Here is a 288,358-nt window from a genome sequence, read left to right as displayed (position 1 = left end):
GGAGCTAACAGGTCCCAGTTCTCACTGAGCCTATCCTTCCCAGCAGGTGGTGACCGAGTCCCATAAAGAACAGAGGAGTGAAATAGATAAGTCTTCCACTCACAGCTACTAAGCCTTCAGTGAACCAAAATTGTCTATTACCCTCTCCCTAAACTTCTAAATCAAGGGTCTGAACTGGCTCTTACCCCCTGCATAGTGCTTGGGGCCTAGTTCCCACCAAACTTCCAATCCCAAGTAATGTAATGACCCAACAATGGGCCATCCCTTTAGCTGGTGCTGTGGATTCTCCAATCTTGCTGTTATAGGGACTCCTCCTCCCACCCCATGAATGTGGCTTCTTTTGGTCCTGTTACTTATCTGTGGCCTAGCATCCATCTGAATTGTGCCCCCTCCCCAACAGTGGATAAACTCATTCACCCAGAGATGGTTTCCCTTACCCTGCAATTTGAGAGTATATGCAGTCCAGGATCCCTTCCCCTATTTCTGCTAAACCTCTGCATTTTGCTTTTATCATAAATAAAAAAAGTTAACATCAAAAGAGACTCTTGGCTCAGAACTTGATATGGGATAGGTACAAGCCTGTAGCAGCCAAGGAGCTTGACATGATTCTGGGGTCACCAGTCTAGATAATGCTCCAGATGGCCATGGGAATAACATTAAAATGTGGTCAGATCATCACATGGTAGGGGAGAGTATTGCCATAAAAGAGCCCTGTGTGTCAGAGACAACAGAATGTGAACCAAGGCAATGCCTTCCATGATATCTTTTCTTAGTAGTTCTATATTCTTATTATTGATGTATTTTCTGCTTCTGGTTTTTATAACTGCAAATACCCATATTCTCTGCAAATGTAAGCAGGTCAACATAACTTACAAAGAACACAGATAAACTGAAAAACTGAGGCTTTTTTCTCCTTAACATTAGAAGACTTGTAAAAGATCCTACCCCAATTTAATTATGTGCAAAGATTGGACAGAACAACCACAGGAACGTGGTAGATAGATGAAGTAGGTCAAATGTCTCCTCTTTCAATGCAGATTTCAAAGAGGGGAAGCAAACTATCCTGTCAGTTCTTCTGCTTTTATATGGAGGGTTTTTTGGGGGAAGGGAAGGGAGTTGCTGCCTAGGGGCAGGAGTGGAAAGAGAACACAGTAAAGTTAACATAGGTGTGTTTTTTTGGAAATGCAGGTTTCTTTCAGATTTCTTTCATAAAACTAAATTTGTGCAAAGCTGTCTATACTCTGTTTTCTATTTACCTACAAAATCTCACTATTGGGTTTCTGGGAAGATTTTTTTTCCCCTTTTCCTAAATTGTGATGATGCTCAGTGGTGAAATAATTTTTGGTAGCACCTTAGTTCTTGTAGATAACATAGTTTTCATCCTAAAGACAAAAGGATGTATATCCCATTCTATTCTCACCATCCTAATTAGCCAGTCATTGCCACAGGATCCCTAGGAACCAGAAAAATTTAAACATCTTTTATATGGACAAAAATGGGACTTTTTTTGTGTAAGATGGAAAAGTCTGTGAGTCATTTTGCTGCCTACTCTAACTTTCCTCTTCTCCTCCCCCAAGTTGATTTAAGATAGCAGAACTCTGCTGTTCTAAAAAGCCATCCCTAAAACTTTTTAGAGACCCCTGAGAGTTAATATCTCCCTTCTAGACTAGCACCTTGGGGACTTAATACCCTCCCAATTTTATTCTCCCACTGATGATTTGAAACAATGAGCTCCTGCAGTCTTGGGATAACTGGTGGAAAGCCAGCTGGAGATACAAACCAGAGAAGGATCTCATTCCCACCTTTCCTGGCTACAAAAAATATCTTTCAATAAACCTCTAAGATCTGTAAGTTTTATAAATTGTGACCAGTGTCTTTCTTGCTTAGTAGTGATTAGTTTATTTAAAATCACTTACTAATGGGGAAATTGCCTATAAGTGTAAAAAGTAACATGAATAGGAGAATCTAATCCATCTTCTTCAGTTATTTTCTATAGATCCAAAGAATGACCCTGAATCTTTTGAGATAAAGATAGGACACCCAAATAAACTTCTTTCCTTTGCTAGAAACTCAGAACCATGTGATGCCATAAGCAAATTGGAAGAACAAGAAATAGATATTTGGAGAAGGGAAGAATTTGTGACCAAAGAAGAATTAGAGAACATTATGAAATGCAAAATGGACAACTTTGATTATATTCAACTAAAAAGTTTCTGCACAAGGACTGGTTCAATATTAGGAAAACTATTAACATACTTCCACTATATCAATAACCAAACTAATAAAAATCATGATTATCTCAGTAGATGCAGAAAAAGCATTTGACAATATTCAACACCCATTCCTATTAAAAACACTAGAGAGTATAGGAATAAGTGGAATTTTTCTTAAATGATCAGTAGCATCTATTTAAACCATCAGCAAGCATCATATGGAGACATACTAGATATATAATGGGGACATACTGGGGACAAACTAGAACCATTCCCAATAAGATCAGGAGTGAAACAAGGTTGTTCATTATCATCATTATTATTCAATATTGTATTAGTAATGTTAGCTTTGGCAATAAGTGAAGAAAATGAGATTAAAGGAATTGGAATAGGTAATAAGGAAACCAAAGTATCACTCTTTGTAGATGATATGATGGTATACTTAGAGAATCCTAGAGAATCAACTTAACAACTACTAGAAACAATTCATAACTATAGCCAAGTTCCTGGATTCAAAATAAATCCACATAAGTCATCATCATTTTTATACATTACCAACAAAGTCCAGCAGCAAGAGATACAAAGAGAAATTCCATTTAAAATAACTGTAGATAATATGAAATATTTGGGAGTCTACCTTTCAAAGCAAATTTCAGAAATTATGCAAATATAATTACAAAACACTTTCCACACAAATAAAGTCAGATTTAATCAATTGAAAAAATATCAAGGGCTCATGGATAGGCCAAGCTAATATAATAAAAATGACAATCCTACCTAAATTAATCTACTTACTTAGTGTCATACCAATCAAACTCCAAAGAAATTATTTTACAGAGCTAGAAAAAATAATAACAAAGTTCATTAGAAGAAGAAAAGGTAAGAATTTCAAGGGAATTAATGAAAAAAAATGCAAATGAAAGTGGGCTTGCTGTGCCAGATCTAAAACTATATTACAAAGCAGCGGTCATCAAAATCATTTGGTACTGGCTAAGAAATAGAGTAGTCAATCACTGGAATAGGTTAGGTTCACAAGACAAAATAGCCAATGATTATAGCAATCTAGTATACCCAATGGGATAAAAACTCACTCTTTTGACAAAAACTACTGGGAAACTAATATGGCAGAAACTAGGCATTGACCCACACTTAACACCTTATAACAAGATAAAGTTGAAATGGATTCATGATTTAGATATAGAGAGTAATATTATAAGCACATTAGAAGAACAAAGGATAGTTTATCTCTCAGATATGTGGAGAAGGAAGGAATTTGTGACCAAAGAAGAACTGGAACTCATAATTGAACACCAAAAGATAATTTTGATTATATTAAATTAAAAAGGGTTTTGTACAAACAAAACCAATGCAGACAAGATTAGAAGGGAAGCAATAAATTGGGAAAATATTTAAGAGTTCTGATAAAGGCCTCATTTCTAAAATATAGAGAGAACTGACTCAAATTTATAAGAATTCAAGGCATTCTCCAACTGATAAATGGTCAAAGGATATAAAGAGACAATTTTCAGATGAAAAAATTGAAGCCATTTCTTGTTGTATGAAAAGGTTCTCTAAATCACTATTGATCAGAGAAATGCTAATTAAGACAACTTTGAGGTACCACTACACACCTCTCAGATTGGCTAAGATGACAGAAATAGATGATGATGAATGTTGGAGGGGATATGGGAAAACTGGGACACTAATACATTGTTGTGAACTGATCCAACCATTCTGGAGAGCAATTTGAAACTATGCCCAAAGAGTTATTAAACTGCGCATACCTTTTGATCCAGCTCAGTTTCTACTGCGCTTATATTACAAAGAGATCTTAAAGGAGGGAAAGGGACCCACATGTACAAAAATATTTGCAGCAGCCTTTTTTGTAGTGGCAAGAAACTGAAAACTGAATGGATGCCCATCAGTGGGGAATGACTACATAAATTATGGTATATGAATCTTATGGAATATTGTTGTTCTATAAGAAATGATCAGCAGGATGATTTCACAGAAGCCTGGAGAGATTTACATGACTTGATGCCAAGTGAAATGAACAGAACCGGGAGATCATTGTACATAGTAACAAGATTATACGAAGATCAATTCTGATGGATGTGGCTTTTTTCAACAGTGAAATGATTAAGGCCAGTTTCAATGATCTTATGATGAAGAGAGCCATCTATACCCAGAGAGTAGACTGTGGGAATTGATCGTGGATCACACAACAAAGCATTTTCACTCTTTTTGTTGTTATTTGCTTGCATTTTATTTTCTTTCTCATTTTTTTCCTGTTTGATTTGATTTTTCTTGTGCAGCAAGATAATTGTATAAATATGTATGCATATATTGGATTTAACGTATATTTTTACCATGTTTAACATATATTGGATTACTTGCCATCTAGTGAAGGGGGTAAGGGAAAGGGAAAGAAAAATTAGAATACAAGGTTTTGCAAGAGTTTATGTTGAAAAATTATGAATATGTTTTGAAAATAAAATGCTTTAATTAAAAAAAAAAAAAAGAATTTCAAGGGAATTAATGGAAAAAATGCAAATGAAGGTGGCCTAACTATACCAGACATTAAATTATGTTATAAAGCAATGGTCATCAAAACCATTTGTTGCTGGCTAAAAAACAGAGTAGTCAATCACTGGAATAGGTTAGGTTCACAAGACAAAATAGTCAATAACTATAGTAATCTAGTATTTGACAACGCCTAAGACCCCAACTTCTGGGATAAGAACTCATTATCTGACAAAAACTACTGGGAAAATTGGAAACTAGTATGGCAGAAACTAGGCATTGATCCACACTTAACACCATATATACCGAGATAAGATCAAAATGGGTTCATGATTTAGAAATAAAGAGTGATATTATAAGCACATTGGAATGTAGGATAGTTTATCTCTCAGATATGTGGAGAAGGAAGGAATTTGTGACTAAAGAAGAACTGGAACTCATAAATGAACACCAAATAGATAATTTTGATTATATTACGTTAAAAAGTTTTTGCACAAACAAAACTAATGCAAATAAGATTCTAAAATATATAGGGAATTGACTCAAATTTATAAGAATTCAAGCCATTCTCCAACTAACATTTATTTACCATATTTAAAATATATTGAATTACTTGCCATCTAGGGGAGGGGATGGGGAGAAAGGAGGGGAAATTTGGAACACAAGGTTTCCCAAACATTAATGTTGAAAAATTATCCATGCATATGTTTTGAAAATTAAAGTCTTTAAAGAAAAAAAGTTTCTACACAAACAAGATTAAAAGGAAAGCAAAAAGCTAAGGAAATAAAATTTTTATAACCAGTATTCCTAATAAAGTCCTAATTTCTTTTTTCTTTAATTTTTAGTAATAGTTTGTAATTTTCAAAGTACTTGGATACTTTTCAACATTCAACCTTGCAAAACCCTACAAGGTTCCCCCAACTCTCTCCCCTAGACAACAAGCAATGCAACACGTTAAACATGTTCTATTCTTCTATACACATTTCCACATTTGTCATGCTGCACAAAAAAATCAAATCAAAAAGGAAAAAAATGAGAAAGAAAAAAAAAGCATGCAAACAACACCCAAAAGTTGCAAATACTATGTTGTGACCCATATTCAGTTCCCACAGTCTTCTTTCTGGATGGAGATGGCTCTCTTCATCATAAATCCATTAAAAATCTCATTTCTAAAATATATAAAGAAACGTGTCAAATTTATAAGAATAAAGTAATTTCCCAGTTGATAAATGGCCAAAAGATATGAATAGACAATTTTCAGATGATGAAATTAATACCATTTATAGTCATATGATAAGATGCTCTAAATCACTATTGATTAAAGAAATTCAAATTAAAACAACTCTGAGGTAGTCTCATATCTTTCAGGTTAGCTGACAGAAAAACATGATAAATGTTGGAGGGAATATGGGAAAATTGGGGCACAAATGCATTATTGGTAGAGTTACTAAATGATCCAGCCATTCTAGAGAGCAATTTGAAACTATGCCCATATGTAAGAAACGACCAACAGGATGAATAGAGGGAGGACTGGTGAGACTTACATGAACTGATGCTAAGTGAAATGAGCAGAACCAGGAGATCATTATACACTTCAATAACGATCCTGTATGAGGATGTATTCTGATGGAAGTGGATTTCTTTGACAAAGAGACCTAACTCAGTTTCAATTGTATTGTGTCTAAGATATATTGTAACCTATTTAACATGTATAGGATTGCTTGCCATCTGGGGGAGGGGGTGGAGGGAGAAAGGGCAAAAATTGAAACAGAAGTGAGTGCAAGGGATAATGTTGTTAAAAAAAATTATCTTGGCATGGGTTCTGTCAATAAAAAGTTATTAAAAAAAAAAGAAAGAAAGAAACTATGCCCAAAATGCTGTACAACAACCCTAACCCTTTGATCCAGCAGTGGTACTGCTGGTTTAGTATTCCAAGGAAATCATAAAAGAGGGAAAGTGTTTGTAACATCTCTTTTTGTGGTGGCAAGGAATTGGAAATTGGGGAATAGATGAATAAGTTATGGTATGGAAAATATGGAAAATAATGAAATATTATTATTCTTTAAAAAATTATCAACAAGTTGATTTTAGAAAGGCCTGGAAAGATTTATAGGAACTAATGTTGAGCAAAACCAGCAGAACCAGGAATACAGTATAAACAGTAACAGCAAATTTGTGTGATGACCAACTTTGACATATTTGGTTCTTCTCAGTGGTTCAGTGATCCAAGGCAATCCCAATAAACTTTGGATAGAAAAAGCTATCTGTTGCAGAAAAAAGAACTATGGAGAATGAATGAAATTCAGAACCATGGCACCCTATCTCTGAGCAAAGTAACCCTTCTCTTGGGTTAGGATCTGATAGATCTTTGAGGAAGGGAATTCCAGTGCTACTTATTCTTACAAGGAAGAAGCAGTCTACTTCTCTATCACTTTCCTACAATATTCTTATTGTTCTCACAATAACTCATCTTTCTGCATGATTGAATCTACTTGAAAATTCACTCCTCCCAAATATCCTCTGGCCTTGGGACTCCCTCTCTCCCTCTCATTGAAAAGGATAAAAGTAGACATCAAGATAGCTCCTCCTCCCCCACCTTCCAGTTAAGGAAAGTACCCAGTGCAGTCACTTCATCACCCCCTTCTGTGGGAATACCCTCTCTCCATCCACCTTTTCAGTTTCTTTTTATGTGTAGTCTTTCCCTCACTCCATTGTGAACTCCTTAAAGACTTGAATGGTTTTTTGCCTTTTTTTTTTTTTTTTAAATTCCCAGGGAACTTAGTAAGTATTGATTGATTAATTCTCCAAAGAAAACTCAATCCCCCTGCAGAGCTGACATTATGGACCTCCCTCAGCTGCCCTTTTCCCCTCAATTCTCAACCCTTTTTCACTTTTTTCCTTCCTGGGGTTTTGAAATTCTGAACTCCCAGGTTTTTCAGACAGCAGGACTATCCTCAATGAAAATGAATCATTCATTTATTCATTCAACAAACACTTGAGTGCATATTACATACTAATGATAAGCATTATTTACAAAGAATATGATACTTTTCTTCAAGTTATGACCTAGTGTAAAGGGCAGGAACTTGGAGAAATATACTTAAGGCTCAGTATGATTGATTTAATCCTAAAACAAGGTGTTAACTCAGTAGAATTAAGATAATGATTCTCTAATTTACATGTATTTAGTATAGTTCTACAAGTTGATACTATTCTACAAGATTGACACCTATGATGTACTTATAATAGAGTAAATAAGAGCTAAGAGATCTGGGAGGGAGAAAGACTGGAAGATAATGATCCTCGTGGTGGCTCTCCTGTCTCCTTCACTTCTCCACTGAGACAAGAATCCATCTTTGATCAGCCTCATGGTGGCAAAGGAGACAGACTGACAGAGATAATAAAGACTTTGGACTTTATCCCTGACTATTCTCCAGGTGACTATTCTGCTGAAAACAAGGCTGGTCCCCAGACCTCCAGAAAGATAATCAGAACATTACAACCTAGTTATGGAAATAAAACAGGACAGTTATTTGTATTAAATACCATGAATGTTACTATCATTCTACCCAGAATTCAAGGACAGCTCTACTTTTTGAATAGAACACTGGATTTGGAGTTAGGAAAAACTGAATTCAAAACTAACCTCAGACAGTTACTATCTATGTGATTCTGGGCAAGTCACTTAACCCTGTCTGCCAGTTTTTTCATCTGTAAAATGAGAAGGAAATGGCAAACTGTTAGGGAATCCAATGATTCCTGAAGATTTTTAAAGTTATTTTAACAGTCTCATTGTCAGACATGCTCTTTCAGTGTCAGATGTTTCTTAAATCTTCTCCTTTGTTTCCAGATTTTTCTCTTTTTCTGTTTCTATCTGATGGACAAGGCGAATATGGCTCATTGGCACCCATCTGATTCCTTCTCCATCTGTAGAAATACAAGCAAATCCTCTTCCCCAAGCAGTTAACCTACCTACTTCTCTTCTATTTACCACTTTTGGGATTTCTCCTCAAAAAAAAACTCTAATGACTTAACAGTTTGTAAGGATTCCAACCTCTCCATTATCTTTAATAAAGAAAATCCAATAAGAATCACAAAATGTCAGACAAGTGAACAACAAAATCCAGAATGCCCTTGGGACAATAGCTATCTCATCCTCTCTTAAGTTCTAGACAGGCTTAAGACAATCACAAATTCTTTTTCCCTTTATGGGAACTTGTGAGGCTTTCTGAACCTCACAGAAATTAAAACAAAACAACATAAAACAAAATTATTGCAGATGTAATCATTGCAGCTCTAATTAGAAATAATACGTGGTAGTAAGGGTATATAAGAGAGATCTGAATAAGCTGCAATAAAAGTTGCAGCTGGAAATCTCAGAAAAGGCTTCAACAAGGTAGAATTTGAAATGAATTAAGGTAGGATTTTAATGGGAAATGATAGAGGACAGAGTAAATAAAGAGTTCTTAGGAGAAAACATCATGAAAGAAACAGATGATGGAAGATCAGGATAATCCATATCTACGCATCTTATTACCTCCCCCCATGAAGGGGATGGTACTGTAATGCTGGAGAAACTGAGCAAGACAGAGATTAGAGACCAATGCAATAGTTTATTAAATGGAGAAATTTACTGGGACCAATGGATTCACGTTTGGTCCCAGGGATGGAAGAGACTATCATCTGAGTCCAGCCCTTAAGTATCAGAGAGCAAGCCTTTTATAGGATAACAAGAACAATGACATAATGGAGGAGGTACCTGGATGGGGGTAATCTAATTGGAGGGAGGCCCCTAGAATGACACAATAGAGGGAGGCTACTGATATTCTAATGACTTCTAAAATGGATAAACCTTTCTCCCGTCAAACCTTAAGAAGGAGTGTCTATAACCTAAAGATATAAAACCTTTATCTCATCAACCATTTAAGAGGAAATGATTATAGCCTGGGGTTTGGAGGCAGAGCAGCTGAGGTAGACCTTTATCTCATCAAACATTAAGAGGGAAAGGTTATAACCTGAGGCAGAATAACTAAATAGGACAATGGGGAAACTAGGTCAGGACATCAAAAAGAGAACTTTGGCACAACAGTACAAAATGGTACAATTGAAGAAACTAATTGAGAGATCCCTTAGGATGCTTGATTACAAGCACACACCGAGTTAAGCAGCATAGTCAAAGTAAGCCCAAATTGAACTGGTTATTTTATTAATTCATGAAGCTTCTCAATAAAGACAGATAAAATATGGACTTTATTCCATAAACAATGGGGATCTACTGAAAGCTTCTGAGCAAGAGAGTGACTTTTTAGTGCATACTCGAGACCCCAAAGGACTCTCATTCACCCATTCCCCTTCCTGCAACTTCCAAGCCCAGAAGCCCACCAAGGATATTTCAAAATGGCTTCAGAAATGACGTCAGCGAAGCCGGTTGTCACGTGGTGAGATCCAAATCGAATCTGTCAATATTACTTCTACTCCTCCCCCTCCACCCCGATCCTCACTCCCAGGGTTCTTCCCCTCCCGGCCGCGGAATCTCGAAAAATTCAGCCCTACAGCCTTCTTCCCACCGCTGTGCCCTATCTAGGCAGTTCCTTTTCTACCCCTTCCGCCACCCCAAGCTCCGGGTCAGCGGACAAACCGTTGAGATGCAGCCCCTTTGGAAACCGCCCATCCTTTCCGGTTGGGAAGGGGAGGGGAAAGAGGCAAGGGGGAGGGGAGCAGGAACGAGTGCTCTGCCCCTTTCCACGACTCACCAGTCAGGTTACGCCTACTTTCTGTGGATTGGACGACAAGGTTCCAGTCCACGCTCCGTACGAGTGAGCGGACCGGCCAATCAGAAACTTTGAATGAGTATTTTACAAACTGAAGAAGTGCTTGCTCCTGTTAGCCGCTGGGCTGGAAGGGGCTGGAAAGGCTCGGGAGTTTAACCTGTATGTGGTCGTCCTCCTGGATCGGATGTCGTAGAGGGGAGGTCAAAGGAGGAGAAGAAGGCCGTGACCTTGGTCCTTCCCTTCCCCAGGCTTTGTCATGATGACTTCTCGTGGTGGCTTGATGGACACTTCCCTGCAAACTGCCTTTTCCACGCCCAGCAGGATTCCCGTGCTGGCCCGGAAATACCTGCTCCTTTCTGATGGGGGGTCCCAAGCCTCTGGCCAGGAGAATCGGGATCCAAAGGTAAGCATGAGCCAGGCGGGTCCCTTGTGGGGTGGGAAGAGTGGAGGGGCAGAACTTCCCAGCCCTCATGCTGCACTCCAGATTTCTTTTCTTCTCTCCTTGTCTTCAGGGAATGATGCAGAGGAAGATTTTTCGTGCCCAGTTTCTCCAAAAAGACCTAGTCAGCTCTAAGCACAAGCTGAAGCAGCAGGCTGTGGGCCTGAAGGGGGAAAAAAACCGACCCCGGGCCCCACTGGAGGAAATCAGCCTTGGCTCTGTGGGACAAAATGTGAAGGCTGATCCTCCATCTAGGCCAGGTACTGCTTTGAGGTCTAGAACTAAGACTTTTTTAGCTGTTGACTGCTTAGACAGAAAAGAACTGGCCCCTGCGAGGTCTACTGGGAGAGTGGCAAAACTGAGTAAGTGCTCGGAAGTTCATTTGAGTTCTGATCTTGGATATCCCCAAGATGGTAGTGTGGAACTATGGGCATCCAGAGGCAGGGTACTTTCTCCCCTATAGCTATTCTCTATCATCCCTTTCTATCACCTTTTTTTCCCTTCAAGTAGATCCTGGACATTTGACCACTACATTGTCAAGTATGGAGCTGACTAGTGGTGATCCCCCCTGCCAGACTGGTCTTGCTCAAAGAGTACTGATCCGGGGAAATCAAAACCAAAAAGATGCCTACTGTGGGGTACAGGTGAGTGGAGGGAATAAGGGTTATAGAAAAAAAAAGTCTCAATCCTTGTGTTAATGACTGTTGGTTCTGTTCCCAGGTTACGAAGCCTCTTTACAGGATCCCTAAAACTTCTACAGACATAATGTATTCTGTTCAGTTTTCTGGATTTTCATAGCTAAAACAGTCAGGGCCTGTGAACCAGACAGCATATTCCCCAACATCTGTAAGCTCAAGGAATTCCTCCAATTCTAATGGCCCAGGGCATCAGATCTCAGGCTCTAGAGCAAAAAGGTTGTATGTGTTGAGGGAAGAGGGAGCAATTGGGGTTAAAGAACATACCTATGATCACACATCTGGGAAGTATTAAGTAGTACATTAGTAGTGCATCTTAAGTATCTGAGTCCTGATTTGAACTCAGGGCTGGTGCTGTATCTGCTGTACCATCTGGTTGATTCTTTTTTGCTGTGTCACAGATCCCTGGCAGGCTGGTGAAGCCCTGGTGACTTTTTCTTAGGTCAATGACTTAAAATGTATTAAATGAAATATATAAGATTACAAAGGAAACCAATTCCTTTGAAATAAAAATGTATTTTTTTTTTTTTTTTACCCCATCCAAGTTTACAAATCCCTTGTAATCTATCCATGAACCTGTTGGTAGATCATGGATCCCAAGTTAAGGATCCCTGCTCTAGAGCCTTGATAATAAAACTTGGTTCCAATTAGCGTATATTATATACCTCTATGTTCAAGAGACTGTGTTAGAATTTGGTGATGGAAGAGACAGTAAGCAAGATAAGATTATCCTTGGCTCTGTAGTCATGGGAGATAGGGCTCAAGGAGTTGTAATTCATCTGAAGAAGAAGAAGAATGGTAAAGAGCACTGTATCCAAAATCCATCTATTGCATGGAATGCCCACCCTCCTTCCTTACGAGTTCCTTGTAAAAGCCTTCAGCCATGGTCTATATTACCTCTTCTCTGCAACTTTCCTCTCACTTGCCCCCAAACTTGAGGTCAAGACCTGATTTAATTTTTTCTTTGTATCCCCAGCTCTCTGTACATAGTAAAAACATTGTACACATTGTTGTACTGAAAGGAATGGTTATGAAATGGTGACACAGAGTTTGAGATGAGCTAGATGGTAGATTGTACTCTTGCCCTTTACTATTCTGCCTTAGGTCCAGACACCAACTCATCATACCAGATCTTCACTTTTCAGTAGCATTCAGGAGTCGACAGAAAGAAATGTCATCAGCCAGTAAGCAGTGGGTCTTGGCACAGAGGGGTTTATTCCATAATAGGTAGAAGCATTATAGGATAGTATTATATTTCACTGAAAAGGAATAACCCAGTATTTTCCTTCAGACTATGGGCCTTCCCATGACCTTAACACTCAAATAATCAGAGGGTCCTGGGGAAGAGGAAAAATAAAGAATCCAGTACAGTGTATCGGAGCTACTACCATGGTGTCAACTTCCTCAGACCCTTCCTGACTTTCTAGAGCAAGGGTCAGTAGTAACCCATTTTCTGAGTCTGACTGATGTGTCACCAGAAATTCACACTATTCCAAGTGGCCCTGGGGTGTTTTGGACTATGTCATAGGGGAAATAGTCCTGAATGAGAGGTAGAACAGTAATTCAACATTCCTGTTCTCTCTGACATCAGGGCTCAGAAGAGTAGTGATTCAGGACAGCCCTGGGCAAGAACAAGGCTACCAGGTGAGGTAATAGGGATAGAAATTATCAAAGTTTGGAGCTAGGAGGTATAAACTAGATAATATATGATCATGGGAATACCTCTTTCTAGTTAATATTCTTTCTTCTCTCAAGAGCAGCTTTTCATGTGTGCCATCTGAAAGTTTCTTCCCTCACAAGTAGATGTGATTATCCATATCACTCACCTCCCCATAAAGGTCCCCAATTTAGCAAGCTGCTTCTATAAATTTGCCTATGCTGATTCCAGTAAATAGTCTCAACATGGTACTGTTCAGTCAACTCTTCCTGACCCCATATGGGGATTTCTTGGCAAAGATCCTGAAGTGGTTTGTCCTTTTCTTCTCCAATTCACTTCACAGGTGGAGAAACTAAGTGAAATAGACTTAAGTGATTTGCCTAGGATTATTTAGCTAGTCTGAGTCCAGATTTGAACTCGGGAAGATGAGTTTTTCAGGATTCAGGCCCAGAATCCTTGGTCATTTAATTGCCTCACAGCCTTCACATAGGTATACATTAAATATCAGTTCCAACCCAGTTATCATTTATTTTGCACTTATTATGTGCAAAGCACTATAATAGGCCCCAATGGAGGGTGGATGTTGGGGAAAGGGATACAAAAACAAAAGGAAGAAATAGTTCCTGTTCTGAAGAAGCTAAATATTTGTTGAATCAGTTAATCTTCTGATCATGCTCTCTTCCTTCTAGATTCAGCTCAAATAACCTCAAAAGCCTTCCCTGATCCAATCACTAGCCCCAAGTGATATCTGGCCTCATAGCACTTTATTATGGCCCTCTGTTAGATTTCTCATTCTCATTTGTGTGTTTAATCTAATCTTTCTTTGTTTTATTTGTTTTTACCATCTTGGTATCTAGCACAGCATATAATAAATATTTGACTGAATGTCATTCTTTTCATAGCTCACCAACCCCCAAGAGAGCTGACTGTCCCTGCCTATTCTGCAGTGCTGAACAGTTCCCAAAGTAGATGGGAAACCCACAGTCTTGCTCAGCAGGTGCTATTGAAAGGAACACATGAAGCCCCTCTCCCCATGGTGAGATGGGGAGTTCAGAGAGGGCCTTAGAGAGTGGAGGTCAGGGACATGTGGGAGTGGGAAAGATAAAAAATTCCAGTTTGGGGGTACTTTTCCAGTAGCAGGTAACACTGAGATTAAGAGCAGGTAGGTAGGGTAGTTTCAGCATATGTGAAGGGTTATTACATAGTTCAGAGGCCTACATCTAAAACAATACAGGCCCAAGATTTTTTACAATGAAACTGCCTCTTTCCATCCCAACTTTCTAACCTCTCCTCAGTGGATAAGTTAATGGAAATTCATTTATATTTATCTGTCTCCCTTTAGAGTAAGATATCAGCAAGTAAATTAGCATTTTCTGTCCTACTTTTCTTTGTCTTCTTCCTTCACAGGATAGCCCTGACTTCCCTTGGACTTCTCACAGTCGGTTCACTCCTGGCCAGGTAGGCCAGGCAGGCCAGGCCTCACCCTTTGGACTAGCCAATCGTGTACCTGTCACCTGTCCACCAGCTCTGGTTTGTACATTCATGGGGTTAGGGTTAAGGAAGGAAGTCACCTGAATGTGAATTGTCCAGCTAACAGTTCTAGCCACTTTCTGATTTCTCCATAGACTTCCTATTCCGTGGTGCGCCATTTGGCTGTCTTCTCCAAGACTTCTCAGGCCACCCCTGCCCCAGCTTCTAGCCTTCAGCAGGTAAGAGGGAGCAGGAGTGCTGCCAGAAAGAGTGGAGACCTGGAAACAAGGAGAATCAAAACAGTTGATACTTGGATGGTTTGGCATCCCTCCTGCCTTTGTTCTAAATTTTCTTCCTGCCAAGAGTTTGTGGGTCAGTGTTGACATCTCCTTGGTCATGTGTGATAGGCTTGTCTCTACTGTTTTATCTTGAGGAGCCTGCTTTTGTCTTGGGTGAGTAGCAGTAGACTGCAGTGGATGGGAGTTGTTCCTAACATAAAATCTAACTTCTGTCTGGTTCTTTGAGCTGATTCCAAAGATACCCTTTCTGCTTTTCTCATGTGTACTCAACAAAATTCTGGCTAAAATTCCTTCCCCTTTGGGCTCCTCCTCCTCCTTTTCCTCCCTCTTCCTCCTCCTATTTGCTCTCTATTCCCTAAACCATATTGTCTTTTCTTGGCAAACATGATTTGGGGACAAAAAGGATCTCAGGGAGAGCTGCTTAGGGAGATTTTTGACTTTGAGAAATGACTTGAAACTTCCTCTTTGGTTACTTTTAACAGAGGACCCTATCATTTTCCTAGCGAGTTTTCAATGTTGAAAGGATTCTAACTGCCTCTTTCCACTTCATCTTAGCTTCCCAATTGTGCCTTTCCCCCAGGAGCAAATTGTTGTCAAGCGGTTGTATGAAGAAAGCTGGATAGATCTGGAGGAGAAGCCTGAGAAACCCTCCCCCATAACTCCTCTTAACAGAATATCACTGGAACTGAATAGACACCAGGCAGATCCTAGGGATATAGGGGTAGTAACTCCATCCAATAGGATATCCCTGGAGTTAAGCAGACACAAGGTGGGCTCCAGAGATGGTAAGGTTTCAGCCCCATCCAACTTGATGTCCCTGGAGCTAAGCAGACATGAGGTGGACTCCAAAGATGGTGGGGTAGGAACTTCATCGAACAAGATGTCCCTGGAGCTGAGCACACATGAGGTGGGTCTCAGGGCATGCAGGAGTAGCAGCCCCATCTTCCAAGAGCTTGTCACTGGAACTGAGTGATCTCATGACTGTATGTATGTATTTACAGCGCATCAGTATCCTGAAGCAGTTACTACAACAGGAGGTAAAAGGGCTGACTAAGGTAGAAGATAACCACCAGAGTGGCAAGTCTCACCTTAAACTGATCGAGCCCAAGCTGGCTATGATTCCTTGTATCTCAGAACCCTCAGATCATTGTTCTGCACTTCCCAACCTCCAAGGACCTAAACAGCATCCCAATGTCGGGGAACCCATCTCTACTGGGAGTCCGGGCATTCAAGAACTCATACAGCAACCTAACTTTGGCATGTGTACCACAGCTTCCACCAACCTGACATTTTTTCAGTGTCCCCTCTGTGGCAGCATTCCTCTCCATTCCCTTGACTCCCTACGGAGTCCCATGGGCACAATCGGTAAGGGACCATCTATAAGGGTCTTGGGTAGCAAAGGCATTCTCCCTCCCCTAGATCCTGAGGGAGGAGGGTACCTCTTTTGAAAAAGAGTATACTGTTGGGCAAATTATCCTACCTTTCTTCCTCTGTCTCACCTTGGATGAGACCTACTCTTCATGTGGGGAACAGAAAGGGGAATATCTTATACCAGAACTTGTGCCATCTTACTTGTGATCCAATTTACCTTCAAACTGAATAGTTAAAAAGATATCTACCTAGTTCTCATGCTGATTTTATTCATCCCCCTGCTTCCAGGTCCTGCTGTCCTAGCCCTATGCCAGCAACTCAATGCATGGCTGGAAGCCATTAGACTTTTCTATGAAGGCTGCCTGGATGATGAGTGTGCCTTCTATACAGGACGAGGCATTCCTGGCCCCCAGAGGATCTGTAAGAATCCTGTGGCCACCTGGCTGGAGAGGCAGGAGGCCATGGTAAAACCCAATGGTGGGTGGAGGGGTGAGGTGAACTTGTCAGAAGACATGGGGTGGGGGGGTTGGCCCTGAGGTTAGGAAGACTCAGACTAACAGGATCTCTTCTCTTTCTAGGATTTTGTTCCAATCTCTTCTCCAGATCCCTAGGACTATTCCAAATCTCCCTACACTTCGATCCTCCTTATTTATTATATGTGTATCTTTTTTTTTAACCTTTCAATAAAATTTTGTGATCATAATTGTGCCTTTTTTCTTCTTTTTACAGCAGAGAGAGGTTGAGACTGCTTACCTCTGATATCTTTAGGGTCTTTAGGGTGCTATTGTCAGTTGTCCACGAGGTGGCACTATCGACCTTCTCAAAACACTTTAGTACTTATTTCTCAGGAATTCCTTTTCTCCCCATCATGGCTATTCTGTATGTTGAAAGCAGTTTTAAGGTTTCTGCTCTCTCATCTGATCCTGTTCTTCTTGGGGGGTAAAGAATTATTCTTTTTGTGTCATTGACACCTTTAGCAGTTTAGCAATAAAGCCTACAGATCACTCTTCAGAATGATACAAGGTATGTAAAGTTACAAAGGAAACCAATTATGTTTTTTGAAAATGTAATTTTTTTTCCCCTATGGACTCTAGAAACCCAGGTTAAGAACCCCTATTCTGGAGCAAGATCCTGGTATCACAACCTAATTAAAAGTTCTCTGCCTATTAATCTCTCCAATGTAAGATCTTGATAGGTCTCAGCTGACATCCCACCCATTAGAAGCTGAAACCCAGGTTTTTCCTGGACTCAATATTTCCTCTGAGATTCCATTCTTTTTCATCCCATAATCTTGTGCCCATTTCCCTAAAGATGTAGTAGGGTGTGTGGAGTCCTGTATAGTTTTTCACCAGTCCTCAATCCAAATCACACTCAACTGTACATGTCCCAAACCTTGTTTTATTAGAAGAGACAACAGTAAATTCCTAGGACTCAGTTCAATTGTAGGGTAGGGTAGGGATGGGGCGGCATAATTTGGGTTTAAAATGCCAGAAAATGCTCCTTCACTTTACTGATACAAGACAGTTGCATAAGGACTGAAGATTAGCTATATCCAGCCTCAACCTTCTAGAAATGGGGAAGTGGTTAGAGAGGAGGGGAGAAGACCAGCATCCCAGCTCAAGGCCTAGCTATATCTTTGGAACACTTCATGTAGTCCAGATCTGCTCTGGATTCCCTTCCCTATCTTCCCAGAAGCTGGTGTCCAATAGCTGGTGTTTAGTAGTTGTATATCATTATCTCCTTGCCTATTGATTGCTTTCCTTTCTGCCTGTCCTTCCTTTGAGGAAAATCAGGCTCTGAACCCTCCCTTGGACCTAGGGCCAGACTAACTCCACTTTGTGGCCCAAGAGCCACCTTTGTGCTGTAATCCTTGATTCTATAATGATTACTCCCCAAATTGTATCTCTCTGCCACCCTGAGACTTAGCTGGTCCCCTAGAAGCTTTCAGTTTGTAAGTTTATGTCTGGAGTTGGGGGGTGGGGTGGGAATAGAAGCAGGGACTGTGTGACCTGGCAGCCTAATTAAGCAAAGGGAATAAGATATGGGCATGGAACAGCTGTGGAAAGGGCTCAGCCCTGATGGTTCAGTGAGGGTGGGGTCAGGAGAAGGCTCAGTCCGGGTAGATGATGAAGCCAGAGAAGGTGCTGTACTTATTGGTGTTCCCGCCGTGCACCTTGCCACCATCCAGTTTGATGAACACCTCATCCCCCACATCCAGGTGCAGGATGACGCTGTTGCTGGCGTAGTCGTAGTTCTGGTCCGCATCCTGGGCGATGGCACTGGCCCGGACCTGGGGTAAGGGACCGATGTCGAGGACACCCTCAGAAGTCCAGGTTCCTGGCACTTGGTCCACCCTCCCCCTTCGTTTTTGATTTATCAGTCAGCACCCCTGAAAAGGTCCAGGTTTCCTCCTGCGGATCCCTGGGACTCATGCTCAAGCCTTGTCTCTAATTCTTAATTCCCCAGGACCCCGTAAGGCCCTGGAGCACTGCAGTATCTGACTGGGTTGGCTGGCTCCCCTTTCCACTATTTATCATAGAGGTCAAGGCCCTTTCTCTTGAACGGATTCAGCTGAGGGTCTAGGTAGCTAAAAGTTCAACGTTCAAGTCTCTAGTTCAAGTCTCTAGCACTTTCTCCGCTTGGACCAGATAGGGATAAATATATTCCGCCTTGACTGATCTCGCAAAATTTTAAAGTCTGTTTTTAGAGTTAAAAGCCTAATGAGATAAACCCAGGAGAGCCTTTCCTCTTTACCCTTTGTGCCATCTAACCTCAAGCTTCTGATTGTCAACCACTCCTCCCCCTCTCTACACTCTGGCCCAGCATTTCTTTTCTAGTCCCGCAGGGGCTGGTTATTAACGCATTAATTATTCATTATTATTCTAATCACTATTTACCGTCCCCTGGGCCGCAGCCTGGGAGCCATCCGCCCAGAATACAGAATGGGCACCGCCCCGATCTTGGTACAAACGCACGCGCGCGCGCGCGCGCGCAAACACACACACACACACACACACACACACACACACACACACACACACACACACCACTTTTTTCTCACTTGTCAACGGCTGGAAACCCAGGGGAAGAGGGAGACCCAAAAAACAGTCGCTATTCGGTGAGAATGGACTAAAAGACACATGGACACCAGGATAGATCACGGACAGACACTGAGACAGTGAAACGCACAGCCACAGACAGAACTGACTATGAAAACAGTGGGACAGTAGGATACGTGGACAGAGACAAGAAGACAGTGGAACAGGCAAAGCAGACATAAGGACCTCTGACATAGCCTGGGGTCACCACCCGGGGCACGACTGCTCAACTGATTCAGATCCACAATCTCCCTTCACTTGGCCCTGGGCCAAGAATACATTAAATTCTTCTCTGATCCAGACTGCTACCGAGCCCAGGTTAGCGTAGAGAGTTTAGCTACTTGCTCCTAAAATCGCACCGGAGAACTCTCCTAGCCTGTCTGGCTCAGGACTCCCTTAGCTATACTCGCTACCGCCGCACCTCCTCGTCCTTGACCATGGTTCCCTGTGATATCTGGACAAAAAGAACGCAAACTCCCGTTTTCCCAAACCAAAGGCAGCAGCCACAGGTACTGGCCACGGGGTTCTTCTTTGGACTTCCTTTCACACCTTCCCACCCTTTTGGACTCACCCCTTTTGTGTAAACCACGTAATACCAGGGTTCGATCGGATCTGAGCGAGTTCCAACAGGTACAGGTGTGTTTGGGAACTATTCGGAAGCGTTCGAACCAGAGGGGTGACGGGGGATTCAGAACCTTAGCCACCCAGATCAATGGCTTCTTAAAGTCGGGGTGCTTTCCAGTAAATTTCTCTCCTTCATTCCTGTCAATCTTCCTTCGAATCTCGTTTCCTTTTCACCTCCTAGACGCTACACTCCTATCCCACCTTGGGCTGCTGCCCCTGGGAAGCTTGGAAGTGGTAATTAAGAAAGGGAGTAGACCGCTAGCCTATGCCGTTTAGGCAAAAAAAGAAAAAGAAACGGATTGGGAGGAGGCGGGGAATAAGGTGATGGAGTGAAGTTGTTTGTGTTTAAAAAACACAACCCTTTCCTTCAAAATCAGAGTCAAATCCGGTGAAAGCCGCAAACTGGCGCCCACCTGCCTGCCAATGGACGTCGGCGGGAACTCTAGGGGATAACAGGATCAAGAGCTTGGAGCAATAATTGAAGAAACTCCGAGGGGATGCCATAGAAGGGAACCCAGGTAGTTTTGAATAAGCAAAAATAGTAAAGTACTGGAGACTGCAGGGATTGCCCAAGGGATGTCGGGTCTCGGGGCTGGAAGGAGGGAAAAGGAAGTGAAAGGAGTCTAGATAAGGAAAAAGGTAAAGTCAGGAAAGACAAGAACCAGAACGGGTAAAGAGACTCGGCAGTAGACCTCTCTATCCTGCTAGGGACCCCATTCAAGGCCTCTGGAGTGAATGTGGTGGGAGGGAAGGAAGGGGACTAGGGGATGGGGGGAAGAAGCTGTCTCAAGTGGGGAGATTGGATGTATCCCTCCTGAGGAGCTTAAGCTAGGGTGGTAGAAATAGGGGTGGGGCAGGCAGTCGATTGGGGACGGGTCCCTCACCTGCCCGTTCTTCATCAGATCTGCCCACATGCTGGTGCCGTCGCCTCCGCGCATCAGCACGTGGTAGGCAAAGAAATATACACCAGGCATGGGACAGGTGAACTTGCCACTGGCCGCCTCGTATGCGTTGCCTACGTTGGTCACCACGTCGTCGAAGCGCAGCACTTCGTAGCCTTCGTGAGGCCGGCGCAGCCCAGCATAGAAGGCGATCCGAGGAGAGTAGGCAGCAGGCACTGAGCCTCCGGGGCCTGGGCCTGGGGGTCCAGGAGGACCTTGTCTGCCGGGCTCTCCTGGCGGACCTCTTGGACCCTGCGGACCAGGGGGTCCTCGAAGCCCAGCTTTGCCCCTCCGGCCAGTCTCGCCTTTGGCTCTTGGAGGAAATGGAGGTACAGAAGCGGGTGACTCGTCGGGATCTGGGCCGCGGGGCCCGTGAGGGTCACAAACCATGCGGCAGCGGCCCAGCATCTCGTAGTGCGCGGGCCCGCGGGAGCTGTGCACGAGCAGCGGGATGGCCACAAGTAGCAACAGTACCATGGCTACCCCGACGGCCGCGCCCACCACCCGCTTGCGGCGGCTTAGGCGGGATGCGGCCAGGGCCAAGAGGTCCTCTTCGCTCTTGGGCGCAATGGTTGCGGCGGCAGCTACCCTGGATTCTCCTTGAGCTTTGGAGTCAACAACAGTCTGGGGCAGTATCAGAGCCTGGGCCGGAATTACTATCACCCGACGGTTTCCTCTGCCCTTTTGCCCCAGCGGCTTTCAGCAGCAGTGATTCCGACTCCGAAAGTGGGTCTTAAAGCAGCTGCCAAGAAGCTTGGTACCGGGGCAGCCCCCGACGGCTCGGTGCCCACGGACCTGGAGACCTGCGTCCTCAATTAGCCCTGACTACTCGGCACTCACAGATCCCCGATGCCTGGGTTATTGGTTCTTTGAACGATGTGCTTCTCAGGATCCCGGACTCCTGAGTTCTCGATTCCCTTGACGGTTCGGTCCTGGACCGGGCTGGGGCTACTCCCCGCAGGCCGGGCGCCCCGGGCTCTGCGCTTCGGGAGGCACGAACCAGATAGGAACTCTTCATAGGGCTCAGCTCTCTGGCCTTACGATGATGCTGACCCTACTCCGGCCCTAGCCCTGGCAGCGGCCCCAGTCCCGCTCTCCTCTCTCTCACTCTTTCTCCTTCTGGCTCTCTCACTCCCTCCCACTCATCTGGGGTGGCTGTGCAGGCTGTGTGAGCAGCGGTGCGGCTGGAGACGCTTTAAGCGGCCGGAGGCGGAGCGACCCCTGCAGCTGAGAGTGGGGAGGGCTGGGGCGGGGCGGAGGACTGGCCCTCCCCTTGGGTCTTTTCCTCTCGTCTACCCCAGGAAATGGCTCAATGGGGAGGCCCAGTTACTCAGTCGTCCCCCTAAACCACAGGGCCTGGGCTCCACAAACATGTAGCCAAGAGGACCTGGACAGAAGCTAGAAGCAGTATGAAAGGAAAAGACAGAGATACCTATATATCTGAACAGAGACACCAAGAAATAGAGGCAAATATAAGAAAGATTTGGTGGAGAGAGAAAAAAGAAGGAAAAGACAATGGAAGGACAAAAAAAAAAATTAAAGAGAGAAAGAGAAGACATTTCCCCGCAACGCCTGGCTCTGTGCTAAAAACAGGGCAAGTGTTCAATTTATACTTGTTGAATTGCATTGAAAAAAAGGCAACACAGTCCCCAGAATGGGTATGAAGCAGGCAGAAAGATAGAAAACAAATCACGAGGATATAAAGGGGATACTGATACAGAGACAGAGACAAAGAAACAAGGAGATGCAAAAGGAAAGGCACGGAGAGAAACGCAGAGAGGGAGAGATAGATGGAGTGGGAGAGACAGGGAAACGAAGAGGTTGACAGATCTAGAGAAATGTAAATGATGAGCTTCACAGAGACACCCAGGTCCGTGTTCGGACTTCAATGTAACATATCAACTCTCTGCAAAGAGAAGAGAGAGAATGTGACTTCGTGTGAGAGTCTGTGTGTCTGTGTAATTGAATAAGTCTTTCTTTATGTGTTTGTGGGTCTGTGTCATACTATATGTTTATGTGGTGACTGCTTATGCATTTACAAAATTGTATGTAAGTCTTTATGGTTGTATGTATGTAAATATGTATTGGTATTTATGTATGCCTGAGTGGAGAAATCTGTAAATGATTATATTGCATGATGTTGTTTCTGCCACTGTGTGTTAATATGATTGTCTATTTGACATTCTGGGGTGGCTCTCTCACTGGGGTAGGCCATCTAATTCTGTGAGTGGATCACAGAACATCAGAAGTAATTCAGGGTTGCAGCATGGGAGAACAGGATAGAAAAGATTTGTCTTTAATCTTAGTACCTTCCAAAGACCTCAGCCAAGCCTAAACCTACTAGCATCTCTAGTCCCCAGTTATCTCTGTCCCAGTTCCAGCAGGTACAATTTCTTACAGAGTGAGAAATTGACCCTGCTTTTAACCCAGAAAAAAAGAAAATTGTAACCCCTTATCTGAGTTTAACTGTTCTTCCCCCACTCCCTTCCTTTATGATTGATGGGAGAAATGGAAACTTGCTATGCAAAAAAAAAAAAAAAAGTCTGTAGATGTAATGATAGACTGCCCTTCTATGCTAGTTTGTGCCTCTGATTTTTGAGGAACAATTACAAGGCAAGACACTTTATAGGGAGTGAAAGTTCTAGAGGAAGGATATTATATTTTCCAAACCCCTGGCAATGGCAAGGGCTGGGTGTTTATAGAATAGAGTAGGGAGTCAGCAGCCTTGGAGAATTCAAATAAGAGGATGAGAGAAGAAAGAGCAGAGATGTTTGAGGAGCCAGGATGATGAGGTCAGGAAATTATTATCAGAGATTCGGGCAATAGATTTAAATTTGGGAAGATAGAACTGATGCAGGACCTGGGCTATGCAGAGTTACAACATGTTGCTGCATCATTGGGCCTGGGTTGGACAGTAAGATTTGTGGGACAGTCTGTTGTTTTCTGAGTTTTGGGGTGGATCCTGGCCCTCTTGGGACAGATCCCTTCCCCCCCTTCTCTCCCTTAGTAAGACAAAAAAGAAAAAATGAAGGAGGTGGGAGAGTTAAGGAAAGGGCTTGATAGCTCAAGAGGATCAGGTAGTGGATAAAGGTTGGTAGTAGAAGGAAAGGGAGGGATTGGCTCTTCATACTATAAATACAGATTTTATTCCAAGGTCTTTGTCACAATTTGTCTTGGGATGGGGGAGGCTGAGGGCTTCGACAGCCCCTTGCATGTCTAATTCCAAAGCCGATCCCCCAGGCTGGGATGATGGATGGATCAGAGCAGAGAGAGAGCCCATACTGCCTTCCCTACCTCAGCTTTTTCTGTCTTTCTCTCTCTCTCTCTCTCTCTCTCTCTCTCTCTCTCTCTCTCTCTCTCTCTCTCTCTCTCTCCTCTCTCTCCTCTCTCTCTCTTCTCTCTCTCTTTCTCTCTCTCTCTTCTTTCTCTCTTCTCTCTCTTCTTTCTCTCTCTTTCTCTCTTTGCTCTCTCTTTCTGTCTTTCTCCTTTCCCTCCCTTCCTCTCTCTTTCACTCTCTTCTCTTCCTGTCTTCTCCCTTTCCTCTCCCTCTCTCTGTCCTTCTCTCTTTCTCACCCTTTATTTGTCTCTCCTCTCTGTCTTGATTTCTGTCTCCTTCCTGTGTCTGTCTATGTCTCTTTGTTTCTATCTCTCTGTCTCTTTTTCTTTACCTTCCCCTCCTCAGTTCCCCTTTTCTATTTTAACCTGTAGTCCTCCCAAATTTCTGAATTCATCTCCCAATGACCAAACTGGTTCCCAATCCTTGCCCTTCACTTGGTATTTTCTTTCTTCCTCTTTTTCTGTCCTTTTTTGCTCTCTTTTTCTTTCTCCTTCTTAGCTCCTGTTCTTGCCACAGAATCTCTTCTTCAGCTTTTCTTATACTCAAAGCTTTCTTCTTAGCTCTTCCTACACCCTTGCCCTCCCTTCACAAACCCTTGTTCACAAACCTCCTTCAGCTCCTCTTTCTCAATCTTTCCTTCTCAATGCAGACATTCTCTCACCTTCTTGTTTCTCTGGAGGTGGGGAGCAAAGCTGTTGGCTGTAGAGCTGTGGGAACCCAGCAGGGCTGCAGTGAGGGAGGAGCATGGAGCACTGTGGAGAGAGCTAGGGGGACAGCTCCATGAATTTATTCATGTTCTATAGCATTTCCCCCCTCACTCTGGAATGATGCCTTTAGCTCACCAGGCATTTCTTTCTTTCCCTGCAGCTGTCACTTGACAAGGCGCGGAGGACCAGAGCCTCGCAGCAGACCTTGGGACATCAAGGTTAAGAGTCTGGGTTCACAAGGTGATGAAGAACAGGTGATGAAAAGCAGGAGAGAGACAATTTAGTGCTAGCTGATCAGGTCAACCAAAAAGAAAGCTAGTGGAGTTGAGACGATTTGTAAATGGTGAACAGAAAGAATTAGATAAGATTTGGGGAAAGGGCTTAAGAGGTGAATCAGAACAAGAGCAAGGAGCAGGTTAGGAAGCAACGGTGGAGGTCCTGGATAAATCCCCATTGCTCCCTATTTCTGTTCCAGGTAGAACCCCCTCCACCCCAACATTTATGCAGACCAGTTTGAATCCCAGTTCTACTCTTCATCCTAAATCTAGCTATAACTGCACAATTCCAAGTCTCAACTTAACCCCTAGACTAACTCTTAATTCAATCAACTATCTCCTAATTCAATCAACTAACTCCATCACCTTAACTTTATAACGTTAATCTAAATGGCATTATCCCAGCTCTTACTTTAACCCAGGAAATTAATTGATTAATTAATTAACACTAAAATTTTTACCTTCTAGGGCTCTATCCAGGTGTCATAGTAAGGAAATACATGCTTTTGTTAGCATACTATTAGCATATGATTTATATGATATATGTATCGCCTATTGTTCTCAAGAAGTTTTCCTGTTAAAATTTTAAGATGTCTGCCTTTAAGGTCATCATTTATTGATTATTCTCTGTTGTTTCTACACCCTGCTAACCCCTTAACAGAAGAAGAAGAAAACAAAGAACAGTGATGGCATATATTGCAAGAGCCCACAAGATATATTTGGGGTCAATCATGGTCCCTTGGCTTATTCTGGGAACACCACAGCTCTAACTTATTCTTGCAAAATTCAAGGTGAGTAGAGAGTTTAAGGGACAATTGGATACTTCAAAACAGGGAAACAGAGAAGCTAAAGAAATCAATGGGAGACTGAGGAAAGAATAGGAACAAGAGATACCCACAGGAAGAACAGAGGGGATTAAAAGAGAAAACAGAGAAAAGGGTTGGAAAAGCAGTGACAAAAGGGACTGTGATTGGAAGGATCAGAAGATGGGAGAAAGTTAATGTATATATAAAAGTAAATTGAAGGAATTGAAGGACAAGAGAAGTGTGGGAAGAGATTGTTTAGCTCTAGAGGGCTAAATGTTTGAACAGAAAAGCTGGACAGAAAGTAACAGGGAGGAAAAGATTATGAAGAATGGAGAATATAACCAAATAAATTAAAAGGAAAGAAACCAAAAGGTATAGAGTAGTGAAAGTTAAAAGGGAAGAAAACAGGAAAAGGATGGGGGAGGGGGAGATTTCTAGCTTGAAGGTTCAGGGATATATGACCCATATACCCAGGATGTGTGTAAAATCCTAGTAAACTTGGGAGCAACCCAAGTTGTGATGTATTAGGGGGTGCCAAATTGGTGTATCTTGAAGATCCCAAAGTAAGAAACCATTCATTGCCTGAAGTTCCACCAATCCTAGTTGGCATTGTTCCATTTAATAGTTCCATTCTCATCAACCCTTCTAGAGCCTTCCCACAGATTCATTTTTAGAGGGACCTGGTCCGAATCTTCAGGATGCAATTGTTTTCTTGAAGTGGGTGATCTGTATTACTTTCCTCAATAGCCACTTGGGCCTGATGTTCTCTAGACTTAAAGCACTTTCAAAATTGAGGAAGTTGCAGCAAGTTGAAATGAAAAACTAGTGATTGTAGAGGTTTCCCATTTCCTCTAGGGAAAAATTAGGGCTAATTCAGAAAACTATCTGGGATTGAAGAATACTGACTTCTATCAAGTAATTCCTTCCCAAGGTAGTAGAGCACTCTAACCCTTGTTTGTTGGTAGATCACGTCTCTGCTCTCCCCTTCTGACTCTCCTTCTTCAAAATCATCCAACTCCCTTTCCCTCCCTACTCCTTACAGACTCCAGTTAATGAAATGTGCAGAGCAGCAAGTCACTGACAGCTGCCAAGCTCACTGGTTAATAGATCCCAGCACTGATAGGTGAGAGGAAGGGGCAATGCTAGAAAGATGGGACTCAAATGGGATATATCCGCCATGGAATGAGAAAGGACGTTATGGGAGGTCTATTAACTTAAATTTGCCATGTTGCTCGTGATCTCTGACCCCGAAAAATAAAATGGGATATATTAAAGGAAGATGGAAGTACGTAGATGGAAGTGGTGTAGGTGGGGCAGAGTCAGATCAGTGGTGGGCTCAATTGCCCAGAAAGGAGCAGCAATTGAGGCTGGAGCTATTCCTCCAGGCCCTATAGATCCTTTCTTGCCTTGTGGCTTCTCTCCACCCTGTCTCCAGCAATCAGTCCTGGGGACTGTGCTTTGGCGTTGAGCTCTAAGCATTAGTTGAAAAGGGAACGAGATACAGACCCATGTCCTCCCCTCCCCTCCCCCCATTTAATCTCTACCTGGTCGGGAAGGCTGTCTGTTTCTTGTTCTGGCCTGTTTCTTGTTCATTTGTAACTCTGACCCCAGTCCAGCCCTGCTCTGATCCTGGTCACGACACAGACTCTTGACTCCCCAGATTCTCTTCGCTAGCTGAGCTCCCCCCCACCAATCCTCCATCCATCCCTGTCAGCTGGGCGGCTCAGAGCCCCAGAGCCAGGGCCCGCAGGGTTCCTCCTCCTTCCATCTCTTCCCCCTTCCTCCTCCTCTCCCTCTCTGGCGGCCTCGGCCTTTATTAGGGATTCCGGGGCTGTCGGTCCAGCCATCCATCCTGTCCGCCGGCAATTAGGCGGCCAGACAAAGAGCAGCTTCGGATGGATGAGGGTCCCGGAGGATAGGAAATGTGAAGGGTCAGCGCTGCCGCCCGCGGGCCCCCCCGCACCCCGCTCCCTCCTCCGCATAATCACCGCGCAGCCCGTCACTCACTCGGGGCCGTCCGGGGACCTGCTGGAAGGCTGGAGAGAAGGGAGGAGGGAAGAATACTTTGGCCCTGGGCCTCAGGAGTCGGAGTGGGGGGTGGGGTGAGGGGTGTGAAGTGTTAAGGCTGCCTCCGGGCGCCTCCTGCGGGAAGTAGGCGGGACTGCGATCCCAGGACGCCTTTTTCGGCGAAAATATAGGACTTCGGTCCTAAGGTTACTCCCCCACTCCATCCCTAATTCTATAAGTGCAACCTAAGTGAACCGAGGCAAAGCAAGAATTGCCAAGCATAGTTTGGGCAGGGTAAGATCATTGATAGAGAGCTGGAAAGGAGTGGAGTGGAGTCTGGCGGAGCTGGATAGAGTCAGGATTTCATTGCAGTTTTTTTTTTTTTTTTTTTTCCCTGCTGCCCCTCCCCGACCTGACAAAACGACATCTCAATCTGACAATTACCCGCTGTGGCCTGGGGAAGGGGCTTCCTGGTCCTGTCCTGATCACCGGGAGGAGGAAGGTGGGCGATCCTGGCAGTGATGAACGAGGCGGGGACGGGGAGGGGGGGGTGATCTGGGCCCTGAGCGCGCATTCATTACCTCAACTGACAGATGGGGGTGGAGGGGGGGCGAGCGCTGAGGCGTACGTGCCTAGAGTGAGACCGGCGGAGGAGATGGGGAGCTGTGTGTGTGGAGAGGTGGTGAAGTGAGCCACTACTTCCTACATTGGTGGGAAAGCTTTTTCAGAACCATCTCCTGGGATTTGTTCCCTCGACTCTGCCCCAGACCTTAATTTCTACCAGCTCGGTTGTCCAGTCCCTATGGTTTTTGTTTATTATTTTGGGGGCGTTTCCTTTTCCCCATCTAAGTCCACTTCAAGCTCCATCTCTTCTCAGAGATCATAAGTCAGAGCAGATCTAGGTATTAAAGGCAAACTGAGGGGTATCAAAGGTTAAGGTTCCCAAACTGAGGAGGGAAGAGGTTGGACAAGGGAGCTCTGACTCAAACTATTGTATGGGACAATTATTCTGGTTCGTTCTGGGGACTGATGGAGAGGAGTAGGATAGGGAGTAATGCCTTTGTTTAATTAATTAGTCAATGTGTGTGGTAGGGGGGAGCGTCCGTGTTTGAGTAATTGATGTGTGTGTGTGTGTGTGTGTGTGTGTGTGTGTGTGTGTGTAACTCGTGTGTAAGGGTCAAAGTGTTTCAATGTTACAGTGTCAGGGAGAGCGTCTGGGTGTGTATGTGTGATTGTGGCCTTGTAAGTGTGTGTCCCCAAGTGTGTCGGTGTGTCTTTCAATATGAGCTGAAGCCCTTCAATGTGATAGCCTCACTACTCAACTGTCAGATCCCTGTCTCTGGCTCTGGAGGAAATGGCAATGCAAGTGGTGACAGCTTTGGGGGGGTTGGGGGAAAGAGATGAAGGAAGAAGGTCTTGTTAACTGTCTGAGTGCCAAGGTAGAGCGTGGCTCCAGTCTCCAACACTGCCCATTAGGTAGACAGACTAATCTCTCCTACTTGTACACCCCCCATCCCAAAGTTCCTCTTCTCCAAATTTCTCACAGAAGTAGAGAAAGGACTCCTCTGGGCTCAACTAAAAGGTTTAGGACCCAAAGTGGGTTAGGGAAAAGGGCTTAGTTCCAGTCCCTGGTGACAACAAGAATCGATGGATTTGTGGTATTTTCGAATTGGACTTTCTAGGCCAGTTCTCTCCTTTGATAGAGGAATAACAGAACAAGATCTCAGAGAAGGCTCTGGTCTACAACAGCTTAATTCAGGGAGTGGAAAAGAAGGGGGTCACCTTATGAAGAGAAGTGGATCAAGAGACTTACCTGAGATGAGTAGCAGTACCTAAGATTAGACTGAAATTCCATCTTTGGATCCCCATCCCCCAGCCAGTCTCCCTCTGAGCTAGATTAGATTCTGTCACTGCCCCTTTCAAAAGGAGAAGGTTAAATAGGAAGGATCTAATGTAGCAAACCAGACTGGACTCTCTTCAGTGTCAATTTGGCCTTTAAACAGGTTGTTCCAAAGAAGTTTGTATGGGTTGGAGGGCGAGGGGAAGGAAGTTAGCATGGTATAACAGTATGATCCTTGGAGTCAAAGAACTTGGGTCCTACTTTCAACTTTGCCATTTCCTATCTTAATAGCCTTGGGGGAATACTTCACCTCTGTGGGCCTCATTTTCTTCATCTGTAAAATGGAAAGGCTGGACTATAATTTCTAAGGTCCTTTTCAGCTCTATTTCATGCTGATTATACTTCAAATAGTTGTCTTTGGATTTTGAACATTTGGAAAAATACTCTCATACAAGCGATTGCATCAAGGCTGGTGATCTTATATACAATGCCTTTTCACAATGAGAGATTTCTGTGCTTGGCTTCTTTCCCGGGGCCTCATCTTTTAGACCCGAAAAAATGCAACCCTGGATCTCTATTGTCTTTTCAAATTTCCACTCTTCATCTTATATCTCTATTATCTCTCTATTTTCATCTCCATGCCTGTGTATTACGACACATATTCTCATCTGTCTCTTTTATCCGCCTGTGTTTGCATCTCTCCCTTATGTGTCTATGCCTTTGTATTTCGGCTGCTCCCCACCAAACTCTGAATTTTATCCCTTTTTGAAGACCCCTCGGCCCAGAAGTGCGATCCGTTGTAATAGGGGAGGAGGCGGCGACGAGAAAGCAAAGTGGAAAACCGGAGATACAGAACCTCTTTTCCTTGTTTTATATCTGTGATTCTGGTTAATAACCTGGATCTCCGACCCCGGGGACCTCAGTAAAGAGGGTGTCAAGGCCGTGCTAAAGCTGCAGCTACTTCTCATTCTTGGCATAAGCAGTCAGTCGATGCTCGGATGTCTCCCCCCTCCCACCCACCCACTCCCGCCCTTCTCTTCTTAGGAGCCCCTCCCTTCGGCCCCCAGCTTGGAAAAGGCAAATTTGACATTTTTAAATCCCGAGCCTTAGAGGGATCGATGAGACCCGAGGGCCCCGCCTGGGGTCGATATTCCTGATTGGGAAGAGGCCGTAGAGCCAAGTCAGAGTGTAAATCACCAGGGTCCAGGGGTGGAGGGAGGATTAAAGGAGATGAGAGAAAGAATCTGGAATTGGTCGAGGGAATCAGAGATATCCTGAAGAGAGAGTGAAGAGAGGCAGAAAGACAGAGACCCCAGATTCGGAGAAACAGCTACAGACAGCAAGACTCTGGGAGAGCAACATACGGAGGGGTCGCTTCCTCCCTCCCCCATCCTTCAGTCTTTTCTTTCGTTCTGCCAACTCCCGAGCTCCGGCTCTGGTCTCGCTTCAACAGCCTCCACCCTCCGCTGCCCCTGGAGCCGCCCTTGGGAGTCCGGTGTCGAAGCCAGCCAAGCGGCGGCCTCGACTCTGGCCGCTCTCGGGGGTGGAAGGGGTGGGGGAGGGCAGCCGTTTCGGCTGTCAGTAAGCAGACAGGACGACTTGGGGCTCTGGGGTGGAAGATGGGGGTCGGAGTGGATTTGAGAGGGAGAAAGGGAGGCGGGAGGACTGAGGACTAGTGAGTGGATGGTGGAGACAGAGGAGGATGTGAAAGGAAGGAGCTGCTGGGGCAAAGGAGCTAGAACACCTATTTTAGGGGAAAAAACAAAAACAAAAACACAGCTGTCTTACAGGAAAGGTCCGAGAAAGACAACAGGGGAAGGAAGCAAGGTAGTCTCAGGACAGAAGGAAGGCAGAGCTGAGTCGAGAGAGACAAAAAGAGATTGGGAGAGCTTCAGATCCTGAGTTGCCCTGCATTTTCACTAAACCAAGGAAGTTTCTCAGCTCTCTGCAGGCACTTAGAATTGGGGAGGAGGGAAAAGGAGAGGGGAGGAGGGGGGAAAGAAGAAAGGAAATTAAGGATTCTAGTCCTGACTCTCAAATTGAGCTACCAGTACATCTTGTGGATGAAACCAAATGCCCCCAAACCTCCTAACTTTGAGTAAGGACTAAATGAAGGAGCAAAGAATTCTGCTTAGTTATTTCGCCTATGCAAGCCTAGGCCAGTTTTTGATGACAAAGTACAAACTGGGTGGATGTGAGGCTTGAGAAGACTGGGAGAATCACATAGTAGATGCTTTGAAAAATGCTTGTAGATTAATTAATTGAAATAGAAGTGTATCAAAGACAAAATATACAAAGGTAGAAATTCAAAATAAATGGCTAAAATAGGGGAAAGAGAGCAATTGTGGAAAGGATTCAGTGGAACCTTAATCTTTCTGCAAATGTCTGTTTTCAGACCAACTCCTGACCTGTCATTCCCCTCTTGATCATCAGACTTTTTTGGGGGGGAAGGAAGCAATTGGGGTTGTGACCTGCCCTGGTCAAACAATTATTAAGTGTTAAGTGTCTGAGACCAGATTTATACTCAGCTTCTCCTGACTTCAGGATGGTGCTCTATTCACTGAGCCATCTAGCTGTCCCTCTGATAACTGGCACTGCTTTTCCCCCTCTCAACTACTGACTGATTATAGTGGATAGAGCCAGATTGGACCTAGAATTAGGGAAATCTGAATTGAAATCTAACCTCAGAGACTGTGTAACTTGAGCAAGTCACTCATAACTATTTGCCTCAGTTTGCTACATCATAAAACAGGGGTATTGATGCATCTACCTCGTGGAGTTGCTGTGAAATTCAAATGAGATAATACTTGTAGAGTGCCTTCACATAGATGCTAGCTATTATTACAATTTCTAGTGCATTTCAATATATTGTGGAAATTGATATAGGAAAGTAGAGATGAACCAGAAAGTTTAAATTCAGAGATAAATTAAATGACAGCAAGAAGGTAACACTCTAGGACATACACTTTGAAAGGCTACTCTAAAATCTTGTCCCTTTCTTTTCTTCCTCCTTCCTTCCACTCTTTGACAAAACCTCCAAGCCTGAGCTTAGACCATCTCCTGAAATCCCATATCTCCTTAGCCTAAGTAGTTCCTAGTCTCTTCTCTTCCTCTTCTGTCACTTCCCTCCTCCCTCAGGTGCTTGTTTATAGAACAATTTGGGGAAAACAATCCTGGCTTAGTGACTGGCCATAATTGTGACAGTGAGTGAGGGTGGAGAGAGAGAGCTAGTGGGAGAAGGGAAGGAGGGGAGATGAGAGGGAAAAAGGGAAAGGAGAGAGAGAGAGAGAGAGAGAGAGAGAGAGAGAGAGAGAGAGAGAGAGAGAGAGAGAGAGGAGAGAGGAGAGGAGGGAGAGAGAGAGAGAGAGAGAGAGAGAGAGAGAGAGAGAGAGAGAGAGAGAGAGAGAGAGAAAGAGAAGAGAGGAGAGAGAGATTGTTCACAGCATCACTTTTTCTACCCCTCCATCCCTTTTATTCTAATCACTGTCTCTCTCCCAGACTCTTACTTGCTCTTAATTTCTCCTTATTCTATCTCCCATCTCTTCATCTTTCATCGTTTTTCTTTTATTAACAATTTCTTTCTCCCCCTCTTAATTTTCATTCCCATTTCTCCCTTTTTATCTTTTTTCCTCCACCTCTAGATCTATCTTTTTTAGCCCCTACTTTCTCTCCTCCATCTTTCATTTGTTTCTCCATCTTTCTCCCACAACAGCCTCAGTCTCTGCTCATCCCTCTCCTTTTCTTTCTTTTTTTTCTGAGGCGGCTCCTTCTCTCTTTCCCAAAGATCGATTCAACTGCACAATTTTCTTTGCCTCTCAGCTCTCCAGGCTCAGTTTCCCTCGACAGAGGTTCTTTACTGAGCTGAAAGATTCCCCAAGGAGAGATCTTTGAGGCCCGAGGAGTAAGGTGAAAGAGAATCTTATCCTGGTCCCTCTGTCCATTTTTCCTTTTCCCAGGTTCCTCCGAGGATGTGGATGTCCAGATTATAACCCTGAAATTTAAGATCCAGGAGATCCCAAACCCAGATAATTGCCTGCTCGGACTCATCTGGTTTTACTGAGTAATCCTTATCCAAGGCAGAGACCTCGGGTATCTTAGTAAAACCTCCATCCTCAACCTAATCTTTCGTCCTGCCCCGCCTTCACCTCCTTCAGTCCTCCCTCCGCCAGCTGATGCGTGCCAAGGCTGTGAGTTCCAGGGTGCGAGGAGAGGGCTTGTTTGCCCAACTTCCGCCGCCGCCGCTCGGGTTGTTTGCAGAGCTTAGAGCAGCGCTGCGCCGCCTCTGCCGCCCAATTAGGACTCATTCATTATTCATAATCTCAGCCTCGCACCCTCCAGACGCCGCGGGCTCCCTACCTCCTTCCGCAACTTCTAATGTTGCCTCCCAGCTCTAACTAGCCTTTCCTCAACTCCCCCCACCTCCCACCTACCAGTTCCTGGAAACTTCGGACCCTCTCCCTGATGGGAAGGGGCGCGGGGGTTGGGGAGGAGGGGGGGCAGAGAAAAGATTAGATTGAGTCGATTGGGGAGAGCAGGGAATTCAATAGATGGAACTGGAAAACACAAAGAGTAGCAGCTTTTTTCTTCTTCTTCTTCTAGCTATCCTTGCACGCAAGGTCAGAGAAAGAAAGTAGAACCAATCTGCCCCCTGTCTATTTCTCAGCAGATCAGGGGAGCGTCAGCAGGCAACTCGGGGTTTCATGGACAGTTCTACTCCGCTCATTGTAATGAAAGTGGGGTTGTGGGATGAGGTCAGGGTCTGCTCTTCCCCTGACTCCTTAACCTCCAGCATTTTTAACAAGGTGAAATCAGGCTAAAACGAACAGCAAAGACATCCTTAAAGATAACCCCTTAAAGGGGAAAGGAAGTAATAAAAGAGCACCACGAAGCAGGGAGGCAAAGTGAAAAGGCATCAGCTTTGCCCTGGTGGTTGGGTTAGAGACTAGCGATTGAAGAGCATTTATAGGCTGGATCAATCAATCAACAAGCATTTATGTATTTCTATAGAGAGATGGGATGTACAACATGTACACATATAAAATATAGATAAGGTAAATATGCAAGATCATTTCAGGGAGGAATTAGTATGTGGGGGTTAAGTACCTATTTCCTTATCTCACCATTTTGCTTCAAAACTCGCCTAGCCTTTGAAGCCTTTAATGATTCTCTTCACCTTAATATCTACTCTATATCCTCTAAAATTACCTTGTTTTTTACTTTATTTTTGTATATACTATACTTATAAAGAGGGGTTGGACTAGAGCACATTATATGGAGCATGTGCTCTAGTACTTTGATAAAAGAAAAGGGGATCAGTTTTTTGGTTGGTCCGATGTCCCTATAACTAGAGGGGAAAGATAGGGGGAAAGTGTTGCACTGAAAGTGGTTGTCAAATGATGCAGAAAGAACCGCCCACTCAGGAGGTTATATAAAGAGAGAAAATCTATTTTTCTTTATTGAGCATGTTGCTGAGGACTGGGGCAAGTTGCTTGGACTTCTGAGGAGAGAGATTTGTCTCCCTACCCCATTCCCATCAGTCTACTACAACTCTAGAACATGGCCAGAATAATATGTGCTCGTCTAAATAAACCTGATTGGACCTATTCTGGTTTTTTCCCCTGCCAGGTCACAGAATGTTGATTCTGAGAAATGGGTTCCCAGGCTTGGTGGTTACCTAATTAAGTTTAAGGGTTCCTGGCTTAGTCAGTGCTGGATTCCCATCGTGCAACTACATTACTTTTAGGAGGAAATGAATGGGGGCCAAAAGGAAGATACTGCAGCTGAAAGGATTAAAAAATCCTAAGTAATATTCTGGCTAGCTGGACGTATGAGTTACTCAAGAAGGCACATGTGAGCTGAAAGGACTATTCCACTGTCCTGAAATTCTTTTGTCACTCAGGGAGGTATGTGCAATGTGATTAATGTTTTATGCTTTAAACATTTGCTAATACTCATATATGAATCTTTTGTGTTTTAAACAGATCTTTTGTGATGACTCTCTAATACTTGATAGCTACTTTGTGCATTGAGTGCATTTACTAAAATGAACTTTGTTAGTCTCTTTTTGGGGAACACCCTGACATGAACTGTGTGTAGGAAAGGCATAATAGCTATGAAAATCTGAGAAAAGTATGATCTTGGGGGTCAGCTTCCAACAGGATTGAATCTGTGAATCCTACAGGTTGTGTGTGTGTGTGTGTGTGTGTGTGTGTGTGTGTGTGTGTGTGTGTATTCTCCCTTTATTGAACGTAAGCTCCTGAAGGGCAGCAGAAGTTTCATTTCTTATTGTATATCCTCAGTGCCCAGCACAGTGTAGATAATAAATGCTTGTTGACTGATCAAGAAACACTTCCGAAGATGAACTGAATTTTGAAAGAGGCTATAGATTCAGAGAGGCAGAACTGAGGATATTCCAGGGGACTGGAAAAGAGGACAGTCTTGAAAAGGTAAGAGAAATGGAATATTGAATATGAGAGCCAGCTTGTAGAACCAGCTTAGCTGGATCATCATGGAGTACTAAGTTTGGAAAGGTTGACTGAAACAAAATTGTTAAAGATTTTACATGCCAAAAAAGGAGTTTGCTTTTGATACCAAAGGCAATAAGAAACCACTGGAGTTTTTTGAGCAGGGAAGGTTCAGGATCAAGCCAGTATTTTAAAAATATCACATTAGCACTAGGAAGGGCACAGTTTGAGGAATCGATTGCAATTGTTAAGAGGTGAGAAGAATCTGAGTTAGGATTGTGGCCTTGTGAGTGAGAAGAGGACATATATGAGAGGTATGGTAGAGAAATAAGATTTGGTAACTGGCTTGAAAGGGGGGAAGGGATGAAGCAGTGAGGAAGTGAGGATGTTTCTGAGGTTGTATGCTTATGTATAAGTCCTTGGTTTTGGTTTTTGTTTTTAAACATGACAGACTCACTGCCTTCTTGATTGGTTGCTCCCTTGAGTCACATTTCTGTCTAGCCTGACTGGGATGATGACCTGATTCACTAGGCGCCCCTGGGACCTAGTGCAGGTGAAAGTAGATGACCTATCTGACACTTCAGCATACAGTCTATGCCACAAGGCAGCTTAGCAATTCTTTCAGTACTGGCATCATTCAGCAAATGGGGAGATTAGTTAAGAGACAGTCATGTCCTCAAATCAGTGGCCTTCAAATAGTTTTGATCACAAACTTTTATCAGTCTTTAAAAAATTAATTTGTAGTTCTCATTGTGTATTATTGACAATGACTACTAACATTTATTTTGTATTTTGAAGTTGCAAGGATTTATCTCATTTGATTCTCTCACAACCTTGGGATGTGGGTACTTTTATTATCCCCACTTAAAAGAGAAAAAAAGCTGAGGAAATCATTATACATATAGTAATATATTATGAACATTAAACACATAAAATACAAATTTAAAATAATGAAATAATTTTTTTATCTTTAGTATACAAAATATTTTATTAAAACCTTTTAGTGTGACCAATATAATTTCATATAGCCCTTATTTTTTAAAGCCTTAGTTTGGTACTTTGTGATAGAGCAATTCAAAGATCTGATTCTGAGTTGAATTTATTTCAACAATTGATTTTAATAACTGTCAGTTTAAAAAAAAAAAGCTCACAAAATATGTGTAACCAAATGGAAGAAGGGCTTCATTGTTTGTTCTTAAGTCTTGATACTAACTTTGCAATCCCAACCACCAATTATACAAAGGATTTTGTAAATATACTAGCCAAATTTCAATCTTCTCTAATTCTAAGCATTTCTTACAAACTAATTGAAAGATTTTACATTTTTATATTTTTAACAAATAGGTCCAAAATTCATGGCACCCCCTTCCCTTTGAAGATTTCAAAACAGACATTACTTTACTGTAATAGTAAATGTATAACATACATTACAGTGTAATTGGTTTCCTTTGTAATTCAATAGGTATTTTGTTTATGCCTTTGAGGATATGATGCTGAAAGAAGGTTCATATGCTTTACCAGGCTATCAAAGAAGTCCATGATACAAAAAAAAGATTAAAAACTCCTGATTTGGGTTCATCATTAACACTAGAGGATATAAACTCACATTTCAAATAATATTCTTGTAATGCTTTACAAAATTTTGGGAGCTGACTTCTTGTCAAATCTAATTATTGTTTGTTTGTTTGTTTGTTTGTTTGTTTTACCATGTATCTGACACAGAGCTCTCTCTCTAAAAATGCCAGTTCTTCCAATTTCTTGATTTTAGTTGTGCTTTACAATATTAGTATAATAATTAATATCTTTCTTTGTATGAATCTTTTTAAGACACTTGTCTTAGCTTAGTTAAACTAGATAATAAATTAATAAATCCATTTAACTGGGCATACTTAAACTGCAATACTGTACAAATAAAATACAATAAATTCAAATGAATTAAGTGTGTTCACTGTCAACTGTTTTACCATGTGAAACTCTTCTTCCAATTTATTTGCTATATGTGGCACATGACCATCTGACATACAAGCAAGTACCTACTATGTGTCAGGCACTATGTTAGCATACCACTAATCAGTTTGTTGATTGTTAGGAAAGAATAATTTATTATTTTAAAATAGAACTTCTAATATTTTCTTCCTATCTCCCCATGGTTCATCTTGCAAACTCTGATTAGTTGAATTTACAGCATTTTGGAGACCATTGTCTTAGATCAAACTTAAATGGCTGAAGTAGTAACAGAAAATTGAAGCAGAGAGAGGAAAGAAAAGGAGAGGGTAGCTGAAATTTGACACAGGTAGGTGGGTGGTCAGAGAAAGCATGTTTATTTACATAACATTTATTTACATAATTTATTTACAGTACACATTAAGGAGAGGTGAGAATGAAGAGTAGGGAAGGAGGAAAAACTTAGAGCAAGAAGTGAGCTCTTAAGGAAGAGGGAAAAAAAAGAAGGGGTAGATTAGGTTAGGGAAAGAGCCAGGAAAACTAGGCATATGTAGTTTACCTTTGCTCATTTTATTCACAAAGTCCAACTAGGGAGAATTAGAAGCGCTGGAGAGTGATAGGCTGCCGTTTCTGTGACACAAGGGAGTTGACTAGTAAAATGAAGAGAACCTCAACCCAGATCATTGAATCGTTTCTCAGTAGATTATACTTTTCACACAGTTAGTGGAGTGGGACAGAAAGAATAATGATATTTCACCCATAGACCTGTTATCCTAGAGATTTTCTTTGTTCCCGTTAGCAAGGTTATTAGGCCTGAGAGAGTGAGTAGTCTGGAATGGAGGTAGGGGAAGGAAATGTGTGGAGATGGTCAGAGTGAATCTTGGAAACTGGATCTAGGTAGAAATGTGGCCATAATATAACTTTTTCTAAGATTTCTTTTTTTCTGCTAAGGCAATTGAGGTTAAGTGACTTGCCCAGGATCACAGCTGGGAAGTGTTAAGTGTCTGAGGCCAAATTTGAACTCAGGTCCCCTGACTTTAGGTGCACCGCACCACCTAAACTGCCCTAAGATTTCTTTAGTTGAAAAGTTTCTGTATTCTTGAGAGAGGCCCCATTTCCTAGAAAGGAACCTTTTCTCCTTACCCCCAGTCTTTTGGGACTTGAAAGCTACCAAAGCATGGAGAAAATTGTTTAACCTTGAAGCTCAATCTGATGCTGCTAGGCTGGGCCCAGAATATGGAGAAACATCAGAAGCTGTGAGGGAGAAAGAATATATATGAGGAAAGCAGCCATAGACTCTGGCTATACCTTTTAAAGGTGTCTAGAGTTTGGGGGAAATCATTGAAAAATTTTCCACATATCTGGTGAATGTGTTTGATGGTTTAAGTATGCTTAAGCTGGTTAGATTTTTATTTAAACTTGTGCTTCTCTAAGCATGAGTTTTTCATTACTAAATTGAATGAATTTGTAAATGTCCCTGCCCTTGAATTTGACATAAGGTGGTTTGGTAAAGACAAGAACTGGTAAAAGAAGGTAAATTTAAAGGACAGACAGATGAAGGAGAATCTGGCATCTGGGAAGGTTTAAGAAATTCTAGGCTTATATCTTTGATGGGACTGACTCTATTATTACTACTGTCTTCTTCAGAGGCTGAGGTTTCTTCTTGACTCAAATGGTACCTTATTTCTTTCAAGGGCTCAAGCATTACCAGATGCTGAATTATTTGAGTTGCAAATGTGCTGGTGTTTTTCTTCTTTAGAATATAATGGTTCTCTCTGGGAGAAAGCAGGTTTCTCGGGAGGTTTTCTGGAGGCAGTCTTACTTTTATTTAAGAGTAATAATCACCCAAAATGCAGCCAGGTGATAAAAGTTCAAATCTTTTATTGTCTCCAATATAGCCCTGTTAGTTTAGAGGCTTATCTCTCTGCTTGGTTCTAAGAGCTCTTGCAGCTGCTTTCTTCAGCCTCCAGCCAGCCAAGTGCAAAATGGAATGAATCTCTCTTGCCTCTGAGAAAGGGCTTCTGGCTCTCAATCTCCCAGAGTGCTGTGTCTGTCCCAGCATGCTCCTCTCCAATCTAATTCAGCTGAACTCTCTCCGAGAGCTTCTATCTGTTTCTTATATATGAGAGAGTGGGATTGTGGGATATCTCCCAACATGCTCTCTGGCCCTAAGAGCTTCAAGGGAGGTTTGAATTCGGATATCTCATATTAAACCCTGAAATCTCCCAAACATGTGAACTCTAATGAGTAAAGGTGTAAACACAAGCATTGTATCAATTAGTTCTACTTACAAAACATCTCCTTTTAAGATCAGATCAAGTATACTGAACCATGCCAATTAAGATAATTATTGTCTCTATCAACTCTAATGACTTAACAGTTTGTAAAGATTCCAGTAAAGCTTCAAAGATCTCTTCCCTAAGCAAATGGCCAAAAGGCTATTGGTAACCTATGCTCTTTGGGCAACAGGGGTCCCATTGGATTCCATCATCTATAAACTTGGGTCTTGATGGCCCATGCCTTGTTGTGAATGCTTACTTTGGGAGATGGAAGATTGGGTTAGCTCTTGGAGTTCTGGAAGCTCCCCAGCTTTGTGGCACAAGCCAACCAACCCCTAGGGCAAAAGAACCATGAAGAATTGATACCCACTCGAAACCCATTAAGCTTTATTGCCCAGATCCTGGTGGGCATCAATTTTGGCTTTGTAGCCCTGATTGGCCTCTCCTTCATGACCAGTTTCTATATTGTAGGTCTTCCATTATCTGTTGTTTGAGGGGTATTGGTAGTAGCCACTGTGGTCAACCAGACTTCTGACTTTAAGAGTACTTTAAGGGCAGCCTTTCTGACCTCTCCTCTTTTCTATGGCCGCCCCATAGCCATTCTACTCATTAGGCTGTCTGCCAGCATTATAGCACAGAGAGAGATCTTCACTACAAGGCCCAAATGGGGGCAGGGACTCTCACTCACCCAGAAACTCTGGGATTTGCTTACCTGGCTTTCATGGGTCCTGTAGCCTACAGCATCTTCTGTAACATAACTGCAACTCTCCAGTGTGTAACAGAGACCCTTGGCTCCTTCTTCCCTAGTTTCAGCCGCATCGTGGAGTTTATTCTTATCTTACCTTACCAGATCTGGCTCCTGGTGGGAAATCCTGGTTTTGGCAGCACCTCCTTCCAGGAATGGGAGAAGTTGTTTGATTTTATCAGAAGCTTTCAGGATGAGAAACAGCAGCTAGTTTACCAAGTAAGCTTCTCTTGAGTTTGGTTTTAGTTGTTTTTTTTTTTTTTTTTTTAAATTCACCTCTGCTTCAAGGCAAAGATTTGGGTTAGTTACTGTCTTTTTGGAGATGATGATTCTTATGTGGCAGTGTTGCACTCACATCCCCCAAAACCAATTCAACAAATATTTATTAAGTATGTACCATGTGCATAGCACTACAAAAATACAATGGCATTAGCTCTCTAGGATTAATCTATTGAGGAAATAAAACATGTATAGAGATAGGGAGAAAAAATTAGTTTAAGAAGGGGAAGATCACTAATAACTTGCAAGGTGATTCAGAATACTTCGTAGAGGAAATTGTATCTGAGTTAACTCTTGAAGGATGTCAAAGTTTCTGAGAAGCTAAGATGAGGAAAGGATGCATTTCTGAAATGGCATAGAACCATTATGAACAAATCACAGAAGGTGTGCCCAAGGAGGAATCTAGTTGAGCTCAATAAGGAGGGAAAGGTGATCAATTAAGTCTTTCTGTCCATTTAATGAAGTTGCAGAATGAACTAGTCAGGTAACAAATATAATAAGAAGTTAAGGTTTAAGGTTTTTCCCCCTTTGGACTTTGAATAGTTGTAAAGGGCACAAAACCTAGAGGAGTTCACACCCTGATTATATTCACAGACTATCACAAATATAAAAGTAGAATTGGCCCATTTGAATCTTGTGAAAGTTTTCTGACTTGATGGACCAGTATAAAGAAGTGTTCCTTTATGAAGAATAAAGTTCTACAATCCATTTGATAGCATTAACGGGCTGCTGTTAGTTGGCTGAAGAATTGGCCTGCCCTCTGATGGCCTTAAAAACATGAGCAAGAGCAAGATTTGAAAAAGTCAGTTTTGTCAGTAGAAAAGAGCTAGCTATGAAAGAAAATTATAGCTCTTAAAAAGGAAGCATTTTCCTATTCTTTCCTTTGTATCTCTTTTAGAATGTGGGATGGAGAGAAGGGTATTCTTTCTCCTTTCCTCATTCATAGACAATAATAACATCTTATAATAGTGCAGTTTACCTAGGAGGAAATGCTGGATATAGCAGAAAGCAGGCTCCAACAATCTAGTTGGAGGGTCAGGTTAGACTGTGGAGAGGGGCTGACCCTGGAAGCCTCGCAGGGTGACCTTCCTAGAAAACCATAGAGGAGAAAAGATACCAGGAACCTGCAGGGCCAGCCGGAAGTGTGAGTTGCCTTGGCTACCTGTGTTTCTTACCTGTTTACCTCTCTACAAGAGCATATACCATGTGTGTGCCCATCTTGTCCACTGAGACACATTTGTGGTAAAATGTGCCTCAGGTTTATGGGGAGAGAGGGGAAGTGTTTTGTAGCCACTGCTTGTACTATTTTATTTAGAGAATGCATTTGCTTTGAGCTAATTATATCTTCTGAGTGACTTTTAAATGTAGAGGCATTAGTAGGAGCTTGTGAACTATAGTCTAAGAGTTGGCTGATGGAGGCATTCAAAGTTTAATCTTTACATCAATAAACATTTATGAAGCACCTGAGATGTGATTCAAAAAGAATCAGAATATAGGATATTCTCATATTGAACATATTTCCTTATATGAGGGATGAACATCCTCCTTAATATCATCAGATTCGAGATTTTATTTTTGGCTTTAATGATATCTCCCTGATAAAACATCTTATGTAGTATTTTAAGATTTGCAAAGCGTTTCATATAATATCTTTTAAAAATTCTTACAATTATTCTGAAAGCAGAGGTTGTGAGTAATTTGTCCAGGATCATACATCCTATAAATGTTTGAATGGAGATTTGAACTCAGGTTTTCTTGATTCTATGTATAGTCCTGGCATGTGAATTGAGCACCTGAGTTAATCTTTGCACTTTAGAAAAGGAAAGTTAGAAAGGCATAAATAAATTTAGAAGAGAAAGTTTATACACACACACACACACACACACACACACACACACACACATACACATTCCAGTTTTTTAGAAGTCTCTGCATCTTTGAGGAAAATAGTTTCTTTAGAAGACCTTGTTGTTCCAGGAAAGGAGGACTCATAGACCTAATGCAATCAGCAAAGACATTCATGAACCAGTTAAATATTTTTTGGTCCTTGACTCCTGAAAAGAGGAGAAGTTTTATGAGTACGTGGACCATGGGAAGTTGTTCTAGAATCAAATCAGAGTAAAATGGGAAGAGAAATAGCAAGGTTCTATTTAATATGTAAAGGACTGCTTGCCATTTGAGGGAGGGGTGAAAGGAGGGAGGGGAAAAATCAGAACAGAAGTGAGTGCAAGGGATAATGCTGTAAAAAATTACCCTGGCATGGGTTCTGTCAATAAAAAGTTATTTAAAAAAAATAATAATAATTGAGAGCAGGGAGCCACAAAGTTTTCTGAGGAGGGCTAAATTAGCCCAGGTCAGAAGTGAAGCAGATCAAAGTTCACATGCCAGAGTAGGTTCATGACCATTATTAGTCCTATTGTATTTGTATCCTGGGCAAGCTAGAGAGATCTAATTTTTAATATAATATATAGCATAGAGTATAGAGACATGTATGTATAAATATAGATATATAAACATCATGTACATATAAATAAGCCTATATATGTGTATAAACATAATATATATCTCACACATGTTACTATAAAAAATACAACATAGCACAATATTAATTACAAAGTGATGTTAGAAATCTAGTTAGATTAAGTTAGAAAATGATTAAATGGATGACTAGAGAATATGACAAATGTGTCTCACACATTGCTTTTTTTCAATATTAGTTTAATATATTATTGAGGCCAAAGAACCACAGACTGAAATGACATCAGAACCCAACTACAGATAATACTGTTTGTTTTGTGCAATTCTTTTGATGTCCTTGCTTCTGTCAGTCACTGATTCTCTCTTTTTTTTTAATTTAATTTTATTTAATAATAACTTTGTATTGACAGAATCCATGCCAGGATAATTTTTACACAACATTATCCCTTGCAATCACTTATGTTTCGTTTTTTCCCCTCCCTTCCTCCTCCCCCCCCAAGATGGCAAGCAGTCCTATATATGTTAAATATGTTGCAGTATATCCTAGATAAAATACATATTTGCAGAACCGAACAGTTCTCCGGCTGCACAGGGAGAATTGGATTCAGAAGGTAAAAATAACTCGGGAAGAAAATCAGAAATGCAAATAGTTCACATTCATTTCCCAGTATTCCTTCTTTGGGTGTAGCTGTTTCTGTCCATCATTTCTCCAATGAAACTCAGTTAAGTCTCTTTGTCAGAGAAATCCACTTCCATCAGAATACATCCTCATACAATATCATTGTCGAAGTGTATAATGATCTCCTGGTTCTGCTCATCTCACTTAGCATCAGTCCATGTAGGTCTCTCCAAGCCTCTCTGTATTCATCCTGCTGGTCATTCCTTACAGAGCAATAATATTCCATAACATTCATATACCACAATTTACCCAGCCATTCTCCAATTGATGGGCATCCATTCATTTTCCAGTTTCTAGCCACTACAAACAGGGCAGCTACAAACATTTTGGCACATACAGGTCCCTTTCCCTTTTTTAGGATCTCTTTGGGGTATAAGCCCAATAGAAACACTGCTGGATCAAAGGGTATGCACAGTTTGATAACTTTTTGGGCATAATTCCAGATTGCTCTCCAGAATGGCTGGATTCGTTCACAACTCCACCAACAATGCATCAGTGTCCCCGTTTTCCCGCATCCCCTCCAACATTCATCATTATTTTTTCCTGTCATCTTAGCCAATCTGACAGGTGTGTAGTGATATCTCAGAGTTGTCTTAATTTGCATTTCTCTGATTAATAGTGATTTGGAACACTCTTTCATGTGAGTGGTAATAGTTTCAATTTCTTCATCTGAAAATTGTCTGTTCATATCCTTTGACCATTTATCAATTGGAGAATGGCTTGATTTTTTATAAATTTGAGTCAGTTCTCTATATATTTTGGAAATGAGGCCTTTATCAGAACCTTTAATTGTAAAGATGTTTTCCCAGTTTGTTGCTTCCCTACTAATCTTGTTTGCATTCGTTCTGTTTGTACAAAGGCTTTTTAATTTGATATAATCAAAATTTTCTATTTTGTGATCGGTAATGGTCTCTAGTTCATCTTTGGTCACAAATTTCTTTCCCCTCCACAAGTCTGAGAGATAAACTATCCTATGTTCCTCTAATTTATTTATAATCTCGTTCTTTATGCCTAGGTCATGGACCCATTTTGATCTTATCTTGGTATGTGGTGTTAAGTGTGGGTCCTTGCCTAATTTCTGCCATACTAATTTCCAGTTATCCCAGCAGTTTTTATCAAATAATGAAATCTTATCCCAAAATTTAGAATCTTTGGGTTTGTCAAACACTAGATTGCTATAGCTGACTATCCTGTTTTGTGAACCTAACCTTTTCCACTGATCAACTAATCTATTTCTAAGCCAATACCAAATGGTTTTGGTGACTGCTGCTTTATAATATAATTTTAGATCAGGTACAGCTAGACCACCTTCATTTGATTTTTTTTTTCATTAATTCCTTTGAGATTCTCGTCAGTCACTGATTCTCAAAAAGTCAGCCTCCAGTTGTGGCATGTGGAGTACCATACACATTTCCACAACCATTTTCCATGACTTAAATGAGATGTGACATGCCATTAATTTTGCCTTTAGGGAAACTTCGAAGTGTTTCATCACATGACCAATAACATGTTTTATGCCAGAGTGCTGACCAAAAAGAAAAATAATAATAATAATTTGGGTGACTGTAACCAATTGCTATGCATAAGACCTGACTAGCCCAATAAAACTGTCAAGATTAAAGAGAGAGAGAGAGAGAGAGAGAGAGAGAGAGAGAGAGAGAGAGAGAAATAGCAAGGTTCAAAGCCACAATGTAGAATTACCCATTTCTAATTCTAATTACCCTTCTCTAATACTATGAAATATGTGGACTATAAGTCACAGAAAAAGAGTCGTCTCTTTAGTGCTCACCAGTACTTTCCTCTAATTTTAATACCAGGTTAGTACTACAAGTTTAGAGGATCATATATACCCCAGGAAGTAAAGGGATCCACTTCAGGGAATAGATTATTGGATTTTCTTGCTAGCTCCTTGGTGGCTGCAGTAAAGGACCTCAAGTTTAAAATAAGAGCATGAATCCAGAAATATATATATCACTGAGAAGAGCAGAAGCTCATAGTATAAAAGAGAGTTGTCTTGACAGTTTATAGAGTCAGTACCAGTCCTTTTAAGTCTTTATATTTTCAGCAGTCTTAAATAAAATCTGCCAAAGTACTTGTAAATGACCTTGACCTTTTCTGTAAAAACTTGAGCATGAGCTGTTTTTTGATGTTCCCAAAGGAAGTCCTAGGTAGTAGGGAAAAGTTGGTAGGGTTTTTTAAAAAAGTGATTTGTGAGATTCTTCTAAGCTTGAACCTCATGTATAGGATTGAAATTCTGTCTTTAAGCTATAACTTAAATCATGATGGAAAATAGAGGAGTAACTAGTGGTCCAGTTTGATTGGGACATGGGGTATCTGATGGGAAATAAGTTTGAAATAATGCTAGAAAGACAAATGAACTTTCCAGATTCCAAAGAGCACTGGGGGATAAAGATATGTTTAAGGAATGAGCAAGGTAGGGTTAGGGAAAGGGAAGGAATCCAAAGTGAAGACTAAGAAAGAGAACCTCGAAAAATGGTGTCATGGAAATCAAGGAAGGAGATGATTGTCAGTAGTGTCAAAAGTTAGAGAGATTGAAGATGACCACTGATATTTAATAGTTAAGAGGTCATTTGGTAATCTTTGAGAAAACAATATCATTGGAGTGATTTAACTACATTTCAAAGAGCTGAGAAGTAAATGGAAGATAAGGCAGTAAGTGATTATTACTATAGATGACTCAAGAAGTTTGTCAGTGAAAGAATTATAGTAGTAGCTCAAGATGATGAAAAGATCCACTGAAGGGTTTTTGTGTGTTTAATATGTGTGTTTCACTTATTTCTTTAAACAAAATTTTTTAAAAAATTGTATTGATGCCTTTTGTTTTTAATGTTTTTTTTCATTTCTCATTCATCCCTCAAGATTGAATTATCTCTTGTGATAAAGAAAAAAGTTAAAGAAAAACATAATATAGAGATGAAAAGTAACATTGTATATAATGTTCTGTCCTGGTGGTCTTCTGTCTGTATTAAGGGAGGAGATATGTTTTAATATCTTTTCTGGAATCTCACTTTTTTTTCCTTCAATTTTCATTAACTCTTCATTTACAGTATTGTAGTCATTGTGTATGTTTGTGGCAAGACTCTGAACTTACTCTCACACCTTACACATTAATTAATAGAACAGGTTCCTAGAGTTCATCTGGCTACAATCCTGGTCATGGTTTTTGGGATACCTCTAAGAGGCAATCTTCTGTTCTTATTGTTTGGCATCACCATTCTGATGTATTCCCTTCAAAATCAATTACCCAGAACTAATTAATATTTTCTCAGTATCATTGACACTAGTAATTAGTTACCCATTAAGCAATTAACAACAATTGTTTTTTTTTTTTTTTTTTTTTTTTACAAAGGGATATTTGCTAACAAGATAAAAAAAAAAAAACCCAGAAACTTCCTCCAAATTGATGGCTTATTCTCCCCTCATCTTGGTCTCTGGGGAGAATGGATTCAGACTTAAAGTAGCTACTAAACACATCATTCTAAAAGTGGCATGGCTAATGAATAAGTTTCTCCCCTTGCTTGCAAGACACAGTACTTCAACTGCTGGATCAATCATTGCTAGGCTAGGTCAAAGTTGCTTCTCAGGGCTGGCTCCTACCTGAGCTTCAGCACTGTACATCTGATGGCTTTTTTGACCTGAGATTTCAAAAAGCCAAAGGAAAGAAGATAGAGAAGGCAGTCCAATACTAGTCATAGATTTGCTTATGGGGCCATGGGCTCCCTAGCTGAATGAGTGTAAGGGAGGGACACCTTCCCGGGAGCTTATTAGGTCTCAGGATATCATCTCTACACTTCGTAGTAGGAAAGATATAGCTGGATGCCTTTTGTATGTACACTAAGTTAAAGCTGAATGAATAGCCGATCAAAAGGCTTTCCTTCATCAAGTGTAAATGGACAGGAAATAATCAGCATACCTGCCCATGCTTTGGATCAGGATCAAGATGCCTCCATTATGTCATCACACACTTCTAGGAGTAAATTCATATAATCCCTTCATTTGTGTTGGCAAAAGGCAGCACTTCATGACCATGAATCAAGAATTGGTCCATTATTAGCTAACTTTCTCTCCCTTCAATTTCCATTGTTCTTTTGGTTCTATTCATTTCAGTCTAATTATACAAATCTCCCACATTTCTCTGTATTCCTTATATTTCCTACTGCACAATAATATTCTATTACATTCACAAACCATTATCTTTTTTTTCCCCAATTACATCCCCATCAGTGGCATAGTAGATAGAATACTGGACCTGCAATTAGGAAATCCAGACAATGACTAGCTGTGTGATCCTGAACAATTTAATCTAGTTCAGTTTTCTCATCTGTAAAATGGGGATAATATTAACACCTGCCTCCAAGGGTTGTTGTGAGGATAAAATGAGATAATATTCATAAAATATTATATATTAGCATTGTTATTATTATTAATTTTGGTGCATCTACTCTGATTTGCTATGAATATTTTGGTATCTGAGAACTTAGTTTCTGTCTTTTTACTTCTTTGGGAATATGTATCTAGTGGTGGCATTTCTAAATCAAGGCTATGTATAGTTGAATTACTTTTCTTATATAATTTCAAACTGATATCCAGAATGATTGGACCATTTCAGTTTCATCCACAGAGCAGTGGTATTCCTATCTTCCCATAATTCTTCCAACATTAACTGAATGTTTCATATTTTTTCATCTTTATATAGTATAAGCTGAAACATCAGGTGTTTTAATGACGTGATTACAATGAAGGCAATGATAGCAACAAATGCAAAATATAATGATTTAGAGTGTTTTCATGTCAAATTTGCAGTTATTCTTCTGAAAAACTTTATATTCTTTCATTCATTGAGAAATTGTATTTGGAGTCACAAATTTATGTCAGTTTTTTAGATTTTAGACTAAACAATGACATCTGATACTAAGCCTCTCCACCTAACCACTTCATCTGATCTGGTTGCATGATTTCTTCTGGCATGACTTAGAAGGAAAACCATTTTCCTAAAGTTCCTTAGCATAGTTTAAGTGTTAAATTCCCTTGAAACAGGTTATCCCTTGGGGTATCTCCAAATGGGAGCTAAGTTAAGGCTTACAGACTTAAAAGACTAAAATGGATCTATTGACTGATGTCAGTTCTCCCTTAAATGATGAGATTTCTACTTATCCTTGCTTTCTCATCTTGTTCTACTCTAGCCCATGTATCTGGAAAATTCTCATAGGAGTTTTGTTTAACATGCTTCCTCCAAATCTCCTGACACAGTACCAATAGAGAGCACAAAGTATCCACCCCTCATCTCACTAAATGAACTGATGTGACCTTCTAACCTCCTCCCACCCCATACTATTCTCACAATAATTTATCTCCTCAATAATTTCCTTGGTTTCACTTTTGTTTCATAAATTGTTAATTATATGCCTGGTAGTACAAGCCTAGGGGCAGCTAGGTGGCACAGTGGAAAGCTGGACTAGAGTCAGGAAGACCTGAGTTCAAATTCAGCCTCAGACATTGTGTGACATCAGGCAAGTCACTTAATCCTGTTTGCCTTAGTTTCCTCATCTATAAAATGAGAATAATAGCATCTACTTTTCAGGATTGTTGTGGATTAAATGAGATATTAATTGTAAAGTGCTTAGTACGGCATCTGGTACTGAGTAAATGTTATATAAATGTTAGCTATTATTATTATTCCATTGCCCAAAAATTTCCAATGGCTCCCCGTTGTTTATGGAATAAATTATAGACTTCTTAGCCCAGCCTGAAAGGCCTTCTACCTCCTATCTCCAAACTGCCAATGAACTAGTTCTCCTATATACTATGCTTTAGCAAAAAATAACTACATTTTCTTCTCTGCTAACACTGTTTCCAATTCCTGGAATAACTTTCTTGCCAATTTCTGTGTTGATGGTTTACTCATTCTTTAAGGTCCAACTAAAATGCTGCCTCCTCCATGAAGTTTTTAGAGATTCCCCTCAATGAAAGTGATTCACTCAGGATTTCTTTGACAAAGAGACCTAACTCTGTTTCAATTGATCAATGATGAACAGAAGCAGCTACACCCAAAGAAAGAACACTGGGAAATGAATGTAAACTATTTGCATTTTTGTTTTTCTTTCCGGATTATTTTTACCTTCTGAATCCAATTCTCCCTGTGCAACAAGAGAACTGTTCGGTTCTGCAAACATATATTGTATCTAGGATATACTGCAACATATTTAACATATATAGGGCTGCTTGCCATCTAGGGGAGGGGGTGGAGGGAGAGAGGGGAAAAATTGGAACGGAAGCGAGTGCAAGGGATAATGTTGTAAAAAAAAATTACCCTGGCATGGGTTCTGTCAATAAAAAGTTATTATAAAATAAAAAAAAAAGTGATTCACTCAGCTCTCATTCAGTGAATATTTAGTAAGTACTTGTATTTATTGAGTACTTATAATGGAAAAACCTTTTTTGTGTGTTTTTAATGTTTTTGAAGTGATGAGGTAAAAATAAACTTTTAATTATATGATTCTATGAGTATCCATGTGTGTATAGCTAGCTAGTTAATTAATTCAGTGATTACTTCCTAGTAATTTGGATGAAGCACCAAAAAATATAACAGGCAATCAGGAAATGTTATAATTAATTGATGACAACTTTGAGATCATGGAATATACTAGCAAACTCCATCAAGAGAATCCAGGTAAACAACTATTTGTTTAATGAAAAACAAGGAATTATCCATCAACTGCCCTAACACCTATCGTCCACAAAAATACAGTTGGAAAAACATAATACAAAATGGACTGTATGAAGTGGCAACAATCATTGTCAATCATGTGATTGTAATTTGTCAATTTCTTTTCTTTTTCCTGAGGTTTTGGGCCTTAGTGATGGGGCAACATTTGATGAAATCAATCGGAGCTACCAGGAATTAGTGAAGATTTGGCACCCAGATCACAACAGACACTAAATAGAGGAAGCTCAAAGATATTGCTTAGAGATCCAGGCTGCTTATGAAAACTTCAGTTAGTATAGGAAGTACAGAATCATGAGAAGTTGGAAAAAAAAAAAGGCAATAAGATATTAAGAAGCCTTCCTTTGCCATGAGCTCTTCCTGGAAAATTCTATCTCTGTAAGTTTGTTCACATATTTCTCCCAAGAGAATCAAGGGAAGGGTTGGTAGCATGAAGCTGCTATTATTGGGGATAAAAAGACTTTATTGCATTAGGATATATGGATTTATGATAAAGTTTCAAATGTTGTGGGTTTTGTTTTCTTGATTGTTTTTAAACTTTAAATGATGATGGGGCAAAGGAATGCTATGGAACAAAAAAATAATTGACCTTTCATGATGTATGTCATCTATTTTGGTATCCCCTTAATATATACTGGAGATAATAGTTTTGAAAAGACAAACTCAAGATATCTATTAACATTTGTTGAGTGTCTATTCTATGCAAAATACTGGCCTCTCTTGACATATATTGGAGATGGTAGTTTAGAAAGATAAATTCTAGGTGTCTATTATTGAGTATTTGTTCTATGCAAGACACTGTACCAGACATTTTCAGATATAAAAATAAAAACCCGATTTCTTTTAAAAACAAGTATGCAAATAAATATGATACAAAACAAGAAGGTACCCTGAGAGAAATGCCAAAGGAATTAGGAGGCAGAAATCACATCTGTTTGGGAGGATTAGGGAAAGCTTTAGTAATCTCACTATTTCTATATTTCATCCACTAAGCAGCACTATTGATCAACCAATCAGCAGGGTTATGTGTTTTAATATGTGTCAGGCAATATATTAGAGACTAGAGATACAAAGATAAAAATGAAGCAGTAATGCTTACAAGAAGCTTACATTCTATTAACGTAAACTACATTTACATATGGAAAGAAATACAAAATACAGAGTATACCAATAGTAATATTTGTTGGAAGGGAACCAACAGCAGCTTGGGGATCAGGAAAATCCTCATGTAAGCTTAGGCTCTTGAGATGAATTTTGAAGGAAGCTAGGGATTCCAAGAGGCAGAGTTGAAGACAGAAAGAATTCTAGATACAAAGGAAAAGCCTTTGCAAAAGCACAAAAATACAAAATAGTTGTAAGAAACATAAAGCAGACTAATTTGATTAGAGTATAGACTAAATGATGGTGAGTAATGAGTCATAAACTTAGAAAAGTAGGCTGAAGTCAGGTAATGAGAGCTTGAAATGTCAAACAAGAGACATTTGTATTACATCTAAGGGATAATATGGAGCCAAGGCAGTTAGGTGGTGAACTGGAACTCTCCCTAAATTCAAGTCTGGCCTCAGATACTAGCTGTGTGACCCTGAGCAAGTCATTTAATTCTGTTTGCCTCAATTTCCTCATCTATAAAATGAGCTGGAGAAAGAAAGATAAACCACTTCAGTTTCTTTGCCAAGAAAACCCCAAGTGGGGTTGAGAATATACAAACGTGACTAAAAATATGGAGCCACTGGAATTTTTTGACCAGGATTGAACCCATCCTTTAGGAATATTGTTTTGTGAGATATGTGGAATAAAGCTGTCAAAACATGGGATTAAAATATAATTGGGAAATATTTAACAAAATGATATACAATAGAACATAGATAATGCTAATATTTGATTTTCTAAGTCAATTTTAAACCTTATTTGTTTATTATAGATATCTTTATATATGGTGCAATGACCCATTTTAATAGGCTTGATTCTATTTAGCAACTAATTTGATGGAGAGGCAGAGAAACTGAAGAATTGGGGAAATGTCAGGGTTTCGAGAATGGATAACTCTAAGGATATTGGATATATCCTGGGAGAAAAGAGATTAGTTTGAAAGAGGGGTAGAGCCATTCTAGAGAACAATTTGGAACTATGCTCAAAAAGCTATCAAACTGTGCATATCCTTTGATCCAGCAGAATGATTTCAGAAAGGCCTGGAGAGACTTACATGAACTGATGCTGAGTGAAATGAGCAGGACCAAAAGATCATTGTATACTTCAACAATACTATATGATGATCAATTCTGATGGACATGGCCCTCTTCAACAATGAGATGAACCAAATCAGTTCCAATAGAGCAGTAATGAACTGAACCAGCTACACCCAGGGAAAGAACTCTGGGAGATAACTATGAACCACTACATAGAATTCCCAATCCCTCTATTTTTGTCCATCTGCATTTTTGATTTCCTTCACAGACTAATTATACACTATTTCAAAGTCCAACTTTTTTTATACAGCAAAATAACTGTTTGGACATGTATACATATATTGAATTTAACTTATACTTTTACATATTTAAATTGTATTGGTCAACCTGCCATCTAGGGGAAGGGGTGGAGGGAAGGAGAAAAAAAATTGGAACAAAAGGATTTGCAACTATCAATGTTGAAAAATTACCAATGCCTATATCTTATAAATAAAAAGCTATAATTAAAAAAAGAAAGAAAGAAAGAGGGGTAGGATTTTTTAAAGCAGGAAATAGTGGATTCCACAGGAATATTGTACACATGACTAGAAACGAAAAGTCACATTGTAAATAAATTAGAGGAACAAAGAATATAGGAACTATGAATTCATGATCAAACAAGAGATAGAGGGGTCTATTGAAGATAAATGGACAATTGTGTTTGTATAACACTAAAAAATTTTTGCAGAAACAAAACCAAAGCAGCTAATATTAAGAGAAACACTCAAGTGGGAGAAATTCTCTGCAGCAAGTTTTCTGATAATATGAAAATTTTTAAATCATGTTAAAGAAATGAAAATTAAGGCAACTCTAAGACTCTATCTCATATCTAACAGATTGGCAAAATTGAAAAAATTTTTAAATGGCAAAAGTTGAGTGGGCTGCTGGAAAATAAAGACATTCATATACTATTGATGGAGTCAGCTATTCTGAAAAGCAGAGGTCCCAAAACAATGTCCCAAAAGTTACTAAACTGTGAATATCCTTTGACCCAGCATTAACACTTCTAAGGCTTTATTCCAAAAAGATGGAAAAAAGAGGAAAAAGACACACACACACACACACACACACACACACACACACACACTTTTATTTATATATATACATATATATATGTGTGTGTATATATATATAATTTCTTTTTGTGGTGGTAAAGAATTTGAAACTAAGGAAGTATCCATTCATTGGGGAATGGCAGAATAAATTATGTTATAATGAATATGTTGGAAAACTATAATGCCTTTAAGAAATGATGAAAGGATGGCTTTGGAGAAACCCAGAAAAACTTGAAAGAATTAACTCACAATGAAGGAGAATAGTTTATATCATAACATAATAAAAAGAGGAACAATTTTGAAATACTAAAGATCTCTGATCATCAACACAAGGACTAACTATGATTACAGGATGGATGATGAAGCATTCTCTTTGATCCTTTAATGTTGAGGCACCCAGATCTTGCGTGACCCTTATTGTGACATCTAGGTATTTGAATTGTTTTTTTTCTGGCTGCTTGTAAAATTTTTTCTTTAGTCTGAAAATTCTGAAGTTTGGCCACAATATTCTTCGGAGTCTTTATTTTAGGGTCTTTTTCAGAAGGTGTTCGATGAATTCTTTCAACACCTATTTTCCCTTCTGGTTCTATTACTTCTGGGCAGTTCTCTTTGATGATTTCCTGTAAAATAGTATCTAGGTTCTTTTTTTCATCATAATTTTTGGGTAGTCCAATGATCCTCAGGTTATCTCTCCTAGATCTATTTTCCAGGTCTGTTGTTTTTCCAAGTAAATATTTGACATTTTTTCCCAATCTTTCATTTTTTTGGTTTTGCTTGACTTATCCTTGATGTCTCAATGAATCAGTCATTTCTATTTGTTCAGTTCTGATTTTTAGTGAGTTATTTTCTTCATTAGCTTTTTTTACTTCTTTTTGTATATGTCCAATTGAGTTGTTTTGCTCTATGGAATTTTTTTCCATTTTGCTAATTTTTTTTTTTTTTTTTTAGTGAGTTATTTTCTTTTTCCAATTCACAAATTCTGTTTCCCTGCACTTCTTGGGAGTTTTTTTTATCTTTTCTAATTCACATTTTAGGAAGTTGTTGCTCTCTTGCATAGCTTCTCTTTCCTTTCCCCATTTTTCTTCTAGTTCTCTTTTAAGGTTTTTAATAGTCTCTTCTAGGAGAGCTTTTGTATTGGAGACTAACAATTGTCTGGAGACTATCTGCTATTAGTCTCTTCAGGGTTGAAAAGCTGTTTTCTTTCTGTATAGAAACTATCAATTGTTCTTTTGATTTTTTTACTCATTTTGTTAAAGCCTGTAAGGTCTGCCTTCAGAGCCAAGAGGTTACCAGCTTCCTCTGCAGAGCAGTGAAAGGTGTATGGACACCTTTGTGTGCTGTCCTGCCAGCAGGCTACAAAAGGCAGCAAGGTACTGGAGTGCTCTGGGAACGAGTTCCCCACTGGGCAATAACTCAGGCCTGTAGGAGATGCCAACTTTTGGGATAAGAATTCATTATTTGACAAAAACTGCTGGGAAAACTGGAAATTAATATGGCAGAAATTAGGCATGGACCCACACTTAACACTATACACTAAGATAAGATCAAAATGGGTCCATGATTTAGGCATAAAGAATGAGATTCTAAATAAATTAGAGGAACATAGGATAGTTTGCCTCTCATACTTGTGGAGGAGGAAGGAATTTGTGACCAAATAAGAACTAGAGATCATTATTGATCACAAAATAGAAAATATTGATTATATCAAATTAAAAAGCCTTTGTACAAACAAAACTAATGCAAACAAGATTTTCTAATCTTGTTGGGAGAAGCAACAAACTGGGAAAACATTTTTACAGTTAAAGGCTTTGAATGAAGACCTGATTTCCAAAATATATAGAGAATTGACTGTAATTTATAAGAAATCAACATTCTCCAATTGATAAATGGTCAAAGGATATTGTAATATTCTTCTCTAAAATGTAATATTCTCTGGGAGCAGGTTTCTTGGGGGTTTCTGGAGGCAGCCTTAGTTTCAGTTCAGTAATCACAAGTGCAGCCAGGGATTAAAGTCCAAATCCTTTATTGTCTCCTTCAAAGTCTTATCTCCTGAATACAGAGAGGATTGGTGAGACTTACATGAACTGATGCTAAGTGAAATGAGCAGAACCAGGAAATCATTATATACCTCAACAACGATACTGTTTGAGGATGTATTCTTTTGGAAGTGGATCTCTTCGATAAAGAGAGCTAATTCAGTTTCAATTGATCAAGGATGGACAGAAGCAGCTACACCCAAAGAAAGAACACTGGGAAATGAATATAAACTGCTTGCATTTTTGTTTTTCTTCCCGGTTATTTATACCTTCTGAATCCAATTCTCCCTGTGCAACAAGAGAACTGTTCGGTTCTGCACACATATATTGTATCTAGGATATACTATAACCTATTTAACATGTAAAGGACTGCTTGCCATCTGGGGGAAGGGGTGGAGGGAGGGAGGGGAAAAATTGGAACAGAAGTGAGTGCAAGGAATAATGGTGAAAAAAAATTTACCCTGGCATGGGTTCTATCAATAAAAAGTTATTTAAAAAAATTTAAAAAGTCTTATCTCCTTCACTTGGGGCTCAGCTAGTTTTCTGGAGGCCTTCTGGATCTTGGTTTCAGTGTTCTCCACAAAACAGCCTTGCCACCACTTCTCTGTCTTCCTTAGTTCTGCCTGACTGCCTTCTCTGGCTTCTGAATCTCCTCAACTGAATCCTAGCTGAGGCTCCTAGAGCTCCTCCTTATATGTTCTACACTGAGTATATACCAATCATTATATCATTAGGAAACTATTATTTATTGTCCAATCCTTCTCCTTCTTTTTTTTTTTTTTTTAGGACAGAATTTATCTATTTATTTATTTATTATAATTATAACTTTTTATTGACAGAGCCCATGCCTGGATAATTTTTTACAACATTATCCCTTGCACTCACTTCTGTTCCGACTTTCCCCCTGCCTTCCTCCACCCCTCCCCCAGATGTCAAGCAGTCCTATGCATGTTAAATATGTCACAGTATATCCTAGATACAATATATGTGTGCAGAACCGAACAGTTCTCTTGTTGCACAGGAAGAATTGAATTCAGAAGGTAAAAATAACCCGGGAAGAAAAACAAAAATGCAAACAGTTTACATTCATTTCCCAGTGTTCTTTCTCTGGATGTAGCTGCTTCTGTCCATCATTGATCATTTGAAACTGAGTTAGATCTTTTCTTTGTCAAAGAAATTCACTTCCATCAGAATACATCCTCATACAGTATTGTTGAAGTATATAATGATCTCCTGGTTCTGCTCATTTCACTTTTCTGCTCATTTCACTTAGCATCAGTTCATGTAAGTCTCTCCAAGCTTCTCTGTATTCATCCTGCTGGTCATTTCTTATAGAACAATAATATTCCATAACATTCATATACTACATTTTACCCAACCATTCTCCAATTGATGGGCATCCATTCATTTTCCAGTTTCTAGCCACTACAAACAGGGTTGCCACAAACATTTTGGCACATACAGGTCCCTTTCCCTTCTTTAGTATCTTTTTGGGATATAAGCCCAGTAGTAGAATTGGTGGATCAAAGGGTATGCGCACTTTGATAATTTTTTGGCCATAATTCCAGATTGCTCTCCAGAATGGTTGGATTTGTTCACACAACTCCACCAACATTGTATCAGTGTCCCAGTTTTCCCGCATCTCCTCCAACATTCGTCATTATTTTTTCCTGTCATCTTAGCCAATCTGACAGGTATGTAATGGTATCTCAGAGTTGTCTTAATTTGCATTTCTCTGATTAATTGTGACTTGGAGCATCTTTTCATATGGCTAGAAATAGTTTCAATTTCTTCATCTGAAAATTGTTCATATCCTTTGACCACTTATCAATTGAAGAATGGCTTGAATCCAATTCTTCTTGTGCAACAAGAGAACTGTATATGTGTTCTGCACACATATATTGTATCTAGGATATACTATAACATATTTAACATGTATAAGACTGCCTGCCATCTAGGGGGTGAAAGGAGGGAAGGGAAAAGTTGGAACAGAAGAGTCATTTTTAGGAATTTTTTAAAGAAACACACATGGTTTGTGAGAAAGAGAGGGTGGACTTAGTAGTGAAGATTACAAGAGATAGAAGGAACAGCAGCTGTGTGGTAAGAAGGTGTTTCCAGTCACATGCAACATTGAAGAAATTAGACTGGAAAAGATCTCTGATATAAGGGCCACAGGTCAAAAGGTCAAGAAGAGATTTGTTATAGTAGTTATAGCAGACTGAAGTTGCTCCTAATCTACGCTTACCACTTTGCTTCTCTTTCTTTTACCTTGATTTTTGCCTTAAATTTAAAGAAGCAAACAATTGGAGATGCATAAAATTAAAAGTAGGGCAGAAAAAAAAATTCACTCTGAATGTTATTTTCCTAACTTCAAAATCTGTGTTAAGTGATTGTATTTATAACTTTAGTCAGTCAATAAACATTTAGTTTGATATAAATTATAAGAAACAAAAAGCAAACAAACAAAAAAATAAAGGTGAAAATAAGAATGCTTCAATCTCTATTCAGTCCCCATAGTTTTGTCTCTTAATGCAGATAGCATTTTCCACCCCAATTCTATTAGAATTATCACATTGTTGAGAAAAGCAAAGCCTATCATAGTTGATTATCACATAATTATGTTGTAATTGTATACAATGTTCTCTTGATTCTGCTTACTTTACTTAGCATCAATTCATGTAAGTCTCTTCAGGTCTCTCTGAAATCATCCTGCTCATCATGTTTTATAGAATAATAAAATACCATTATATTTATATACCATAACTTGTTCAGCCATTCCCAGTTGATTCTTTCTCTCTCCTTGTACTGACCCTCTTATCTATCCTGAAATGGAATCTTTATCACTGTTACATTATCCCTTCAAAACACTTGCACTTAAAACAGGTGTCCTATAAAACAGACTGAACACTTCTATAAGTAAAGAAAGTTCTCCAATTCTCCCTATGCAACAAGAGAACTATTTGGTTCTGCAAACATATATTGTATCTAGGATATACTGCAACATATCCAACATATAAAGGACTGCTTGCCATCTAGGGGAGGGGGTGGAGGGAGGGAGGGGAAAAAAATCGGAACAGAAACGAGTGCAAGGGATAATGTTGTAAAAAAAATTACCCTGGCATGGATTCTGTCAATATAAAGTAATTATTAAATAAAAATTAAAAAAAAAGTAAAGAAAGTTCATCTTCAGATAATTTCAAAGCTTAGAAGGAACTTCTCTTAACTTTTTCCTTTGAAACTTGTAATGCTAGATTTGGAAAGATCATCCTCAGTGTGCAGATGATGAAACTGAAGTCCATATTAAGCTTAAATTCATAAACTTAGTTTGTAGTAGAACTAGGGCTAGAGTCCAGGTCTTCTAAGTTTTCTGCAAAAACTCCTTCTACTATGCCATATTGTATTAACATTATTCTTTAGAGATAAGGAAAATTAACAATCCTGAGAACATTAGCCAGAAAAATATTCTTCTAAAGTGATACTATGATGAAAAATTTTCTGTTCTGTGGACCAATTAAAGAATCACAGAAATGTGCAATTGAAATAAAGGATACTGGTTCCTTATTTTTCACCCAATTTGGTTTAATAAATGTCATTATTAATCTATTGTTTTTGTGCCATTCCTTTGATTATTCATAATTAACTTTGGTTGGCATAGGATCTGGAGAGAAATGGAAATAGTATAGACTGAGCGGCATTTCTAGATGAGACCTGAAGGTGGCACCATAAGGCTGCCACAAATATGTAGTTTCCAACTTGAGCTGGGGTTTGGTTTTTAATGGGCTCCATTTGTAAATTTAATTAATCCTCTTTTGACTGAGGGACAGGTGTTATTGTGATTAAGATTTAAAAGTACTCTTCCAACTAGAGCAAGTTTCTATTACATGTAATTTGATCAAATAATACTACCACTGAAACTCTTCCTTCTTGGGAACTTGAGGAATAGTATTGATGTCCTCTGACTTTGGGGGGAACACTTGAGAAACTCTCCTTGAATCTCTCTTATGGGAGAAACCTGTCCCAGGGAATCAAGATAAAGTGGTTTCAGTCTATTATCTTGGTGGGACTAGTTGAGTCCCAGACCACTTCCTACTTAGCTCAAATTTAAGTAGTCTCATTTAGCTGGAGATCTAGACCCCTATTGAGCTGAAAATTGGCTCAAGATCACTCCCAGTAGGTGGCCTCATCTAGGCCTGGCGACATCAACAGCATTGAAAGAATCTCATTCGATTGAAACTTCTCGGATTTCCTTATAAAAATGGCCATTTTAAACTCATTTCTTTGCAGAGGACCTAAAAAGCTGGACTATGCCAGGCTGAGGGACCTCTTCTTGGCATAGCTGCCTGCGAGGACCTCCTGCCCAATGATAAGACATTCTCTTTTCAGTGTTAACCCCTCTTTATCTTTCTCACATACTTCTCTGTCAGGACCTGGCAGAAGCCCAAAGCAAGATCATGCCTTGTCAAGGAACCCCTCACTCTCCTTGGCATAGCTGCCTGCCCGCTGAGAAGAGCCCCCCCCCCTCAGAGTTAACACACACCTGTTTCTCTCTCTGAAAAGGATTTCTCTACACCCCTTGTTTATCTCTCTGCCAGGACTTTGTCACTTGGAAGTCAGCCTCCTAGCAAAAGAGAGACCATTATGTGAAATTAAAATATATAAATCAATAATTCTCTTTTAACAAGCTTGAGCTAAGATATTTTTCCTAGCAGTTTGTATAGCATAATTGAGAATTTTCTCTTTTAGGCAGCTGGCTCCTTCCTTCTGCTGAATTTGAATAATAAAGCACATGGATCAGCAATGTAGTAACCATTTTTATCTCAGAAACTAATTTTGAAACAAAAAAGGAACATGTCGCAAACTCGTAAAAGAGATTGCAGAACAGGTACATCTTTCAAGATAGAATGGGAAGGAGAAAGAAGGAAAGTGAAGAATGTTTGCAGCAGTATGAACCATGTCTACTCTCTGTGGTTCTTAACTCTCAGTCTGCAGTGAAACTTCTGGTCTAAGTAGCATCATGGGCAGTGGTTCTGTCATCAATTGTTCATTTACCAACACACTTACTCTCACACTCCTTTCTTAGGACTGAAGGCTAGGTTTGTCAGTTCAATGTAACTGTATTCCTTTAGGGGCAACATTAAGACTCTGCGCAGTCAAGTAGTAGAACACAGGATCATTCTGTTTTGACTAACAAAACACATCTCCAGCACCTGTATCCCTTTGGAAATTCTAAAAAGCATACAGATACATACAGAGACGTGTGTGTGTGTGTGTGTGTGTATACATACATACATACACAGAGACAGATATAGAGACAGAAAGAAACAGAGAGAGGAAGCTGGAATACATGATATATAAAGTATTTTCTGGTCTTAATATTCAATGACTTTGCAATCATAGGTCTTTTAAGCCCTGTATACGGACATTTCTTTTGTTAATTCATGTCCAACTCTTTATGACCCCATGGATCATAGTACACCAGGCCTTAACTTCTCTTGAAATTAGTCCAAGTTCATGTTTATTGTTTTGATGACATATAATCCTCTGCCATCCCCTTTTCCTTTTGCCTTCAATCTTTCTCAACATCAAGGTCTTTTCCAATGAGTTCCATTTTCTCATTATGTGGCCAAAGGATTTAAGCTTCACCTTCAGTATTCAATCTTCCAGTGAATAGCCTGAATTTCTTTTAGTATTGATTTATTTGATCTCTTTGCTGTCTAAGAAACACTCAAGTCTCCGGCATCACAGTTTGCAAGTATCTATTCTGCAGCACTCAAATTTCCTTATACAGGTATACATTGCTATGTATACAATGTACTGAAGAAATGTACTGAAAAAACATAGTTTTGATTATATAGACATTTGTTGGCAAGGTATATCTCTGCTCTTTAGTGTGCTGTCCAGAATTGCTATAGTGTTCCTTCAAGGAGCAAGCATCTTTTAATTTCATGGATGCAGTCTCTGCAGTGATCTTTGAGCCCAAGAATAAATATTCTGATTCTACTTCCATTTCTTCTCTATTTGCTAGGAAGTGATGGGATCAGTTGCTAAGATTTTAGTTTTTTTTGATATTAAAATTCAAGCCAGCTTTATATTCCCTTCAAGAATCTTCCTGTTCACTTTCTGCTATCAGAGTGATATCATTTGCATATTTGAGTTGGTTGGTATTTCTCTCAGAAACTTTAATTTCAGCTTTTTATTCATCTAGTCTGGCATTTTGCATGATGCACAGTACATATAAGTTAAACAAATAAGGTGACAATATATAGCCTCGTCTTACTCCTTTTCTAATTTTAAACTAATCAGTTGTTTCATGTTTGGTTCTAACTTGCTTCCTAGCCTGAATATGGGTTCCTTAGGAGTTCAGTAAAATGATCTGGTACTCCCATTTCTTTGAGGACTTGCCACATTTTGTTGTGATCCACACAAAGGCTATATATATAGATCATTGCAATAAAGTGAATATCTCAATAAAGTCACAGGAATTTCTTGGTTTCTCAATGCAAATAAAAGTTATGTTTAGATCACATCATGACCTATTAGTGTTAGAATTTAGGGTAAATAATACCCACAAAAATAATATACAGTATGACATATTTTAATTAAGGAATACTTTATTAATTAAAAAAGCTAATTATCCTCTGGGCCTTCAGCAAATCACAATCTTTTTGTTGGTGGAAGATCTTGCCTTGATGTTGATAGTCATTGACTGATCAGGATGGTAGCTGCTTAAAGTTGAGGATGTTGTGGCAATTTATTAAAATGAGACAACAGTGAAATTTGCCACATTGACTGACTCTTTCTTTCACTTGGATTCTTAAAAAGGCCAGTAGGGAATAGCCATTCCATGGAGCAGTCAATATACATATAACATTTTCCTTAGGAAAAATGGTACCAATGACTCCTGGGTTTCTAAAAATCTTCAATTTGGAAAACAAAACAAAACAAACAAAACCAAACCAAAGTATCTGTGAAATCTAATAAAGTGAAGCATAATAGAATGAGGCATGCCTATATAATAAAAGCTAAGGCAGACTAAGTGAAAATGATACTAATCAACCTTGACTTAGGTAATGAAGCTTTGCACCTCTCTTTCCCTTCAACCCTCCTGCCCCTCTCTCCCAAAAAAAGGCAAAAAAGGGAAAAGAAAACTTGGCTAACTAGAGTTGGAGAGTTTTTTAAAAATTGTATACTTAATCAGCTTTTCAATAAAACGTGTGTGTGTGTGTGTGTGTGTGTGTAAACAGCTGCAATAGAAGTAACAATTGACTTTTTGAATTCTTATGATTGTATACTTTTTATGTAATTGAAATGAACATGTAAATCATTCTAATTTTTTAAAATTTTACTTTATTTTGTATAAAAGGCAGGACTTGTTTTAAAAGACATACTTAAGTTGGTACAAAATATTTGGAGGTAATGGAAATTATATTACTGCATATTGTATCTTGGGTCTGCCACCAAATTTTTGAGTGATACTCAATTACACTGATAGAAAACCTACTATTATTCATTCAAATTGAGATCCAGTGAAAAATAGATTCAAGCCAATAAGCATTTACTAATTACCTATTGTGGGCCTATTAAGCAGCTAAGTGGTATTACTATACTAGAAACTTTGTAGGTAAATTCCTTCTTTGTGGGCCCATATCTGAAATACCATCTCCCTGTAGACTGGAGCTGCCCAAGGATCAAGACCATGTTCAGAATATAGTTCATGAGGATGGATACTAAGTCTCCCATTTCAGATCAAGGATATTGACCTTTCCTCCAATTGTTTTAGCTACATCTGACTCTGTCACCCATTTAGCGTTTTCTTAGTAAAGATACTGAAGTGATTTGACATTTCTTTTTCCAGCTCATTTTACAAATGAGGAAATTGAGGCAAATAGGATTAAGTGACTTGCTTAGGGTCACAGAGCTAGTAAGTATCTGAGAAGAGATTTGAACTGAGGAAGAGTTTCCAGTCCTAGTGCTTGATCTGCTGTACCATTTAGCTGCTCAAGTGGCCCACAATAGATAATCAGTAAATGCTTATCAGCTTGAATCTATCCTTCACCGGTCTCAATTTCATTATTCATACAGTAGGTTTTCTATCAGTGTATTTCACTGTATTTATTTATTTTGTTTATATTTTTATTTACTTTTCTGTGTCCATCTTCTGATAGAAAATAAGCTTGAGAAGCAGGGACTATTTGACTTTTTGTTATGGGCCAGAACTCTGAACTCTAAACAAGGATGCTTACAAGGTACTAAGTGGAATTGATGAGACAATGGTTATCTAGTTTAGCATGGTGCTTAATAGCTCACTAAGTTCAGTAAGATTGATTTAATCTTACAACAAATAATGGTTTCCTAGAGATATAATGATTGGTTTATACTCAGTGTGGAGCATATAAGCAGGGACTGAGAACCACAGAGGACAAGCACACTAGAAGCTCTCAGAGTCAAGGAGACAGAAAATTAATTTCACCTTCAGTCTCCTGATGCCTGTCCTGGCCTTTCCCCCACTAAGACTAAGGCCAGACTGAAAGACTCTCCAGAAAGCTGCCCAGCATCCGGCAAGGAGACAATAAAGACTTTTGAACCTGGCTGTCCTTGTGGTGATGAAAGCTGCTTCCAGAGACCCTCAAGCAAACTGTACCAGAGAACATCACAACTTTTGTCTTTGAATTCTAGCATCTAGCACAGTACCTGACACATAGTCTAGTTACATTCAATTCAATTACTTGGGATAGCAATTATTTTGGAATGTCTTCATTTTGTGACAGTGATCCTTATGCATATGTGCTTCAATTGACATTATTCTCCCTCAAAATGTTTGATCTTGACCAGAAAAAAAAGCCAAATTGAGCTGGTTTCTAGAACTTCAATTATTGTTCATCTTTCATTTTTTGAAGAGGGCCAATAACATCACAGATTTCCTGACTTGAACATGAATTGGATTTAAGAGAGGCAAAGCTGCACAAAGTTGTCAATCTCTCTCTTCCTAAATCATGGAAGTCCAGTGGCAAGAAAAAAGTAAAGATGACTGGTGATGTTCCAGGATGCAATGGATTACTTTGGTGTCTTCAATGTCTAACCAAACGCACTGTGTTCCACAGCACCTACTTCATGGCTTTTGGAAAAAATTGTTCTCCATCTGCTGGGGAAAAATGTTTATAGTAATATATGTAATGTTCTCTGTTGAGGTTTTCTTGGGGTCTCCGGAGGCAGCCTTCCTTTCAGTTCAGTAATTACCACAAGTGCAGCCAGGTGTTAAAAAGTCCAAATCCTTTATTATTTCCTTCAAAGTCTTATCTCCTTTACTTGAGGCTTGGCTAGTTTTCTGGGGGCTTTCCAGAGGTTTGGTTTCAGTGGAGAAGGTGCTGTGAGATGGGATGAATCTGAGTCCAAGAGTTTGTGCTCCAGCCTTCAGCCTCCAGCCTCCAGCTTTCTGTCGGCTTGTCTCTGAATCTCTCTGACTGAGGCTTCTAGCTTATAACTCCACACTGAGTACTCAGGCATTATTCAATCATTATATCACTAGGAAACCATTATTTGTTGTAGGATTAAATCAATGCTAAACTAGATTTAACCATTGTCTCCTCAATTCTGTTAGAATCCTTACAAAATGATGTCAGTTGCCTAATTTAGCATGGTACTTAGCAAATCCTCTAGCTCACTAATGTATTTAAGTACATTGGAGTTCACACTTTTGGGAGATTCACAAGTCAGAAATTTATAGTCCCACTCTCAGATCCCATAATCCCACTCTCTCAGAGGAGGAGGAGTCAACCTTTGGGAAATCATATATAAGAAACTGACAGAGGCTCCGTCAGTTAGTTTGGAACATTGCCAGGAGTCGGAGAGGAGCACTCTGGGAGGAAGCCCACAAGTTCATTCTTGGAAATGGAGTCAGATTCATTCCATTTTCCACCTTTGTGCTGGCTGGAGGCTGAAGGAGACATTCGGAGGGAGCTTTTGGAACCAAGCAGAGAGATAGGCTACCAAGAAAACTAACTGGGCTATTTTGGAGGAAGCAATAAAAGATCTGAACTTTTAACACCTGGCTGTATTGGGAATGATTATTACTCTGAACTGAAACTAAGGCTGCCTCCGGAAAATCTCCCCAAGAAACCTGCTCCCAGGGAGAACCATTATATTTTAAAGAAGAGAACACCATACAATTCCACTTAGTACTTTGTTTCAGGTTCTGGCCCATAACATCTCCTTATAGGATTAAATCAATCATACTGAATCATGCTATAACTATTGTCTCTATCAATTCCACTGACTTAGTACCTTGTAAGAATTCTTTGTTTCAAGTTCAGAATTCTGGTTCATAACACATACACATCCCCCTAACTCACCAATGTGTTTGAAGGTTAGCCTGTTTGTTGAGATGATTTACTGAGAAGTGGCCACTGTCCATGCTGCATATTATAGCTTCTTGGAACCACAGAAGAGAGTTGGGTAAAAGTGGACACCAAAGGTGGATTAGTTGGCCTGAAAAGGACAAGGCGGGCTCTCACAGCATAAGTATTAGTCCTCCCTGACTGGTATGGTACCCCGTACCATTCAGAACTTGTTATTTTTTCTGACACTTGATTTAAGATCATACAAGTGTTTCATTTTTCTCTCTTATATTTTTAAAGAATGGTTATTTCTCCAAGGGCATATATAAAAGTTGTAGCTCCTATAGAGAACATTGCATTGACTATTAGTGAGATTGTAATGACCACTAATAGGAGTATGACAAGTGTTTTCAGGCATTATTCAAGTTACAGGATCAGCTGAATTGAGGTGCATAATAAAGTTAAGAATGAAAATTAACAAAAGCAAGAAAAGGAAATAAGCAAAGATCTCTAGAAGGACCTGGAAGTCTGAGGGATTATTATTGGTTATCACTGTAGTTATGGTTCTAAAAACATCTTTTTTATTTAGATTTGATGTTAGGAGGAAATAAAGCACTGAACAAAGTTCATTTACTTTGTCCTAACACAACAAGAATATACGATAAGATTTCAGTAGTATTTAGCTTCTCTGGAGATGGTACCCTTTGTCTCCATTTGGAAATGCAAGTAATCATCAGGGCATGGTGATTTATATGGTCTTAAGGACCCACTAAGTCTGAGAAGCATAAATTCCACATGGCTGAGACTTTTAATTCCTATATATACAACAGATAGTAGCTACAGAGGGCAAACTCAGGTTTCAGAATAGCAAAGGACATGAGACTTGGGTGCCCATATATGACTTCCATATACTGGGATTTTTTATCTTTCAGTGGAACAGTTTTGGTAGTCTAAACATACTTTTACTCATATGGACTGACCTTGCAGTTCACTAAAATCTTGAGATCATCTAAACTTCTTGTTAGCTTTGTGTTCCTTCATCTTTTTACTTCTTTAGTTGGTTTTTCTCCCACCTAATTATCCCTATTAAATTCATTATATGGGATTCAATTTACTTTTGATCCCAAACCATGTATAAGTAGTAGGCTTTATGTTGTTCCAGTTAGACCATATCTGGAGTATTTAAGTTCTGAATGCAACATGTTAAGAAAGTCATTGATAAGCTGGAGTGCATCCCAGAGAATAGCAAAGGACACAGGTTCCTACATAGTTCTGCCGCTATGCTTAAATTTATGGCTTGGTTTCCTAATCGATAAAGAAGCAATATAAGGAAATGAAGGAGAAGGAAAACTAGGCTTAAGTGGCAGAAAAAACTTCCAAAAATTACAGCTATTAAGAAATGGAATCATCACTTAAGATCTTCAAACATTTTGTTATGTTTTAGAGGGTTTAAAGCGGAGATTTTTTTTAAGGTACTGTTTATATTAAATGGATCACTTCTGAGGCTCTAAGATGCTGGAATTTCAGAAATAAGGAAATTTCTGGTTTATCTCCTCAAACTGAACTCTTTGTCTCTCAATCTTTCAAAGCCCCCTCCTAATATACCATTGACCGACATTTCTGGAGTCAGAAATTCTTAAGAGCAGAATCCTCGGCACAGGGGTGAGGCAAAGAGGAAATATAAGAAATATTATATTACTTCATCATCTTCCTTCCCTCCTCGTCACTGGGTAAAGTTCCTGCAGCCTGGAAGCTTACATACAATCTAAAGAGGAAACCCAGGATTACTACAGGAAACACAAGGAAAGAAACATACAATGCTCTTTATCCTCAGCACCTCTACTAATTATCGTACTTCCCTTGAGTCTCAACCAAAATCCCTTCTTTTACTGGAAACTTTCCTCAACCCTTCTTAATTCTAGTGCCTTCGTTCTCTTAATTATCCTGCATATAGTCACATATATGTGTATATATTTGCATGCTGTATCACCCATCAGATTGTAAGCTTCTTGAGGCTTTATCTTTGCCTTTTTTGAATCCTCAACGCTTACCACAATGCTTGCCACATAAAGTAAATGCTTGATAAATGTTAAGATGATCAGTTGAAATTAAATTAAGGAACAGAGACCACTACGGCTGCATCCAGCTTTGGCAGGAAACCTGACTGTGCATGTCCCAGCGCAGGAGCAGGAGAGAGGAAGGCTGGGGGTGGGGGAGTGATCCGTAGACCTGAGGTAGTGTACCAGGTATTTGGGAGACGCCGCAGGCCAGCGCAGTGGAAGCACCGCAGGCAGCGCCGAGGCTGCGCCCCCTACCTGGCGGTTGGATTACCAAACATTCTCTCCAGCAGTGAAGGGTTTCAAGGGTTTCCGAGTTCAAAATTTAGGGAATCAAATAGATTAGAGATGGAGAACGCAGCAACTGTACAAAGCAAAGGACAGAACCCTTTGGGATCAGAGGGGAAGAGAGTACCGTGTGCCGTACAGATAAGGGTGGGGCTAACTCATTCCTCTCCTTCCCGGTTCTTGTCTTCGGCTAGCTCCGGAGAAAGGTCGGTTCTTTCCGCTGTTAGAACTCGGATCTCCGCGCTAGCCCGCTCTTCAGGGCAAAGACGGTTCTGCGCGTGCGCTCGCGACCCCTCCTATCTCGGTTTCTTCCCCCTAATCTCTCACTGTCCGCCTCGGCTGAATTGGTGGTCCCCCAGTTTGCGGGGGTGGGGTGGGGGTGGGGTGAGGCTGGGAGCCAGAATGGCGCTAGAAGGGTTGGCGCTAGGTGCGGGGGTAAAGTAGGGCTGGGGGAAGAAGTGGGAAGAGGCGGGAGTAAACGGGAGGTCCCTCTTCTCTTTCTTTGCCCCGGAGGGTCTCTCAGCGTTTGCCGCCTCCGAACTCACGAGTATCTCGACTAGCTTGTTGCCCACAGTTCTCTCGCCCCCCCGCCCTGCCCCCGCCTTCCCAACGGCCTCGAGCTTGGCGCCGCGGGTTCGCGCCAACGCGGGCACGCGCCCGGCTCGCTAAGCGCTTCGGGCGCACGCGCTGATTGAAGCTCTCGGGTGGGGCGGGCAGATATTCCCCCCCCAGAGGGGGGTCGGGTTGAATACGCCGGAGCTCCAGCCCCTCAGTCCCGGAGGTGATTCCCTGCCCGGGCTCCCCCCCCCCCCCACCTCCCACGGGGCCTTGCTGAGGTGGGAAGTGGGGGAGGCGGCAGCGAATACGTGGAGAGCAGGGGAATAGCCGGGCGGCTGAGGAAGAGGAGGTGGAGGAGAAGGGTAAAAGAAAAAGTCCCCTTTCCTCTAGTCAGATCCTCGGGGTGTCCTAGACTGGGAGCCCCAAGCTGGGAGGCTGCTGAAGCGAGAGTAACCGCTGGGGAGGGTTAAGGTGAGTCTGGAGAAGTAGAGGGATGCCGGAAGGTAGGGGAAGTTGGGGTAGGGGGGGACGACCATGGGGGCGGAGGGGAGAAGCTAGATGAGCTACCTAGATGGGGGAGGGGGTCAGGGATGATGTAAGGAGTGGGTAGCCGGAGCTTGTCAGAAAATGAGAGTCTGGAGATGCGGACCCAGGAAGGCTGAGAAAGGCCCCTGCGGGCTATGGTGGCGGGGGAGGGGGAAGGAGGAGGCAGACGGTTAGGGGCCGCCCGAGGGGTTTCCAAGGTGGTACTGGGCACAGAAACAATAGAGTAGAAGGGGAACTTCGTGGCTTAGAAAGCCTATTATTATTAATAATAATGATGATGATGCCATGTAAGAAGGAAAGGAAGAACTTGGGAACTGGGAAAGCCCGAGGTAGTTGAGAGGTTGGGCAATGTGCATATGGAAGATAATAATAGGGCATGAATGAGATGAGTTGGGGGTGTGTAAGACATTATTATTGAAGACATTGTTAGCATTTTTTAAATATAGGGAAAGAGAGGAGAGGCAAATGAGGTTGAAGGGAAACAAGTGATGGGGAGCAAAGAAAAATCAGTGTGGTATAGACTTGAAGTAAAGAAGAGAGGTGAGAGTTGAATAAAAGGATACAGGTACTGTGAATCCTGGTCCCCTTGGTTCCCCCCCCCCCCCTTTTTTTTTTTTTTTTTTTTTTTTTTTAAGGAAAACTAATTTTGAATTTATTTGAAATAGAGATCTTTCTCAGGCCTCACCTCTCTGCTATGGGGAATTCTTTGGGTGATTATTTACTGTTCATTCTGATAAAGCAAACCCATAACATTTTCCCCCCTCTACATTTGATAAATTATTACTATATGTAAATTACCTGTGAGCAGGAGAAGCTGGGAAGAGGTACACAGAGAGGCATTTGGCTTTGAGTTGAGTTAGTTGCAGACCAGAAATCTTTGGCTTTGGTGAAGGCTAGGAGTTTATTTTCTCTGTTATATCTGTTTTAGCTACCACTCTTTGGAAGTATATTAGGAGCTCTGATAAAAAGCTAAATTGTTTTTGCTTTGTTGAAATTGTGTTTTCTCACTTAGCAATTGACCATTTATTTTATATACATCAGTAGTTGGTTTCATAAGTGAGTATACATTTCCCGATTGTTTCTTGATGGTGATGCTTTTCCATTTGCAGATTTTAAAGGTTAAGGGAATACAATTCTAGTATTTTTAAAAAATGCCTTTTACTGTCCAGATTGAATGGTTAACATTGTTTTTTGAAATGCTGCTTGTGGCCAGATAGTCAGTTTAATGCTTTTCCTCTTTAAGGTTCTGCTTACTTAGCATTGTTAGGAGAATATAATTTTGTATCATAGGGAGCAAGCTAGTGGCATTGAGTTATTTTTCAACTGTCCTAAAGTTCATTTTATTAGGCATTTAGTGTTCACAACTTGGTAAGTTGTGAAAAGTTATTGAGAGTTGAGATTTTGATTTGCAGTGGCTTCATTAATGACAGTGCAGCCTTGCTTGTTACTAAATCTGATTGCTTGGTTTCTAATTTTCCTAGGCACTAACAAAGTAGGAATAGTAAATTAAATGAACTGTTTGAAATCCAGGCAAGATGATATACTGATTCTGGTTAATTGGGGACCCATCTGGACAGTTTGCTGAGGGGGGATATCCTGTTCTTTGTTGTTTGAGAGCATTTCTGAGGTCCCAGATTTTTTCTTTTTGATCTGTAACTCTGATTTTTTTTTTTAATGCCTTAAAGGTTTTTTTAAAAATTGATTTCTTTTGTTTTCACATGAGCTTCATTTCCAATTATAGCCCTTCTCCTCCCTCATCTTTCAAGGCATTCCTTGTAACAAAGAATTTAAAAAGGGGGGAAAAAATCAGTTAAGCAAAACTAACCAATCAACACATGACCCAAGTCTGATAGCATATGGAGTGTTCTGCATCAGTAATCAGCCCATCACCTTTGTAAACAAGGGTACATTTTCTCATCTCTACTTTGGTGTGGATAGATGCTTGGGGCAGACATTGACTCCCAATTCAGATCATAAACTATTCTGCAACTTGAAGTCATAGAAGGTTGGGACATGGAGAAATTAAGAGACTTGACTATAAAGTTAGATCTAGTTATGGCAGAGATGAGACTGGATCTTCAGATCTTCCTGACTTCTGAGACCACCTCTATCTACCAGTGCACTTTGCTTTCAGGTATCAGGGGCTACATGAAGGCTAACATGCTATTCATGGTTTGCTGTTTAGACATACCTGTTGCTTTGTGAGCTTTGTATACTGCTGAACAGAATAGTATATCTGACACTCAGCAGTGTAGCTAGACTTGTGTGGAGCCCAAACTTCAGAAAACCAGAGAAAATTCAGTGTGTCCAAGTGTTTTTCATGGTATCTTTTAACTTTATATTTGGTGCTTAACATTTGGAATCAGGAAGACTTAACTTCATGAGTTCAAATCTAGCCTCAGAAGTGGTCTGTGTGACTTAACTCTGCCTTAGTTTTCTCATCTATAAAAAGAGCTGGAAAAAGAAATGGCAAACTTTGCCAAGAAAACCCCAAAATGGGGTCACAAAGAGTTGGACATGACTTATATAATCCCACAATAATAACATTCTGTTATGAGTTCAAATGTTGGAGTTCCTGTTCTTCTCAAGGCAAAGCCGGTTTAGAGGCTTGGAGCCCTTCGGATGTCTCCAAATCCAAAGGTTCTGTCCTTCAGCCTCTGCCTCTGCTTTCTTCTGCCTCCAACCAAGACAGAGATGGAAGGTCTCGCTTATCTCCTTCTGGGGAGCCCAGCCACCAACTTGCCGCGGAGAGAGGGCTTCTGGCGTAGCTCCACTGAAATCCGTCAAAGTGTTCTCTGCACCAGAGTCGTTCCTCTCGAGTTCAGCGGGATCAGCCAGCCAAGAGGAAAAAATGTATTCTGCCATAGATCCCTCATCACTGGCCTTTTATCTGCCTCTTCTGAGAGAATGGGATTATGGGTTTTCTCCCATAGTGCTCTCTGGCCCAATGAGCTTTAAGGGAGGTGTGAACTCCCTGAAAGTAGAAAGTCTACTTTGTGAAGCTAGCATACTTGTGGACTCCAATGAGTAAAGGTGGGAACACAAGCCTTGTCTTGATTAGTTCTACTTAGTACCTTGTTTCAGGTTCTGGCCAAAATATCTTCTTGTAAGATTAGATCAATCTAATTAGTTAGTAGTTAGTAAGGATTCCAACAACATTCACCCTAAATATAGATAGTAACTGCTTGGAAATTGTGAAGGAAAGAGATGGTCAAAGTAGAAACAGCTAGAGCCTGAGAAAACAACTGCAAGTGATGGGACAAAACAACTTGGGAATGGAAGGATGGATGATCTTAATGGGTCAGAAGGCTGCAGATTCTGAAGGACAAGAGGTACACAGTTAATACCTCTGTATTCCTTCTTTTGATACTCTACTGGAAGCAAATCTTACCTTAAACAGAACTGGGCCATTCTACTTCAAGAGCATAAAGTTGACCTATTCTTATCCTGTTCCTCAGAAAGTAGTCAAAAAGCTACTGTTGTTATCAAGGAAAGAACATATGTTTTTTCTCTATCCCAGAGGACTTGTTCTACTTTTGAAACAGTGGGTCCCACTTTTGCAGTTCCTGTAGAATAGCTTCTAGCTTCTATCTTGAAAGTATATAATGAAACATTTTTGCTTTCTGTTTTTATTCTTATATTCTAACAACCCAGATAACAAATTGGGTTTCTAGAGAAGGAACTACACCTATCGATGGTGCCATTTTACAAACTTGGTTCCATTTATTTGCTGGAAGTTTGTAATTATCATGCTTGGTTACTTTTAGGTATGACTTTTATTATGAAAAAGCACTGGACTTGGAGTCAAAAGGTTGAATCTTTCTGACACTTGTGTAATTGGCAAATTAATCTTTCTGAGCTTCAGTTTCCTCATCTATAAAATATGATATAATATCTGTGGTTGTTACTTCAAAGGACTATAAAGTGAGAGTCAAGTTGCAATTTAAATGTTTATGCATATGTGTATATAAAACAGTCTTAAACTCAAATCCTGACAGTAAGAATTCTGAGTACCATCTTTATGTACATTATTCAAATGCTGTTTTAATAATAATGACTACCACATTTATATAGCATTAAGGTTTGCAAAGCACTTTCCATATATTATCTCATGTAGTAGTGATTACAGAGCTGGCCTGGAAGTCAGAAACTCCTCAGTTCAAGTTCAGGCTCTGACATGTACTAACCCTGTGACCCTGGATAATTCTTTTAACCTCCACATATTCCAGGCAGTTCTCTAAGGCTCTAAATTGTAGGGAATGTACCAACCTCTATTGATAGGGAGAGTTTATTCGGGCAAGAGTTCATTATGCCATTAAGTTATAGGTCTAGTTCCTGGTGAGGGTTAAATTTCATTTTGACTAAAGTCTTGCTAATCCAAGAATTCGCCTGGAGCAGGAGATGGAAGTTTCTGTTAAATATGTTGTCTCTTAGCTCTGAGGTTTCATTTCACACCCAGCAAATTGGCAAAGATATTAGTAAGTGGTCAGGGTTGGAGAAATTATGGAAAGACAGATACACTAGTATGTTTTTGGTGAGACTGTGATTTGTTCAGCCATTCTGAAAAGCAATATAGAATTCTGCAATGAGTAAGACTAAAATGTTTATCTTTTGATCCAGAGATCCCAGTACAATACATATACCCCAGGTAGATCAGTTATAAAAAAGGTCCTACATACACTAAAATATTATAGCAGCACTTTTTGTAATAGCAAAGAACAGGAAACAAAGTGAATATCTATCATTTGGAGAATGGCTAAATAAGTTATAGTACATGAATGTAATATTACTAGTCTTTAAGTATTGAAGAATGTGACTCAGAAGCAAGAGAAGACTTCCATGAACTGAGGTGCATTAAAGTAAGCAGAACCAGTAGAAAAAAAATTATTTATTTATATATATATATATATGTATAATGTGTGTGTGTGTGTGTGTGTATGTGTGTATATATATATAGTGTGTAAATGAAAAGAACAACAATGTAGAATAATTGAAATGATGCTTTGAAATTACAATGATCAAGCTGGCCCCAAAGAAAAGGAATTCAAGGGCACTCTGTAGTTCTATGCATGTGGAACTTGGCAAATAATATCAGACTTTTTTGATATGTTAGTTGACTGAAGTCTTTTAAAAAATTTTTATGAAAAATGGTTTGGGAGGGAGGGGAGAATTAGTGGGATACATTGAGAAGTAGAGATAATGTAAAAACAAAAACTATAAGTAAATTTATTTTAATAAATGTGTTGTCTTGTATACAATGTAGGATGTGGGATTGTGTACTGTTGGAATCCTTACTAACTGCTAACTAATTAGAGTTGATCTAATCTTACAAGAAGATGTTTTGGGCAGAACCTGAAACAAGGTACTAAGTAGAACTAATTAATACAAGGCTTGTGTTCACACCTTTACTCATTGGAGTTCAATGAGTTCACACCTCCCTTGAAGCTCTTTGGGAGCATAAATAGAGCTTCAATGGGCCAGTCAAGGAAGTTCTTCAGAGGAAGAAGCTACAAGTCGAGATTTCACCGGAATGACATGAAGAGCGGTGCTGGCTCTGGAGACTGAAGAAAGCAGAGGCAGAAGCAAAGGACAAAGTGGCAAGAGCTCTTGGAACCAAGCAGAGAGATAGGCCTCTAAGTTAACCGGGCTATATTGGAGATAATAAAAGATCTGAACTTTTATCACCTGGCTGCGTTTTGAGAAGAAAAAGCTCACCACATTTTGGCGCCTGAACAGGGACTGACAAAATTCTGATTCCAGGGAAGGCACCCAGAGAGAACTCCAACATTTGAACTCCTAACATCTGAACTAGATCAGATCCATCTGAACTAGATCACAACAGTGTGCAATGTGGGATTAAGCTTTTTCAGTCACACTTGCAAACATAGAAAATCATCTTAGCAAAATCTTGTGTATGTATCCATATATATATTTGGAAATTGCATTGTGTTAAGCAGTCTGCTGGTTAATCTGCCTTTGAGGAATGTTAGGGTATTATAACTTTTTTCACTTGGAAAAAAATTCATTTTGTTTGCTGACTACCTTTTCTAATGTATTTCTCCTGTTTTAGGTAGATGGCTTCAGACTGTGAGAAGAACAGGAAGGGAAATTTGGGGATGTTAATTTGGTTTGTACTAGGCCAGTACTCATTTTTTTTTTTTAAGCTTTTTTATTTTTCAAGGCCAGTACTCATTGCTGAAATACCTTGTTTGGCTTTGTCATATGTATAGCTAAAGTGAGTTGTCACATATGAGCAAGTGTGACATATGCTGAAATACTGTCACTGAAGAATGACAAAAAATGGTTTCAAAATTGTGCCTGGCCTTCTACTTCATTTTTTCCAAATGCTATAAAAATAATTGTCTCTGTATTGCTATAAATATGAAGACTTCCCAACACATCTTCAACATCCACATTTTAATATTTCTCTTTCCTCTTGAGTGTCCTAAAATTGCTCTGAGGTTTTTAGTTAGGATTTCACAATGTAGAGCTTGGAAACCTCCTCTCCCCACCCCCACCTCCCTTATCTAAGTGGAATTATGTTTGAACCATCCTCTGACTTTGAGGCAGTGTGATCCCTTAAAGGCAGATTGGTTCTGGAATACCCGTTAAGATTCTGTTTTCAGCCTGTTTACTGGATTCCTGGGATTGACTTTAGGCCAGCATGTTCTAAGTGACTAAAAAAATTAGAATTCATTTGATTCTGATACAAGTCCCTGATATAATGCTAGGTTTTAGAAACTGTTTGTGGGTGTAGTTTAGGTACCCAGTGATCTAGCTTGTTAACCAGTTTCTCATGACTATACTAATCCTAATAAGGTGAATAGAAGTGTTTGTTTTCTGCAGAGCCATTTAAGCCAATTTACTGGAATAGAATCTTAAAATTGTAACCTTGTATTATTGGGAAAGAGAGGGATACAGTAGTTTTGGGAATCTGTTATGTAAAATTATGATTATATATGATTTTACAGGAAATAACCAAGTCTTTGAATAATAAGACTTGTGGTTTAGAATCTATTAGTTAATTGTGGAATAGATCAGGTTAGATAGGGGAACACATTATTTCCCTTTTGATTTCAAGATATTGCTAATATTTATTAAAGGATTGTCTAAAAAGACCAATTTATAAAATCCATCTTTTCTGCCAATACATAGTCTACTAAGTAACAAATCCCAGTTTTTGTAGTTTTCAAGCTCCAGGTCAACCTTTACAATATTGTTCCTCAAATTGACTCCTCACACAATCTCTAATTCCACCATGTTAGAGTAGTTAGCTCACTGCTGTTTTCCGACTTATTTACTACTATGTTAAATTGATTTTGATTGTTATTGTTTTATTGAAATATTTCTGTTGTACCTAGTTACCCCTTTTCAACTCTTGAGCATTTGCCTTATTAACTCCTGGTTTACTTTCTTCATGTGACAGACTTTGATAGGTTAATTTCAACAAGACTTTAGCAATGGATGGGTTCTTAAAAAGCTCTCTATCTTAGTACATTTCATAGAACTTAGTTAAAAGTTGAATATACAGCTAAAGACTCTTGTCTTATAACTGCATTATTCCTTTGATTTTAAGATTTGATGACTTGTTTGGGTTTTGTGATGGTGTTTTTTAGTTCCTAATTGCTTTGATTCTGTTTCTAAGTTGGCAATATTATATAAATTTTTATTTTAGTTAGATCTGCTGGATTCACAGTAACATACATGGCTTTTCCTTGTAGTTTAAGAGCTTATAATAAGTTGACATTGCAAATTCATGTATATATTATATCATGTGTTATGTCTTAAGGACATAGAAAACACAACCTGTCATTGTTAAATGTTGTCTTGCCCATAAGAAGCAGCTAAGTGATTTAGTAGATAGTGCACTGCCTGAAGTCTGGAAGACCAGAGTTCAAATGTGGCTTCAGACACTAGCAATGTGATCCTGGACACGTCACTTAACTTATATTTACCTTAATCCACCTGAACAGGAAATGGCAACCCACTCTAGTAGCTTTGCCAAGAATGGTCCACAGCATCATAAAGAGAAGAACACAAGTGAACAACAATAAAAATAGAACCTTACCCATAGGATACTTTAGGAGGCTTCAAGTCCACATAAGTTAAAAAAAAGCCCTTTAAAGAAATGTTTGACAGCAGTATCTTGGTTCCTTGGAATTTTATTTTTTTTATTTTTTTTTTATTCTTTTTTTCTTTATTAAAGCTTTTCATTTTTCAAAATATATGCATGGATAATTCATCAACATTAACTCTTTTTTTTTTTTAAATTTTATTTTATTTAATAATAACTTTGTATTGACAGAATCCATGCCAGGATAATTTTTACACGGCATTATCCCTTGCAATCACTTATGTTTCGTTTTTTCCCCTCCCTCCCTCCTCCCCCCCCCCCCCAGGATGGCAAGCAGTCCTAGATATGTTAAATATGTTGCAGTATATCTAGATACAATACATATTTGCAGAACCGAACAGTTCTCTTGTTGCACAGGGAGAATTGGATTCAGAAGGTAAAAATAACTCGGGAAGAAAATCAAAAATGCAAATAGTTCACATTCATTTCCCAGTATTCCTTCTTTGGGTGTAGCTGTTTCTGTCCATCATTTCTCCAATGAAACTCAGTTAAGTCTCTTTGTCAGAGAAATCCACTTCCATCAGAATACATCCTCACACAATATCGTTGTCGAAGTGTATAATGATCTCCTGGTTCTGCTCATCTCACTTAGCATCAGTCCATGTAGGTCTCTCCAAGCCTTCTGTATTCATCCTGCTGGTCATTCCTTACAGAGCAATAATATTCCATAACATTCATATACCACAATTTACCCAGCCATTCTCCAATTGATGGGCATCCATTCATTTTCCAGTTTCTAGCCACTACAAACAGGGCTGCTACAAACATTTTGGCACATACAGGTCCCCTTCCCTTTTTTAGTATCTCTTTGGGGTATAAGCCCAATAGAAACACTGCTGGATCAAAGGGTATGCACAGTTTGATAACTTTTTGGGCATAATTCCAGATCGCTCTCCAGAATGGCTGGATTCGTTCACAACTCCATCAACAATGCATCAGTGTCCCCGTTTTCCCGCATCCCCTCCAACATTCATCATTATTTTGGTTCCTTGGAATTTTAAAACTAACTGTTCAGAAAGTTAAGCAGAATTAGATTAAATTCCTGATTTACTCCATTGGTGATAGAAAATACAGTTGGGGAAACAATGCAAATATAATCGAGTTGACCTACTACTCTACTGTGAAATAGCATTAGGATGATCAGTTTCTCCTCAGCTCTTGAAATAAGCCTAGTATTAGGGGTATTAGTATTAGTATATTTACATTTTGCTTCCATGGACTACATTATTCTTGTATTTAATTTTTTAAAAAGTTTGATAGCTGCACATGGTCAGAATCTGTATATTAGAGTACAGTTAATGTTGTTGCTGGGCAGTTCATGCCAAAATTGTTTGACCCATATTTAATAGCAATGGGGAAGAAAAGATGGAATCAAAATTTCTTTTTCTTTCAACTGTTAATTTTGATAGTATTCTGTCAAATGATATACCTAAAATAAGGACATAGAAAGTCATATCAAAAAAGTTGCTTTGTCTTCTTTCGAATGCCAACATTTATTCCAAGTTGTCTCTATGACTGAAGAATTTAGATCTTTCTCTGTTTTGCCCTTACAAGAAAGTATTTTTCTATAAATATTACATTGTCTTTTTTTTTTTTTTAAGAAAACTTTGTTGTGGAAGTCTGCTTCCTATATTTAACATAATATATTAGTTTCTTATGCAATTGATCTAGTGTAATTATTTTGCTTACGTACCTTAACTCTCCTAGAGTGGTCAAGTGAAAGATAATGGAGGAGAAAAGATCAAAATAATTAGAATAAAAAAATCTCACCAATTCTCCCTTTAAAGAATTGCACCCAGACATCTGTCCTATTTTTAGACAGTCCCACACACTTCACTATGAATTAAAATATGAGGCAGCAGCTTTAAGCAGAAGACTTTAAGAAAAGTTTAGAAGTTTATTATAATATAGGTTTTTACTGCAAATGACAACAACCCTATGGAACAATTAAAAATTAATCCCTTAATAGGAAAAATTGTTGCAAAATTCCCAAATAGATAGAATGTCACATACTGACAAAAATCAGTAAATAATGTGTAGCAACTTGAGGCCTGCAGAACAACTACTCTCAGTTCAAGGTATTTGTTGGGTTCTTAATCTTGCACAATCATAGTTTTTTCTTCAGAGGATACAATTAGTTCAGAACAACAGCACTGAATGAAATAGCATAGAAAGAAAATTCAAAATAATGTAACCCCATATAAATTTAGGGCATACTTTTCCAAAAAAAATACAGTTGGTGGTGAGAATACATATTATGTGAGGATGCACTCATGGACACCACAGGCAGGCTAGTTTAGCTCAAACTGAAAGACAGTCTGAGAGAGCTAAACTCTACTGAGTTTTTGTAGGAAGCAGCCTGAAACAGGCAAGTCAAACTGCCATCATTACCTTGATATCTTCTTTTGGCCCCTTATGTAAGCAGCCCTGGAATTTGAACCTAAGGGCTTTGGAATATAATTTTTACTAGTTTAGTGTCAAGTGGTTCAGCATCAGAAACTGATAGGATTTTACCAGTGGAAATGACCCTAAAGAAGAAGCATTACTATCTATTTTGCTAGCACCCTAAAAAAACTATGGGACTTATCCACTTGGTTTGGAGCTGAAATTTCCCGTGTGCATTGTGTTCCCATTAGAATGTGGCTTCCTTAAGAATAGTGCTGATTTTCTGTTTGTAGCTCCAGCACTTAACACAGTACTTTTATACATTGTAAGTATTTAACAAAATCCTCATTCTCATATGGCCAGATGCTTTAGAACCATTGATTTTTTTTTTCTGGTGATGTCATTGTACTGCTTTCACTGGGCCTGTTTACTCTTCAGTGTACCACATCTCTGCTGAGCATATTCCATTGGTCTCTAGATGACCAATATGTATATAGTCTTTTCTGTTCTGTTGTTCTACTGGTCTCTTATTATCTCCGCTAGTTCCTGATGATCTTAAAATGACTATTGGGAATGTTTTCTCTACTGGCATGTTCTGCTTTTTCCTTGGTGTCTTTGGGCACACTGTTTAGCTCATTGCTAGTGGACCTCTGGTAACTGCTGAGCATGTAATCTCAGCTGTGTTGTGCTGATAGGTGCTAGGTTATATTTCCTAGCACTAGCTTTTGGGCTGATCTCTTTAGGACCAGGTAAATCATATCAGCATTTCACAGAGGGGTAAGGGAAGAAAGGAATAGAATTTGAAGCACAAAACTTTTTTTTAATGTTTTAAAAATCGTTTTAACATTAATTTGGGAGAAATATGTATGTGTGTTATATATATATATATATATAATTATATGTAATAATTATTATATATATATTTATATATAATTAAGAATAGGCTCAACTGGATAACATGTAAATTCTTTTTTACACTTGGTTTCTGAGATTTTTTTTCCTTTTTCTGACCTGCTTTTTTGTGCTTTCTGATGAACATCTTTCTGTTTTTGCTTTGTGCATATTTCAGTGATTTCTGGTTTTTTTTTTTTCTTTTGCTAACCTACTCTTAACTTGATAATTAAATTATCCCTCTTTTTCCTGGAGAAAATTCAGATGGGGCATAGGATCATAGATTTAAAGCTAGGAATCTTCTAGTCCAACTTTTTCATATTATAGATGATTAAATCCTACTGTTTTCTTTAAACAATTAGAAGGGATGTATGAATTAAACTGAAGTAAAAATTTAGAAGGAAGTAGTGGAAATTACATATTTATATTTTTAGTCAGCATAAAGAAAAACTTTATAATAGTTTTGAGTTTTCAAATATTGAAATATTTTATCTGGCTAAAAAAAAAGGCTGAATGTTTTTTAGGGCATGTTAAGAAGATTTATGTGTTGAGTAAGAGGTTAGACTAGATGACCTTAAAGGGCTCTTTCAACTCTTTAAAGATTCCATGGCTATAAGTCTTTTTGGGAGTTAGAGGTAGATCTGGGGAGCAATAGACAGAACATCAAAGAATTTTAACAAGTGGTAGATTAGTTTCATTGGGAAGCTCAAACAGTGCATAGGTTGAGTAAATAGATGTTGACTTGGCATGTGCATGCACACAAATTGACATAGGTACATGTGGGTTTTTGCCACTATGGACCATGTAGATCAAACATAATTCAGATTGGTTTTGTGGGCTCCTATATAAAATAGTAAGGAAATAAGATCATCTGAAAGTTAACAAAAGGTTTATTTAGTTAGAACATGGAAAGGACATTGTTAAGATACAGTGTTGGTTCAGGTAGGCAAAACTTCTCCTTATTTCCATAGAGAAATGTGTCAGGATGGTATGTTGACTTTAGGCTCAGACTGTGAAGTCTGAGGCATTTAACTTTTTTTTTTTTAATTTTTTAATAGCTTTTTGTTTACAGGTTATATGTATGGGTAATTTTACAGCATTGACAATTGCCAAATCTTTTGTTCCAATTTTTCTCCTCCCCCCCTCCCCAAGATGGCAGGATGACCAGTTAAATATATTAAAGTATAAATTAGATACACAATACGTATACATGATCAAACCGTTATTTTGCTGTATAAAAAGAATCAGACTCTGAAATATTGTACAATTAGCCTGTGAAGGAAATCTAAAATGCAGGCAGGCAAAAATATAGGGATTGGGAATTCAATGGGTTCTTAGTCATCTCCCAGAATTCTTTCGCTGGGCATAGCTGGTTCAGTTCATTACAGCTCCATTGGAACTGATTTGGTTCGTCTCATTGCTGAAGATGGCCAGGTCCATCAGAATTGATCATCATATAGTATTGTTGTTGAAGTATATCTCCTGGCCCTGCTCGTTTCACTCAGCATCAGTTCGTGTAAGTCTCTCCAGGCCTTTCTGAAATCGTCCTATTGGTCGTTTCTTACCGCACAATAATATTCCATAATATTTATATACCACAATTTATTCAGCCATTCTCCAATTGATGGGCATCTACTCAGTTAACAGTTTCTGGCCACTACAAAGAGGGCTGCCACAAACATTCGAGGCACTTAACTTCTCAAGAGCAAGCCATAAATGAAATAATTTGTTGAATGGATTTAAGTGCTCAAAGCAACTTAGTAAACAGTGTTATAGTGTTCATATCTTATTGGCACTTAAATATCAAAACGGCAATAATAATTGATAATGTATAGTTCTTTAAAATTTGCAAAATGCTTTCTTCATGATAACCCTGTACAGTGGGTGATAACATGTATTTTTGGAGGAAGAGCTGAACCTTTGATTTCATTGCTCTGTGGAACTCACTCAGTTAAGGAGCTCTAACAAAGTTACAACATTGAGGGATTAAGTGATTTATTCATAGTGATACAATTGAGTATGTGTTAGGTAAGACTTGAATCTAGGTATTTCTTACTTCAAGGCTGTGCAAGAATTATTACCCATTTTACAGATAATAAAATTGAGACACAGAAAAGTTAAATACCTAGAGCAGAATTACAGTTGGTACTTAAATAGGTATTAGGTCTGTGACTTGATTTATTCTGGTGTGACAGCACACCATGCTGTCAAGTGCAGTTTCTGTTATGTTAGGGCAAAGTTATTTATAAGTATGTTATTCTTCTGAAGCTTAATATTGTAGAGATTTTCCTAGATATTTACTTGATTAATAGTAGTAAGGGTACATTGGGAAAAATTGTATTTGTATGTCTTCTTGTGATTTAAATCATGATTAATTTCAGGAAGTTGTGGATATGGAATAGCTACTTATGGAAGACTTAGTTCCAAAAGCTCCAACTAAACTTTGGGCTAGCTAATTATTCTCTTCTTGGTAGATTCATTTACCATGAGGCCTGTACAGAAATGTTTGAGACTTGATACTTTCAAGAATTATCAGCACTATCATTAAGAACTTATTTTGTATAGTTTTAAAATTTGTTTTAACAACAAATAAAATGAACGTTTTCCTATACAAAGGATTGTCCATTAAAACTATAAACTTCTTTTCTACAACTTGCTTTTCCTAAAAATATACAATAACTTTGTATATTTACATATCAAGGGCTTGGCTGCTTATCCATAACCCCATGTCAAAACTTTCCAGATGGAATGGTTGATGAGTGCAATTTATTCCAATGGCCATGGAAGTGGCTGAAGCAGGTAATGTGGAGCATTTAGAGCTTGGTCAGACATGGAAGATATCAAGGTCATCCACTCCATTCTATACATCACCAATCAGCTTGATTTTTGTCTTGCTACTGGACTTGGATTATTTGAAGAAAGGATGAGATAGATGGCCTTGTGCAATTCTGCTTCACTTAAATTCAATTCACATGCAAGTCAGGACATCACCTTGTGATGTCATTAGTCCTCTTGGGAAGAAAAGAGGATGAAGAACAATAACAGTATAATAATTTTAACATAACTTTCAAAAACTTGTTTTTATTTATTCTCTCTTGTGCATTTAAAAAGATTCAGTGATACTCTTGGTAATCTTTGCTAGCCCCTCCAGTCCCATTTCCTTTTACCTCCCCTTGTCAATTTAAAAAAAAAAGAGGAAACCCTTGTAACAAGTATATAAACAAAAAAAAAAAAATTCCCATATTGTATGACTCATTCTGCACTTTTAGTCCATCAGCTTTCTGTCAGAAGGTGAACAGAATACGTCTTCATTGATCTTCTGTGGTTGTGGTTGTATATTTCAAAGGTGTCAAATTCATGTGGGACTCCAAGAAACTTCTGAACGGAGCCAGACCAAAACGTAATTGGAAAATGTCTTAACAAAATAAATACAAATACAGTATGATGGATAATGTTAATTTGTGGCTTTCTAAGTCAATTTGTGGCCTAGAGGAATTGGTTTCTATTTGAGTTTGACACTACTGGTCTACATTGATCAGAATTCTTAAGTCAGTCAAGGTTTTTCTTTACAATGTTGTTATAAATTATTGTTGGAAAGTTATTAATCAGTTGCATTTTGTTGCAACATTATTAATAAATTATTCTCTGGGTTCTCACTTTGTCAGTTTATGGTTATTGTCTTTCATTCTCGAAGAGGATCAAAAATGACATCACTATGTTAGAATCAAGTTACTATGTCCAACTGTGTCATAATCAGACCAATATGAGCTTGGTATGCCCTGCCACAGGTCAGACACTAATTGTCCCTGTGAACATTTGGGGTGGCTTCTCTAACTTTGTGCATTTCCAATTATTTGTAAAATATTTAAATTATTTTATTGATGCCATTTGTTTTTTATATAAACATTTCAAATACAAGGTATTCCAAAAGTCTTAGTGCAGTTTTAAACTTTAAACCTGCACTAAGTCTTTTGGGACATCCTATATATAAGACTGCCCATCCTATATATAAGACTGCCCTTCCCTATGCAGTGAGCCTTCCCTTTTTTTTTTTTTTTTTTTAACCAATGATAAAAAGACCCCCCCACCCCCAATTTAAGCAAAACAACCTAAAACAGTTTTATTGCTTTTACTAATGTTTGGAATATTCCACACCTATATCTCTAATTGTCTGAGTTGTGATTCTACATCTGGCATACTTTAGAACTTTGGAGTTCAGATAATTTCTTTAATAAAAATATTCAGTAAACTTTCAGATATAAACAATCAATGTAAAAGCAGTTTGAAGGAAAAAAGCCAGATAAAAGCTGTCAGCAATATAATAAATAGCAATAAAAGAATTCCATAATGGTCTTGGAAGCTCCCTGTCATATTTTTTCTTTTTTAAAAATGTATTTATTTTAAACTTAAATACAAAATAGGAAAAGAAAAAAATTGCTATATATACATTAGAACATTCGAAAATTCAAAATATAAAGCATTAAATTTCCATCTGTGTTCAAAACTATCCATCTTTTCTTCCTTGTAGATTTTTTTTGTTCTTTGCTTTTCACTTTTTTTTTCTCTCTTACCCTCCCCTTCCCTTATAATTAAGTGTGGAGATATATATATATACACATAGATACACATATACAAACATATTATCATACATGTATACACACATAAGCATTCATATGAACATAATAAAGCCCTATGATGCTTGTTTGTCATCTTTCTCTGAAGGTGGATAATATCTTCCTTTAAAGGCTAAGTCTTTATATATTTTTCTAACTCCACTAATTTATCATTTCTTACACCACAACACTATTCCAATCTTTTATTTTAAATAGTCTGAAACAATGTTGATTGGTATGGCTGACAAGTAAAGTTTCCTTTTTTTTTTCTTTTTTGCTTATATCTGTTTTAACTTTAACTTTGAGATCATGATTACTGTCCCTGCTTTTTTTTTTACATAATAAATTCTACTCTTGATCTTTATTTTATGTTTGTCATTTCCTATCCTTTTTGACTCCTCTGTTTTATTTCTACCTGCTACTCTGCACTCCTATATATTAACCTGCATCTCCCTCCCCGCTCAGTATTTCTCCTTTGTCCTCTCCCCTACTCTTTGCCTTTACCCTTTTGTTTCTGTCTAAACTTAGAAGACTTATAGCTTTCCAAATATGTGTTTCCTCTTTATCCCATTCCTTTTAATTTCTATACCTTATCCCATTCCTGTTAATCTGTCCCCACTCCTATTCCCTCACTTTCTTTATTTCCTTATAAATTTAGAAGACTTAATTCCTTATAAAAGTATGTTTTTTATTTAAACCAGATCTGTTGTGGATAGGATTCCCTCTAAAAATCCTTTTCTTATTTTCTCTATTCTCCCTATCTCCCTACCCTCTTTTTATGTTTTTGAATTTAGAAGACTTTTTATTATCCTCTGCTTATATATGTAGTGTTCTCTCTTTGATCCATTCATGATGAGAGTAGTGTTCTAGAACCACCAGCTCTCTTCCCTTATCTAATTCTTTGTGTCAATTCTTCCTCTTGGTCCTCATTTATGTAACAATTGCTCTTTTTATCTTTTCCAACTAGATTTTGCTTTTTAGAATCACCTCATTCTCAGCCCAGTCTTTCTTTTGAACTACCCAATTACTAATGACAATCTTAGACTTATGGTATGTATAAAATTTTGTCCATATTGAGCCATCATAATTAATCATTAAAGTTTACTTTATATTTCTCTTGGATCTTCTATGTCAGCTTTTCTATTAAATTCAAGTCTTTTTGCAACATAATCCTGAAAGTCTGACAGTTCCTTAAATCCCCCACCTCCTTTTTTTTTTTCATTCAGGTTTTATGCTTAACTTTGATAGGTCTGTATTTTCAATCACAAACCCAGTTCTTTTGCTCTTCCGTATATAGTGTTCCAAGATCTGTATTCTTTTAATGTAAGTACTTCCTAGGTCTCATGTGATTTTAATTGTAGCTCTGCTGTATTTGAATTTTTTTTTTTTTCGTGTTGCTTGTAATATTTTCTCCTTGACCTGAGTTTTGGAATTTGGCTATGATACACTTTTAAATTTTCCTTGTAGGATCTATTTCAGATGATGATTGGTGGGTTTTTTTTTTTTCTATTTCTACTTTCCCTTCTTGTTTTAACACTTGAAGACAACATAAATATTTCTTATATTATTGTATCAAAATTCTTTTTTTTTCTTGTAGCTTTCAGGTAGTCCAATTACTCTTATCTTTTCTTGATCTGTTTTCCAGATCGTTTTTTCTTAATGAGGTGTTTCACATTATCTTCTGTGGTGTTCTCTTCCTTTTTATAATATATATGATGGTTCTCTGGGAGCAGGTTTTTTGGGGAGGTTTCCAGAGGCAGCTTTAGTTTCAGTTTCAAGTAATAATCACTTCAAATACAACCAGGAGTTAAAATCAAATCTTTTATTATCTCTTCCAAAATAGCCCAGTTAGTTTTCTTAGAGGCCTTATTTCTCTGCTTGGTTCCAAGAGCTCTTGCAGTTTGTCCTTTGTCGCCTCTAGCTCCCTCTGAATCCTGGTTCTACTCCTCCTGGTTACAAAATTAACTTTGTGAATCTCCCATACTTGTGAATCTCAATGTGTAAGCTTTAATGTTTAAACTCTCTTAAAGGTGTAAACATTGTTTCTATCAATTCTAGTGACTTAACACCTTGTAAGGATTCATTCTAATGTGTTAACCAATAAGTATTTTTTCTATCAATTCCATTGAGTTAACACTAGAATTCTGACAATCTTCTTTCTTTATATTTTCCTATAACTTCACTGGGTTCTCCTTGCTCAATTCTAATTTTCAAGGAGCCATTTCTTCTTAATTTTCCTAAATTTAAGATTCTGGGATCTCCTTTTTCAGTTGATTGACTTTATTTTCATGATCTTGTTTTTCTTGGATTATTTTTTAATTTCCTCAATCTCATTTGATTTTTAAAGTCTTTTTTGACTTTTTTCTTTGAATTCTTTTGGGGCAGTAACTATTTGACAGTACTCTTTGGAGAAGGAGGAGAGGCTTTAGTATCTTTTCTGAAGTCAAACCCCTATCTTCTCCATTCCTCATAGTAACTTTCAGTGAGTGGATTCTTTCTCCTTTGCCTGCTCATTTTATTTTTTTTTTGTTTTATTTTTTTAAAAAAAATTATTTTTATTTATTTTTTAAAATAACTTTTCATTGACAGAACCCATGCCAGGGTAATTTTTTTACAACATTATCCCTTGCATTCACTTCTGTTCCGATTTTCCCCCTCCTTCCCTCCATCCCCTCCTCCAGATGGCAAGCAGTCCTATACATGTTAAATAGGTTACAGTATATCCTAGATACAATATATGTGTGCAGAACCAAACAGTTCTCTTATTGCACAGGGAGAATTGGATTCAGAAGGTATAAATAACCCGGGAAGAAAAACAAAAATGCAAGCAGTGTATATTCATTTCCCAGTGTTCTTTGCATGTAGCTGCTTCTGTCCATCCTTGATCAATTGAAACTGAGTTAGATCTCTTTGTCGAAGAAATCCACTTCCATCAGAATACATCCTCATACAGTATCGTTGTTGAGGTATATAATGATCTTCTGGTTCTGTTCATTTCACTCAGCATCAGTTCATGTAAGTCTCGCCAGTCCTCTCTGTGTCATTTCTTACAGAACAATAATATTCCATAATATTCATATACCACAATTTATTCAACCATTTTCCAATTGATGGGCATCCATTCATTTTCCAGCTTCTAGCCACTACAAACAGGGCTGCCACAAACATTTTTTGCCTGCTCACTTAAAAAAAAAATTTACAACAGCTTGTTATTGTAATCCCCTCTAATCCTGGGATGTGGGGGTTTGTCTCTGGCCTCCAGTCCTCCTCCAGTTCTTCCCTGTGGCCTGGAACACAGTCAAGCTCTCTGCCTTCCTATAAGAACCTGTAGTCAGCAGTGTCCCTGCCCTAGTGCTTCTGCATTCACTGGGTGTGCTGGTTCCTTTTGGCCCAGCAGAGGTTCCCTCAGAGTTCCCTGTTCAAATCTTAGGTGGCAGACTTCCCACACTGTTTTAAGGGTAAATGTTCCTGTAACTGGGCCCAAGTCTACCTTCCAACCCAGCTAGTCCCAGGGCTTGTAAATATATACTTTACGTGGGCAGAACCTTCCTACTGGGATTTTTCTTAAGATCTCTGATTGTCCTAGGAGGATCACTGTTCTGCTCCAATTCTTTTTTTATTTTTACTGCTCTACAGTCTTGCCCACAAAGTCTTGGCTCTCAAAAGGTAGTTGTCAGTGTGGAAATATGGGAGTTAACTCAAGTCCTGGCCTATATCCTAAATGTCCTGACCTATAAGAGCAATGAAGTGAAGTAGGTACATTTTCTTATCTATTTTTGGACCCAAGTTCATTATATTTACACAGTATTTAGTTTTGTTTCATTTTTTCCTTTTATTTCATTATAGTCTTTGTAAATGTTTTTTTTGAGTCTTTGTACTTTACCTCTGGAGTTCAAATTTGGTTTTAGACTCTTAGTTGTTGTGTAATCCTGAGCAAATCACTTAATCCTGTTAGTTTCAAATTTTCCCATCTGTAAAATGATCTGGAAAAAGAGATGGCAAACTATTATTTTGCCAAGAAAATTCCAAGAGGCAGATACAACTGAAACTACTGAATATAAACAAAGCTTTACCTCTGCATCATTTCATATAAATCTTTACATGTTTTTCTAAATACTCTTTTTGTTGCTGCTTATGGTGCAAAACTGTTACATATTTACATGCCAATTAGAATGTTCTTTCACCTGTGCATCTAACCTTTAAAATTAACTTGTCTTAAAACTAAATATCTGTCCTCTTCTCTTTCCAAACCCAACTTGCATTTTTTGCCAATTATACTTTTTCACTCAATAAGTATTAAATGCTTACTGTGTTCCAAGATACTGTGCTAAGTGCCGGACATCTAAACAGGCAGAAAAAAACAGCCCCTGATCTCAAGGAGCTAATTAGAGACTTAGAAGAGAAAATTGAGGCACAGTTTGCTGATTTTTTTTTTGTTGTTGTTAGATACCATCCTTTCCCTAATTTCTCAGCCTTGAAGACTCTGAGTCTTCTTTGACTTGACTCTTCCTGTTCTCCACAGTCAAGTCCTGTTGATTTTTTAGCAAATATTTAGGCATTGTAAACTATATGTAAGTCATTGTGCTTCAAAGAGTTTATGTTCTAAAGGGGAAGCTAAACTATACATCTATTCAAGTAAATATGTTATATTTTGAAGAGGGAGAAAGAAATAACCACTGTGGAATAAGAGAGAGTGTTCAGTAGTAGGTTCAGAGAGTGGTTCCTGAGGAGAGAGTTCATTTTAGGAATGATAGTACAAATGATGTGAAATCATTAGATTGTAGAGTTTGAGGAGTGACTAGTCAGTCAAATTAGCTGAAATACAGAATGTATCCAAGGGAGAAAAGAAATATGTCTAGAAAGATAGCTGGGAGCTGCATTGTGAAGTCCTTTAAATATCAGAATTAAGAAATTGTGTTTTATCCTAGAAGTGATAGGTAATCACTGATTTTTTTAAAGCAGTAGTGACGTAACCAATACTATGCCTTAATTAACACATCACTCTCTTAATGTCATCCCTTTGTTTGCTTTTCTACTATTACAATCCTAATTTAGACTCTTATTTCAATCTTGAATTATTTCCTTCTACTTTGTCTCTGCCTTTGTTCTTTTCTCCTTCCAGTCTGTCTTAGACACCATTGCTAGATTAAACTTCCTAGAACATGTTTTTATCATGTTCTTTACTCAAAAGCTTGGATGGTTCCCCACTGCTTGTTTTCCACAATCTGATTCTTGCATTTCTATTTTCCCTTATTCCCCACATTATTATTATTATCCCCACATGCCATCTAAACTTTTCTCCTTATATCTCTCCAAAATGCCCTGTCTCTGTGCTTTTCTCCATATTATTCCTCCAGTAGGAAGGGAATGCAGCTTGATAATCTTTCTGGAAACCCTCTCCTTAATAGCTTTTCTGCCAAGAAGAGAATGTTTTTGTTCTTTGGGACTATTTTTCTCCCCATTTCTCAGAGTATGACTTCTTTAAGTGATTTTTTTCCCCTTTTGTACTGTTACAATCGTTTCTATTCTGGTCATGTGTTTATTGTTGTGGTTCTGCTTATGTCACTGCATCTGTTCAAACATATCTTTAATCATTGTTTTTTCTGAATTCCTCTTTTCGTAGGATTAGAGGCTTAGAACTGCATGGGACCTAAAGTTACCTAGGCTAACAAATGAAAAAATTGGGATCTAGGGACATTGTGACTCATTGTACTTGGTGGTTATTTAGTCATTTTTCAGTTGTGTCTGCTTCTTCATGTCCCCTTTTGTTTTGTTTTGTTTTTTTGGCAAAGATACCTGAGTAGCTTATCATTTCCTTCTGCAGCTTATTTTATGGGTGAGGAAACTGAGGCAAAGAGGGTTAAATGACTTGCCTGGGGTTACACAGCTATTAAGTGTCTGATGCTGAATTTGAACTTGTCATTTTTCCAAGCCTGGCAATCTATTCACTGTGCCACCTATCTGCTTAGTACATACTATAAATTATTTTGTGTGTGAGAGAATGCTGTGTTGTCTGATTGGATTATATGTAGGAACAGGTAGTGTGTGGAAAGGTGAAGAACTTACAGATTAAGCACATATTGATCAGAGACTGTGAGCTAAAAGTAGATCAAGCCTATAGGCCCCTGTCATGTGATTTTAGATAAGGCCTGGACTGCATTTCATTGTCCAAAGAAGGGCTTATGTGGCTGAGGCTGTATATCACCTTGTCTACTGCATTCCACTGACCAAATAGGGGAATAAATAGAGGGTGGGATTTTGGCGGTTCTTTGTCTGAAATGTATAAATATTGTGAACATTTTCAAGGGAGTGGCTCTCTCCTGCTGTGAATTTGGTTCACAGACAGGATGGGGTCGGCTTCTCGAGATTTTAATAAATACTTCTGTTTTCTATGAGTGATCTCTGAGTAGTCACTTTGGGTAGGTCTTTTTGTCCCAAACAATTGGGGCCTCTCCAGGATGGGGTCTTTGGGGAAGATGGTTGTGCACCCTGGACAGGGACAGGCACCCATGGAGCAGTTTTCTCCATGGTCTCTGGCTCTGGGTGGGCAGCCTTTCTCCCCTCTTAGACAACGACCTGAGGCAGAGGTACTCAGTGGAAAGCAGAATTGAAGATTGAAGGAAGTAGAGTCTGGCTTGTGCAGTTTTAGAATCCACACGTGATGGCTTGGTAAGTTCTCGGAACAGTTTGGGGGTCTTATTGGCGAGGTCTTAGGGAACCCTAGGAAATAGCCCTTGCTAAATTTTCTTGAGTTCTGGACTGTGACAGGCCCCAGTGTTAAAGAACTGCCAAGGGAAGCTTCCGGCAAACTGCTGAACTTAGTTTGGGAACTAAGTATGGGAAAGACACAGTTCAAGAATTTGTCAGGACAGTAGCTAGGTATAAAAGGATAAAGGGGAAAATAAAAGGGGAAAATAGAGCTCTGCATGTGTCTGTGTGTGTCTGTTTGCTTTGCATTTTGTGTTCCGTGTTAAAAAGTTAGCAAGCTCGTAAGAGATAACAGCCTCTGTGTTGCAGGCTTAGAAAAATATCAGGCTGAATTGTTTGAAGTGGAATTCATTCAGAGTAGTAATTATTTCAGAGTGATTTAGGTAAGAAAAGAAATTTGAAAAATCTTTTTCTCTCTCTCGTTACCTCTGGCTGACTGCAGCGGTCTTGGGAAAAGGGAGAAAAAAGGGGGAAATAAAAACATAGAGTGAAAGGGATTTTAAAGTTTGGAAAGTTTAAAATTATATATATAGATATAGATATATATATGAGCAGCGTGCCAACATTTAAAGAAAAATGGAATGGAATATCTAGGCATTCTCTGTGAAGGCAGAGAGATGCACTAAACAGGTTTGGAAGTCTAGAGAAGTTCCGTCTGGATTCTGGGAGGAAAAAATGTTCAAGGTGAAACAAACTTCTCTCCGGGGGTGGGAGTCCTGGAAAAAGCCCCTAGTCTGTTTTGTTGATTTAAAAGCTCTGTTAAGTTTTAAGAACAATGATTAAGAAATTTGGGAATTGGTTATTTGACAATTTGCTTGTGAAGAGTTTTCAGAGCCTGCTAGAGTAAAGAGCAATAAAATTCAAACTTAGCCTGGCCTGGGCAATAAAAAGCTCTGGAGATAAGATGCTAATTGCTGTGAGAAGAAATGTGGCAGAAAAGAGAAAAAAGAAAGAAAAAAAAAACTTTTAAAAACAGCTGTATTTAGTTTGATTCAGTATGTTACCTTTTGAAACATATTGGGTAATTTGTTAACATTGTTAAGTTATGTTTTATGGAGTTATCTAGCTATTCACTGTATTGTGAATTTTAAAAGTTCTGAAGGGAAATGAAAAAAAGAATGCAGGAGATTTATGAAGGATTGATTTGTAGGCACAAATTGAGAGGCTGAATGATATCAAGAAGGAATCAGTTGCAAAAAGAAAGGAAATAAACTGATTGCCTAAATCTTGAGGATTCCTGTGTAGGGAATTGAGTGGGGGGAAGGGCAGCAGTGGAAAGTTGTCTTTGTCCATGCTGCAGCCTAACTGCTGAAGAAGCAGGCTAAGCTTTTAAAGGCACAGGCTACTCTTACAAGGTGTTAATTGACTGAATATTTGTTTCTTTGAAACGTAATGGTTTTCTTGTTTAAAGAATATGATCAGAAATGTGATCTATAGTTTGAAAGGGTTATTTCAAAAAGTTTAATTGATGTTTTAAAGAACTTTTCAGATTCTTTTATGTGACAATTGGAGGTTTTAATTAACTGTATTGATGCCAATTATTTAAAGGGACTCCAAGGATAGTAGTTTTTGCCTTTGTCCTTTTGAAAATGTTTTTGTTATGGACAATATGTAGTTTGGGATTTTTCTGTGTATTAGGTATTTTAAAAACAAAATGATTGGTATAATATTCAATTTATGGAACATCTACTTGGATATGTAAGAATTCTGTGAACATTCTAGGATAAATTTCTTACTGTTAAAAGTCTTACAATATGTAGATGATCCTCTTGTGACAGGGAGCAAAAAGAGTGACCTTGTCCAAGTCACTATCAGTTTGTTAAATTATTTAGGAGCACAGAGACTGGGGATTTCTTAAGACAAATTGCAATTTGTGAAATGTGAGGTATTGTATAAGTGAAGGAAAAAAAAAAGTAATTAGATCCTATAAATTACTTGAGGGAAAGAATGGAAATAGTAAAGGTAAGGGATTGGCACACAGGGCATTGGTCACTAAATTTTGACTAATCTTATGTTACCTAAGAACATTGCAGTGATTTATGTGTAGGGGCACCAAAGAAAAAATTCATTTGAGACAAGGGGAAACTGATTTGTGGATGAGGAGGTGAAACAGGCTGGAAAAGAGGAATCTGTAAGTACAGAGGACATGATGGTGCTAATTCTGGCACTTCTGCCTTCAATGCCTCCACCTTTCCTTACCCCAGAAGAGAAGCAGGAAATCCAAAGCCTTGGTACTCAGGAGGATAAAGAGGGGCACTGGTTCCTCCCTGATGGCAGAGAGGTACTGACCACAGCAGATATGAGACATGTACTCCAACATTTGCATCAGGGCAGTCATTGAGGTGTCCAAGGCCTGTGTGATGTGGTGCTAAGTTTATGGCACCAGGCTTGTATACAATAGTAGGCAACTTGACAACGGGTGTCCTGTTTGTCAGAGGATGAATAGGATGGCCCAAGGACAAGTCCAAAAAGAAGGAAGGCCCCCTGGTATCAGGTCTTTCCAAAGCATACAGGTGGACTTTACTGAACTGCCATTAGTGAGGCATCTCAAATACCTGTTGTTCTTAGTGGACCATCTGACCTCATGGGTAGAGGCCTTCCCCCTTGCCAGGGTAACTGCCTTGGCAGTTGTAAAAGTATTTCCATTCTTGAGAATGGAAAAGTAAAACCATTCCAAGTAATAGGTTGGTGGAGCAGGTAGATTCAAGGCACCTGTTTCACAGCTAAGATTCTCTGATCTGTGGTCCATGCTCTAGAAATCTCATGGGACTTAAATACCCCATGGCATCCACCCTCATCAGGTAAAGTGGAAAGGATGGATAAGGAAATTAAACAGCAACTGACTAAATTGGCTAAGACACAATTGCCCTGCACCAAGTGCCTTCCCCTTGCTTTATTAAGAATAGAACAAAATCCTGAAGGGATGTGGGATTATCACTTTATGAATTATTGTATGGTCACCCTTATCCAAAAGGAATTCAAAATTCTTCCTTGGATCCAATGTTTGAGACCAAAGATTTGTTTTTAAGGAAATATGTCATATCTGTACTGCAACATCTGAAAACTTTACAACTAAAAGGGTTTATTGCTCAGACTCCTCCCTTAGGATTCACAGTGCATAAGTTTTAGCTTGGAGACTGGGTCCTGATTCAGACGTGAAAAGAGAACAAGCTGACCCTGAGCTGGGATGGGCCCTTCCAGATCCTGTTGACTTCAGATATGGTGACACGCACCAGAGAGAAAGGTTGGACACATCATACTCGATTCAAAGGTCCCATGGATGCGCTAAAGAAGTGGGCAGTAGAGACTGATCCAGGAACATTGAAAGTGTGGTTGAAATTACCAGAAACTTACCAAAGACTGATGAATTGTGCATGTAAAATCTTTTTGACTTGTCTCATTTGTGGAACTCTCTTGGGACTTTTCTTGTTGATACTATATATTACATTTTGTTGAACTGTATTGTTTTAGGAATTAGGGATATTATGTACTATTAGAAAGAATGGGGTGTGAACCAAACCTAAAGGGTTGGAGACTGTGCCTTGTATATGCTTGTATGATTTTATGTGGGTACACCTTTTGTACTTGTACCTTGAGAGCAGTGGGATATTTTCATACTTTTCAAACTCTGATCCAAACAATAGCCACTAGCTTTAAATTGACTGACTGTTGGATATGTGGGGGATCTGATCAACTTACACAGTGGCCCTGGGTTCCTGTTCCTTGTCTCTGGCCTGGATCTTGAGCAACAGGTCAGTAATACACAATGGAACAGGTTTCTGGTCAGCAGAAGAAAATCATCACTGGACTCTGACCAGTACAGTTTTAGGGAGATATTGCCTGAATCAAACTAGTACAGGGCCGTGGATGGGAGAAAGTGAATGTATATGGACATTTACTTGCAGGCTGGAGAAGGGAGCTATCATAGATGGAAGTAGGTATGTCAATAGATGAAATCAAACCAGTATAACTTGTTATAACGGATCAGTAGTTCACTGTATCCAACGTTCTATTAGTAGTGAGGGGTGTGCAAGGAAAATGTCACCTGCCTGTTTAATCCCTGATCCAGAGGGACCCCAGATATGGACATGTATAACATTGAATAGCACAGCACCAGGTTCAACTTACACTTCGATGCAATAGAAGTGGGAGAATAGAGAAGACACTGTTAGGAAAATGTTTAATAATTTCTGGAGCCATCAGGATCTAACTGGGTTGCATCTGCCAATGAGTAGTTGTCATCTTTGGAAATGTAATTCTAATAGGGGAGGAGAGCCCTTCGGTCCCTGGGATGTCAGGTATTTTCCATCTTCAAGTGGACCCTTTATATTTTAATATGAAGATAATCCTGCCCTGCAGGGGCATTATTGGATCTGTGGTCAGACAGCTTATACCCATTTACCAAAAAACTGGACAAAAATTTGTTATATAGATATAATTAGACCTAAATATTTTTTTCTCTCATCAAGCGTTGATAACGGTTATGCGAAGATTTGGAAAGGGAAATACGAAGTGCTGACTACTCCCTAACCACATTGATACTTCTTTGACCCAGACAAATGATGCCAATGGGTGGGGAGATGCCTGCCCTCCAGAGAAAATTATAAAAGAATACGGATTGGCAACATGGGCCCAGGATGGTATTTGGGGGTACTGAACGCCAATATATATGTTAAATTGGTTGATTAGGCTACAGGCAGTCCTTGTGGTAACTATTAGCCAAACTGCTCGGGCCCTTGATCTGTTAGTCAATCAAGCCACCCAGACAAGAGAAGTGGTTCTATAACATAGATAAGTTTTAGATTATCTGTTAGCAGAGGAAGGAAGGGTCTGTGGGAAACAAAACCTGTCTACTTGTTGTATACAATTGATGACAAAGGACAAGCAGTAAAAGAAATTACCAAGGGCATTCGCAGGATAGTTCATGTGCCTGTACAAGTTTGGAAATCTCCCTTTATAAATGGCTGGTGGTCTTGGTTTGATGGTGGCTGGTGGAAACAGCTCTTATGGTACAGACATTGCAGTCAGTGGTATTATTCGATTGCCACTATATTTATCCTGTACAATTACATTGGTAACAAGAGTAATTCAAAGATTCTTACAAACAAACAAAGATTCTTACAGACAGAGGATGCCATTAAAATGATGATTTTACAGAAGAAGGGATAGGAGGCAGTAGCAGGGGATGATCCAGATGAGGAGATTAACGAGCATTATGTAGAGATGTTAATCGAATTTGACTACAGTGTTTTTCATGAGGAAATGCAGATAGTTCACATTTGTTTCCCAATGTTCTTTCTTTCGGTATAGCTGCTTCTGTCCATCATTTATCAATTGAAACTCAGTTAGGTCTCTTTGTCAAAGAAATCCACTTCCATCAGAATACATCCTCATACAATATCGCTGTTGAAGTGTATAATGATCTCCTGGTTCTGCTCATTTCACTTAGCATCAGTTCATGTAAGTCTCACCAAGCCTCTCTGTATTCATCCTGCTGGTCATTTCTTACAGAACAATAATATTCCATAACATTCATATACCACAATTTACCCAGCCATTCTCCAATTGATGGGCATCCATTCCATTTCCAGTTTCTAGCCACTACAAACAGGGCTGCCACAAACATTTTGGCACATACAGGTCCCTTTCTCTTCTTTAGTATTTCTTTGGGATATAAGCCCAATAGAAACACTGCTGGATCAAAGGGTATCCACAATTTGATAACTTTTGGGGCATAATTCCAGATTGCTTTCCAGAATGGTTGGATTCGTTCACAGCTCCACCAACAATGCATCAGTGTCCCAGTTTTCCCGCATCCCCTCCAACATTCATCATTATTTTTTCCTGTCATCTTAGCCAATCTGACAGGTGTGTAGTGGTATCTCAGAGTTGTCTTAATTTGCATTTCTCTGATCAATAATGATTTGGAACACTCTTTCATATGAAATAATAATAGTTATTGAAATAATATGAAATAATATGAATATGAATATGAAATAATATGAATATCAATATGAAATAATAGTTTCAATTTCATCATCGGAAAATTGTCAGTTCATATCCTTTGACCATTTATCAATTGGAGAATGGCTTGATTTCTTATAAATTTGAGTCAGTTCTCTATATATTTTGGAAATGAGGCCTTTATCAGAACCTTTAACTGTGAAGATGTTTTCCCAGTTTGTTGCTTCCCTTCTAATCTTGTTTGCATTAGTTTTGTTTGTACAAAGGCTTTTTAATTTGATATTTTTTTTTAATTTTTATTTAATAATTACTAGGTAATTTTTTTACAACATTATCCCTTGCACTCGTTTCTGTTCCGATTTTTCTCCTCCCTCCCTCCACCCCCTCCCCTAGATGGCAAGCAGTCCTATATATGTTGGATATGTTGCAGTATATCCTAGTTACAATATATGTTTGCAGAACCGAACAGTTCTCTTGTTGCACAGGGAGAATTGGATTCAGAAGGTATAAATAACCCGGGAAGAAAAACAAAAATGCAGATAGTTCACATTTGTTTCCCAGTGTTCTTTCTTTGGGTGTAGCTGCTTCTGTCCATCATTTATCCGTTGAAACTCAGTTAGGTCTCTTTGTCAAAGAAATCCACTTCCATCAAAATATATCCTCATACAATATCGTTGTCGAAGTGTGTAATGATCTCCTGGTTCTGCTCATTTCACTTAGCATCAGTTCATGTAAGTCTCGCCATTCCTTTCTGTATTCATTCTGCTGGTCATTTCTTACAGAACAATAATATTCCATAACATTCATATACCACAATTTACCCAGCCATTCTCCAATTGATGGGCATCCATTCATTTTCCAGTTTCTAGCCACTACAAACAGGGCTGCTACAAACATTTTGGCATATACAGGTCCCTTTCTCTTCTTTAGTATTTCTTTGGGATATAAGCCCAATAGAAACACTGCTGGATCAAAGGGTATGCACAATTTGATAACTTTTTGGGCATAATTCCATATTGCTCTCCAGAATGGTTGGATTCGTTCACAACTCCACCAACAATGCATCAGTGTCCCAGTTTTCCCGCATCCCCTCCAACAATCATCATTATTTTTTCCTGTCATCTTAGCCAATCTGACAGGTGTGTAGTGGTATCTCAGAGTTGTTTTAATTTGCATTTCTCTGATCAGTAATGATTTGGAACACTCTTTCATATGAATGGTAATAGTTTCAATCTTTTCTTTTAAGAATTTAGATGCTACACCACTTGGTGCATACATGTTTAATATAGATAGTGCTTCATTATCCATGCTACCCGTTAGCAAGATATAGTGCCCTTCCTTATCTCTTTTAATTAGATCAATTTTTGCTTTAGCTTGATCTGAGATCAGGATGGCTACCCCTACTTTTTTGACTTCACCTGAAGCATAATAGATTTTGCTCCAACCTTTTACCTTTAACCTGCTTGTATCTCCCCGCTTCAGGTGTGTTTCCTGTAAACAACATATTGTAGGATTCTGGCTTTTAATCCATTCTGCTAACCGCTTCCTCTCTATGGGGGAGTTTCCCCCGTTCACATTTATGGTTAAAATCTCCATAATTGATTTCTAACCTATCTGCCAGCTTTACTTAATATGCTCTGCATTCCAGCCAATCTTTACCAGTTTCCAACCCCCATTTTTGTTCTGCCCTTTTTTATCTCATCTCTGCTTTTTGCTGATGGCATTTCTCCCATGTCTGCGATATCTTCTCTCTCTTTTCCCTTTCCTCCCATTCCTATTTTTTGATATCCTCTTTATTTAAGGTCTAATTCAGATGCTTTTTTCCTTCATGAACTCCCTAGCTTTAGTCCCTTATGCATTCAAAATGAACACGACTTTCTTCAAATTTCTCATTGTCTAGGTTAAAGCTTCTTTTCTAATTTCAGAATTTGTTTAATTTATATTTTAATTTATTTTTATTATTTATTAATTTATTAATATTTCTCCTTAATATTCAAAACAAAAAAATTTTTGCATTTGTTTTTAGAATTTTTAAGTTTTAGGCTTTCTCTTTCTTCTGTTGTCCCCACCCATATATAGAGTTTTGTAAAACATTTCTGTAAAAGGCAAGTTGTAGAAAAAAGCATAGATCTCCCACTCTAATGAAGATTAAAACTCTCAAGAAAAATTAAATTAAATTTTAAAAAAAGAGAAAAGGAATGCTTTTATCTGTACTCAGACACAATCAGTTCCTTCTCTGGGTATGGATAAGATTTTTCATTATGGGTCCTTCAGTGTAATCATTTATTTACAACTATTTACAGTAATTGCTATTACTTTGTATACAATGTATTTCCCTTTGCTTGAGTTTATGGAGGATTTCCCAGGTTTTGTTGTTTAGCTTTGTTTTGTTTTGAGAGCATCTTGCTTATCATTTCCTATAGAACAATAATACTCCAGTACAAACACATCCCATGGTTTATTGAGCCATTTCCCAATTGATGGGCATCCCCTCAATTTCCATTTTTTTTTGACCTGAAAAGAGAGCTTCTATGAATATTTTTTGGTACACATAGGTTGTAATGTTCTGGTTGGTTTTCTGGAGGTTTTTCGGACCAGCTTTTGTTTCAGCAAAGTAATCCCCACAACTAAGTGTTAAAGTCCAAATTCTTTATTATCTCATTCAAAATCTAGTTTCCTTGCCTGAGGCCCCTGGCCAGCTTTCTTGAGGTCCTCTGGAATGTGTCTTGGTTTTTGTGGGGGAGGCAGGAGGACCACTGCCACACCCATTGTTTTGAAGTCTTTCTCATTCCAAGGGTTTGTGCTCCAGCCTCAAACAGATGAAATGAATCTCCCTGGTTGAGTTTGTCCTAGCTTATATGCAGTATACTGAGTATAAACTAATCTTTATATCACTAGGAAACCATTATTTGTTGTAAAATTAAATCAGTCATACTGAACTAGTGAACTATTAATCACCATGCTAAACTAGATAACTATTATCTTATCAATTCCACTGAGTTAGCCCCTTGTAAGAATCCTTGTTTCAAGTACAGAGTTCTAAGAAGCCCATAACAATAGGTTATTTTCCTTTTTTTTTTTTTTTTTAATCTCTTGGTATTCCTACTAGTGGTGGTTTTAGGTCAGAGGATATGCATGACTTTATAGCTGTTTAGGCACAGACAATAGCTTTTGATCATTTATCAATTGGGATATAGACCAAAGCTTCTTAAAATGCGGATCTTAAACTGTGGGCCTTTTATAGGGTTGTATAATTGAATGTGGGGGTCATGAAAAATAAAAGATTTTTGAACCCAATGAGCAAAAATTAATTCATGGTGAAATGAGTAATAATGAATTTGAGGTGTTTCTGGCAATGCATAATCTACGTTGCCACACATGACTTCACTGCAGCTTTGGTTCTGAACATAACTGTTTGTAGTTTGCACTTCACATTGTCAGAAACACCTTGACTCAGATACAAAAGGGGAGTTGTGTAAAAATTTCTTGGGAAAAATGGGGTTGCAAATGGAAAAAGTTTAAAAAAACCCTAGTCTAGATCAAAAGTTCTAAGTTTTTTGTGCCATGGATCCTTCTGCCATGGATCCTTCTCAAAATGTTTTTAAATGCATAAAATAAAATATATAGAATTACAAAGAAAAGCAGTTACATTGAAATACAGAAATCCTGTTATATTTGGACTTTATTTTTATAACATACTCAGTTCTCTTTCTTTACTAGTTTAGTGAATTATGTGCTAATTTCCCTTCCTCATAAGATAGAAAGCTGTTTGAGAGCACAATCTTGCCACACTTTTGCATTTCCAGTGCCTTCCACATAGTAAACATTTAATGAATATTTGTTGAATTGACTCTTATGCTTACTGATTTCTGAAATTTTTTAACAAGGTATAGCATGTCAGATTATACAAATTTTAATCAATAAGCAAATGTAAGTGATTCATATTAGACCCTTTCCCGGTTTTTCGAAGAGATTGGAATTGGACAACACTGAATATATAAGTTAGAAAAGAGAGGATCACTACCAAGAAGAAAAGGGTATGGGTGATATGGCTTAGCTTAGACTTATAATGAATAGTAATACATTATAAAGCAACAAAAATTTATTCCAATCTATTTCAGTCCTTATAACTGTACAAAAATATTTTTACACAATTATGATCAATAAGCACACCTTATTTTGAGTTACACTTTTCACTTTTACACTGATATTAATGAGGTTTCTATGTTCTTTGAGCTGAAGATCTTGACACGTAAGAGATGTATGGCCCACGGTACATCACTTAGCTCAAACAATTTCCCTAGACTAAGAATTTTCACATTAATGAGATCAGAGCTCCTTAAAACTTAACTCCTAACAAACTATTTGTGGTGTATATGCACATTTTTAGGAATATTTACTACTTGTGATATCTCATGGTAAATATTTGTGAATGTATTTTGTCCTTGGAAAGTTGAGTATCACCAATATCCATTTTCATTGTCTGTGGCAGATAAATGTACTGAGAAATAAGTTACATAAAGCTTATTGATCCTGCTACGTGTCATAGGTATTAATCTACTTTTTTTTTTTTTTTTAATGTGTGTTATCAGGCCAAACTCTGGGAGGTTTTGGATCTTTTTTAGGAGCTTTAACTACTGTATCTTCTTTACTACAGTGGCAAAACATATCTTCCTATTTAATGACTTTCTTGATGTTTATATTCAGAGGATTAATGGAAAAAGTTATCTCTGTGGTTATATCTTTCAAGGAATATTGAATGATTTTCAAGTGTGGATAGGAGACAGTGTTAAAAGAGGGACTTTAAGGGGATAGCATTTGGTTATATTGAATTAAAAACTTAAAAAAATAATCAACAAATGAGCTTAGTGAGATCTTATTTTTCCCTTATTAAACTTGTTTTTTAAAATTCTAATACTAATATCAAATAAAATGAGCATTTTAGTATATATAGTAGAAAAAAGTTTTGTATATGAAACTTCAAAATAAAATTCATTTAGAGGAATTAATGATTTAATTTTAACAAAAAAGAATTTATATTTTAAGTTTGATAGTATATTATTTGTATTTATTATGGCATTTGACCAGAGTTTTTTGTTGCCTTTCCCAAGTTGTAATCACAGTGCCCATTACCCTTCAAGCTTTCTTCACTTTGTCACTTCATAAAAATCTTCTCTTATTTCTCTGAGTCTTTTTATGGTTGTTTTTCCTTATTGATGCAGTGATATTTCATTATATTGATATACCTCAATTTGATTGAGCACATTTTATTTTTAGCTTTTTGTTATCATAGTAATGTTACTGTGAGCATTTTTGAACATATGGATCTTTTCTTTCAATCCGTAACCTTCTTTAGATATAGTCTTAGAAGTGGAATTTCTGAGTTAAAGATAAAGATTAATAATCTTTTGTAATTGCATATTTTTTCTACAATAATTAAACCAATTCATATTCCCATTATCAATAAATTAGTATGCCTTTTTTTTAATAGGATATATGATTTTGTAGGTATAGGGATCTACTTTCTCAATCAGATCAGCAACTTGATTTTAGAGAAATCTTGGAATGACTTGTCTAAAGTCGTACAAAACGTGTGTCAAAGTACTGGTGGCAGGGATTTGAAGCCAGGTTTTCCTGATTCAAAATCCAGCTTTGTATTTACCACACACACCCCTTTGATTTTCCTAGGGGTTCTTTCCTCTGTCACCACTCTCAAACAATGTTTTCCTACTTTTAACCCTCTTTGCTAGCTCATCAAGAGTAAGATGATAATCCCAGAGTTATTTTAATTTGGATTTCTCTATTAGTGACTTCATAGACTTTTTATAACCCTGAGATTTTTAACACTTTTACATCATTTAATTAAGGGAAGGATGAAAAGCATTGTAAATGACACTGCTGGATATGATACCACTCTAGGAATAAAACAATTAAACAAATGACATATGATTGTGATGGGATACAACTGTGCTCTAAGAAATGATGAGCAGGATGTTTTCAGAAAATTATGACAGGACTTAAGTAAACTGATGCACATGAAATGAACAGAACCAGGATAATATTATACATGTAACAGCAATATTATATGATGGTCACCTGTGAATGACTTAGATATTCTTAGCCATGCAAAGATTCAAAGGAATTATGATGAAAAATGTTATCTGCCTCCAGAGAAAGAACTGTTGGAGGCTGAATGCAGATTGAAGCATATTATTTTTTACTGTTTTTTTTTTTTTTCATTTGGTGGGGAGGAGGTCTGTGTCTTTCAAAACATGACTGATATGGAAATAAGTTTTGCATGGCTTCACATGTATAATTTATATCAAATTACTTACTGAGTAGCAGGGTGAGGACAGAGAATTTGGAACTCAGAATTTAAAAAAAATGTTTACAATTGTTTTTACATGTTATTGGGAAAAAATTAAAGGAAAAAAACAGACTTTTCAATCAACAAGCATTTATTAACTATGTGCTAGACACTTGCAAATCACCAAAAAGAAATGTAAAAATAATCACAATGTAATATAGGAGAGACAACAAGCCAGGTTTGGATAGATAGAAAGTCAGAAAGAGAGGAAAAGCATTAGAATTATGAGGGATAGGGAAAAGTTTTATATAGAAAATGGAAGTTTAGTTGAATCTTGAAGTAATCCAGGAAACCAGGAGCTAGAGATGAGGGAGAGCATTTCAGGCATGAGGGACAGCCAGAGAAAATGCCCCGAGCCATAGATGGAATATCTTTTTCATGAAATATTAAGGAGGTCAATGTCACTGAATCAAGGCATACTTTGTGAGTGGTGATAATAAGGTGTGAGAAGATTAGAAAATATAGCTAGAAGTTGAGACTGAATTATAAAACTCTGATTTCCAAAGGTGGTTTTTATTTCATCCTAGAAGTGATACAGAGCTACTGGACTTTACTGACTTTGTTGTTGAAATAGTTAGGCCTATGCCTTAGGAAAATCACTTTGATTGACTAAATGGAGGATGGTTTGGAATGGGGAGAGACTTGAGACAGATAGCCACCAGTAGGATATTATACTTGTCTAGACATCAGGTGATAAGGACCGATACTAGAATAGCGGCAGTATAAGGGACATGCTAGAAATGTTGCAAAGGTGAAATCAGTAGACCTTGGCAACATATTAGATAAAACATTTGGTTTATGTAGCATGAACAAATATCATAAAGAAGACTGTTGCATATATTATCATCAAAATTTGGCGTTTGATCCCATGAAATCATCATATTCTTCCCCTCCTTCCCCCTTTGCTACAGACAGTATGCTCCCCAGGAAGAAAAATTTAGTTCTACATTGCTAGTCTGAGTTTTTGGTCTTGAGCAGATTGCTTTGAGGCTTTGGTTTCCAGGTTAATTGCAAGTTCCAGTTCTGTAAAACTGCTTTTTTTTTTTTTTTTTTTTTCTTAATGTTGTCTTCTGTGTGCTGCCAAAACATTTATCAGTATTCAGATCTTCCTAGGTAATCGTTTCAGAGTTCTGCTGATTGTATCTATCACTTGATTGAGTTTCCAAGTTCTTTGTGTATGTTTGCAAAAAAATAAAGTTGTGATGATCATATGAAATTATATTTTGTAATAATTAAAGCATTATTATATAAATGTTAATTATTATGTTTTTGTTTTAAAATACACTTAAGCCCACCTGTACTGGACTTTACAGAATCATGGAGAAGTGTTAGAATCCTAGTGTTAACTCAGTGGAATTGATAAAATGCTTATTGGTTCACACATTAGAGCAAATCCTTACAAGGTGTTAAGTCACTAGTATTGATAGAAACAGTGCTTAAGTTAACACCTTTGAGAGTTCACATATTTGCTCACACATTGGAATTCACTAGTAGGGGAGATACAGTTAACTTTGTAACTTTGTGAATTCAATCCTCCCATAATCCCACTTTCGGAGGAGGAGTCAACCTTTGAGTTCACATCTCTAAAAGAGCATAAAAAGGAGCTGAGTTAGTGAAGTCAGTCAGTTCAGAAGATTGACAGATTGAGAGGTCTTGGAGATTGAGAAGCCAGGAGTCAGAGTTGATCTAGAGACAGAAGCTGGAAGAGCTAAAAGACAAGCTGCAAGAGCTCTTGGAACCAAGGAGGGAGAGAGGCCTCTAAAAAGCTAACTGGGCCTAAGAAAAGAGATAAGACATGGAAGGAGAAAATAAACTTTGGGATTTTATCAGTTGGCTGTATTTGAGGTGACTATTACTTGGAACCGAAACTAAGGCTGCCTCCAGAAAACCTCTCCAAGAAACCTGCTCCCAGAGAGAACCATCATATATTATACAAAAGAAGAGAACACCACAGAGAAGTTATTAGCTGCTGAAGCCTCAATTTAATTAGCATGCTTATAAGTTTTGAGTAAGTTTGAGGTACTGAAACTGCTGGAAACAATCAAGCAGTACCTTATATTCTAAGAAATGGTATGCATCAACTAAATTTTGTCAGCTCCTTTTTGCTTAACAGACATATTTTACTAGTAGCTATAGTATTACCATAATCATAATCAGGTAGTCATTGTATATTAAAAAACTATAATGTACATTTATGTTCAACCATACCTAAATAGTCTCTATAGGCAGCATTCTTACTGTCACCATCTTTAAATATGCGAACAATCTATTGTGAAAAACATCTTTGTATTAAATATTTCAAATAAGAGTCTAATAGTTAACACATGTAAAGATATATAAGTATATTTTAATGCAAATATAGCACATAATGGAACCAAGAGCCATTCCCAAATGGATAAGAGATCAAAACATATAAACCTCATCTGTCATATATCATGGTAGGTAGGCATCCTTCCAGGAACTCTTGGTTTTCTCCTTCCTTATTCAGAAGAGATGAAGAGAAATTCTGTTCAGCATATATTAACTACTTGGCCATTACTGTACTAGGGGAAGCAATATATAGTTTGTATCCTTAAGGAGCTTATGATTTAGTAAGAGGGGTAGGGAAATAAAAGGAAGATTCAGTGACTTACTATGATTTTATATGGTAAAAAGACTCAAGTTTGTACATATTTATAATTCTCACTTTACTCTCTTAATTTTACTGTTCTTTACTTTGCTGACTATTCTTCTTTCCTCTCCTTTCCATAGAGGTACACATTTCATAGTGAGGAGGGAACCCCAAAACTCTGAAAATCCTTAAAGAAGAAAATCTCCTTCAACTCTGCCTCAGTAAAGGGACTCCACGCCAAGGCACAGTTTCATCTTTATTATCTGGGTGGGGTCGGCTTAGCCCTGAAATCCATTGAATTCAATTCAAATTCTAGCCCTAGCTGAAACCTAGCAAGGAGCCAATCTGGGACTCCACCCACAAGCCTCCTTCAGCTTGTAGCCAACCCCCCCCATTATAAACGAGCCAGATTGGAGCCCTCTCTTTGCAGAGGTTCCAAACATGCCAGCCCTATGCTTGGCACATCAAGGGCCTCTGCCCACTGAAATACTGTTTGCAGTGTCATCTTCTCTTTTCCCTCATCTATTTCCTTAACCAGACTTTAACCTTACTTCAATCCCCATAATAAACCTCTTTTATCAGTCTAGATTTTCGGGTCTGTAAATTCCTTTACAGAGAATCTTTGCACTGCCAGAAAGGGAATCCTCAGAATTCCCTACCCTTGTGCCACCATTAGACCTTATTTAACTCCCTGACCACCAGAAACTCTAATTTCATTTGGGTACCCCAAATCTAAACCTCATCAATAGTGTCAGTTCACAAAATCTCATGATAACATGGAGAATTAGAGCGTAGCTTTTATTGTGAAAGGTTATATCTGACTGCTTTATTGCTTCCTCCCATTCTGAAAAAGTTTATTTTGTAATGGTGGATATTTCTACATGGTGGTTATTGTCTTCTCAGTGTTCTTGTTACATCCTTGATCTTAGGGCAGTTGAAGAAACCAATTTGCTGACTTAAAATTATTCTAGTTCTTTTTGATTTGATGTTGAAAAAGTCTCTGTACAAATATAAGAGCAGGACCTTTAAATAAAATTACGCAACATATTGCTTTCTCTCCTTTCATATCCCCACTCCAGTGCAGGCCCTTATCACTTCACACCTAGACTAACACAGTAACTTGCTGGTTGATCTCCCTGCCACAAGAAATCTTTCTCCCCTACAATTCACTATTGAAGTCCATTCTTTACTGAGCTGCCAGAGATCTTCCTGAAGTTTAGGTCTATATGTCTTCCTTTCCGTCCCATTTAAATAAACTTCAATGTCTCCTTTTCACCTTCAGGATCAAAACTTCTTTGTTTCATGTTCAAAGCCTTTTCATAATTTCATCCTCTCCCACTTGAAACTGATTTGGTGACACTAACCTGCTTGTTCTTTGAACTAGTCTAGCTTCATTTCTTGACTAGATATTTTTACTGGCTATTTCTCATGGCTGGAATTGCCTTCTTTCTCATCTCTACCTCTTGGCTTTTTATAGTCCCACCACTTATTAATTAAGCGTTTTTTGATCACCCTTAATTTTACTCCCTAAATCAAATCTATTATAGGATCAAATAAGATAATTGTTTGTAAAAAGCATTTAGTTCAATGTCTAGCACCTAGTAAGTACTGTATAATGCTTATTTCCTCCCTTTCTCCTTCCCTCTGTTCCAATTTATCATCCATTTATCTAGCTATCATTTGTATGTAGTTATTTGCATATTATCCTACCCATTAGATTGTGCTCTTTGACATTGGGGGCTATCTTTTGCCTTTCTTTAAATTTCTAGTATTAGAGATATAATGCCCTACACATAGTAAGTGCTTAATAAATATTTAATAGCTGACTTTGTGATTTAAAGAGACACTGGGAAAAACCAAGAACAATTTTTTTTTTTTTGAAATTGCTGTTATTGAAACCAAACCATATTTGCCTGGATATATTGAAAATGGTGAGGAATTTTTTTTTTCTCTTGGATAAGTGTTTTAACTTCTTTGAGGCCTCCTTTTCTATAAAATAAGAAGATATGACTATATGTCTTTTCAGCATTGAGTCTGATTAGATGACTTTTAAAAACTGTTCCCTGGGAACAGGGCAACAGATTTTCTTTAGATAGACATTTCTCCTCCTCCTCCTCCTTTTTCCTCCTTTCTTCCTCTCTCCTCCCTCCTCCCTACTTCTTCCCACTCCTCCCTTCCAGAATGCCTCACCCCAGAATGATTTTGTTTGACTAATGTGTTTGTTACAAGGATTTTGCTATTCCTTTTTTCTTTTTCAATGAATTTTTAAAATGAGTATAACCTATTTTTGAATGTGTATAATCAACTCTACAAAAACTAAATCAGAAGTCAATAACATTTTATAAATTAAATGGATAACTTATTTTAAACACACTGCTAAATTCAAGAACAATACATGAAAAAGAACATATCAACATTGACCATGTCCAAAACATATATATTTTTGACTATATTATGCTTCTGTTAGGAGGAGTGGGTAAGATGGTTTTTACTGTTGGTCTTTTGGAATCCTGGGACAAAATAGTTTATAATAATTTTCACTTATAAATTCTTTTTCATTTTCTATAATGACAAATTGGTTTTTCTTTCGTTTTTGTTAGATAAGGTGTGTGTGTGTGTGTGTGTGTGTGTGTGTGTGTGTGTGTGTGTGTGTGTGTGTGTGTATTAACTGCTGAATTTATTCTTCAATGCTGCTTGTGGTTTCAGAATTTGTTTCTGTTTGGCATTTTCTAATTTTTAAAATATGAATGCCACATTTATATATTCTTTCTCTTGATGAAAGCATTTAAAAGTTATACGTTATTCCTTGAAATTTTGGGTAAATCTCAACAATTTTGGTTTATTTTATCTTTGTAATTTTCTTTAATGAAATTATTTCTTGCTTCTCTGATTCATTCTATGAACTAGTAGTCATTAACATTATTCACTTCATTATTACTTAATATTGTTACTTATTATTCAGTAGGATAAGTTTGAATCCATTTTTCTTTTGCTTAATTAGTTTGTATTACTTTCTATTTCTATTGTCAGAAGTCTATCATGTATAACTTTTCTAAATATTTTTGTGTGAATTGCTTAGGTCTTAAGGCACATCAATTTCCCCAGCTGTTATTGACTTTCTGTCCTTTTCTCTCTGTAATTTGACTAACTTTTTCTTTAATTTCTTAGATGCTATGCCATTTGGTGCATATATATTAAGTATTTGTGTTAATTGATTTTCTATGGTAATTTTATGCTTATTATATTTTCTTTACTTATTTCTTTTGATCATAACTGTTTTTATTCTTGGCTTGTCTGAGATCATGTCTGCTTTTTAGGATTTGCTTGATGCATATATTTTCTGTATTTTTCCTAATTTTAATTTTGTGTGAACCTTTATGTTTTGAGTGTGCTTGTTATACATATTTTTGGATTCTGCTTTCCAATTCATCTGCTGCCCTCTACTAGTAAATCTATTTCATTCATTCTTTACTATTATAGTGTTTATTTCTCCATTATAATCTGTTACTAATTCCTCCCCCACTCCCATCTTTATCCCCTTTCTCTTTACAAATAGAAAGGGATAGAGAAAGAGAAAGAATCTGATCATCATTATTCACTTATAATTAAAGTAGTGTATTCCTGTTCCTGTGACCCTCTTCTTTTCATCAAGCACAGATCTTGCTTTCTGGATCTTTCTTTTTCTTGATCCTTTCTTATCACCCAACCCCTATGCTTTTCTTAGCATAATGGCCAATCCTTTTTGATAAAGGCATTCTTTCCGTCCATTCCTGGGACAAAAGAACCAATAAAGATTGTTTCTTCATTTTGAAATGCACATCCTTCTGTTCTGAGCTACTCATATCATATGTTCACGAGATGAACTCAAGCCAGCTAGGTGGTGCAATTGATAGTGTGTGGGTCAGGAGGCAGAAAAACCAGAGTTTAAATGCTGTTTGACCATGGCAGTAGTCACTTCAGTTCTGTCACCAGTTTACCCAACTGTAAAATGGGGTTTTTATTTTCATTGAGGTGAGAGAGGTTTGTTTTATTTCATACCTTGACTTTTATGGAAATATTTTGAATAACTTCACAAATGATTTCTTAATTGTGGGTGGGAATAAGGGAGAGAACAGAGAACTCAAATTTTAGAAACAGATGTAAAAAAAAAATTGTTTTGAATATAATGGGGTTCTGGGAAATGAATATAAACTGCTTGCATTTTTGTATTTCTTCCCGGGTTATTTATACCTTCTGAATCCAATTCTCCCTGTGCAACAAGAGAACTGTTCAGTTCTGCACACATATATTGTATCTAGGATATATACTGTAACCTATTTAACATGTAAAGGACTGCTTGCCATCTGGGGGAAGGGGGTGGAGAGAGGGAGGGGAAAAATCGGAACAGAAGTGAGTGCAAGGGATAATGCTATAAAAAATTACCCTAGCATGGATTCTGTCAATAAAAAGTTATTTAAAATATATATATATATATATATATATATATAATGGGGTGGGGGTTAAATAAATAAATAAAACAATAGAACACACGAAATCATGCAAAACATCTACATATTATTAGCCATTTTTTAAAAAGCAAGAAGCATAAAGTGAGAAAATTATACTTCAGTTTGCACTTTAGATTTTATCAGTTCTCTCTCTGGAGATAGATGGCACTTTTTCATCATGAATCCTTTAGAGCTGTTTTGGATCGTTGTATTGATTAAAGTATCCAAGTCTTTTACAACTGATCATCCTTAATAACTTTGTTATTACCATGTAACCATGTACAATAACAATTCAAGTTTTGCCATATTTTTCTGAAACTATTCCCTTCATTATTATAGCAAATGCTACTCTCATCACAATCATATGCCACAACTGGTTCAGCTATTTAAAAGTATTTCCTTGATTTCAATTCTTTCTGACCACAAAAAGAGCTACTATTAGCATTTTCCTTTTTATTTGATTTCGTTTGCATATTGACCTAGTGGTGGTATTGCTGGATCAAAGGATATACGCTTTGAGCCTAGTTCTAAATTTTCTCTGGAATGATGGGCCAGTTCAACCAACAGTTTGTCAGTTTCTCTATTTTTCTTTCATCCCTTCCAGCATTTGTCATTTCTGATAATTGTGAGGTAGTACTTCAGAGTTCATTTGCCTTTCTTTAATCAATAATGATTTAGAGCATTTTAAAATATGATTATAGATAGGTTTGATTTCTTCTGAAAACTTGGTCTGGTGCTTTATCCACTGCGCCACCTAGCTGCCCCTTTTATAGAGTCTATTTTTGTTTTTGCTGTGAGATCATGATGGCTACTCCCTGCCTTTAATTTTTAGTTTATTTAAAATATTTTGTAGATTTCTGGTTTGGCCTCTTGTTGTATGTCTTCCTATTTTTCAAGTGTGTCTATTGTAGACAACATTCTTGGAATTTGTTTCTTATCTGTTCTGCTACCTGCTTTTATGGGTAAGCTCATGCCTTTAATGTTCACAGTTATGATTACTAACTCTGCTTTTTTTTTTTTTTTTTTTTTTAATATGTATATATAAGAAGTTATATCCTTTTTTAACATTGAAGACTGGCTATTCTCCAGAACTTCACTCATCTAAAAGCTTAAAGCTGTTTAGTTTGGTTTTTCTTGTAAACTTGCCACTCAGTGTCAAGTAGCAAGATAGGACTTATATGTTATCGATAATTTACATGTGGCTACTTTTCATTATGCATTTGTGAATTAAAACATGAACAAATCTACTTTTCCTTGAATAGAAATAGTTTTATTTATAAAAATCAATAATGGAATATTGTTAAGGGACAGGTCAATTCTCTGAGAGCTTCCACAGCTGTGCATCATAACATCTGAAGGAGTTGCAGGGCCCACCTTTGCTGACACAGGTTTGTGGACTGGTAATGAGATAAATTGGATGCAGAAGAGGAGAGAGGTCAGACAACGCAATGGTCTCTCAGTTAGAGAGGTCAGAGAACAGCAAATGCCTCTCTTTCTCCTTGTATCATCCTCTCACAAGAGGAGATCCATTCTGCAGGTCTGGGTTGGATCTCTAGCAGCCACTGTTGGGTAACTCCTGTGTATCACAACAGCTCTCCTGTATATTCCAACAGAATATATTAAAGATGTAGTATAATTCATTTCAAATAATAGCCAATCTTTCAATTGTTGTTAAACATTATATGTCATATAAGTATTTTTCTATTCTTTTATAAACTTTTTAACCTTGACCATGTCGAATTAGAACAAATAATGAATATTATAACTAGCAGTATTCATGATTCCTTTTTTTAAGGTAAATGAAAGATAGCTATAAGAGAAACAATTTAATTTGATTTTAACTGTAGTAATTTATAATTAATAATGAACAGAGTTGTGCCTGTTATTTTTTGGAGGCTTAGGGCGGCAGACTGCATCTTCCTATCTTGTCTAAGCTAGAAATGTGAAAGCATTTCTGTTTTTTATCCTATTTAACTGTTTTATCCTCATTAGCTTTTTTTTTTACCCCTCATTAGCTTGGAAACTCTTTATTCCTGGTGCCTCACCATATTGGAGCTGGACCTAATGTGGATACCCACTTGGCTTTAGCTTTACTGCAACTTAGAACTTCCAAACTCTGGTGACTCATACCAGTCCCAGTTTTTGAACCAGCAGGGATATCATGTTTAGCTGACTCTGTGTTCTTGAAGGCTATTTCAGCTCTGCAATTTTGCCAAGTTCTTCCATGCTAGAAAGGCTTCAAAAATGATCCTTGTAACTCACCAAGTTTCTGAAGATCAGTCTTGTGAAATTCCAGGAGACTCATCACTGATAGACTGTTCACTTGGTAATGATTTCTTTGATCATGGAAACACAGAAAAAATTAGGAAATGGCTCTCAGCCCTATGTTGTGTTTACAAACAATTTTATACTACTATATATACTATATAGTATACTAGTGGTATACTATACCATTCAAATTAAATCAATAAATGCTTTTTACTACAAAGATGAGAAGAGATGAGCATGATGAAAAATATATTTAAAATCATTGGTAAGAAATAAGAAATGAGATAGACTTAAAGCTACATAAAAACTTTTTTCTTCATCTTGAATTCTTTTAGAAAGAGATCAATAGGTGCTGGACCTTGCAAGCACTGAATAACTAGTAAAATGAAATTGACTATTGATATGTGAATCATTTTTGAATCAGATGTCTAATATAATCACTTCACTGATTTGTCATCACAAAGTTAAATAAAAAACAGAAAACTAGAAAGGCCATAGGTCTTAGAATATATAGATTCAGATCCCCCGCCTTGTCATTGCCTTTGTGATCTTGGAAAGTCACAGACTGGGCCTCAGTTTCTTTACTTGCAAAATTAGTGTATATGATCTCTTTCCTATCATCCCAGGAGAAAAGGAAAAAATATTTGAAACAATTTAAGTTGGCATTTAAGTTATTGATAATGAAAAGTGGATAAGGAAGAAAGGAAAAGGCAGTAATATGGATTATGATGATTTTTTTTCCCCTGAGGCAATTGGGGTTAAGAGACTTGCCCAGGGTCACACAGCTAGGAAGTATTAAGTGTCTGAGACAAATTTGAACTCAGGTCCTCCTGTCTAAACTGTCTTCAGTGCCATCACTCTATCCACTGTGCCATCTAGCTGCCCCAGCCAGGTAAATGTTCAAAGAAATCTTTATTTGATTTGTCAGAGATGATTCTAGATTCACAACTCTTCAGGTTTGGGTTCTATGTTTAAATGAAATGAGGCCTTTAAAAGTCATTAAACAACAAACAAACAAACAAAAGTTTACTTTGCTCTAAAACAGCAAGGATATGCAACAAGCAAGCATATAGAATCAGTTAATTTCTCTGGATGCATACCTCTTCTTCTCCTTCCCTCCCCAAATCATCTTAATGTGAGAAGCAGCTTACTACAGAGAAAAAAATGTCCCTGGCCAAAATGAGGTTCTGCAAACATAAGGATCCCATGACTTCCAGATTCTACATTAATAGTCTATGATCCAGAAGCTGTAGAAGCTTCTAGAAGCTGTAATAGGAAATTCCTGCAATAGTTTGTCAAGAGTTGAATTTAAAGGATTTGATTAGTCATCACAAAATATATTCCCAAAGTCCTCATTCTTGTTTTTGTACTTGAACCCTGAGTTTCTATCAGTTACCACATACCCACCTCTCAACCATGTTCTGAAGCCAGTAACCATGCAAAATCTATCTAGTTTCAAGTATTTCCTTCAGCCTTTATATTGTTATTGTTTGAAAGGGCACCCATCCCCTGCACAGAAAAGGTTTCAGCCATAGTTCAAGTGCCATCCAGAACTTTGAGGCTTATCAGAGCCTTTATAAGTCCAAAATCTTTGGACTAACTTTAAGAGCAGCAAGTTAGTGCAATTCAAGAGATACAGATGACAATACCTTAGTCTGCCCAAACAGAAGAGTGGACCCCTGGGCACAGCCAGGTTGAAATAAATCACCAGCTCAGCAATCCTATGATCATCAGGGAACAACTCCTAATATCCAAGAAAAAAGAAGATGCACTATAGTAGGACAGTAGAATCTTTTGCCTTTCTATGGAGTACTTGATCCAGTCCTTTTGAAGTGGGAGGGAAACTGTTCCCTTTAAGATTATCACTCTGAAACTGTTTTTCCTTTTGATCTGTGATCCTTTTTGGAGTCTTAGCCCCTTCTGGAGAAGGCATATCTCTCCCCCCGCCCCCAAAATAAGTTATCTTTCTGGAATGCCAGAGCCTTTGATTCATTCCAAAATCCTGGTCAAAAAGCATTCCCTTGAAGTGTTAATTCCAATAGGAGATGTAGGCTGGATACTGATAAGTATCTAAGCCTGGGAACCTGAGTCCTGAAGTCTCAAGACTGCTTTTAAAAGGCAGTTTCTGGACTCACTCCTTGCAGAAGGCCTAACGTAGCTTGCCTTTAGAGACCCAACTCAAGATATTTGAAAGATATTCAAAGGTAAAAATGGAAGCATTCTCTTCTCAGTGCCAGGTTCCATTTCCCTAATAAAACTTTGCTACTGTAGAAATCATTTCTCTTACAAACTGGTTTCTATCTAACAATAAACTTTCATTTTTGCAATTAATAATTCGGGATAAGTGAATTCTTTCACTTTAAACCTGCAGGACGACCAAAAAGGGATTTTAACAACTCTCTTATTGCCACTAATCTCTTCACCCCTGGGAATTGAGGAGATACTAACCTCATCACTTTCAAGGGGCACAATTGCTACCAATTTTCTAAGCAGACAACCCCAAATGCCTCCCATTCCCTGAAGGAGACACTAGCAGTATTTGAAAAGCTAGAAGCAATTTATCACACATTATAAATATCTAAAGCACATCTCAAGGATCCAAGAGATTATCGAATATATGACTAGCAAAGAAAAGGACCCTGGGATACCAACCAGCCCAAGCAAGCAAAAAAGCACATATCTGACCGGTCATAATGCGAAAGGTCTTGTGGCACTAGTTCAGATGGCCTCTGACCAGGGAGCAAGTTGAGATACCCAGGGTCCAAAGAAGAAAGTGGTTATAGTCTTTAATGCTGTGGAGTACTTGGAAGTAATTTTTTAGAGACTAGCAAGCCTTTCCAGAGAACCTAGGGCCTAGCTATTCCCCAGAAGTCAAAGAAATAGTTTCCATTTGCCAAGGGGGAGTCCGTGTAGCAGATTTGCTTGTCAATACAAATTTAGGGTGTGTTAGGGAGGGTGGTTATATCCCATTGAAGGGAATGATGTTCAATTCCTAGTTCTGGAACAATTTAACAGTTGTTATTCTTGGAGGGGAGAGGAGAGAGAAGAATGCATGCTAATTACAATAAAAGCAGTGTCAGCCATGCTTAATTCTGGCTGCTGCATAAATGTCAAAGATGACCCTAAAACTTTCAAACTTTTGTTTTAAAAATATATAACTCTAATTATCAGGGCAGTATATGTTGAAGGCCATGGTGACTGGTGTGCTCTTCAGACATCCACTAAGTCATGGGGGTCTCAAAATACCTAAATGACTTTTTATACCTTTCAGGAATTTGTGTCAGGTAAACCAATCTGGCTCCACATATAGCTTAGTTTCCTTTTAAGGAAAGCCAATTCTTTTAAGAGGAAAAGAGACTCTCTTAGGTTTTTTTGTTTGTTTTGGAGGGGGAAGATAATAAAGAAGATGCATAAAGGAAATAGTGGTTAATATAAATCCTTTCATACCAATGTAAATAAATTGCCATAACAAGGAGACCAAAAAGACCTCAAAATGTTCTTAGTTAATAAACATTTGACTGATTAATTATCAAGCAGAAAGATATGACAGGCAAATAATTTAATACAGAGATTATGAACTTGTTAATAAACCTTATAAAGAAGAATCATGGAGGATTATGAGCAATACCACCTTAAACACTTTTGAAACAAGGAAAAATAAAACCTGATTCAAGAAAGCCTTTAGAGACGCAACTCAAGACATCTGAAAGATATTCAAAGGTAAAAATGGAAAGATGCCAGTAACAAAAAAGAAAAAAATGGAAAAAATTTTCAGAGATTTTTATGATAAACTTCATCATTAGAGACTGTAAACATCATGGTACTGGATAGACTTATAAAGAAAAGCACTCAGAAATGCTTGATTGCTGGGAAAGCAACTAAATTATACACAGTTGTGCATAGAAGAATACTGTGTTGAAAGCACAATTGTAAGAGTGTTAAGCTTTCTGAAGGGGAAGATCCCAAAGGTTCAGAAAAAGTTTTGGTTCTAGATCTTACTATTCTTCCTCCCTTCCTCCCCCACAAAAAGACAATAAACAGAACAAAAAATCCTGAAAGAACCCAGGTCGAAGATATATATATATTATAGATAGATAGATAGATATAGATAGATATATAGACATATAAAAATATATATAGATATAGATATATATAGGTATATATAAATCTATATCTATATATATTTTAATGAAAGATGAAGCTTTCCAGATGCTTTTGAATGTGGGCAATATTGTGTAGTTAATTCTAGAACATTATAGAGCATTCTCAGCTGAGAAAATTTTAGCATTACAAACCACATAGGAAAAAATCAAATAGATTAAGAATGTCTGTTGCTGAGATAGCAATATACAGTTAGATGGACAATCTCTAGAGTTTCTCCATCTATAGTTACATTACTATTTATCTAACTCTATAGGCCAAACAGTGCCAATGGACAAGTTGAACCTGCTTACATTTTTTTTTCCCCCTCTATTGCTTATAAATAAATCCAGGTCTCCTTAAAAAACTTTTACTAGATCTGACACCCTCTTAAATTTTTCTCAAATTTCTCCTCCTAGTCACAGTCTAGAAAAGTAGTCCTGTTTTTGGCATCTTCTTTTCTTTCTTCAAAGGAAGAAAAAGCCTGCAAAGTTTTGAGACTACAAAGTCTAGCTTCTAATTATATCACTCATTAACTGATGTCTTCAAAGTTATCAGTGTGTCTAAATTGTCAAATTTGATGACTTCCAGTCTCATTCTTCTTAATACTGTAACACTTTCATTTTGGTTAGTCACCTTTTTAGGTTTTTATCACAATATTCTCTGTAGGTTCCCCTACCTGTCTAATTTAATTAATCATCTTTGTTTCTGTGGGTGTAACCAAAAATCTAATGTCCTTGATTTCTTCTCTCCTTTTTTTTTTTTTTTTTTTTTTTCCAGCTGAGGCAATTGGGGTTAAGTGACTTGACCAAGGTCACAGCTAGGAAGTGCTATAAGTGTCCGAGGTCAGTTTTGAACTCCGGTCGTCCTGACTTCGGGCTGGTGCTCTATCCATTGCTCTGCCTAGCTGCCCCCTGATTTCTTCTTTTTAAAGTAACCATATCAGTTCATAAAGTAGGCCAGAGCTGACGAGGTCAAGCTGGTCCTTTATTTTTTGAGCTTGTAACACAAAGAAACACATGTATTATAACAGTTAAATATTTAGCTGTAGCAGAAAAAGAAAATTCAGAGCAGGGAATGGATACTCACTTGAGGGTACAGCATTGATTCAGTTGAGTTGCCTCTCTCTGTGGCTTATGATAGTTTTATGGTCTGCCCTCAGGGCCCTGCTGCAACTTTTCTTGTTTTTTTGGTATGTAGAGACTAGGAAATCATATCAATACCTCTGGGCTTTAGTCTCCTCAATCAATCAAGTCTCTGGGACAATTTTAATCCCTTCTAAGTATAGCAAGACTTTGGGAATTTTTATTCCAATTCCCTTACAGATCATATGCCCTGCTACATCCATCCTTCAGAATTCTGGGACTATTGTAGAAGAACTTGGGGGTGAGCCTTCTAATGTTAATAGCTTGAAACCCTATTATGATGTTTTCTCTCCAGCATTATCATTAGCGATTATTTCTCCAATATCAGCTAAAATGATAATCATTAATGAGCTAATTTCACTAATGAGTTAATAATCATTAATGAGTTAATTTCAAAATTTACAAAAAATAATTTTTACAAAATTGTACAAAATTTTTCAAAATTCCTGAATAGGAACCAAAGAACAGTAATGTCTCCCTGAACTGAAGGCATGTGCTCTTATTTATACCCTGGTCCTCAGGAGTAATGAACTTAAATTCAAATCCACTGCTACAAACATTTGTTCCCTCCAAATTAACTTCTGAATATATCATAGCTACAGTTGCTTCCTTGCTTGCACCACCTTGATAATGGAATATTAATCTATTGTTGGTCAAGTAGATTCCTTTTTAGGGTTGTCTCCTTCCTGGGCTCAGCTGCTAGATATCTGGTGGCTTATTTGATCTTTTGAGATCTCAAAAGGTCCAAAGACACATATATATACAATATGGTCCCATCCCAGACACACAACTAACTGTCCTGAAGGAACAAAGAGCACTCTTCCACCAGTTCTTTGGAACTTAGTGTAGTAGGAAGAAAATAGAATTTTGTAAAGCTTTGTCTCAATTTTAACTCAGCAGCTAAACAGAATATCTTTTTTTTCACCAAGTAATAAATAGACAATATACCCAATTACACTTTGAAGTAGAGACCACGTTTGCTCCTGTGTTATCATGTTTCTTGAAGCTGAATCACTTAAAATGTGTATTCCCAGGACTAGACTATCATTGACCAATTTTTCCCCTTATCTACAATTACATAAGAAAAATTATTATCCTAGCCTATATGATAGAGGATACTGGTAGCTATTTCTCCTTCCACAGCACATAAAGGTTTGATTATTCCTGTGCAATGACTCTCCTATCTTTCAGTTCAGCCGTTGGACTCTATTGAGCTCTAATCCTACATCACTAGTTGCCCATTGAACAGTTCAAATCAGATATTCATTAAGCATCTCAAAGTCAATAAGCCCTAAACAATTCATTATCCTTCCTTCTCAATCCATAGTTCCAAATTTACTTTTTCCTGTCAAGGGCATTACCAACTTGTTAGTCATCCAAATTCACAATCTTAGTGTCATTATCAATTCTTCATTCCACTTCACCCTACATGCACAATCAATTGCCAGATGTTATAATTTCTATACTATGGTGTAATGTCCGGACTAGCTCTCTGGAGGACCTTGGGAATCAGCCCATGTCCTTGGTCTTAGTGGAGGAGTGAAGGAGTCAGGAGAGCTATCACATGACTGGTCAAAAATGGAGTCTGGAATCTGGAGTCTTCTTTTGTATCTGGGGCTGAGAGCTGTGGTTGAGAGAGCATTCCCAGCCCTTAAATACTTAAGTACAATTACATCACTACACCACACTGAGCAGGTATAACCATTACATCACCAGATGTAATCTTACATTATCTTACATTAACTATGTACTTAACTATAAGCACCATATTGACTTAAATTTAAGTACACCTTTTCAGAGTTCTGATCCTCTACATTACAGTGTTAATCTGTCCCCCTCTCTCTGTTCTAAGGTTTTCATTACCTATTGCTTGGACTATTACAGTGGTCTCCTAATTGGTCTCCTCTAACTATCCAGTTTCTCCCTTCACCAAATCCATCCTTGAGTCTAAGTGAATTTTCTCAAATGTAAGTTTGATCTTATCATTTTGTTATTCAGCAAACTTCGATGATTTCCTATTATTTCTACAATCAAATATAAGTGTTTTTGCATTTAAATCTCTGTACAACCTACTTCCAACCTACCTTTCCGGGATTCTTTATACACTTCCCTTTATGCATTCAAAATTGCAGACTTCTCTTAAGATCTTAGACTTTCCTAAGAAACAAGGATTTGTCTCCTTAACGCTTCTGTAGCTAGTACTGATTGGACTCTATATAAGGAATACTAATTTTAGGGGGAACATATGAGTATCCTATAGAAAGAGGTATAGAAATGTGGCTGTTAGTAGACTATAACATATTAAAAATAAGAAATTTTGAAGATGTACTTGAAGTAAAAGATGCCATCAGGAAAATGTCTGATTAAAAAAGAATATGGACTGCTCACATAGGATGAAGGATATCAGGTGGACAGGTAGAATGATCTATTAGCATTCTCATAATGACTGGAGAATTCACAAAATGTTCCCAATAAGTCTTCTTGGTTGACTCTTTGAAGTAGAAAATAGAATGAAAAGGTATTGATGAATTATGGTTTCTCTTAACTCTGAGAGTATCCAGGTAGATGAGATCATAGCTTCATTTCAATATCTGAATGCTTACTGGCTACTCATAAAGGTATAGCTGGAAGATACCTTAAAGGCCATCTAGTCCAAATCCATTATTTTATAGAAGATGGGATTCAGGCAAAAAGAAGTTGAATGACTTACCCAATATCTCACAGTAGGAAGTGGCAGAGGCAGGCTTTGAACCCAGGTCTCTGATTCCTAATCCATCATGCTTCCTATACAACAGTGGGTGAATAGTTGTGTGGTAGCTTAGATTTTAATTCCCCAGTGTGGGGAAAATCAGATTTAGGATGTTATGATAGGAATTTAAATATTTGTTGAATTGAGCAAGTGGGCACATGCATATTTCTTTTTTTTTTTCCTCCTGAGGCAGTAGGGGTTAAGTGACTTGCCCAGGGTCACACAGCTAGGAAGTGTTAAATGTCTGAAACCAGATTTGAACTAGGTCCTCCTGACTTCAGGGCTGGTGTTCTATTCACTTCACCACCTAGCTGCCCCTCCCTTACCCCCTACACATACACATTTCTTTTTGGGGATAGAAATATTAAACTGGATTTGATTCAATAATGAGATAACTGTGCATTTGGGGAAAAAACTTAATATACAAACTTAATATATAAGGTATATTTGATAATAGACTTAAATAACTTGATGAACTTTACCCTATTTCTTTTTCAATTTGTAAGCCAAATTTTTCTCTCTCCTTTTCCCTCTCCCCTCTTCCTAAGACAGCAAGCAATCTGGTATGGATTAAACACATGAAGTTCTTCTAAATGTATTTCCATATTTATTAAGTTACATAAGGAAAAAAAAAGTCAAAAGAGAAACAAATATGAGAAAGAAAAAAACAACAAAAAAGGTGAAAATACTATACTTTAATCCACATTAATTTTCCAGAGTTCTCTCTCTGGATGTGCATACCACTTTCCATCCCAAGTCTATTGGAATTGTTTTGAATCCTCTCATTGTTGAAAATAGCCAAGTCCATCACAGTTAATCGTCACACAATCTTACTGTTACTGTGTACAGTGTTCTTTTGATTCTGCTCACTTCATTTAGCATCAGTTCATGCAAGTCTTTCCAGGTTTTGTGAAATCAGAAATATTTCATTACCTTCATATACCACAACTTATTCAGCCATTCCCCAATTGATGGGCTTAGTTTTCAATTACTTGTCACCACCTATTGGATTCTTTATAAATTGCTTACTCATTAGAGAAGATGTTTTGGGCCAGAACCTGAAACAAGGTACTAAGTAGAACTAATTGATACAGTGCTTGTGTTTGCACCTTTACTCATTAGAGTTCACACGTTTGGGAAATTTCAGGGTTTAGTATGAGATATCTGAATTCACACCTCCCTTGAAGCTCTTGGGGCCAGAGAGCACTATGGGAGAAAACCCATAATCCCCCTCTCTCATATCCCACAATTCCTCTCTCTTGTATGAAAGAAACAGACAGAGGCTCTCGGACAGATTTCAGCAGAATTACATGAAGAGTGGAGCTGGCTGGTGGCTGAAGAAAGCAGAGGCAGAAGAAATCTGCAAGAGCTCTTGGAACCAAGCAGAGAGATAGGCCTCAACTAACCAGGCTACTTTGGAAGGAGAAAATAAATGTTTGCATTTTTACCAGCTGGCTGCATTTGGGTGATTATTACTTTCAACTGCAACTGAGACTGCCTCCAGAAAACCTCCCCCGAGAAACCTGCTCTCTCCCCCAGAGAGAACTATTCTATTTATTTTAAAAGAAGAAGATCACCACAACCACCAAAACAAACAAAAAACCGTTATAAACATTTTTGCACATGTGGGTTTTTTTCTCTTTTATGATCTTTTTGGGATATAGGCCCAGGAGTGGCACTGCTGGATCACAGTTTTATAGCTCTTTGGGCATAGTTCCAAATTACTCTTTAGAATGGTTGGATTATTTCACAACTCCACCAGCAATGCATTAGTGTCCCAGTTTTCTACTTCCTCTCCAGTACTTATCGTTATCTTTTCCTGTCATTTTAACCAATATGAGAAGTATGAAGTGGTACTTCAGAAATGTATTTTTTTTCAGAATTGTCATAATTTGTATTTCTCTAGTCAATTGTCATTTATAGCATTTTTTCATATGTTTAGAAACGTCTTTAATTTGATCATCTGAAAAATGTATTCTTTGGCATACAAATTTAAGTCAATTCTCTATATATTTTAGAAATTGAGGCCTTTATCAGAAATGCTGATTGTAAAATATTTTTTCCAGTTTTATGCTTCCCTTCTAATCTTGGCTGTATTGGTTTTGTTTGTGTAAAACTCTTTTAATTTTATGTAATCAAAATTATCTATTATCTATTTATCTTCTTAAAGCTAATTTCCCCCCTAAAAAGCAATAAGATTCTATTTCTCCACCAAGAAACCCTCATTTTTTAAGTTCTTGAGATCTAGACACTTGTCGTTAGAATGTATTGTTTTATCGTTAATGTTGTTTCTTTAAATCACACAATACAAAAAATATATGGCTATTATTTAAAAAAATTTTTTTTGATTAAAGCTTTTTTATTCACAAAGCATATGCATGGGTAATTTTTCCAATGTTGACCCCTGCATAATCCCTTGCCCCAAAATTTCCTTTTCTTCCCCTATCCCCTCCCCAGCATGGCAGGCAGTCCAAAAATGCCAAATATGCCGAAATACATGCTAGATCCAATATGTTCCAACACATCTAATAGATCCAACACATTCACACAGCCATCCGGTTGCACAAGAAAAATCAGATCAAAAAGGAAGAAAAAGAAAATTTGAGAAAAAAAGAAACAAAATGCAAGCAAATAATAACAGAAAGTGAAAATGCTATGCTGTGTTCTACCCTCTGTTCCCATGGTTCTCTCTGGGTGTAGACCATTCTCTTCATCACTGCACAAGTGGAACTGGGCCAAATCATCTCAGTGTTGAAGAGAGCCATGTCCCTCAGAATTGATCATCTTGTTGCTGTGCATAATGATCTCCTAGTTCTGCTCATTTTACTTAGCATCAGTTCATGTAGGTCTCTCCAAGCCTCTCTGAAATCATCCTGCTGGTCGTTTCTTATAGAACAATAGTATTCCATAACATTCATATACCATAATTTATTCAGCCATTCTCCAAGTAATGGTCATCCACTCGATTTCCGGTTTCTTGCCATTACAAAAAGGACTACCACAAACATTTTTGCACATGTGGGTCCCTTTCCCTCCTTTAAGATCTCTTTGGGACATAATCCCAATAGAAACACTGCTGGATCAAAGGCTATGCACAGTTTGATAAATTTTTGAGCATAATTCCAAACTGCTCTCTAGAATGGTTGGATCCATTCACACCAATAACTGTATCAGTGTCCCAGTTTTCCTACATCCCCTACAACATTTGTCATTATCTTTTCCTGTCATCTTAGCCAATCTGAGAGGTATGTAATATCTCAGAGTTGTCTTAATTTGTATTTCTCTGATCAATAGTGATTTAGAGCACCTTTTTAATGTGACTACATGTAGTTTAATTTCTTCATCTGAAAATTGTCTGTTCATATTCTTTGACCATTTATCAGTTGGAGAGTGGTTTGAACTATTATCAGTTTGAGACAACTCTTTATATATTTTAGAAATGTGGTAAAAGTTTATCAGATTCTTTGGATGTTGCAGTTGGTTTAGCCTCCAGAGTGCTATTGAGGGTCACCACAGAATATCCCGCCTTTCTTTTCCCTGTTTTCAAGAAAGCTGGACCCATCTGAGCAAAGTGAACAGGGAGCAAAGTGCCATACCCTAGTATGGCACACTTGGAGAGTCAAGTCAGGGGTATCTGGCAGCAGAGCCTGATATCTGTCTAGTAAGTCTCCCACTAGCAAGCCACTGATGCCCTTTGGCTTCTAAAATGCTCTGGTGCCCTAGGGTAAATTTTGAGGCTTCTTCTAGAAGGCACAAGAGCCATTCTAGGGAAACTTGAGTCCAGTTTCTTTGAGAAATAAACCACTGGTCTGGGATTTCCCAAGGTGTGGCCCTGCATTTAGGGACTGTAGATCAAGATAAGACTGCAGTTAAGTGGCTCCAAATCTCTTAACTCTTTAGCCAGAAGTTTGTACTTAAGAAATTTCTCAATCCTAGCTAAGGCTGGAGTGGCCCAAACAGAGGAATCGATTTTCTCCCAGATTTCAGAGAGAGTATGGGAGGGCTGTGAAAGCAGCACAAAAAGACCATCTGGAGGTCTGAGAAGAGAAAATTTGGTCCCCAATTTCACCATTAAATCATGCCCCAATAAGGGAGCATGATAGGAAGGAATAAAAAGAAACGAGTGTTTAAATAACAGGTCACCAAACTGGCAAGGCAGAGGAAAAGTCTCCAAACAGTTCTTAAATTCCCCTGCAATCCCCATTGTGATGACCGCTTTTTTAAAATCAGCCGGAGTCAGGAATTCAGGTTAAGGGAAAAATCTTCAATCTTTATTCTTTTTGAGATGAAGGGGGATTGCGATAGCAAGATGGGCAGCTGCAACAAGAAGCCAGCCAGCAGAGGTGAAGGGGGATTGCAGTTGAAAGGGGGATCAGAGGTGAAGGGGGGTCGCTATAGCAATGTGAGCAGCTGTGTCAAGAAACCAACCAGCAGTCTCTTTTTCCGCTTCCCTTTTCCCTCCCCTGCCTCCACCCACCAACATCGTCGTTTTCTATACAACACATCAGGACTTGCACAAAAAGTGGGTGGGGCCATTCTTTCTCTAAGTATATATATTAATAGATTTTGGTCCAATTACTATTTAGTCTCACGTGCTTGGGACCTCAGTGCATCAACTCAAGCCTCAGCCCATTACATTTCCCGCTTTCTTTTGTTTTAGAACACAGGTGGTCATGTCATCTCTGACTCTTCAGGGAGGTCAGAGCTCCCAAGGGAAGGTGATCACACCCTCCCTGACTTCTCAGGAAAGGAGGTGAAAGCGCCAAAAAGGAGGTGATCACAACCCCTCTGACTTTTCAGGAAGGGAGGTGAAAGCACTAAAAAGGAGATAATCACGCCCTCCCTGACATCTCAGGAAGAGAGATGAAAAGCATCAAAGGGAAGTGGGAGTTGCTAGTGGGCTTCTGGGCTGAAGGGTTTTATTATGCACAAACCCGTCAGCATGGAAGGTATTACACAAGCACATAGCAATAATGCAGAGGCTATTAATGATGACTCTCCGCACAGTCAGTGCAGGCTTGATGTGGTGTAACAAACATGAATTGTACACGCAAGTAATGGTATAACAATATAAATCAAAATGGTGTTGTAAAAGATTGCCAGAAGTCCTAGAAGGAGAGTATATAAACAGCAGTCACACATACACCTTCTTCAGTAGCCAAGAGATAGTCCAAAACCAATTTATTGTCCATTGCTTCACATGTCAGGGAATCCAATGATCCTCCTAAGTTTTTGAAGTCCTGCAAAAGTCTTTTTATGTGTTAGGGAATCCAATGATTCCAGCAGATTTTGAAGTCCTGCAACAGTCTTATCATTTCTCAGAAAATTCAATGATTCCTGAGGGCTTTCAAGTCTTATGTCTCAGAGAATCCAATGATTCCTGAGGGTTTTGAAGTCTAGCAATTTTCTATGTCCATGAATCAAATACCATAACTGCCACACTCTTCAATGGTGAGCACAATCAGCAACAGAACAACCCGATATTTTTTGAGTCTTCTCCTTTGTTTCAAGGGTCTGCTCCATCTCTCTCCAATGGACACCCATCTGATTCCTTCTCCACCTGTAAAGATACAAGCAAATCCTCTCCCCAAGCAGTTAGCCTATCTGGTCCCTTCCATTCACCACTTTCTGGGTCTCTCCACATCACCTGGTGATTACCTAAAGATAGTGGAGCTGCTCACACTGGACACTGCCCTTCCGGTGGGTTATAAAACCTATCTGCCGGAGCCAGTGCATCTTTGTCAAAAATCAAGAAGTTAATAGTATAAAGGGTTAGATTTAGAAGTTCTCTAGGGTTATCTGTGGCTCCCCCCTTTTTTTGTTTTTGGAGCAGCGTCTTAATGTCTCTCTTTCTCCTCTCTACTATTGCCTGTCCTTGAGGATTAAAAATTATGCTAGTGGTGTGTAAAATCTTATACTGTGCACAAAAATGTGCAAAATGTTTGGAGGTATATGCAGGACCATTGTCTTGTTTTTATTGCTTGTGGCACACCCATAATAGCAAATGCTTGTGTGAGGAATTCGGTGACCACTTGGGCTCTCTTTTGCTGCTGGTATTGCAAAAGTGAATCCTGAAAAGGTGTTTACCACAATGTGGATAAAAGACAGACAACCAAAAGATTTATAATGGGTCACATCCATTTGCCAGATTTTATTGGGTCTCAAACCACGAGGGTTCTTCCCTGGAAGCAGTGTAGGAGCATGGAAAGGGAGGCAAGCTGTACAGGCTTTTATATGCTCCTAGCTTCCTCTCTTGTTATTCCAAATTGTAAATGTAAAGCTCGAGCAGCCTGATGATATTTATAATGAGATGCTTGGGCTTCTTGGAATAAAGGAGTATTGACCAACATAGTTAGAAGACTATGTGCCTTTGAATTACCATCAAAAATGGGACCTGGAAGTCTACTATGAGAGTGGACATGCAAAATATAAATCTTAACTGTATGCTTTCTCATTTGCTCTTGAAGTTTCTTAAAGAGCTGATATATATTAGAGGATGCAGATTTTATTTGGGCTGTGGCAATTCTTTGTACCACACCTACTGAATAGGCCGAATCAGATATTATATTTATGTCTCCTGGATAATAAGTAAGAGCTAGAATGATCACATACAATTCATTCTGCTGAGTGGACTGAAAAGGACAGTTTTTGTACTGTAAGCACCTTAGGGTATATTTCGTATCCTAAATATTGAAAAATATTGAAAAGGAGCATGTCTTTGAATTTTTTCTTCGGCTATGTACAATTTGTAATTCCTTAGTGTTGCTATGATCTTTCATAGACATGCTTCTAACATTTGTTCCTCAGGTGAACATCCCAATATATCATCCATATAATGTAATAGCATAACTTTTGGAAATGCTTTTCTTACTGGAGCAAGAGCAACAGCAACATACATTTGACACATAGTGGGGCTGTTTTTCATTCCCTGTGGCAAAACTGTCCATTCATATCTTTTATAAGGCTCAGATAAGTTAACGCTGGGCACTGAAAAGGCAAATCTTTTCATATCCTCCTTATCCAGAGGGATAGAATAGAAACAATCCTTAATATCTATGACCCAAAGAGGCCATTCTCTAGGCAATTGAGTAGGAGATGGAAGTCCAGGCTGAACAGTTCCCATAGTTTCCATCTATTCATTCACTTTTCTTAAATCAGTCAACATCCTCCATTTTCCAGATTTCTTTTTTACAATGAACACTAGGGAATTCCAAGGACTTAGAGAAGGTTGTAAGTGCCCTTGTTCAAGCTGCTCCTGTACTATATCTAATAAGGCCTGAATTTTATTGCTATCTAAGGACCACTGTTCTATCCACACTGGTGTATCAGTTTTACATTGGTTAGGAACAGGTGAAAGTGTTGGCAGGCCTTCAACAGCAGCCCTGCTTAAAAAACCGAAGTACTCATTTTTAACCCTAATTGCTGTAAAACATCTCTTCCCCACAGATTGATGAGGATTTTTTCAACTATAAAAGGAGTAAAAACTCCTGTTTTGCCTTCAAAAGTCCATCTCATAGGGGCAGCACTAACTTCAACTGCTATTGATCCTCCTACTCTAGACATGTAGGTGTCTGCTTTAATCTTTGGCCAATGACTGGGCCACTTGGCACCTCTAATGACTGTATGATCTGCACCTGTGTCTACCAATCCTTCCAATGGTAGGCCATTTATATAGATCGTGAGCATAGGTCGGTCAGCTGTTACAGCTGCTGTCCAGTATATTCCTGGATTTTGTGGTCTGGAGTCAGAACCTGGGTGACTATCACCAGGTTGCTTATTAGGATTCTGTATGAGTAAACCTGATGCTACTACTTCTCCTGGGTGATAAGTCACACATTGTCTACCTGTATTAGTGACTGGGATATTATCTACACATTCCCCACTTTCCCACATCAATATATGGATGGACACTGTTTTGTATGTACTTTCAGGAGGTGAAATGGTCAAGCCTACTGTGCCTGGAGGTAAGGGATCCATAGGCTGGAGAGGAACAGATTTCACTTCTCCAGGGGGTATCTCAGTTGTCCCAGCTGCATACAGCTCTATTCTCCCCAATTGTAATTCCTTTCTCCCATCAGGTTGCTTCCTGGCTGGTTGATTGTGTAATCCCCTTCTCCCATCATATGGCTTTCTGGCTGATTGGTCATGTCTGGGTACTGGACTTCTAGGCACTCTCTTTGTACACCATTGACTGCCATCATGCCCCAAGTGTTTTTTGCCTTGGGCCCCTCATCCCGTTTCCCTGAATCTGTCTACATTCTGAGGCCCAATGGAAGCCTCTGTTGCATTTTGGACATGGGGTTTTGGGTCTTGTTCTCCCACTCTGTTTTCTCATTCTGTCTCTATACCAACATTGAGCTTTCAGATGCCCTACTTTACCATACTGAAAACATCTATGAGTCTCTCTGGAAGTCCCTTGCCAGGAGGGACTCTGTCTTCCCATTGTTTGGATTTTGGGAAGTCTGTACCATAGCCTGGGTATAAAAAGCATTTGTGCCCACTGTGGCACAGTGTCTTATGAGTTTCTCTAAAGAAGCATCCTTGCACAATCCTAATATAATTTTTCTGCAAACCTCATTAGCATTTTCCTTAGCAAGTTGCCTTATCAAAATGTCTGTTATTGCATTTTCTCCATTTGTTCTTGTGATAGCTGTCTGCAAGCGTCCCACAAAGTCAGCAAAGGGTTCATTTGGCCCTTGTGTTATTTTTGTGAAGGCCCCCCCCCCTTGTCATCTTTATTGTGAAGAGAAGCCCACGCTTTGATAGCATTAGCAGCAATTTGCTGATATGCTGCTATAGAATAATTAATCTGTACTGCGACATCTGCATAAGGACCTACACCTGTTAGTAGGTCACAGGAGATTGCAGCATGAACTCCACTTTGACTATTTTGTTGGGCTTGTATCCTACAGAGCTCACTATATTCAGAAAGCCACAAGTAGTTCTGTCCAGGTTCTAGGCATACCCTTGCTATAGATTTCCAGTCATTAGGGGTCAAGATTTCAAAAGCCAAATTCTGTAATAACATCTTAACATAAGCTGATATAGCCCCATAAAGAGTGCAAGCCTTTTTCAGGCCTTTGAGGATTTCCATATCAAAAGGAGCGGATCTTCTACTTTCTTGACCTGAAGAATTAAACAGTTGAATTACAGGAAAAATGTGATGTTGGAATTCTGATATATTTCTCCCTTCCGCCTTGGCCTTAATTAGTCCCTTTTGCAATCTATTCATAGGAGTAGCTGGATGCTGGGGGGGGGGAGGTGCTGGTGCTGCCACTGCCTCCCCCTACCCCCCCCCCCCCCACTACTCCTCCTCCCTCCATCCTGGAGGGTGGAGTTGATGAGGAGAGTCAACTCCTTAGATGGGGCTGAAGCTCCCTCAGATTCACCACACCCTTGAGCCTCACTTAAGTCTCCATGCCCTGTGGGGATATGGTCATTAATCTGTTCTTTGTCTTCCTCCTTTATCTCAGGCTTCCCCATTTGGCTATTCCTAGAGCTTTTTCCTTTTCTTCTAGAACTTAGACGATCTCTTAAGACCAACTGTATTATATTGTACAAATAGGATGCCTTGATGGAAATTGAATGAGGACCATTTTCGTTGTAATATGCGGAGAGCTGTTGCCCAATTAATGTCTGGTTTTATTATCTGGAGAAATTTGTTCTTCCTCCAAGAACCAAGGGGAGGTGCGTTTTAATGTACCCAGAAGTCTAGCTGTCTGTTCCCAAGTTATAAGTAGCCCTTGATCTTCTATCAGCTTAAGCATGCTTTCTATAGCACCACTCCTGGGTGGGGGTGGAGGTGGGGGGCTGGGGGCTGGGATGGGGGATGGAGAATCTTTAGCTAGCATCTGTCCCATTTCAGCAAAAAAAGGTTATACTCATCTAAGTTCCTGGTCACTGAAGACTTCTTCAGTGAAAGTAAGGTCCTTGGTTCCCACATTTGGGCTCCAAGTGTGATGACCACGTATTTAAAATCAGCCAAAGTCAGGAATTCAGGTTAAGGGAAAAATCTTCAATCTTTATTCTCTGTAGAGGTGAAGAAGGATTGCGATAGCAATATGGGCAGCTGCAACAGGAAGCCAGCCAGCAGAGGTGAAGGGGGATTGCAGGTGAAGGGCGGTCACAATAGCAATGTGAGCAGCTGTGTCAAGAAACCAGCCAGCAGTCTCTCTTTCCGCTTCCCTTTTCCCTCCCCTGCCTCTTGCACAAAGAGTGGGTGGGGCCATTCTTTCTCCAAGTATATATATTAATAGAGTATGGTCCAATTACTATCTAGCCTCACATGCTTGGGACTCAGTGCATCAACTCGAGCCTCAGTCCATTACACCCCATTCTAAAGGGGGAGGAACAAGTGAGACCAGAGGGCCAGAGTGAGAAGGAAGAAGTCCCCATATCAAGGGAGCTTGACCAAGCCCCAAACTCTTGCTGGAGGACAGGGCATTGGGGGTTCAGGGTGGGGGGAGGCAGCTTGTCCCTGCAAGGCAGTCTCTCCTCTACTGCCCTCAGGGCAAGAACTAGGGAGTTTCTTTGGACAATTTCCTTGACACCTAAGGCACAAATCTCTATGATTCCCAGAAACATCAACAGTCAAAAGTAGGAGCTGTTCTGTATCTCTCCCTTTAAGTCTGCAGTCTTTTTCCTCTGCTTCAGTTTGATCCCTATCATCAAAGACTCCAATAGCTGTTTCTAACAGCTGAGTGGAAGAAGTTTTGTTATGCCACAGTTCCCTTTTAATGTCCTGACCCAGTTTCCCTAATTGTCCTATTTAGTTACTCTGCCTCAGGTTATAAACTTTCTTTCTTAATGTTTGATGAAATATAATAATTCCCTCTTAAATGGTTGATGAGATAAAAGTTTTATATCTTTAGGCTATAATCATTCCTTCTTAATGTTTGACAGGATAAAAAAGTCTATCTATTTTAGACATCATTAGAATATCAGTAACCTCTCCAGTACCTCCCTCCATTGTGTCATCCTAGGTGCCTCCCTCCATTAGGTTATCCCCATCCAGATACCTTCCCCATTATGTCATTGTTCTTGTTATCCTATAAAAATCTTGCTCCCCAATACTCAGTACTGGATTTTTTGAGATGATAGTCTCGTTCAGTCCTGGGATCAGCCATGGATCCATTTGGTCCCAGTAAATCTCTCCATTTAATAAACTATTAAATTGTTTTCTAATCTCTGTCTTGCTCAGTTTCTCCAGCATTACATTTTGGAGCTCCCCAGCGAGATAATTAGAAAATGAGCAGGATAGACTTTGGGGTCTCTGCCTTGGGCAGGGTAGCTGTGGATCTGAATTCTTGGCCTGGAGAGGCTGGGGCCCACCCTGGATTTTTTGTTTCCCAGAGCCTCTGCGAAAGAGAGCAGTTTCCAGCCACAACAGCCTGATGATAGACACCCTCATTTTGACCACAGGAGAGTAAGTCTGTCTGGGTACCTTTTGAGATACCATCTGGTTATATCTTATAAGACCTGATCTGTTCTGTCTGTATAAGACCTGTCTGTATGCTAGCATTTGTATTCCCAGGATTAATGAAATGCTGATGGGCATAAATTCTGGGAGTAGAGTCTTCTGGACACAGGGGACCCTACCTGGGTGTCTAAGACACATCTATGTGCCAGTTGACACGACTCTGGATATTCCAGAGTATAAATCTGGGTGTCTTTTTAAGACACCATCTGGCTAAAAAAAAAAAAAGAGGGCTCTGTTTGGATTATGGGAGGAAAGACTCTGGAGCCGACAACTTCCCTCAGGGCTATTCTTTCCAAATAGTCCCTGGTCTGTGTTAAATGACTGCTGGACAATCTGTGTGTGTTCTGTGTTCTGTGTGATTTGTTTGTCTGTTATGTTTAAGAACAATGATCAAATTTGGGAATTGGTTATTTCAATACTGAACTCCAGCTGGAGAAAACATTTGATTAGGAATTTTACGATGATTCTAAATTTAGGAAATGCCTTTGCATGCCAGATTTGTTCTGAGTATTCTTTTGGGCAGTTTTAAAATTGTGGGAAATAATTTTACTGTTGCTTATGCAGACTAGAATTAGTTATCTTTAAGTATAACATCTTAAAAGAAAAATATCTTGTTAAAGAAGTTCTGTTAACTTGCCTGAAAGGGGTCATGTGCATCTAATTTAGCAAAAAGGATCCAACTTTTCTGAAAGTTTCAACTCTGGCCAAGTTGGAGTTTAGGAGGAGTTCATTGGGAATAATGGCCATATGAGGCCAAAGGAAGAAAAAGAAAAACTATGCTGTTTCATTATTTGAAATATGATAGGAAAAGCAGTTTTATATTATTGGGAATTTAAAGCTGTATTTTGGTTCAGAGTTTGTTACCTATATTATAACATTGTAAGTTATGCTTTAAATCCAGCTCTGCTGGACATGTGGGTTTTATGGAATCTTCCCCACCCATCCCCTCACTGATTTCTGCTACTTTAAATGTTGGGTGGGGTAGGGATCTTTTGTCTTCAAAGGTAAAGATTTAAACTTGCCCCCACTGCTGTTACTTCAGCTATTGGAGCATCTAGTTAACTTGGAGTGAAGTTTAGTTCAACTTTCCTCCCCCCCCCCTTCTCTTGGGAGGTGGAGTGGGGGGAAGGGTTGCCACAAGGAATCCTCTCCTCCCCTCTCCCTTTAAACTGTTCCAGACTTTTTTTTTTTTTTTTTTAAGATGTAGCTACCTGGTTCTTGGCTAAAAGCAGCAAATTGATTTGTATAAATATAAGATTATGGTAAATATCTGTAGGATTTGTTATTGGAGGTAAAATTTCTTGGGTTTGTAGTTAATATGTCACTGCATTTTTTTTCCTCCTGTGGCTGATTTCTATAATCAGAGCAATGGTTAATAAGAAATTGTTAATGCAATTTGCTGTTTCCAGTTTGTTTACCTGTAATCATTATACCCTAAATACTTGAGCAAATAAGTATTTAGTCTGATCATCTATTGGTTACTAGATATTGTGTTTGGATATTCAAGTTTTTTTAAGGTTCATAACTAATGAGAGGCCATATCTTGTAGCAGTCCTTGTGGACCAGTCTTTCTATCTCAGACTGTTCTAACCTTTCTTTGTTAGATTTGTTTTTATTTCTAGATTTGGTCAAATTACAGTTATATTGACTTGCTTCTGCGACCTAGATCAAGCTTTGATTGTCAGCATGCCACACTACACCCATCCCCCTCCATGGACTGAGCATCTCCACCCATCTTCAGCAGGAAGCAGCTTTTGAGAAAAACCATTGCCCCTTCTCCTGAAATAATATGCATATGTATATGATTTATATGTGGGATATTATTTGATAATTCCTTTCCGAGGAAAAAAAAGGGGGAGGAAGAAATAGGAAATTGGGGAAATTGGTCTATTTTCTTAGGCACTTCTGCCCTATCCCCTATCTTACTAGTTCAGATTTAGTTGGAAGTCCTTTAAATAGTCCTTTTCATTTTTTTACTCCTTGCTTAAATTTACTGGACTATGATTTGTTGCTTGTGCTTTAACTTTGAATTCTCTTATTCTGTTGGAATTGCCCTGGCAGACTCAATTTTTGGTATTATTTTTTAGAAACAACCAGAAATCGGGTACCTGTTTTGGGACTGGCAGTCTCTCTGATCTGTTTCTCTATTTCTGTTACCCCAGATCCTTAATTAGTATTTCAGCGTGCTTAAAAGGACCTTGTAGTTGATATCGGGCCTCTAAAAGTTTGGGGTTTGCCTGCCTTGGTCTAACTGTGCATAATCTGCTCAGAAATCTGATCCTTTCGGCAGCCCTATCTATTCCTCTGGGAGGGGACAGGTGGAGCTACTCCAAGCCCACCCTTCTCCCCCTGGAACGGATTGCCCCTCTGAATGGGCAGCATAACTGTCTTGAGCCCTGCTTCTCTGTAAGCAGAGGCCGAGTCATGCACAAATGACCACAGACCTAACTCACAGTGAATTGTCCATATGCTCCCCAACTGCAGAGGATCTGACAGGATTGTAACAAGGAACTTTGTTAACTCTGGGGTTATCAGGGAGAGACATGACCTTGCCATAAGTCCTTGCATTGTTCTGGCTTTATTTTGATTTTTATTTGGTCTATTTACTTCACATAGGGTTGGTCAAAATTATGGTGCCAAGACCTTAGAGGAAGGTAATTCAAAGATTTGAATAATTAGAAGAGAATGTGGAATATTGGCCCACAGTTCCCTTTTAGTGTCCTGATCCAGTTTCCCTAATTGTCCTATTTAATTACTCTGCCTCAGGTTATAAACTTTCCTTCTTCATGTTTGATGAGATATAATAATTCCCTCTTAAATGGTTGATGAGATAAAGGTGTTATGTCTTTAGGCTATAATCATTCCTTCTTAATGTTTGACAGGATAAAGATCTCTCCATTTTAGACATCATTAGAATATCAGTAACCTCTCCAGTACCTCCCTCCATTGTGTCATCCTAGGTGTCTCCCTCCATTAGGTTATTCCCATCCAGGTACCTCTTATGTCTTTGTTCTTGTTACCTTATAAAAATCTTGCTGTCCCAATACTCAGTGCTGGATTCTTTGAGACGATAATCTCGTTCAGTCCTGGGACTAACCATGGATCCATTTGGTCCCAGTAAATCTCTCCATTTAATAAACTATTAAATTGTTCTCTAATCTCTGTCTTGTTCAGTTTCTCCAGCATTACATTTTGAGGGCCCAAATTTAATTTCTGCAACTTCCTCTGTATATCTGGACAGATTGTTTAATATTAACATCTCCCCAGGAAAGATTAAGGCATTCACCTTGGACCCCTCAAAAAGCTGGGTGGGGTCCTTAGAGTAATGGCCAGGCTTTTCCTTAGTCTGGGAGAGATTTGACAATTGAAAGGAACACCTCTGCTCTGAGTGTCTCTTCCTGAGAGTCTGCTGCTTCTCTCAGGGGGCAGACATTATGATCAGTATCCTGAGGAGAAGAAAAAGTGGTCCCACTCCTTGTATCAGAGGGATTGAGGAGTGGGGGCTGGGAAGTCTCAGGATCTGGTTCAGGTGAGGGAAATAAAAGTTAAAGAAATATTGTGGGACATAAAGTCCTATTCTGCAAAAGATTCAGAAGCCTCCTGATAAGGATTGCATAGGGGTGCAGAGAAAGGATCCTGTGTCCTTAGAGGAGCAGGAAGGAGGGAGTTTGATTTTCTTCTAGCAAATTTAAGCAATATCCTGCAGTGCTGTTTTAATTTAAGCTTTTTACTTTTGAGGTCTTTTAAGCTGAATTTGCCTCTTTTTTTAAGAGACTGCCTAAGGAAGAATCCTTAGGGATAAAGGCAGATTGTCCCATTTTGCCACAAGCCTTAGATTTCCCCAATTCTATAGTGCCTCATCCTTCTCTTAGGTATCCTTAGAGAGGGAGAGGTGACAAAACATTCCCTGATTAAGGGACCTTATCAGATAACACAGGAATTCCAGTCTGAGCGTCCCCATATAGAGAATTTGGCTGAGTGTGGGGCTCCCAATGACCCAAATTTTCCTGGGCATTTACGTGTCCTAATTATAGAATAGATAACCAACAAAAAAGGGCTTATCTTGGCCATATTCTAAGGGATCCTCGTATGGGCCACCAAATGATGGGGTGCAAGAATTGAGTGTAAAAGATCCCCTAACAGCAATGGGATCCCCTTGTCTGGTTGAGTAGGTTTTGTGAAAGAAATCACAAGCCCCAATAAACACAGACACAAGGTCTGTGGCAAAGAATGGGTTTTTTGCTAAGAAAGTATGGGCAAAGAATCTTGTTAGGATGATTTTTTCAAAATGGGTTTACACTGAGAAAGAATTATTTTTTATCAGTAGGCTAAATCCAGTAGGACAGGTCTTCATGATTAGGAATTAGCAAATATTGGTTAACAAATCCTTGATTATAGCTGGATTAGTCTTGGTGTCCTGGAGCTGGGGAACAGTTTGAGCCATTCAGTAGAGGACTTTGATTATGCCCCAGGCTGAGATTTCCAATTGAATGAGATTACTTATCTGGGATTTTTCTGCAAAACATGTGTCCCTCCCAGAATTTGAGAGTCAGGAGCACCCTTCCCGCCAAAGGGAACACAATTTACATCCTTATGAAAGTGGAAGAGTGACAGAAAAGAATTTCTACAAATGTTAATTTATTTTTATTTTTAAAAAACCTTACTGATATGTTTCATTTTAACACATCAGAAACTTCCCAACAAACCTTGAAACCTCCCACAGAGTAAATTCTGTGGAAAACAATTTACTGAGTGATAAAGAATGTGCCCTTTAGCTTTAACAATATAGTTTGGACATTGACCATTGTTCTTTATTAGAGGTTTTCCCCCCTCATTGTTCATTTTAATTATAAACAATGTAAGTAGCCCTATATATAGGTTGTAATGTAATTATGAACATTGTAAGTAACCACTTATATAAGTTGCTTTTGTTCTGATTTCTTTACCTTGCATTTTACCTAGAGAGGATAGTGAAAATTTTTAGAAAATATGTCTCTAGACTAAGAAATAAAAGGTCTTGGAAAGACTTACATGACCTGATGCTGAGTTCAGTGAGCAGAACCAGCAGAACATTGTACATGGTAAGAGCAAGACTGTTATGACTGAATTAGCTCTTTCCAGCAATAGTGAGTGATCCAAGAAAATTCCAGTAGATAGAATGGAAAATGCCACCTGCATCCAGAGAAAAAATTATGGAAACTGAATGCATTTCGAAGCATACTATTTTCACCTTTTTCTTTTTTTTTTTTTTTTTTTTTGTGGTTTTTCCCTTTTGCTTTGATTTTTCTATCACATGCTTAATATGGAAATATGTTTAAAATGATTGTACGTGTATAACCTTTTTTAGATTACTTGCAGTCTGGGAAAAAAGGAAGGGAGAAAAAAATTGGAACTCAAAATCTTACAAAAGTGAATGTTGACAACTCTCTTTACCATGTGTAATTGGCAAAAATAAAAGACTTAAGTGGGGAGGGGAGTGAAGAAATAAAAGGCATGTGGACTACTCAGAAACTTTGCACCTCTGTAAGATTGTAAAATGTCTAAAATGGATAAGACTTTTATCCTATCAAACATTAAGAGGGAATGGTTATAACCTGAGGCAGAGTAACTGAATGGGATAATTAGGGAAACTGGGTCAGGACATTAAAAGGGAACTGTAGCACAACTGTGCTAGAGAGTGAGAAAAGCAGCAATTGTGAACACAATTGAAAAATTCATAAACGTTTTCTTTATGAAAAGAGCTGACATGGCTAGCACCACACAGCATCACACAAACATAGTATAGTCCATTTCATAACAGGAAATTATATACCAGTGTCAGATTCATTTCTGAATCTACTGTGTACAGAGCACTGATATCTTAGTTGAAAATCAACAAAACTATAAAAAAGAATAAAGATGGAAAAAATGTCATGTACTTAATAACAGTTCCAGTGTGATCTATTCAAATAAGTTATTGATTCTGGAAAGTGGGATGTAAATAAAGCAAAAACCATTGTTGTAAACTATTGTTTCTTACAAAAAGTTTACCCAATGTCAAGAAATTACTGAAATCTCTCACCCTTTCTCTCTTTTCATGTATCTAACAATGCTCCTAGGTCAGGTTTTTGCCTGGATTATAACAGTAACCTTCTGGTGGTACTCTTGGCTTCCATTCTCTCTGTCCTTCAATCTGTGCTCCACACAGTTGCTAAAATAATTTTCCTCAGTTTTGACCATATCACTCCTGATCAAGACTATTTCTCTTTTCTTCTCAATAGCTCTTTCTCATATAGAGATTATCCCCAAATTCTTGGAGTAATTGTAGACACACACACACACACACACACACACACACACGTTGCAAAAAAAATATAAGATTCCTTTTCCTATTTTTGCAAAGAACTCATGTAATGTAGAGGGCTGAAACTATTGAGTCAATGCACTGAGGTCAGGACTGCCAAGCACTTGAGGCTAACTACTGATTGGACAGTACTCCACAGGGGTCCTCAAACTATGGCCTGAGGGCCAGATGCAGCAGCTGAGGATGTTTATCCCCCCCTCACCCAGGGCTATGAAGTTTCTTTATTTAAAGACCCACAAAACAAAGTTTTCGTTTTTTACTATAGTCCTGCCCTCCAACAGTCTGAGGGACAGTGAACTGACCCCCTATTTTAAAAGTTTGAGGACCCCTGCATACGCATATGGTTGGAAAATGGTCCTTCCCACTATCCCGTGCTGGCTCAGTAATTGGTGTATACAGAGGATTATAGGAGGGACTAGGGGATGGAGTAAGACTAGCCAGGGTCACTCTTTTCAGTGGATGAGTAAGAAGGTCGGGTGGATGAGTAAGAAGGTCGTTTTGGAGATTCTCTTCCATCTCCTTCACTTCTACCCCTAAAAATCAAGAATAAAGACTAAGGACTTTTGCTAATCCTGATTCCAGCTGATTCTGAGGTGTTCTGGGTGCTAGCGGGGTTGTCACAATGTAATATTAAAATTAATTGTTCTTTGATATAATTCTCTTGAAATTCCATCTGAAACACCCTTTGTTGAATTCATTCTTATGAGATTGGGTTTCTTTCATTTTGGCTAATTTTTTGTAAATATTCAACCATTTCTAAGTTACCAATTTTGTGCTACAGGTTAATTGAGGAAGTTGGTTTCTAATAGTTTGTTTTATTTCATCTTCACTTGTCTAAAATTCTTCTTTATATTTTGTCAGCTATCAGTATAAACTGGCAATTTGGTCTCCTCCCTTAAATTAGCTAGCTGTTTATCTACTTTTTTAGTTTCCTTACTCTACTCCAGTCCTAATCAAAATTAAAAAATCCAAATCTCATTTGTTTCATTGGGATGGGGGGGAGGGGTGTGTGTAGCATTTCCAATTTGTAATTTGATTTTCAGAATTTCTGCTTTAGTGATTTATCACACTGTATTTCTCATTTTTGTTCATGACAATGCATAGAAATGAACATTTTTCCTAGGGATGCTTTGACTCAATCTCCAAATTTTTAGTATATTCTTACTGTTGTCATTTACTTTGAAATGATCTATTTCACTGATTTATTCTTAGATCCACCTGTATTTAAAACTGCCCAATTAGTAATATTTTCTTTAAAGACACTGTATTGAAAATTTTTTTTAATGTATATAAAGGATATATTCAGTATTTCTGCTTTCTGCAAATATTTATGAGGTTTCATGGTCAGTTTGTAAGTGTGTCATACACAGTTCAGAAATATGTGTAGTTAATTCTGCTTTACATTTATACACATTTCAAAAAAATGTACCATACCATGCAAAATTTTGCAATGAAAACCAGAGCTTATGGGGGAAATGAGATTAGAGGCATAATGCTCAAAAATTTCATCTGTGACATAAACACACACACAAATATAGTAAATTAATAAAATGGCACTTCCATTTTATTCATGTTAAATAAATATGCAAAATTATACATATTTAAAAAAAAAGTAATAAAAATGGTAGCTGTCCCCTAGCCTTCTGTAAAATAAGTTGGGGAAGTGAAATCTCCAAGTTTTGAGGTGTGAGAAGGAGGCTTCCTGAGATTCAGAATAGACCTCTTCTAAGGTTCAGATATATAAGAGATATATAAGAAAGACGACACTTTACTTTGAAAAGGATCTGACACATGCTTGTGGAAATGGGCACTGGAAGAGCTGCTGCTTTTGAATGATTATGAAGTGTTATGTGCAGTTTTGTATATGTGCTTCTCTTAAAAGAAATTAAGAAGCACACTTGAAATTCATATTGTGCTCAAAATGTTCATTTTCAAAAAAATTCATGTTTTTAAAACATGAATTATAAACACCAGCTCTGAAGTCAGGAGGACCTGAGTTCAAATCTGCCCTCAGTTACTTCACACTTCCTAGTTGTGTGACCCTGGACAATGTTATACTATTTAGTTCATGTATGTTAGGTATTGATATTGTTTATGTAAGCAAAATATAGTTTCCTGGTTTTATTCATGTCAGTTTTTACTCTTTTCTTGTTTGAGATCATGATTGCTATTCCTGTGTAGTAGGAACAGTATCTTGAAGCCTTGACGTAGATAGACTAGTCTATAGTTTTTCAGTGTCTTCCAGATTTCATTGGCTTAGTGAACTAAAGCTTGGGCAATTGGTATAGATTTTTTATTACCTAAGAACAAAAACAGGCAGGACACAAGGGAATGGAACTCTTTCTACAAGCTTTGGACTGAAGACTGGCAGAGGGGACCTGCAGCAAAATTCTGTTCAACTGAGTCATCTGTAGTCCCAGTTCATTCTGAGCTTTCACATTCTTGTGTCTTTTTTTTCCCAGCTCCTTGTGACTTATATTAATCTCTCCTGTTACTTGGTCTTCCAGTTTCTTTATATTTATAAATTCACATCCTTCTCTTTAAAACAAATTTATTCTTATGAGATTTTTTTTTTTGGCTTATTCTTTGTATATTTTTTGTAGATATTCAACCATTTCTAAGGTACCAGTTTTATGCTACAGGTTAATCGAAGAAGATAGTTTCTAATAGTTTGTTTCATTGGTTGTTAAAACACAATGCCATTTCCCTTCCTTATTGGAATTGTTTTTTTTTATGTCTTCACAGTTTCATTCTTAAGCATCTCCTATCCCTTCTGGCCTAATTTGCCCCATAGGGTTCAGGAGTTTTAAATCTGCTTTATTTAAAAAACAAAACAAAACAAAACAACTTTATTCATCTATTTGTTTACATGCCATTAATATCTATCCTCACTTCCCCTTCCTCCAGTTGAACAAATTTTTAAAATATGCAAAACAAATACATTGGCCATATTTTTAAAATATGTCTTATTCTCCATATATTACCTCTCTGGCAGGGTGGTGTATAAAATTTTGTAGATAGGCAGATTTAGGCTTGATGTAAGTATGAAATTATTACTAATAAATATTATCTAAAGCTGGAATGGGCTGCATGTCTTAGGACGTATGTGACTTGGTTCTCTTTTACATGAAGTCTTGAAATACAGACTTTAGTTGAAGATATTATAGAGGATATATTCAAGTGTGGATTGGATAATCTAAAAACATTAACAGGTGAATTATGAGTCCTTTTCATCTCAATATTAAGTGATTGTCTGGGAGTAATGATTGCTTATTATTCATAGTTCAACAATTATATTTTTAAAAAAACTTTATATATATCTAATGCTCAACTAAAATTCAATTGTGTGGTTTTTTTTTCTCTTTTATTTATATAAACAAACAGTTACATAATGTGTTGAAATCTTCTTCCCCCAGACTTTTCCTTGTTTTTCTGAGCAAAAAGCTTGAGAAGAAAGAATAAAATAGAAGATTTTCTGAAGGGAAAAAACAATCCAGTCCCCTTATTTTACTAGAGAGATGACAGATTTAGAGAGGTTACAAATTGGCCAAGGTCACTTAGCTAGTTAAGTAGTGAGGTCACCTTTTCTACTGGCCAATCCAGTGCTCTTTTCCATTGTATAATGCTTACCTTTCTATATAGCTTTTGACACTATTGGTCATCTTCTTAATATTTTCTTTAGAGTTTCTGAACATTATTTCTCTCTCTCTCTCTCTCTCTCTCTCTCTCTCTCTCTCTCTCTCTCTCTTTTTTTTTTTTACTATTTATCCATCCTTTTCAAGTTTTCTTAGGTAGATCTTCATTTTAATCTAGCTAAATATGGGTATCTCATAGGCCCCTGTCCTTTATCTCCTGTATTCACTTTCCCTCTCCTTTCCTCCTTCACCCTCCCCTTTTCTTCTATACTATTTTATTTTATCAGGTTCCATGGATTCAATTATCTTTATTTTGATGATTATCTAATTATCTGACTTTAATTTTTTTTTTTTGATGACTTCTACTCTCACATCTTCAACTACTTATTTGATATGATCCTTGACTTCTCATTTTTCACCTCCATTCAATCTGTTGCGAAGGCAAATCAATTTAGCTTTGTTAATATCTTTTTGTATATGTTCCTTTTTCTCTGACACTGTCAGAGGATGAGATACAGGTCTTCATCACCTCACACCTGGATTATTTTAATAACCTACTGGTTGGTCAGCCTACTTACAAGTACCTTCCTATTTTAGTCCCTCAGGTGATCTTCCTAAAGTTCAAGTATGACAATTACTCTCCACCCCCTATCTACCAATAAACTTCCCTATTACAGTAAACTCAATGGCTCTCTTTCATGTCTAGAATCAAATATGAAATGTTCTGATGTTCCAAGCCCATCATAAACTATCCTCTTATATCTTATTCCCTTTTACATAATTCAGCAAACCAGTTACACAGGATTCCTTTTTGCTCCTTACACAAGACACTACTGACTCCAGACATTTTCACTGATTGCCTCTCCCACCCCCACCCCCCACCCCCCACCAGCCCCCCTTGAAATGCCCTTCCTTTACCTCTTGGCTTCCATGGCTTCTTTCAAATCCCAGTTAAAATCTTATCTTCTAAAGCAGTGTTTCCTAATCCCCCTTAGTTCTAGCAATCTTCTCTCTGTTGATTATCTCCAGTTTATCCTGCCTATAGCTTGTTTGTGACTGTGTTTGCATTAAACTATGAGGTTCTTAAAGATAGGAACTATTTTTATATCTCATTGCCTTGCACAATGCCTGGCACACAGGAGACACTAAATAAATGTTATGACTGATACAGTAAGTAAAGACAAGTAAAGAAATGGTAGTAAAAGAAATCTGCAAGATGTGGAATGAAAGTTTTAGTGGCAATAGTGAATATGTGGTCATGGGAATTTGTATTGTGTAGGTGTGTGGTGATTAGAAGAGAGAATTTATGTAATGAGAATGATTTTTATAAAATTGTCTAAATTTTAATCCAGAAGTTCTATTTTTGGTGGGAGTGGGGATGGTGAAAGGAAAGGTACACAAAGAGATCCTCCCATTAATCATATGGATTTTCACTTTGTGATAATTTAAAAAATTTGTTTAATTAAAGCTTGTAAGCATTTTGTCCATGGCTTTCAGTAACTTTATTGCATGAAATAGCTTGTTAGAACATTAACTAATTTTCTTTTTCTCCCCTTCTAGAATCTAGCTGGGCAAAAAAGACAAAGGAGACATGAACTTCTGCAGTCAAGCTTCCTGACAAGAAGTTGTTATATAGGACAGAGCTAACAGGAACTACTGAGCAAAATTTCTGATAGCTGTAGCTGTCTTCATTATTGGCAAGTGGAATTTGCCATCTACAACCAGATTCCTATTGTATTCTTTCAAGTTGAAGATAAGATCAACTTCCACAAATCAGACCTCATCTAAAACAAAGGGATATTTTTCTGCTCTTTTGTGAAAAGCAAGGAAGTTACAATGTCGAAAAAACAAAATCAAAAGGGTAAGATTGCATGTGGATATAACTTGTTAGAGTACATTTATGGATTATATGAAATTCTGTAACTATTCAGAAATTACTCTATTTGTTATTGCTTTTTATTTTAGTAATTGTGCTTATATAGTTCTATGATTTCATTTTTCTACTATTATTGCTATGATTTTAGCAGAATAAGAACTACTTGTTAGCTTTCTCTGTGAAAACCAGGCCATAGTTCTTTATTTACTAATTGCCTGAAAATTATTGATTAGAATCTAAGAAAATAAGAAAAAGAAAAAAAAAAACTTTATACTGCTAAAATTGTTTCAGATTAGATAAGAAGAAAATGACAGTGTATACATTAAATTATATAGTGATTTATTTGAAGTTTATTTTTTTATTTATTCAGCATTTGAGTATCTAGTATTATTTATAAGATATCACGCAAAGTTTAATTTGGGGCATTGCTTTACATCCAGATCTTTTGTGTTTGTAAGAAAGAATCTTCTTTAAATATTAAATTTCTTATTTTCCACTTCATTTTAATTTTTTTTCCAAAAAATTGCATTTGTTTTTGAAGAAATCTAACATATAAAATCTACTTTTTTGGTAATAATAGAAATGACCAAAAAAAAAAAAACAACCTGATTTATCTTTTGGTTTTTCTTTGGTCATCAATAATTCAATTTTTTTTTGGTCAGTTTTTCTAGAAGCACTATGCAAGATGCTTTTCCTCCTGCAAGTGGAAAAATGCCTTGTGCAGTATTTCCCAGAAGAAAAAAAACCAATGTATTTAGTGGTTTTCTTTTTAAATTAAACATCCTATTTCTTCACATTTTACTTTGCATTTAAAAAATATTAGTTATTGAGAGATCCTGTCAGCAGCATTGAGTGTTTGAAAAAATCTTATTAATGCCCTTTGTAGTAATTTCCCACTCATTTCTAAATATTAACCTTCCCTCCTCCTTTAAATAGTAAGACATCCTCTAATAAAAATTAAAAAGAAAAGAGGAAGAAAAAGCAATCAGCAAAACCAATCAGCTCACCACTTGTATTTGACAGTATATGAAATAGTTTTTATGTGCATTTACAGTGAAAAGAAGATTTCTCTGATTGTGCTTACTTTGTTCACTATCAATTCATATAAACCCCTCATATATCACTAATTTCTTCATATTCAGTTTGTTATAGTGCAGTGATAGTCTATCCTAATTGTATACCACAGTTTGCTTTGCCATTCCTTAGATGATGGGCATACACTTTGTTTCTTACTCTTTGCTACAATAAAAAAGGAGAAACACTGAGTAGGAATCCATTATTTTCTATATAGCAATATTGTAAAGAATACCTATGAGGAAAGCCTTAGTTGCCTTACTACTGATCTGGATAGTCAGATAGATTCAAGTTGATTTTTTTATTTACTCAATGTTTGTTTTCTATACTTGGCTAGTTCACTTTTACTGGGATGTTTACTAGCATATTAGTTAGAAATGAACAGGAATTATATATCTGCCTTGTATAAACTTTAGGATAGAACAAACAAGTCTATACATAGAAATCATTTTAATGCATTATCTAGAGAACCAAAAAATATGATATTCCTTAAACACTTTAAAGTCTCCCTTATCTCATTAGGTATATTTTCTCTCTCCATTGCCACAAAGTATTCCTTTTCATACTCTATGATTATTATCCCTGACTTCCAAAAAAAAGATCATATTTATCAGCTCTCTGCCTTCCTGTAGGTCTTTAAACATTTTGTTGGTACCCATGCAGAGTGTCCCATTTTCTTTTCTAAACATAGGTTTCCTGAATGATATTCCTTACTGCATATATTAAATTTAAATAATTTTTAATTTGCCACAGCTTTTATGTTTTTGTATTGCCCCATTGCTCTTTGGGTCACCAACTATTTAAATTCTTCAAAGATTATGTTGTCCATTATTGGTAACCATCCAGCCCCACTGGGAGAATTCTGGTGTTAAAAGACATTGTTTTGTTGGGATCATTTAAAAACATTACATGAGCTTCCAAATGGAACTCAGTCCACTTTCTTCCTCCTTTTTAATTCTGGGTTTGACTCATTGTCCATCTTCATTGCCTGTCCAAGATCTATGTGGTGATAGACTAATTTATTGGAAAGAGTATGATAATGGGGCAGCTAGGTGGCTAGGTGTCTCAGTGGATAGAGCATCATCCCTGAAGTCAGGAGGACCTGAGTTCAAATCTATCCTCAGACACTTAACATTTCCTAGCTGTGTGACCATGGGCAAGTCATTTAACCCCAATTGCCTCAAAAAAAAGGAAAAGGAGAATATGATTAAATATATAAAATATCACAATCTTGGTTTCCCAGCCCACTTATATAATTAATATTATAAGCATTTATATAATGAAGAAATTACTCTGTTGCTTCAGATTCTTTGAGGAGTATATCAAAGCTACAATTATTTAACAAGTACTTTGTCACGTATCCCACTTACATAATTATAATAATAATAAGATAATAATCTATAATGATTTAATCTCTCTTTTCCCCAAGATTTTTAAATTTCCACTGGTATGTAGTGTTATAAAACAGATAAAAACTTTGAAATTGATTCTTGCATAGATTGGGGCATACCTTGTTATTTGTTTAGAAGCCCTAGGTCATGGGTCATAATTAAAAAAAAAAAAACCAATTATGTGAATCAGTTCTACATTTTGATAGATTGGAATACTTTTTGTCCCCATATAATCACATGTACTCCATTTGCTTTTTCCTTAGAATAGGCAAGAGGAAAGCTCAAAACTGTAATACTTTATTGGGTAGAGTACTGTGTTTTAGTGGTAGATGTCATGAATGCAAGTTTATAAAAAGTTTCAGAGTTAGAAAAGACTTCATTTGCCATTTGATCCAGTCCATACCTAAAAAATTCACTTATTGCAACATACCCAGAAAGTGGTCATCCATTCTTTGCTTTGAAGACCTTCAGTGAGGGATAACCCACAACTCCCGTATAACTCATTCTATTTTTGCTTACCTCTAATTATTAGTAGGTTCATCCTCACATCAAGTCTAAATTTGGAAACTAAAATCCAAAGATTGCTGTCTCTGGAATTAGAGAATCTTGTATTCAAACCACATCTCTTACATTTCCATCTGTGTGACCTTGAGCAAGTCACACTCTTCCTGAATCATAGTTTCCTCATCTATACCTTTTAAGTTCTTTTCCTACTCTAGATGCATGAACTTATAACCATTCTTTCACTTGACAAGCCTTCATATAATTTGAAAGCAAATGTTTCAGTGAGTCTTTTTTCCTCCAGGTTAAGCATTCCCAGGGTTCTTCCACCCATTCTTTTATTAACATGGATTCAAGGCCCCTCTATATCCTAGTTGTTCTTCTCTGGATCCTCTAAATTATGAACTTACTCCTTAAACAGCAGTATTCAGAATTAAATGTAGTCTTCCAGTTATGATTTGATTGTGGCAAAGTACAGAGGAACTATCATTTCTTATTTCTTAAATAAGGCTGTACAATACAGTCTGACTGCATTCATTATTTTTGACTACTTCATATTCCACTGCTGACTCATATAGAATTTGCAGCCCACTAAAATTCCCCATATCTTTTTCAGACAAACTTATCATCTAATTTCTCTCATGCTATCCTTATCAAGTTTATTTTTTTAAACCTAAATTTAAATTTATCTGAATTAAATTTTATTTTATTAGGTTCAACTCAGAGCTGTAGCCTGATCTTTTTAGATCTTGATTTTGTCATTGAGTATGCTATCTCTTCTATCTTTTTTTTGCAGTCTGCAAGTGTAATGCGTATACCAGCTAAACCTTTATTCAAAACATTGACAGAAATATTAGACAATGTAGGGCAAAGCAGAAACAATCCACTAAAGAGCTGCTGAGTTGACATTGAATGATTAACATCTACTTTTTGGGCCTAGTTATCCAGTTTTGAATCCTGCTACTTATTGATAAGTTATCAGTAATTGCAACATAAGAGTTGTATGCAATAGGAAAATATAGAGGGAAACAAGAGGTGCATAAATACCACAAATTATCAGGAAATATTAGTTAAATAGAACATGAAAGTCTCTTGTGGATGTCAGCAGTCATGAGAATTGCAGGGAATAAGTGATAGTAGAGAACTAGGCAGAGAGCTTTATAACTCTGTTAAATGACCATTGAAATTAGATGGAGCAAAAGGGGTGAGGTTCCTTGTTTCATGTGGCCCTTGACATTGGTGATCCTTCCTTTCATTTGTACAATGAGTAAATTACTGCTGTATGTACACAACTGTTTTCAGGTGTTCCTTCAGCTAATAAAAATTTAAAGTAGCAAATCAAATTTTCTATTCAGTTCTGGTCTTTTCATCACAAATGATTAAAGGGTCTTCTATTTTATTGAATGTCTATCTTTTTCCCTGAATAATTAAACAACTCTTGGTTGTAATCCTAGAACGATCATTCTCTAGATTATCATTTCCCAAACCCTCCAATCCTTTAATATAGAAGCTCCTAAATTTTGTGTTATCCTAACTTGGTGCCATCATATTTGAAGTATTTCTTTCTTGATGCTTGCAGTATTTTTCTTCTTGACCTGGAAGTTATAGAATTTGGCTGTAATATTCCTGGAAGTTTTCATTTTAGGATCTCTTTCAGGAAGTAATTGATGGATTCTTTTGATATCTGCTTTATCCTCTGGTTCTAGGATATCAGGACAGTTTTCCTTGATAATTTCTCGAAAGATGTCCAGGCTCCTTTTTTTGATCATGGCTTTCAGGTGGACCAATAATTTTTAAGTCATTTCTTTTGGATCTTAGTTGTTTTTCCAATGAGATATTTCTATTTTTTCATTCTTTTGGATTTATTTTATTGTATCTTGATTTCTCATAGTCATTAGCTTCCATTTGCCGAATTCTAATTTTTAAGGAATTATTTTCCTCTATGAGCTTTTATACTTCCTTTCCCATTTGATCAATTTTGCTTTTTAAGGCATTCTTTTCATTAGCTTTTTGCATTTCTTTTTGTATCATTCTCATTTCTCTTCACAATTTTTTCTCTTCCTCTCTTAAACTTGATTTTCAAAATCCTTTTTGAGCTTCTCCATGGCCTGAGACCAGTTCTTATTTATTCTTGAAGACTTTGGTGTATATATAGGAACTTTGACTTTTATTATCCTCTTCTGAGTGTTTTGACTTTCTTGTCACCCTAATAACTTTCTATAGTGAGAATCTTTTTTCAGTTGTTTGCTCGTTTCCCCAGTCTGTTTTTGACTTTTAGCTCTTTGTTAAAGTATAGTTCTGTTTCTATGGTGGAGGGCATAATCTTCCAATCTTCAGAGATTTTATGCAATTGTTTTCAAAGATTCTTCTAGGGGCCTAACCATAAGCCCTTTCTGCCCTGGAGCTATGAGGAGTGTCACCTCTATGGTTGTAAGTTCTAGTGTGCTAAAGCAACAGAAACCTTCCTTACTGCTAATAAAGAGACCTGTGTACTGAAGCCTCTGGACACTGTTGGTGCCACTGTTTAGTTTGCTGGTTTCCCAAGGCCCTCTCATCCTACTTGAAATAAGCTTTGTCTTACTGATTTTCCATGATTTCTTGAATGCCTCTGGGATAAGAGGTCTGGAAATAGCCAGTACTGCCACTGATTTAGAGGCCCCAAGGCCTGTTCCTGCTTTGCTGTCCCCAAGTCCAGGGCTGGAGCTACATTGGCACAGTTTCCTAGGATTTCCACCCTGATGTTACAGACCTCTGCTGACCTAAGTTGTCTTTGGCTTGGAAAATTGTTTTGTTCGTCTTTTTGTGTGTTCTAATGTCCTAAAATTTCTTTAGTATCATTAAAGGAATTTGGAGGATTTGAGAAGAGAACTCCTATTGAAGCGGAAAAGCTTCCCAGATGGGACCGTGAGAAACATAATCTTGAAGCTCTGTAGTTAGATGTTTGTTACTTCATGCCCTAAGGTTGATGGTATTTTTACACCCTAGATGTGCTGCCCTAAAAAACCTAAGACCTTGACAACTTGATAAATGTAAAGAAATACTGTCTTATTGCCGTCTGGGAATGGCACCCTTAGTGTGATAACCTTTGCCTTCTGTCTAGAATAGAAATTCCTTTTATTTCTATAAAATAAAAGGAGAGAAATAAAATAAAAGGGGAGAAGGGAATAAGACAAATGTATCAAGAAATATTTTGATGTCTCTTCTTTCTATAAATATGTGGCCCTGAGACCACTCATTCGTTGACTCCCCTGTTCTGGTGGAGTTCAGTCACTAGCTAGCAATAAACGCTCTAAAATTTTCATTATTTTGGCTGTACTGTATTTTCTCTCATCTGGGCACTTCACCATGATTCCCTGCCTTTACTGCGCCATCTTGGCTCCATCAACCATAGACATATTTCAGATTATTGAGGAAAATTGTCTTAATATCCTCAAATCACAGGATAAAATAGAAATTAAAAGAAGGCATTGATCCTCCTGAAATAGGTCTCAAAATGAAAACTTCTAGAAATATTATAGTCACATTTCAGAGCTCCTGGGTCAAAGAGAAAATATTGCAAACAATCAGAAAGAAATAATTCAAATACCATAAATAGCCACAGGTAGGATTACATAAGATTAGCAGTCTCCACATTAAAAGAGTGGAAGGCTTGAAATTTAATGTTCCAGAAGGCAAAGGTGCTAGGACTAAAATCAGAAATAACCAGTCCAGCAAAACTGAGTAAAATTCTTTGGGAGGAATAGTTATTTAATAAAATAAGAGGATTTTCAGACATTCCTGAATAGGACATCTGCTTTTTAAGTTTAAGACTCAAGAGAAGAATAATAAAGGTAAACATGAAAGAGAAATCATATGGGAATCAATAAGGTTAAAATGTTCCCATTCCTCTGTGGGAAAGTGATAATCATAATTCCTAAGAACTTTAATATTATTTGGGCAATTAGAAGGAATATACATAATTTGCAGGTGAGTTGATTATAATGGCATTATTTCAGAAAATAAAATTATGGGGTAAAAAAGAATGCACTGGGAGAAGGGGGAAAGAAGAGGAAGAATGGGGAAAATTGTCTCTCAAAAATAGCATGAAAAGAAGAGCTTTTAAAATAGAAGGGAATATGGGGAAGAAGGGAGCAATGCTTGAACCTTACTCATTAGATGGATCACAAGGGGAAAATGTACATACTCATTTATAAAAATCTTTGTTAATTCTAGGGAATTAGCAATAAGAGGGGAGAAGGGAATAAGACAAGGAGAGGGAAGGCTGTGATAGAAGGGAGGACAGATGGAAGGAGATAGTGGTCAGAAACAAAATAGACTTTTGAAGAGGAACAGGGTAAAAAAAGTGAATATAGGTATAGTTGACAGATATTAATGAGGTAGCAAAGTTTATGTTGAATGGCCTTTGTCTTCTCAAAATGAGATTGGGTTATTTCTGAGATTGAGAGATAATGATAGGACTCTAACCTTGAGAGTAGAAAAAGACTAGAAAAATTGTTCTGAGAAATATGCTAGGGAATCAATTAGATGAAAAAAGGACTACTGAATAATAACTTGGACCCATTTCATTCCACAGGTATTTATTGGGGTGCGTGTGTGTGTGTGTGTGTGTGTGTGTGTAATGCACCTTTCTGTAGGAAAAAATATATATAATTTTTAAAAAATTATTTTTGTGTGTGAGAGACAATTGGGGCAAAGTGACTTGCCCAGGGCCACATAGCTAAGAAGTATTAAAGTGTCTGAAGTCGGATTTGAACTTCAGGACTGGTACTCTATTCATTATACTCCTAGCTGCCTTTAGTACATAACTTTTAAATATAATTTAAATCAGGGAAATCCCAAGGGCAATGAAGCATGTTTTTATCTCCACATCTTAGATACATTTTTTTTTTTTTAATTTTAACTTTTTATTGACAGAACCCATGCTTGGGTAATCTTTTTTTACAACATTATCCCTCACACTTACTTCTGTTCCGACTTTATTCCCTTCCCCCAGGTGGCAAGCAGTCCTATACATGTTAAATATGCCACAGTATTTCCTAGATATAATATATGTATGCAGAACCGAACAGTTCTCTTATTGCACAGGAAGAATTGGATTCAGAAGGTAAAAATAACCCGGGGGGAAAAACAAAAATGCAGTTTACATTCATTTCCCAGTGTTCTTTCTTTGGGTATAGCTGCTTCTGTCCATCATTGATCAGTTGAAACTGAGTTAGGTCTTCTCTTTGTCAAAGAAATCCACTTCCATCAGAATACATCCTCATACAATATCGTAAGTGCTCATTTCACTTAGTATCAGTTCATGTAAGTTTCTCCAAGTTTCTCTGTATTCATCCTGCTGGTCATTTCTTACAGAATAATAATATCCCATAACATTCATATGCCATAATTTACCCAACCATTCTCCAATTGATGGGTATCCATTCGTTTTCCAGTTTCTAGCCACTACAAATAGGGCTGCCACAAACATTTTAGCACATACAAGCCCCTTTTCCTTCTTTAGTATCTCTTTGGGGTATAAGCCCAATAGTAGCACTGCTGGATCAAAGGGTTTGCACAGTTTGATAACTTTTTGATAGTTTCAAATTGCTTAGATACATTTTTTAATCTCTTGTGATGTGTATCATAATACATGGCCACAATACAGTACTTCTTCTGTATTTGGGAATTTTTATAATTTTGGGATAGTTTTGCCTTTTATATGTCAATTTAACAGAGTTCATAATTTCTTCATTGGGGACAAGAGTTCCAGATCCCATTTAAACTTTTAGAAATCCAAAAATTTTGATGGATTTTTTACAGCTTAAGGAAGATGCCCAGATTTTACAGGTTCACTTGGACATCTGACAACAGTTTTTGCTATAACCTTGAATGAAAAAATGAGCTTCATCAGTAAAAATGGCCTTTTTCCAATCTTGAGTCTTTTTTAAAATACCAGATTATAGTTCTATGAAGAAAAAAATTCTCTTATGGGCAAAAAGCACAAAGACTCTACATTACAACTTCAGAACATATTTATTTAGATATTATCATATCAGAACATGTTATTTAGTATCCTCGAAAGGTTACAACAACATTTCCCAAAAATAAAATAAAACATACTAGGATGCTTTAGGATCAATAAATGATTTGTGTTGATTTCAGTAAAGATCTACGAAGGTTTTGTTGTTTTAACAACCAGTAGCTTTAAATATCTTCTTTCTCTATCTTTCGGTTTGTGGGCTTAAGTATTTCCTTCCTGAAATAGCTGATGGAATTGAGAAAAATCTGAAAGGGAAGGAAGTAAATTTTTTTTATCTGTAAAGATCACTTCATATGTTGGAGAACTAATCTCAGACTGATGAAAAATGACACTGAGACAGAAGAGACTAGACATTAAAATCACTACCACTGCTTCCTCATTATTCTCTGGAGTCTATTACTGTGAAGGTTTTTTTTAAGTAGGCTAACTCTACTATGCAATCAGCAGTCACAGAGGAATTAATGCTAGAACCAGCAAATCCTTTTAAACAATGAGATCCTCAAGACTTCTTAGAGGTTAAATTTCTGCAATAGAAATCTTTTGGTGTGGCTAGACTGGGTAAGGTAGTATTTAATTGCTTGTCTGTGTCCTTAATAAAAACCCTGGCCCTTCCATCATGCTATAAGCACTGTGGGGGAAATGGGGAAGAGAATCATAATTCTGTATTATTGTTTGGTAAGAAATGACCAACAGGATCATTTCAGAAAGGCCTGGAGAGACTTACACGAACTTATGCTGAGTGAAACGAGCAGGGCCAGGAGATCATTATATACTTCAACAACAATACTATATGATGACCAATTCTGATGGAGCTGGCCATCCTCAGCAATGAGATGAACCAAATCAGTTCCAATGGAGCAATAATGAACTGAACCAGCTATGCCCAGTGAAAGAACTCTGGGAGATGACTAAGAACCATTACATTGAATTCCCAATCCCTTTATTTTTGCCCACCTGCATTTTTGATTTCCTTCACAGGTTAATTGTACAATATTTCAGAGTCCGATTCTTTTTGTACAGCAAAATAATGGTTTGGTGATGTATACTTATTGTGTATCTAATTTATATTTTAATATATTTAACATTTACTGGTCATCCTGCCATCTGGGGGAGGGGGTGGGGGGAAGGAAGGGAAAAATTGGAAAATTGGAAAAATTGGCAATTGTCAGTGCTGTAAAATTACCCATACATATAACCTGTAAATAAAAGATTATTAAAATTTTAAAAAAAGAAAAGAAAAAAGAATCATAATTCTGTCCTAGAGTTTGGAAAGTTCCCTGTGCAAATAATAATTTAAAATCTGTCCGAATAACATCCTACAAGGTATATCCAGGGAGACACTCAAAGGAGGAAGAGCAAAAGAAATAAATCAATCATCAGTAAAGAACATGTGCCAAATGAAAGCAAAATTAACAGTCAAAATCCCTTGAATGCCTGCATAACTGCTTTCATTGAATATCTTTTTTTAGAATAGCTTTTTATTTTTTAAAATAGATGCAAAGATTTTTTCAACATTCACCTTCACAAAACCTTGTGTTCCAAATTTTTCTCCCTCCCTTAGACAACAAGTAATCCAATATAGGTTTAACATGTGCAATATTTTGTTTTACATGTACAATCATTTTTTTCTTTTTCTTTTTTATTCATTTTAATATTTTTCCAGTTACATTTAAAACTTTTTTTTACATTTGTTTTTAAAACTCTGAGTTCAAGATCTTCTCCACTATTACCATATGCTTCAATCTGTATTCAGACATCAGACAATTGTGTATGGATAGGATTTTTCATCATAAGTCTTTCAGAGTAGTTGTAAATCATTGTACTGCTGAGAATAGCAAAATCATTCACAGCTGATCATCCCAGAACATTGCTATTACTTTGCACACCATACATTTCACTTTGCTTGAGTTCATGGAGGAATTTGCAGGTTTTTCTGAGAGCATCTTGCTCATTTTCCATAGAACAATAATATTCTATTATAATCACATACCACAATTTATTCAGCCATTCCTCAGATGAAGGGCATCTCCTCAATTTTCAGGTTTTTTTTCCTGAGAAGAGAGCTGCTCTAAATATTTTTGTACATATAGATTCTTTTCCTTTGGATTTATACTTAGTAGTGGTATGGTAGGTTAAAGGATATGCTTGATTTTATAGCACTTTGGGAATAGTCATATCTTTTGATTGGTATATGCTTCTTATTTTTTATAAATTTGACTCAGTTCCTCCTGTTTGAGAAATGAGGCTTTCTCAGAAAAAGTTGTCAAAATTATTTTTTTATAATTATTATTAACTATATTCCTCCCTACACTTAATCTGTTTTCTCTCACCCTGCCCCTCAAAAGTTTTACTACTGATTATTCCCTGTCTCGGTGTTCCCTCTTGTATTACTCTCCTGCCTTCCAATATCCCATTCCCTTCCTACTTTACTGTGATTTCTATAACCATAAAGAGTATGTATATTATATCCTTTTTGAACCACTTGTGATGAGAATGCGGTTCTCTCACTTATCCTCTCCTCCTTTTTTTCTCCTCTACTGTAAAAGCTTTTTCTTGCCTTTTTTATGGCATATAATTCATATCATTCCACTTCTTTCTTCCCCCTTCTCCTAGTACATTCTTCTCTTGCCCCTTAATTTCATTTTTAAAGATATTATCCCTCATTGAAGATTTTTTTTTTTTTTAAAGATAAGCTATTAGAGAATTATGGAAGTGCTCTGTTTTGGTCCAGTCATCAACTCCAATTCAGATGATGGAGTATGGAAAACCAATTTATAGAGTCATTATGTATGGAGAAAGTCTTTACTAGTAACCTACCACATCATGAGTTCTAGTTTGGTCCTCAGCCCAAAACTTATTAAAAGAATGAATTTTCTCAGATTTCAAATTTTAAACTACTAAAGATATAATTTCAGAATGGTGTGTTTTTGGAGAATTGTGTAAGGCAAACATCTCAGTCATACAAATACTATCTTGGCTTAATTCATCTTTTTATATTCTATTTTGCTTCCCTTGTTTTTTATATTGTTTATTCCCTTTTTTGGAGCTCTATTATCATTTTTTTAAAACATAAAATTAAAACCTGTGCTGTAAATCTTCTGAACCACATTTCTACTTTCTTAAGTATAAAATACTTTTATCAGCATTGATTTATGGTTTGTTCATTGTGTATTGATTTAATCCCTACCAAATTAACCTTTGCTATCTACTTATGCTGGACCACAGGTGATGAGGTAAAATAGTATAAAATGTGCAGGATAAAATGTGCAGGACTAGTTGTTATTGATTAACAGGAGTTGTATCTCATTTCCATTTACTCCTATGACTTTTCAGTCACATTCATTTGTAAATATGCCGTTTTCTTTTCCCACACTCAACAAACTATCCCTTTTTAACAATGAGAGGGAAAGAAATTTAAAGATGGGGAAAAAGCAGTTGCATAAAACTAGCTAGTATATCAAGTGTGTCATAATATGTGTAGCATTCTATATCTATCCCTACTGTCACCCAAGTCACAACCTTGGTGTGATCCTTGACTCTTTTCTTCACACACATAACAAATCACTTGTCAGATCTTGGTCTTTCTTCTTCCACAACATCAGTCAGCAAGAGTTTATTAAATACCTCTTATGTGTAGTCAGTGAGTATACAAATACAAACATAAAAAATTGAAAAAAACCACTATTCTCAAAGTGTTCTATGTTCTAATAAGAGAAATATAAATATATAGTTAAGTTTATACTTAACAAGAATTTATTATTATATGCCAGTGGTCTAAGTATTAGGGTTCAGCACTGCCCTCGAGGAGTTTATATTCTAACCGTGGAGACAACATCCAAAAGAAATACATGGTGTAAATAGAAGATAATTTCAGTGATTTTAGAAGTAAAGAAGTAGCTAATGGAATATGTGTAGGATGGAATAACATGGTTAGACCTGTGCTTACAAAGATCACTTTGGCCCCTGAGTGGAGGATATATTGGAATGATAGAGAGCAAAGTCCAGGAAACCAAATAGTAAGTTATTGTAGTAGTTTAGGGGAAGGTACTATTAATCTGTACCAGGGTGGTGATTGTGATTGGAGAGAAAGGAATATATACAAGAAATGTTGTGGAAAACAGTGAAATTTATGGGTATAGACATTTGAGTAATTTTTTTTCATAATCCCAAATTGTTTTTCAGAATGGTTAATTCATAGCTTTCAAACAGTGTATACGTTACTGCGTCTATCTTCTGCAGGCCTTCAAACATTGACTGTTTCCATTTTTTGTTATCTTGTCCTTCCTTGGAATTGTTTTTATTCTCATTTATATTACTTGCAGGGATTTGCAACAAATTTTTATATGGTTATTAATAGTGTTCAATTTTTTTGAAGAATTCTTTTCTTATGTGCTTGGGTAGCAAGGTGGCGCAGTAGATAGTGCTAGGCCTGGAGTCAGAAAGTCACCTCATTCCTGAATTCAAATGTGGCCTCAAGATACCTATGTGATCTTGATCAAATCACTTAATCCTGTTTGACTCGGGTTCTTCATTTTTAAAATGAGCCAAAGAAGGAAATGGCAACCCACTCCAGAATTCCAAGAAAACCCCAAATAGAATTGTGAACAGTCAGACAAAACTGAACAACATCCTTTCATTACCTTTTTGTTAAGTTCTTGGTCTCATATATTAGGATATTAATCCTGATTAATGTTAATAATGTAATAATTAGTGTTAATTCTCAAATTAATATAGAGAACAGATACTAATTAGAAATATTTTATTGTTTTTCTCTAGTCAATACTTTTCCTATGAACTTAATTTTACTCTTTTGTTTATGCAAAAGCTCTTTAGTTTCATGCACTCAAGAATACTTTTTTTTTTTTGGTGATTGACTTTCTTGTGTTGTTAAGAATTCTCCCATTAATTATAACTGTGAGAGGAACATTATGTTGTGACTTAATATTTTCAGGTTGTATATCCTTTTTGACTTTATTGTAATAAACTGCCAGAGAGAGGTACATCTACAACACACAAAAATGTTAAAAAATCCCTGTTCTCAACCTCTTGTTCTTCCAAATGAATGTTATTCTTTTGTGGTGGTTATTCTGTAAATTAGTAGTTTGCTATTCAGTTCCTAAATCTTGTAAATTAGTTTAGGTAATGGCATTCATTTTTTTCTTTTTTTCTTTTTTCTTTTTGCTGAGGCAATTGGGGTTAGGTGACTTGCCCAGGGTCTCACAACTAGGAAGTGTTATGTCTGAGGTCAGATTTGAATCCAAGTCCTCCTGACTTAAGGACTGGTGCTCTTATCTATTGCGCCACCTTGCTGCCCCATGGCATTCATTTAAAGTTAATTTTTATATGCACTGAACTGCTTCTGCAGCCCCTCCAAGTCTTCCTTCCCACTCCCAATGTTTGTCCATTAAAGGATTTTTAAAATTAAATTTATTTTCAATTAACAAGTATGTATTTTTTTTCTCCCTTCTATCTACCTCCCTCCAACAAAAAAGAAAGAATATCCTTGTAACAAATATATCAGAATTAAAACAATTTCCAATATTGCATCTCTGAAAACATGTGTCCTTCTGCATATAAAATTGTTCCTTTGGTTCTGCTCACTTCATTCTGCTTCAATTCATGCAAATCTTAGGTTTCTATGAAACCATCTTCATTGTTTTTTAGTACTCAGTTATATTTATGTGCCATAATTTGTTCAGCCACTCTCTGTGGGTATCCTCTTTAATTTCTAGTTCATTGCCACTACAAAAAGAGCTACTGTAAATATTTGCATATATATATATATATATATATATATATATATATATATATATATATATATATATATATATATATATGAGTCCTCTTTTTTTAATCTCTTTGAGGATGATGAGTCCTCTTTTTTTAATCTCTTTGAGGATGCAGACCTTGCAGTTATCATCATCACAATAAAGGATTTGCCCAGTTCAGTAACTTTTGAGGCATAGTTACAAAATGTTTCTCTACTAACAATATATTAATTGCATGTATCAGGTGGTGACTGTTGGATTTTTCCTCTTTCTACTTTTCGTCTTGTTCTAATACTTCAGAGAAAATGTCTTTCTAGCATGTCATTTTTCTTTTTTGTCAACTTTTTCAATTTAATATGTATGAAATGGAACTTTTTTAATATTAAATTTATTTATTTAAAACTTAAATACAAAATATTGGTGAATATGGCTGACATAGTTTCATTTCCCTATTTTTTTATTTGATTAAATCCCTGTCTGAGATTAATGATTTCTATCTCTGCTTTTCCCCCCAAACAAATTCTACTCTTGATCATCATTATTATTGTGTTTGTGTGTATCTCTTATTTCTTATCCCTGCTGACTCCTTTCCTCTACTATTACTTAATCTACCTCCTTTCCAAGGTTCCTTCCCTTATCCTCTCCCTCCACCCTTTCCTTCTCTCTTTATCCTATTCCTATTAATTAACACACCTTATCCCATTACCTTCTATACAACAATTACTTTTTTTATCTTTTCCTCTTGGGATTTTAAAATCTGGCTATGATATTCTTGTAAGGTTTTTTTTTTATAGGAGCTGTTTCATGACCCCAGATCTTCCCTACTTATCAGAATATCTGGTGCCTCCCCTCACCTTATCAGAACCAGATTGATAGTCTGTTCCTACTCTCAGTGTTCTGATTCTGCCCCTGCCTCTGTCTACCCAGGTACCTTGGAGCCACATATATATATATATATTATATATATATATAACCTCACCTTCCCTGCTGGATGCTTTGTGACATCGGCCCTGGGGACAACATGCCCCCAGCACAATCTCTCCCTCTCAAATAAAATATTAATTTTCTAAACTCTACTTGTCTCTGCTTCTCTGGCATTACATTTGGAGGCTTCCCAGGGAGATAAGAGAGCAGGATTCGAGAGTAGACTTTTCAGGTCTCCACCTTGGGCCCCTGGGTGGTTGAGGATCAATCTGGGTTCTTTGCCTGGAGAGAATGTGCCTCTGGATTTCTCCAGTCTCTGGGAAGGAGAGCAGTTTTCAGCTGCAGCCAAGGCCAACAATGGACACCTTCATTTTGGCCACAGGAAAGTAAGTTTGGATGCTTTAGGGCATAATCTGATTTGTTTATCTGTGCTGTCTGTCTGTACTAGCATTTGGATTCTCAGAATAATAAAATGCTGACAGGAATTAAATTCTGAGAATTGTATCATTCCAGGATGCTGGATAAAACTATTTGTTTTGGGTGTCTTCTAAGACATATCTTGTCTGATTTGATTCTGAGCACCTTTTTTGGGGGGGCACTATCTAGTTACATGTGTTAAATTTTTTTTTTTTTATGTAATTGTGCAGTCTATGTATGATCGGTGTTATGTGTTCTGTGTGATTTGTCTGTTTTGTTGATTAAAGAACTCTGTTAAAAGTTTTAAGAACTGGGATTAAGAATTGGTTATATCAATGTTGCAACTTAGTATATAAAAATTTACTTGTGATTTTAAACTTCTTAACCTGTTGTACTAATTTATAAGTAAAAGGAATAGGGGGGGAAAAAACTTGGCTATTTTAAAACTGGCAGAAGCAGTTTTCAAAGCCTGTCGATAGGATTAAAGGGAAAGACAATAAAATTCAAGCTTAGCCAAGGCTGGTTAATAAAAGCTCTAGAGATAAGAGAGATGCTAATTCCTGTGAGAAGAGAACTCAAATAGGAGAAAGAAAAGAAAGAAAACACACCATATCCTTTTGGATGTCTTAAAATGGTGTTGTGGGAAATGGTTTTACTATTGCCTGTGCATGCTAGATGTGGTTATCTTGAGTATAAGATTTTAAGAATTAGTTTGAATATTGAAACCTTTATTACTAAAGAGGAAAAAGAAAAAAACTTGGCTGCTTTTAAAATTTGGCAGAAAAGCAGTCTTTTCAAAAAATGTTAGAAAAAAAGAAGGCAATAACATTTAAGTTTTGCTTGGGCTGGGGAGAAATAAAAACCTTATCTGTGTAAGCACTGCCTTCACAGATAAGAGAGTTGCTAATTGCTGTGGGAAAGACAGTCAAGCAGAAGAAAGAAAAAACTTAAAAAACTATTTGGTTTGATTCAGTTTGTTACCTTCTGAAACACTGGGTAATTTGCAAGCATTATAAGTTATGCTTTATGGAGTTATTTAGTGATTCATTGTATTGTGAAGTTTTTGAAGGAAAAGTTTTGAAGGAAAAGGACAGGAGAATGAAGGTGATTAAGAGAGAAGGGAAGAGAAAGTTATTGGGAAGGTATTTGGGAGGAGAGAGAAGAAGTAGGGGAGGGAGAAACAGGGAAAGGATCTTTTGTCTTCAAAGGTGAAGATTCAACTCCCCCCCTCTCTCCTTTCCCCCCACTGCTTTCTGTTACTTTTAGCAATGGAGCATCTAGGTAGAAAGGTTGTTGGTTTGGGAATTGTTTAAAGTATATAGCAAGAGGGAAAGAGGAAAGTTTTTAATGGAAGGATGGAGAAAAAAAATGAGGGAATCTTTTGTTTTCAGGCAATTTAGCTTGCCTTCCCTCCCCCACTTACTGCTCATGGCTGCATCTTTGAAGGTGGAGAGGGGGAAGGGCAGCCAAGTGGAATCCCCTTTTCCACCCCTCCTTTGCTCTCTCCCCCAAAGTGTGTTCCAGATGATTTCTGAAGAAACTTGGCCCTGGCAAGTTATTTAAAGAGGCCTTCTTTTAAGTTAATTGACTGAATATTTGTTTCTTTAAATATATGGTGGTTTCTTTGGTTAAAAAATATGGTCATAAATGTGATCTATGATTTGTTAGAGTTATTTCTAAAAGTTTAATTGATATTTTTAAGAATTTGGATTCTTTTATGTGGAATTAGGAAAATTATTTTGTATCAGTTTTAATTGATTGTATTATGTCATCCTTAGGTCATTTAAAGGGCCTCTGAAAATAATAGATTTTCTTCTTTGTCTTTTTGAAAATGTTTCTGTTATGAGCAATATACACTTTGGGATTTCTCTATGTATTGGATGTTTTAAAAGCAAAATGATTTGTATAATGTTCAACTTATGAAACTGTCTACTTAGATATGAAAGATAAGTTGTGAACTTACTGGAACAAATTTCTTACTGTTATCAATATAAGGTCATGGTAAATACCTGTTTAGGGTTTATCTGAAACTTTGGTTAATGGGATTTGTAATCCCATTATGGGAGGTAAAATTTCTTGGGCTTGTAGTTAATATTATTTGGGAGTTTTAAAGTTCCACTGGGACAATTAACTGGATTAAAACTGGGTTAAGACTATTTTATCCTGTATGTGCTGAAGGTTGAATTTTGATTGCTTATGTTATAGTCATATCCCTGCATTTTTTCCTCCAGTAACTGATCAGAATAAGAGTCAAAAGAAATTGTTGAAACAATTCATTTATATCAATTTACAGGAATGTGTGAATTCTTTTTCTGTATTTTATTTTCATTATTTCTGTATTTCCCCTATGACCTGTATAATATGTGCAGGCCCATATATACTTGAGCTTTGGCCAGTTATATCTGAAGCCTGAAGGCTTGATTTTCTGTTTCCTAGAAATCAGGTGATTTGGGGGAAACAGAAACCTTCCATTCCAATTTCTCCAGATAGCAACAACCAATTAAATGCCTCCCTCTCCCCTTCTCAATGCTCTCTTACTTGTGATGTAATCTCTTGTATAAAAGCTGTGTATCTTTACTACTTCTTTAGCCCTCCTTCCATGAGCTTTCTCTTTCTCTTACCTTGTGATAGAACTGCTCATCTTCTGGAGGTATAATAAACAACCTTTCTGTTTCTATTTTGAGTGATCTCAGAGTAGTCATTTTAGGTAAGGGTCTTCTACATCCCACACACCTTGCTATTTCAGATCTGGTTATATGTAATCGTTATATCCTAAATACTTAGGCTAATAAGTATTTATCCTGGTCATCTATCTGTTACTGGATATTAGTGTCTGTGGATATTCAGGTTTTTAAAAGATTTCTAACTAATGAGAGGATAATTAGACCATTAGTGGTCTACAAAAGCTATTTATTGAGACTATAGCTGACAACCATTTGTCTGTCCTGTGAAACAACCATATCTCCTTACATGGGAAGCTGCTGGCCATACTGACCTTTTCACATTTTGAAACATTTTTTGACTGTTCTAATCTTTATTTGTTAGATTTGTTTTTGTTCTAGATTTTGGTCAAATTACAACTATATTGACCTGCTTCTGGGATCTGGATCAGCTTTGATAGTTCTCAGCATACCACACCCATCCCCCTGCTTGGACTGAGAGCCAATTCTCCGCCGATTCTCAACCTGGAGCAGCTTGGATAGACACCATTGATCCTGCTCTTGATATACTTTGGACTGATATGAGGGAATTTGGGAATGGTTGATGAATGCCTTTTAAACATTTACTGGGTCATCTATTACTGTGTATGTTTAAGATTTGGAATGGAAATTGTTAAAATTGTGTAACTATTGCTGTTATATTTGAGGCATTTTTTTTTTTTTTAAGGAAATTCATATTCTCATATGTATAGGAATTTAATTCACTCTAGGGATTTATATGTGGAATGGTTATTAGAAAATTTGTTTTTAATTTTTTTGATGATTCCTTTTGTTTAAAGGAAAAAAAGAGGAGGAAGAGATAGGGAGTTAGGGAAACTGATAGATTTTCTCAAAATATCTGAAAGAGTGGGAACCCGTAGTTCCTATTCACTTTGTCTTAGGCCCTTCTGCCCCACCCCCTATCTTACTAGTTCAGATTAAATTGGAAGTCCTTTAAATAGTCCTTTTTTTCATTTTTATCACGCTTTAGCTTTGTAACCCCTTATTCTGTTCGAATTGCCTGGGCAGACTCAGTTTTGTGGCCTAGTTTTTTAAAGGAAATCTCCAGGATCAGACACCTGTCGTGGGACAGGCAGTCTCTCTGATTTATTTCTCCAGTCCTGTAACTCCAGTTCTTTAATTAATATTCAGTATCCTCAAACATTGCAGTTTGGTATTAGGCCTCTAAAGTTTGGGATTTGCCTGCCTTGATAATCTAACTATGCATACTCCTGATAACTCTGCTCAGAAATATGGATCCTTTCTGTTTGCTGATGTTGGTGTTTCCCAGTCTGTATGTTCTTCCAGGAGGGTATGGATGGAGTCACATTTGGTCCCATTTCTTCCCCCTGGAGTCTATCAGAGACGTGCTCTGCCATTCCTTCCCCTCATAGTAGGGTTAGAGCTGGCAGACACCACTACCCTACTGACTGGCAGTTAAGTACACAAATGACCACAGACCTAAGTCACTGTGAATTGTCCATCTCACAGTGAATTCTCTGGCTGAAATGGTGCTCCAACTGCAAAGGACCTGGCATGCTTGCAAGAGGAAGCCTTTGTACTACTGTTAACTCTGGGGTTGTCAGGGAGAGACTTGTCCTTGGCATAAATCCTTGCATTTTTCTAGTTTTATTTTGGTTTATTTGGTTCATAGAGGGTTGGTCAAAATTATGGTGCTGAGATCTTTCAGGTATCTAGAGGAAGATAATTCAATGAATATGAATACTCATATTCAGAAGAGAGAGTGTAGAATGTTGTGCCACAGTTCCCTTCTAATTGTCCTGCCTTGGTTTCCCTGAATTATTCTGCCTCAGTTCTTAATTGTTCTTCCTCATTCTCCCTGGTTGCAACACTATTCTTCCCTCCTACTCATGAGAATAGATGTAATTTGGGGCTGGCTACACTAAGGTTATAAACTGTAAATGTTTAATTCACATAAGGAGAAAGACCTATTTTAGACATCATGACCCCAGACATTCCCTACTTATCAGAATGCCTGGTGCCTCCCCCATTCTGTCATTGTTCTTCTTGATCCCAACTTATCAGAATGCCCAGTGTTTCCCCCACCCTATCAGAACCTGATTGATAGTCCGTTCCTGCCTTGGTGCTTGGAGCCAGTGTGTGTATATATATTTCATGGGAACCTTACATTCTCTGCTGGATGCTTTGAGACATCAGCCCTAGGGGCAACATGCCCCCCGCACAATCTCTTTCTCTCAAATAAGATATTAAAAACTCTCTAATCTCTATCTTGTCTGTTTCTCCAGCATTACAAGAGAACCGATTGGTTTGTTTCTCTGTATTATAATCTTTCTGATACGTTCACAACATGTTTTCCTTTAATATGTATAAAACATGTTCTTTTTGCCCCTCCCCCATACATCCCATGTTCAAAAATGACAGAAAACTTCTCTGGGATGTATTATTTAATATTCAGTTAGCCTATTAAAGGAGGCACAGTAGTGATTTGGTCTAGTCCTGTAATTGACCCCAACCAGTTTGGGCTGGATGGACTATTATCTTTAAAGCTTGTGGTTTTCTCAAAACCACAAGACTCTGATTGACTGAATCTCCTGTGCCTTCTTAACCCTCCCAATTCCTTGTTTGCCCATGGCTTCTATTGATCACTTAATTGTTCTGTGAATCCTAACCTTCCTTAACCTCTCACATTCTGAAAACCTCCTAGTCAGTGTTAAACACTGATCCATACTACTTAAAATTTTGCAACACTGTGAAAACCCAACTTTTCAGCATTTCCCACACCAAGTGTTTGTTCCTTCTTGTCCAGGGCATATTTTTCAAGTCGGGAGTTCCCAGTCAGCCAAGAGTTGCTCGATTTTCTGGGAGACTTAGACCCTGATTCCAAAGGGAGGTGAAAGTTTCTGTGTGGTTCCTATTGAGCTCTAGCCACACCCAGTTTGTCCCAAGACTCCCCACTTGGTGTTTTTGTAAAACTAGCCTGGAGGTGTTTTCATTTCACTTGGGGTTAATTCCAGCCTGGGTTGTATCTAGAGCATTCCAGTTCTACCCCAAGTCGTCTTGATTTTTCACAAGTCTATGTTTACTAAGGTGCAAATTCTGTTCTATTTGAGAACTTGAAATTTACCAATTTATTTCACCATCTTCCAAGAATCCTCCTCTAATTTCTGAGAACCTAAAAATAAAGTATTGCTCAGAAAAATCTAGGGTTGAGTGTGAGTAGGTTGTAACACAAAGAAGGTACCATGAAGGAGAACTAGAATAAAAAAACTTATGAATGAAAAAGATGATGAATTGATTATATGGTAGAAGTGAGACATAATTGATTATAGCTTATATGTTCCATTGGTGTCCTCATGATGTCAAGGAAATGAGGAAAATCCCCAGAATGTTGGGATATACACTGCGGTAAACTGAATATGAGGGCATGGGCAAAAGTTGAATAAGGTAGACAGGCATGGATGGGTTGAAATCTGTATTGTTTAGAATACACACACTGATAAAGTCGCAGATATGTTTGATTATTGCTCAGAGCAAAGCACTATGTATTGTATATAAATGTTTAATTGAACGAACTAATAAATATATTATTCTTCCTGTGGACATAAAATATATCTCATGTTTTCCCCCAGAGAGATTTAATAATATTATGTGAATTAGCCAAGCTTTTTATACCATCTCACTTATAGCTAACTCCTTGGGAGGAAAGTAAAGGTAGAATGTAGTCATTTCATTTACCTGTTCTTTAATAATTTTGAACAAATTGATAGGGAAACACTTTGTAAATGTAGCAAGATTTTAATTTATCTGGTATTTTCACTTACCTAAATTGTTCCTTCTTGGTACTAATATATATAATTGTCAGGTAGCTGCATTTTTTGAGCCTCTAGAGCAGAGATTCTTTGCCTGGGGGTTCATAGACAGAATTTATGGAATCTGTGAACTTGGACAGGAAAAATCTTTTTATAATTGCATTTAAAATTATTCTGAGTGGAGCTTTGTTACCAGAAAAATCCAAGATATAAAAAATATTAAGAATCTTTGTTCAGATCTAGATGCTTTATACTTATTCTGCTGATTTTTTGCCTCTAAGTTAATTTTTCATTTGGATGATAGTCTGAAAACTGACAATATTATAAAAGATTAAATCTAAATTAATTCTTGATTGATTGTGATTGATGAGCATGGTTTCTCTTGTTATGACGGTATGGTGTTTTGTTTTTTCCAATCTTAACCTTGCTATATTATCTCTATTTGAGCATTTTAATTTCTAAATTCTGCAAGTTCACTCTACAATTCTCTTTTCCATGTCATATTTAATATTTAAAAACAGAATAAATGAGCAGTAAAGTGATGGATCCAGCAGTGAAAGTCTCCAATGAAAAACATAACTTTAGTACTTCCAATTTATTCTTCAAAGACTCTTTAAGAATTGGTGAATCTCACCTGTTGACCACTATAGTCTCAGAGGGGCTAAGATGACAGGAAAAGATTATGACGAATATTGGAGGGGCTGTGGGAAAAATGGGACACTGATATATTGTTGATGGAACTGTGAACGGATTCAATCATTCTGGAGAGCAATTTGGAACTATGCTCAAAAAATTATCAAACTGTGGATACCCTTTGACTTGGCAATGTTTCTACTGGGCTTCTATCTCAAAGAGATCTTAAAGGAGGGAAAGGGACCCACATGTGCAAAAATGTTTGTGGCAGCCCTTTTTGTAGTGGCAAGAAACTGGAAATTGAATGGATGCCCATCGATTGGAGAAACAATCAGCAAGATGATTTCAGAGAAGCCTGGAGAGACTTACATGAACTGATGCTAAGTGAAATGAGTAGAACCAGAAGATCATTATATATGGCAGCAACAAGACAATATATTCGGCAGCAACAATCAATTCTGATGGACATGGCTCTCTTCAACAGTGAGGTGATTCAAACCAATTCCAATTGTTCCAAATGATGAAGAGAGCCATTTACACCCAGAGAGAGGACTATGGGAACTGAGTGTGGACTACAACATCGCATTCTCACTCTTTCTGTTATTGTTTGCGTGCATTTTGTTTTCTTTCTCAGTTTTTTTTTCCCTTCTTGATGCAATTTTTCTTGTGCAGCAAGATAACTGTATAAATATGTATACATATATTGAATTTAACATGTATTTTAACATATTTAACATGCATTGTACTACCTGCCATCTAGGGGAGGAAGTGGGGGGAAGGAGGAAATAACTTGGAATAGAAGGCTTTACAAGGGTCAATATTGGAAAAATTACCCATTCTTATGTTTTGTAAATAAAAAGCTTTAATAAAATTAAAAAAAAAAAGAATTGGTGATTCTTTTGTTTTGAATGTTTCCTTCATTAATCCAAATCAAAGGTCTTTCATGATTTTTGTAAGATAGTTGTTATGAGTTTCTTTGGCTGAAAAAATTCATCACCTGGTGGCCAACTCTTCAAAACTTGGCTAGACTGATCCTTAGATGACATAGTTTTCAAGCCTTTAAAATTTGGTATAAGAGGTATTGCTCTTGTATATCTTTGAGAAACTCAGGTCATATTATAAGCAAAGTTTTTTAAACTGTGGGTTGCGATCCCAAATATGGTTGTGTAACTGAATATGGGGTCATGAAAAATTTGGCAACAATAAAAAAGTTCTTATTTGTTGTTCATCCTGCAGTATCAAATATTCTGCCAATATTTAATTCTTTATGTAAAAAATAAACAAACACATCTATCTCATTAGTACATAAATTTTCTTTTATCTTTAATAAAATTATATGCATATCAAATAATAGTTTTAAGATAAATTTTTTACGATTTATTATCAGTAAATGTTTGATTTGTATACATACCTATACATATTTTATATACCTTTATACCCTGGATCGAGTAAAAATTTCTCAGGTGGAAAAGTTTTAAGAATCCTTTACCACAAGCATCAGATTTGGAATTTTGTGAAGGAATCAAAGAGATTTGTAATACTTGCAAAGAAATCTGGATAAGTAGTAGAAAATTGCATTCATTTTCAACTCCTCCTTTCAATTTTAATAGTTTTGGAATGTTCTTGCTCTGCTAAAATTCTATTCAGGGAGTTGGCAAATGACAGCCAAATCCAGCATACTGTCTGCTCTTGTATGATCCTAAGAGCGAATCATTCTTAACCTCAGATTCTAATCCATTTCACAGAAGTTACTTTTAAAAAGAAAAATTCTTGTTGATTTCCAAGGGGCAAACATTAATATCTTAGAGATTTGTTTTATGGTAGTCAAAATTTTAAATACTCCACCTTTATACTTTGTAGAGAGGCTGACATTTTTTTTTTTTAAATTTTTAATAGTTTTTTTTACAAGTTATATGTATGGGTAATTTTACAGCATTGACAATTGCTAAACCTTTTGTTCCAATTTTTCCCCTCCTTCCCCTCATCCCCTCCCCTAGATGGTAGGATGACCAATAGATGTTAAATATATTAAAGTATAAATTAGATACACAATAAGTATAAATGACCAAACTGTTATTTTGCTGTACAAAAAGAATTGGACTCTGAAATATTGTGTAATTAGCCTGTGAAGGAAATCCAAAATGCAGGCAGGCAAAAATACAGGGATTGGGAATTCAATGTAATGGTTCTTAGTCATCTCCCAGAGTTCTTTCACTGGGCATAGCTGGTTCAGTTCATTACTGCTCCATTGGAACTGATTTAGTTCCAATCTCATTGCTGAGGAAGGCCAGGTCCATCAGGATTGATCATCATATAATATTGTTGTTGAAGTATATAATGATCTCCTGGCCCTGCTCTTTTCACTCAGCATAAGTTCATGTAAGTCTCTCCAGGCCTTTCTGAAATCATCCTGTTGGTCATTTCTTAGAGAACAATAATATTCCATAATATTCATATACTACAATTTATTCAGCCATTCTCCAATTGATGGGCATTTACTCAGTTTCTAGTTTCTGGCCACTACAAAGAGGGCTGCCACAAACATTCTTGCACATACAGATCCCTTTCCCTTCTTTAAAATCTCTTTGGGGTATAAGCCCAGAACACTGCTGGGTCAAAGGGTATGCACAGTTTGATAACTTTTTGAGCATAGTTCCAAATCGTTCTCCAGAATGGTTGGATGCATTCACAATTCCATCAACAAGGTATTAGTGTCCCTGTTTTCCCACATCCCCTCCAACATTCCTCATTATCTTTCCCTGTCATTCTAGCCAGTCTGACACGTGTGTAGTGGTATCTCAGAGTTGTCTTAATTTGCATTTCTCTGATTAATAATGACTTGGAGCATCTTTTCATATGGCTAGAAATAGTTTCAATTTCTTCGTCTGAGCATTGTTTGTTCATATCCTTTGACCATTTATCAATTGGAGAATGGCTTGAGAGGCTGAAATCTTTACTTTAACAAATCTATTAGAGCAACAGGTAAATTAAGATACATGGAATTATATAAGACAATTGTGTAGTAAAATAGACAGTAGGGTTAATTTAATGTGTTAATAATTCTAGTGCCATTGTGAAACTTAAATAACTTTTAGTATTTGAGAATGTTAAATTTAGTTAGCACACAGGTATAACAAAATCAAATTTGCTTTATCTAAACCTCTTCTTGCCTGAAAGGTCAAGATTGATGAGCAGTTGTGACATACCTATTGACTTAAGGTATGCTATAATATTGGTATTTTTGTTTTCAAAAACAAAATAACTATCTGCTGTATCAAAATGCCACTTGCTTGATGTTTGCTAATTAGAATTTTTTTTTTTAAATTTGGGATAGCAAAATGTCACATTGAAGGCCTTCTTTTATTAATTTTTCTGGCTGTTTTAGTGGATTGTAATAGGATTCAGCAGTATGATGTGACTGTCAGTCTTGGACTGCATTGGCGTGACATAGCTTCCATGAATTAACAAGTGATACACTCTTTTTGTACCCTGTCTTCCTCATCTAGAGATTTGGGACTTTTGGTTACCCCCATTTAAGAAATCTGTTGATAAAAGGCTAAGGGAATCTTCAGAATTATCTTGAAGATAGTGAAGAATTTGAAACTATGTCATTAAACCTTGAGGTATTTGACCTGAAGAAGAGAAGGTTTAGGGGAAAGAATAATTTAGTCAACAAGAATTTATTAAGTACCTGCTATGTGCCAGGCTGAGCACTGAAACCCCTCTTGACTTTCAAAAACTTAAAATCTTCTGGCATTTGATACTGATGACCAAGTTAGGTTTTAGTAATCACTGCTTCCCTTTCTAGATATTTGTCAACCATTTCTTTTATGATATCTTTTAGTATTTTCCCAGGAATTAACATCAAACTCATTGGCCTATAGTTTTCAGACTATCTTCACTTGTACTTTTTGAAAAGAAATTCTTTTATTTTTCTTCATTCTGAGGGGGATAACTCTCCTGTTTTCTAGAGTTTTCCATATATTCCTGATATTGGCACAATAGTCCACATTTGCCAGTATTTTCAGTTTTCAGTACCTGGAAATGTAATTCATTTGGATCAGTTGACTTGGATTCATTAAGAAAGTAACTAGATACTCTTTTTACTATTAACTTCCTTAGTTTGGCTATCACTTCCTCTTAGCTATTTTTCCCCTGTTACTTTTGTATCCCCAGCTGTTAGCTTGGCATGTAATAAGCACTTAATAAATATTGATTGATTGATTGATTTGACCTAATATTGCTAGTTCTTGGGAAGAAAAGAGGGGAGGGAAGCAGAAACAAAAAGGGGGAAAAAAAGATAAAATACTCAATTCCAGAGATATCCACAATCCATAAAAGTATCATTATATCTTGGTGATTGATTTAGAGAGAAAAGAGAGATTACTGTAGACTGAAATGATTAAAGATGATTTCTTGAGGGATGTAGACATTGAACTTAGGACTTGAAGGAAAGAAAGTTTTGATTAGATTAGAAAGGGAGAAGGCATTATGTTTGGAGATAGAAATGAGCAAGTCATACTCATATGACTATATATATAATATATATATATATATATATATATATATATATATAACATATATATATATATATATACACATATAACCATACTCATATGGTTAATTAATCTGTGTGCAAAAATGAGGGATCTTTGATCAACAAACTTCAAGCACATAGTAATGTGCCTTGTGTTAAGTATTCCGGAGAAAAAGAATATAGAAAATGATCTATCTTCTCTAGGAGCTTATATTCAAATAGAGGGAACAACACATAAACAACTGTATAAGATATATATGGTAGATATAAAATAATTTCAGAGGGAAGGTGTAATGACCGCGTATTTAAAATCAGCCGGAGTCAGGAATTCAGGTTAAGGGAAAAATCTTCAATCTTTATTGAAGTGAAGAGGTGAATAAGGATTGCGATAGTAATATGGGCAGCTGCAACAGGAAGCCAGCTAACAGATGGGGATCTGAGCTGAAAGGGCCATCGCAATGGCAGTGCAAGCAGTCTCTCCTTCCCCTTTCTTTTCCCCTCCCCTGCCTCCACCCACCAAAATCGTCATTTTCCTATATAACACATCAGGACTTACACATAGAGTGGGCGGAGGCCATTCTTTCTCCAAGCTTATATATTAATAGAGTATGGTCTAATTACTATTTAGCCTCATGTGCTTGGGATCTCAGTGCATCAACTCAAGCCTCAGCCCATTACAGGAAAGCACCAGCAGTGGGAAATAGAGCAGAGGGAAGGAAGAGTCCAGGAAAGACCTGTTGTAAAAAGAAATGGAATTTTAGCTAAGAAAGAAAAACAAAAGATAGAAGTGAGGAGGATGGGCACTCTAAGCTTGGGAAAAGTAAATGAAGAGTCAGGAGATTCACTTTTTTGGAAAAGCAAGAAAACAGTTACTGGATCATAGAATTTGTGGAGAGGGAGGTAAAGTATAAGAAGACTAGAAAGAAAGAAAGAAGGGACCATGTTGTAAAGAACTCTATAAGCCAAATAAATTTTATATTTGATCCTGGACATAATAGGTTGCCGCTGGAGTTTAATGAGTATGGTTAAGTAAATCAACTGTAAGTTTGTTGTAATAGTTCAGACAGGATGTAGTTGGGATTTATATCAGAATAGTTGCTGTGTGAATGGAATGAAATGAACTTATATGAGAGATGCTATCAATATATGAACTATGAGACTTTCTGGCCTACATGTATGGAGTGAGTGTGAGTCAGGGATATCACTGAGTTTGTGAACTTGGGCAACTGGAAAGATAGTGGTCTCTTAACAATAATAGGTAAATTTGGAAGAGGGAAGAACTTGTATAAAGTATATATGAGTTTTGTTTTAAACATGTTGAGTTTGAGATGTCTTTGGAGCATTCTAAAATATGCTGTTTGAGTTGTACAATAAGCAGATATGATTCTAGACTGGAAGTAAGAAAAGAGGGTAGAGCTGGAAAAATAGATTTGAGAATCATCTGTATAGAGGTAAGGATTGAATTCATTAGAGATGATGAGGTAATCAAGCAAGGTAATATATTGGAAGAAAAGGAGATGGCCCAACACAGGGAGCACCAAGTAGCATGACTTGGAGCAAGATCATCCAGCAAAGGAAACTGAGGAGTGGTCAGAGAGGTAGAAGAAGAATCAGGAAAGAGTGATTTCATGAAAGCCTAGGAGACAATATCCAGGAGAGAAGGATCATCAATAATGTCAGGAGCTGTAAAGAAGTCAAGAAGATTGGAGATTTAGACCACTAAGAAATCATTAGTAATTTTGAATAGAGGAATTTCAATTAAATGATGAGCGTTTTAGAAGAGAGGAAGAACAAATGAAATAAAGACTGACTGTGTATTATAGACAAATTTCTCAAGTTTAGCCACAAAAAGGTAGAGAGATGTAGGACAGTGACTAATAGTTATGGTCAAGTTAAGTGAGAATTTTTAAAGGATAGTAGAGACATTTGGCATGTTTGTAGGCAATAGGGAAGTAGGCAAGAGACAGATCCTTGAAGATTAGTGGGAGAGTAGAGATCTGCTCAATATGGGGTCAATAGTGTATGTAGAATTCTTTTGCTCTGATGAGGCAGGAATGTAGTAGACAATAGTGACAGAAAATAGAATAGTGAGTGATTTGAAATGAAGAGCTCTTTGAGATTGGCTTCCATTTTTTCTTTGAAATATGGGGAAATGTGTAGCTGAAAGTATAGCAATATCATGGGAGGGATATAAAGATTTGGAATAGCTGATGTGGTTAATGGGATAGTGATTGAATTAGGGAAGTAGAAAAAAATTGTCTTGGTGTAGTGTAGAACCAGTTAAGAATTTGTAGTGGATCCAGTCAGCATGGTTTTCTTCACTTTCTTCAGCAGTCTATGAGGGCAACAAATGAAGGGAGTAATCTAAGTTAGTTCTTGGCAAGGCATTATTACTGAAAAGATAAAGGAATAAGGGATGTCTCTATAGAAAATAATAGAATTGAATTGGTTCATCAAGGGGTCGAAATAGGTAAGGAAGGAGAGTGTAGTTAATAGAAAGAACAGAAGGGTGTAGAAATTAGAAGTCATGGTGAGGCCGAACCACAGGGTTAGTTTGTGAAGCATATGGAAAGCTCATGATCACCTAAAGGAATTTCATTTCATGTTCTTTTTCATGGATATGGAAGTGGAATAATTGGAATGTAGGCAAGTTCATAGGCATGACTGTCTCTGTAGAACTTAGGTGAAATGGAGGAATAAGTCATAGGAATTGAATAGATTGATTTGAGAAGTTTGAGGAAGGACTATCAGTGTAGATGTTGAAGATACCTCGTAGGAGTGCTAGAGTTGTGGCAAACAGAGACTGGGACAGTTACTGAACTCATTAAGAATGTCCAGGGGGTTAATAGATGACAGTTACCAGAATCTTGATTGTGATACATTTAGAATGAATGAACCTTTAAGGAGGAGGAGTTTGGGAGTGGTGATGGAAGAGAGGATCTGTAAGTAAGAGTGGGTAGCAGTGTTCTGATTCCCCCATCACCTATGGATGTTATATATCATTGGAAGGGAGTCAGATCCCAACAAAGAGCCATAAGATGAAAGGAATGGAAAAAGGAAAGCTTTAAGATGAAAGCAAGTTTGTTAGCAGGTGGGTGGATCTGGAGTAGGACATTTGTGGGAGGTGGACTATGGGAGATAGGGAATAAAGAAGTAGCATTTATAAGGGGCATTTTGAAAAATTGCAGTAGATAGGTTTTTTTTTTAAATAATAGCTTTTTCTTTTTTTCTTTTGAAACATTTATTTATTTATTTACAAAGCATATGCATGGATAATTTTTCCAATATTGACCTTTGCAAAACCTTTTGTTCCAAATTTTTCTATCTTTCCCCATACTCCCTCTCCTAGTTGGCAGGTAGTCCAGTAAATGTTAAATATGTTGAAATGTATGTTAAATCTCATATGTATATACATATTTATACAATTATCTTGCTGCACAAGAAAATCAGATCAAGAAGGAAGGAAAAGGAAAACTGAGAAAGTAAACAAAATGCAAGCAAATAACAACAGAGAGAATGCTATGTTGTATTCTACTCTCAGTTCCCACATTCCTCTCTCTGGGTATAGATGCCTCTCTTCATCACTGAATAAGTGGAACTAGTTTGAGTCCTCTCATTGTTGAAGAGAGCCACATCCATCAGAACTGATCATCATATAATCTTGTTGCCATGTATAATGATCTGGTTCTGCTCATTTTACGTAGCATCAGTTCAAGTAGGTCTTTCCAAGCCTCTCTATATTCATCCTGCTAGTCATTTCTTACAGAACAATATTATTCTCTAGCATTCATACATAACAATTTATTATTAAGCCATTCTCCAACTGATGGGCATCCACTCAGTTTCCAGTTTCTTGCCACTACAAACAGGGCTGCCACAAACATTTTTGTACATGTGGGTCCCATTCCCTCCTTTAAGATCTCTTTGGGATATAATCCCAGTAGAAACACTGCTGGATCAAAAAGGGTATGCATAATTTGATAACTTTTTGAGCATAGTTCAAACTGCTCTTCAGAATGGTTGGATCTGTTCACAGTTCCACCATCAATGTACCAGTTTTCCCACATCCCTTCAACCTTTGCCATTAACTTTTCCTATCATCTTAGCCAATTTGATAGATGTGTAGTGGTATCTCAGAGTTGTCTTAATTTGCATTACTCTGATCAGTAGTGATTTGGAGCACCTTTTTATATGGCTACAAATAGTTTCAGTTTCTTTGTCTGAAAACTGTCCGTTCATATCCTTTGACCATTTATCAATTGGAGAATGGCTTGAACTGTTATAAATTTGAGACAATTCTCTATGTATTTTAGAAATGTGGCCTTTATCAGATCCTTGGATGTAAAAATGTTTTCCCAGTTTATTGCTTTCTTTCTAATCGTGTCTGCATTAGTTTTGTTTGTACAAAAACTTTGTAACTTAATACAATCAAAATTATCTATTTTGTGATCAATAATGATCTCTAGTTCTTCTTTGGTCCTATGTTCTTCTAATTTGTTTATGATATCATTCTTTATGTCTAGATCATGAACCCATTTCAATCTTATTTTGTCATAGGGTGTTAGGTGTGGATTAACTTTTTATTTTTCAAAATACATGCAAAGATTTTCAATAGTCACCCTTGCAAAACCTTGTCTTCCTTATTTTTCTCCCTCCTATCCTATCACCTTCCTCCCCTAGAAAGCAAGTAATCCAATATAGCTTAAACATGTGCAAGTATATAGGTTTGGAAAGGAAAATTGAGTATTGAATGACTGGTTAAAAGATTTTGACTTTTACAAGCCATTCCCCAATTGATAAGTAGTCAAAGGATATGAATAGACTGTTTTCAGACGCAATTAAACTCATTTCTAATAATAAAAAAATGCTCTAAATTCCTATTGATTAGAGAAATGCAAATTAAGAAAACTGAGGTATCACTTCACACCTTTCAAGATTAACTAAGATGACAAGGAAAAGATAATGATAAATATTGGAAGGGGTGTGGGAAAACTGAGATACTAATGTGTTGTTGGTAGAGTTGTGAAATGATCCAACCAATTCTGGAGAGCAATTTGGAACTATGCCTAAAGAGCTATTAAACTGCATATCTTTTTGATCTAGCAATGTCTTTATTGGATCTGTATCCCAAAGAGATCATAGAAGAGGGAAGCGGGCCCATGTGTGTAAAAGTGTTTGTTGCAGCCCTTTTTATAATAGCAAGGAACTGGAAGTTGAGTGGCTGTTCATCAGTTGGGGAATGACTGAACAAGTTATCAAAAAGAAATGAATGTAATGAAATTTTATTGTTCCATTAGAAATGATGAACAAGCTGATTTCAGGAAAAGCTGGAAAGACTTACATGAACTAATGCTGAGTGAAGTGAGCAGAATATTGTACTAGAGAATATTGTACACAATAACAAGAAGATTATGTGATGATCAGCTGGATTGGCTTGGCCATTTTCAACAATGAGATTATTTAAAGCAGTTCCAATAGATTTGTGATGGAAAGTGCCATCTATACCCAGAGAGAGAACTATGGAGACTGATTGTGGATCAAAACCTAATACTTCAAAACATAGTACTTTTACCCTTTTTTGTTTTGGTTTGCTTGCTTGGTTTTTCCCTTTCTCATGTATTTTTTCCCACTTTTGATCTGATTTTCTTTGTGCACCATGACAAATATGGGAATTTATTTATTTATTTGTTTGTTTTTTATAATTATAACTTTTTATTGACAGAACCCATGCCTGGGTAATTTTTTACAACATTGTCCCTTGCACTCACTTCTGTTCCTACTTTCCCCCTCCTTCCCTCTACCCCCTCCCCCAGATGGCAAGCAGTCCTATACATGTTAAATATGTCACAGTATATCCTAGATACAATATATGTGTGCAGAACCGAACAGTTCTCTTGTTGCACAGGGAGAATTGGATTCAGAAGAAATAAATAATCTGGGAAGAAAAACAAAAATGCAAGCAGTTTACATTCATTTCCCAGTGTTCTTTCTTTGGGTGTTGCTGCTTCTGTCCATCGTTGATCCATTGAAACTGAGTTAGATCTTCTCTTTGTCAAAGTAATCTACTTCTATCAGAATACATCCTCATACAGTATCATTGTTGAAGTATGTAATGATCTGGTTCTGTTCATTTCACTTAGCATCAGTTCATGTAAGTCTCTCCAAGCCTCTCTGTATTCATCCTGCTGGTCATTTCTTACAGAACAATAATATTTCATAACATTCATATACCACAGTTTACCCAACCATTCTCCAATTGATGGGCATCCATTCATTTTCTAGTTTCTAGCCACTATAAACAGGGCTGCCACAAACATTTTGGCACATACAAGTCCCTTTCCCTTCTTTAGTATCTCTTTGGGGTATAAGCCCAGTAGTAACACTGCTGGATCAAAGGGTATGCACAGTTTGATAACTTTTGGGGCATAATTCCAGATTGCTCTCCAGAATGGTTAGATTCGTTCACAACTTCACCAATAATGCACCAGTGTCCCAGTTTTCCCGCATCCCCTCCAACATTCATCATTATTTTTTCCTGTCATCTTAGCCAATCTGACAGGTGTGTAGTGGTATCTCAGAGTTGTCTTAATTTGCATTTCTCTGATCAATAGTGATTTGGAACACTCTTTCATATGAATGTAAATAGTTTCAATTTCATCATCTGAAAATTGTCAGTTCATATTCTTTGACCATTTATCAATTGGAGAATGGCTTGATTTCTTATAATTTAGAGTCAATTATATATTTTGGAAATGAGGCCTTTATCAGACTCTTTAACTGTGAAAATGTTTTCCCAGTTTGTTGCTTCCCTTCTAATCTTGTTTGCATTAGTTTTGTTTGTACAAAGGTTTTTTAATTTGATGTAATCAAAATTTTCTATTTTGTGATCATTAATGATCTCTAGTTCATCTTTGGTCACATATTTCTTCCTCCTCCACAGGTCTGAAAGGTAAACTATCCTATGTTCCTCTTATTTATTTATAATCTCGTTCTTTATGCCTGAATCATGGACCCATTTTGATCTTATCTTGGTGTACGGTGTTAAGTGTGGGTCCATGCCTAATTCCTGCCATACTAATTTCCAGTTTTCCCAGCAGTTTTTGTCAAATAATGAATTCTTAACCCAAAAGTTAGGACCTTTGGGTTTGTCAAACACTAGATTGCTATAGTTGACTATTTTGTCTTGTGAACCCAACCTATTCCACTGATCAACTAATCAATTTCTTAGCCAATACCAAATGGTTTTGGTGACTGCTGCTTTATAATTTAGTTTTATATCAGATACAGCTAGGCTACCTTCATTTGATTTTTTTTTTCCATTAATTCCCTTGAGATTCTTGATCTTTTGTTCTTCCATATGAATTTTGTTGTTATTTTTTCTAGATCATTAAAATATTTTCTTGGAAGTCTGATTGGTGTAGCACTAAATAAATAGATTACTTTAAGGAGTATTGTCATCTTTATTATATTCGCTCGGCCTATCCAAGAGGACTTAATGTTTTTCCAATTATTTAAATCTGACTTTATTTGTGTGGAAAGTTTTTTGTAATTTTGCTCATATAATTCCTGACTTTCCTTTGGTAGATAGATTCCCAAACATTTTATGCTATCAACAGTTATTTTGAATGGAATTTCTCTTTGTATCTCTTGCTGTTGGATTTTGTTGATGTATAAAAATGCTGAGGATTTATGTGGATTTATTTTGTATACTGCAACTTTGCTAAAGTTATGAATTATTTCTAATAGCTTTTTAGTAGAATCTCTGGGGTTCTCTAAGTATACCATAATATCATCTGCAAAGAGTGATAGTTTGATTTCCTCATTGCCTACTCTAATTTCTTTAATCTCTTTCTTGACTCTTATTGCTGAGGCTAGCGTTTCTAATATAATATTGAATAATAATGGTGATAGTGGGCAACCTTGCTTCACTCCTGATCTTACTGGGAAAAGTTCCAGTTTTTCCCCATTGCATATGATGCTTTCTGATGGTTTTAAAGATATGCTCCTGACTATTTTAAGGAAAAGCCCCTTTATTCCTATCCTCTCAAGTGTTTTTATTAGGAATGTATGTTGGATTTTACCAAATGCTTTTTCTGCATCTATTGAGATGATCATATGGTTTTTGTTAATTCGGTTATTGATATGATCAATTATGCTAATAGTTTTCCTAATATTGAACCAGCTCTGCATTCCTGGTATAAATCCTACTTGGTCATAGTGTATTATCCTGGGGATGATTTTCTGTAATCTTTTTGTTAAGATTTTAGCATCAATATTCATTAGGGAGATTGGTCTATGATTTTCTTTCTCTGTTTTCAACCTACCTGGTTTAGGTATCAGTACCAAGTGTGTGTCATAAAAGGAATTTGGCAGGACTCCTTTATTCCCTATTTTTTCAAATAGCTTGTATAGTATTGGGGCTAATTGTTCTTTAAATGTTTGGTAGAATTCACATGTAAATGTATCTGGTCCTGGGGAGTTTTTCTTAGGAAGTTGATTAATAGCTTGTTCTATTTCTTTTTCTAAAATGAGACTATTTAAGCAATTTACTTCCTCCTCTTAATCTGGGAAGCTTATATTGTTGGAGGTAGTCATCATTTCACTTAGGCTATCAAATTTATTGGCATAAAGTTGGGCAAAGTAACTCCTTATTATTGCTCTAATTTCTTTTTCATTGGTAGAAAGTTCCCCCTTTTCATTTTTTAAGACTAACAATTTGATTTTCCTCTCCTTTTTCTAATGAGATTTATCCAAGGTAAAACTATTTTATTGGTTTTTTCAAAAAATCAACTCTTAGTTTTATTTATTAATTCAATAGTTTTTTTTTTTTTACTTTCAGTATTATTAATTTCTCCTTATAATTTTAGAATTTCAAGCTTAGTATTTGATTGGGAATTTTTAATTTGGTCTTTTTCTAGCTTTTTAAGTTAAAAGCACAGTTCATTGATCTTCTCTTTCTGTATTTTATTCTATTTATTAAGCCTCTAAAGATATAAAATTTCCCCTTATTATTGCTTTGGCTTCATCCCACAAATTTTGGTATGATGTCTCATCGTTGTCATTATCTTGAGTGAAATTATTAATTGTGTCTATAATTTGCTGTTTCACCCAATCATTCTTTAAGATGAGATTATTTAGTTTCCAATTATTTTTTGGTCTATTTACCCCTAACTTTTTTTGAATGTAGTTTTTATGGCATCATGATCTGAAAAGAAAGCATTTACTATTTCTGACTTCCTGCATTTAATTTTGAGGTCTGTATGTCCTAATACATGGTCAATTTTTGTATAGGTTCCATGAACTACTGAGAAGAAAGTATACTCTTTTCTGTCACCATTCAGTTTTCTCCAAAGATCCATCATATCTAATTTTTCCAATATTTTATTTACCTCTTTAATTTCTTACTTGTTTTGTGGTTTGATTTATATAATTCTGAGGAGTGCAAGATTGAGATCTCCCACTGTTATAGTTTGGCTGTCTATTTCTTTTTGCAACTCTCTTAATTTCTTATGGGAATATATTTAGAAAAATATGTTGAAAACTATCTTTGCATGTATTTGGGGAAAAAATACAAAAGAATTATAATTTTTAAAAAAGAAATATTGATTTTATTTTATCGGCATTTGGTGGGAGCCTTTGATTCTTAGGTTGAAAATCATGTTTTAAGAAGCAGCAGCCAGTGATGATAAGAAGTTGTGGTAAGGTAACCAGTTATGGTTCAGGTGTTAAGGGGTTAGACGAGAATAATTTCAGTGGAAATAAGGAATGGTTAGGAAATAAAAGTCAAAGAAAGAGACAGCTGAATTGAAGATGACTTTTGCATTTGGAATTCAGAGGAAAAGAAAGCAAAAATCATTAGGTTCAGTTTGATAGTCATGCATTTAACTGGATTTGTCCATTGAGCAGTTGAAGAACATGACTCTAGAGAATCAGTGAAATCACAGGACTGAAGATAGATATCAACATAAAAGTGATCAGTTAAACATTAAAATAGCATAGTGAGGGAGAGAAGCAGAAGATCAAGGAGATTTAAAGGAACTTTTTAATCTGAAAATGAAAAGATTTAGTGAGGACAAATATTTGAAAAGTTACAGGGTAGAGGAAGAAGTATAAATATCTGTTCAGTCTCAGAGGTCAGTAGTTGTACCATTGGGTAAAAGTTATAAGCAAATACATTTTGGTTCAAAGTATAGAAAAACTTCTTCAAAACGAACTGTCCAAAAATTGAATGGACTGCTTAGAGCGTTAATGAATCTATAGTGAAAATTTGTTTATCTGGGTAAGGGTTGGACTAGATGGACCTGTCTTTTCCAGTTCAGGATTTCTATGATTCTTTAGACACCTAAATTTCAGGATAAAGAAGATAAAGCTACAATGAAGAAAAATAAGGGGAGGAACAAAAATGATACAGACAAGAAACTAGGATAGTCTAATGTTTGCTTACTTGATTGCTGTTTTCATTGAAAAATGTTAATATATTTATTGAATCTGGAAAAGTATATTTACTTTTAGTAGCAAGTCTAATTTTTAAAAAGTACACATTTTTGATCCTCTAACAAAGAACTTTATATAAACCATTAGATTGGAAATAAAATGTGTTCAAATATAAAATTATTAAAATTTGACAAATTATTTTGAAGCATATCTTCCAGTGAGAAGAGGTAAAATTAGTAAAGATTTCTGGACACATAGCTAACCAAAGAAAGAACCTAATAAACTGATTTAGACAGTCTGGGGATATTGTCATAATCAAATTGTATAAGTTTATTCCTAAATGAATTGCTAACATCAGCTATTTAGTAGTGTTAGGCACATAATGCTGGTTTTAAAATTTGATTTGTCCATTTTAATTAGGAAAGTAGCTCTTTATTTTTTTTCTTTTAAGTGCTTTAGTGATGCTTTTTTTCCTTTTTTTGTCATTATCATGTCCCATTGACTCTTCCTTCTCTACTCCTCTGCTTCCTACTCCACAGAACTCTTTTGCATAACAAACTAAGCAAAAAGCAAGCAAAACAAATACATAGTCTGTCTAAAAACATTCACCTTATTCCACATAGCAGAGGCATTATTTCACATAATCTTGAAATCATGATTTGACTACATTGATCAGATTCTGAAGACTTTAAATGTTTTTTTTTCCTTACATTTTCATTAGTCATGTAAATTGTTCAGGTTCTGCTTGCTTTGCTCAAAAGTTGTTAATTTTGACAGTCTTTTTTTGAGGTCTACCAACATGAACCTCCTATTCATGTTGATTAATATTAACAATAATAATAGCTTTTTGGTAGCATTTTTAAGACTTATAAACCACTTTATGAATTTTCCATCTGATCCTCATCCCAGTCCTGGGAGGTAAGTGCTCTTTTATTACCTCCTTTTACAGTTGAGGAAATTAAGTTGTTTAGAGGTTAATAATAAATACCTGAGGTTGGATTTGAATTCAGGAGTTACAGAGTGTAGGTCTAGCATTCTATCCATAATGCTACATAATAGCCTAATAAATTTGCTTTTTCTCATTCTTATAGATCCATCAGGATTCATTTTTGATTTGCAGTCCAATACTGTGCTGGCCCAAGGAGGAACTTTTGAGAACATGAAAGAAAAGGTAAGAGTGGAAAGTAAGGTAGCAAACTTGAATGCATTTAGCTGAACAAACAGAAAAATTTGAGCATTAAAATTTCACTGTGTATCAGCCAGTTTAATTACATTAGACACACTGAAAAGATAGCAGCCATGGTATAAAATTAGACAGGGTTCACATTAATGAATATCTCCATCTTTCAAAGAATAAGCCAATGCTCTGGTGGAATATGCATGGTTGGAAACCAGGTCCTTACTGTTTGTAGATGTAGGCTATTATGGAACATGAATAAATTCTTAGTTTTAGGCATGGGGTGATTGGTGGCATTAGTTCTTTGCAATGTGACTATTGGGGAGTTGATAGTAACAGATTACTGTTACTTTCTGAATCCCTTTCTGAAGGGGATTCACACTAATCAGAGATGCTGAAAAGTTCTATTAATGATGATCCTCTTGGGAACCAAAGGCAAAAGGTCCTGAAGGACCTGTCCTAAAATATATTCAGACTCATACAGTCTCAGAATTGCAAGGAATCTCAGAGGTCCTTTAATCTAATGCTTCTCTGAACAAAAATCCCCTTTATAATATATCTGATGAGTATTTATTTGAGTTTTGCCAGACAGCCCATTCAACTTTATAGTTATTAGGAAATATTTATATCTATACAAAAATTTACTTATAACTTTTATCCATTGTGACTCTGAGCAAGTCACTTAATTCTGCCTCAGTTTCCTCATCTGTAAAAAGGGCTGGAGAAGAAAATGGCAGACCACTTCAGTATCTCTGCCAAGAAAATCTTAAATGGGTTATGAAGAGTCAGGCACAACTGAGCAACAAATGTTAAGTTATATCATACCAGGTGCTAAAGACTGAAGTATAATAAAATAATAATAGCTAATATTTATATAGCACCTACTCTTTTAGTACTAAAGTTTTAACTAACATTATTTCATTTGAGCCTTATAACAGGAGTATAGGTACCCCAGGAGTAGGTACGATTATTATTCTCATTTTACAGATGAAAAAAAAAAAAGATTAAAACAGTGCTTAAGTGACATGCCCAGGATCACACAGGTAGAATGTGTCTAAGGATGGATTTTAACTCCAATCTTCCTGATTCCCACTCTGGTGCTCTCTTCACAGCACCAATAACAGCCTAAGAAAGGAACAACCCCTCAGTCTCAAAAGAGTTATAGACGTGTGTGTGGGTGTGGGTGTGGGTGTGTTTGCGCGCACGCACGTGTGTGCGTGCATAGAGAAATCATATGATCAGATCTGTGTTTAAGGAAGTAATTACTTTGGCAGTTATGTATTGGGTGGATTGGAGTGATGAAAGCCTTAAAATGGGGAAGCTGTTACAGTAATCTAGGTGAGAGTGCCTGACTCATAGTCTTCCTTTCAATTCATATTTTAGGACTTTAATATATTGTGAATTAATTTTGATGTCCCCCTTAAACACTCTAGGCTTTTAAATTCATCAGCTCTTTGAACTTCAATGACTTACATCTTCATTCTACCTTAACCACCCAAATCAGTTACCATACTAATAACTTTGTCTCTAATATCACTTTGAACTCTGAAATTATCCTTTTTTGGTCACTCTTGTTTCTCCATTCTTTCTTTTGACTTAATCATTTTATATATGTGTCTGTGTGTCTCTGCATCTCTGTGTGTGTATTTGTCTTAATAATCTTCTGTCCTACTAGCTCTTTCTCCCTTTCTACCTGGTTCTGTCTGTATTCTTTATGCAAGGGGCCATTTCAGCTACAAGCTCTCCTTTTCTTTTAAATACTGTCATTATTTGTGCCCTGCCAGTACTCAGGTTTACCCCTACCATCTTATCACCTCTTTTCTCTTGTTATTCTACTGAATGCCACTAAAATAAGTCACTCTAATGTTTTAGCAGCATTCACTACAAATTTAGGTTGTTTTTAAAATATCTTATTTTTAAATCACTTTCACTTAAGTGATGTTCATGTCAATCTTTCTTCCCTATGGAGCCATTCTTTGCAATAAATTGTAAAAGAAAAAGAAAAAAGGCAGTTGAGCAACCATTCCCTTTCCCTCCAAAAAAAGGTCCTATCTGCAAATATTTACGATGTTTCATACTGATAACCTCACATCTATGCAAGGTGGTTAAGGTTTTCTTACTTTCTTACTTCCACTCTAAAGCCACTCTTTTTGCTCATTACAATATCAAGGTTTTGGGGATATAGCCAAAATAATTCTTGTGGAAAAATTTATTATCTCCAAACATTTTCATCAGCAAAAGAGAGAAAGACTAGACCAATGAAATGGGCAGGCAACTAAAGAAAGCAAAACAAAACAAAATTTTAAAACCAGAAACTAAAGATCAGAATAGAAATCCTAAAAGTCAAAGAAGAAATTAACAAAATTAAAAGCAAAACAAAATCATAATTCATTGATTTTTTAAAATAGGAAAGCCAATTTACCAGTATCAAAAATGAAAAATTGAATTTACAACAAATGGAGAATAAAAGAAATTATTTGAAAATATTTTATCCAGTTTTATGCCAGTAAAACCTAACAATCTAAATGAAATGGGTTAATATTTACAAAACTATTTACTGCCTAGATTCAAAGAACAAGAAACAAAGAATTTACACAATCTGAAAAGGAAATTGAACAAATCATAAATGAGCCTCCCAAAGAGACATGGGAATGGAAAGCAGATTCTATCAAATATTTAAGAAATAGTTAACTCTAGTTTTACATAAGCTGTTTGTAAAAAAGAGAAAGGAATCCTATCATTCTTTTTATGATACAAAGATGGTCTTGATACATAAACCAGTAAGAGACAAAATATTAGCAGGTAGATTATAACAACATATTACCACAGTCAGATTCAGCTTATATTGTGAATCCAGAGTTGATTTAATATTAGGGAAAATGTGAACATAATAGACAATATTAACAAGAACAACAAAAATCTTATGAATATATATCAATAAATGTGGAAAAAACTTTTGACAAAATACAACGCCCATTCTTGTTTTAAAAAATAAGAACATTAGGAAACATAGATATTTTTGCCTTAATATTATTAGTACCCCTCTAAAACCTATTGCCAATATTATACATGATAGAAATAAACTAGAAACTTTTAAAATAAGATCTAGAATATATCAGGGATGTACATTATTGCCTTTGCTATTTGATATAGTGTTTTAAATTCTAGTTATAGTAATAAGACAAAAAAAAAATTGAGAGGTTTAGGTTGGGCACTACTAACTGGTTAGTGACAAAGTCAAGTGACTCTGAAACACAATGGACTGTTTTAAAGCCTGGTTTTTACATTTCAAGAAATCATAAGTGAAAACTAAACAGGACAAAAAGTAAACTGCCAAAGGTTTTTGAGAAAAAAAAAAAAAACTTTTTAGAAATCTAAGCCTCAAACCCCCCAAAAAAGTCTTACAAAAGATAAGGAACCAAAAATTGTTGGTTTTGGTCCTTCATTCTTGAAGACCCATCTACTGTTGGTTTAAAAATAAATAAATTATTGGAACTAAATAATCTCTTAACCATGTTTTCCTCAGTTCCTCATTTATAAAAAGATCTGGAAAAGAAAATAACAAACCATTCCAGTGTCTTTGTCAAGAAAACACCAAATGGGGTCATGAGTCAGACAACTCTGAACACGTCATATCAGTAAGATAACAAAATCAGAAACAATGGAAGTTAATAACTCAATGTTTTGATAAAGTGTAAAAAAATAAATTATCTAGGGAAAAAAACCCTTATATGGAGAAAGCTATTTAGAAAACTGGAAAATATTCTAGTAGAAATTAGATTTAGACCAACACCTTATATTATGTTCCATTGTACATTCTAAATGGACACACTATTTTAATATTAATCATCAAGCTAAAAAAAATTAGAAGAGAAGTAGATCATATAACTCTCACCAGTATGAATATTCTTAACCAAACAAATTGAGGCTATTACAAAAAAATCAAACATAGCTTTGATTACATGAAACTAAAAAGCATTTCATTTCTGAATAGACAACATTAATGCACATAGGATAAGAGGGGAAATGGGGGGAAATGAGGGGAAAAAATCTTTGCATCAGATTTCCTTTATGAGGGTTTAGTAACCAAGATGTATCAATAATTAATAAATATATATGTAAAACTAATATAGCCATTATTTAGTCAATAAGTAATCAAAAGGGTATGAAGAAAAATACCTTCCCTCTTTTTTCACTGTTCTTCCTTCTACTGTTTAAAGCATACTCCATTTTATGTGAGATAAATTTTTCTATTTTCCTTGTTTCCCCTCTCCCAGTACATTCATTCCTCTTACCAGCTCTTCCATTCTTCTTTTATGATTATCCAAACCTATTAGAATCATACCCAGGTCCTCAAACTCTAATTTTCCCTATAAGAACCCCACTTATGATAAAATTCTGTGGAGTTACTGTAATGCCGGAGAAACTGAGGCAGGATAGAAATTAGAAAACAATTTAATTATTCATTTATTGAAGAGTAAATCAGTTGACTGGATCAGACTCGTGTCTCAAAGTATCCAGCAGCCAATGTCAGATACAAGACTCTTTTATAGGGTAACAAGAACGATGATATAATGGGGGAGGTACTTGAGATGGGGATGATCTAATGGGAGGAGGCATCTAGGATAATATAATGGAGGGAGGTACCCGAGAGGCTCCTGATATTCTAATGATGTCTAAAATGGATAGACCTTTATCCCATCAAACATTAAGAAATATGATTATAGCCTGAAGATATAAGACCTTATCAAACATTAAGAGAAAATGATTATAGCCTAGGGTTTTGGGGCAGAGTAACTGAGGTAGGACGATTTCAAGGAGATTGTGGAATAACATTACATGTCTCACATCCCCTATAAAGGAATATTAACAGTTTAACTTTGTTTATTTCTTTATGATTTCTCACTCTTTTTTTTTTTGTGTGTGCTTCTCTTGAATTCTTTATCAATTTTTTTACTTAGCTTTCTGTTTTTTTTTTTTTTTTTAATTAAAGATTCATTTTTCTCTGTAGGATTAAACTCAGTTTTATTGGTTATCCTTCTGGAATATCTGTTCTAAACTCTCCATATCTTTATGGCTGGGGTGGGAAACCTTTTTTCTGCCTAGGGCCATTTGGATATTTATAAGCATCATTCATGGGACCATAAAAAATTATCAATTTAAAGAACTTAGGCAGAGGGAGATTGTTGTCACCTGTAGTTGGCTTATCAGAGCCAGACCAATTGAATTCATGTTCCCCATCCCTATTTTATGTAGTGGCTGCTAAATCTTGTGTGATTCTGACTCTGGCCCAAGCTGGTATTCAGAGTCTTACTCTTGACCTTGGAGCTCTGGATTTTGGCTATAATATTTCTGTGAATTTTGTTTTTGAAATTTCAGAAACTGAACAGTATATTCTTTCAATTCAGCTTTGTCCTTTAATTCTCAGATATCTGGACTGTTTTATGTTAAAATTCCTGCAAATATGTTATCTGGGTTCCTTTTTTTGTTCATTGCTGTTCTTAATTCCTAAGCTATCTCTCTTCAGCCCAGTTTTCCAGGTGATTTGGGTTTTTTCTTTGAAATTTTTTCACATATTCTTTTTTCTTCTTTTCCTTCTTCTCCTCCTTTTTCTTTCTTATGACGATTATTTCTAAATGTCTTATAAAGTCATTAGCTCTGTTGGCCAATTCTGATTTTCAAGGAGGTACTTTCTTTCATAGTATTTCATACATCTTTTACCAAGTTTATTGTATTATTTTTAACTTTTATTTCCACTTTATTTTTAATAAAAATATTCATTTCATTTTCAAATTTTTTTAATGGTTTCTTTAACTCTTCTAAAGAATTTCTGTTGCACTTGTATCCAATCTAGATTTTTTTCATTGAGGCTTGCCTTGTAAATGTTTTGGGGTCCTTTGTTTCTTTTATGTTTGTGTCTTGAGTTTTCCTCTTACTATAGTGGCTTTTTGTGATATGGTTCTTTTTTTGTTTGTTATTTTTCCAATCTATTTCTTGACTTTGGACATTATATCAGTGGTAGGTTCTATGGAACTTACTTAAAGAGTGGGAGGAAGAATGCTTATGTCTAGCCCATGGTATTATCCTTTTATATCAACCTGCTGCTTTCTAGCTTAGTCAGTGTAATACCAGAAAAACTGAGGCAAGACAGAGATTAGAGGTTTTTAATATTTTAATAGTGGAAAATTTGGGCTAGCCATATCCAGCTGGTTGGATCAGACTCTTGTGTCAAAGCTTCCAACAATGAACAAGTAATTCCAGAATCTTTTATAGGGCTCCAGCAATCAGGGAAACAAAGGCAAGGGGGAGGTAGAGCACTGGGTAAGTGAAAATTCCAGGAAGGACCATAATTCAGTTCTGATAGGTTGGAGGTGAGGAGGAAAGATCATAAATTCTAATAAGAAGGTGGTCGAGCAGGAATCAGGAATTCTGGGCCAGGAAAGATAGAGGGTGCCATTTAGGTATTTGAGATAATTTATCTAGAGTTTTATGACTCTTTAGAATGCCAGAGTGGCCAGAGTTCCACAGCTTTAATTATCTCAATCCTAATGGCCAGGAAGGGGATTGCCATTCAGAATACTGAGGCAGAACAATTCAGGGAAACTGAGGCAAATTAAGACGAAATTTCACTTTTTCTAGTGCCATAAGTAATATACTATTATTCTTGGCAATTCACTTTAAAAGGCTAATTTCTAATATGACCACCATTCCCATCTTTTTATAGATCAATGCTGTACGTGCAATAGTCCCCAATCGGAGTAACAATGAAATTATCTTAGTCTTGCAGCATTTTGATAACTGCGTGGACAAAACAGTACAAGCATTCATGGAAGGTAAGCCAACTTACGTGGAAGTTAAGTGCACTATATAATTCAGAGCTTTAGACAGCTAATAAATATTTATTAAGCTTCTCCTGATGAAGATAGTGGCAGTGCAGAGAGTTGTGGAAATCCCTTTGTGGTCAGAGGCATAGGTTCTTTGTGAAAGAATTCACAAACCCAAAGAGTTTTAGATGGCAAAAATGGAAGTTTATTGTTGGGTGAGAAGTCAGCTTTCCTCAGTGGGCAGGATCCTGGCAACTATACCAAGGGACAAGGCATAGTCCTGCTTTGGACATTCTGCAAAGAAATGAGTAAATAGAAACCTATTATATGAGCAGATTTTGGCAGGCTGGGGCTGGGGCAGCCTGAGCTGATCAGACCAGGATCTCCCAAATGAAAGTGCTTTGAAGGCTTCCTCTGCCTGAATTTGAATATAGAGATCCAGCTTGCCCTAAAAATGGCCCCCTCAGATGATGCCACTGAACTTTCTGGGGAGATATGCCTCCTAGAAGAGCCTGAGACTCGAATCTCCCTTGTTTACAGATGAAAGGGTATGCAATTTTAGTCATTAATTTTTGCAGATTTTTTTTTTTTTTTACAGATTAAAGGGAACATAATTTCATACCCCCATCACTTCTTTATGCCCAAAACTGTGCTAAGTATTGGAGATAGAAAAATGAAAAAAGAAAAACAATCCCTAAACTCAAGTAATTTGCATTCTTTAAGGGGAGAAGACCACATATACAAAAGGTGGGGCTGTGGAAGAAGGTGCTTGGTGCACCAATCCAAGGAGTGTAAATTGGTGGGAAAGGAAAAGATGACTGCTCTGGGAACTGTTTCAAAATGGAAGCTTTGGGAGGAATCATTTGCACTGCCTTCAATTAGAAGGAAAAGGGGTATTGATGACACTAATAAAGAATGAGTACCAAAGCTTATGCAGTTCCTTTAGATGAGGAATTTCCTTGAGAGCTTTTTCTAGGGGTATGGTAAAGCTAGTCTAAGGAGTGAAAATAGGCAGTTTTTTTTTTTTTTTAAATAACTTTTTATTGATAGAACGCATGCCAGGGTAATTTTTTACAGCATTATCCCTTGCATTCACTTCTGTTCCGATTTTTTCCCCTCCCTCCCTCCACCCCTTCCCCCAGATGGCAAGAGTCCTTTACATGTTGAATGGGTTGCAGTATAATCCTAGATACAATATACGTGTGCAGAACTGAACAGTTTTCTTGTTGCACAGGGAGAATTGAATTCAGAGGGTATAAATAACCCGGGAAGAAAAACAAAAATGCAAGTAGTTTATATTCATTTCCCAGTGTTCTTTCTCTGGGTGTAGCTGCTTCTGTCCATCTTTGATCAATTAAGGCTCTCTTTATCGAAGAGATCCACTTCCATCAGAATACATCCTCAAACACTATCGTTGTTGAGGTATATAATGATCTCCTGGTACTGCTCATTTCACTCAGCATCAGTTCATGTAAGTCTCCCCAGTCCTCTCTGTATTCATCCTGCTGGTCATTCCTTACAGAACAATAATATTCCATAACATTAATATACCACAATTTACTCAACCATTCTCCAGTTGATGGACATCCTTTCATTTTCCAGCTTCTAGCCACTACAAATAGGGCTGCCACAAACAGAAAATAGGCAGTTTTAAAAAAATATTCATTCAGATATCTTGCATGTCATAGTTCATTTAGCAGAACTCACCATAACAGAACATAATAACTTTCTTCATATATATTTTTACTTCATATATCATTTTACTTCCCTTAAAGGAGTTTATCCTTAAAATATTCCAAGAAAATTTATTTTTTATTTCTCAAAATATCTTTTACTGCTAATCAGTAAAAAAGCATTATGCCAGTAACAACATATGTATTGAGATTAGATTAGGTATTGTTTCCCAAGTATGTAACTGTGGAAAAGTATTTCATTATGTTGAGGGGTGCAGCAATGGGGTGTAACAGGTTTGCAAAAGAATTTGCAGTCCCAGTCTCCAAGCCAGGTTTGGTAGAAAATGGCTTTATTTTCACTGAAAAGTCTCAGTAAGGTAGTTCTTGATTAGGAAGTTAGCAAAGATTGGGATACAGAGTCTTGATTTTATTTAGCTTTCTATGACTTGGGACTAGGAGAGTGATTGAAGGGCTAATTTCCAGGTCAGTAATGGGTGATGATTATGCCCCAGGGATCTCCAAATGAATTGAAGGTGAAGATTATTGTGGGTGTTTTCTCTGGGAACCAAGTAAGAGGGGGAAAGGGTTTAGATTCAGGTAGGGATCATTTTTAGGAATTTCCCCAGGATGGGTGGCCCACCCTTCACAAAGGTCAGGGAGACAGAATCCTATTACATCAATTACTCCTTCAATTTATGGGGACCACTTAGACTTGGCCTTGACATCTTTTCGTGATCTTCTTTCTTTGGTCCTCTGTTCATGTGAAAAAGAATGGAAATAAATTCTCCTTCAAACCCTCAAGGAAAACACTATCAGAAACCAATGAACAAGATTTTTCTATCAAATCACATAGTTTTGTTATACTTTTTCGAAAATTGTAAGAATACATTAGAAAAGTTAGGACACTGTCAATTTTTTTCTTTCCCATCTTCATTTATTTTTAACTGAAGTCAGCATTTAATTCATGTGCTGAGCTTGAGATCTGAAGCTTTCCAAAGTGGTGTGAGCGAAGCTATCTGGAAGCATAAGAGATAGCATGGATTATAACTAAAACAAATAATCTTTGCCTTTTTCTAAGATCCAGAGTGAATACAGCTCCTCAATGGCTGTATTTGTGAAATGAAACTATATTAGACTTTTTCTTTCTTAAAAGAGTTTTCTGGAAAAGATTTTAAGGAGAGGTTGTCTGAATCATTTGAAGACATTATGCATGTTTAATGAGGAAAGGGAAGACTTAAGGGGGATCTAATAGCTGTCTTAAGTATTTGGAGGTGGAAGTTGGAAAAAGTCTAATTTAAATTTGATGTCAGGAAAAACTTCGTTAACAATTAGAGTCGCACCAAAGTAGAATGGACTGCCTCGGAGATAGGGGGTTCTTTTTGGAGATCTACATTCAGAGACAAGATAACCTCTTGTCACATGTTATACCAGAGATTCTTCATGTATGGGCTGGAGTGGATGGTTGCTGAGATTCCTTCTAGCTCTCAAATTCTGTGATTCTGTCATAATAGTCAGGCTTCCCAAAAGCAAACATATTGAAACTTAACCTTTCCCATTGCAAGCTTTTAGAAATTCTCCACAACTACTACAAGACATAGAGAAATTTGTTCCTGATTACTTATGTTGTTTAACTCTTTCAGGCAATGCCAGTGAAGTACTAAAAGAATGGACAATAACAGGCAAGAAAAAGGTAACTTAAATGAAATTTAGTATTGTGCTTTTGATCTTGATTGTCAAAAAACAACACACCAAAACTTACTAAGATATGTTCTATGAACATTTTCTATTCACTTATTTTAAATAATGGATATTTTCTTCCATCAGTGAGATTCAGATAAGTCTAAAATGAGGTAGTAAATTCAAATGAATGCTATATAAAAGTTTAGGACAAGAAACAGATCGCTTTACTGTGTTGCCTTTGATATTGATTTTAGACCAAAAATGAAATTGTAGATCATGTTAGGGGAAGCAAAGCTGCTCCAGAAAAAATTATCTATCCAGTGATTTTCAGAATCATTAGTGCCCTCAGTCAGAAGGTTCACTTTTTTTTTTTTTTTAAATATTAAACAACTGATTCTTCTCCTCACTCATTGTGTTGTGGACTTTGAACTTATAGAACCAAACTCAAAACCTAAATTGTTGTATAATAGTGCCCAAAGAATGTTCTCAGCATTATACCTATTGGGTGTTTCTCAGGGGGTGCTCAGCATTTTAGTATATGGAATAAAGGGGCACCTTTCAACTAAAAAACAAAGTTCTATTTGGAAATTGGTCAGAATAAATGAAAGAATTATAAGCTTCTGATATGTTAATATCAATTCTAAAATGTTGATATTGGTAGTTCTTTTTGTAATTGGTTTGTTAAGCCTTTAATTAAACATTTACTTTCATTGTCTAGATAACTGACATCCTTGTGTTCTTCCATATCATTCTGAAATTTTGGATGTTTTTGCATGTAGGTGGGCAGGATAATCTAATTGATATTAATAACAGCACGTCTATATATGAGGGAAATAAATTTGTTAAGTACCTACTATGTTTTAAATCCCAATATTAGGGGATAGCAGCAGAAAAATGAAATATCCCTACCTGCAGTGAGCTTACATCTTAATTACAATTCTCCTAATCTACACCTTAAAGTAGAAAGGCAAACTGCTTCCTTTGATTTTTCTGAGGTTCTATCCTGTGCCCTCATCTAGTTTCTGTATTCTCTTACTTAGTTTGTGACCTTATCAGCTTTTAGAGATTTAATTATATTTTTATGCCAATGACTGCCACACCTATCTATCTAAACTTTATCTCTAGGCCAGCATTATTAATTGACTACTATCTCAAACTCACTAAGTCGAAAATAGAATTTTTTATCTTTTCCTAAAATCCACTCTTATACCAAGTTTTCCTGGATTCTTACAATAGCTCCCTGACTCAAATCTCCATTGTCTCTAATCCATTCTACGTACAACTATCAAAATGCTTTTCCTATTGTGCACATCTGGCATATCATACTCTTATTCAATAAATTCCACGGGCTTCCCTACTGCCTCTAAAATAAAATATAAACTTACTTATTCAGTTTGTAAGACTTTTCACTACCTGATCTTAGTCTACTTTTCTAGCTTTATTATAAATAAACTCTTTATTTCCCTTCCTGCATCTACAATTTAGTCAAAATGACATTCTCTCTGTTTCTTATATATTACACTCCATATCCCATCTCCATATCTTAGCATTAACTCTTCTGCATTGATCTTCTTCACTACCACTTTTTAGAATCCTTTCTTTACTCCAAAATTATATTCAAGTCACCTTCTACATGAAGCCTTTTCCTCAGCTATTTATGCCCCTACTCTCACAATGTATGTTCTGATTATTTTATATGGATACTTTTTCTACATATGTATACACACATATATTATTTCCCCATGTACGCTCATTAAGGGCACAGCTTTTTAATTTTTTTTCTTTATTTACATAGTCTCTTCCAGCTTGGTGTCTAGCACTTAATAAATGCTTGCTGGTTGATTAAGTTTATAAGCTAAAGGGCTTAGTACTTAAATATTCTCTTTGAGTTGTGGGATAACTTTTCTTCTTCCCTCTCCCACCCTCCATCTTTAATAATTGTTAAAGAACAAAAAGAAGAAAAGCAAACCAAAACCTACAGCAGAAGTAACGAACAACCTACCAGACACAAATAAGCTAGCATCCACTCAAGACGAGCCGTCAATAGCTTCTTTGGATAAAGGTGGGATTAATGGTTACCATGTCAATGGTGCAGCTAATGATACAGAGTCTGTGGACTCTCTCAGTGAAGGCTTGGAGATACTTTCAATAGATGCGAGAGAATTGGAAGATTCTGAATCTACCACATCAGATATGCCTGATAGAACAGGTAAGCTATTTGAAATTTTTGTTTTGTTTTGTTTTTAAATGGAATTTGATTGAAAGATGTGGGCTAGTAGCTGAGAGTAGTTAAATTGAATTCAGTTGGTTAGCTTTGCAACTTTTTAACTAAGAAGTTTACAAGATATCTCTGCAGGTATAGAAGAGTCAATTTTTATTCATCTTCATAATTATCTTTGTCTAATTTAAATAAGATAATTCTTACAAAGTACTTTGCACAGTCCTTTACATGTTCCCTTCCCTTCTCCTCTTGCAGAAATCTGATTTCATAGTACATGTTGTTAACTTAGTACTTTAGATGGTGCTGCTGAGTAGCGGGAGCGGAGATAGAGAGGGGAAAGTATTCTGTAAGCTATTGTATAAAAAACATAAAGTAAAATAGCTCTGAAAGCTGATTAAACTGATAATGCTGGGAAGGGAATGGAGGAAAAGTTTATATATACATAAATATATGAACCTTTAGAGACATGCATGCATTTTCATCTGTGTTTAATATACAGTGTAGAATATATAAATGAGTGTAACCCTGAGACAATATCATGTAATAGAACATGGAGTCAGAAGAGTTGAATTTGAATTTAAGTTCTATACTAGTTATGGGACCATAGTCAAATCATTTAAGTTCACTTTTCTGTGAAATAGATTGTGTTTCTGTAACCTCTACTTCACAGGGTTGTTTTGAGGTAGACATTTTGTCAACCTTAGAATATTTTATAAATGTGAGTTACTCCTAATTTTCTTTTTCATATGAACCACGCCTTTTTTTTTTTTTTCCATAAACCTCTTTTTTTCTTAACTAGGATTCAGAGCTAGGGTTCTCCCCTTTTGAATTGTTTAGTTTTAAAAAAAATTTTATTGACATATTACTTTTTATATAGCCTTCATTTTGAAATAGATTGATTGCCTTTCTCTTCTCCTACTCATAGAGTCACCCTACCTCTTTAAAGAAGAAAGTAGTATAAATTTTCTAAACTTTTCTCAAGGGCTAAGCTAACACTGTTGAGTTTCTAATTTTGTTATTTCCAGTTACGTTTTTTAAGTCATTATATATATTGTTATCTTGATTTTGCTTACTTTATTTCTAATTTTCTCTGGATTCTTAATTGAATAGTTTAATTTTTATCATTTCTTTTTTAATCTACTTCCTCCTTCCATCCTATCAATGATGTGAAAATGTAATAAAAATATAAGAATTAAGTTTTATATGAGGATGTTCAAGATGATTCTTCTTTGTTAATCTTTATCAGCACATGAAAAAAAAACTTGAAGAAAATTGTGCTTTAATTTACCCTATGTGATCATAAAAGATTCTTATTTTCCTTGGGTTTCCTTTTCTTTTTAAAAGCCAAATTTGGACTTGCCTTCAACTGATGATTGTGATTCCAACTTTTCTGGTTCAGTGCAAACTTCCCCTTCTTTCCAGATATCTTATAAAAGTTGGAAGAAGCTGGTAATATATTGGCTCTTATTTATATTCTTACCCCAGAACCAAAGGGAAAAAGTGGTTGGAAATAAGGCACCACATTCACCTGCCTTTTTTTCCTTTAAAGGATCACTTATCAGGGTGAATGAGGAAAGGAATACAGGAGCAACTAATAACTATTTCTACCTGAGCCTGCATGTGTTCTCTTTGATCAATCATTTTGTTTACAGCCATTTGAGGGACATTATTTTTCTCATGACATTTTGACCTTTCCTGTTTTTCCTTAGAACAATTTAGCTTAATTTTCTCCAAACTTGATGTAACTTTCTCCCTTTTCTTTGGCAGTGTCAATGCTGGAGAATGGTGTTTCTGATTTTGAGTCCAAGTCTCTGATCATGAATGCCACTCAAACTTCACAACAATCTGTGAAACATGAGTCCAGGAATCCTACCAAATCTCTGTCTAGACCCATCCCAAGCACTCAGTTTTCAGGCCTGGGTTCTCTCTCCACAATAGAAGACGTTCCACTCTCCTCTACTAACAAAAAACTAGGTAAAGCAGAGCCTTTCCTTGAGAAGAAGATAAAAACAGTACCTTGAACAAAAGTACAGTAGTACAAACTTGGCTCTCTTTTCTGTTCTTTAATCAGTTACTATAAGAGAGCTCTTTTTTCTACCTCCCTGTGCACAGCTGGAATCTGACAGCAATTCAGATATGGTACCTCACACAGTAGTCTTGTTAGGATGACAGTGATTCCTAGAGCACTCAGGCTCTAGTGCCATATTTTATATAACATCAGCAGCTCCTTTTATTTGCCTAACTACAAAGACTTCTCGGTTCATATATCATTTCCTTATATGTTTTTCTTTTGCTTGACCTAATGGTAAAAAACTAAAACATAATGTGATACCCACTTTTTAAAGAGATCTTTAAATCTCTTCAAAATCTAGGATTCTAACTCCAAGGAATCTAGCTCTAAGATTCCAGCTTTATATAATATTTTCTGAGAAGCAAACATTTAGTAGTGATGGCTCTTAAGTTTTTTACCATAAGGATAAGCAGCCAATAATTTAATATGAAGTATAATTAACAGCTGTTAGATATAGAAAACAAAGTTACTGAAGAACTGAAAATGAGTATCTCAAAGAGGGTATTAGAAAGGTGAATAATACATGTGAATGGGCTATATAAAAGAAATAAGGAACTTTTAAGAAGAATAGTGTCATTTAAAAAAAAAAGGTAAACTTGGTCACATAGTCAAGGTAAGAAGTAACAGGTGGACAATCTGACTATTCCACTAATATCCTAACAATGTGAGGGGAAAATAGGGAAAGGTTTTCCAGTTCATTAGGTGGTCCTTTTAAGTGGCAGACTTATAGAAGACATTGACAAGAGTTACAAACAAGGAGGTAGACATTGAATGCATTACAATCTCTATAATTAAAGGAAGTATCTAAGATGATTAAGATGACTGAAACATTTGATTAATATCTGTGTTCACACATTTTGATGCATGGTTGTCTATATCAGTGGTGTCAAGCTCAAAATGAAACAAGGACCACCAAAACTCTTATGTGTGTATGTGTGTATCATACACATACATATAATGATACTAGCTGGCTTCATATTGACTTAGAAAACTACACATTCTATCTATGCATATGTTTTGAAAACATTTTTTTTATTTGAAATTTGTTTGAAAACAAATTTGAAAAAAAATTTTTTTTAAAGAAAACTACACATTAACATTATGTATGTTCCATTGTATTTTTGTTTTGTTAAATATTCCCCCATGACATTTTAATCTGGTTCAGGCTATACTTCAGAATGTTGCAAGGTGACCTGTGTTTGATACCTCTGGTCTACTTCATTTAAGAGGCAGAGTATAAAAAAGACACTAGCAAAATGCAGATTATAAAACTTTCTTTTAATTAAAAATGTTTCCTTTTTCTTATCTGGCCTTTAACTTGAGCTCAAAATCTTTCTCATCTTTATGTACATTTATACTAGGAATTTATTTCTTTAGCTGGAGTTTCTCTTCATCTGTTGTAAATGCTGCAAATGAGAGATTCATAATATGCCTGATTTATTTTTTCCCAAGCAAATTAACATAAATTTCATAGGCCTAAGGACTTAAAATTTAAATAGGCACTAAAAGAAAAGTGAGAGTAGGACAAGGAAGAATTTAAATAGAAAATCTACAGTGCACTACACTATATTTCTATGGACACATGAACTTCATCATTAAATACACTAAAACTCTGCTGCTGGTGAACATAGGAAGAGATAATGATTATTTTAAAATATCTCAGACATATTTATTCCATTACACACAAACCTAGAAAATTTATGTACAATTCTTCAGTATTAATAATAGTATAGCATTTGCTTGGTAAATTGTTCAGTCTAAATTTAATCATTTTGGGATGATTGGAAAGATTATGAACATGTAAAGAATCTGTAGTTTGTTTTCATACTATAGATTAAAATAGCAGCAGTTCCTCAAAAAGGAATTTGAGGGTGAAGTAGTGACTATTTGAGAAGCATTCTTAGTTCTGTGTGACTAGTCATGTTTATGTTTCCAGATTCAACTTTAAAGTGGCTTATGGACCTTTCACTATCATTTCTTGTTGCTTCTTTTCCTAGGTTCCAATATTGAAAAATCCGTGAAAGACCTACAGCGTTGTACAGTTTCTCTTGCCCGGTATCGGGTTGTGGTTAAAGAAGAAATGGATGCCTCCATTAAGAAAATGAAGCAAGCCTTTGCTGAGCTTCAGAGCTGGTAAAATTAAATCGTGTCATAGAGATGATCACACTTACCAATGATCTAAGTACACTTTGTCTGTTAGTTCCTGTTATTCTACCTCAGAAGGAACGCTATTTTAAGAGTTAAAAGTAGTCTAGAAGCCATCTGGGCCACCGTCTTACGTTTGGACATCAGTTAGAAGGAATGTTAGGAAGCAATTGTAGACTAGAGCATAGGTGGCTCTGAGACTTGGACTATTATTTTTTGTATGAGTCCTCTAAATCAGAAATTTGCAAAATTTTCTTATTTAAAAAATTTTCTCTTTTCCTTAATTTTTATTGGTGCTTTTTTGTTTTTGTTTTTCATACCACAATCATTTCCTAATATATACACTTATGTAAGTAAATATTTCACCTTTCAACAAACCATCATACAAACCAACTAATATATGACAACATATTCCACACAATGCACCTATACTCTGCTGTCACACCTCAAGCAATTTGTGTTTCATTATTTTTTCTCCAGAGTCAAGTATGATCATTGTATTTAATCTGTATTTAGCTTCCCTTTAGTATTAGTTTCATTTGCATTACTGTAACCATTTTTATCTTCTGGGTTCTACAGTCAGGTGGTTCCACATCATTTCTGATAAGTCTTTCCATTAAAAAAAATTTTTTTTCATGTCCATTGTTCCTTTTTGTTTGTTTCTTAAAAGTTTTTATTGCTATCTTCTGGTTTGGTTTTTTTTCCCTCATCATTGTGGTATCCCAATTATCTATCCTTTCTCTCCTAGAGAGCTATTCTATATAACAAATGGCATTTTTAGGGGAAAAAAAATAGACACAACTTTTCATTACATTTTTAAAAATCCAAAACTGTGCACTAAAGGTTAATTTGAAGATGTTGCATATCTCCTCATTCAAGTCACATTTGATGTTTATAATTTATTAAATTTACTTTTGATTCGTATTTACATTGTAGCAGGAACTTGATTCTGCTTACTTCACTCTACATCAATTCATATTGATTAATTATATCATTTCTTACAGCACACTAATAATTCCATTACATTTATGTATCATAATTTGTTTAGCCATTCCCCAATCGATGGACATCTAATTTGTTCTTAATTCTTAACTACCACAAAATGTACTGCTTTAAGTATTTTGGATTATATGAAGACTTCCTTGGAATATAAGTCTATATTGGAATTGGACTATATATATAAGTCTATTGATATATAAACAGAGTCTCTGATTCAGAGGGTATGGACATTTTAGTCACTTTATTTGCATAATTCCAATTTCTTTCCAAAATGATTGTATCATTCATTTCACAGCTCTACTAGTAATAGATTAGTATGCCAAATCATTTACAGTCCTCCGACATATTTTGTCATTTTTACCAATTTTCAGTGTGTTAGGTATAACCCCAAGGTTTTTTCTTTTGCATTTCACTTTTTAGTAGTGATTTGGAGAATTCTTTCATGTGGTTGTGAATACTTTGTAGTTCTTTCGAGAATTGCTTGTTTGTATCCTTTGACTACTTATCTGTTGGGAAATGGTTATTAGTCTTATGTTTATTTATTCATTGCTGCTATATTTTGGATATTTCCTTATAAGGAAAATTTGATATGAAGGTTTTCTTTTTCCATATTCAGCCACTTGCTTTGTTATTCTATATTCGTTCTTTTTGTCTGTGAAGAAGCTTTTCTTTGCTTTGTGTGTGTGTGTGTGTGTGTGTATATGTGTGTGTGAAATGATCTTTTGTATATAGTCTTGTTCTCTTCTAAATTTTTTTAATATGATTTTCTGTATTAAGGTGGCTTATCCTTAAAATATATTAAGAAATATAGTTCTAAGCCTAATTTCTGCAAGATTGCTTTCCAGTTTATGAAATAAGGAATTTTTCCCTACGTAACTTGTTTTTCACTTTGTCATACATTAGGTTATTGAGTTCTGTTGTATTTAAATCTCTCTTTTCTAATATCTCTTTTTATTCTTTAGCCAATATCAGATAATTGTTGAATACTGCTGCTTTTTAATAAGGTTTAAGGTCTGGAAGTATTCTTTCCTCCTTTTTATCATTTCCTTTGATTTTCTAGATCTTTTTATTTTTCCAAATGAATTTTGTTATTGGTTATCAAGTTCTAGAAAGAATTCTCTTGATGATTTATTTAACATAGCATTAAGAATATAAATTAATTTTGATGGTTTTGTCATTTTTCTTATGTTGGCCCAGTCTAGTCATAAACATTGATTATTCCTTTAGCTATTTAAGTTGTTCTTTATTTCAGTAAGGAGTATTCTATAACTGAATCTATACAAACCTTTTGTGTGCTTCAGTAGCTTCACCCTCAAGATAATTTATACATTTTGTAATTATTTTGAATGAGATTTTCCCATTATTGCTACTTGAGGTTTTTGATCGTATAAAAATGCCATTGATTTTAGAGGATTTTGTTTTGTCGCCTGCAACTTTGCTGAAGCTATTAACTCTTATTAGTATCTTTGCTGATTCTCTAGGATATTTCAAATAACCCATCATATCCTCAGCAAATAGGGGTAGTTTTAAATCTTCCTTACATATCTTTATGCCTTTAATTCTTTCTCTTGCCTTATGAATAAAGCTTAATTTTAAAATGTAGCATTATCTATGTTTTACAATATTTTTATTTATTTTGTTAAATATTTCACAGTTACATTTCATTCTGGTTTGGGCCTTACATGGGAATGTTGTGGGCCACATATGTCCCACAAGCCATGTGTCATATATTTGACACCTCTCTTCTAAAATCTTACTGATGTTTTTATTTTAACCTTATGCAAATGATGCTGGTTTTTGTACTAAGTTTAAATTGTTATATTCTAGGCCTTGTTTATAATTTAGTATTTTCCACTCACATTTAGAAAACTTTATCTTGCATATATTTTATATGCACACTGGCATGTGGACTTTTTAATCTAAAAGAAGAAAACTGGAAATAAAAGGGGGTTCCCTTTGATTAGGAAATACCTTAAAAATTGTGGCACATAATACTGAGCTTTGCAGGATTAAGTATTCAGGATTAAGAGAAACACAAAAAGACTGTTAATTGAAAGAGAATGAAATAAGTAGAATCAGGAAGATGATATTTATGATAGTTAAAACAATATAAATATAAAGAACAATAAAATAAATGGATGCTATATAATTATAATGACCCAAGAAGAGATGAGAAAATGCATCTTGCTCCTTTCAGTAGAGAGCTGGGGCATTGTGGTTATAAAATGTTGCATATGTGTCAGATGAACTTGGTGGATCAGTTGCTTTTACTTTATTATTTTTATTTCTTTGTTACAAGGGAAAGGGTAATGAAAGTGAGGGTAAATGAAAGGGCATATCTGAAAATTACTGTGATTAAAAAAAAAGAGACATCAACAATGCTTTTAAAAATAACTTTGTTAAAAAATGAAGACACTTTTTGGAGAAAAGCATATATTCACCCCCAAGGAATCTAATTTTCCCTAAAACAGACGAAGTAGAGCATGACATTTTTTTTTCACTGCCATAGTATCCTGTGCATTTTAATTGCACAGGGGTGGATTGCAGATTCCTTAGCTGTTGCATGAGAATTATCTCTAAGCTGCTAGAAAAATATGCCAATGTTACTGTTTCTTCTGAGGCACAAATATGTATCATTTGGTTTCTTTGCATTAGTCAAGCTGATATAATCAGTTTAGTTTCCATCTCTAATGTCTTCTCTGCCCTTTAAAATACACACACACACACACACACACACACACACACACACACACACACACAATACTCAAAGAAAATATCTTCCAAGTATTTGAAAGCTTTTCTGTTTAAGGTTTTTGTTTTTTTTTTTTTTTTTTTTCAGAGTAATTACCCTTTGGTCAGAATTATCACATTAGACCCCAGCATCATTTTTGGAAAGGTTTGCATTGAAAAGTCTGTAGGATACATGATTATATGATTCAGTTCAACTAAAAATAAGCAGTGAGTTCCTACCCTACCACTAATTTGGAGCCAAGATGGGAACCTCCTTCAATAAATACTACATGTAATGGTTTCCTGTCAGGGAATTTTGTATTTAGAGTTGATTGAGTACAACTATACTGAATCAATTTAACTTGAGAAAAGATATTAATTGCCCTTTTCTGCCAGTGCATAACTCTTTTGTATGGTTGAAGAGAATATTAAATTGTCTTACTTCATTGTCCTTTGCCCTTGCTGCTTTAGGACATAGTTGAGGGGTGATTGAACTCATTTTGGCATCACCCCCCATGTCAAGTGAATATCACTTAGGAAGCTACTTTTACAGCGGTTTTTCTGAAAAAGAATCAGTGGATTCCAATTCTTCCTATGCAACAAGAGAACTGTTCGGTTCTGCACACATATATTGTATCTAGGATATACTATAACATTTAACATGTATAAGACTACTTACCATCTAAGGGAAGGGTTGGAGGGAGGGAAGGGAAAAGTCGGAACAGAAGTGAGCATTTAACATGTATAAGACTACTTACCATCTAAGGGAGGGAGTGAAGAAAGGGAAGGAAAAAGTGAGTGCAAGGGATAATGTTGTAAAAAAATTACCCAGACATATGTAATATCAATAAAAAGTTACAATTTAAAAAAATGAAAAAAAAATCAGTGGATTCCAGGACTGGTTTACAGAAATACCTCTCCTCTGACAAGACATTGGGAAAATTGCAACATACTGATTTTTCTTTAATGTCATATAAAAATTGATTTGTACCTTATATGAGAGGAATCATAGAGCCTTTCACTTGTTGAAACATCAAATCTACTAGAAAAAGCAATCATGTTCAGATTCAAGTGAACATTTTTGATTAATTAAATCTGTCTGGGTTCTCTTTCAGCCATCAACTGATTAAGTATAAAACTAATATATTATAGAACATGAGGCTGGAACAAATATATTACTTTGGAATATGTCATGTTAATATTTCAGTGGAAAATGCCAGGATATACCTCTTTGAGTCTTCTTTTTAAATAAAATGTTTAATTATTATTATTTTCCAATATCAAAAATAGGTATTAGAGAAGAGAGGATTTTGAGGAAAGGGTGGAGAAATGAGACTACACAGATAAATCCATAAAATCACACTAACTTATAGTCAGAAATTAAAGTTCACATTTCTAAGTTGTATTCCTAATTGCATCATGGACTTTCCATTGATCTTGGAAAAGCTATTCCATTTCTCAGAATTTCTTCTAGTTTCTTCTGTTAAAAGCAGCTTGCTAGTAACCTACCAAGATATTTTTGAACCCCCCACCAAAAGGCTCAAAGATTTGGGCTTTTCTTCCTGCCATGTGGACCAAAGTGTTTTTTGGAATATCTACAAATCATAAACATGAGGAAGTGGTTATATATAACTGATATATTATATGTATTATCAAGAAATGATATAACATAAACATGAAGTGTTGTATAACCTTCCTTAATATCATTTATTTAATAAGTTCTTCCAAAGTGGTTGGAGTATCTTATTTTCTAATCTGATCTTTTATGAAGGAAAAATGGAGAGAAGAAAAAGACTAAACATCACAAACATTTATTCTATTATATACCATAAAATAATATTTGTAAGTGAATGTTGACAGAATTTAATTTGTTAATAAATATGAAGGAAACAGACTAAATTTAGTTAGATAAAATGATTTATTCATAAAATAACTAATACTTCTAAAAGATTTATAGTGTTTTTTCATATATATAATATGTTTCATTTTATCTTTAAAATAACCCTGGTAGATTAACAAGGCTAGTGACTTGCTGTAGATACATTGCTAGTGTCAGAGTTGGAACTCAAAACAAAATCCTGAAGAAATTGTGGTGTATGTCTGTCATGGAATATTGTTCTTCAGGAAGGGATGAGCAGTATGCACTTGGGGAAAAAAAATCTGGAAAGTCTTCCATAAACTCAAGCAAAGTGAAATATACTGTATACAAAGTAATAGCAATGTTCAGGGATGACCAGTTATAAATGACTTTGCTGTTCTCAGCAGTATAATGATCTACAACTACTCTAAGGGACTTATAATGAAAAATCCTATCCATAGCCAGAAAAGAAACTGATTGTGTCTAAATACAGATTGGAATTATTCTCTCTTTCTCTATCTTTTTTTTTAACTTTATTTTTCTTGAGGGTTTTTAAAAATTAAGGTAGGAGATCTATGTTTTCTTTTATAACTTTTATGAAAACATACTGCATGACTTTACATGCAGTTTCTTAATGAGGAAATAAGGGAAAGAATCTGAAACTCACAAGTTTAAAAAAGAAACAAAAAATGTTTTAAATGTAACTAGGGAAAATAATAAATAAGATTTACAAGTAAAAGAAAAATCCATATCCTCTAATACCTAGCTATTTCTTTCATATAATGGCAACTGTAAATGTTAAGTACAGATAAGTTTTGAGGGAATCTTACAATAAAAACATGATATTTTGGAATACAAGAAAGTTTCTCAGGGAAAATTTCTTGGAAGCACTGAGTATTTAGATGAACTTCAAAAGAATTATAAAATTAGGAGTAGGATCCTACCTAGGATAGAGGATAGAGATTCCAAATTAGGAATAACATTTATATGTACTATGGCAGAAGAGGGTAATGAAATTAATCTTTCTGGACAGAGGCTCTGTGTGGGAAAGCAGAGAAAGGGAAGGTTAGACATGATGGGTCAGGAGCATTTAATGGAAAGCTTTTAGGCCAAACCTATCAAGGAATAGTTTTGAAGGTTGCTTCTAGTTTAAAATCTATAATCCTATGTTTCTGTTTTGTTTTGTTTTTCTAAACTTTAGCAGCTACCTACTACCTAATACATAAATATTCCTAGACACTGGACTTGGAATGTATACTGATCTCTGGAAATGACTTAATAAACTTTATTAGATGGATGTTGTACTGGAACTGGAATTATATTGAGCATATCAATTGCCTTCTTTCCTGGCATCTTTTTATATGTTTTTTCTACTCTCCATTTTTCCCTTCCACACATATTTCTTTTTCTTTTCTGGAACTTTATATATTGGGATTATAACTTTTGCATATAAGTAACTCATAAATTAAAATATTGACAATCCTAACACTGAAAATCCTAATTTCAAAAGTAAGTGTGATTAGCTACTTGTCATAAGGTCTTCACATTTTGATAATAGCTTTTTTATCTTCCCCATCTAGGAAATGGAAGAATATAGTTCTATAAAATGGATGACCATTGATAGCTGTGCTTCCTAGATATATTAAAAAAAAATGTAGCTATTGTGTATTCTCTTGGTAGACCCATTCTAGAATTTCTTAATTCTATGATTTATATGCCTATTATTGTTGGAATAGACAAAAGAAGTTGGTGACTTTATTTTGAGAAATGATGGTTTTTCATTTCCAAGAAATGGTTCCTCAAAAGCCATTTTTGATATTGAGATGGACTTTCATTCTTTTCCTCTATTTTCCACCTTCCTAGTTATGTAGCTGGCTATACTATCCTTCCTCAAATTTGAAATCTTGGATTTATTCTCAATTACTTACTCTCACCCACCCATATACAACTTGTTTATTTCACCTTTTTATGTGCTCCCTTCTGTTTTCTGACACTGTTGCCACTCTAATGTAAGCTTTCTTTGCCTCATGCCTGGACTACTATACTAATCTGTTTGTGATAATTTAAAGTGGGATCTTTTTCATGGGGATCTTAAAATACAATGTAAGATACTCTCTTGCTCTCTCTGTCTCTGGCTCTCATTCTCACTTTTCATAGAAAGAAAGTAAAGATCTTTTTTTCCTCTAAAAACAAAGAAAAAAAAAAAGTTCATCTACATACTCAATTTTTCCAAGAAACTTAATTCCTGATTCTACCATTCTCCAACAGATCTTTTTTTTATTATTATTATTATCAGACTCCTTCAAAACTGCCTCAAGTGTCTTCCCTGTGCCAGTCTGTCCTTTACTCAGCCAACAAAGTGGTTTTCCTGATTTGGGTTCAGCTATGTCATCCTCATACTAACTTTCAAGTTGCTCCCTGTCACCTCCAGGATCAAATATAAAATGCTATGTTTGGCATTCAAAACCCTTCATAAACTAGCTGCCTCCTCTCTTTCCAGTCTTCTTACACCTTACATCCCAGATACTTAATTTTCAATCCAGTGACATTGGCCTTCTTTTTGATCCACAAATAAGACACTCCTCTAAGTTCCAGGCATTTTCTATAGCTGTCTCCCATACCTTTAATATTTTCTCCCTCCTCCCCTTCAACTACTGACCTCTCTGGCATTCCTTTTGTACCAACTAAAATTCATCTTTTACGGGAAGCCTTTCCTAACCCCTCCTAATTCTAATGCCTTCCTTCTGTTAATTTCTTATTCTGTATGTAGCTTGCTTTGTATATATTTGTTTTCATATTTTCTTCTCCATTTGTTGTAAACTCCTTAAGGGCAGGAGCTGTCTTTTGCTTTTGTGTGTTTTTGTTAGTTTGAACATGGAGGAAAAATTATTACAAAGGAAAAAATGATGTCTCCATCATTTTTCATCATGTTCTCCTTAGATTTCTAGCTTGATTATTTAATGAAAATTAGTCTTAAATAGATTTTAGTTTTACAGCAAATATAATCAGATGCAAATATTTTTGAAGAATTGCCATCAAATGGATTCAAATAATCATTCCCTGAAATAATTGGCTGTGGGATTACCAGTGTTGTTTCCATTATTATATTGTTTTCTAGAGCAAGACCCTTGAACTAATAGGAATTAATTATCTTTAGCACTGCAGCATTCCTGAAGCTGAAATCAGAAAAGTATTAATTATATATATTTTTAAAAGGGTTCTATCCTTTAACTCATGGACAAACAGTTGACTGTAGTGGTAATAATTATGAACATACAAGTCACTGAAAAAACTTTAAAGAAGTTGAATAAATATTAAGATGTAAAAAAAAAATTGAGAGAAGGAAAGCCAATTATTTAATCAAGCAGACATTTATCAAGTGGTTATTATGTGTCAATCATTAAGCTTGTCACTGAGGATAAAAAAGACTAATGAAAAATCTCTGCCCTCAACAAACATAGGTTCATTGTCATGAAAGCCAGTTTAGCTAGACTGTAATGTACTTAAAGAAGAAGAATGTGAATAAGTGGGAACTAAGTTTTAAATGACTTTAAAAGTCAAACAGAGGCATATTGATCTTTTAGATCATTGGAGATTGAGTAAGAGAGTGACATGATTAGACAAATGTGCTTTATTTATAAAGATCAGTTTCACAGCTATGTGATGTTATGGAATAAGGCACTAGAAAAGAACTGCTATAAATATTTTTGTACTCCTTTCTTAAAGATATCATGTGATATTCTGTAACTTAGCTTTTTTCATGGAAGAGATGACGTTAAACTGAAAAGTTTATTTGTTTTGAAGTCCTCTAATAAATATTTTACAAGTTTCATCTGAGAGACAAAATTTGTCTTCTTGTAGAAACAGTGTCTGCATCTTAAGGTGATACAGCAAGAAGAATAGAAGTACCAGATATGGGTATTTGGCTGCTGCTAAACTGATATATTCCAGTTATATCTCCTGGATTATATATGACAAGGCTTTTTATAATTAATTCTTTTATAATTAATGTTAAATGTATTATATATAAACCTTCATAATAGAGGTTTGCAGTTTCATATAGTCCACTTTGTTCTTTTTAGTATATGAAAATATTCTTTTTTGGTGCTGGACACAGAATTGTCAAAAAAAAAAAAACTTTTTAAATAGCTGTTTTTAGATATTTTAAAAAATTATAATGAGCAAGGTTGGCCCAAAGAAGAGATAGGAGAATTCTCCTTCTTTATTTGCAGAGCTAGATTATGGGAAATTGTATATAATGTTGGATTTGGTTGGTGTATTTAGTTTTTTGGGGTTTTTTCTTTTTTTTTTTTTTTCTCTCTATATGAAGTGAATCTTTGGAAGGGAAGGAACAAAAGATATAAGATGATTTGAAAACAAAGTATCAGTAGAAACAATTTAAGAAAAGCCAGAATAATATTTATAAAGACTCGTGCAAAGAATCAGAACCACATATTCAATTAATATAATGTTGTTCAATGGTCATTTTTCTTTGAGTCTTATATAGAATGACTAATATAAAAAGAATGAATCTGAGAAAGTCTGATGGGATTAGATTATAAAGAGCTTTCCAGTGCTGTTGTAATCTGCATTATTAGAATTTCCACATCAGTGAGATCTCATTTGAGTATTGAGAAACACTTAGTAGAAAACCCAGCAGATATTTGTTGAACTAAATTCAGTGTGCCCATGTTTACAGATTGCAATAAGAACTATGCTTTGTAAAAGGAAGAATTTCCTAGGGTTCTGAAGTAATTTCCTTGTCACCAGAGGCATTCAACCAAAGGCTAGATGAATATGATGTTTTAAAGGGAATCATACATCTTGGAAGGGGTTGGAATAGTGCCTTTAGGTTCTTTCTAAATCTGAAATTTTGTGGTAATGTGGGTTATTAAGTTGGAAAGACCTAAGTTTTTTGTTTTTTGTTTTTTTTTGTCCAGATGTTTTAGATTAATTTTTTTTATTATATTGCTTCTTTTAAGTAAAAATAATATAACTATAAAGTAATCAAGAATTTAAGTTACTTGGGTATTTATTACTCCTGTCAGTTTAATGAATATCTGTATGTAGAACCAGGAAGCATTTTGGAGCCCAAAGTACTATTTTTTTTTTTTTTTTTCTGTTTAGTGCCTATTCTTCAGTATCTCCCCATCTCACACTTGCCATTTGGCTTGCAGGGAACACAACTCCAGGTACAAGGTACTCTAAATCAACACTCCTAAAATATATATATTTTGTGAATTTATAACCTTTTCTAGTCAACTAGTACACAATACTGAGGTGGCTTTATAAGGACAGTAATAGCAAACATTCCCCTGATAAACTTGAGATGCATTTTACTTTTCATTGTCAGTAAGTTAGAGGGGCTGGACACATAGAATATATTAGAAGAGAAGAATACATCTAGAGAACATAATCTGGCAACTCACAGTATTAGCACTGCAAGGCTTTTAGTGTTCTTTTTGATACTGTCCCCCTTAAGAACAGTATCTCTAGTGAAGGATTGGTCATTTGGGCCTCCCTAGTCCTGTTCCCTTCCTTCCTTAGCCAAACTCCCACAGATAAGAAGTCTCAAATAACAAAGGTCCTCCAGCCTTGAGCCTTCAGAATTTTATATCCCCTAAAGCAAAGGATGGACAAAGCATAAATATCTCTTTTAATATCTAATGCCTTCTCTTTGTTTTTTATATTCTAATTCCATCAGCTCCATCAGCTGAGCTGAGAACTAATGTGAAGTCTAGTCTTGTTACTAGATGAGGAGTGTCTAGTAATAATAGCATCAACAAAGTCCATTGGAGCATAGTTCTTGTGGTCTTTATATAGAAAATTTGTCTATTTATAGTCACATCATCATCATTTATATAGTACTTTTTAAGTTTCAAAAAATACTTTATGTGTCTCATTTAACTTTCACAACAACCCTGTGAAGTAAATGCTATTTACCAATCTTTTGAGGCTGATTCAAGTTAAATGATTTACTGAGGATCACACTACGTGGTTGGTGCCTAAGGCTGGATTTGAACTCAAGATCAACACTGTCCACTGCATCATCAACTTGCCTCATTAACCACTTGTAAAGATCATGTGCAGACACATAGCACTTACCATAATAGTACATGCAAAAAATTGTCTATTAAAATCTGTCAGAGAAATATATCAGTATATGCAAAACATCACTTTCTAACACAAATTCCTGATACTATGTGCTTAAATTAATTATATCTGATTCTCATGGTATAGTAAAACACTTAAGTCCACCAACTTTTGGTTGGGTTTGTCTGGTCACATGAGAAGGCATCTCCACATTTTCCTTAGTCATAAAATCCTAAAACACACTCTTAAGTTTTTAGAAGCTACAATTTTGGTATTCAACAACCTACTGATCTGTAGTCACAATTTTTAATTTTTGAATGCCTAGACTTACTTTCACATTCTCTAATTTCTAGGAAATCTTCTGATCCCTAGGAATATCTACAATTTGAGTCTTAGGTTAAGCTTCCAAGCCTTTCTCCATCATCTACACAAGGTTTGCTAATAGTTTCCTGACTCTTTGATAAGTCTCAGTACCCAGTGCTCAAATTCATCCTGTTCTGATCTAGTTTATCTACTTCTAACAGTCTCTTCACAGCAGGCAAGCAGAATTAGTTAATTTAGCTTTTCAGTAAGTTTAACCAGTTTCCCAGTAGGCAATATGTGATTTTAGTACATTATTTTTATAGAGCCTCTAACCATTATCTGGGGCTATTTTTAAAAGGGCAAATTCAATGAGTTTGTATAGAATAGGCTTTCAGTAGTCTACTGTCTTATAGATTACCTGCATATTAAGGTTTCTTAGCAGAACTACCTGGATAGAAATCCTGGCAATAAACTCCAGCAGTACAGTACAACATTTTTTTAGCAAGAGGTTTTCAAAACTAAGGATGTAAAATACTTGGAAAGCATCCTTTTTAGCTTTTCTCCTCACTGAGAAACATCCCGGTTTATTAGTCTATATATCTTCTCTACTCTCTTAAACTGAAGCATAAATCAAAAGGCAAGTGCATTTCTCACCCACATAAACAAGTGTGGGTTGAAGCTTGTGGCATTATATGCAAATATTAAAAATGCCACATGCTGACTCCACTTACCATTTTTGCTCTGGCTTCCTGAGTTGTGAGACTGTTGTCATACTAACTATGGCCTACATTTTCTTTAAGTAGATTGTTTCAAAGTCACTATCTTGATCAATGTCGTTTCATAGCAAGTTTAAAAACCTTTCATTAAGAAATGTTTTACTATACCTTAGCAACATCTAGGGTTAGAGAGCCTGATAGTGCAATCGATTTATTTTTTTTAATAGACCATTTCTTTATTTTTATTTTTTTACATTCTTTTTTTTTAATTAAAGCTTTTTATTTAAAAAATATGTGCATGGGTAATTTTTCTTTTTATTATTATTATTATTATTATTTTAAATAACTTTTTATTGATAGAACCCATGCCAGGGTAATTTTTTACAGCATTATGCCTTGCATTCACTTCTGTTCCGATTTTTCCCCTCCCTCCCTCCACCCCCTCCCCCAGATGGCAAGCAGTCTTTTACATGGTGAATAGGTTACAGTATATCCTAGATACAATATATGTGTGCAGAACCGAACAGTTTTCTTGTTGCACAGGGAGAATTGGATTCAGAAGGTATAAATAACCCGGGAAGGAAAACAAAAATGCAAGCAGTTTATATTCATTTCCCAGGGTTCTTTCTTTGGGTGTAGCTGCTTCTGTCCATCCTTGATCAGTTGAAACTGAGTTAGCTCTCTTTATCGAAGAGATCCACTTTCATCGGAATGCATCCTCAAACATTATCGTTGTTGAGGTATATAATGATCTCCTGGTTTTCTTCATTTCGCTCAGCATCAGTTCATGTAAGTCTCGCCAGTCCTCTCTGTATTCATCCTGCTGGTCATTCCTTACAAAACAATAATATTCCATAACGTTCATATACCACAATTTATTCAACCATTCTCCAATTGATGGGCATTCATTTTCCAGCTTCTAGCCACTACAAACAGGGCTGCCACAAACATTTTGACACATACAGGTCCCTTTCCCTTCTTTAGTATCTCTTTGGGGTATAAGCCCAGTAGAAATACTGCTGGATCAAAGGGTATGCACAGTTTGATAACTTTTTGAGCATAATTCCAGATTGCTCTCCAGAACGGCTGGATGTGTTCACAATTCCACCAACAATGTTTCAGTGTCCCTGTTTTCCCGCATCCCTTCCGACATTCCACATTATTTTTCCCTGTCACTTTAGCCAATCTGACAGGTGTGTAGTGGTATTTCAGAGTTGTCTTAATTTGCATTTCTCTGATTAATAATGATTTGGAGCATATTTTCATATGCCTATAAATAGTTTCAATTTCTTCATCTGAGAATTGTCTGTTCATATCCTTTGACCATTTATCAATTGGAGAATGGTTTGATTTCTTATAAATTAGAGTCAATTCTCTATATATTTTAGAAATGAGGCCTTTATCAGAACCTTTGATTGTAAAAATGTTTTCCCCATTTATTGTTTCCCTTCTAATCTTGTCTGCATTTGTTTTGTTTGTACAAAAAACTTTTCAATTTGATGTAATCAAAATTTTCTATTTTGTAGTCAATAGTGATCTCTAGTTCTTCTTTGGTCATAAATTCCTCCCTCTTCCACTTGTCTGAGAGGCAAACTATCCTATGCTCTTCCAATTTATTTATAATCTCATTCTTTATGCCTAGGTCATGAACCCATTTTGACCTTATCTTGGTGTACGGTGTTAAGTGTAGGTCAATGCCTAGTTTCTGCCATACTGATTTCCAATTTTCCCAGCAATTTTGTCAAATTCTTATCCCAGAAACTGAGGTCTTTGGGTTTGTCAAACACTATATTATTAAAGTTATTGGCTGTTTTGTCCTTTGAATCTACCCTATTCCATTGATCAGTTAGTCTATTTCTTAGCCAATACCAGATGGTTTTAGTAACTGCTGCTTTATAATATAATTTTAGATCTGGTACAGCTAGGCCACCTTCATTTGATTTTTTTTTTCATTAGTTCTCTTGAAATTCTTGACCTTTTGTTTTTCCATATGAACTTTGTTGTTATTTTTTCTAGTTCATCAAAGTAGTTTTTTGGGAATCTGATTGATATAGAGCTAAATAAATAGATTTAGGTTGTATTTTCATCTTTATTATATTTGCTCACCCAATCCAAGAGCATTTAATATTTTTCCAATTGGTTAGATCAGACTTAATTTGTGTGGAAAGTGTTTTGTAGTTTTGCTCATAAAGTTTCTGATTTTCCTTTGGCAGATAGATTCCTAAATATTTTATACAATCAGTAGTTACTTTAAATGGAATTTCTTTTTGTAACTCTTAACTCTTGGGTTTTGTTAGTGATTTATAAGAATGCTGATGACTTATGTGGGTTTATTTTATATCCTGCAACTTTGCTGAAGGTATGGATTGTTTCTAATAACTTTTTAGTAGAGTCTCTAGGGTTCTCTGTATACCATCATATCATCAGCAAAGCGTGATAATTTGGTTTCCTCATTGCCTATTCTTATTCCTTTAATCTCTTTCTCAACTCTTATTGCCAAAGCTAGCATTTCTAATACAATATTAAATAGTAACAGTGATAGTGGGCAACCTTGTTTCACTCCTGGGAATGGTTGCAGTTTGTCCCCGTTACATATGATGCTTACTGCTGGTTTTAAATAGATGCTACTGATTATTTTAAGGAAAAGTCCATTTATTCCTATATTCTCAAGAGTTTTTAATAGGAATGGATGTTGGATTTTATCAAATGCTTTTTCTGCATCTATTGAGATGATCATATGGTTTTTGTTAATTTGATTATTAATATGGACAATTATACTGATAGTTTTCCTAATATTGAACCAGCCCTGCATTCCTGATATAAATCCCACTTGATCGTGGTGTATTATCCTGGGGATGATTTTCTGTATTCTTTTTTGCTAATATCTTATTTAAGATTTTAGCATCAATATTCATTAGGGAGATTGGTCTATAATTTTCTTTCTCTGTTTTCAACCTACCTGGTTTAGGTATCAGTACCATGTCTGTGTCATAAAAGGAATTTGGTAGGACTCCTTCATTCCCTATTTTTTCAAATAGTTTATAAAGTACTGGTGCTAATTGTTCTTTGAATGTTTGGTAGAATTCACATGTAAATCCATCTGGTCCTGGGGATTTTTTTTTAGGGAGTTGATTGATAGCTTGTTCTATTTCTTTTTCAGAAATGGGACTATTTAAGCAATTTACTTCCTCCTCTGATAATCTGGGAAGCCTATATTTTTGGAGGTGGTCATCCATTTTGCTTAGGTTATCAAATTTATTGGCATAAAGTTGGGCAAAGTAACTCCTTATTATTTCTTTAATTTCCTCTTCATCAGTGGAAAGTTCTCCTTTTTCATTTTTAAGACTGCCAATTTGATTTCCGTCTCTCCTTTTTTCTAATCAGATTTACCAAAGGTTTATCAATTTTATTAGTTTTTTCATAAAACCAACTCTTAGTTTTATTTATTAGTTCAATAGTTTTTTTTTTACTTTCTGTATTATTAATTTCTCCTTTTAATTTTAGAATTTCAAGTTTAATAATTGATTGGGGGTTTTTAATTTGGTCTTTTTTCTAACTTTTTAAGTTGCAGGCCCAATTCATTGATCTTTTCTTTTTCTATTTTATTCAAGTAAGCCTCTAAGGATATAAAATTTCCCCTTATTACTGCTTTGGCTGCATCCCATAAATTTTGATATGATGTCTCATCATTGTCATTATCTTGAGTGAAATTATTAATTGTGTCTATAATTTGCTATTTCACCCAATCATTCTTTAAGATGAGGTTATTTAGTTTCCAATTACTTTTTGGTCTATTTACACTTAACTTTTTGTTGAATGTAGTTTTTATTGCATTGTGATCTGAAAAGAATCATTTACTATTTCTGCCTTCCTAATATATGGTCACTTTTTGTGTAGATTCCATGAACTGCTGAGTAGAAAGTATACTCCTTTCTGTCACCATTCAGTTTTCTCCAGAGAGCTATCATATCTAATTTTTCTAATATTCTATTTACCTCTTTAATTTCTTTCTTATTTGTTTTGTGATTTGATTTATCTAAATCTGAGAGTGCAAGATTGAGATCTCCCACTATTATAATTTTGCTGTCTATTTCTTCTCGCAACTCTCTTAACTTCTCTTTAAGGAAGTTAGATGCTATACCATTTGGTGCATATATGTTTAATACTGATATTGCTTCATTCTCTATAGTACCCTTAAGCAAGATATAGTTTCCTTCCTTATCTCTTTTAATTAGATCAGTCTTTGCTTTTGCATAATTTTTCAACATTGACCTTTGCAAAACTTGATATTCCAAATTTTTCCCTCTTTCCCCCACCCTTTCCCCTAGATGGCAGATAGTCCAATACATGTTAAATATGTTAAAATATATGTTAAATCCTATATATATAGGATATATAACTAACTATATAGTTATCTTGCTGCACAAGAAAAATTGGATCTACCCAAAAAAAAAACAACTGAGAAGGAAAACAAAATGCAAGAAAACATTAATAGAAAGCGTGAAAATGCTATGTTGTTGTCCACATTCAGTTCCCACAGGTCTCTCTTTGGGTATAAATGGTTTTCTTCATCACTAAACAATTGGAACTGGTTTTAGTTTATCTCACTGTTGAAGCGAGCCATGTCCATCAGAATTGATCATCCTATAGTCTTGTTGTTGACATGTATAATGATCTCCTAGTTCTGTTCATTTCATTTAGCATCAGTTCATGTAAGTCTCTCCAGGCCTCTCTGCAATCATCCTGTTTGTCATTTCTTACAGAACAATAATATTCCATAACATTCATATACCATAATTTATTCAGTCATTCTCCAATTGATGGGCATCCATTCAGTTTCCAGTTTCTAGCCACTATAAAAAGGGCTGCCACAAACGTTTTTGGAGTGCAATTGATTTCAAGATATCTCTAGAACATCCATTTTGAAATGTGCAGTAGGCAATTAGTGATGCAGGTTCAAAAGAGAAACTGAGGCTGAAAAGATATGTGCTTGTGTGTGTGTGCACGTGAGCACACATACACACATGTATACACATACAGAGAGAAAGTATGTGTATGTGTTACCTACATGTTATGTATTTTTCATTTGTTTTAGTCATGTCCAAATCTTTGTAAGTCTGTTTGGGGTTTCTTGACAAGGATACTTTCTCTAGCTCGTTTTTACATGTGAGGAACTAAAGCAAACAGGGTTAAGTGACTTGCTCTGAGTTACATAGCTAGTGAGTATCTGCATCAGGATTTTAACTTGAGTCTTCCTGACTCTAGGCTAAGTGCTCTATCTATTGTGCCATATAGCTGCTCCTGTCTGCATAGAGATGGTTTAACCCATGGTAGCTAATGAACTTGCCAAAGAGAGTATGTGTAGAAGGAAAAGAGAAAAAGGCCTAGAACAGATCCTTGGAGGAAAAAACACAGGTTTTGTGATCAACCAGCAAAGGAGACCAAAATGACCCATCAGATTTAGCAATTAAGAAATCATTGATAGTTTTTGAAAGAGAAATTTCATTTGTGTGGTTAAGTTAGAAACCAGATTGCAAAAGGTTTGGGAGTGAGCTGGGGAAAGAAGAGGCTTATGGTGAATGTCCTCAAAGTTTTCTATAAAGAGAATAGGGAGAAAAGAAGGTAGAGGAGACTGAAGGCCAAAAAGAAAAATCCAAATCACAAAAGCCTTGGATTTGGATTTTTTTTTTTTTTTTATGGGAGTGAGATAGGGAAGCAGTTAGGAAGGAATAAAAAGATTTCTTTGTTGCAAAAAAGACCCAACTAAAGTTGAATAATATAATTTTGTAGTGTACCCAATCAGCATAGTTAGGTGTGAATTAGTTAGCATGTGAATTGGAGCAGATGAGCTAGAAGGTGAGAATAATTCAGAGTTGAGATTTGGAAAGGGATGAATGACACAGATAAGTAAAGGATTTAACAATAGATGACAAATGTGGAGTTGACCAGTTGATATTGGGAACAGAGAAAACTTGCAATGGAGGGATTAAAGATTTATAGATAAAGGTAAAGAACAGGTTTGGGAGTAATAAGGGGAAATAGAATGATAGGAGGGTATAGTGAAATAAGAGACTTGTAGGTTTTTTACTAAGGAAGTAGAATATTTTTGAGTAATGTTTATATGTAGGTGTGGCCTCCTTTGGTGTGGCTGAGATAGAATGGAGAACTGTCATTAGATATGAAGAGATTTAGGAAATATCAGGTTAGGAAATTCGATATATAATTTAACATAATATTGAAGTCCTTTAGTATAAGTTGGGAAGGAGAGGAAGTTCTGTGTGGTGATGTAAAGGGAGAATCTCAAGAGTGTTAGGAAGAAAGAAATATTCTGGCTCCCCCTTCAGGACCACTGTAAGCACGAGGAAAGGTATACAGTCAGTATTGGAAAAGATCACCAGGCGGCTGTGTTGTCTGGGGGATGCCAAATCATAGTGAAAACAATTAGGTGGAAGAAGTTATGAGAGCAAAAGGCTCAGAATGAAAGGAAATTTATTCATTAGGAAATAGGATTTTCAGAGGTCATAGTCCTTGTGGGAGAATGGGCAGGATTGGAATAGAACAAGGGTAGAGTTAGGTTGAAGAAAATAGGGAGTTGATGGTTGGAAATCTTTGCTCCTAAATATAAAGGTTAATTATTACAGGAAAAAGGAGAAACTGACATGTCAAAAGTCATTATATAGCACCTTCATGTATATAGAACAAAATTCATGGGGCAGGTACTGATTGTTTCCTCTTGCCATGTGCAGTCCAGGTCTTCATACCTCTACAAAGAAGGAAACCTGAGTTTCTGATAGTCATCCCCTTCATCTTTTTTAAAAATTTAATTTAATTTATTTTTAATTCCACATTCCCTCCTCCCTTCTCTTCCCCCACCCCAGTCAGAAGGCTAGAAAACCAAAATCTATTATAAATATGTATAATCATGAAAGATGACTGTATATGCATTAGGCATGTCCAAAAAGGAAAAGAAAAAAACATACTTTGATCTGCACTCAAGTCTTAACAACTTTCTCTTTGGAGGTAGATGTTTGTTGCATTGATCAGAGTTCTAGAGTTATCTTTATTTTTTTTCCATATAAATTGTTCTCATTCAATTCACTTCACTTCACATCAGTTCATACAAGTCTTCAGACTTTTCTGAAACTATTCCCTTCATTATTTTTCACTGCACAGTAGTGTTTTCATCACATTTATATATTGTAACTTCTTCAGCTATTTCCCAAAGTTGATGCAGTCTTCACCAGTCTTTTAAGGAAAGCTGAGGCCAAGTTAATATGTTTGGTGAAACAAATTTAACTTGCTTTCTTATGGAAACCCTAAGCTATTTTTTGAATTTCCATTTAGTTGCAGCTTCCTGATAGTCATTACACCTTCAAAGGAATCACTCTGACTTTGATATTGTATGACCTATAGGACAAGAACATCTACATCCACTTTGGTCCTTTCAGGATGATAGTATATAGTGAATTACTTAGCTTGTCATGCTGGAGAAACTGAGGCAAGATAGAGATTTGAATTTTTAATATTTTATTTAAAAGGGAGAGATTTACTGGGACCAAATGGATCCATGGTTTGGTTCCATGGCTGAATGAGACTATCATCTCCAAGAATCCAGCAACCAATGTGAGTTCTCAATGACATATATATACATACATACATACATATATATATATATACACATACATATATATATATACACATACATACACATACATATACATATATATATATACATATGTGTGTATATATATATATATATATATATATATATATATATATATATATATATAATATATATATATATATATACACATACACACACATATACACACACATGTGGCTCAGCTAACAGGGATAGCCCAAGGCAGGGGCTGAGTGCTGAGAGGGATCAGGACTATCACTCCAGTTCTGACAGGGTTGGGGGGGAGGCACCTGACATTCTGATAAAATGAGATTACAGAATGGGGAGATGCACTGGATATTCTGATGATGTCTAAAATAGGAGGTCTTCTCTGTATCTGGATCATGTGATTAGGAGGGAGGGATTGCAGGATTGAACAGAACAATTAGGAACTGAGGCAGACAATTCAGGGAAACTGAAGCAGGACAATTAGGGAAACTGAGTTAGATACAATAAAAGGGAACTGTAGCACAACATTCCACATCTCTTCTGAATATTCAAATCATTGAATTACCTTCCTCTAGAAACATGAAAGGTCTTGGCACCATAATTTTGACCAACCCTATGTGAAGCAAATAAACCAAAATAAAACTAGAAAAATGCAAGAACTTATGGCAAAGACAAGTCTCTCTCTGATAACCCCAGAGTTAATCAGCAATACAAAGGCTCCCTTTTGCAATCATGTCAGGTCCTCTGCAGTTCCAGAACATTTCAGCCAGGGAATCCAATTTGAGATGAACAGTTCACTGTGAGTTAGGTGGTCTGTAGTCATTTGTGCATTATACTGAGCAGAGTTTCAGAGTAATCATCAAAGCAGGAAACCCCAAACTTTTAGAGGCCTGGTATCAAATTGCAAGATCCTTTGAGAATGCTGAAATATTAATTAAGGAACTAGGGGTACAGGAGTGGAGAAACAGATCAGAGAGACTGCTAGTTCCAAGACCAGTGTCTGATTTCTGGTTATTTCTAAAAAATAATCCCCAAAACTGAGTCTGCCAGAATAATTCCAACAGAATAAGGAATTTCAAAGCAGAACCAGCAAATCATAGTCCAGTAAATTTAAGGAAGAGGTAAAAAATGAAGAGAACTGTTTAAAGGATTTCCAACTCAATCTGAACTAGTGAGATAGGGGGTGGGGCAGAAGTACTTAAGGCAAAGTGAATAGGAACTAGGGGTTTTTTGAGAAAAATACAACCATTTGTCCAATTTCCTATGTCTTCCTCCCTTTTTTTCTCATAGAAAGGAATTATCAAATTACCATCCCACCTATAAATCCCAAGGGTGAATCAAAATTTCTATACCTACTAGTATAGTAGGGTTTCCTAAAAATCCCTCGAACATAACAGCAATAGTTACACGATTTTAACAATTTCCATCCCAAATTTTAAACATATAGTAATAGATGACCAAGTCAGTTTAATAGCCTTTCATCAATCATTCCCAAATTCCCCATATCAGTCTATCAGGGCAGGGGGCAAAGCCTCATTCAAAACTGCTTGGTGCTGATAAAGGGCGGAGCCTTTCACTCAGTCCAAGCTGCTTCAGGACAAAAATGGGTGAAGATGCTCAGTCCAGCGAGGGGGTTGGGTAGGGTATGGCATGCTAATAGTCAAAGCTTGGTCTAGGTCCCAGAAGCAAGTCAATATCTGTAATTTGACCAAAATCTAGAACAAATCTAACAAAGGTTAGAACAGTCTAAGAGAGAAACTGGTCCACAAGGACTACTACAAGATGTGGGGAGGCTGAAATAGATTGGCCAGCAGCTTTGTCTTCTCATTATTTAGAAACTTTAAAAAAAAAACTTGAATATTCAGACACAATATCCAGTAACAGAAAGATGACCAGGCTAAATACTTATTTGCTCAAGTATATAGGATATGACGATTATATATAAGCAGGTTGGAAACAGCAGGGTATGACATAATTGAATTGCATTAACAGTTTCTATTGACCATTGCTCTGATTATAGAAATCAGTCACAGGAGGGAAAAATACAAGGATATGACTATAACATAACACAAGCAGTTAAAACTCAACCTTCAGCATATCAGAGGGTGGAGCTTTAAAACACCCAAATAGCATTACCTCCAATAACAAATCCCATTAACCAAAGTTTCAGATAAATCCCAACCATGTATATACCATAATCTTATATTGATAACAATAAGAAATTTGTCCCAGTAAGTTCACAACTTAGAACAATTATCTTTCACATCTAAACAGATGTTTCATAATTAAACATTATACATATAAACCAATTTGCTTTTAAAATGCCCAATACTTATGTATACAAATATCCCAAATTGCATATTGTCTAGCAGAAACATTTTCAGAAGGACAAAGAAAAACTATTATTTTCAGAGGCCCTTTAAATGACCTCAGGATGACCCAATACAATCAATTAAAACTTCAATAAAATATCCTATACAGAATATCCTAATACCACATAAAAGAATCCAAGAAATTCTTTAAAATATTAAACTTTTAGAAATAACCCAAATTATAGGTCACATTTATGACCATATTCCTTAACCAAGGAAACCATTATGTATCAAAAGAAACAAATATTCAATTAACTTAAATCACATTTTGCTCCTTTCAGCCAAGAACCAGGCAGTTGCAACTTGAGAAAAAAACAAGTGGAACACACACTTGGGGGGAGGGGGGAGGGAATTCCATGTGGCTGCCCTCCAAAGTGGAGGAGAGAGGAAGGGGGGAGAAGGTGAGCTAGACTGGACAAAAGATTCTCTCCTGTTTGCCACTCAATTTTCCCCACACACAAATCCTTCCATGAAAAACTTTCTTCTTTCCTTCTTGATACATACTTTAACCAATTTCCACCAACCTTCCTAACTAGATGCTCCATTGCTAAAGTAGCAAAAAGCAGGGGGGGGGGGGGGAGTTTTTTCTCCCTCCCCCATCTCTTCTTTTCTCCTCCCAATACCTTCCCAATATTTTCTTACTCCCTAAAATCATCTAAACCTTTCATTGCTCCTACAAATCAATCCTTTATAAATCACCTGCATTCTCCTCTCCTTTTCCCTTCAAAACTTTTAAGATTCACAATATAGTGAATAGCTAAATGACTTCATAAAACCCACATGTCCAGCAGAGCTAGATTTAAAGCATAACTTATAATGTTAATTAATTACCGTGTTTCAGAAGGTAACATACTTTACCTTATTAGAGACATGGGACTCCTTTCAGGCAAGTTATCAGAACTTCTCTTTAACAAGCCATTGTTCTTAAGATCTTATACTCAAAGATAACCAAATCTAGCCTGCATAGGGAACAGTAAAATCATTTCCCACAATTTTAAAACTGCCCAAAAGAATATGTTTGTTTGTTTTTTCACTTGGATTTAAACTAGTCCTCCAAAACCTTTCCCCAAGTTTCAAAGCAATTAGCATAAACTTCTTTGTCCTCCAGAGGCCTTATCTGCCCAGCCCAGCCCAGCCTAGGCTAGGCTTGAATTTGAATCAGGTAAGGTTTTATTGCTCTTTCCCTTAGAAATCCTACTTTACTACTTTATTTTAGAAATCAGCTTTGAAAACTGCTTCTGCCAGTCTTAAAAATAGCCCAGTTTTTGTTCTGTTGTTATTCTTTTACTTACAAATTAGTGCAACAAGTTAAAAAGTTTAAAATCACAAGCAAATTTTATACTAAGCACAGTTGCAACAGTGAAATAACCAGTTCTTAATTGAAATAGCCCAGGCAATAAAATTCAAGACAGCCGCAATGAGGAAGATTTAGAATTTATTTGGTACCGAGCTCGGAATGGAATGATCGAATTCCGTCCCTTTACAGAACTAAAGACAGCCTTATAAACATTTTTTGTTCGGCTTGTTATATTGTAATCTGTGATTAGCATTTTACAACAGGAGGGTGGGAGAAGATATTTTAACATAGATAGATCAGTATTGAGTACCACCGAGTACCACCCACCTGGAACAGATACCCTTAAGGGCATTGTTGAGCCGGCCTTTTGAAATACAAAACAAATCCCCAATCTAGCTGAGCAAACTTTCTTCTGCTGGCCCGAGGTGGAAAGGAGGGATTTCACGTTCATAATCGTGACTCATCTGAGGCCAATGCAGTGCCATGCACAGACCCCTTGCTTCATGAACAGTGAATCTAACCCACGACGGGTCTGTAACACAACTTCTGCCAGGGAGCCCACTGACCTTCCTAGATGAGTAAGGAGACCCTCTAGGGTCCTAATATCTGCACCGATCTGAGAGCTAATAAGGCAAATGTAAGGCCGGAGAGACTGAGGCAAGACAGAGACCAGAGAGCTCCCAACATTCTATCAATGGGAGAGTCTGATTGAGTGGACAGGACTCTCGTCTCAAATTATCCAGTCAGACAGAGATAAAGATATACTAGGACCAAGGAATCCATGTTGGTCCCAGGGCTGGAGGAGTCCAGCAGCAAATGGAGGAACCCCAACTTCTTAAATACCTTTTCTCTTAACAAAAGAAGGGGTAAGAAGTGAGGGAAAACCTCTATCAAGATGGGGGAGGCCACAAATTTTAAGAACCTAGAGACAGGATGTCTGAATACAAAGAAATAAAGATATCAATGAGATATCTTGGAACATTTTAGAGGGATATTGTAAATTCTTGAGGACACAAAAGAGTCAGGTCTACTCTCTTATTTATCTTGCTAATTTATGGAACATTTTAACCTTCGAACAAATAGTCCTCAGTCTTACTGGGTCAGAGGGGGATTTACAACTAAAGAGATTGAGACAGAACAGTTAAGGAAACTGAGACAAAAAGAAACTCGTACCGGGAAACTGAGTCAGGACAGTTAAGGAGAACTGTGGCATAGCACGCACTCTCCTAAATATTCAAACTTTTTAATCTTAGCACCTTCCTCTAGGTACCCAGGAGGTCTTTGACCCACTTTATGTAAAGCAAATGGGCCAAAATAAAACTAGAAAAATGTAAGGACTCATATGGCAAGAGCAAGTCTCTCCCTGATAACCCCAGAGTTAACAGCTGTACAAAGGCTCCCTTGTTGCAAGCATGTCAGGCCCTCTTCAGTTCTGGAGCACCATCTCAGCCAGAGAATCCAGTTTGAGATGGACAGTTAGATCTGTGGTCATTTGTGCACTTAACTCAGTCTCTGCTTACAGAGCAGCAGGGCCAAAGGCTCAAGCCCATTCAGAGGGGCAGATCTCTCCAGGGGAGAAGGGTGAGGCTGTAGTAGCTCCACCGGTCCCCACCCAGAGAAATAGGCAGGGCTGCTACTAGAATACAGATTTCTGAGCAGATTACGCACAGTTAGACCATCACGGCAGGCAAACTCCAAACTTTTTAGGTGCCTCATGCCAAACTTCAAGGTCCTTTGAAATGCTGAAATATTTAATGAACTGGGATTACAGGAATGGAAAAAAAGATCAGAGAGACCGCCAGTCCCAGGACAGGTGTCTGAGTTCTAGAACTTTAAAAAAATAAAATAATAATAATAATTCCCAAAACTGAGTCCTGCCAGGGCAATTTTAACAAAATAAGGGAGTTCAGAGTTAAAGCAGAGCCAGCAATCTTGGCAGAAACAGAAGATTCAGAGGGGCTGACCTAACAGGTCAGGAAGAATAGGGGAACTTTGGGTCATGACAAGGTCCTGCAGTACCAGGGATGATGGTGTCAGGATAGGATCAGCCAGGACTGGTGGTCTAGGTGGGACTAGTAAAGCAGTCAGAGGTCCCACAGGCTTGGAGAGGGGGGATCTTTACACTGAACTATGAGGTAGTGGCTGAATTGAAGACCGCTACCAAAGGGTGAAAGTTCGGGACTGTTTCCACTTCTGGTGGGATGGTTCCTGGATTGTTAGGATAATTCAGGGGGGATACAGTGAGGTCTGGATCTGCTGATCAAAGGTTTGGATAGTCAGCCTAAAGGAATCATCAGGGAGGGAGCACCACCAAGCATTAGGGCACAGTCAGGCTGGAGGGTCTATCAGGGCCCTAAAGTAGAAACAGGGAGCCAGGGAGGAAATCTATTGTCATAGAGGGTTCTAAACCTGAGCAATAAGTAGCAGAAAGAGTGGAACCCCCCTCAAGATTCCTAAAGGTCATTGTCCATATGGTCTTTGGGGCAATGTGGGTTTCCCAAAGCCTTAGAAAGCATAGAGAGGAGGAGGACTAAGAAAAACCCCATGACAATACAATAGGAGGAACAGCGAAAGGGGGAAGGGGCCTTTAGGGGAGATTATGTAAACAGATTAGGGTAATCACAAACAGGAACAGAGTAAATACAAGGAGTGAACTTCCCAGGATTTTCCCATCCAGTGTCTTTTAGGGGAAATCAAGGACTAGAGGAACGAATCAGTCTGTTTCAGGGGATCTTCACCGATCTCTGCTTTCCATTCAGTGGTGACAGCTGGTTTCACTTTGCTGTGGTGAATCCAGGCAGGGATTGATTCAACTCTTACAGCAGTGGGCGTGGTGAGGATCACAGTATACCGATGCAGGAGGTCAATGAGAGGCGGTGTCAGTGAGAGGGACGGGAAGGACCTCACGGACGAGATGTGAGATGGTCTTTCTGAGTTTTCTGCAAGGCCTGTAAAAACTTGATAAGGGAAGAGTTAGAAATTTAAGCCATCAAGTCTTCCCTGACCAAGGGCAGAATTGGAGGGGGTCTCCCGAACAGAATCGCAAAGAGAGTTCACCCTAATTTGTTAGGAGTGCATCTACTCCTCAGTAATGCTAATGGCAGGAGCGAGACCCAGGAGATCTGGGTCTCCAAGACAAGCTTTGAAAGGAACTCCTTAAGTGTTCTATTCATCCTTTCCACTTGCCCAGAGCTCTGCAGTCTGTATGCGCAGTGGAGTTTCCAATCAATGCCCAGGACCTTGCTGATGCCTTCTGATATTTTGGCAACAAAAGCAGGCTCGTTATCAGACCCTATGGCTATTGGAAGACCAAAGCGGGGCATTAACTCATTTAGTATCTTCCTAACCACTGTGAGAGCTGTTGCATTTCGGGTGGGAAAGACTTCTGTCCACCCTGAGAAAGTATCTACAAATACTAACAGGTATTTTGAACAAATATATATTTTCCCCAATGTTCTATCTCTTCCTCCCCCCCCCCCTTTTTTTTTCTCACGGAAAGGAATTATCAAATGACCATTCTTCATATAAATCCCAAGAGTGAATCAAAATCCCTATACATAACAGACTAATACAGTAGCATTTCCTAAAAATCTCTCAAACATAACAGCAATAATCACACAATTTTAACAAATCCCATCCCAAATCTTAAACACACAGTAATAGATGATCCAGGCAAGGTTTAACAGTCAGTCATCAACCATTCCCAAAGTCCCTCATATCAGTCCAAAGTACACTAGATGCAGGGTCCAGTCCATGGTCTCATTTTAAAACTGCTGCTTCAGGCTATGAAGTGATAGGAGGCTCTCATTCCATGCAGAGTGGGTGTGTCATGCTGAGAATCAAAGCTGATCCAGGTTCCAGAAGCAAACCAATATCTGTAATTTGACCAAAATCTAGAACAAAAACATAAATCTAACACTTAAAGATTAGATCGGTCTCAGATAGAAAGACACAGTTCACCAAACTGTTGCAAAATATGAGGAGGCCAAAATAAATTGGCCAGCAGTTTCCTATGTGATGAGACGAGTTTGCTTTACATGCCAAGCGAACGGCTGCAGTCTTACAGACCCCTGTTAATTGTCCACTTATCATGTAGAAACTTTAAAGGAACAAAACACAAATATCCAGTAACAGACAGATGACCAGACGAAATACTTAGTTACCCAAGCATTTAGGATACATGATTACATATGACCAGACTGAAAATATAGCAAGGCATGACATAACTGAATTGCATTAACAGCTTCTATTGACCATTGCTCTGATCAGAGAGATCAGTTACAGAAGGAAAAATGCAAGAACATAACATAAGCAGTCGAATTTTAACTGCTTATCAATTGTCCCAGTAACTGTCAGAGGGTGGAGCTTTAAAACTCCCAAATAGCATTAACTAATTAACTCTAAGCCCAAAAACCTTTACCTCCAATAACAGATGTCATTAATCAAATTTCTGATAAATCTTAAACAAAGATTTATCATAACAGAAATTTCGTCTCAGTAAGTTCACAACAATTATCATATCTAGGTAGATGTTACATAAGTGAACATTATACATACAAATCATTTTGCTCTTAAAACACCCAATACATAGGAAAAAAAATATCCCAAATTGCATATTGTCCATAACAAAAACATTTTCAAAAGGATAAAGAAAAGAACTATTATGTTCAGAGTCCCTTTCAATAACCTCAGGATGACTCAATACAATCAATTTAAACTTATACAAAAGACCCAATTCCACATAAAAGAATTCAAGAAGTTTCTTAAAATAGCAATTAAACTCTTAGAAATATTCGTACCAATGTATGGATCACATTTATGATCATATCTCTTAACCAAGAAAACCTTTATGAAGAAACAAATATTCAATCAATTAACCTAAAAGTAAGCATGTCCTTAAAAATCACAGTTTGCTGCACTGCTGTAATCAGATAAGAAAAAAAAAAAAAAAGTGGCAGGAACATACTTAGAGAGGAGAGGGAAGGAGAGGACTCCATGCGGCCACCCTTCTCCCACTCCTGCCCCCTAGGAAAAAAACTTCCCTCAGGTTCCCCACTCAAATTTCCACATGGGGATCCTTTTCAAGATTTAGCCCATCAGTTTCCTAACATCAGGTTACTTCCCAACCACCCATTTCCAACTTTCTCTTTCTCCCTGGCTACATACTTAAACAATCTCCTTAAAGAACTTTCCTACCCAGATGCTCCTTTAGTATAGTAGCAGAAGACAGTGAGGGTGGGTGGCTCCCTCCCCCACCTCTTTACCTACTCCCAAAAGTCTTTCACCTTCCTAAAACCATGCAAACCTCTAATTGCCCCTACAAATCAGTCCTTCCCGAATCACCTGCATTCCTTCAAAAACCTGTAAGATTCACACTGTAGTGAATAACCCAAACCTCCACAAAACCCACACATGTCCAGCAGAGCTGGATTTAAGGTATAACTTATGTTAACAAATAACTCAGTATATTTCAGAAGGTAACAAACTGAATCAAACTAATATGGCTGTTTTTAAAAGTTTTTCTTCTACCACATTTCTTCTAACAGCTATTAGCATCTTATCTCCAGAGCTTTTTATTGCCCAGGCCAGGCTAAGCTTGAATTTGATTGCTCTTTACTCTAGTAGGCTTTTCCTTAAAAAAAAAAAATTTAAATCACAAGCAAATTTTCCTTAATCATTGTTCTTAAAACTTAACAAAGCTCTTAAATCAGCAGACTAGGGGCTGTTTCCAAGACCTCCACCCCCAGAGAGAAGTTTGTTTAATTCCCTTTTCCCATTTCAGAATCCAAAGGGGTTTCTGTGAACTTCCAAACCCATTTAGTGCTTTTCTCTGCCTTCACAGAGAATGCCTAGATATTCCATTCAAACTTCTTTCCTTTAGAATGTTAGCACACTGCTCTTATCTCTCTCTATATATATTAACTTTCCAAACTTTCAAATCTCTTTCAATCTATTTTTTTTTTCCCTCTTTTTCTTCCTTTCCCTTTTCTCCCTTTTTCTCACAGGCTGCTGCAGTCAGCCAGAGACAGAGAGGGAGAGAGAAAGATTTTGCAAACTTCTGGATATTTTCTAAGTCTGCAACACAGAGGCTGAATTCTTATCTCTTACAAGCTTGCTAACTTCTAACACAGACACACGTGGAACTCTAATTCACTAAGCACAGTTGCAACGTTGTTCTTAAAATTTTTCCAACCAACAACATAATAGACAAACAAATCACACAGAACATAGAACACACATCACACAGTTAACATATACCCAGAGGATATTTTCCAGCATAACCAGAACCAGAACCAGAACCAGATGGTACCCCAAAAGGTACTCAGACAGACTTACTCTTCTAAATGCTGAAACTAACAAAGCTTTTAGACAGACAAATCATACAGAACACACAGAACACCAGACAAATCACACACAGAACATACAGAACATACAGACTAGTCTTCCAGAACCAGGTCAGGACTCTTAACGATGGCGTCCCATGAAGAGCCAGCAGGGGTGCTGTAAACACTGTGTCCAGCTGAGCCCCACCCGCACAGAATCAAGAGTACTCAAGGGACAGGCGGCTGCAGGTGCAGCTGCAGGGGCCCCTCAGAATAACCAGAACTGGCTTTTAGAATGCTTTATGCCAATTTTGGACCAAATTCAAAATTTGGGTCTCACTCTCCTGGTTCGCAGAAGAGAGATGACTGGACACCAGGGGCCGAGGAAGATCTCTCTGTGGCCACCCCCTAGGATCCGTAATCCCCTTCGCCCTCCAGGGAGAGGGACTGGCTGTCAGACTAAGCCAAAGGCTTATCTCGGTAGGACCTCCAAATGAAATAGCCCAGGCAATAAAATTCAAGACAGCCGCAATGAGGAAGATTTAGAATTTATTTGGTACTGAGCTCGGAATGGAATGATCGAATTCCGTCCCTTTACAGAACTAAAGACAGCCTTATAAACATTTTTTGTTCGGCTTGTTACATTGTAATCTGTGATTAGCATTTTACAACAGGAGGGTAGGAGCAGATATTTTAACATAGATCAGTATCGAGTACTGGGGAGTACCACCCACCTGGAACAGATATCCTTAAGGGCATTGTTGAGCCGGCCTTTTGAAATACAAAACAAATCCCCAATCTAGCTGAGCAAACTTTCTTCTGCTGGCCCGAGGTGGAAAGGAGGGATTTGTCCATTTCATTAATCATTATTCTTAAACCTTTATCAGAGCTCTTTAACCAACAGAACAGACAGATAAGTCACACAGAACACAAATCACACATAGACTGCACAATTACAACATTAAACAAAACATATAACCAGAGTGCCCAAAAAGGTACTCAGAATCACATCAGACCAGATGTGTTTTAGAAGACACCCAAACCAAAGGGGATCATCCAGCATCCTGGAATGATACCATTCTCAAAATTTAATGCCTATCGGCATTTTATTATTCTGAGAATCCAGATGCTAGCACAGACAAACAGAACAGGTAAACAGATCAGATTATGCCCTAAGACATCCAGACTTACTCTCCAGTGGCCGAAATAGAGTGTCCACCATCGGGTGTGGATATGGCTTTAAATTGTTCACTTTCCTGGGGACTCTGGAGAAATCCAGAGTGTCAGCCTCTCCAGGCCAAGAACCCAGATCCTCAACCACTCCAAGGCCCAAGGTGGAGACCCAAAGATCTCTAATCTCTAATCCTATTCTCATTTTCTAATATCTTGGTGAGATCTCCAAAATGAGAAGCTGAGGCAAAATAGAGATTAGAGTTTTTAATATTTTATTTGAAAGGGAGAGATTTACTGGGATCAAATGGATCCATGGTTTGGTCCCAGGGCTGAATGAGACTATTGTCTCCAAGAATCCAGCAAACAATGTGAGTTCTCAATGACATATATATGTGGCTCAGCTACAGGTATAGACCAAGGCAGGGGCAGAGTCAGAGCGCTGAGAGAGGGATTGAAACTATCAATCCTGTTCTGACAGAGTGGGGGGAGCACCTGAAATTCTGATAAAATGGGATTACAGAATGGGGAGAGGCACTGGTTGTTCTGATGATGTGTAAAATAGGTCTTCCTCCTTATCTGGATCACGTGATTAGGAGGGAGGGGTGATGTTGCAGGATTGAACAGAACAATTAGGAACTGAGGCAGAACAGTTCAGGACAATTAAGGAAACTGAGTTAGGACAATAAAAGGGAACTGTGGCACAATAAGCTAACACTCCTGGTGCAAGGGATAATGTTGTAAAAAATTACCCTGGCATGGATTCTGTCAATATAAAGTTATTATTAAATAAAATAAAATTAAAAAAAAAAAGCTAGCACTCCTGCCCATTTTTGGCAAGCAGCATCTAATTTGGCACTGGCCACAATCTGTCAATAAGTAATAATCTTATTTCATCCATATTTGGAATTTAGCTCCATACTCTTATACTTTGAACTTATCAGTGGCAACCTAATTTTTTTTAATTGTTGAAATTTTTTAAAAATTCTAGACTTTAAAAAAGATTACTATATTTAAAACCATGGTTCTCCATTTCATATCCCTTTTAAAAATTATTTAACCAATTCTATACATTCCTTTCAAAACTATCTTATTTATCTGTTGTCTTCTGGATTCCTTGGTGTTAATCTGTGCTTTAAAAAAAAAAAAAAGTCACGTGACTGTTTTGTTTTGCATCATCCTTGCTCCCTCAACTTCTGACCCCCAATTAAAAAACGAGAGGGGCAGGGGAAAGAACTTTATTTGAGAACTAAGAATTCGAGTTTGTATGTAGTCTCTTGTCAGTAAATTCTCTACTATGTAGTGAGTATAATAGGTTTCTAATTGACCATCATTGTCTTAGGCCAGCACTGATCCTAGTTTGGGCTAGCATCAGTATTTAGCATAAAAGGCCTCTTAGGGTCTACATGAGCCAGCACTATACCAATTCTGGTAAGGCAGTAGACCAAATCGATAAAGGTTTGTTTGCATTTCCCTTCCCACTAATCTCTAAATCTTAGGCCCAGATGAACTTTCTTGTTGATTATATTATGCTTTCTGATGATTGAGATCATTGAGTAGTTTGGCAAAACAATAGAGCCCTTGCAAATTTGTGATAATAGCAACTAAATCCTAACAATGTCTTAAATATTCTTTACATATGATCAAGAATTCTTTCTCTGAATGTTTCACTTTTTGTTGAAAAACTATATGTGGGGGCAGCTAGATAGTGAAGTGGATAGAGCACCAGTGCTGAAGTCAGGAAGACCTCAGTTCAAATCTGGTCTCAGACACTTTATACTTCCTAGCTGTGTGACCCTGGGCAAGTCACTTCAGCAAAATAAACAAACAAACAAACAAAAAAAAAAAAAAACTATATGTGATCCACATAGTTGACAGAGGCTCTGTAAAGCTAGTATTTGTTCAGTACAACTTTCTGTAGCCAGTCTAACACTTCCATCGGTCTTCCTTCCTCCATGCTCTTCCAGGATCCTTCCAAAAACACTGAAGTCATTTAAATGTATCAAATCCATCACTTTTTTTTTTGTAAACAAGGTATTGAAGAGTTATAAACCTTGGAACATATGTTCAAACTGATAAAATCTCACTGTGTAGATGAAGACTATTTCAATTTTGTCATCTTTAGCTATCAGAATCTCACAGTGTAAATAATGTAACTCCAACAGTAAAAACCACTAGCTATCTAACAAACAATCCAGAATAATTTAACATGGTATACTGATCCATTTTAGTTCTATTATTCAAAGTTCAGATTTTTCCAGTCTTTTTTCATACTACCACTTGTAGACAATGCATATGGATTTCTGTACTTGATAAGAATGTTGACCACTAGTTCTTTCAGATAATTTCTAAGATCATCTTCCGTCACAAATGAGGCAGTCTTTCTTGATCATTCTTAAAGAAGTCAGTATTCAACAAGAAAGATTCTGTGGCATACTCACTCTTCCAATGAGAATAACTTTATCTCTTACCATACTTCTCCCTTACCAGGTGCTTTTATTCTTGGGAACACTTTAGAATTTCCAAAGTCATATTTCTCAGGATCTATTCCAAAGTTGGGGAAATATGCACTCAGCAGGATTCTCTATAACCAGTTATACTGATGGTCAGAAAGGTCATGTATAACAAGGCTCAACTTGTTGCTTATATAGCATGCTGCTAATATTTTGAATATGCCAAAGTTGGTCTCAATTAATGTGGACATGCCAAAAATATTTTTTCATCTGGATATATCCAGAGCCTAAGTGTCCATTTTCCTGTTAAACTCAACTACTTCCTTAATGACAATTAGGTTTATATCATAGATATGGCCTCTAGGCCATCACAGCTCTAAATCTATGATATTATGGATCTAATCCCTTTTGGGACCAGGAAAGATGCCTATTTTGGATTTAAACTCTGTATAAACCTCCTCACTTTACAAATTAATTCCAAAGAGTGAAATGACTATTGATAGAGATCATATAGTTAGTAATGGAAAAATTCAGATTTCTGAAGCTCTCTAACCCTTTAAGGGTCTTCCCCAAGGAAGCTAGATTTATTATAAGACCTAATTTCTTTGTCCTTATCTCCCAAACTGTGGAATAATGGGAAGGATGCTGGATTTATGACCTACAGGACTTAGATTGGATTTCCCATCCTGTTCTTCTCCCTGCAGATCACTGGGCAAGTTACTTGACTTTTATGGAATTGTTTCCTCTTTTATAGGGGAGTTTGGCCAGATGATTTCTTTGGCCTCTTTAACCTAAATCTGTGTGCATTCTTAACTTTTCATGTCTATATTAATCTATTTACCTATGTGCTTGCACATCAATCCTCAGGAGAATGTATACTTACTGAGGGGAGGGGATTAGTTTGTCCTTTTGTCTATGTAACTGAAATACATTGTTCCTTTCCCGTAGTAGGAATTCAATAAATGTCTATTGGATTGGACTGAAAAATAATTTAAAATACCAGTTCCTCTTACCAACTACATGGATTATCTACCAGCCAATATTAAAGGTCTTAAAGTGGGCCGTATTTTCAGGTACTTGATAAAAGGCTGATAAGATTTTGTATTTTTCCTTATATTATTTAATGAATATTTAACTTTTCTCCAAAGTGTTTGTAGCACCTTACAAAATTTTCATAGAATTTTTCGGTATCCTTCCCTAAGTCAGAAGCCATTCTTCTAAAAGTCCTCTGTATTATTGTTAAATACATTTCCAAACCCAAATGTTAATAAGGCATATGAGCAATCAGTATACAAAATCAGTTCAAAGCAATTGTTCTGACATGTAAAGGAAATATACTAAAAAAATTTATAGTCTGAAAACAAAATAAAAACCACTTTGTGGTTTCTCTTGTGATGGGGAATCTCTATGGGTCTGTGCAAATGCATAGAACACCCCAAGTATTTCCCAGATGAAGTGCCCACACTGTAACACTTCTTAATTTATATGTACATACATGTTGACTTCCTCAAAGAAAATGGGAGAAGGGACGACCTTAAATTGGATCTGCGATTTTAAAACTCCAGCCTACAAACCTTAATATGTGGTTTATGTTTTGAGGCCAGGAAACAGATTTAACCCAAAATAAAGGCATTTACTGAACTGACAAAGGAACAAAGTATCCTCTCCCTCACATATCCTCTGTGCTGTAAGACCCCAATGTCCCTTCTTCTCTCATGGTATTCCCATGCTGCTCCCATTTTAGTCATCTGGACTTCATGAATCTCTCAGTTTACAAAGTTCCTCCTGATTTGTGTCCTTTGTACTATTGCTTTGTAAAGACTGTCCAAGGTGTGGTTGAGCCTTTAGAATCAATAACTAATTAATTCCTTCAAGTTTGATCAAAGAACCTCTTCATATCTGGCAAAGAGATAAAGGAGCATTGACTTGATTGAAGACCAAAACACTTCCCTGTCTATATTACTTTCCCTTTATGTACTATAAAATTTTCAACTTGGTTGGGAGGCTATCACTTTCCTAATCAGTACCCTACATACATACACACCATCCTTATCAAGACTGAGCTCTTTGACACCATCCTTTCTAGGTGACTGTTAAATACTTATAATGAAATCAGCATGTTGTATATTTCTTTTGACTCCTCTGATTTCTAAAAACCAAAGTTTCTTTTACCAATAAATAATAAAATATAATTTTTTTTAATTAAAACTTTTTATTTTTTTTTTACATGAAACTACAATTCTTTATTATTTAAATTTTGGATTTCTTTTAAAATAAATTCTTTTTTTTAATTATATATTTTATTTTATAATAACTTTATATTGACAGAATCCATGCCAGGGTAATTTTTTTTACATTATCCTTTGCACTCGCTTCTGTTTCGATTTTTCCTCTCCCTCCCTCCACCCCCTCCCCTAGGTGGCAAGCAGTCCTATATATGTTAGATATGTTGCAGTATATCCTAGATACAATATATGTTTGCAGAACCAAACAGTTCTCTTGTTGCACAGGAAGAATTGGATTCAGAAGGTAAAAATAACCCGGAAAGAAAAACAAAAATGCAAATAGTTCACATTCATTTCCCAGTGTTCTTTCTCTGGATGTAGCTGCTTCTGTCCATCATTTATCAATTGAAACTGAGTTAGGTCTCTTTGTCAAAGAAATCCACTTCCATCAGAATACATCCTCATACAGTATCATTGTTGAAGTGCATAATGATCTCCTGGTTCTGCTCATTTCACTTAGCATCAGTTCATGTAAGTCTCTCCAAGCCTCTCTGTATTCATCCTGCTGGTCATTTCTTATAGAACAATAATATTCCATAATATTCATATACCACAATTTACCCAGCCATTCTCCAATTGATGGGCATCTATTCAATTTCCAGTTTCTAGCCTACAAATAGGGCTGCCACAAACATTTTGGCACATACAGGTCCCTTTCCCTTCTTTAGTATCTCTTTGGGATATAAGCCTAGAAGTAACACTGCTGGATCAAAGGGTATCCACAATTTGATAACTTTTGGGGCATAATTCCAGATTGCTCTCCAGAATGGTTGGATTCGTTCACAACTCCACCAATAATGCATCAGTGTCCCAGTTTTCTCGCATCCCCTCCAACATTCCTCATTATTTTTTCCTGTCATCTTAGCCAATCTGACAGGTGTGTAGTGGTATCTCAGAGTTGTCTTAATTTGCATTTCTCTGATCAATAGTGATTTGGAACATTCTTTCATATGAGTGGAAATAGTTTCAATTTTATCATCTGAAAATTGTCTGTTCATATCCTTTGACCATTTATCAATTGGAGAATGACTTGATTTCTTATAAATTTGAGTCAGTTCTCTATATATTTTGGAAATGAGGCCTTTATCAGAACCTTTAACTGTGAAGATGTTTTCCTAGTTTGTTGCTTCCCTTCTAATCTTGTTTGCATTAGTTCTGTTTGTACAAAGGCTTTTTAATTTGATATAATCAAAATTTTCTATTTTGTGATCAGTAATGGTCTCTAGTTCATCTTTGGTCACAAATTTCTTTCTTCTCCACAAGTCTGAGAGATAAACTATCCTATGTTCCTCTAATTTATTTATAATCTCATTCTTTATGCGTAGGTCATGGACCCATCTTGATCTTATCTTGGTATATGGTGTTAAGTGTGGGTCAATGCCTAATTTCTGCCATACTAATTTCCAGTTATCCCAGCAGTTTTTATCAAATAATGAATTCTTATCCCAAAAGTTAGGATCTTTGGGTTTGTCAAACACTAGATTGCTATAGTTGACTATTCTGTCTTGTGAACCTAACCTTTTCCACTGATCAACTAATCTATTTCTTAGCCAATACCAAATGGTTTTGGTGACTGCTGCTTTATAATATAATAATAATAAAATATAAATTTTAAAAAAAACTAAATTTTCAGCAGCCAATACCCCTGCCAGGGCATGATTAGGATTTGTATTTGTATTAGAAGCAAAACTGTCAAGTTTCTAGACCAAAATATAAGAAGAAATATGCGTGAGGTGCATATTGAATTTCCACAAGGACTTTGCATTTGAGTATAGCTTTTAATGTTTTGACGTTTTCTGCTGCCATCTGCTGGTAACAATGACTTGTGGTGTTAAAGCTATAGCTATAGACTTAAGGATAATATAGGATTCCTAAATCTCTGTTGCTGTTTCTGTAATGAGAAGGAACAATTTCATTAGCTCAATTAAAAAACTATTTTTAAAATTTTTCCTTTGCTGAAGGAATAAGTATGAATCTTTTAAAAGGATATGGGAGAGAAATGACTATCTGTACATATCCCCGAAACTTGATGTCAAAAAGAATAGTTATAAAGTAGGAAGAATAGGAATTGAGACACAATTCAAAACAAAATTCACAAACCAAAAATGCAAGAAAAAAGTCAGTAAAACCCTTGGCCTCAAATGTCAAGACACAAATATCCAAAGTATGGGTAACAAACAAAAGATATTAGAGCTTCTAATGGAGTGGGGCAAATTTGACTTCATGGGTATTTCTAACACTTGGAATAAAATTTATCACCAAAACTCTGGGTGGCTAAACTTTAATTAAAACACACACACACACACGGATTTGCTCTGAATTAGGAAAATCATATCAAGAAACCTGGAGCCAGAGATAGAAAACACAATGGAGAGTATTTAGATTAAGATCAGTGGAAGGAAAAATAGAAGTTATCTTGTTGGCATACACTAAAAACCACCTGCACAGAAATAGAAAAACAAATCATTTAGGAAGCATCAAAACCTCTCATCACAGAGGCATTGTAAAGTAGTATTTCAATTACATGGATATCTATTAGAGCCTCCTCATTCTCTGCCAAAAGCATAGTAGCTAACAGCTTCTTGATTTAACTTAATGATAATTTCATTCATCAAAAACTAGAGGAACCAACAAGGGGAAAATTCTGATTCTAAGGAACATGAAACTCCCTCCTAGAGTTTGTCATAGGAAGAAAGAGAATTAGTCTGACTGAATTTTAATTTTGGAGAAAGTAGCTTTCAGAGAGTTTAGGGAGAAAGACAGGCAGGATTCCACAGAATAAAATGCTTAAAGGAAAGTTGACCTAGAAGGAATGAGAGATGCTTAAGAATGAAATTATAAAGACACAAAGAGGATTAAGTCCAATGTGGAGGGGAAAAAAATAGCATTTGTCTGAAGAGATCCATGTGGATACAAAGCAAACATGACAACAGAACTAGAATTTTGCTTTTCAAAAGGAATGTGCAGAAGTAGAAGCAAGGCCAGGTAACAAGATAAATTTAAAAGCATGATATGGTGCTAGAAAAATAATATAGGAATATTAAAAATAAGAATTTCTAAGCTGAGGCTGGTGAGAGAAGTCAAAACAACTAAAAGTAGATTTTTTTTGTTTTGTTTTTAAGTAGTGTTGGGAGAGAAAGTGTGGTCTAGTAAAGAGTTGACTTTAGAGGCAAGAAAATTTGAATTCAATGACACATACTGGCACTCTGACTCTGAACAAGCCACTTATTTTGTGATCTTTGTCATGAGAAAGCATTGGTAGAGGGAATTTGTGAGTCTATAAGTTCCTTGGACCAATTCCCTATTAGTTTTGGTATAAAAAGGGAAAGTCAAAAAAGAGATAAGACCTCCTCTCTCTCTTTTTTTTTTTTGGCTAAGGCAATTGGGGTTAAGTGACTTACCCAGGATCACATAACCAGGAAGTGTTATATGTCTGAGGTCAGATTTGAACTCAGGACCTCCTGACTTCAGGACTAGTGCTGTATCCACTGCACCACCTACCTGCCCCAAGACCTTCTCTTTTGAGGGATAAATTGATGGGAATGACAACAGAAAGAAGATGGAGCTACCCAGCTCTTCCTTTTGTTTCTTCAGTCAAGGAGAATGACCTTTGAACTGCATGAAAATCCACAAGGAGAAGTAATCTCTTGAGGCAACCACTCCATATTGATATAGCTTTAAGTATAATCCTTTGGGGGTATAACACTAGAGAGCCATGGTTACCACATGGTTGTAGATTTTCATGCAGAGGCTGTTGGATGACCAGTGGTTGAGTATGTAATAATAGGGATTCCTTTTGTGTGAGAATTGATCACTGAGATGTCTGCTAAGTATCAGATCCTGTAAGATCTAACAACTTTAGCCCATTCTGATAAAAACACACTATTTTCATTTTTAGGTTCCTAATCACACCTTTTCTTCTGTTCTTTCACTCTTAGCCTAATGGACCGGGAAGTGGCATTGCTAGCTGAAATGGACAAAGTGAAAGCTGAAGCTAGTAAGTAAATTGTTACTAACAAGTAGTAGTTACATACTTAATATACAAAAGTTTAATAAAATTTCACACTGAGGTTTCATATGGCCTCAATGGATCTATAATCTCATTGATAAGGATATTCCTTCCAAGAGTGTAAGTGCTAGTGCTAAAAAACCATTCATACCTTCTCAATTTAGTTCATAGCTGTATTATCCCATAAATCCTTAAATAGGGCAGAGATCCACCTAGAAACCCCTCCCTAAAACTTCTCCATCTGTCCTGTCATTGAGCTTCCTTTCATTTTGTTTCCCCCAATCTGAGTGTGAGCTCCTTTCAAGGAAGAACCATCTTGCTTTTTTTCTTTGCATCTTCAATATAATGCTTGGTACATAGGAAGTATTAATAAATGCTCTTCTTTTTCATTCATTTACCCAGCTTAATGACCTTCCTGTAAGTATCTTACCTTTAGTACCATTTCAACACACAGGCTATCCATCTACTATATCATCCATATAGAATAAATTCACTCTCAGATGCTGGGTGAAATTCCTTTAAATTTGGCTCTGAGAAAAATTTAGGCTCTGGATTATGTTTTTACTTTTAGACATCAAAAACTGAAACTTCTGCATTCAAAAACTCTTCAGAAGGGTTATAGGCATTGTACCCTTTGAGTTCTATCTAAATGGATGCTAAGTCTTTGACTAATGTTGTATTGCAAAGAATAAAATTTCCAGGGTTCAATCTCTTAGCAGCTTACCTTTTCCCCCCCCTCTTAAGTGGAAATATTGCTCAGCCGACAAAAAAAAGCTGAGATGCTTAAGAAGATGACGGATGTGGCTGTTCGAATGTCAGAGGAGCAATTGGTAGAGCTGAGAGCTGACATCAAGGTAAAGGCTTACTTTTCATTTCTGTTCATCTAAATTTCTTTGATTTATTATTTGTAATAATAATAACTAACATTTTTATGATACAGTAAGGGTTACCAAATTCCCTTACATGTATTATCTCATTAGATCCTCACAACAGCCCTGTGAGATGTTATATTCATCTCATCTATAGTTGTAGATGAGAAGACTGAAGCTGAGAAGTGAAAGTGATTTTTGCCTAGGGTTACACTTAGTAAATAAATATAAGGCAGGATTTGAATGCATGTCTTCCTGACTCTGTTCTAACATTCTATCCACTGAGCCATCTAAATGTCTTAGATAATTTATATAAAAATATTTTTTCTGTGGGGCTTTTAGTTTTAATTTCATGGGAAAAATTAATATTTTACATTGATTATCATTTTTTTAATAGTCTGTATATTTTGTTAACTAATCTGTTTATAAAGGTTATAGTTTCCATGTTCAGGCTTCTTCCTCTTTTAGTTCCTTAAATAGAACAGTGCTTCTCATGGTGAAGGTTCCTAGCTTATTGTAAAGGCAAGCTCTCTAAACAACTCTATAGCAATAATAACCACCACCATGTTGTGGAACATAGAAACAGTATGATTTGACTTTTTCCCTTTGCTGTCTCCCAACCCTTTAGATTTATTGCAATATTCAAAAGGAAGATTATTACATGGAGACTTTGGAATAGCATCTGTAAATTAAAATATAAAGTGGTAGTTTGAGTACAAAAATTCCCTCTTGTTTTTTGCTATAATGTGACTTCTTATCCAGGCATATTTCTGACTGAAACCAACTTAATTTCGCACCTTTTCCTATGTAACTAAAACTTCACAGTGCAAATCTTGCACACACAGACACACACACACACAGACACACACACACACACACACACACACACACACACATGTAAAAAAACTCCCACTCATTTGTCCATGTCAATCTCATTCAGTTCTATGGGAGAAGATTGAAACCCCCTTGGAATTGAATAGATAAGAAGCTTCATCTATTTCTCATCCTACGGCTGAAAAGCTCTGGGAATATTTCAGCAAATTCACTAAAGATCTGTCTCTCTCTAAGTTTTTAATGTGCTAAAATAGGTATTGTGTCATGAATTTTAGAACTCAAAAAATGCCTTAAATTGATTTCACTTTGCTTCCAGCCTTACCCCTTCTAGATCTTTTACACACCTTTATACTAGCAATTGTTTTATAATTATAGAAATGACAAGAAAAAAGTTTCAAGCTACCTCTTGGGAATAAGTGTTACCTCTTAATTAGGACTGATATGCACCATTATGAGAAATATGCAAATTGTTCTAATTAATGAATTTTATTTCCCTCTAGAATAAAGTATAAATTCCTTTGAACTTTACAGCCTTTAGCTACCTGACCCAATCTGTCTTTCCAGTTTTATTATAATTCCTCTTTCTGTACTCCAGTCCAAGCAAATTGGCCTTTCTTTCTCTTTATTTTTCACATGTGGTATCCTGTTTTCCCATCTCTATGCCTTTTCAATGACTAGTCTCCCATACTTAGAATATACTCCCTTTCATCTCTATCTCCTAGAATCCCTAACTTTCTTCATAGTATAGTTTGACTGCTTTTTTACATTTTTGCTGATTCCTTCCCCCCTCCCAACAACTGTTAGTTCACATTTTGTTGTATTCAGTGTTTTATATACATATTTATTCCTTTTTTAAATTAAATGTTTTTCAGTCATCAGAAATCTATTTTGTCTTCCTCCAATTCTCCCCCTCCTATTTGAGAATTGTAATGTCTGGGCTAGCTCTCTGGAGGGCCTCAGGATCAGTCAGAGTCAAGATCAGTCAAAGTCCTTGGTCTTTAGGAGAAGTGAAGGGGGCAGGCAAGCTGCTACGTGGCTCATTAAAGAAGCATCCTAGACTCTGGAGTCTGGAGCCTGAAGTCTTTGCTGCTGAGCCTGCTGGGGTAGAGAGACTCTGACTCTCCCTCAGCCCTCCAATCCTTCCCTGTGATTACCTCACCACAACACATTCAGTTGGCGTCAACATGAGGAGAGCTATCACATCATCATATCATCTAAGTATATATTTATAGAGTCATTATCTCACATTGAGTAGGTACTTAGCCTTAAGTACTCTGCTGTCTTAGATTCAAGTACATCTTTTCAGAGTTCCAGCCCTCTGCAAGAATAAAAGGAAACAATCCTATTATAAATATATATAGTTAAAACAAAACAAATTTCTGCGTTGGCCATATTAAAAAAATTTTCATTCTGCACACTTAATTATAAAAGTCCTTCACCTCTTTTATAAAGATTGGTAGTTAGCACATTTATCATTAGCCCTCTGGAATCATGATTGGTAATTACACAGATCAGTCTTTAATTCTTTCAAAGTTGTTTCAAAGACCATATTATGGTCATGGTGTAAATTGTTCTCTTGTTTCTGTTCATTTCATAACGATGAGGTTTAGATATAGGCAACCAAAATGAAATTAGGGTGTCGTGATCAGGGAGTTAAATGATAAGGTCTAGTGGCAGGTTTAGGGTTCAGGGAACCAAATAGAGAAATTTGACTCTCCTGCAGCCCCTTGGGATTTGGCTTAAGGGTAGGGAGTTCTGAGGATTCCCTTTCTGGCAGCGCAGAGATTCTCTATAAAGGAATTTACAGACCCGAAAACCTAAATCGATAAAAGAGGTTTATTATGGGGATTGGAAGTAAGGTTAAAGTCTGGTTAAGGAAATAGGTGAGGGTAAAGAGAGGATGGCACAGGAAAGAGTATTCCAGTGAATACTTTGCCTTTAGCATGGCATGGCATAGCTTAGCATAGCATAGCATGGTATGTTTGGAACCTCCGCCAAGAGAGGATTTTAGTTTGGCTCTTTTTAAAATGAGAGATTTAGCTAAAGGGGGCCCGTGGGTGGAGTCCCAAGTTGGCTCGATGGGTTTCAACTAGAGTTAGAATTTGAATTGATTTCAATGAGTTTCAGGACCGAGCCGACCCCACCCAGATAACAAAGATGAAACTGTTTGTCCTTTGGGGTGGGGTTCCTCACTGAGGCAGAGTTGAAGGAGATTTTCTTCTTTAAAGATTTTCAAAGTTTTGGGGTCCCCTCTTCATTCCCCCCTCAAGCAGTCAAAACTTAAATTCATTTAAGGGAAAAAGGACTTGGGGCAGGATCCCTTATTGAGGCAGAATTGAAGGAGATTTCCTCTTCAAGGATTTTCAGAGTTCCGGGGTCCCCTCTTCAATAATGCATCAGTTTATATATCTTTCCAGGTTTCTCTGCCATTTTATCATTTCTTGGATCAGATTCCCATTCTTTGCCATTACAAAAAAAGCTATAAATATTTTTGTATATCTTTAGAATTTGTTTTGCTAAGCAAAACTCTTTCTTCTTAAATCTACCCTCCTTCTAATTCTTCCTTCTCATCTTTCCTTCCTATTGAGTGAAATGAATTTCTGTACCCCACTATGTATATATATTTTGTGAACCTTTGATCACTTCAGAAGAGAATGAAGTTCATGTGATAGTCACTTCCCTTCTTTGTTTTTAAATAGATGTTTAGTTGTGCACCCTGATTTTGTGAGGTAATTTTCCCTAACCTTCCCCCATCTTTCATTCCTAGTATATTGCTCTTCTCTCTTTCTACTCCCAACCCTGTCTAATTGAACTCCCTCTGTAACCCCTGATAATGATTGGGTTCAGAGGGAACACGTGTATCATCTTCCCATATTAGAATATACACAGTTTAGTCACTTAGCATTGTTTATGTTTATCTTCTTAAGTTTTTCTTAACACCTGTATTTGAACTTTATATTTTCTACCCAGCTCTGATCTTTTCATCATAAGTGCTTAGAACTCTTTTTATTTTAAATTCGCTTTTTTCTTTGTAGGATTATACTTAGCTTTGCTGGGTAAGTTATTCCTGGTTCCACCTATTCTTTGCTTTTTGGTTCTTTGCTCCTTCATACTAAATTATGTGTCTCCTCTGTCCTTGAATTCTTTCTTTCTGGCTGTTTGAATTATTTTGCCTTTGACCTAGGAGTTCTAGATTTGACTGGGCATTTTCATTTTGAAGTTTTTTGTTTTTTGTTTTTTTTTTTTTTTTTTCAGAAAGTTGAATTCTTTCTATTCCATTCTGCCCTCTGATTCAAGAGATCTACACAGTTTTAAGATTCCTATTGTTGTTGTTGTTTTGCTGAGGCAGTTGGGTTTAAGTGACTTGCCCAGGGTCACACAGCTAGGAAGCATTAAATGTCTGAGGCCGGATTTGAACTCAGGTCTCCCCGAAATCAGGGCTGGTGTTCTATCCACTGTGCTATCTCTAATAAGTGTAGTTTTAAGATTAAAATTTGATGTCTAAGTACTTTATTTTTGGTCTTGATATTCAGGTAGTCCAGTGGTTCTTAATTTTTTTTTCTTCTGTCTCCAGTTTAATTATTTTTATATTTTTCTTCTGTTTTTCAAGTCTTATGCCTTTGTTTTAACATTTTTTGCATTCATGGAGTCATTGGCTTCTAGTTGGTCCAGTCTAATTTTCAAGAAGTTTTGTTGCTTGGGAAAAGTTTTGTACCTCTTGTGCCAAATTATTAAATTCTCTTTCTAATTCTTTCTTTTATAGCTCTCATTTTCCATATTTTTCCTCTAATGCTTTCATTTCATTTACAAAAATATTTTTAACCTTTTTTTTTTTTAACTCTTCATGACTTTCAGGAGTTATAGTTGAATTTGGGCACAATCTGTGTTTTTTTCTTAGAGCTTTACTTGTAGATGCTTTTATTCATGTGTTGACAATTAGCAATAGTAATTGTAAAAAAATTTTTGAAGCAAGTTTCTCTGATGGAATATTATTGTTCTTAGGAAATGATAAGCAGGGTGCTCTCAGGGGGGGGGGGGAAAGCAAATCTGAAACATCCTCCATGAACAAAGTGAAATATAGTGCATACAAAATAATAGCAATGTTCTGGGATGGTTTTGTTATTCTCAGTGGTACAATCATCCATAACTACTCTGAAGTACTTTATGATGAAAAATTTTGTCCATAAATCGAGTCTGAATACAGATTGAAGCATATTCTCTCTCCCCCCCCCTCCCACCCCTCTGTTTCTCTCTCTCTCTTTCTCTTTTTCTCTCTCCCTTTAACTTAATTTTTCTTGAGAGTTGTTATTTTTATTAGGGTAAGAGATATATGTTTTCTTTCATAACTTGACTTTTAAGGAAATGTTTTACATAATTTTACATAGAGTTTTTTCATTGTGGATGGGAATAAAGGAGAGAACCTAGAACTCAAAAATCTTAAAAACAAATGTTTAAAAAAATTGTTTTGAATGTAGCTGGGGGAAGATATCAAATAAATATTTTTTTAAAAAAAGGAAAAGATTTATGTATTGAGTATTCCTATCACCATTACAACTTTTTGAACAGGGATTTTTGTTTGTTTGCTTGCTTGTTTTTCTAGCCTTATTCCTGACCTTTTACTTGATGTTAGTTCTGGGCTCTTTGAACTTCTTGGGGACATGATCTAGGTTGATCCTGTTGTTAAGTTCTTGTATATTGAAAATTGTATTATTCCATTTTCAGGAAAAGCTCAGACTTTGTCTGATTCAAAGTCTATGTCTGCAGGCTTTCAAAATGGGGTGACCCAGGACAAAGTCTAATTGTTACCCCCTTGATTTGAGTCTGCAAATTCCTGTCCTAATTTTGGGTCTGAACAATAAGACACTTCTGCTAGATTCTGCTACTCTCAGCCATTTGGGAAGTTCTTCAGGTTCAGAGTGACAAAACTATAGCTTCCCCTTTAAAATGGATTCCTTCTACAGTTATTCTTCATCTTGACTCTTTACCCCCATGCCTAGAAGGAGAACTATACCAATACTACTTTGTTCTGAACTTAACTTTTCTCTCAGTACACAACCTAAGATCCCGGACAGCTCCTTCTCCCCAGCATGCCAGCCCTGGGCACACATGTCCCTTCCTTCGTCTACTCCTACATCTATGATTGGAAACTAGATATTGGGCAACAAAGCTACCAGATGGTGCCCAATTTCTGTTGTGGTGCCTCTCTGTGGGTACTGGACCTTCTCTTGTCCTCATGCATGGCTTCTTCCTGCCAATACAAGAAATACTCCCATTCATATGCCATCTGTAGTGTCCACAGACCCCTCTGTCTGTCTCTCTGTGCAAAAACAATCTTTGTGACTTGCTTGGATTTCATCATTGGGATTTAGTCTTGTGTATTTCTGTTTAGAAGAGTTTGGGGATAGGAGAGATAGAACTTGCTGTACTACTTCCTGCTATTCCACTAAATAGGTTTTGTCTTTCAGATTTATTTTTTACATGCAGATTATATATGTATTGTTTCTCCCAATTGAATGTAAATTCTTTGAGAGCGGGTTTATTTCGTATTTTGATTTTGTATCCTTAGCTCTTGTCACAGACCCAAGAGTAGTTATTTAATAGATGCTTAATAAATGTTTATTGATTCATTGATTGGTTTAATTAGCCTGTCAGATTTTAATCAGTCTATCAGTTTTAGAGCTCTATCACAAAAGAGCCAAGTTATATGTCCTGAAGCTTCATAGATTCAAAGCATTTCTCTTCTAAAAGCACCTAATAATAATAATAAGATGTAAATGGCCTCAACCACAAGCCTTTTACTTTATGATACAAGTCTGTTTCTAGGATGGCTATAGCCATATATTTCATCTGTACCATTGATGAGATTGTTAGTGATGACAGCATTTTTGAAGCTCCATTACGGAGCTTTAACCAATGGTTAAATTGGTTGGAAATGCTTGTCTGAATTGCTTCTTTGGAAAGGAAAGAGAAAGTGTTTTTTCCCCTAGGATAAACCAATAGTACTTCTTTTGGATGTTAGTTAGCTCCACTTTATGACTGTCTTCTGTTTGAGCTATTCAGCATTTAAGTTTGCGTTTAAATTTTACAGCAAAGATTTCCAGGAGGCTAGTTTGGTTTTGATTTGGGAACTATCTTGAGGGGTTGTCTTTGGTCCCATCATAATTACAGTCAACCTAAAACTATTGTTAAAGGTAGACTTTCTATTCCTCCACATTTCAAGACTTACTTCTCAAGTATCATTAAGTTTCCATAGGTCTGTGGATCTATGGACCTCTTGGACCAAGGGAAAGAATTTTCTAAGAGGATTAAATTACTTATAGCAAAAGCTGTGCTCATTTACACAATGACTTTTTGAACAAATAATTTATTTTCTCAAAAAATCAAGAATTTGTGAACCAGGGCTTGTAGAGAATAAAAGTGAGACTCAAATTGACAAAAGTATACCAAATTATCCCATAATAGGACTCTTCTTCATAGTAATGTGTTTGCTTCCCAGTTTATTTAGCTGCCTATTTCCCTTGACTCCCTTGGAGCTAGTAGAAATTCAACAAAAATAAACTGAGGCACATTTTCCCCAAGCAAGATAACAGTTATAACAGGGTATGAACCTCTTCATAAAGGGGCCTGATGGCTGCCTCAATTTCTAGCCAAAAGATGAAAAATTGAAGGAGCAATTCATTCTTATAAGCATAGAAAAAAGAACAGAATAGAATAGGTGATAAAATGATACAATTGCTTATTGAGTTGGCAATATCATGGGAATGGGGGGGGCAACATGATTGGTTACATTGAGGAAAGTGGGCATGCACATATGAGATTAGGACCACTCATTGCTGTCTTGAAGGACTTTTTTGTGACTTTTGGAACCTAGCTGCTTTCTGATGCCATTGATAGTGGATCCTAGGAATGTGGATTGATAATGGTTCCTAGTGGGCTAAGACTACCTTTAATTGGGCAAGGATAAGCAGAGATGGGACCAGGTCAGCTTGTTTGCTTTCAAAGACACAGATGTCATGGAGTTTCTTAGGAGCTGAAGTTATGAGGGCTAACAAACTTACTTGTTATACTGCAAATGGTGCTAGGATAATAGTTCCCTTAAAACTAAGAGTGTTTTCATCCAGCCATTCTGGAGAGCAATTTGGAACTATGCTCAAAAAGTTATCAAACTGTGCATACCCTTTGATCCAGCAGTGTTTCTACTGGGCTTATATCCCAAAGAGATCTTAACGAAGGGAAAGGGACCTGTAACCTGTATGTGCCAAAATGTTTGTGGCAGCCCTGTTTGTAGTGACTAGAAGCTGGAAAATGAATGGATGCCCATCAATTGGAGAATGGTTGAGTAAATTGTGGTATATGAACGTTATGGAATATTATTGTTCTGTAAGGAATGACCAGCAGGATGAATACAGAGAGGACTGGCGAGACTTACATGAACTGATGCTAAGTGAAATGAGCAGAACCAGGAGACTATTATGTACCTCAACAACGATACTGTTTGAGGATGTATTCTGATGGAAGTGGATCTCTTCAATAAAGAGAGCTAATTCAGTTTGAATTGATCAAAGATGGGCAGAAGCAGCTACACCCAAAGAAAGAACACTGGGAGATGAATATAAACTGCTTGCATTTTTGTTTTTCTTCCCGGATTATTTATACCTTCTGAATTCAATTCTCCCTGTGCAACAAGAGAAATGTTCGGTTCTGCATACATATATTGTATCCAGGATATACTGTAACCTATTCAACATGTAAAGGATTGCTTGCCATCTGGGGGAGGGAAAAAATCGGAACAGAAGTGAATACAAGGGATAATGCTGTAAAAAATTACCCTGGCATGAGTTCTAGCAATAAAAAGTTATTTAAAAAAAAAAAAAGAAAGAAAAAAATTAAGAGTGTTTTATGAAAGTACTGAATTTATACACTTTAGCTTATTTTTTTCTTTTAACAGTGATCTGTAGGGACAATAAATTGAGAGAAAGACTGAACTTTTGAACTTATAAGCTTCTTTACTCAGAGACAAAGAAGAAGTTTAGATTTGTTTTATGAGACTACAGAATAAAATTATTAACAGAATGGAATCATATATAAATTACAGGCTTAGACTTACAAAATAAAATTACTTTAAAAGTCAAATCAAATAGAAAATACATGAGCAATATATGATTTTTGACACTCTCCACAAAGTAGCAAAGTGAGAGGTGACCAGTGGTAGAAGGTCATTCTCTTATGTTCTTTTTGCCTTTCTCTTTCCTGTATGGTCATACTGAGAGTTCTGGCCATCATATAAAGTTTATAGTTTCACAAAGCCTCCACCTCTACCATGTTTTGTCCTTATATCACAGTATTAGCAAAAAAGTAGACAAGAACTTGGTCTAAGTATTTTGCAAAAAATGAATGAGTTCAATTTCAGACCTCTGATGGCAAGTGTCCAAAAATGTTGTTTCATAGCTGTTATGGGATTTTGTTTTCTTATATATATTTGTTACAAAGGTATTGTTTTTTTCTTTTTTTTTTTCCTGAAATAGAAAGGAGGAGATGAGGGAGGTGGTATTCTTCCTCTGCCCCTTCTCCAAATAAAAAGACAATAAAAGAAAGGTTAGAAGGAATCACAAATAAGCAGGGACTCTTTGAAGCTATATATTGAATCTGTTATATAATTTAAAAGAAAAGCAGGGTTTGCATATTAGAAATTGGCATTTTCATGTACAGTCCTATCCTGTTCTGTAGTGTATGTGGGAATGCTATTTCTTTTTTGGTGTTCAATTTCAGGATTAAAAAAAACCTAGTAATTATTCCTACTTCCTATTAAAAGTTATAAACTTTGAAGCAAAACAGAGAATATATAGTGAACAAAATTTCTTTATGTCTTTGTGTGCCAATGAATTAGTTCCATTTTAAGTGTTTATCTCCCCTGAATAGTTTCCCTTTTCTTCTTTTCAGCATTTTGTTAGTGAACGTAAATATGATGAGGATCTAGGACGGGTAGCCCGGTTCACATGTGATATTGACACGCTGAAGATGAGCATTGATTCATTTGGACAAGGTGAGATGGTGAGATTTGGTGCTGACTAGAATTGGTGATAAGAAAAGGACCTTCAAGTGGAAGGAGGAACAAAGCATGGAGTGTTGTTTGAGTCTAAAATTCTGGTTTCTTCCCTAAAGTTCAGTAATATAAGGCAGTTGAATCCTCTTTACCTAAATTTCTTCATCTATAAAAATGAGCTGTGATGGTTATAGAATTTAAACGTGATGCAGTGGACAAAATTGAATTTAGACTCAAAGAAGTTGAGTGAACATTTCTAGCTTCATAGATAGCACTCCTCAGATATTTTTAATAAATTTTGTTTTATGCTGACAAGTCATTTGCCTGTGTCAAGAATTCTGTTTGGCTGAAGATCCTTTGTTTTTCTGCCTTAATAATAATAACTAGTATTTCTATATTATCTCATGATCCTTACAACCACCTTGGCAGGTAAATGCTGATTATTATCCCCATTTTGCAGTTGAGTAAACTGAGACAAAGGTTAAATTACACAGCTTGTGTCTGAAACCACATATAAACTCAGATATTTCTGACTACTAAATCTAGTGATTTATCTGCTGTGCCACCTAATTAATCCTAAAGGTGAAATACTGGACCTGAGGCGTTATTGAAGAATCAGTGCTCTAAATCTGTAATCCTTGTTACTGAGAAATCTGAATCAGGTAGATTGCTTGAATTCAGGAGTTTTGAACTGCGTCTGAACTTTACTAAGTGTCTGACATTCTTGGAAGTAAGACCTGCCAAGCTGTCTAACGAGAGGCCAACTAACCCAGTTAAGAAAAATTGAGCCAATTAAATGTTTCATGCCATAGAATTTTTCCTTTAATACCTTAAATTGTATTTCCTGTAAAATGTCATCAGGCAAGTTTTTTTTCCCCTTAAACTTCTCATTAAGAAGTGAAGAAAATAGGAAGTTTTATTATTCCTTGCCATTTAACATGAGCTGTTAATGTTTGCTTTTTAGTGTCCCATCCAAAGAACAGCTACTCAACCAGATCCCGGTGTAGCTCAGTTACATCTATGTCATTGAGCAGCCCCAGTGATGCAACTGTTCCCTCCAGTTCCACCTGTGCCTCTGCTCCTAGCCTTACAAATGCCAACAAGAAAAATTCACCAGCAGGAGAAATACCTGCAGCCATAGCAAATCCCAGCAGCCGGTCTTACCAGCCTCATAGAGAGGTAACTTGATGTTCCCCATTGAGATGAGATGAAATGTCATTGTATTAAAATTGTATTAATATGCTGATAACTCAAAACAGCCCAGTGTTTAGCTTGATTTCCTTCTTCATATCATCCTGAATCCCTAAACTCCCATGTGGTTACAGAGAGAGCATTTGGTACGTTTTCAGCCACCAGTTAGTATAGGTTACCTGTTGCCAAGTCATGCTGCATTTTTCATTTTGGCAGTCATTCTAGTTGTTGTGGGCTGAATTGCCCATTAATTACTCACAGTGGGAATTATGTAGTGATCGAAAAGTAGACAGGCACCACAAGTGGCAAGCCCACTAGAGAATAGTAAAAGACACTTCATTTTAATCTTTCTTCTGAAGGTAGCAATTCCCTCCCAGTACACCACAGGAGCAATAGAAGAAAAGGGAAATGACTAAAATTGAGATAGAGTAGATAGGAGGAAAAAGCAATGATTTGAAAATTGAAAACAGACTCACAGTTCCATGAGGGGAAAATTTTATCATTTAGATAGGAGACAAATTTTAGAAACTTTTTAAAAAGAAACTTTTAAAATTAAAATCAGCATTGTGTTTCAATAAGAATGTACAACATATATAATAATCTTGGTATCAAGGAAAAGAATTATTACTATGGATTCTAGTGGAAAAGATGTACTAATTCTGTGTCACTTTGTACTCAGTAGCATGATTTCATCTCAAGTCACAACAAACGTATTTTTTTGGTAGTATAATTTTCATATCTTTCTGGCTAGAGGAAATGAGTTCAAGAAGAATATTTCTTGGATAAAGAGGAAGTTAGAGATGGTAGGCAAAAATCAATGAGTACTCAGTTTTCATAGGTTTTAATGCTGTAGTTCAGATTAGGACGACTGATCGTTTTCTGCTTTAAAAAAATCTTGACAAATAGCTAAAGTCCAGCTTGGGAATTCCTCAGTAGAACCATCTAAGTATAAGACACTTGCTCATGTTTATTTAAGCCTGTTTTCTTTGTTTCCCAGGTATTACAAGGGAATAGGAGAGGAGGACAAAGCTACCGTCCCCAAGGCCAAAGGTCTAATGGCCCCACGAACCAAGGGCGATATGACAGCATGGGTCGTTACCGAAATGGCTCGTGGTATCCATCTGGGTCCAGGTATCAGAATGCTCCACAGTCTCCAGGAAACACAAATGAGCGAGGCCCAGCTCACTCAGCAGTGACCAATGGAACTGGAATCGTCGTGGAGCCAAGCCAGCCTAGCCCCTCATCCAAAAAGGGGCGTTCAGGGCCAAATACCACTGAAAATAAGGGGCTTCCTCAGCGCAAGCCCAGGGCCTACCAGCCTGAAGCAGTGAACTCCTGAGGGGGATCCCATTAGGCTTCTTCCTTTAATGCAACTCAAATTGATAACTGGACTATAGGAAACTTGTAGTTAGGTTTAATAACAGAGAAGTTTACATTTATCATTTTTGTGCCACTCTAAACATTTTTTGTCTCTTCTTTCTTCCTCCCATTCCCTCTTCACTTTTTTTCAGAAGGGAAGCTGTTTTCTTCCTTGTGTTATCAAAGTAAGATGGATCAGTCTGCTTGATCATTTTCAACTGGGATCAAAGGCAGCTGCTGTTTGGTCTGCCTAAGGCAAGCAATTCCCTTGCCCAGTACCCCATGCCTTCTCATTTCTCTGTAGAGGCCTGAATCATTGATTCCACTTTGGGGGCTAGATTCACAAGAGGTCCAGTCACACCTGGCCCTAATGTCTTTCTAGTCCAGGTAAATGGCACAAATTCCTCCCCTCCCCCTGGGATTTCCTCTGAAGAATAGTTTTTGTGAAGGAGAGACTGTGATACATATACACGTAGGGTTAGCTAAAGGTGGGAATACAATTGGTTGGAATAAGAGGAATCTTGGGCACATTTGGGAATCCCCTGTGCTCCCCAAAAATGATAGAGACCCAAATTGGATTTTCTGTCCTGCTTGGCACTATAACCAATCTTTTTTCAAAAAAAAGTGAAAGCCTTTCTTCCTGTGATCTTAGACTAAAAACCAAAAGACTGATGGGAAGTCATATAAGCAAAGTTAAAAAAAAAAAAAGAAAAAAGAAAAAAAAGTTTCCATGTTTTAATGGGGGTGGGTAGTGGTAACTTTTTTTCTCCCCTCTCCTATATTTCATTCTGATCCTGAACTAAATTTATAGGCAGCATAATTAGCAGTGCTAATACAAGGTGTTACCCATCAAATAATTACTACTGTCACTCTTTATAGTTGTATAAATAAAAACAATCACATAAATGTTCCCACATTTGGTGCTTCATGACAGCAATCGACTTCATTGTTTCTCTTCAGACTTCTTAGAGTGGAAGACTTTTATATGATTTGTTCTAAGTTAAAATGAGGGTGTCTTATTCCCAAGTGATCTGATCATAGATGAAGGGCCAGATGGATCTTAGAGTCAAGCCAGGCCATCCCAAAGAAGTTAAATAACTTGGCCAAGATAAAACTGGAAGGATCAGGAGGAGAATTCCACCTCAGGGCCTTCATATTCAAAGCCAGTATTCTTTCCATGGTACCACATTGCCTTGTAATGTCCTGTTTAGATTAAAAACTAAATTAAAATGTGAAAGGTAAACTAAGTTAATCCAGTTTTCTGTATAAAAAAGAAGAAAAGTTAAGAATGATCTTTCAAAGGAGAACTTAGTTTCTGCTCTTAAGGAACTTGCCACCCTAATGGTAGGAACAACAAACAGATAGACACATGGGATATTGTGTCAAAGGAAAGGCATGCCACCATTTCTCATATTCAATTACAGGAAGAGTGAACAGGAACTGTGTAGTGTAATCATCCTTGCACAAGATATAAAGCTATAGAATCAGACCCTCCCAGAACCACAGTTTAAAAAGGATTGAGCTATCTTGTTTCCTTCAGGTCTGAAAAATAAATTCCAAATAACCATCACACAGACCTTAGTTACCACTATGCTCTTTGGGGTTATAGTCGGTTGAGGGACATGGGTGGGTGGTGTGTATGCATGATGTGTGTACATGGATGTATGTACATACTTAGAATAGTCAGGGACTCTTCTTAGATCTTAGGAACACTGTCCCCTCCTAATGTTATGTCTCAGTTTCCCTGAATTGTTCTGCTTCAGTCTCCCTTGTGATAACCCTCCCCCCCCCCTCACCATTCCTGGCCATTAAGATAGTTAGGACTGGAAGCCCTGACCACTAGCATTCCAAAGAGTCATGAACCTCCAGATGGCTTATCTAAGATATCTTCCACCTCAGAGTTAGTGTCTCCTAGACTCCCCAAAATTTATCAGAATTTATGTCCTTCCTTACCCCAACCTGTCAGAACCGAATTTATGGTCTGTTCCTGGAAGTTTCCACTCACTAGTGCTCTACCCTCACCTTGACATTATTTCCCTGATGGCTGGAGCCCTGTAAGAGTCTATGGAAACCCTTGCTCCTTGCTGGCTGCTTTGAGACAAGAACCCAATCCAGCTAGCTGGGGTCAACATGGATCCTGTTTTGCCAATCTCTCTGCCTGAAGCCTTTAATACAATATTAAAAAACTCTCTAATCTCTATCTTGCCTCAATTTCTCTGGCATTATATTACTTAAACTGTAAACAATCTGATGTCCAATTAATATAGCAGCCTGCTTTTCTATGATTGTCAGTTTTAAAAAGACAATTGTGGAATCAGAACAAACCTTGAGGATTATATAGCTTTTATAAGATCACAACTAAGACATAGATAAATGAATGTCCATGGTTATTGGAAGGTTTTTTTTTTTTTTTCCAAGCTATCTTTTATGGTGAAATGCCTTTGTTCTGTTTCAGAATTAAATCTACTTTGAGGAAAAACTTTAAACAAATTCTGAAAGCCAATTTAAAACTAAAACTTGGCTCATCTAATATCACATACCTCCATAACTTTGCCCTCAGTTACCTTTTGGAAAGGAGCATTAAATTCTTTTTAAATTATAATAGCTTATTATTTTTCCAAATACATACAAAAATTAGTTTTCAACATTCACTTTTGGAAAACCTTGTGTTCCAAATTTTTTCTTCCTTCCCCACCTCTATTTAGTAAACAGTCCCACTGCTTATATTCATTATATTGAGTTTAATCCAATATAGGTTAAATTCATACAGTTCTTCTAAACATATTTCCATATTCCTCAAAAAGCATTAAATTCTAAATGGTGTAAAACAGCAAGTCCCTATAATAATGAAAGTAGAATCTTTGGTACTACCCAGAACCCTTCCTTCCACAAAGGAAGGTAGAAGGCAATAAGCATTCATATAACACCTTCTTATATTACAAATATTTGATCCTCACAAAAATCTTGGGAAGAAAGTGCTATTATTAACCCCATTTTTTGTAGAGGAAGCAGGCAGTTAAGTGATTTGCTCGGGGTCACAATTAGTTGAATGTGAGCTCAAATCTCCTCTAGGCCAGACTCAGCCCTTGAGCCACTGTCCCCCAGCTATCTCCAGGAAACTTTGCCTTGATGGTCCTTTGTTGTCCACTACCCAAAGCCTGTTTAAACCTCTAGAAAGAGTAAAACTTACTTTCAACAAGTATTTTTGTATTCCTCTCTGACATGCAGTCATACAGATATAAGAATTAAAAACTGAAGAGAGGTAAAATTGCATTCTAGGAATGGAGATAAGGTTGTACAGAGGAACAGGTAGAAGGGTTCCTGTATCTTCACTGAAAGATTGCAGAGGGGGAGACACGGGAAGAGGGAGATAGACCAATTGAGAGGAATGACCAGGTAAGAAGTGATGAGGGCCTCTATTGGAAGAATCATCTGAAGGGAATGGTATGAAATATATGGAAATAAAATGGACAGTTGGTCAGCTGGTTGATGGGATGAGGAAGAGAAAACTGTTGAGAATTCAGTTGCAAACCTTGGTGTAATACTTGACAATATGGAGAAATTTTGAGGAGAGCTAAATTTAACAAAATAAGTTCTATTTTGGACATGTTGAGTTTGAGATGCTATGGAAACAAAAATGATAAGACGAGTTACTAAGGCAGAACTGGAGCTCAGGAGAGAAGTTAGAGCTAGACATACAGATCTGGGTGACATCTGAGACCATTGGAGCTGATGAAAGTTCAGAAAAGAGAAGAAGGCCCAAATTGGAGCCTATATCTCATATTAGGGTGTGAAGTAGGCAAGAAAAAGCAGAATCTATAGGGAACAATAGTGTTACAAAAGCTCAGGGCAGAGAGAGTATTCCCTAGGAGAATCTGAACTATTATTCTATCTCCAGCCCAGTGGAAGAGCTGAATGTATCTCTCGAGACTATGCCAGGGTCCAAGTGCAGGGAATCTTAACTTTTTGTGTGTGTCATGGCAATCTGGAGACACTATGAACTCAATACTATTAGGTGTGTGTTTTTTTTTTAATTCATAATTGAAGAAAATGCTAAATTTCAGTCTATGAAAATAAAAATTTGTCCCCCATTCAAGTTCAGATGCTCTTGAAATTTACCCATACATCTCAAGGATTTATAGAGGTCGTGGTTAAAAATTTCTGCATCTAAGGCAATCTAGATTTAAATTCATGTCACCTCTACAGCCACATCCCAAAAGTGGTCATCAGACCACTAAAGATTTCCAATAAGGAAGAATTTACTACTTCCATGCAGCCTATTGAATTTTCTGAATAAATTTAATTTTTAGGATTTTTTCCTTTCATCAAGCCTCCACTTGAACTTCAGTAGCTGCTTTTTATTTCTAGTTTTGCCTTCTGGTGGCCAGTAAAACAAATTTATGTGTTTCATATAGCAGCCTTTTAAACATGAAGACAACCATCTTGTTTCCCTACTAAGAGAAGTTTTCTATTCAAGTTGAACATCTTGGAAATCTTCAGTATCTTGGCTGAACTCTGAACCATCTCTTGCTTATCTGTCCTTCCTAAAATTTGATTTCCAAATTGAACATGATTGTTCAACTGTAATTTGACAAAAGAAAACAGTGGGACTATGAATAAAGTTTACAAAGCACTTATCTCACTTGATTTTCATGACCACCTTGTGGGGAAGGTGCTATTATTCCCATTTTATAAATGAGGAAATCGAGACCTAGATAAGTTGTGATTTGCCCAGAAACACTGCTAATGAGTTTCTGATGCAGGATTCAAAGTTGGATTTTTAAGATTCAATACTCCATTGTAATACCATTGTATTAACTTCCCCTAATCTAGGTACTGCTTCTGTCATTGTACTTGTTCTTTTGTTTGTTCCTTTGTTTGGCTGTCATAATAAACTATTGATAAGCTACTAAAACTCCTACTTTTTTCCCATGAACTTTCTAGTGATGCTTCCCTCATTTTATACTGTTGAAATTGACTTTAAACCTAACCTAAGATTTTACATCATCCATTTAAAATTTTATCTTTTAAGCATTCATCGTAATTGGATTGGGCCAACATTCTAGGTTGTTGAAATATTTTTAGATCCTGACATCAAATGTGCTATGTGAAAATTTGATAATCATGTCATCTATGTCACTGAATAATGGATCAAGAAAAAGAGCCCTGAAACACACCACTAGAGACCCTCTTTCCAAATTGATAAGACCACTGACTTCTCAGGGTTTGGCCATTTGAACAATGTTAAATCTACTTAACTACCACCATCTCTTCCATCTTTTCCTCAAAGAGAGTATGAGAGGTTTTGTCAAATGCTTTGCTAAAGTAATACCCATAATACTCTACTGATCCTAAAAACACTGCATCCCTAGCCACTCTCATACTGCACATACTTTCTTTCCTACTTTTGGCTCCCACACACCAGGATCAGTCAGGAGGAAAATGGAATGTTTCTAAATGAGTCTCATTGCCAATTCCATTTCCTTCCTGTACACTTATACTTAGTGATCTCTTTTTTTCTGAATTTCCTACTATTCAAATATTACAAGGATCCAGATCCTAGTAACAGTTATGTTCCAATCCTAAAATAATTCTCCCTCTTTTCTGGAGTTTTGGACTAAGCAAATAGTCTTCCTTTCTATCCCTATAACACCTTCCTCAACTTTACATATTAGTGACTTCCCAGTTGGTCATCTTCCTCAACTTGTGATCTACACTTTCATTCAGTCACAGAAAAGGATGGTCGTCTTAGCCTAGATCTTATGCACAAGTAATATACCTCCATCATCTGTAAATCAGTCATTCCTTTCACCATAATAACCTGTTTCACTGTCTTTCTATGGCTTACCCATCCTAAACCTACTCTGTCATCTCTGCAAGTTTCAGTTATGCTGCCTTGCTCTCTCTTTTCTAGCTTCAAAATCTTGATCTTTTAATCAGTCAACTTTACATTGTTATCAACCCATGAATCTCTTACCTAATTCTATTACCGATCATCCTTTTCAAGCCCCAATAGTTCCTCTGCTGCATACAAACATGCCCAGATTTTCCTCATCCATAATAAACTTTTACTTGATGCTACCATAATTTCACATCCTCTGTCTTCTCCCTTTAAACATTTTAAACACATACTCTGCATCATATTTTGTGCTAAGGATGTAAAAACCCAAGTGAAAAGACCTGACTTCACGCAATTAATATAACTAAGGAAGACATGTCCATGTACAAACAAATGTGAGAGCACACATTTCCATGCATGCATAATGGGAACTATGGTGTTGCCCATAGTCACCGGTGAGTTACCTATCAGCCTGCTAAGTAATTGATGATTATATCCGTTCTCATTACCCCTAGTTCTGGGGTAATACAGGGGTATGTTTGGATGCTTCTTCATAAATTACTAAATTACATCATCTTTCTCAATAACAATTGTTCATTTCATAAACTAGAGAAATGTCTTTCCTAAAGTCTAGATACCCATATCTCCTCAAAACCCTTAATCTTCTATAAGTAAATAATATACAAGTCACTAGATATAGACATGTTAATTCAATAACACAGACATAAATAATTATTCACAATGTGTTATCTGTGAGAATGATCACAGCCACAGTTACCTCTAACCTTCACTCTACCTGCACATGACCTCTTCTAAAAATAGTTCCACCTTTCATTTTTCTCAAGGTTTCAAGCAAAATCTCCTCTCAAGAATGCTGTTTGTCCTCATCACAGAAAAAAGTTAAAACAGCTTCGTCAATCAGTATTTACTATGTACCAGACACTGTTATATACTGAGAATGCAAAGAAAAAAAAGTCACTGCCCTCAAGGAGCTTACATTCTAATGGAAGAGACAACATGTAAGTAAATCCATATGACAGAAGAATATTCCTCCATCTCTTTCCTATGTCCTTAGCTTCCCTCTAGCCATGACATAAAAACATCTTCAGCTTTTCTCAAAAGTCTCTTCTAAATGACAGTTTCAAAAGGCCATGTCCACATCATTCCATATGGCTCTTAAAGCCACAGTGACAAGTTACCATAGCTTCTGTAAGAGAAGCTTTTGAAACAGGTGTTACATAGGAATATGCAAAATAGTTGCAAGTTAATTTTGAAGGGGAAAGCAATAAGATCAAGAAAAACTATATCTAGAAGGTAATATTTGAATCAAGCCTTAAAGGAAACTACAGATCTAAGGGATGGGGATAAAGAGAGAATACACAGCTAGTATAAAATCTATAAAGATGGCAGAATCGGTGTGCCATATGTGAAGATTAGGTCAAGAAGCTAATTTGGCTACTCTAATAGTGTGCATGAGGGCATTACAATGTGTAATAAATCTGGAATGACAGACTTTTTTTCCTCAAAAATATTTTATTTTTCCAAATACATGTGAAGATAGTTTCCAACATTCATTTTTGTAAGATTTTGAGTTCCAAATTTTTTGTTCTTCCCTTTCTTCCCCCCCTCCCTAAGACAACAAGAAATATGATAAAGGTTTTTATTTTTTTTTTTCGTTTTTGCTGAGGCAATTGGGGTTAAGTGACTTGCTCAAGGGTCACACAGCTAGAAAGTGTTAAGTGTCTGAGGCCAGATTTGAACTCAGGTTCTCCTAACTTCAGGGCTGGGTGCTCTATCCACTAAGCCACCTAGCTGCCCCCCCCCCATATATACATTATCTTTAAACATATTTCATATTTGTCATATTGTTCAAGAAAAAAGACCAAAAGGGAAAAACCACAAGGAAGAAAAACAAAAAAATGAAAATACCATGTTTTGATCACCTTCAGTCTCTCATAGTCAGTCCTCTCTCTAGATGTGGTTTATTGGAATTGTCTTGAATCACCACATTGCTAAGAAAAGTTAAGTCTATCATAGTTGATCATATAATCTTGCTGTTACTGAGTATAATGTTCTGGTTTTGCTTACTTCACTCAGGTAAGCCTTTCCTGGCGTTCCTGAAACCAGCCTGCTCATTATTTTTTATAAAACAATAATATTCCAATAATATTTTATTAAAATACCATAATTTACTCAATCATTCCCTAATGGATGGACATTCCCTCAATTTCTAATTCTTTATCACAATAAAAAGAGCTGCTACAAACATTTTTGCACATGTGGGTCCTTTTCCCTTGATTTCTTTGGGATACAGACCCAGTATGCTGGATCAAAGGGTATGAAAGCCCTTCAGACATAGTTCCAAATTGTTCTTCAGAATGATTGGATCATTTCACAACTCCACTAATAATTTTCCCAATTTTCCCACATCCTCTCCAACATTTATCATTATCTTTTCCTGTAGTCTTAGCCAATCAGATAGATGTAAAGTGGTACCTCACAATTGTCTTAATTTCATTTTTCTAATCAGTAGTGATTTAGAGCATATTTTTTGTAACACTGTTTCCCTTCTAATTTTGCTGCATTGGTTTTTCTATGCAAAATTGAATTCCTCCCTTCTCCAAAGATTTGACAGGTAGACTATCCCTTTCTTCTTAAAGTACATTTAGTGTCACTCTTTATGTCTGAATCATGAATCCATTTCAGTCTTATCTTGGCATAGAGTGTGAGATGTTGGTCTATGCCTAGTTTCTGCCACTATTTTCCAATTTAAGAGAGACAGATTGTAAAGCATTTTAAATAACAAAATTTACATATAATTTTTTGTTTTTATTTTTAAAGCTTTTTATTTTCAAAACATATGCATGGATAATTTTTTAACATTGACCCTTGCATATCCTTGTGTTTCAGATTTTCCCCTCCTTCCTGCCACCCCCAACCCTACATGGCAATACATATAACTCTATCGAGATATTTGGGAACCACTAGTTGACTGAGTAGAGGAATAAGACCATTACATTAGATGGCTACATTGAGAATGGATTGAACTAGAAAGAAACTCAAGGCAGGGAGATAAATTAGGAAACTATTGAAATAGTCTAGATAAAAATGATGAGCACTTAAACTATAGTTGTGGATGTATGAATGGCAAAAGTGAAATGCAAGATTTTGTGGATGTAGAAATGAGAGGATTTAGCAATTGTTTGGATATATGAAGTGAATTTGGTGGGGTTAGGGGAAGTCAAGGAAGCACTAATATCTCAAAAATGAGTGATGATTTCAACAGAAATAGAAGAGTTGCAAAAAAAGAAAAGTAAATGAGTTATTTATAGGCTTGTTGTGTTTGAAATGTTTATGAGACATCCAGATCAAAATGACAGGCAATTTAGTGATGTGAGACTGAAGATTATGTGGAGATCTGATAGAGACAGTTAAACCACACGAACTGATGTGTTTACTAGAGAGAAATTGTAGCAAGAGAAGAGAAAGTAGCCCAAGACAGAATGCAATATACTAGTAGTATGCTGAAACCAGCTCAAACCAATTCTAGAGAACTGATTGTAAAATTTTCAGTGAGAACATTTACACCTCAGAAATTGACAAATACTACAAAACAGGGCTTGATTTATTGTGTTATTAATAATTTAGACTTAAGAAAGTGATGGAGAAATATTAATAAAACAGGTTAAACTTAAAAGTGTGTTGTGTGTAAATTTTTTTCCTAGAGAGTCAGCTTTTAAACATTTACCAACACACTCCTGGGATACACCCACAGTTAGGCGATTTGTAAGATGGTCCACAAAGGAAACTGAGGTATAGTCAGATAAGTAGGAGAATCAAGAGAGAACAGTGTCATGAAAATTTCAGGAAGAGAAAGTATTGGAGAAGGTGATTGAAAGATTTGGCAAGTTATTTGCTAATTTTGGAAAAATTAGCAAAAGAATTCAATTGGAAGCCAAAAGATTGAGAAGGGAGTGATAGGAGAAGAAATTAATACAAAAAGTAATCTTTTTCTAGAAATTTGACTAAGAAAGGCGATTTTATGTATATATATATAGTTTGTATCTACATACAAATATATGTGTATTTGTATATGTATATATATGTACACACATAAAAATACATATATATCAACTTGAGGGCATAGTGTAGTCTAGTGAAAGTTGTTATAATTGTGATTGTTTTATAAAGATAAGAGAGACCTGGATGTGTTAGAATACAACTGACAAGGAACCAGGAGATTGGGAGAAATTGAGGAAGAGAGAGCCACAGAAAGAGATAAAATGACTGTAGGAGTGATCTGCTGAAGAAGATGAAAGAGGTAAAAACAAGGGATAAATGTAGGCTTTATTGGAGAAAGGCCAATTCTTTATCAAAGAAGAAGAGGCGAAGGGGGATGATGTTTAGGGCTTGTGAGATGTAAAGAAAGAGAGAAGAAGGAACTCAAAAGTTCCTCATCTGACAGAGTCTTCATCTGGCAGGGTAGGGGATGACTGGTGTTGGAGGCAGTAGGGAAGAGATTTGAAACAGCTCTTGAAGAGAATCTATGCCAAGATAAGATTGAAATGGATTCATGATTCAGACATAAAGGAGAGAAAAGTGAAAGGATTTCCTTGCTGTAGTGAAGGTCTGGCTGAGATTAGATAACACACATCTAATTAGTTGCTGAATCTTATTGGTTCTATCTCCTCAACATCTCTTATACAATCACTCATACCACATTACCTAGTTGATGTGGAACCTGAACTTCAGCACCCAGAATATTGAAATCTCTCAGTTTTTTTTCTCTTCTAGTTTCTTCTTTCTCCAATCTGTTCTCTATATAGTGGCCAAACTGATATTCCTAAAGCGTTTGTTTGATCAGAACACTCCCCTCCTCAAAAAACTTCTTTGATTTCCCATTGCCTCTAAGATAAAATATAAATTCTACTACTTGTTTTTTTTTCTAAACTTTCACAATCTAGTTCCAATTTTTTATCCCCAAAACTGATACTATACTACTTTCCATTGTGAACCTAAAGTATATTTTAGGTCTCATAGACCTAAAGTTAGACAGCATTCCATTTCTTTCCTCAGTTTTCCTCTATAGTCCCAATGCCCAGAATGCTTTACATACTTAGAACTATTTAGAAATCTTCCCATTCTATCTCAACACACTAAAATCTTGCTTTTCTCACATCAAGGGGGTAAGTTAAACCATACCCAGTTTTCTTTCTTTCACAATTCTTTGTGGTCATTTCACTCTGAAGCTTCCCATTATTTCTGCTTCAGCACCCAATTCCTTCTTCTTGGTGAGAATCAGGACAAGAATGTAGTAGTTCCCCTCTTGTTTCCTCTACCTTTTGAAGTAGTTCGATTGGCAACTTCTGAGAATTAAATTCTCCATGATAAAGGTTTCGGTGCTTTGAGAAGGCAGCAAGGCCCGAGCGATCTCTTGGTCCTCCCTGCATCCCTCCAACCCAGGATAGTATTTCATCAGTTACAAGAGAAAGACAGCTTCTGTTAGCTCTCTTTATCTCTTTAGAACTTCAGCATAAAAGACTTCTCCAAGAAATACCAGCAGCGGTGGGGAAAAAGTCAGTACCATTCTCCATTCTGAAAGGCTTTTTGTTAACATGCCAGTGGGAATATTTCCTGCCTAGACTAGCCTTAGGTCTCTAGCTGCTGCTTTTATGTTGTGCTCCTACCTCTGACACATCCAACCTTGTGAGTTTAGGAGTCCTTGGATCATTCATTGTGAGCTGATTGACAGCAGGATTGTTCTGCAATTATATCTTCTCAAAGAAGATGTCTACCAGAAGGGGAATAAGGCAAGCCCTGACCTGCTTTGCTGGAAGACAAGGACCCACAGGGAATTGTTGGTGTAGAACTAATATGAAGATGAAATGCAGATCCAGCACTCCCACAGAAATGTTTCCTATTTTGACATTTTAAGTCTCTCTCAGGAGAATATAATAATAATTTCAATTTGCTACTGCTTACTTAAGTCTTCATTAATGTGTACTTGTGAGCTTGATGTTAGATATTTCTTTTGTTTGTTTGCTTGCTTGTTTTTAATATTTTTATTTTCACCAGTTACATGAAAAATAATTTTTATATTTGTTTTTAACACTTTTGAGTTCCAGATTCTTTCCCATTCTCCTCATCCCTAATTCCATTTAAGAAGGCACATGTGAAGTTATACAAAACATTTCCATAAAAGTCATGTTGTGAAAGAAAACATAGATTTCTCCCCCCCAAAAAAAATCCTCAAGTAAAATTAAATATAAAACGTATACTGCAGTCTGTATTTAGATACAATCAGTTCTTTCTCTGAGTATAGATAGCATTTTTCTTCAGAGTCCTTCAGAGAAATCATGGATCATTGTACTGCTAAGAATAGCAAAATCATTCACAATTCATCATCCCACATTGTTATTACTTTCTATACAGTACATTTTATTTTGCTTGAGTTTATAGAGAACTTGCCAGATTTTTCTGAGAGCATCCAGCTCATTATTTCCCATAGAAAAATAATATGCCATATTATTGTTCTATAAGAAACGATCAGCAGGATGAATTCAGAGAGACCTGAAAAGACTTACATAAACCAATGCTAAGTGAAATGAGCAGAACCAGGAGATCATTGTACATGGCAACAGGAAGGTTATACGATGATCAATTCTGATGGACGTGGCTTGTCTCAACAATGAGACCAATTCCAATGATCTTTTGATGAATAGAGCCATCTACATCCAGAGAGAAGACTGTGGGAACTGAGTGTGGATCGCAACATAGTATTCTCATTCTTTTTATTGTTGTTTGCTTGCATTTAATTTTCTCATTTTTTCCTTTTTGCTTTGATTTTTCTTATGCAGCAAGAAAATTGTATAAATATGTATTCATATATTTATATATCTTATATATAATATATACTATATAAATATATAAAATATATTTAACATACATTTTTATCATGTTTATCATATATTGGATTGCTATCTAGAGGAGAGGGTAGGGAGAAGAGGAGAGAAATTGGAACACAAGGTTTTGCAAAAGTTACTGTTGAAAAATTATCCATGCACACTTAATACTTCCTAGCTGTGTGACCCTGGGCAAGTCACTTAACCCCAGTTGCCTCAGGGGAAAAAAATACCATTTTTTTAAAGTCTAGAAATCAACAAAATGATAAATAAAACCCTGATTTATAGCAGTTGTTGATCTCTCTTCTTCTTCTTCTTCTTCTTCTTCTTCTTCTTCTTCTTCTTCTTCTCTCTCTTTCTCTCTCTCTGTCAAAAAATAGAAAACAGACACAAGCAAAGAGAGGGAAGGAAGAAGGAAAGAAGGAAAGGAAGAGAGGGAGGAAAGGAAAGAAGGAAGGAAAGGAAAGGAAAAGGAAGGAAGGAAGGGAAAAGGAAGGAAAGAGGAAGAAAAAAGGAAAGAAAGGAGGGAGGAAGATAGAGAGGAAAAAAGGAAACCAAATATTAGGATCTAGAAAAGGAGAAGAAAGCAGCAGAATTATGAGGACAACTTTAATTATAAATTAATTGGATTTGTTAAATTCCTTCTTTCTCCACATCCCTTTTCTTTGCAAAAAAGGGGGACAATTATTTAAACTATTGTAGATTAAAACTGCATTAAGATTTTTGGGACCCTTATATAAAAATTTTTATGCTTCAGAAAAGTAGGAGGAACAACCATGATCTCAGACATGACAACAGCAAAACTTGACATGGTTAAGAGATATAATTAAGGAAAATAAATCATAAATAAACAGCACAAATAATAAAAATAATATCAATGTTAACATGTATTCACTGAATAGCATGAATTCTAGATAATATTTAATTTAATTTCAGGGAGAAATAAAAAATAATGTATAGTTGGGGATATTAATATGGGCTTTCCCATCCCAGCCAAATATAACAAAAACATAAACAAGAAAGGTTAAGGACTTGAATAAGATTTCAGAAAAGCTAAATGATAGCTTTCTAGTGATTACTAAATGAGAATAGAAAGGAATATGTATATTTCTTAGTTCTTTATAACCTCTTTACCAAAAAAAAAAATTGACCATCTCTTAGAGCATAAAAACTTCATAAACCAAAGCAGAAAAGCAAAAATGTTAAATATATCATTTACTGAACACAGTACAACAAAAAAGAATAACTAAAAAAAGAGTATTTGAAGAAATAATTAAAACTTAAATGCAGAGTGAATAATCTTTAGGAATTGGTGCAAAATTTTAGTTATAAAAGGTATAAATATATAAATTTATAAAATATATTATTGCTAATAGATAATTTCATCAGAAAATAGCAACATAAAACAAACCAAAATTTCTGAACTATAGCTAAAGCAAAATTTATAATTCTTGATAATTTTATTAATTGAGAAGAGAAAGAACAAATCAATAAAATGGTCATGTAACTTAAAAAAAACTAGAAGAGCAACAAATAACTCCAATTAAAAACAAAAAATAGAAAATTTAAAGATCAAAGAAATAAACTATTATTAAATAATAAAAATAGACACTAGTTTATCAATTTTAATGAATTACTTGATCTGATTTGTTTAAATAAAAGGAAAATAAAATTGCTAATGTCAAAAATAAAAAGGAAGAATCCCCAACAAATGAAAAGAAAATAGAATTATTAGACATTGTTTCAATAAATTATATATCAGCAAAACTGATAACTTCAATGAAGTGGATGAATACAAAATATATAAAATACCCAGGTGAATAGAAAAAATTAGAAAATTTCAATAACAAGTTCCACGTGGTAAGGGGAATTTAAAAGACTATGAAGAAATTCCCAAAGAAGGGTAAAAACTGCAAATAGAGATATTTACAAGTGAATGATACTTTTTCAGAGAATAATGAGTTCTAATGTTAAATATTTACTTGAAAAATTAGGGAAAGAAAAATCTTACCAATTTCCTTTTGGGAGATAAATATGGTCCTGCCTGATACCTAAAACAGGGAGATATGAAGGAAAATAAAAACAACTACAAATCATTATTTTTAATAACTAGTATACAAAAACAATAACTAAATTACCAGCAAAATTATACCAGTTTGGATTTATACCAAGAATTTAGGTTTGATTCAACAAGTTGCTGGGTGGTGCAGCAGATAGAGTGCTAGATTTGGAGTCAGGAAGATTCATCTTCCTGAGTTCAAATCCAGCCTCAGACACTTACTAGATGTGTGACCCTGGGCAAGCCACTTAATTCTGTTTACCTCAATTTCCTCCTATGTAAAATCTGTAAAAAATAAAAGTTGCCCCAAAAAACCCAAATGTGGTCATGAAGAGTTGGACATGACTGAAAAAATGACTGACCAACAATAACCTCAAAGTGATTGAAGAAAGAAGCAAAGGTCCAATGGGCACAAAAGTATTTTTAGCAACATTTTCTATTGTAGAAAAGAAATGGAAACAAAGAGGAAACTCATTAATTGGAAAATAGTCAAACAAATTATGGTACATTGCTATAATGGATATATTGGTTATATAATACAATAGAATGGGTTATTGTACCAAATCACAAAAAGAATAGATTCAGAGAAACCTGAGATTTGTATGAACCTCTCACTACAAAGCAAAGTGAGCAGAATCAGAACAATGTATGCAATAACAAACATTTTGTAAAAAGAAGTCATTGTTCTTCTTTTATTTTTTTATTTTATTATTATCTTTTATTATTTTTATTTTTAGATTATTGATCATAAAAATATGATCAATAAATAATAATAAGCAATTCAATAACTTTAAAAGATGCCAACCTCTTGGCAAAGTGGTAATTGACTGCAAATGGAGAATAAGATATTTATTTTCAGGTACTGTCTGAAGGTAATTTGTTTTGCTTAAACTATACTTGTTATAAACAGAAACTTTATTTGGGAGTTATGGGGGTGAACCCTGAAACTGTCCAAACTCTCCTCTGGAAGAGGCCCAAGGGAGGATGACATAAACTATGATCTTTTGTGGGGACTGGTTTTGTATCCCCTTCATGGAACTCCCAGACCCTGGGAAAAGCCTGCAAACTACCAGTTAACTGGTTTTATTCAATTGGAGATCTTGGCCAATTACCCTCCATTGAATTGCCACAAAAAACTCTCATTGGTTCCAAACTCCTAGTTAAGTAATCTTATTCAATTTTAAATTGAATTGAAAATTAGTCTCTCAGGAATTGAACCCCATCTCTGGGCCAAAGATCAAAGCAAGTCCCAATATATCTAGGGATACATGCCCAGATAGCTTTGCAGATGTCCTGAAACAGGACTTTGCCCACTGTGAAGATATTCTCTTCTCAGTGTTAACCTTTGCTATTTCCCTAACAGGACCTTTTGACTAAGAAGTCTGTCTTTTTAGCAAAGCTGGCTTCTTAGCACCAATAAAAATCCCTTTTGCCACACAGATTATTGTTACATATTTTGAATTCTCCCTGATGTTTTGCTGGCCACACGACGATTTTTGTTTTGTTTTTTTTTTTCTTTTTCTATTTTGTTTTTTTTTTTTTTTTGAATTTAAGCTTTAAATAAATACATTAAAAACAAAAAACAAAAAAACAAAACAAAACAAAACAAAACAAAACAAAAAAAAAACCAACACTAAGGTCATCTACTGTATCCAAGGGCGTTGCTAGTTGTCCCAACTTTTGTCTTGCCACTAGAGAGTGAAACATGACTTTATACAACTATGTTTCTCTCAAATCCAATTTGTGTGCAAGTCAAGACATCACCCTGTGATGTCATTGGTTCTCTTCAAAAATGAAGGACAAACAACAATTTCTCTACTTAGTTTCTTTGTACCATGAATAGGAAAATGTCTTTGAGTTACGGAGTCAAGACATTCCTAAACTGGTATATATAACAAAATTACTTTGTTGGTGAGGTGGTCTTTTTGTTAGTGTCTTCACTAGTTCAAGAGTTGGATTTGAGTAAAGCAGAAATGATCAAAATCCACGGTAATCTGTGATCAATGACAAGACAAAGGTCAAGATAATGGGTGAGGGCTCAGAATGGCAATGTTTTGGCCTTTCTATATTAAGGTCTTTTCCAGGTTTCAGTTTGTCTGAGGCCATGCCCATTCAACAACTAATGGCTAGGTAAAAACTAAGACAAAAAAAAAATCTATATTTCAAAAAATCAAAAATAAAAACTGGTGCAGGGCAAAAAGTAAACTGTCCCAACTTTTAGAGGAAAAAATTATAATAAAACACATGGAAGATTTTACATTATCTATCAGTTTACATAAAATATCATCATACAATAATGAAATATAACATTAGTTTATATGAAACATACTGTTAATAAAATTTGACCATTTAATAAAAATGAATAAATTATTTTTGAATGAATTTTAAAAATAAAACATTTTTTAATAAATAAATGAAATTTGTATGTCAGTCAATATCCATTTCATTTCTCTTAAGAAGCTGTAGAGATGCCTTGAGCCAGCTCAGTCCTATGATCTCTGACTACTTGGGTCATTCTGTCCTTAGATGATGCTATCATTCTCAGTAACAGTATCACTAAGTAGTTGGCTACCTATAATAGGAATTAGGACTACAGTTTTCCCTTCTTCAATTAATTTACCCTCCCCCCAATACCATCTGTATTATCAAATACCACTGCTACTCTTTGCCCAGGGCTATCAGATAATTCACATTTATGTATGCAGTTGAAGTATATGAATTCACAGTTTCATTTCCTTTTTGCCCTGCAAGTGCTTGGCAAAAGTGAGGTCTTTAAGGCTTTCCATTAAGCTGTGCATCCTCTCAAGGGTCAGAGGCCAACTAATCCTATAATAGCCCTGCTGCATGCTAGCCTCAGTCCTCTGTACAGACTTCCTCAAGGGAGCTTCCCTGGAAATGTTACAGGATTGGGTTTATCTTTTCTGTCTATAACAATGTATACAGTTTGTGATCTGTCTGCAGGCAAAGTTTCTTTGTCGCCTTTTGAGGAGTGCTGTGGTCGCTTAATCTGAATTATTAACTTTATCTTCATCACCTTCTTAAGTCTAGACAATCAACAAAACAATAAATCAAGCCCTGATTTGTAGCATTTGCTAATTTCCCAAGGTGTAAGAGCTCAGTCTGAAAAGTGAAAGATCAGCAGGAGCCCATATGAGCTGAGTCTAACACATCCCTGGGCCCAGTCACCAAGGGATGTACTGGTGAAGTGACTGACTATTCACCATGATGGAACTATCTTTGAGTCTTATAAATTTGTTTTAAAATTAGTATGGTATTTAAGCTTACCAGAAGAATAAAACGAAAGGAAAAGAATGTATGTTATAATAATTAGCTCATTTTAACCCAGGGGCAATATCATGGTCTCTAAGATCCATGTAGTGGAGTTTATTTTGCACTAAAAATTATGGTTACAATCTCAATCATTTGGAGCCCTCAAGAGGAAAATTCTTAATAGTTAAGCAGAAAGTTGGCCTTTTGCCTTAATTTATATTTATTTCTATTTCTGGTTTACCCCTAACCTCTTTGTGCTTGAAGAAACAAATTTCATAGAAACCTTTGAAGAAGGAAGTAGAAGATTATATTATAGTGTCTGTGTATAGACAGGAACTTCAAAGGGAGACTAGGAAAAGGGCAGACCATTTTTTTTTTTTTTTTTTTTTTAGAACTTGGTCCTGGAGCATATGATGTCATCAGCCTGAGTCTTCTGCTCCAAAATATTATAAGACCAATAGCTATTCTCAATGTCTCACTTCTCCACTGCAACTCAATCTTAGCTTTTTCTTTCTCTTTCTCTACTTGTTTCTAGGCAGCAAATGCATTCTGACTTAGCTAGGGATGATTCCATTTCTTCTCTGCTTCCAAATCCTGAGAATCAATATCTGATTCTGAGAAAGCTTTTTTTTTTTTTTGATACAAGTTAACCAAATTTTTCATGCAATGGTTCTGATTGGCCAAAGGAAGTATATGGACCCTGTTCTTACCCAGATCTGATTAAATGATTCAGTCATTTTTGTTAACCTAACAAATAACCTAAGTATTTTTAAGTAGTAGGGGTCGTCAGTGGAGCTCTCATGAGGTTGAATAACTTTTGTTAAATTGTCAATAAAATAAACATTTTATTAAGGAATATTTATTTAATTTCTACTATATGCCTGGTTCTATGCTAAGTATTAGAGATACAAATATAATCTAATGAAGACAATACAACAAAAGGAAGCTGGACAAGGGAAGGATACCCAGCAAGGGGGCATGATGGAGAAATTAGAGAAGTTCAAAAACAGGAAATGACATGTCTGTCCTGAATTCCCTCCTTAAATGGAGATGGGAAGAAGGGAGTGATCAAAGTGATCAAATGTGATCAAAGCTGAGCTTACTTAAGGCAGGATGATGAGGTCCTAATAATTAGTTCTTTACGCATGGGAAAAAGTCAGGGAAAAATCAAAGTAATGCTGGTAAAAATGTCAAGTAGACAATTGGAAAAGTGGGACTGGAGATGAATATAGGATATGTAGGTTTGGGAATAATTTGCATAGAGATGAGAGTCAAATCCATAGAAGGGATGTGACAGAGAGAGAAGAGGAGGATCAGGTGGAGTTAGCAGTCTAAGCCTAAAGCAAGGATACTCATAAAGTAAGTAGGCATTTTCTATTAGCCAGTGAGATGATCACCTTTTGGGAAGTAGTTTAGGGAAATGGATAGAAGAAACAACTGGGACCAGAGGTCCTAGACAGTCTTCCCTTTGGACTGTTATTATAGAAATGTGTTGGTCAGTTTTATGAAGGTCAATTTACCTTGCCCTTGACTCCATAGCCCCCTTTTAAAAATCATCTCAAAGGTAATTTTTTTAAAAAACCCAAGTCATATTAGACTCAGTTGGATGACAACATTTTTTTTTGTGGTGGACAAATCAGGTTAAAATGAATATCAAGAACAGTCTTTAAGAGAGAAAACAAATAAATCCCAGGAAGGTAACAGTAAGCTTGAAGTATGTGGGAAGGGCAGAGAAGGGGAGGTCAATATTACCCTTTCAATTTAGCAATTGTGACATAGCAAGTTGTCATATCTGAACATATGGGATATATGCATATGTGTGTGTGTGCCTCAGTTTTCAGAATCACCACTTGCTTCTAATTTTGCAGTTTTTCTTTCTCTACTGAATCATTACTGAATGCTTCTGAAATCACTGCCCAACGGCAACCTCATTTGCAGATTTTGGTCCTACATTATAAATAAATTGACTTTGGGACTGAGTCTTTGTCTTTGAAAAGACCTTGGGGAATAGAGGCGTCCTTTAGGCAGGGAGTATTATTTAGAGAGATTGTGCCTGTTCCTAAAACCTAAAGGACAGTTCCAAAAACAGCTTCCTGAAATAGGGCAGTGTATTTGATGAGAAGCAGCTTGCCAAGAATTTTTCTTCATTATTCTCCCAGTACAGCATGGAGGGGAGAGATCTGATTTATCCATATGGGAGCACTTCAACACCCAATTCTTCTCTTTTCTCTGGATTCATTTTCCCAATCTGCACTCATGCTACCAGGTTGAGAAATTTTCACAAAGAGGCAGCCAGGTAGCTACAAGTCACTCTCACAGGAAATTAAGCCTCCAAAGCTCACGAGTGCAGTTCTTGAGCTCCCACCAGTATGGTTCCCATTTAAACAAAGCAGCCAAAATAATACCATTAAATCTCAATCATAAAACATTTACTAAGCTAATGCAAATCAGGAATAACTTAACAGTATACCTACAAATTGTCTATTGAGTAGTGTGGGCATAAGCTTCCAGAAACCTAGCATGGAGACACTTAGGAAGGGAAACCTTTTATGCTCAGGGAAATTATGCTTCTGGACTGCAAGCTTTGATGTCCTTGGTCTTCTCCCAAAGTCATTTAATTGATAAGGTCTCTTCTCTGCTGCATGCTATATCAAATTACTCTTTGGTTAACCTCTAAAGTACTCTAATGCTCTTTCGGCAAAAACAGTTATTGCAAATCTGAGATCTATAGGATTATTCAGGTCAGCTCTATAAACTGGACTTTGAGAGGTTTCTCCTTCCTAGGCAAAAAATAGCAATAAAAAACAATCCTCGAGGGGTTTTCCCTCTCTTAAGCCCTAGGTGGCAGTAAAGGGCAAAGCAGGCAAATGTCTCCTTTCCCCAACTAGCTGTCAATTTGCTGAGGATCTTTCCAAATGGATCCCAATAGAAGTGCTTCCTCTCCCAGTCTCCCCTATCAGTAACCAGCAGTAAAGCTTTTTCTCCAGCTAGATTAGCAGTATATATAAAATTTGTCTAATTCCTATCAATTCAACAGGGGCCAATGCAAGCTTTAAATTCTCTCAGCTTAGATGCTTTCCCAAGATTTGTACGCTCAGCTGGACTCAGCTGGTCTCAGGTCTCTTCAAGAAACATGGGGGCAGTCTCCTTTCTTGGCTTTTTCCATATTCTCCATTTCTAATCTCTGTTCTTCTAGTTTGATTGCTGACAAAATGTGCTCTTTTTATGGGAAGTAATTCACTTGACTTACAATGAGAAACAGATACATGTGTATCTATTATGTGTATACACACATATGTATGTATATGTATATATTATCTGTGTGTGTATCTGTGTGTACATGTACACAGATATGTATATATCTGTGTATGTGTATCTGTATGTGTGTGTGTGTGTGTGTGTGTGTGTGTATACATAAATATACTGAGAAACAAGACACTATGGCTATTTTACTGAGAAACAAGACACTATGGCTATTTACCTTCATTATGTACTTTTCTCTGAGGGGTTACTTTGTCTCAGGTTACTTTAAGAACCATCTAGGTTTCTCCCCAAGGAATTTTCTCTGAGAAGCTGCTTTTTTTAGGGTTTTTGTTTTTTTTTTCTTTTTTCTCAGAATGGTCTATGTTTCTTCACCTTTTTACAAATAAAATTATCCAATTTTGACAGGACAGCATTTTACAAATAATGGTAGAAAAAGAAATAATATTACCAGAAGGATTTAGAAAAATGGAATTATTTAGTTTAATAGAGAGGATAATGACTAAACAGTGATACTCAGTTCTACAAAGCATCATACAGAAGATTATAAGAAACTGTTCTTTACTTCTGCTAACAGAAAATAAGAGAAAATTACTATTATAAGATGAAAAAGTTAGTTGTAATAAATAATTTCCCTATAGAAAAATCTCTGAGCCATTCTACTAGATGACCAAAGGAAGTTCTGGTTCAGAATTGACCCACAAGCATTTATTAATCACCTACTATGTGCCAAGCACACAGCTGGAATCATAAAAACAACTCATATTTCTTAGAGAACTGACTGAGAAGTATTCATCTTTCATCATCAGTTCAGGTGATTTGGAGAATCTGGGAAGAAGACCAATCCCATTAACAATTGTCTTTCTCAACCTATCTCTTAGCATAGTTCATAACACTCTCTGGCAAGAAAATATTTCAGCCAGAAATTGAAGAGTTATTTTCAAAGAAATTGAATCATAATTGAGAGAGAAGAAACACATTCTTCAGACAGACATAAAAGCAGACACAAAACCAGAAGCAGTTTAAGGAGCTGGTGGAAAGAGGAATAAGTATGTATATAGCACCTGTTATGTTACAGACACTGTGTTAAACATTTTAAATATATATATGTATATATATATATATATACATATATATATTATGTATGTATATATCATCTCATCTTATTTTCACAATAACCCTGGAAGGTAGATTTATTATTATCCCTGTATTACAGATAAAGAAATTGAGGTTAAGTGATTTGCCTAGGGTCAAATCTGAGGTCAGATTTGAACTTGGGTCTTCTATTCACTATACCATCAAAAGCAAACTATCCATAGGCTTGAGAAAGTTAGCTTTGGATAGCAATGGAAAGTTGAGCTGCAAGAAAATTTTCCACAAAAAGAATAAATGTTTCCAAGGTCTTGACTTACAGTGAGAAAGTAAAATTCACATTTTTGCTGGAGTGGCCATAAATTGGCAACATATAATTGTCCCATAGTTATGAAAAATTTCCAAAATGTTTACTAAACTTCAGCCTTAAAGTCATCATAATAGATGCATATGTGTGTATATGTATGTATTTATCTGTGTATATGTACATATGCATGTGTATATCTGGGTATGTGTATCATTCATGTATATATGTATATATATATATACACATTAAAAAACAAGACACTATGGGTATTTACTAGCCATACTCAGTACTAGAGAACTGAATAGCTTTAATTACATGTGTTCCCTCTATATATATCCCACTCCCATCATACTCTAAGTCTGCTCACTCTTCCTGGGATACTATGTGTATTCATGAGAAAAGATGTGTCAGGTGTATCAGGGAAATTTTTTTTTAGCCGTTATATTAAACTATTACAGCTTAACAAATGTCCTTGCAAATGAGCTAATTGTGTTCACCTTCTTTCCTTTTTTTCTTTTTCTTTTTCTTTTTTCTTTTGAATACAGGAAAGATTTATTTTGCATTCTTGCAAGGATGGGGGCCTAAATTAGTAGATATCTGTGTTCACCTCCTTACTGTTGATAGGAAGCACATCAGTAGGAAATAGTGAGCTATAGTTTTAGCAGAGCTGCCCCACAGGATGCATCTTTGAACCTTGTAATAGTGCCCCCTCACTGCTACTAGGAGACATAAAAACCAGGGTAACTACAGGTTAGAGGAGAATCCTCAAAGGGTTTTTATATCTTGAATAATTTATAAGCATAACCTTGCCTGAGGCAGAGATGGATGAAATTGTTTCTCAAGTCATTTTAGTCCTCTGACTTTCTTCTTGTAACATATTATTCCCATAAAACCAAAAAGCCTTTTTTTTTTTTGAGGTAGGGGTGTGTGTGTGTGTGTGTGTGTGTGTGTGTGTGTGTGTGTGTGTGTCTGTGTCTGTGTGTGTGTGTACTTGTGTGTATGTGTGTGTTTATGGATATATGTATTTGTGTGAATGGCAGGACAGTTTCTACCAGCTGCTGTAAGGCAAAGCATAGGTTTCTAAATGCATCTGATGCTAAAAAAAAAAATTTCTCTTTATCTTCTCTCCTTTATCTATTCTATCCTTGTAGACCTCAGCAGGAAAAAATCAATTGTCATATAATAACAACATTGTAAAGGCTAACATCTTCGAAAGACTCAAGAATTACAATTAATGCAATGACCAACCACAATTCCAGAGGACTAAGGATGAAGTTCCTTATCCACTCCCTGATGAAGTGGTGATAGACCTCAAGGTGCAGAAAGAAATGTAAATTTTTGGACTTTGCCAAGACAGGGATTTGTTTTCTTTGATTATGCATACTTGTTACAAGGATTTTTTTTTTCTTTTTGCCAGTGGGGTAATAGAGTTTTGTTAAATTTAAAATATATATATTAATTCCTTTTTAAGCAATCAGAGTTAAGTGACTTGCACCTATTTAAAATTAAAAAAAAAAGAAAACATCAATTGCCTTCAAACTTCTTATTGGCACTTGGGCCTACTACTACTTTCTTCCAAAAAATGTTGATGCCCTCATACTAATTTGAAAAATGAGAGGAAAGGGATCTGCTCTTCATACTCCTAAAGATATCATATTGCACAGTGAATATAGATTTGTATTGTGAATCCAATTGAATTGAAATTCTGGCTCTGCCACGTATGTGATCTTGGGTGTCATTTCTCTCAGAACCTCCTTTTCCTCATATGTAAAATGAAATGCTTGGACTATATGATGTCCAAGGCTCCTTCCATCTCTAAAGCTACAATAGCATGAATAGTCTTGATGGACCTTATTCTCTTTTTAGAATCTTCCATAAATACATTCTCTAGAATAGCACTGTTCTGTAGAAGAAGGGAAATTGTTACTTTTCCAACCGACTTATGACTTTGGCCATTTTTGTGCTTAAAACTTCTTCCCTTTACTAATTCCTGATTAAAAAAAAACAAAAAACCTCACCACGAGTCAGAGAGACAATGTAGAGTTTTCAAAGACTATCTGACTCTAAATCTAATAGGGACCAATTAGCCATTTGACATGGTCTAGAACATTTTGGCTAAGTTCAGAAAGAATTGTTACCTGAAGTCAGGCCCTGCTAAATGATTGATTTTTGCCAAAGCAATTCTCAAAATCTCTCTTCCAAGGCATGGAAGGGACTTCAGTTTACCTTAATGATGATATTACAGCCCTTTAAGCTAATCCTAAAGTAAGAATCATTTTCATCAAAAAGAAAGAAAAGCTACCTTTAAGGGAATAAATAGTAACAATAGCTTAAGTATGTAATGGAGTTTGCTGCATGATTGGATCACCTATCATAGCATCTCTCCATATAGAGATAGAGAGGATGCTAAGGTGTTGAATCCAGGAAAATCATGATGACATCTAAAGGAAGTGCCTTAGAGAGACTATAATAATAACTGGTTAGTTAACTACTTGTTAAAGATTTCAATAATGACTTCAGAAATAGGCTAAAAGGTCTATTGGGTTGAGCTGTGATCTCTTTGCATCATTCTGGCAGCAAAGTGGTGAAATAGATAAATTATTGGGCCTGGAGTAAGGAAAACCTAAGTTTAAATGTGGCCTCAGATACTCACTAGATGTATGATCCTGAACAAGTCATTTAACAAATATTTTCCTCAGTTTCCTTATCTGCAAAGGATAATAATAATGTTATAATTATTATATATTATAATAGAATTATAATAATATGATTATCATTATAATCATATTATTATAATATTATAATATCTACCTCCTATGGTTGGTGTGAGAATAAAATGAGATAACATTTGTAATGCACTTTACAAACCTTAATATATTCTATAAATGCTAGCTGTTATTATTTGCTTCTGGGGAAATCTGATGACTCCTTTTGTTAATGGTGTTTGGTGAAGGGAGTCTGATCTTAGGAAGTCTGAAAGGTCAGGAGAACAAGCTATAGGAAGCCAGATTCAAAACCAACTGTTGTACTGACATCCCAAGGAACAAGAAGCAGTCTTCAAGAGTGACCTTCTGGAACACTGTACACAGAAACAGCAAGATTATACTATGATCAGTTCTGATGGACGTAGCTCTTTTCAGCAGTGAAGTGATTCGGGCCAGTTCTAATGTCTTGTGATGGACAGAGCCATCTGCACCCAGGGGGAGGACTGGGGAGGACTGAGTGTGGATCACAACATATTATTTTCACTTTTTTGTTTTTGTTTGCTTTCTTATTTTTCCCCTTTTTGAACTTGTTTTTCTTGTGTAGCACGATAATTGTGGAAATATATATAGAAGAACTGCACGTGTTTAAGATATATTGGATTATTTGCGGGGAGGAGAAAGAAGGGAGAAAAAAAATTTGGAACACAAGGTTTTGCAAGGGTGGATGCTGAAAATTACCTATGCATATGTTTTGAAAATAAAGAGCTTTAATTAAATAAAAAGAAAAAAGCCAAATACTTCTTTAAAAATTAAAAAAAAAATAGTGAAGAATTTTTTTCTACCTCTACCCATGCCAATGGAAGCTGAGATGGAAGACTTATCTGAAATAGATATCACCTTTGGTTGTGAATTTTGGCTATAGACCAGTGCTAGATAGGAACCAAACTAAGTTTCAAAGTTGCTGTCCCAGAGACCTAGCTAGTGTTAGAGAAAGGATGCCTAGAGGTATTGAGGAATGGAAGGTAGGGATAGAAAATGTTTGAATATTTGTTCTTAGAATATCTTTCAAGTAGATAAACCTTTATAAAAGCTAATTGGTTTCAGGTAGTTAAATGAAACTGGAGCACTTGTCTCTCTATACCTCTGAAAATGGGAGTAACACAAATCTTGAGCCAAGACAGAAAAGAGACAATGCATATGTTTCTTTAAAATTTACAATGGTGGGCAGCTCAATGGTGCAATGGATAGAGCACTAGTTCTGGAGCCAGGAGGATCTGAGTTCAAATTGGGCATCAAACGCTTAACACTTACTAGCTTTGTGATGCTGGGAAGACCCTAATTATCTCTCAAAAAATAAAACAGAAAAATTTACAAAACACCACATGTCTTAATTTGCTTATTCCTTTCCAAAATAAAGTAAAACTTGAGGGCTAGTTACAAATATTACTATTCCCATAGTGCAGCATTATTTTTTCCCATTTTAAAGATGAGAAAACTGAAGCTCAGATAAGCTGAAAGCAGCTCTGATCCCTTAAGAAGGCAGTGACTGTATCTTCCTCCTGTAACAATTAATGTAATAACTTCACACCTAATGCATATTGCTGGGTGACAACCAAAATTACAACTCTGTTATATTTTCCATGCTACTTACAAAAGAAGGGGTAGCTTTTTTTTTTTTTTAAGAGAACTGGATTTGAAACTAGAGAGTCTAGATTTGAATCTTTGCAGTGTTTCATTAGAAATCACTAAGCTTCAGTTTCCCCATCTATAAAATGAGAAGCTTAAACTAGATAATCTTGTTTTCTTTCCCAGTTCTAAACCCTATAACTGGATCTTTATTAAAGTGTCTGAAACAGAGGAGGCCTCCTTTAATATTAAGCTCTATTCTTCCTGACTCTAGTCTTTCCTGATTTTCCTTCTACCTGTCAGACCCTTCCTTCTCAATCTCTTTTGTTGTATCCTCATCTAAATCATGCCTGATAATCCTTGGTACCCCCCACTACTCTGTCCTAGGCTTTCTTTCTCTTCTCTTTTTGGATTGGTGTTTTCATCAGGTGTAATGTTCTCTTCTCTAAAATATATAATCATTCTCTGGGAGCAGGTTTCTTAGGGGGCTTCTGGAGGCAGCCTTAGGTTCAGTTCAAAGTAATAATCACCTCAAATGCAGCCAGCTGTTATTGTCTCTTCCAAAATAGCCCGGTAAACTTTTCTTGGTTCCAAGAGCTATTGTTTGTCCTTTGCCTCTGCCAGCTTCAGCCTCCAGCTCTCTCTGAATTTCCAGTTCTGCCCAATGGCAGTCTCTGGCTTCTCAATCTCCTCAACTGACTCCTGGCTGAGGCTCCAAAAACTTCTTATATATGATCTCTTAAAGGTGTGAACTCAAAGGTTGATTCCTCCTCTGAGAGTGGGACTGTGGGAGCTGTGACTTGTGAATCTCCTCCACTGAACTTGTGAATCTCATACTGAATCCTGACTTGTGAATCTCAAATGCTAATGTGTGAATAATGTGTGACCTCTTAAAGGTGTGAAAGGTGTGAACTCTGAACCTAGAGAATTGCTAAGCAAGATGCTAAAATTAGACAACTGACTTATCACTTTGTAAGAATCCTAACAATCAGGTCCCATGGATTCAACTATTCTTGATAGTTTTCAGACCTATTGATCCAGCCCTAACCTCCCTCCTAAACCTGCAGACTTGCATCTCCAATTATTCCAATTCTACTACAGACAAGCGGCTGGCTGCGTTTTTCAAATACCAAATATAGGCTTGCCAAAAAAGACTTTTTTATGGAGAACTCACACAGATTAAGTGCTCACAATATGGGAACACTCTCAAGGTTTTTCCTAAGAATTTTAGAATTGATTGTGTAATATGGGAGACACTGACACAGAACCAACCACCTGACAAGGTATGTCCTCATCAGAGAAGGTGCTGTGTTCTATGAGCAAAGCAGAATTGAATTAGCTCAAGAGAAATGGGAGATGAGCAAAGTTAGAGGAGCCATCCCAAATGTTCATAAGAACCATTTATATCTGATCTGTGGCACAGGATTCCAAGGTCATATTGGTCTGATCAGCCATAGTAAGACACACTGTAACTCCACATAATAATGTCATTTTGTTCCTCTTTGAGAATGAAGGACAACTGGATATATATCCTATAGACATCTTAAACTCAATGTTTGACATGTCTTTCTGTCACTCTCTATTCTTCCTAACTTTTACAATGGATTTACACATTTTTGTCCCAGTCATATAGGGTCATAACCTTTGTGTCTCACTCTCTCCTCACCACACCACCCATATTCAATCAATCAGTTGGCAAGTCCTTATCAGTTCTATCTTCACAACATCTTTCACATGTCTCCTTCTTCCTCTGACATTGCCACTACCCTGGTACAACCCTAATCACCTCATATTTGAACTATTAAAATAGTCAGCTGATTTTCTTCCCTGTCTCATCTCTTCCCACTACAATTCATCTAGTTATCAGAAGTGTAGGTCCATTGTGACAGAGCTCTCTGCATCCAGAAAGAGGGCTGTGGGGACAGCATGTAGATTGCAACATAGTATTTTTACTTTGTTGTTGTTGTTTGCTTGCTTTATTTCTCAATTTTTTTGCTTTTTGACCTAATTTTTCTTGCGCAGCATGATAAATGTGGAAATATGTACAGAAGAATTGCACATTTTATATATATATACAGGATTACTGGCCATCTAGAGGAAAGAGATGGGAAGGGAGGGAAAAAATTTGGAATACAAGATGTTGCAAGGGTGAATGTTGAAAAGTATTTTTGCATGTATTTTGAAATAAAAAGCTATTATTAAAAAAATGTAGATTCAATCATGTCATCCCCTTATTTAATAAACTCACCAAGTAGTTCCTTATGACTTTGAGAATCAAATATATGCTTGCCATCTAGGGGAGAGGGTGGAGGGAAGGAGGAGAAAAATCTGAAACAAAGCTATGTAAGAGTCAATGTTGTGAAATTATCTGTGCATATATTTTGAAAATAAAAGGCTTTTTTTTAAAAAGAGAATCAAATATAAAATCTGATTTGTTTTTAAAGTCCTTCATAACTTGATCTCTTCCTATTTTTTCAATCTTTTTACACTTTACTTTCTCCTGTCAACCTACTTACTCTGGGATCTAACAGTGACCTTTTTTATAGAAGACACTTCATTTCCTGACATTTTCATTTCCAAGCCCATACCTGGAATGCTTTTTTTTTTTTTTTTTTACCTCTATCTCCTGGTTTCCTTGGATGCCTTCAAGACCTAGATAAAAGATCCTCTTCTACAGAAGGCCTTTCCCAATCTCCTTTAATTCTAATGCCTTTTCTCTATTGATTATCTCTGATTTATTGTGTCGTTCATATGTAGTTTTACATGTCATCTCTTTTTAACTTTGAAATACTTGAGAACTGGGACTATCTTTTATCTATCTTCCTATCCCCAGTGTGCATAGTAGATGCTTCTTAAATGCTTGTTGACTTATTCTGGTCCATATTTAAAGTCTGAAAATGGTGATTCTAAATTTACTTTTGATGTGGGCTTCATTCCAGTGTTCTTAAGTCCTTTCTTATGTTGATTCTAGACCTTTCCCACAACATTAGCTGCCCATTTCCTCTTGTTTAGCTATCTGGAGAGAAGACTAAACTTTAGGATTTTCTCTTGCTCACTGATTTTCTTTATTCTCCCATTTTGAGATGCCTTGGGTGTAGCCCAGAGACTTATTGTATCATCCTGGCTTTGAGCTACTAGGGATGTGGCTTTCTTCCCAGCCCTCTGGGATTGGCATATCCAGCATCAGGGTGCCAAGTGCTATGCATATTAATCAGTCCTGTCTTCCAGAAGCTTATAGTCTTTAGGGCCTGAAATGGAAGGTATCAGTCTATTCTCTGTAGAGGAAGGAAGCAAGCATTCAGTAAGTACTTATTATGTATCAGGCACTGTGCTAAGTACTTTACACTTCCTATTTCATTTAATCCTCACAATCATCCTGGGAGGTAGATGCTATTATTATCCCATTTTACAATTGAGGAAACTGTGGTAGGTGGAAATTTAATTGATTTACCAAAGATCACACAGTTTCTGAAGCTACATTTGAACTCAAGTTCAAAGCTACTAGTTGTTCAGTAACTATGATGGATTGAGCCTGAGAAAGTGTGGAATAGGGAGGAAACCCTAGAAAATCAGTTTCTTTCTGTCTCTGACTCTGCAGGAACTAGTCCATTCATCAGTTATGATGAAAAGCAGGGGATACTTTTTAAAAGTATGGTGCCATTGAACCTGTGGCAAGATTGCATTCCTAATTCTTGCATGATCGTATTTGTCTCCATTCTCTTTTATTACCTACCCCCCCAAAAATAAACTCTAGGATTAAAGACCTTATTTTGAACACTACCTAGTAAGTGCCTAAAGGATCAGAAGAAATCATCCATTCTTCATACTTTCAAAGCCTGAATTTCCCAACTTTCTACACTTAAATCTTTTGGAATTTCATTCTCTCCAATAAGACACCAAGCCACTAACTGTCCCCCAAACCTGAGATTCTCTCTCTTCATCTTTGCCCCTCCCTGTTTTCCTAGCTTCCTTCAAGTCCCAACTGAAATCCCATCTTCTATAAGGAATCATTCCCAATGATTTCCCTTCATATCATGCCTTCCTCCTGAGAGTGTCTCTAATTTATCCTGTATAAATGTTATTCATACATACACAGTTGTTTTCATGTAGCCTCCCCCTTAAGAACAGGAACTGGGTTTGCCCCTTCTTTCTTCCTCCCTCCCTTCCTTTCTCCCCCCTCTCTCCCTTTCTTTCTCTCCTTTCCCCCCTTTCTCCCTCCCCCTACTCTGTATGTGTGTCTCTGTCTCTTTCTGTGTCTGTCTCTATCTTTTTCTCTCTCCAGTGCTTAGCACAGAGCATATCACATAATAGATACTTAATGTTTGTAAAGATTCCATTATACAATTATTTTGTTGCACAAGAAAAATCAGATCAAGAAGGAAGAAAAAAACTGAGAAAGAAAACAAAATGCAAGCAAATAACAACAGAGAGAGTAAGAATGCTATGTTGTGTTCCATACTCTGTTCCCATGGTTTTCTCTCTGGGTGTAGATGGCTCTCTTCATCACTGCACAAATAGAACTGGTTTGAATCATCTCAATGTTGAAGAAAGCCATGTCCATAAGAATTGATCATCCTATAGTCTTATTCTTGCTGTGTATAATGATTTTCTGGTTCTGCTCATTTCACTTAGCATCAGTTCAAGTTGGCCTCTCCAAGCCTCTCTGTATTCATCCTGCTGGTCATTTCTTACAGAACAATAGTATTCCATAGCATTCAAATACAATAATTTATTCAATCATTCTCCAATTGATGGGCATATACTCAGTTTCCATCCACTCATTACAAACACTTTTGCACATGTGGGTCCCTTTCTCTCCTTAAGATCTCTTTAGGATATAAGCCAAGTAGAAATACTGCTGGATCAAAGGGTATGCCCAGTTTGATAACTTTTTGAGCATAATTCCAAATAGCTTTTCAGAATGGCTGGATGTATTCACAGTTCCAACAGTGTATCAGTGTTCCAGTTTTCCTACATTCCCTCCAACATTCATCATTATCTTTTCCTATCATCTTAGCCAATCTGACAGGTGTATATTGGTATCTCAGAGTTATCTTAATTTGCATTTCAAAAGTGATTTGGAGCACCTTTTCATGTGGCTACAAATAGTTTCAATTTCTTCATCTGAAAATTGTCTGTTCATATCCTTTGACCATTTATCAATTGGAGAATGGCTTGAACTATTATAAATTTGAGTCAAT

At 36.7% G+C, this 288,358-nt stretch overlaps 5 protein-coding genes across 10 annotated transcripts in view; 4 read left to right on the top strand and 1 right to left on the bottom strand.

The window, feature by feature from the left end:
- Nucleotides 1–538, top strand: part of PRPH (peripherin) — a 4,530-nt gene extending 3,992 nt beyond the window's left edge. The window contains exon 9 of one of the 2 annotated variants that reach the window (XM_052001562.1): nt 47–538. In XM_052001562.1, coding sequence (XP_051857522.1) covers nt 47–112 — 66 coding nt within the window. In that variant the 3' untranslated portion in view covers nt 113–538. Of the gene's footprint in view, nt 1–43 lie in introns of both variants that reach the window. The other variant, XM_052001561.1, reaches the window with a different exon arrangement.
- A 10,048-nt stretch (nt 539–10,586) lies between these two features.
- TROAP (trophinin associated protein) lies at nt 10,587–17,141 on the top strand. 5 transcript variants are annotated; one of them, XM_052001331.1, is made up of 9 exons: nt 10,587–10,910; nt 11,020–11,308; nt 11,457–11,590; nt 14,706–14,828; nt 14,924–15,007; nt 15,648–15,974; nt 16,069–16,432; nt 16,727–16,915; nt 17,017–17,141. In XM_052001331.1, exons 1-9 carry the CDS (start codon nt 10,764–10,766, stop codon nt 17,112–17,114), a joined length of 1,755 nt encoding a protein of 584 aa, XP_051857291.1. In that variant the 5' UTR covers nt 10,587–10,763; the 3' UTR covers nt 17,115–17,141. The 5 variants fall into 5 exon arrangements, with proteins under 5 accessions (XP_051857291.1, XP_051857294.1, XP_051857290.1 ...); XM_052001334.1 differs by having other exon boundaries at nt 11,454–11,590; nt 16,727–16,858; XM_052001330.1 differs by having other exon boundaries at nt 11,454–11,590.
- Nucleotides 17,142–17,816: 675 nt separating this feature from the next.
- On the bottom strand, nt 17,817–22,267 carry C1QL4 (complement C1q like 4). Its single transcript, XM_051963737.1, has 2 exons — nt 21,045–22,267; nt 17,817–18,728 (listed from the first exon to the last, which is right to left on the bottom strand). The coding sequence occupies exons 1-2, from the start codon at nt 21,576–21,578 to the stop codon at nt 18,549–18,551; spliced, it is 714 nt and encodes a 237-aa protein (XP_051819697.1). The 5' UTR covers nt 21,579–22,267; the 3' UTR covers nt 17,817–18,548.
- Nucleotides 22,268–40,907: 18,640 nt separating this feature from the next.
- Nucleotides 40,908–51,962, top strand: DNAJC22 (DnaJ heat shock protein family (Hsp40) member C22). The gene is given in 4 exon segments (XM_051962469.1): nt 40,908–40,947; nt 40,950–41,404; nt 41,407–41,724; nt 51,807–51,962. Coding segments are annotated over 4 exon segments (969 nt in total).
- Nucleotides 51,963–70,332: 18,370 nt separating this feature from the next.
- On the top strand, nt 70,333–257,006 carry SPATS2 (spermatogenesis associated serine rich 2). The gene is made up of 13 exons (XM_051961981.1): nt 70,333–70,710; nt 146,265–146,565; nt 185,863–185,942; nt 192,673–192,781; nt 196,086–196,135; nt 198,073–198,334; nt 200,114–200,320; nt 202,415–202,550; nt 242,730–242,788; nt 243,545–243,654; nt 253,444–253,546; nt 254,511–254,725; nt 255,735–257,006. Exons 2-13 carry the CDS (start codon nt 146,541–146,543, stop codon nt 256,074–256,076), a joined length of 1,698 nt encoding a protein of 565 aa, XP_051817941.1. The 5' UTR covers nt 70,333–70,710; nt 146,265–146,540; the 3' UTR covers nt 256,077–257,006.
- The last annotated feature ends 31,352 nt before the right edge of the window (nt 257,007–288,358 follow it).

The sequence above is a fragment of the Antechinus flavipes genome, chromosome 5 (assembly GCF_016432865.1).
Source record: "Antechinus flavipes isolate AdamAnt ecotype Samford, QLD, Australia chromosome 5, AdamAnt_v2, whole genome shotgun sequence".
Lineage (NCBI taxonomy): Eukaryota > Metazoa > Chordata > Mammalia > Dasyuromorphia > Dasyuridae > Antechinus > Antechinus flavipes.
The sequence above is the reverse complement of the archived record's forward strand: the minus strand, read 5'-3'. Positions and strand labels throughout refer to the sequence as shown.

What these genes read in the sequence shown, in the direction of transcription:
- TROAP (XM_052001330.1), top strand. Translation starts at nt 10,764, where the DNA reads ATGATGACTTCTCGTGGTGGCTTGATGGACACTTCCCTGCAAACTGCC. An exon ending in CAGCTTCTAGCCTTCAGCAG is followed by an intron (nt 15,008 to 15,647) that starts GTAAGAGGGAGC and finishes CCTTTCCCCCAG; the next exon opens with GAGCAAATTGTTGTCAAGCG. An exon ending in GGCCATGGTAAAACCCAATG is followed by an intron (nt 16,916 to 17,016) that starts GTGGGTGGAGGG and finishes TTCTCTTTCTAG; the next exon opens with GATTTTGTTCCAATCTCTTC.
- C1QL4 (XM_051963737.1), bottom strand. Translation starts at nt 21,578, where the DNA reads ATGGTACTGTTGCTACTTGTGGCCATCCCGCTGCTCGTGCACAGCTCC. An exon ending in ATCTGATGAAGAACGGGCAG is followed by an intron (nt 18,729 to 21,044) that starts GTGAGGGACCCG and finishes CCCTTACCCCAG; the next exon opens with GTCCGGGCCAGTGCCATCGC.
- SPATS2 (XM_051961981.1), top strand. Translation starts at nt 146,541, where the DNA reads ATGTCGAAAAAACAAAATCAAAAGG. An exon ending in GAAAAAACAAAATCAAAAGG is followed by an intron (nt 146,566 to 185,862) that starts GTAAGATTGCAT and finishes TCATTCTTATAG; the next exon opens with ATCCATCAGGATTCATTTTT. An exon ending in TTTGCTGAGCTTCAGAGCTG is followed by an intron (nt 202,551 to 242,729) that starts GTAAAATTAAAT and finishes TTTCACTCTTAG; the next exon opens with CCTAATGGACCGGGAAGTGG.